The sequence below is a fragment of the Orcinus orca genome, chromosome 3 (assembly GCF_937001465.1).
Source record: "Orcinus orca chromosome 3, mOrcOrc1.1, whole genome shotgun sequence".
NCBI classification, from domain to species: domain Eukaryota; kingdom Metazoa; phylum Chordata; class Mammalia; order Artiodactyla; family Delphinidae; genus Orcinus; species Orcinus orca.
This window is the reverse complement of record NC_064561.1, coordinates 121,324,229-121,581,370: the sequence shown is the minus strand read 5'-3', so window position 1 is coordinate 121,581,370 and position 257,142 is coordinate 121,324,229. Positions and strand designations below refer to the sequence as shown.

Sequence of the window (257,142 nt, the reverse complement as noted above, 5' to 3'; positions counted from 1 at the left end):
TTGGTAAAGCCAGAGCCTCACTTCAGGTTGAGGCATTCGTGGGAGCAGCCGTTCTTCTTTTGTTTTGATGAGTTTATAACTTCATTATACTATTATTAAAACATTAATACATATAATTCCACAACGTATATTTTATGTATTAAACTCTACTGTGGAATTAAAGAGAGATGAAATTAAGAAGCAGCAATGATTTTAACTCATTTATAAGGGATCATCTGGTGGAGAAAAGACTATGACCTTTTGTTGTTGTTCAGATGATGTCAATTTAAAATAATTTGTAGTTTTGACTTCTCAAAGGGGGAAAGTACACTTATCTCTGAGCAGGCTTCCTTTACTTAGGAAAATAATCTGCTAAATTTGGCCCTTTAGTAAGTATATGTTAAGCAAGTTCACAGGTCATTTTAACCCAGAGTTGGTCTCTACAGAGCTGGAATATTAGGTCTGGGTTGACCATTGCCCACATCTGTTTGTTTGGGAAGGTCGGAGATTCACAGGAGGGGATTGGGCAAATTTGCATGAAGGTACCCGTCTCCTTTCCCCCATTAAGAAAGTTTTTAATAATGTGTAGTAGATGTTTAATAGGTGCACATTTCACAATTTCAACGATTTTGCTCAAACTGAAGCATCGTTAAGATCAAGAGACAGAATATTACCAGCTCTCCAGAAGACTGTCTCATATTTCTTCCTTCCAGAGGGCAGAGTAGTGGCTTCAACTAGCCTAGATTACTTTGGCTTGTATTTGCACTTTATAGCGATTGAATCATACAGAATATACTCTGTTTCTGGCTTCTTTCACTCAACATTATGTTGAAGAGGTGCGTGCTGTCTATGGATTTCGCTTGTTCATTCTTTTTGCTGTATAGTATTCCACTGTGTGAATGTACCTGGATTTACTCATTTTATTACTGATATGCATTGGGGTAATTCTCAGGTTTGGGACGTTACAAATAATGCTGCTAGGAACATTATAGCAGATGTCTTTGGTGAACATATACACACATTTCTGTTGGGTACGTACCTAGGAGTGGAATTGTGAGTCATGAAGCAGGCACATGTTCAGCTTCTGCAGATATCGCCAAACAGTTTTTCAGAGTAAATGATCTAATTTTCACTCCTATTTAATTAGTTTCTTATTGCTGCTTGTAACAAATTACCACAAGCTTAGCTTAAAACAACACAAGTTTATTCTCTTACAGTTCTGGAGGTCATATCTAAACTGGGTTTTACATGACTAAAAGTGTTGACAGGGCTGAGTTCCTTCTGGAAGTTCTAAAGGATAATCCATTTCATTGCCTTTTGCAGTTTCTAGAGGCTGCCTCCATTCCTTGGCTGGTAGCCCCTTATTCCCTTCATATCTCAGGGTCTCTCTCTCTCAACTCTGCTTCTGTTGTCACATGTCTTTGTGTCTCTCTGCTGCCTTCTATCCTCTTGCTTCACTCTCATAAGGACCTTTGTGATTATACTGGGCCCACTCAGATAATCCAGAATAATCTCCTATGTCAAGATCCTTAGTTTAATCACATCTTGCAAAGTTCCTTTTGTAACATATCCATAGATTCCAGGGATTAGAATGTGAACCTCTTTGGGGAGGGCATTATTCAGCCTACTACACCTGTCATCGGGGTATTGGAACATGTTGGATGGATGGAGAGAGGCTGGACTGGGGACAAAAAGGACAATGAAGCCCTGGGATACAGTTCACCTGGAGGATTAGTGCTGTTGACTTGGGTGCTGTGACAGGGCTCATAGGCAGGAGAGGGAGGCTGATGCTGGAACATCACAATCCTGGCACCACCAACGCATCTGAGGCAAGAGGCTTTCATATAGGGAATGAGAGAGCAGGTCAGTTTGGGCCTGGGCACCTCGCTGAGTGAAACGTTAAGGAAGGCAGACTCTCCTTTGTGGGAGTTGGGAACAACGAGAAAACAATGGAGAACAGATCAGATTTTGCACTGTGGGCAAGGTCCTCTCAGTGGACAGTACCCCCAGCCCATGTCATGTCCCTATCCATCCTCCAGGCCCTGGGGACTGACCTGTTTCGGGGCTGATGGTGGAACTGTGGGGACTGACTTCCCACATAGGTGAGGTGAGGTGAGGATGAGGTGGGATGGAAGAGCCTGTTAATCTAGGCAGGCGTGCCCTGCCTGCATCGTAACTTGAATGTTGAAGGGAGATGACTTTAACGGTCAGGGCTTGAGGATGAGGACATATTGTGTCTACCTACTTCTGGTCTCATTTTAGTCCAGCAAACACACCTTGAAAGAAACAGGACAGATGTTATTATCTCTACTTTACCTATGAGACCAGCAGGGCTCCAAGAGGCCATCTGATTTACTCGAGGAGCCTCAGGAATGGAACCAAGAACAGAATGAGACTTGCAGCTCTTCCTGTTGTCCTTGGCGCTGCTCCACTCCCTACTGTGTGAGATTCACTGAGACGCAAGGTGACGGGAGCTGAGAGGCAGGACTGACCCAAGGTGTGCAAACCCAATTAAACACATCCTACTTTGTGGGTGATAAAGTGGGATGATCTGGAATATGAAACATGCTGTCCTCATGGTTTTATACCATTAACAATATGTTTTGGTGGGATTTTAGGAACAAGTAAAAGTTGATGCATGTGTTTGATAAGCATCTTGATCTGAAATCCCTCCATCTACTTTCTGCCTTCCAGAAATAAGTTGAACACTTTGGTTTACTGATGGAACCCCTCCAGCTCTCTTAAAAATTGTGGTTATACTAGAATTCATTTACTATCTATTTAATTCTGATCTCAAGACAGAGAGGAGGGGCTTCCCTGGTGGCACAGTGGTTAAGAATCCACCTGCCAATGCAGGGGACACGGGTTCGAGCCCTGGTCCAAGAGGATCCCACATACCACGGAGCAACGAAGCCCGTGCAACACAACTAATGAGCCTGTGCTCTAGAGCCCACGAGCCACAACTACTGAAGCCCACGCACCGCAACAAAGAGCAGCCCCGGCTCACCGCAACTAAAGAAAGCCCGTGCGCAGCAATGAAGACCCAACACGGCCAAACATAAATAAATGAATAAATAAATAAATTTATTTAAGAAAATACTTTAACTTGTCTAGGTAGCATCAGGGGAGGCTTCTCAAATGAGGTAACATTTCCAGTGAGACCTGAAGGACAAGTAGGTATATCAGTGAAGAGTAGAGGGGCTTTTACATGGAGAGAAACAAACTTCTCATCTATTTAAGCCATTGTCATTGGAGGATCTCTGTTACATTCATCCATATCTATTTCATGATGAATAAATTTTTTGTACCAGAACAAATGGTGGACCAGTGCAGGGAGGCACTTTGTGTGCCAGGATAAAGGACTCTGGGTTGCTAGCTGCTTCTCTTTAGGGAGGTTTTCTTTGGTTGTCCCCTGAATATCTTAAAAACATAACAAAAACCAAAGGCCTCTTACACACTGGTACCCCTGCAGTTCCTCAGACAAGTTCTCTGAGCTTACTGCATATTCTGGAAGACTGTCTCAGTCCTTAAGCTTGTTGACAAAACTGTCTTCTATTACATTGGCCTTGGGAGGGGTCCCACTTAACGGCAGCAATCCGGTGGGAACCTTCCTGCCTTCTGTTCTCAGGGTGGAAGAACTTTTTCTTAGGCTTAGAGGATTTGTTCTAGAAAGAGGCTGAGAAACTTAGCTCTAGTGTCTCTTCTGACATCTGTCACCTAAACTCCAGATACCTCAGAAATCCCAACTGATCTATAAAACCAGGACAGTGCAACGACGTAAGGAAACTAACATCAGCTCTGTGAAGAACTTTAGACCAGAACGAAATACCAAATAGTATTATTTTTACTTTAAAACTCAGTGACAACCTGTGTTCAGAAGGAAGATGTGTTTTTTCTTCCGATGATTCATTATTCATTCCAAATACTCATTTTGTCATGCAGATGACATGACATCTAAATATGAAAAGCCAGTTCAATAAAGTAGTCAGCATACTGATGAATATGTTTTCATTTACTGGACCAACTACTGATTCATGTAAATCAATGAAGAGATGAAGTAATGCTGGAATAATTGATCCGATGTAAACCTCTCGATAACATGATTAACCTCTTAGATCCGCCTTCAAGATGTGTTAAGTTTATAATCATAAGTGAGAAAACTATGTGTCATTTTGCATCGTCCAGCATCCAAACACCTTTTCTATTTTGGCAAATCCAAGATGAGTGGAGGCCAGGATCTGACTTCCCACTCTGGAACATGGACCCGAGCAGATAATTCCCCTTTGGACTCCTTAGACCTGTGTGTGGACATTTGAGCAAGGTTCAGCCAATCAGAGGCTCTTTCCTGAGACTGAGTCTTCAGGGAGTGATAACAAGGCTAGAGACAGCTAGAGGTCACTCAGAGTGGCTGGATGGACTTGAGACTTCAGTGGATGGTGACAAGCGTCCAGGGCAGAGATGCCGGGGCCAGAACCCTACACTTACGGAACCTCTGGTGGAATCTTGACTGTGCCATACACCCCTGAGCTGCTGTTTCCAGGGCTGATTCTCCAGTCTTCATGAAATTCTTTGAAATATCAGGTATCTTTCAAATAAATTTCTTTTCTGTATAAGTTAGCCTGTGTTGGTTTTATTATTTGGAGAAACACTGGCTGATATACACTCTATGTGAGAGTAAGATACAGGGTATTATTCTGTACCTGGTCCAATTCTAGATCAGGAAGAATTCATTTTAAAAACTACAGTTACTTTTAGGGTCCAACTGACAGGAAAGCATGTATTTTACAAAATATGTTGCATTCTAATGTTTGTTCAGTGCATTTAATTGCTACTCACCCTTTTAACAGACAAACGACTAATCAGGGACAGGCCACAGTCTCCAAGAGCCTGACAGAAAGGCAGTGGTATTTTAGAATTCAAAAGGATCTTTGAAACTCTCATCCAAACCGCTCATTTTGCAAATAAGAAAACTGAGATTCAGGCTGGCTAGATGATTTACCCAAATTGTATAGCCACTCCGTGAAAGAGCAGGGGTTATAATCAGATACCACTCCTGGAGGAAAGATGGGGCGGGTGGGGAAGGGAGAGGCAAAGAAAGGTATCCAGTTTGCAGAACTGAGATCTAAAAGTGTGTGTTTGGTTACGAGGCCAGGGAAGTCACAGAATCAGGTCACAAGGTCAGGGAATTGCCAAAGAGAAAAGTTGAGTAGGTGTTCAGTTGCTGCTGGAATGCAGGGTTGGCTAAAACAGGGTAGGCTCAGAGCCAGGGTAATACCTGAATTTTTCCTCTTGTCCCAAACATGTGTGGACAAGGAGCCTAAGTATTTAAACACTTTTTTTCAACCCTGTGGGAACTTGTCAGCTTTCTAAAACTCTCATGAATCCAGCTGCACTTCTGGAACTTTGGTCCCTTCTTTTGGTCATGATGTTGAAATGCCTAGTAGAATTTCACTGCAATTGGACTTGTCACCAGTCGGTGACACTATCTGGCCATTAGGGAGAATTATTCCTTCAGTTTGAGGTATTTGCCTTACATGTTGGGCAGATACTAGTTATATGCTCCCCCCGCCAAAAAGAAAAAAAAAAAAAGAAATAATAGATCACTTCAAAGGACAGAATTTGTCTCATTCAGGCTTGAAAATTGGTAATTAAAATAAAACTGCTTTCTCAGGCATTACTACCATGCAATTTTTTTGTGTGTGCTTCACAAATATAATTTTTTATTTGCTATGTGGAATAAAGACAAGGGAAGGGAGACACAAAAGGTAGACACACCAGTTAAGAGGATATAGTATTACAAGGGTACAAAATAATAGGAAACGGCAATTACAGAGGTAATTAGGAGAGAAAGCCAGTTCAGGAAATTGTATTTCTTTCTAACTGATAGACTTCCAAGAATTGTTTTTTGTTTTTCTTTTAACACCTTTGTTGGAGTATAATTGCTTTACAATGGTGTGTTAGTTTCTGCTGTATAACAAAGTGAATCAGCTATATGTATACATATATCCCCATATCTCCTCCCTCTTGCGCCTCCCTCCCACCCTCCCTATCCCACTCCTCTAGGTGGTCACAAAGCACCGAGATGATCTCCCTGTGCTATGCGGCTGCTTCCCACTAGCTATCTATTTTACATTTGGTAGTGTATATATGTCAGTGCTACACTCTCACTTCGTCCCAGCTTAAGCTTACCCCCTCCATGTTTTCAATTCCATTCTCTACGTCTGCATATTTATTCCTGTCCTGTCCCTAGGTTCATCAGAACCTTTTTTTTTCCCTCAGATTTCATATATATGTGTTAGCATACGGTATTTGTTTTTCTCTTTCTGATTTACCTCACTCTGTATGACAGACTCTAGGTCCATCCACCTCACTACAAATAGTTCAATTTCGTTTCTTTTTAAGGCTAATATTCCACTGTATATATGTGCCACATCTTCTTTATCCATTCATCTGTCGATGGACACTTAGGTTGCTTCCGTGTCCTGGCTATTGTAAATAGTGCTGCAGTGAACATTGTGGTACATGTCTCTTTTTTGAATTATGGTTTTCTCAGGGTATATGCCCAGCAGTGACATTGCTGGGTCATATGGTAGTTCTATTTTTAGATTTTTAAGAAACCTCTGTACAGTTCTCCACAGTGGCTGTATCAATTTACATTCCCACCAACAGTGCAAGAGGGTGCCCTTTTCTCCACACCCTCTCCAGCATTTATTGTTTGTAGATTTTTTTTTTTTTTTTTTTGCGGTTCGCGGGCCTCTCACTGCTGTGGCCTCTCCCGTTGCGGAGCACAGGCTCCGGACGCACAGGCTCAGCGGCCATGGCTCACGGGCCTATCTGCTCCGCGTCATGTGGGATCGTCCCGGACCGGGACACGAACCCGCGTCCCCTGCATCAGCAGGAGGACTGTCAACCACTGTGCCACCAGGGAAGCCCTGTTTGTAGATTTTTTAATGATGGCCATTCTGACTGGTGTGAGGTGATACCTCACTGTAGTTTTGATTTGCATTTCTCTAATGATTAGTGATGTTGAGCATCCTTTCATGTGTTTGTTGGCAATCTGTATATCTTCTTTGGAGAAATGTCTATTTAGGTCTTCTGCCCATTTTTGGATTGGGTTGTTTGTGTTTTTGATATTGAGCTGCATAGGCTGCTTGTATATTTTGGAGATTAATCCTTTTTCAGTTGCTTCGTTTGCAAATATTTTCTCTGATTCTGAGAGTTGTCTTTTCGTTTTGTTTATGGTTTCCTTTGCTGTGCAAAAGATTTTAAGTTTCATTACATACCGTTTGTTTATTTTTGGTTTTATTTCCATTTCTCTAGGAGGTGGGTCAAAAAGGATCTTGCTGTGATTTAAGTTATAGAGTGTTCTGCCTATGTTTTCCTCTAAGAGTTTTATAGTATCTGGCCTTACATTTAGGTCTTTAATCCATTTTGAGTTTATTTTTGTGTATGGTGTTAGGGAGTGTTCTAATTTCATTCTTTTACATGTCGCTGTCCAGTTTTCCCAGCACCAATTATTGAAGAGGCTGTATTTTCTCCATTGTATATTCTTGCCTCCTTTATCAAAGATAAGGTGACCATATGTGCGTGGGTTTATCTCTGGGCTTACTATCCTGTTCCATTGATCTATATTTCTGTTATTGAGCCAGTACCATACTGTCTTGATTACTGTAGCTTTGTAGTATAGTCTGAAGTCAAGGAGCCTGATTCCTCCAGTTCCATTTTTCTTTCTCAAGATTGCTTTGGCTATTCGGGTCTTTTGTGTTTCCATACAAATTTTAAAAAGAAATTTTCTAGTTCTGTGAAAAATGCCGTTGGTAGTTTGATAGGGATTGCACTGAATCTGTAGATTGCTTTGGGTAGTATAGACATTTTCACAATGTTGATTCTTCCAGTTCAAGAACATGGTATATCTCTCCATCTGTTTGTATAGTCTTTAATTTCTTTCATCAGTGTCTTATAGTTTTTTCTGATACAGGTCATTTGTCTCCTTAGGTGGGTTTATTCCTAGGTATTTTATTCTTTTTGTTGCATGGTAAATGGGAGTGTTTCCTTAATTTCGCTTTCAGATTTTATGTCGTTAGTGTATAGGAATGCAAGAGATTTCTGTGCATTAATTTTGTATCCTGCTACTTTACCAAATTCATTGATTAGCTCTAGTAGTTTCTGGTAGCATCTTTAGGATTCTCTATGTATAGTGTCATGTCATCTGCAAACAGTGACAGTTTTACTTCTTCTTTTCTGATTTGGATTCCTTTTATTTCTTTTTTTCTCTGATTGCTGTGGCTAAAAATTCCAAACTATGTTGAATAATAGTGGTGAGAGTGGGCAGCCTTGTCTTGTTCCTGATCTTTGAGGAAATGGTTTCAGTTTTTCACCATTGAGAATGATGTTGGCTGTGGGTTTGCCATATATAGCCTTTGTTATGTTGAGGTAGACTCCCTCTATGCCTAATTTCTGGAGAGTTTTTATCAAAAATGGTTGTTGAATTTTGTCCAAAGTTTTTCTACATCTATTGAGATCATCATATGGTTTTTATCCTTCAATTTGTTAATATTGTTTATCACATTGATTGATTTGTGTATATTGAAGAATCCTTGCATTGCTGGGATAAACCCCACTTGATCAGGGTGTATAATCCTTTTAATGTGCTATTGGATTCTGTTTGCAAGTATTTTGTTGAGGATTTTTGCATCTATGTTTATCAGTGGTACTGGCCTGTAGTTTTCTTTTTTTGTGACATCTTTGTCTGGTTTTGGTATCAGAGTGATGGTGGCCTCATAGAAAGAGTTTGGGAGTGTTCCTCCCTCTGCTATATTTTGGAAGAGTTTGAGAAGGATAGGTGTTAGCACTCCTCTAAATTTTTGATAGAATTCACCTGTGAAGCCGTCTGGTCCTGGGCTTTTGTCTGTTGGAAGATTTTTAATCACAGTTTCAATTTCAGTGCTTACGATTGGTCTGTTTATACTTTCTATTTCTTTCTGGTTCAGTCTCAGAAGTTTATGCTTTTCTAAGAATTTCTCCATTTCTTCCCGGTTGTCCATTTTATTGGCATATTGTTGCTTCTAGTAATCTCTCATGATCCTTTGTATTTCTGCAGTGTCAGTTGTTACTTCTCCTTTTTCATTTCTAATTCTGTTGATTTGAGCCTTCCTCCTTTTTTTCTTGATGAGTCTGGCTAATGGTTTATCAATTTTGTTTATCTTCTCAAAGATCTATCTTTTAGTTTTATTGATCTTTGCTATTGTTTCCTTCATTTCTTTTTCATTTATTTCTGATCTGACCTTTATGATTTTTCTCCTTCTGCTAACTTTGGGGTTGTTTTTGTTCTTCTTTATCTAATTGCTTTAGGGGTAAGGTTAGGTTTTTTATTTGAGATTTTTCTTGTTTCTTGAGATGGGATTGTATTGCTATAAACTTTCCTCTTAGGGTTGCTTTTCCTGCATCCCATAAGTTTTGGGTTGTCGTGTTTTGATTGTCATTTGTTTCTTGGTATTTTTTGATTTCCTCTTTGATTTCTTCAGTGATCTCTTGGTTATTTATTAGCATATCATTTAGCCTCCATATGTTTGTATTTTTTACAGATTTTTTTCCTGTAATTGATATCTAGTCTCATAGTGTTGTGGTCAGAAAAAATACTTGATATGATTTCAATTTTCTTAAATTTACCAAGGCTTGACTTGTGACCCAAGATATGATCTATCCTGGAGAATGTTCCATGAGCACTTGGAAAGAAAGTGTATTCTGTTGTTTTTGGATGAAATGTCCTATAAATACCAATTAAGTCCATCTTGTTTAATGTGTCATTTAAAGCTTGTGTTTCCTTATTTATTTTCATTTTGAATGATCTGACCATTGGTGAAAGTAGGGTGTTAAAGTCCCCTACTATGATTGTGTTACTGTTAATTTCCCCTTTTACGGCTGTTAGCATTTGCCTTAGGTATTGAGGTGTTCCTATGTTGGGTGCATAAATATTTACAATTGTTTTATCTTTTTCTTGGATTGATCCGTTGATCATTATGTAGTGTCCTTCTTTGTCTCTTGTAATATTCTTTATTTTAAAGTCTATTTTGTCTGATATGAGAATTGCTACTCCAGCTTTTTTTTGACTGTCATTTGGATGAAATATCTTTTTCCATCCCCTCACTTTCAGTCTGTTTGTGTCCCTATGTCTGAAGTGGGTCTCTTGTAGACAGCATATGTATGGGTCTTGTTTTTGTATCCGTTCAGCCAGTCTATGTCTTTTGGTTGGAGCTTTTAATCCATTTACATGTAAGGTATATATTGATATGTATGTTCCTATTACTATTTTCTTAATTGTTTTGGGTTTCTTATTGTAGGTCTTTTCCTTCTCTTGTGTTTCCTGCCTAGAGAAGTTCTTTTAGCATTTGTTGTAAATCTGGCTTGGTGGTGCTGAATTCTCTTAACTTTTGCTTGTTTGTAAAGGTTTTAATTTTTCTGTCAAATCTGAATGAGATCCTTGCTGGGTAGAGTAATCTTGGTTGTAGGTTTTCCTTTTCATCACTTTAAATATGTCCTGCCACTCCCTTCTGGTTTGCAGTTTCTGCTGAAAGATCAGCTGTTAACCTTATGGGGATTCCCTTGTATGTTATTTGTTGCTTTTCTCTTGCTGCTTTTAATATTCTTTCTTTGTATTTAATTTTTGATAGTTTGATTAATATGTGACTTGGTGTGTTTCTCCTTGAATTTATCCTGTATGGGACTCTCTGTGCTTCCTGGACTTGATTGACTATTTCTTTCCCATGTTAGAGAAGTTTTCGACTATAATCTCTTCAAATATTTTCTCAGTCCCTTTCTTTTTCTCTTCTTCTTCTGGGGCCCCTATAATTTGAATGTAGGTATGTTTAATGTTGTCCCAGAGGTCTCTGAGACTGTCCTCATTTCTTTTCATTTTTTTTCTTTATTCTGCTCTGCAGTAGTTATTTCCACTGTTTTATCTTCCAGGTCACTTATCCGTTCTGCTGCCTCAGTTATTCTGCTATTGATTCCTTCTAGAGAATTTTTAATTTCATTTATTGTGTTGTTCATCATTGTTTTTTTGCTCTTTAGTTCTTGTAGGTCCTTGTTAAACGTTTCTTGTATTTTTTCCATTCTATTTCCAAGATTTTGGTTCATCTTTACTATCATTACTCTGAATTCTTTTTCAGGTAGACTGCCTATTTCCTCTTCATTTGTTTGGTCTGGTGGGTTTTTACCTTGCTCCTTCATCTGCTGTGTGTTTCCTTGTCTTCTCATTTTGTTTAACTTACTGTGTTTGGGGTGTCCTTTTCCCAGGCTGCAGGTTCATAGTTCCCGTTGTTTTTGGTGTCTGCTCTCAGTAGGTGTGGTTGGTTCAGTGGGTTGTGTAGGTTTCCTGGTGGAGGGGACTGGTGCCTGTGTTCTGGTGGGTGGGGCTGGATTTTCTCTTTCTGGTGGGCAAGTCTGCGTCCAGTGGTGTGTTTTGGGGTGTCTGTGAACCTACTATGATTTCAGGGAGCCTCTCTGCTAGTGGGTGGGGTTGTGTTCCTATCTTGCTAGGTGATTGGCGTGAGGCATCCAGCATTGGAGTTTGCTCATCGTTGCATGGAGCTGGGTCTTAGCATTGAGACGGAGATCTCTGAGAAAGCTTTCGCTGATTGATATTACGTGGGGCCCGGAGGTCTCTGGTTGTCCAACGTCCTGAACTCGGCTCTCCCACCTCAGAGGCTCAGGCCTGACACCAGGCCAGAGCACCAAGACCCTTTCAGCCACACGGCAGGTAGGAGACAGCTAAATATGCAAGTATCTCAATGGCTTCTTAAGTGATGGGGAAGATGTGATGCATGAAGGAATCCAACTCAAGTCTCACAGCTTAGTTCTGTGATCTTGGACCAGGTAGTTAACTTCTGTGTGCCTCAGATTTCCTTTCGTGCAGCACCTCCTTGCCCCAAAGGCCCAGTCAGGTGCGAGGGAAGGGCTGTCACTCACAGGCTGTGCAGGGAGGAAGCCGGGAGGCTGGCGCAGGACCAAACTCTAGCATGCTTTAACGTTACGTTATTGACAGATGGGATGTGTCGAAATCACTGATGTGCTTCAGGATAGCTCATCTCTTCTGCATGCTCTTGCCATTTAGAGTTTCTTTTTGTTTATCATTTGGTTTATGCCCATATAGACCTTCTTACTATTTTTTAAAGTTACATTGCTGGATGAGCAAACGATCTGCAGTGGGGAAAAAAAACCTCTTTCCAAACCAAGCTGGTGACTATGTAGGGGATGGTGGTATCCTAGTACAGAGAAGACTAGAGAATCCTGGCAAAACTAGGACAAACTTTAGTGGGGAAACTGCAGCAATATGTTACTCCAGGAGAAAGCAGTGTTCAAAGAAGAACCATTCCTGCTGACGTTTTACCTCCTACTTAACAAATATGTAGAAGGAAGAAAGAAAACTAAGAAATGATCACCTGATTAAGATACAATATTTAAAAATATTTTTTAACTTTGAAAATATTTGGTGAGTGTTTTTACATCGCAGTGTGATGAAAATAGCGGTTATATTCTGTATTCAAGTAATGTTTAGGTGATAATAATCATTGAGGAATATGATACTTCGATAGTTCATGGATTTAAGTCAAGGATGTGCTATTTCTTAATCAATGGGGAGTTTAATAACTAGAATATTAAGAATTAATGTTGCTTTCAGTTTTGTTTCTAATTCAAGGAAATCGTTTTGAGCATGAAATGTTAAAATGGATTATGAGGCCTTCGTACTAATGTAATATAGTCCATGTCTCTAAGTTCTGTGGAAAAATACACAGAACTTGTCAATGCTTCTTGGAAAAGAAAACCAACTTTTCTGTGATTTTCAGGTGGCTGAATTTTAAGTGTTCCTTGATCCCAGTTAAAACTGATTATGCTTAGGTTTAATATTGATTATGCTTAGGTAAGAGAGTTCACCCAGGATATTCTCTGCAGACAGTTTTCAGGATCTTATGCAAGGTAAGGCAATGACTGAATTGTAGTTTGAAAAGAACAGGAAGATATTTCCAACATACTAATTGGTTCTGTTTTACCGTCATGAGCAGCATTCAGTAAAGAGTTAGTTAATGAGTATGGATGGAGTCACCATCGCCACCGGTCAAGTCATTTCTTGGAAATGGACCAGACACATTCCTTCCTCTGGTCCTTTGCTTGCTCATTTTGTCCTTTCTGCCCCCTCTTTTCCTCTCTACTTTTCTAACTCTTACATCTCTTTGGAAACCTAGCTCACCTCCTCCATGGAGCCTTGGCCAGCCATCCCAACCACCGTGGTGCATCCCTTTTTAGAATTCCTATGATACTTACATGGTAACAGTCATTTGGTCTTTAGTTTGTATGTAGATTATTCTTTATGTACCTTACCTTCTTAGCAAAATTCTAAGCTCTTTAAGTTCCAGAGTCATATCTTAGATCTCTGAATCACTGCTGGTGCCACCTCAGTACAGGCAATGAGCCCTGGATGACTGATCAACAACTCCATTCAGCATCATGGTTCATTTTAAACTCTGCAGAGAGAAGAAACCAGCATGCAGGGAAGAGAGCTGCCTTCAAATTTCCAAATCCAGACTCAGCCTAAAAGTCATGTTGGAATTCCTGAGATATCCCCCACATAATAACTACCCCCTTAGCTTAAGCTAATATGAGAATGTTTCTGCTATTTGCTTCAAAGACACATGGAACTGACAAAATTAAATTAGGTCCTGGAATGTAACTGTAAAAAGCAATGTACAACTTCTCAGATAATCTTTTTTTTTAATATAAATTTATTTATTTATTTTTGGCTGTGTTTGGTCTTCGTTGCTGTGCACGGGCTTTCTCTAGTTGCATCAAGTGGGGGCTGCTCTTCCTTCCAGTGCGCGGGCTTCTCACTGCGGTGGCTTCTCTTGCTGCGGAGCATGGGCTCTAGGCCCACGGGCTTCAGTAGTTGTGGCTCACGGGCTCTAGATCATGGGTTCTAGAACGCAGGCTCAGTAGTTGTGGTGCACGGGCTTAGTTGCTCTGCGGTATGTGGGATCTTCCCAGACCAGGGCTCGAACATGTGTCCCCTGCATTGGCAGGCGGATTCTTAACCACTTCGCCAACAGGGAAGCCCCTCAGATATCTTTGACAATATCACTGTTTGGAGCAGGAAGCTTTGGGGGGTCCTGGAATAGATTAAATGACTTGGAAAGCTTTTACTGAGAGTCTTTTGAGTGTGGGGCAAGATTTTAGGTATGAGTATAGCAGATGCTTTTGGTGCCCCATGTCACATCCCGTTGGATCACCTCTAATTTCAGCCAGGTCTCCATTACCTAATAGTGACCTTAAGAATGTGCCCTTTAAATACTTTCTGTCCTTTCTTGCTTTATTCTCTCACTTCTTCTTCCTAGGATCGCATTCCACCTGTTTCCAGACCTTGTCGAGGGGGAACTTGAACTAAGACAAATAAATATATAGGATATGATATTTGCCCATAGACATCTTATAAGTTTAGATGGAGTATTTGGACACACATTGTTGGAAACAGTAAAATGAAAATAAAAGGTAGACTTCAATTCAATGACACACAAGTAGTACAGGGTCTAGTCCTTTATAGTTGATATAGATTTTATTAAATTTTAGTAGTAATTCTTACAGCTCTGATAACTCTAACCAGGAAGATTTGGTTCTTCCAGAACTATTATTTCTTTTGATATTTTATTAATCTCATATATCACTGAAGCACTCTGTTCTTAGCAAAGTATGAAGAGGTGGGATTGGGTACATTTTGTACTGTATCCTTAGTGATCTGTAATTATATCCTGCCATTCAAATGCTATTCTATTCAACTTTACAGAGCTTAAACATCCCTTAACATTTTGCTTTTCCTAATACTAAATGGAACACTTAGGTCTTCATAAAATTATCTTGGAACATGTCATGGGAGTAATCAAAATGAATTGAAGTTATTATTTTGTACTTGGGATCAATTGTTTTAAAGGAAAAAGAAAAGGAATTTAATTTTTTGTTGCTGAACCAATATAACAATATTAAGAACAATTTGATGAATAAAAACATCATCGATAGAGAAAACATACTAAACTTGTTATTTTAATTTTATAGATTTTTGTGATATGATGATGGCCATGATACGGATATATCTTTTACACAATTGTAGCATTCATAAAATTTTGTATTCAGTCCTTTATCGAGAGAATTTTGGAGCATTAAGAAGTCATCTTGAGAGATCTGCTAGTCACATGTAGTTTCCTGGGATTATATACAGTCAGCAGTCCTTCATCATCAAGGCTATTTTCCTGATAACCTTTCTTGAATCACCTCATCTGTTTTATAGTCTCGTTTAGATCAGGGAATCTTGGTTTTCATATTTATGAAAGAGGTCACTATAGAATGCCTCAAAATAGCAAGCTTTCAAAATGTTTAAATTTTTTTTTACCTTTGTTGAAGAGAAATACATATTACGAAAGCAGGACATTGTTTGGATTTGCATTTCAGAGTCTGGGCAAGACCCTTCTTTACTGCTACACTTTGATTTTTACTTTCTTCCAAATCCTATGATGTTAACATCATCAGAGACAATGATGTGCCTTACTGTGGGTCTTTAAAATTCATTTTTGCTGTGCTTTCAGTGGTAGGATTTTTACTTTCTTCCAAATCCTTTGATGATAACTTATCATCAGAGACGATGATGTGCCTTACTGTGGGTCTTTAAATTTTATTTTTGCTGTGCTTTCAGTGGTAGGACCTTTTACCATGAACACTCCCATCCTTCGATTCTAGGAATTTTTTTTCATTATTTCTTTGATAATTTATTTGTTTCCTCTTCTCTGTTCTATTTGTCTGGGTCTCCTATTTTTAACATGTTAATATTGGATTAATCATATATATAATTTCTCTCCTATTATTCATCCCTTTGTCTTTTTCTACTTTTGCTAGGATTTATTCATATTTATCTTTCAACTTCATAAGTGATTGTTTTCATTACTAATGTCATATTTTAAATTTTTATTAGTTTTCTTTTTGTTTTTTTGTTTTTTTTTTCTTTTCTGCTGTACGCGGGCCTCTCACTGTTGTGGCCTCTCCCAGGCTACGGACGCGCAGGCTCAGCAGCCATGGCTCACAGGCCCAGCCACTCCGCTGCATGTGGGATCTTCCCGGACTGGGGCACGAACCCGTATCCCCTGCATCGGCAGGCGGACTCTCAACCACTGCGCCACCAGGGAAGCCCTATTAGTTTGTTTTTAACAACTGAGGTTTACTGAAAATATCAAACGAAAGTACTTCATACACAGTTGTCAGCAGAACCCAAGCAGCTCAGCAGTATAATAAAAGGTGGTTTATCCAGAAGTCTGTTGAAGGGGGCTGCTGCTAAGGATGCTTGAGCATAGCCATAGTACATTTGTGTTGTGTGTGTGTGTGTGTGTGTGTGTGTGTGAACTATCATCATATCTTTTAATTTCCAAGAACTCTTTTTTGGCATCTGAATATTCTTGTTCTATAGCATCATCCTCTTGTTTCACAGATATATTATCTTATTTAATCTCTAAGCCTATTAATAAGATCATTTTGAAATTTTCTTCTCTTCTTTTTGTTATTTCCAAGTTCATATTTTCCACATTACATTGTCACAATTTTGAATCTAATGGGAGAGAGTCTTCAAAAATGTAAGGAATATTCCCAGAGTTTAATCTCGTTACCTCTGATTGGCTCAAGTCGGGTTATTTGCTTATTCTTGAACCAGTCACTGTGTAGGGCAATCACAGTTTTCCACTTGATTGGGAGTGGATCGATGTTCTTTTCTAGAGCTAGACAGAGAGTTGGCTCTATCAGAACTGAGAGTAAGATAGAAGCGGGCCTTCAAAGAAAACTAGGGGGCTGTCACTAGGAAAAGAACAAAGGGATATTGGATGGTCACAAATATAGCAAATATGCTTAACACAGCACCTGGTACAGGGGTTTCCTCTGTAACAGCCTGGCCTAGAGCTCAAAAGTTAGTGTCAGGGGCTTCCCTGGTGGTGCAGTGATTGAGAATCTGCCTGCCAACACAGTGGGCATGGGATCGAGCCCTGGTCTGGGAGGATCCCACATTCCGCAGAGCGGCTGGGCCCGTGTGCCATGACTACTGGGCCTGTGCTCTGGAGCCCGGGAGCCACTACTGCTGAGCCTGCGTGTCACAACTGCTGAGGCCCACATGCCTGGAGCCCGTGCTCCGCAGCAGGAGAGGCCACCGCAGTGAGAAGACTGTGCACCGCAACGAAGAGTAGCCCCCGCTCATTGCAACTACAGAAAGCCCCCATGCTGCAACGAAGACCCAATGCAGCCAAAAATAAATAAATAAAATAAAGTTATTAAAAAAAAAAAAAAGCTAGTGTCAGAATTCCTGCAGTGACCAGCTACTCACAATTTCAAGGCAACCCAGTCTATTCCCAGATAATATTGCTTTTTTAAGAACTGAGGTATAGTTGATATACAATATTATATAGGTTTCAGGTGTACCACATAGTAATTCACAATTTTTAAAGGTTATATTCCATTTATAGTTATTATAAAATATTGGCTATATTCCCTGTGTTGTACACTATATCCTTGTAGCTTATTCATTTTATACATAGTTGTTAGTACCTCTTTATCCCCTACCCCTATCTTGCCCCTCGCCCCTCCCCCCTCCCTACTGGTAACCACTAGTTTGTTCTCTATATCTGTGAGTCTGTTTCTTTTTTGTTATATTCACTGGTTTGTTTTATTTTTTAGATTCCACATACAAGTGACATCGTACAATAATTGTCTTTCTCTGTCTGACTTTTTTCACTTGGCATAATACCCTCCCAAGTCCATTCATGTTGTTAAAAATGGCAAAAATTCATTCTTCTTTATGGCTGAATAGTATTCCATTGTGTGTGTGTGTGTGTGTGTGTGTGTGTGTGTGTGTTTATCTCCATTCCTTAGTTTGCTTAGATGGACACTTAGGTTGCTTCCATATATTGACAATTGTGAATAATGCTGCTATGAACATTGGGGTGTATGTATCTTTTTGAATTAGTGTTTTCATTTTCTTTGAATATATGCCCAGGAGTGGAATTGCTGGGTCGTATGGTAGTTCTATTTTTAGTTTTTTGAGAAACCTCCGTACTGTTTTCCACAGTGACTGCACCAATTTATATCCCTACCAACAATGTATGAGGGTTCCCTTTTCTCCACATACTTGCTAACATTTGTTATTTCTGTTCTTTTTCATGATAGCCATTCTGACAGGTGAGAGGTGATATCTCATTGTGGTTTTAATTTTCATTTCTCTAATAATTAATGATGTTGAGCATCTTTTCATGTGCCTGTTGGCCATCTGTATGTCTTTTTTGGAAAAATGTCTATTCAGGTCTTCTGCTCATTTTTTAATCAGGTTGTTTGTTTTTTTGATATTGAGTTGTATGAGCTGTTTATATATTTTGGAGAGTAACCCCTTATTGATCACATCATTTGCAAATATTCTCTCCCACTTATAGGTTGTTTTTTCATTTTGTTGATGGTTTCTTTTGCTGTGCAAAAGCTTTTAAGTTTAATTAGGTGCCATTTGTTTATTTTTGCTTTTATTTCCTTTGCTTTAGGAGACAGATCCAAAAAAAAATTATTGCTATGGTTTATGTCAAAGAATGTTCCACAGATACACTGCTTTTTAAGAAAGTCTTATATTGCACCAAAATATAGCTTCCTTTAGCTGTCATCTGTGACTCTAGCTCTGCCCTTTGGTGTACCCTTGAATTATGTGAAGGCAGCTCTTGGGTTCCAGGTCTTCCTTTTCGGAACCAACATCACCTGTTGCTATAGAAATTCCTAATCTGACAGCATTTTGAATCCTTTCTCCATCTTAGACCCTTTCTTTCTTCCTCTAGGTTTGTGCATTTTGGTATAGCATGAGTGGCCTAGATTATGAGTATCCACCATTTAGTACAGTTGATTCATATTAGTTTCTGCATGTAATCTAAGAATATGTAAAGAGTTTACATATATGGTGCTTCTATTATAATAATTCCTAAACCTTTGTTGCATAAAAGAAACTTAAAAATCCTGATACCAGACCAACATTGGACTTTCTGGGATGGGGGATGGAAATTCTTGCACCAGTGTTTTGGTTTTTTTTTTAATAATAATTTCCAGTTCTCTGCTGAGATTTTCTATCTATCTATCTATCTATCATCTACTTGTTTTGGCTGTGCTGGGTCTTAGTTGTGGCATAAGGGATCTTTGTTGCGGTGTGCAGACTTCTTAGTTGTGGCATGAGGACTCATGTTGGGGCATGCATATGGGATCTAGTTCCCCAACCAGGGATCGAACCCAGGCCTCCTGCATTGGGAGCACGGAGTGTTAGCCACTGGACCACCAGGGAAGGCCCATAGCACCAGTGTTTTGTTAAGATCCCCAGGTGATTCTAATGTGTAGCCCAAGCCGGAAACTGCTTTACTATGTGACGGACCTCCTTAAAAATATGCTCTCAATGGTTAGAGGTTTCTTTAAGGTGTGCTTTTAAGAAAATGAATTTGAGGCATATCTCCATTGTTTGCCTTCATCTAACCTTGATCACTTTCTGTGAAGGATTATTCATCAAGTCACATCAGAGGAAGCAACCTGGGGCAAAGCAGTGATTTGGCCATATGTAATTATTGAGGTTTCTGGGAAAATTGTTTATATTAATCCTAGGTAAAACCATAATTTTTATGTAATTTTCTCAGTTTGGTTGATAACTCCTAGAGAACACTGCCTGAGTTTATTTAACTGACCTCATGCAGCATCAAAAGTAGCATTATGTTCTGGTGGGAACTTAAGAAGAGCTTTTGAAATTATTTTCAACCAAAAAAATGTAGCCTTGTCTTTTATGAGTGTGAATTAGAGGCCATCTGTGAAGCTGCTGAGTTTTACAGAAAAGCCTTCAGTTAGACTGACATTTATCTTGTAATGTGGCAGTAGAAAAAAATTCTGAAACATTTGCAGAACAAAGGCTAAGGCCAAACTTTCTCAGTATAATGTTTATAGAGGATAAATCTCCACAAAAAAGGGTAGATTTATTATTTATGTTTAACTACAGTGGCTATTGTGTGTTTAAAAATCTCATATTATGTGGAATCTAAAATATGACACAAATGAACTTATCTACAAAATACAAACAGACTCACAGACATAGAGAACAGACTTGTGGCTGCTAAGCGGGGTAGGGTGGTAGAAGGATGGATTGGGAGTTTGGGATTAGCAGATACAAGCTATATGGAATGGATAAACAACAAGGTCCTATTGTATATCACAGGGAACTATACTCAATATCCTGTGATAAACCATAATGTAAAAGAATATGAAAAAGAATGTATATATATGTATAACTGAATCATTTTGCTGCACAGTAGAAATTAACACAATATTGTAAATCAACTATACTTCAATAAAATAAATTTTAAAAAAATATCATATTAAATAAAGTAGATTCACTGAGAAAAAAAGGAAAGGAGAGAGGTTGAGAATAAGAGGGAAAAAAAGGTAATGTCGCAGTTCAAAGACAGTCAGGCAGAAAGAATTCTCTTACTTGGGGAAAGGTCAGCTTTTCTGTTCTATTCAGGCCTTCAGCTGATTGGATGAGGCCCACCCACATTAGGGAGAACAGTCTGCTTTACTAGGTATACCTATTTAAATGTTAATCTCACCCAAAAACGCCCTCACAGAAATATCCAGAATAAAGTATGACCAAATATCTGGGGACCCTATGGCCCAGTTAAGTTGACATAATTAACCATCACACCTGTGTTAGTTTTCTATTACTACACAAAAATATCATCACAAATTTAACACCTTAAAACAACACATATCTGTTATCTCACAGTTTTTGTGATTCAGGATCTTAGCATGGCTTAGCTGGGTCCTGTTCTTAGCATCACTCAAGGCTGCACAAGGTGGTGACCAGGGCCGTGGTCTCATCTGAGGCTCAACTGGGGAAGGATCTGCTTCTAAGCTCACTCAGGTTGTTGGCAGAATTCAGTTCTTTGAGGAGTTCAGTTTCTTTCTGGCTGTCAGCTGGAAGGCATCTTCAGATCCTAGAGGCTACCACAGTTCCTTGCCATGTGGGGCTCCCAACATGGCCAATTGCTTCCTCAAAGCTAGCAAGGGAGAGAGAGACTCCACTAAGACAGAAACTGGAGTCTTATGTAACTTAATCACATAATCATGTACACATAAATATGTGCACCCTACATCTTTACCATATTTTATTGTCTACAAGCAAGTCACAGGTCCTGCTCACAGTCAAGGACAAGGCATCACAAAAGAGCATAAATTCCAGGAGGTGGGGATCATGGGAGCCACTCCAACTGTGCACCACAATTCTCTATTTAGATTCAAGAATTGTTAACATTTTGCCACATCTGCTTTCTCCCTGTCTCTCTCTCTATACATATATACATACAAACACATACACATGCATACATTTTTGTTGAACTGTTTAAAAGTACTTGTCATGATTAACATTACTCTCTAAATAAACATTTATCTCCTCAGAGTAGTACATTTTTACATAACTACAACACTATTATCAAGCTGTTTTCAAAAAATTAACAATAATTTCATTTAATCATTTAATATTCAGATCACGTTCAGATTTGCCAATTGTAAAACAGGTCTTTTGTAAATATTTTAAAACCAAGATTCAATACGTTTTCATGCATTACATTTGGTTATGTCATTTTAGTCTCTGTTAGTCTAGCTCAGTTATGCCACTAAATTAAAAATTTTTTGAATTATACTGTACATATAGAAAAGTACAAAAATCATTGGAAGTTGTAGCCTGCATTATAAGCTAGAAAAATAAATAAATAGGTGTAAAGTTTGGAAAGGAAGAAAGAAAACTATCTTTACTTACAGATGATATGAATATATACAAAGAAAATCCCAAATAATCTATAAACTATTAGAATAAAGAAATTCATCAAGGTCTCTTGATATAAAGTCATTATTCAAAAATAATTTCTAGGGACCTTCCTGGTGGTGCAGTGGCTAAGAATCCGCCTGCCAATGCAGGGGACACAGGTTTGATCCCTGGTCCAGGAAGATCCCACATGCTGCGGAGCAACTAAGCTGGTGCACCACAACTACTGAGCCTGCGCTCTAGAGCCCACGAGCCACAACTACTGAGCCCGAGCACCTAGAGCCCATGCTCCTTAACAAGAGAAGCCACTGCAGTGAGAAGCCTGTGCATTGCAATGAAGAATAGCCCTTGCTCACCACAACTAGAGAAAGCCCACGTGCACAATGAAGACCCAATGCAGCCAAAAATAAATAAATAAAATAAATTTATATTAAAAAATCATTTCTATATACTAGCAACAAAAAATGAAAATGAATGTAAAAAATTTAATTATAACACAATCAAAAAACACCAAATTCCCATAAGCAAACCTAACAAAAGATGTAAAAGACCTCTCCTCTACACTAAGAAGTATAAAATGTTGATGAGAGAATTAAAGACCTAAATAAATGGAAGATGTTAAATCTACATAGTTAATCTTTAGATTCATAATAATTCCAATTAAAGTGGAAATTGACAAGGTGATTCTAAAATTTATGTGATACTGCAAAGCACCTAGAATAGTCAAGGTAATTTGAATAAGAAACAAATTTGGAGGATGTGTACTATAAGATTTCAAGACTTTCATTAAAGGAAGAATAATCAAGATAGTATGATATTAGCTTAAGGAAAGACAAATAGATCAATGGCATAAAACAGGGAGTCCAGAAATGTATGCAAACACATATTGTCCCTTGATATATGATAAAAGCACTACTGCAGTCATGTGGGGGAAAGTATTACCTTTTTAATAGATGGCCTTGGAGCAATGGGGTATTTATATAGAAAATAAAATAAAATTGACCCCTACCTCACACGACGTACAAAAAGTAATTTAAGGTGGATCATAGACCGAGATGTGTCAAGTGAAACAATAAAGTTTCTAAAAGAAAACAAAGAAAAAAGTCTTTCTGTCCTTAGGAAGATAAATATATCTAAAATAGTAAACAAAAGCATTAACCTTAAAAGAAAAAGAAAACCTGATAAATTGGACCTCATTAAAATAAAGACTGTTCATCAGAAGACACAATAAAGAAAGCAAAAAGAAAGCCACAGCTGAGAAGACAGCTTCAGTGCTTGTATTTGACAACTTTCTGAGTTTCAGAATATACAGAACAAGTACAAATAACCAAACAAAACAAAACCCAAGCTTTAGAAAAATGGACAAAAGCATTAACAAGTACCTTACAAAAAAGATATCCAAGTGACTAATAAACATATGTAAAGGTGTTAGACATCATTAGTCATAAGAGAAATGCAAATTAAAACCACAGTGAGATACGATTATCCACTCATCAAAATAGCTAAAATTAAAAAGATGACAAATCCAAGAGTTGAAGAGGTTATGGAAATATTAGAATATCTCAAATATGTCATATATTGCAGGTAAGAGTAAGGCTGGTACAGCTACTTCTGAAATTGTTTGGTAGTATCTACTAAAGCTAAACATAGGTCCACTCGATGACTCGGCAAGTCCACTCTTAGATTTATAACCAAAGAGAAATGAGTGCCTGTGTTCACCAAAGATATGTACAGGAATTATTCATAATTCAACACTAGAAACAACTCAAATATCCACCAACAGGAGAATCAAGAAACATAATGTGCTATATTCAGACAATGGACTATTATACAACTTAAAAAGAACTATTGACACATGCAGCAGTCAGGATGAACTTCACAGGTGTTATGCTGAGCAAAAATAGATCAGACACAGAAGTCGGATGAAGTTCAGCACATGAAAAACTAATCCAATATGATAGGAGTCAGAATAGTGTGTGTGTGTGTGTGTGTGTGTGATTTTTAGATGGGAAATGGGCATCACGGAACTTTCTAGGGTGTTGAAAATGTTCTATATCTTGATGTGGGTGGTGGTTACAAGTTGCATATAATTGTAAAAAATCCATCTAACAGTATGTATTAAGATTATTACTTTATGCCCTTCACCGTATGTGTGCACCACAATTTTTTAAAAAAAGTTTTAAAAGAAAGAAAAATACACAGAAGTTTATGACTGAATTTTCACAAACTGAACAGCCCTGATCTCTTCCCATCACTATCCCCCTCAGTGTAACCAGGATCCTGACTTAAAACACGATAGATTAGTTTTGCCTGTTTATGAACTTTATGTAAACTGAACTGTAGCGTAATGATTCTTCTGTTTGTTTCTTTTACTCATCATTATATTTGTGAAATTTATCTATTCTCTTGTGTGCAGTTGAAGTTCATTCATTCTTGCTGTATAGCATTACAATATAGGATTGTACCAAAATTTATCCATGCCACTGTTGATGGGTATTTGGGTCATTTCTAGTTTACGGCATTGACATTTTTCAGAGTCCAATCTAGTTTTCTTAAAAAATATTCAACACTCTGGTTTTATGATGGTGCGATTTGACTTGTTCCTTTATCCTCTGCATTCTAATAAATTAGAATTTGGGTCTGGAGGCTTGATTCAATTCAGATTAAGTTTTTTGGTGAAAGACTACATATGTAGTGCTGTGTACTTGACTCTGCCAAGTTTCCCTCCATGGGAGTTGTACCAGAGTATGCTGTCAAGTTTTTCAGTTTTATGGTGCAATTTTAATTGGCATTTTTCTTATTTTTGGTGATGTGAGCAGCTTTTCACATACGTAAGGTCCATTTGTTTCTTTTCTGTGACCTTTCTGTTCTTATCTTTTGCCATTTTGCTATCAGCCCTTTGCTCCTTTTCTTCTTTATTCTTCAGTACTTTTAATATATTATGGAGACTGAAACTTTTTTTAAAAAGGTACGTGATTGCCCAAAGCTCAATCAATCCATGTGTTTTCTTTTAGTATTCTCTATGATTTATTCTGGGTTTATTAAAGGAGAAATGATGACTTTCCCTGCATCCTTTTCTACTCAAAAACTGGAATATATGAGATGTCTACTTTCATCCCCAACTATACATGACCTTGACAGATGCTGCATACACTACTGCAAATAAAGGCTGGATTGTTCTTTATATATCTATGACCCCTTGTCAGCTCCATGTCACATTGCTGCCTGTTCTGGAGCCCACATGGCATAAGCATGTGCTCTCTCTTCTCAGAGAGGCTTGCTCCATCTCTCCATATTCACAGGGATTTAAGCTCTGCATATGAACTATCTTCAGTTACACATATGACTTCCTTTCCTTCACTTACCCTGCGAGCTGGGCCCCCCTCCTGACTCCTTCCTCCTTGCCACCTGCTCTTCAGGACCAGCCCCCTCACCTCTGTTCTGAAGCCCTCAGGGCCGTCCTCCCTCTCCATCACTTCCCTCTCTCACTTTTGTCTACTTTCATTCTCGGCTTCACTGACATCTTTCCTTTCAGCTAATCTATAAATACATGTTCCCCCCACCCCCATCTTAAATCCTTCCCTAGAACATGTTTGCCAGGACAGTCTCTTGTGTTCACAATGGGGATAGCCAAGTATATTACTAGGCAGAACACTAGGAGTTCTGGACTGGGCTAGAGACTCAGGGAGCATAAGAAAAACAGCACATTACTGAGCCTTTCAGAGAACATCTACCCCGAATGCTACGTAAACACACACACACACACACACACACACACACACACACACACACACACACACACACGGCCTAAACTTTGAAACTACAGCTTATCCGTATGTTGGTCCAGATCAAATTCTTAGTTAAGGCAAACACCTCTAATCTTTGTCAGAGAATAATGATTTGTTCTGTCTCTGTCCAGAGCATACTCCTGAGTGGCAGGATGGGAGTGAGCAGCTAGTCTTAGGGACGGTGGGGTTTTCTTCCAATTAATGAGTCTCCCTCACTCCTGCAGACAGGTGTCTGCCCAAGGTCCCTACCATGGACTGTCCCTCTCACACTCTACCTTCTCTGGACCCATCGTCTCAGATGCTTTCACATTTTGATGTCTCCACATCTAGACCTCCATCGCAGCCTCCTATGATGAGCAACAGGCTGGCACATCCAGCTGCAAAGCCCCTCAACATCTCTTCATGTTCCAGAGGCACCTAAAACTCCATCTGTCCCAATGGAGGTAGCGTCTCCCTGCTTGCTTCCTTTCTGAACTCCTTCTCTGGAGCTCAGCACTCCTCTCCTCCCTAGACCCTCAAGCTAGAACCCTGGGAGTCATCTTCTCATCCCTTCTCTTCCCTACTTTCAAAACGATCACCATGTTCTGCAAATTCAACCTTCTAAAACTCTGGAGATGCTTACGTCCTCTCCTACCCACTCTTCCCTCATCAGATCAGGCCCTCGTTGTCTTTCCTTGAGACTACTGTCTCTGTGTCTTTACCACATCTCTGCCTCTGTTCTTGCCCCTCTCCAGTCTGGTCTTGCTCTGTCCCCCAGCTTGCTCATTGTAAAAAGTAAAGCTGAAATGACTCCGATTAATGACCGAGATTGATCCACTAATCTAAATTCTTTCATGACTCCCCGAAGGGCATGGGATAAAACTCAAACAACTTAGCAAGGCATCCAAAATTCTACATGATTATCTTGCCTTTGCTACTCTTCTGGCTTCATGTTGGGCCATATTTCTTAAATTTCAGGTTCCGGCAATCCTAGAGTGTTTCTGTTTTTGGAACTCCCCATAATCTCTACAACCACTGTGCTTTGCATGTTATTTTCTTTGCTTGGAATGTCCATAGTCCTTCCTCACCCTACCCCCCTCCACTGCTTGAACATCTGACAAATGTCTCCTCGTCCTTTATATCTCAGCTCAGGTGTCACCTTCTCTGAGAAGCCTCCTCTGACTTACTCAGCCAAGCTGAGGCTCCTTTTTCCCTACCTCATCTGCTACCTGCTAACTTGTGCTTCGGCACCATCACTGTTTTCTTGCATGTTTGTTTCTCACATAGACTGTGAGTTCCTTGAGATCAGAAACCATGTCTTATTTATCTTTGGATCCCTAGTGCTGCTATGACTTACAGTACATGCTTATGAAAAAGACTGAAGAAAGGCATCTTAACACTAAGTCTGCAGTGGGGCTGTAGGTGGGACGGTTGGGGCTGCTTTCACAGATACGATCTTGTTTGATCCTGGATAGTCAACTCCATGAGGGCAGATATACATCAGTTTTATTCGCTCTTGTAACCCCATTGCTAAGCACAATGCCTGGAAAGCACTCAATCAAAGTGCTTCATATAGAAGCTCAGTAAATGCTTTTTTTTTTCTTTTAATTTTATTGAAGTATAGTTGATTTACAATTTTGTGTTAATTTCTTCTGTACAGCAAAGTGATTCAGTTATACATATATGCAAATATATGTAAATATATATATTCTTTTTCATATTCCTTTCCATTATGATTTGTCACAGGATATATTTTTTAAAATATTTATTTATTTATTTGGCTGTGCCGGGTCTTAGTTGCGGCACACAGAATCTTTGTCGTGGCATTCAGGATCTTTAGTTGCAGCATGTGGGATCTTTAGTTGTAGCATGCGAACTCTTAGTTGTGACATGTGGGATCTAGTTCCCCCACTAGGGATTGAACCCGGGCCCCCTGCATTGGGAGCATGGAGTTTTAGCCAATGGACCACCAGGGAAGTTCCTGTCACAGGATATTGAATATAGTTCCCTGTGCTATACAGTAGGACCTTGTTGTTTATCCATCCTATATATGATAGTGTGCCTCTGCTAATCCCAAACTCCCATTCCTTCCCTCCCCTACCTCACCTCCCCCTTGGCAACCACAAGTCTGTTTGCTATATCTGTGAGTCTGTTTTTGTTTCATAGATATGTTGATTTGTATTGTATTTTAGATTCCACATATAAATGATATATGTTATTTGTCTTCCTCTTTCTGACTTACTTTGCTTAGCATGGTAATCTCTAGGTCCATCTCTAGGCCCATGGTCCATCCATGTAGCTGCAAATGGCATTATTTCATTCTTTTTTATGGCTGAGTAATATTCCACTGTAATATGTACACCACATCTTCTTTATCCATTCATCTGTCTATGGACATTTAGGTATTTTCCATGTCTTGGCTATAAATAGTGCTGTTATGAACATATGGGTGCATGTATCTTTTCTAATTATAGTTTTGTCTGGATATATGCTCAAGAGTGGGATTGCTGGATCATATGGCAACTATATTTTTAGCTTTTTGAGGAACCTCCCTACTGTTTTCCATGATGGCTGCACCAATCTACATTCCCACCGACAGTGTAGGAGGGTTCTGCACATCCTTTCCAGCATTTATTATTTGTAGACTTTTTAAAAAAAATTAATTAATTAATTTATTTTTGGCTGCATTGGGTCTTTGTTGCTGCACGCGGGCTTTCTCTAGTTGCCATGAGCGAGGGCTGCTCTTCGTTGCGGTGCGCTGGCTTCTCATTGCAGTGACTTCTCTTGTTGCGGAGCACAGGCTCTAGGTGCGCAGGCTCAATAGTTGTGGTGCACGGGCTTAGTTGCTTCACGGCATGTGGGATCCTCCCGGACCGGGGACCGAACCTGTGTTCCCTGCATTGGCAGGTGGACTCTTAACCACCGTGCCACCAGGGAAGCCCTGTAGACTTCTTAATGATGGCCATTCTGACTGGTGTGAGGTGGTACCTCATTGTAGTTTTGTTTTGCATTCATACATGATTTTGAATGCACGAGTGATAACTCTGTTGGCTGCGCAGGTGCTAACATCCTAATACAGTTGAGGAACGGTGGTCTGGGAGAGGTTAAATAACCTGCTTAAGTGTGTTGGACAAGCCAAGCCTCAGAATGCCTGGCCCGCCACATCTCTTTAGAGAAGGAAGGAAGTGGGCTGCTCAAGGCAGCCGATTGACCAGGGGAGGGCCCTTGTCCCAAAGCGGCCAATCCTTACTGGGCTATTGTGAGGCCTGACTTTAAAAGCTGGAATAATCATATTATTGCTTGGGAATTTGAATTAAGAAATGTGGAAATTGAGGAGTTAGTTAGTAGTGGGATCCCAAAACAAGCCTTTGGGGATGGTAGGCTGGAGTTACAAGGGGCACACAGAGGAAATCAGACAGCAGGAAAGAAACCACAACTGACAACCAGCACAGCTCCATCCCCCCACCCCCTTCCCTACCCTGCTTCTGCTTGCAGATGGCCTTCACCTTCCTGTTGTAGTTTCTTAGGACAGGGCCGAAAGGAAGCTCATCACACGAGATGAATTGTGCCGAAGCACAGCAATAGAGGGCTGCCACTCGCTCAGGCAAAACAGCGCCGTCTGTCTTGCTGTGGTAACTTTTATTAAAGCATTATCTAGGTTTACACTTTAAGACTTGTTTTCTTAACATTTCAGAAGTGCCAAAGCAGCAACCTATTTTTTTTTTTTTTTTTTTTTTTGCGTTATGCGGGCCTCTCACTGTTGTGGCCTCTCCCGCTGCGGAGCACAGGCTCCGGACGCGCAGGCTCAGCGGCCATGGCTCACGGGCCCAGCCGCTCCGCAGCATGTGGGATCTTCCCGTACCGGGGCACGAACCCGTGTCCCCTGCATCGGCAGGCGGACTCTCAACCACTGCGCCACCAGGGAAGCCCAGCAACCTATGTTTTTATTAGTTATACAAGCAATAATTGGCTTTCGTGAGCACCTGCCGTGCTTCGTCCTTGAGCGCAAGAACAGCACAAAGTTCCCACCATTATTTTGATTATACTGAAGTAGCACAAGGACATTTCCTTGCGTTCCCACCACTCTGATTATACTGAGGACATCTCATGGATCAGTGCCCAAAGCACTCAATGCTTCTTTTGCAGGCCCCCGGTTTGCCAGGGGGGCGCTCGAAGCATTCAGAACTGTTCACAACTCTGGCTTATTCGCATGCCCCCGGTTTGTCCGGGGAGCGGGGGGTGCTCAAAGCAATCAGGACTGTTTGCAGTTCTGGCTTATTCGCCAGCCCCCAGTTTGCTGGGGGGGCGGGGGGTGGCTCATGGGTCACGTCTCCTTTCCATGTCCTCAGTTATCCCACTACACTTTCCCATGTCAATTTGTGTGTATCTTTACAGTCAGTACCCTGTCCCACCCAATCACATGAGGTGATTCCAGTGAGGATCTGTTCCTTGTAACTAAGGTTTTTAATGAACATTCCAGATTGAAACCCAGGCCTTCTTTCCCTGAGTCCAGTGCTCTTTTCACAATTTCAGGGCTAGGGATGTTGCCTTTGTGCAGATTTTAGCAGAGGGCCATGCAAAAATGGTGCATATTAAATGTATTTAATGAAAATGAAAAGAGCTGTAACTGAGTATGAATGGGAGGAAACAGCCCGTGAGGAGCACCAAATCCCCTCTCAATTTAAGTTAGACCAGTAGGACTTCCCTGGTGGCGCAATGGTTAAGAATCCGCCTGCCAATGCAGGAGACACAGGTTCAAGCCCTGGTCCGGGAAGATCCCACGTGCAGCAGAGTAACTAAGCCCATGTGCCACAACCGTTGAGCCTGTGCTCTAGAGCCTGCGAGCCACAACTAGTGAGACCGTGTGCCACAACTACTGAAGGCCACGTGCCTAGAGCCCATGCCCTGCAACAAGAGAAGCCACCGCAGTGAGAAGCCCATGCACCGCAACGAAGAGTAGCCCCACTCACCACAACTAGAGAAAGCCCGGGCGCAGCAACAAACCCCAACGCAGCCAAAAAAAAAAAAAAAAAATATATATATATATATATATATATATATATAAGGTAGACCAGTAGGAGGGTCCCAAGAAACCAGAAACAGGCCTTTAACGGAGTGCTTATTTGTACAATGCATCCATCTTCTCTGCTCTCTTTGGACCTAAATCCCTGGGTTTCCGGCTGCCCCCTCCCACCACTTCCACCTGCTACCCGGCTTGCCAGGCAGGCCGGTAGGAGAGGTTAATAGGTGGCCACCAGGGCACGTGGGCTTCTGCCCTTGAAGTCCCAAGGCTGCAGAGTGCAAAGAAATACCAAGATTATGGTTTCTATCCACGTGTGGCCTTTTGACACACAAGCTAATGAATATATTCCAGGTATAGATCGTTCTCTCCGATGAGCTATTTCTGCAGGTCTCCAACGAGACAATTACTGGTTCCACTTAACAGAGTGACTCAAGGATGGATCTGACAGCTGGCTCGTATTGAAGCCTGGTTGTTTTCCTGCCCTCTTCCCCGGCTTTAGAATTTGTGTTGAAAGGTTACAGTACAAAACGCTGAAGCACCCCCACGCACCTGCCTATGGGGGAGCAGGCTCCACGGCTCCTGGCGGGCGCTCAGTGCCACTTTTCAAGGGCTGAATGGGCAGGTTCACGACTCTGGGCAGTGACAACACAGGCCCAGAGGGGTTTGCTCACCCCTGCGTTTCTCTGAAAAGATGCCTCTACTTGACGATTACCTACCTGGGGATCATCTTTTGAAACCGACTGAAGAGAGCTTATTTCATAATCAACATTTCCCAGAAATCACTCACAAGCCACAGGCTATGAAAAGAAACAGATTTTGACAAACTTCATTCAATGTACATTATTGTCAAAAGTTCACAGAGCTGAAGGCCAGCCCTTTGAATGTTTTCAGATTTGATTTTCCAAAGGAATGTTTTTTGAAGCTACAGATACTTGGAGGCGCTGATAAAAAGCAAGAGTGAGGTGTTGTGTTGGAGCTGGATTTTCAGGGGCAAGGGGAGACAATCTGAAAAGTTCAAGTTCACTTTTTATTTTTAATCTAAGCTTGAAGCATCACTGAACTATGGAGGAGGTGACAATTAAGACTCAATCATAAATCAAAACCCTCCAATCTGGTTGACATTCCATTTAGACCGAACTACAAACTCTTTAAGAAAAATCATCCTGATAGACCAAGAAGTGTGACATTAGTGCTTAAGAGACTGTTGCCTTTATTTCAAAAAGCTTCCTGAAGTGAAAAGGAAGTAACTGCAAGGAGGCATATGGCACAATCACATTTTTGATTACTTTGATGGTAAGTTTTCTGGGTTAACTTGGCCAGGCTGTAGTACTTGGTAAGTTAATCAAACATGAATCTAGGTATTGCCATAAAGGTGTTTTGTAGATATAGTTAACACCCACAATCAGTAGACCTTAAGTAACGGAGATGACCGTTAACAACATGGGTGGGCCGGATCTAATCAGTCAGAGGCTTTAGAGCAAAAGCAGGTTTTTTTGTTTTTTTTTTCTGCCCTGATAATATTTTAAAATTGAAACATAGTTGATTTACAATGTTTTTTCAGGTGTAAAGCAAAATGATTCAGATATATACATATTCTTTTTCAGATTCTTTTCCATCTTGGTTATTACAAGCTATTGAATACAGTTCCCTGTGCTGCACAGTAGGTCCTTGATCTATTTTATATACAGTAGTGTGTCTGTTAATCCCAAACTCCTAATTTATCCCCCCCAGTCCTTTCCCCTTTGGTAACAATAAGTTTGTTTTCTATGTCTGTGAGTCTGTTTCTGTTATGTAAATAAGTTCATTTGTATCATTTTTTTAAGATTCCACATATAAGTGATATATGATATTTGTCTTTCTCTGCCTGACTTACTTCACTTAATGTGATAATCTCTAGGTCCATCCATGTTGATGCAAATGGAATTATTTCATTCCTTTTTTTTTTTTTGCTTTTTTGTTTCTTTAATTTAATTTAATTTTTATTTTCTTTTTACTTTTGGCTATGTTGGGTCTTCATTGCTGCACGCGGGCTTTCTCTAGTTGCGGTGAGTGGGGGCTGCTCTTTGTTGCAGTACGCAGGCTTCTCATTGCAGTGGCTTCTCTTGTTGCAGAGCATGGGCTCTAGGCACACAGTCTTCAGTAGTTGTGGCACGTGGGCTTCAGTAGTTGTGGCTCGCGGGCTCTAGAGCGCAGACTCAGTAGTTGTGGCACATGGGCTTAATTGCTCCACGGCATGTGGGATATTCCTGGACCAGGGATCGCACCCGTGTACCCTGCATTGGCAGGCAGATTCTTATCCAGTGTGCCACCAGGGAAGCTCATTTCATTCTTTTTTATGGCTGAGTAATATTGCATTGTATATATGTACCACATCTTCTTTATCCATTTATCTGTTGATGGACACTTAGGTTGCTTCGATGTCTTGGCTATATGTAAATAGTGTTGCTATGAACATTGGGGTGCATGTATTTTTTGAATTACAGTTTTCATCAAAAGCAGGGTTTTTTGAGAAGAAATTTTGTCTCAAGATTGCAACGTCAACTCCTGGCTGGATTTCCAGCCTGCTGGCCTGCTCTGCAGACTTCAGGCTTGTCAGTGCTCACAATTACATGAGTCAATTACTTAAAATAAATTTCTCTCTCTCTCTCTCTCTCTCTCTCTATATATATATATATATATACTTTTCTATATATATATATACTTTTCTATATATATATATACTTTTCCATATATATATATATATATATATACATGAATTGACATATATATTTCACATTCTATGGAAAACTCAGACCAATTCAATCACATTTGTGTACCTGAGTAATAGCTGGAGTTTTTAAGATGGAAATTCAGAACCATTCAATCTGGATGAACTTTCTTCTCGCCCCTCTGAGTTTGTACTAAATGAATTGATAACATTCTTAATTTCAATTCAGATGCTACAAAGTCCTATCTGAGGGAAGTGAGAAAGATGTTTGGATGTCAGGCTGCCTGGAGATACACACAAGAGAACTCTAGGGAGTGAGAGGACCAGCAGGGAGCATTCACTGAATGAGACCCACAGAGTTCAGACCCGATTTCCACTCACAACCTGAAATCTTACTCCTTCCAGGAGTAAGTTTTGAGGACAGAATGTGGAGAAGTCTGTGCTACTAATGGCCTGTTGGGGAAGGACAGGCTTCCTAGTCTAGAGGGAAGAGCCAAACAAGAATATATTCCACAACAGAAGAACACTTTTTACCAAATATAATGACACAGGCAATGAGAATATAGGTAATATGGAACTAAATTACAAGCCCAATCTGTAATGTTAAAAAAAGGCTCTAAATGACAAAGTTATTTCCATGTGCAAAGACTGGTATTACTCTTTCCATTCTTTACAAGAGAGATCTAGTCTCTGCCTATGAATGAGTCACTTTCCTAAAATATGGAGTTCTTTCCTAAGAAGACCTGAACTCTGCTTATATTTCTCACAACCATTAAAGAACAATTAGCATTAACTCCTTCTAGCCTAATATTTTCAAAAACCTCAAGGACCCTTACTAGAAGCAAGAGGCATTTCCATACTATTCACCCAAATCTCTTAACCCCAGAACAAAGATGCAAAAATAGAAAAATGGAGAAGCAGAGGTCAAGTTATAATCCTGGTATCTTTCTCTTTTCCTTTCTACCTAGCTGTTCACCAAATGTTTCCTTTATCATCTGCTCCACAGCTAGACTACAGCCTCCCTGCAGTTGGGTGTGGTTATATGACAAAGTTTTGGTCAGTGGAATGTGAGGGAAAGTCCTGTGTGCCACTTTGCAGCCTGCTCTCCCCGTCAGACCTCCCACATGTGACCCTCCATGCTCTTTCCTTTTTGGCAACAATCTTGGAAATCCCTAGTTGAAGATAGAAGCCACAGGATGGAATGACCCTTGATCGCTGAATCACCACCTGGAGAGCTGCCTGCTGATCAGAAACACCTGTGTTGGACTTCATCTGAGCAAGAAATAAACTTCCATTGTGTTAAAGCACTGTGATTAGGGGTTTATCTGATAAGGCAGTGAATTCTTAATCAACACAGTGAGTGAAGAGCATTGCTGTCACCTTTAATGTACTTCAGGGAAAGCCCACAAGTTTATTTTAATCTATTGATTGGGAATGTCATTTATAGCAATGTGGCTGATATAATGAAATGCCAAATCAGCCCCAAATGCGGATGCTACATAGAATTTATTTAAATGAGATTGAATATATGATAAGTGAGATTGAATATATGATACAAATTAAATATGACTCTTCAATTCTAGATTGCAATTCCCTCCACCCTCCAAGCGCTGTGCTGGTGTGTTAAGCCTTCATGGCCTGGAAATTTTTTATCAGCTGTGGAGAGTGGAGGCACTGGTAACCAGCGAGGAAAGTAGATGCAAGGTGGCTAGGGGCTGGGGGCAGCCAATTCTTTCCTCTCTAGGTGTTTTGCCTTCCTAGGTTTTCACAGACAGCCACCAGACACACAGTGAATAAGAGAGAAATTAGCATGGTTTTCTCTACTCTGTTCTTACAGAATAAAACCAACTAAAGAACACTTCATTAAAAGAGCTGTGTGTTGATTGTCTTGTTGTTGTTGCTATTATTATTATTATTATTGCAAATAACTCATTTGTAAATTGATTGTTTAAAACTTGAAGGCCATTTCCCTAAAGAATCAATGTTATATAGGCTATGAGGTTTCAAAGATGATATACAAAATTTTATTTAACCCATTTTGTTATCTATCTATCTAAGTGTTGGGAAAGGCAGTCTCATATGTGCCTTTCAACCCAAACTGCTGTAAGGCACATATTTTGACCCCTGCTTAGGCATATAAATATGGGCCTTGGGCCTAGAACACTTCCTTACCAAGAGATAAAGAGCCACACAGCCTGTGCTGGGTTTACCACCTTCCCTATCTCAGGCTCAATGTGGGCTCCTTTGTTCCGAATAGGTATCTGCATCAATGACCTCAGGCACACTCCCGGCATTCAGTATTTCAGACTCCACGGAGTAGAGGTCGGGGTCCTTCTAGGACAGCACAAGAGGGGTGCCAGTAGGCCATTTGCCCTGCATTGGCTGCCAGGAGGACCTGCTTGCCATGGGGAACCATGTACACTATTGAAGCTACTTTTGCTCTCTTTCTTCTCTATGTGAGTAAAGTGTTGTTCCATCCAGTGCTTGACTGTATTGTGTTTTCCTTGGCAACTCCGATACTTAAGATGCTGTGGGCAGAAGCGTTTGGAGTTCTATTCCTGGTGGCTGGCATTGTGATGATCTGTGCTATCCTCCATGCAGTTGAATTCCTCCCCAGGCATGGTCCTCCCCAGTGTATAGTCCTCCCCAGTGCATGGCATTCTGTTCATCCATCTGTCTATCGATTGATCGATCAGTCAATCAACCAATATTTTTGAGATGTCAAAAACCAATATTTTCGAGATGTCAAAAACCAATATTTTTGACATCTTGAGGGCAGACAGAGGTGAATAAGATGTAGTTTCTGTCTTGAAACAGCTGTCAGGCAGAGTTGATGTAGCAAAAACACTGTTAATTGTAGTCTCATATCCATCTTCCTGTCTTAATTGACAAGAGACCTCTGATTTTGTTGGGGTGGGGGGCAATATACCAGCCCCAGGTGATAGATCAAGATTAGTTTTAAACCAGCGATCCTAAATTCTGATGTGCGTGAATTAGAATTAGGCTCTAGTGCTAGGAGGATTTGGGACAAGTTTTGTTTTCCTGATGAAAGCAATGTGCCTGACATTGCTCCCTTTCTCTCTTCCTGCTGTGACCATGGACTTTGTTTCTGAAGCAGTATAAGCCATTCTGCAACCTTGAGCAAGAAACCAAATTGTTCTGAGTCAGCAAATCCCAATTTGTTTAAGCCACTACCAGTTGGGTTTTCTGGTACTTGCAGCTGAAAACATTCCTAGTTGATGAAGGAGAGATGAGAATAACATATAGCTGTGAGGCAAACCGCATTTAAGGGCTGTAACAGACAGGTAGTGCTGGGTGATTCAGAGAATGGTGAGATGGAAAGCTTCATGAAAGAGGTAACATTTTGGATTTGGGCAGGGCTCTGAGGATCAGGTATGGCTTAGACTGGAGGATGCGGGGAGGGAGGAATTATAGGCAGAGAGAACTGTGCAGGAAGGACATGTGTGTGGCAAAGCTTGGGTCTGTTTGGGGATTTGTGAGGAGCTGAGTGTGGCTTGTGTATAACATGTGGGGAGTGGAAATGGTAGATAAGTTTGGAGAGGTTGATCAATGCCTTCTGCAGAGGACCCTAAAGGCCAAGGTGGTATTTGTTCTTAGCTGGCTGAGCTTTAACGAGGTGAGACAGCAACATAATCAGAGGTGCAGTTCAGAAAGCTGGTCTTGGTGGCCATGTTTATGAGAGAATGTTGGGGAAGGAGAGCAGATATGGAAAAACCACCAATTTAGGTTCCTCCAACTGTCTAAGTAAGAGAAAATAAAGACCTGAATTAGATATGGTTTTGAAAAAGAACAGATTGAGAGGCACAGTGAAGGTGGAGTAGGCACTTGGCACTTGGTGGAGGCAGGGCCTATAACACCTACCTTCCTTGGTAAGGCCTTGTCCCGGCTTCTGGAATCTGGTTTATGGTCAGGCCATTTGAGATGGTTGTTCTCTTGCTCTCTGTATATCCCCTGCTCAACCACTCCCCGCTTCACTCACATGACTATCCAGTCTTCTTAATTATAGGGCTTGATTAGTAACTGGGTAACTGATGAGGCCACCTGACATCAATGCCCCTATAAGTGGTAGCCTCCTTCTCCCTGGAGTACTGAAAGACTGCTGCCAGGTCCTGCCTGCCCTCTGCTGCACAGGGTGGGATGTCACTGTAGGACTTTGCTTCAGATATGTAAGATCCTCCTATCCAATAAACTGGTGATGTCTCTGTCTCTTTCTTCAGTCTTGAGGCTGGGTAACTACAAGGCTTGTGGGCCTGCAGGGTGCAGCCCAACATCTGGAGATGAGGTTTCTTCATGGCTTTCCCTCTGCCTGGAGCATACCTCTGCCTTCTGCCTGTCACTCATCACCTCTCTAGACCTTTCAATACCAGGCTCAAATCCCACCTTAAAAGAGCCCTCATGGGGACTTCCCTGGTGGCGCAGTGGTTAAGAATACACCCGCCAATGCAGGAGACACGCGTTTGATCCCTGGGCCAGGAAGATCCCACATGCCGTGGAGCAACTAAGCCCGTGCGCCACAATTACTGAGCCTGCATTCTAGAGCCCGTGTGCCACAACTACTGAAGCCTGCCCACCTAGAGCCTGTGCTCCACAACAAGAGAAGCCACCACAATGAGAAGCCCATGCACTGCAATGAAGAGCAACCCCGCCCGCCACGACTAGAGAAAGCCCGCACACAGCAACGAAGACCCAACACAGCACCCCCACCAAAAAAAGCCCTCATGTCCATCAACAGGAGAATGAACAGACTGTGGTACAGCCATACAATGGAAGGTGTTCAGTAATGAAAAGGAACAAACCAGTGATACATGCAACAACGTGGGTGAATCTCAAATAAATTTTGCTGAGTGAAATAAGCCAGACCAAAAGAGTACATACTGTGAAGTTCAGGAACAGGAAGAACTAATCTATGAGAAAAAAAGCTCAGAATAGTGGTTGCCTCTGGGGGATGGGGATTGACTAGGAAGGGACATGAGGGAATTTTCTGGGGTGATGGACAGAGGTTTGTGTCACAGTCATATGCTTTTGTTAAAACTTGTAGAATGCTCCACTTAAGATCTGCATTTTGCTATGTAAATTTTGCCAAAATAGAGTAACAAATATTGAAATATAGTTAATGATATACAAGCTGAAGAATCTATGAATGAAGCATACTGATACCTACAATTTACTTTTGAGATGCATCAAAATATAAGATGTATAGATGGATGTTTGGCAAAAAATGTGATAAAGCAGAGACAGCAAAGTGTTAACAATGATACAATCCAGGTGATGGGTAAATTCTCTCAACTTTTCTGTGTGCTTGAAAGAGTTCATAATAAAATAAAATGCTGTTGGTGGGGGTGGGAAATGCCAGGTTTAAGTTATGCTAATTCACCTCTCAGAGAGTACTGGCAGTGCAAAACCAATCTGTGGGCAAGCTTTGGCCTTTTGAAGGGGGCTGTGACCAGAGGCTGAAAAAGGGGCAGTCTCATTCAGGGTCCCTTTCCCAAATGATTCTGGCTGGTAGATGGAGTAGAAAATCTTTGTTCTCTCCAGTTTTTCCTGAGTCCAGTATCACCATGTCTCCTTGCAGATTAACCCTCTATTCCTTCAAGTGTTTGTCTTCTGTGTGTCCTAGGGCCCTGGGGCAAGGAGGTAGAGGACACCTAAAATTTGTCTTCCGATAAACACATTTCACATTTATTTACTTTTACTATTGACTGCAGAGTTATTTGAAATAGCACACAACAACGTGATTTGCTCTTTTTTTCGTCCCAAGGATAAAGAGGTTTAACAGAAATGTCAATGTACAGCAGCACCCCCTTATCCAAGGTTTCTTTCTGCAGTTTTAGTTACCCAAGGTCAACCACAGTCCAAAATATTAAATGGAAAATTCCAGAAATAATTAGTTTTAAACCTCACACCGTTCCGAGTAGTGTGATGAACTCTCACACGGTGGCGCACTTTGTCCCTCCCAGGACATGAATCATTCCTTTGTCCTGCCTGTTAGGACTTAGTAGCCAATTCATTTATCAGATCAACTGTTCAGGTGTGCATCACCCCTGATTATTTGGCTGAGTATAGATTTATCAGTTGAAAATAACTTCTCTCAATTTTGAAGGCATGGTTCTATTATTTGTTTTTTTTTTTATTCCCTCTCTCCTTCCTTCCTTCCTTAAAGGTATCTCAAATTCAGTGGGTCCAAAGCCAAAATCAAACTCCAGAAAATCCCGTTACCTCCAACTTTTAAAAAAAATTTAATTTTACTTATTTTTGGCTGCATTGGGTCTTTGTTGCCGTGTGCCGGCTTTCTCTAGTTGTGACGAGCAGAGGATACTCTTTGTTGCAGTGCACGGGCTTCTCATTGTGGTGGCTTCTCTTGTGGCAGAGCACGGGCTCTAGGCGCATGGGCTTCAGTAGTTGCAAGACGCGTGTTCAGTAGTTGTCGCATATGGACCCTAGAGTGCATGGGCTTCAGTAGTTGCTGTGCATGGGCTCAGTAGTTGCTGTGCATGGGCTCAGTAGTTGTGGCACGCAGGATCTAGGGTGCAGGCTCAGTAGTTGTGGCATATGGGCTTAGTTGCTCCATAGCATGTGGGATCTTCCTGGACCAGGGATCGAACCCATGTCCCTTGCATTGGCAGGTGGATTCTTAACTACTGTGTCACCAGGGAAGTCCCTACTTCCAACTTTTTTTTTTTTTTTTTTTTTTTTTGCGGTACGCGGGCCTATGGCTCACGGGCCTAGCTGCTCTGCGGCATGTGGGATCTTCCTGGACCGGGGCACGAACCCGTATCCCCTGTATCGGCAGGCGGACTCTCAACCACTGCGCCACCAGGGAAGCCCCCTACTTCCAACTTTTAAATCTATCCTAAATCAAATATTTTTACTATGCCTAATCCTCTAGTCTGAATTACCATCATTCCCCTCCTGAACTTCTAATTGATTTTCCTAATTCTGTATATTTTTAAATTGTAAAATATTTCAAACAAACTATGTGTGGCTTTATACTTTTTACTATATTAAAAAGTATGAAAATCTTACATACACAATCATAAATATACGGAATTGCTTTAAGTGTTTAGCATTCGCTGTTCCTATGCATGCCAGCAGCCTCTTATTGCAAATACCTGGGACTCTAGCAGCTGGAGTGTGTTCAATACACAGGTCAGGAAGCTGACAAACCTGGGAGCAGCCCCAAATCAACGAGTTCGGGATAAATACTCCGGATTTCCTCCCCTCCATTTCCCAGATATCTCAGCACTATTGAGTTTGTTACCCAATGGGAATCTGCTCACTGACCTTGAACTGGCCTTCTTACCTTCCCGGTTTTACTTTTCCACATACCAATTGGTGCTTTCTGGTATATATCAAATAAACTGCTTCATTCAAATTCTAGTCTCAGGATCTGCTCTGGGGGAAACCCAATATAAGACAGTAACATACTCATTTTGTCACTGGACTTGCAGGTTGTTTTGTTTTTCACTGTTACAAACAAGGCCGCAACATTTTTCTACAAACTTCTCAAGATTCATGTAGGAGGTTATCTCTTGGTATTGAGTGGAACTGCTGGGTCAAAGGGTATGTGCATCTTCATCCTTAATAAATATTGCCAACATTTTAACAGTCTGACAATGTTAAGTATTGGAGAGAATGCCACATCTGATGTGTATGGATGGTACCTTGCTGTAGTTTCATTTATTTTTTAAAAATTTATTTATTTTTGTTTTTGGCTGCACTGGGTCTTCGTTGCTGCACGCGGGCTTTCTCTAGTTGTGGCGAGCGGGAGCTACTCTTTGTTGCGGTGCATGGGCTTCTCATTGTGGTAGCTTCTTGTTGCGGAGCACGGGTTCTAGGCATGCAGGCTTCAGTAGTTGTGGCACGTGGGCTCAGTAATTGTGGCTCGTGGGCTCTAGAGCACAGGCTCATTAGTTGTGGTGCACAGGCTTAGCTGCTCCGAAGCATGTGGGATCTTCCTGGACCAGGGCTTGAACCCATGTCCCCTGCATTGGCAAGCAGATTTTTTTTTTTCTGCAGTACGTGGGCCTCTCACTGTTGTGGCCTCTCCCGTTGCGGAGCACAGGCTCCGGATGCGCAGGCTCAGCGGCCGTGGCTCATGGGCCTAGCCGCTCCACGTCATGTGGGATCTTCCCGGACCGGGGCACAAACCCGTGTCCCCTGCATCGGCAGGCAGACTCTCAACCACTGCGCCACCAGGGGAGCCCCAAGCAGATTCTTAACCACTGCGCCACCAGAGGAGCCCTTGCTGTAGTTTTAATTTGCATTTCCCCAATTACTAGTGGGAAGGTACAACTTTTTATATATTTTTGGCCCCTTGAGTTTCCTCTTCTCTAAATGGCTTGTTTCTTTTTCTTAGCAGTATCTGATATCTATAAATTCTGGATACTAATAGTTTTCTGGTTATGTTCCTTGCAGAGAGCACCACTGTCTTCTTGTGGTTGTAAGTCTTAGTCAGTATTGATTCCTATTCTTCTGTGTGATCTGTTTTTTTCCCTCTATGGAAGATTTTCAGACATTTCTTTTTATTCCTGATGTTCTGTAACCTAATTTTACTGCTAAGAGTAAAGGGCTCAATTTATCATTTTAAGTAGTTTTTCATGAAAATAAGTACATAATGCTACAAAAAATCTAATCACAACAGACATACCTAACGCAGAAAATAATACTCCCAACTTTGATACTGTCAACAGTTTGCAGCACGCTTTTTCCCACACATGAACACTATTAAACGTTTTGAGTATTATACACAATTTGCTTCTTTTATTTAGCAATTTTTGGCATTTTCCTGTCAGTACTTCATTCTTTTTAACTGCTGCAGATGTTACATTTTATAGACATATTGGTTAGTTATTTCTTATTAATCAACATTTGGGCTGTTTCTAAGTTTGAAAAAAAAGTTGCAACAAATACTCTTGGGTCCATATCTTTGTTCAGGATTAATTTCTAGAAGTGGAAGTTCTGGGTCCAAACCCAGAATATTTTGAATTTTAATTGATATTGCTAACTTACACTCTAAAAAGGTTGTACCAATTTATAAGGCAGAAAATGCTATTTTTTTTGGATACTTAATCTAAATCTTTGCTAATGTGATGGGTAAAACATGTTTTAATTTTCATTTTTTAATTCTGTGAAGTTTAGTTTCTAACTTACTAATTTTGGTTTCTAGCAATATTCATTCTCAATTTATTACCTCTTTGAATTTTTAATTTTAGATATTATGTTTGATATTAGATTCTTTTTTGTAAAGAGCAGCCAATTCTTGTTCTATCATTGTAACATCCCATGCAATCTCACTGAAGATCAGGAACAAAGTTTTTTAAGGTCTCAAACCTTCTCCTTTAACCACTGAAAAGGTAGTCTCGTACCTGCCTCTTTACTGTCCCTGTGGAATATCCTGGATTTTTCAACTTATTGACTCCTAGTCTAAGTGAAGGGAATGTTTTTCAGAAGTGCGATATAAAGTAATTCACAGTCCCTCTTTTGATCTAATTGAAATAACTGAATGCTAGCTCTTCTCTTTATAATCCATTTCTGACCTTTGGACCCATCTGCCTAGCTCCTAGCGCTATATATAGGCTCTGGTTTCAGCTCATGCTACCAGGGCACTCTCCTACTTTGGGCTGTCTTGGTAGATATTCTACCCTAGGCAAGTGCTGGTCACCTATTCTTTACTCTTGATGGGCATTCAGGAAGTTACAGCAAGAAATGTTTCACAGATGGTATCTGATACAGTCTAGTTAAGATTAATGGGGAATAAAAGTACTTTGCTTAGAAATAATTATCCATAGATCTAAAGTCAACAAAAGTCTCTACAACAAAAAATACATAATTTTGCTGGGGGAGGAGGAGGCTTGAAATAGATCAGAAAACACTTTTACATTAATTGTTCTTTTCATATACTTCAAATTTGTACTTAATGCCTTTCTCCTCCTGGACATCAGAAGGAACACCTGGATATCTGTAAAAGAAAAAGATGTATAATTAAATATTATGCAAATACACTACACATGCAAATAGTAAGAAAAATTTCAAACTACAGAAAGTTAGAAAATAAAAAGTATAAGTCTTCCTTTCCTTCTAACTCCTAGTTTTTCTCCCCCAAACTAACCACTGTTAGCAGTTTCTCTTTTATGTTCCCACTCTTGTCACCCAGCTAATATGAAATTTCTTAAGAACTTTTTGCAAGTCTTACATTTGGTATCAAATCTCTTGTGTGAGCAAAGAAAAAATAAAACACAACCTTTAGCTGTTAGAGTGGAACTGAAGTTGTGTGTGGTGCATGGGGATTCTTTTTTTTTTTTTTTTTTGCTGTACGCGGGCCTCTCACTGTTGTGGCCTCTCCCGTTGCGGAGCACAGGCTCAGCGGCCATGGCCACGGGCCCAGCCGCTCTGCGGCATGTGGGATCTTCCCAGACTGGGGCACGAACCCATGTCCCCTGCATCGGCAGGCGGACTCTCAACCACTGCGCCACCAGGGAAGCCCGGGGATTCTTGATTTGTTTAATCAGTGGACACCACACTGCTCTAATTCCCCACTGTGTGGCTTATTTCATATCCTTTACTAGAATCACTGTTTATCTGATCTTTTCTACTCCTAACACTCACTTAGGTGTGTGTTTCCTTCAGCTTCTAAGTCAAAACCCAGGCCCTCCTTTGGGTATATACTTAGAAGTGGGATTGCTGGATCACATGGTAGTTCTATTGTTAGTATTTTGAGGAAATATCATACTATTTTTCATAGTGGCTGCATCATTTTACATTCCTACAAACAATGTACAAGAGTGCCAATTTCTCCACATCCTCGCCAACACTTATCTTTTGTAGTGATATTTGCACTTCCATGTTTACTGCAGTGTTATCCACAATAGCCAAGATATGGAAACTACAGTGACAGATGAATATATAAAGAAAATATGTATACGTACAATGGAATATTATTCAGCCTTCAAAAAACAAGGCAGTCCTGCCATATGCAGCAACATGGATGAACTTGGAGGACATTATGCTAAGTGGAAAAAGTCAGTCACAGAAGGACAAATACTGCATGATTCTACTTATATGAGAAATCTACAATGGTCAAATTCATAGAAACAGAGAGTAGAAGGGTAGTTCACAGGGGTTGAGGGAAGGAGGAAACAGGGAGTAGCTGTTCAAAGGGTATATAAAGTTTCAGCAAGATGAGCAAGTTCTGGAGATCTTCTGTGTAACGCTGGCCCTACAGTTTAAAATAGTGTATTGTACACTTAAGCATTTGTTGAGAGTAGATCTCATGCTGTGTTCTTATGACAACAAAAAAATTATTTTTCACTGAACACCACTGCCCCCCCCCACCAACAAAAAAACCCCCAAACCCGGGTCTTCCACTGAAGGCTGTTCTGACCACTCTTGCCCACAACCCTAATCTTGGTGCACTTCTGTAGGCTTGGGCTGGCTGTATCCACTGTGCTGGAGGTGAGGGGTCAGGAAGACTTGCTTTAGTCAGGCTTGTGTTTGAACCTGGTTCTGCTGTGTGACACTTAGCTATCAATAAAAAGTCTTCATCCTTATAGAGAATTTAGCACTGTGCCTGATATATTAAGTGCTCTACAAATGTTACCCATTAATGATATTAGTTTGTTTTGTCCCCCTAACTATTTTCTAACCTCATCGTAGGCAGAGATAACATAGAAAACAAATTTAAGTCTCTTATGATACCCAACAGAATGCTGAGTAATAATAGGAATTAACCTTTTGTTGACCAATTAGAGATTATGCCATTTTGAAAAAATATATAATTAGAAACATGAAATAACAATAGCATAATAATATGTAAGAAAAAAAAGGAGGATATATTTCAGAGGAAGAAGGTATGTTTGTATTTACTAAGCTGTTTCTGTTCTACTGTTTTAGTAGCAACATAGTTTTTTCTTTGTTTAAAGAAATGATTTTACTAGGCCAACTTTAAACCACAATTTTACTTTCTTAGATGAGTCACCAAAAGCAACATTTACATTTGTGTGTGTGTGTAAAATTCTCAAGAGTATCAAGATTGTCAGCTAACAAGATAAAAGCAAAGTATCAAATCAAAGCTATTTCTAAAACCATGAATAATAATGATTTAGAAATAACTATGCTATGGGCTAGATATGGTCACTAGTCATGGTAATAATGTTTATTTTCTCTGTGAAACGAAAATTGAATTCTGCTTAAGATTAATTTTACTTTCCACAATATTCACATATTCAGTCTGTTTTAATAATGATAACTACCTCATAATCATAATTCCAAACTTTTCTGAAGAACAAACTGTCTAAGAGCAACCTTTGAACTCCAAGTTTAAGTCTAACAGGATTTGGAAATACCACCTATTTATTATGAACCACCCAGATAGATGGTCTTTTCTAGAATCTTCAAGCATTAAAGAAGCAAATGAATACAAATAATCATAAGATCTGAACTGACAAAGGAGCATGAGAATAATGCAGAGATGATTTGATGGAACGTCTAAAATAGAGGTAAACAGAGTTCCTGGAACAGGTATCTATAAGAACCAAATCATAACTAAAAATGATGACTCTATAGGAAGCACAGGCTCAGGAGGAGAGGGATCCACAAATAATATGGACAAATATGCCAGGATCCTGTTGGACAGTCAAGAAATAATGGGAACAGAAGAGGAAACGTCAACCCGTCTAAATCCTACTTCAAGTGTCTACTGGTGAGGGGCATCTGTCCCAGCTCTGGAGCCAATTACTGCCTCAAAGGCCTCTTCTGGTCTTTAATCCTATTTGACTACATGGTCACATGAAAGGTTGTTAACTAGAAGGAGAAGTCTGTTTGGGGCTCATTAAGTGGGAAAACTGCTGCTATAAAATATTTTGCTCTGATGGTTTGGTTGGATCCTGGTGTGAAATAGTCTGAGACAGAAAGACTTCTTCCAGGCAAGATGAATAAGGGCAGATTAATGGACAGGCTGGCATGGTGCTGTCAAAAAAAATGATTGCATTGACAATGACCCACTGGGAAAAAAAGGGAGACACAAAGTAAAACCATCTTACTTCATTAATATTCTGCTTTTAGACTTCTACCACTTGTGGCTTCATCTACATTTTAATTTATTCTCTTCTTGCTTCACAGTAGTCCTCTTTCATTTTTATTTCATTATACTGGTGCTTTTATTACCAGGAAGTTTGGTGTTAATAAAAGATACTGTGTTTGAACTGAAACCTATGTAACCACAAGAGGCCTAGGATAGGGATAATGGAAGACTAAACAAAGTGGGTAAAGAATGAAGGGGAGTAAAGAATGATCAGAACTCATTTCTGGACAGTAGGGAGCAATTCTAAGTTGCCCAATGTAGAGAGATTTGGAAAGAAAGCTCCAGAATTGAGCAGTGTTACAGATGTCCAGGGACAAAGCATATTCTCTTTGCTTCAGAGGTTTCCTTTTTCTCTATTTCATGAAAGATTTACACTACTTCATAGCTCCCTTATCCCTTAGGGGATTCCCTCCATCCCACGTTAAAGAGGCTGTTACTACGTTGCTACAGGCTTGAAAGTACAGATGACTATGACGTGCTGCAGTGGAAGAAAGGACTTTCTGTTTTCTTCCATAGCCTTGTTTAGAATGTCCATTTTGGAGCAATTTCTTTGAATTTTGGCTTTGGATAGCAATTTCCTATCTCAGTCTATTCACCATTAAAAATTTCTCAGACATTTAAAGAAGAATTAATACCAGTCCTTCACAAACTCTTCTAAAATGTAGAAGAGGAGAGAACACTTCCCAACTCATTCTGTGAGGCTAGCACTATCCTGATAGCAAAACTAGATGAAGACGTTACCAAAAAAAACCTACGGACCAATATACCAATATCCTTATGAATATAAATGTAAAAATCCCCAACAAAATATTAGCAAATGGAATTCAGCAACATATAAAAAGGATTATACATTACTACCAAGTAGGATTTATCTCAAAAATGCCAGATGGGTTTAACAGAAAAATCAACTGATGTAATATACCTTATTGATAGCATATTAAGTATTAATTATATATTTTGTCTTATTAATGACAAAAACCACATGATTATCTCAAGAGACTCAAAAAAAAAAGTATTTGACAAAACTCAATACTCCTTCATGATAAAAACACTCAATGAATTAGAAATAGAAGAGATCTTCCTCAGTGTGATAAAAGGCATGTATGAAAGACCCACAGCTAACATCGTATTTAATGGATGCTTTCTCTCTAAGATCAGGAACAAGACAAGGATGCCTGCTCTTGCCATTTCTATTGAACATCATACTGGAGGTTCTAGCCAGGACATTTAGGCAAGAAAAAGAAATAAACAACATCCAGATTAGAAAGGAAGAAGTAAAACTATCTCTATTTGCAAATGATATATTAGGTATCTAGAAAATCTGAAGGAATCCATTTACAATCAGAATAAATGAGTTCAGTGAGGTTACAGGATACAAGCTCCATAAACAAAAATCAATTGTATTTCTATATATTAGCAATGAACAATCTGAAAATAAAATTAAGAAACACTTTGATTTACAATAGTATCAAAAAGAACAAAATATTTAAGAATAAATTTAACAATGAAGTGCAAGGTTTGTACACTGAAAGCTACAAAACATTGCTGAAAGAAATTAAGGAAGATCTCAATAAGTTGAAAAGACATCAAATGTTCATGATTTGGCAGTTAATACTGATGCGATGGCAATACTCTCCAAAGTAATTTACAGATACAGGGCAATCTATCAAAATCCTAGCTTGCTTTTTGGCAGAAATTGACAAGCTGATCATAAAATTCATGTGGAAATGCAAGGAACATAGAGTAGTCAAAACAACAAAGAACAACAAAGTTGGAAGACTAGTACTTCCTGATCGCAAAAGTTATTACACGGCTGCGGTAATCAAGACAGTGTGGTTCTGGCATAAAGATACACATGTAGATCAGTGGAATAGAACCGAGTGTCCAGAAATAAACCCTCACATTTATGGTCAACAGATTTTCCACAGAGGTGCTAAGACAATTCAGTCGGGGAAAAGAACAGTCTTTTCAACAAATAGTGCTAGGACAACTAGTGTGCTGCTTTCCAAAGAATGAACTTGGACCTCTTCCTTATAGCATATATAAATTAAATCAAACAGATCATAGACTTAAGAGTTAAAACTATAAAACTCTTAGAAGAAAACACAGGAAAAAAATCTCTGTGAGCTTGGATTAGGTAATGGTTTCTTAGGTATGAAACCAAAAGGAAAATCGACAAAAGAAAAAAATAGAAAAATTGGACTACATAAAAATTAAAAACCTTTGTGCTGTAAATGATTAGGAAAAGTGAAAGTCAATCAGGAAAGTGAAAAGACAACTCAGATAATAGGAGAAAATATTTTCAACTCATATATCTGATAAAGGACTTGTACCAGAATATTCAAAGAACCCTTAAAACTCAGTAATAGGAAGATAAATAACCAAATTTTAAAAATGGGCAAAGGATGTGAATTGGTATTTTTCCAAAGAAGATACAGTATATAAATCTCAAATAAGCACCTGAAAAGATGTTCAACATCATTAGTCATTAGGGAAATGCAAATCAAAACCACATGAGATACCACCTCATCCCTACTAGGATAGCTATAACCAAAAAGGCAGACAATAACAAGTGTTGACAAGGACATAGAGAAACTGGAACCTTCATATGTTGCTGGTGGGACTGTAAAATGGCACAGTCATGTTATCAAAAGTTCAGCAGTTCCTCAAAATGTTAAACTATATGACCCAGTGATTCTTCTCCCAGATTATACCCAAGAGGAATGAAAATATAAATCCCTACAAAAACTTGTACATGAATGTTCAAAACAGCATTACAGTAACCAAAAAGTGGAAATAAATCAAATGTCTACTAATTGGTGAATGGATATATATAATGTAGTAAATCTATACAATGGAATTCTTTTTGGCATGAAGTACTGATACATATTACAACATGGATGACCTTGAAAACAGTATGCTAAGTGAAAGAAGCCAATTCCATGAAAGAAGCCAATTCCAAGAAGGACTTCATATTATATGATTCTGTTAACATGAAATATCCAGAATAGGCATATCTATAGAGATAGAAAATAGATTTAGTGGTTCCTAGAGCCAGCAGGGGAAGGGAATGGAGAGCGACTGCTAATGTGTACAGCGGTTCTTTTTGGATGGTGAAAATGTTCTGAACCTAAGATTGTGGTGATGGCTGCACAACTCTGAATTTACTAAAACCATTGAATTATATACTTCGAATGGGTGAATGTTGAGATGTGTGAATCATTTCTCAGGAGATGTTAATATTTTCTTTTCTAAGAGTCAAAGAGCCAGAATTGTACTTGTTTTAAGTTATTAAGGATCTTGAAGGGTCATAGCTTTGGAAAGAGGTCTAATCGAGAGTGACAGGGTTTACAAAGGTATTTAATATGAAGCTGATTCACACAGTAATCTATTCTTTTTGTTAGTAGCAAAAAGAAAGGAAAGAAATGAGGGATAGCAGAGATCAATATCCACATAATGTGAGAATCAGCCATCTAAGCGGTACAAGAGAAAATAAGGTGGGACAAAGAAACACAGCTGATTTAAAAAAATATATATATATGAAATCAATGTGATTTTTCTAAGTAGTCACCTTTGGAGACTATAAGCAAAAGCCTGTACTTTAGCTGTTTAGAAACTTTTTAGAGTTCTTAGAATTTCCAGTTTTCCTTAGACCTAGTTAAGAGCCCAAGAAAATCAGTCACCAACTTCATTTGATTTGAGACCATTACCTATATTACTCTGTAAAGTAATATACTTTATTCTAAAGCTTGGCCATCCATTTATTCAGACTTGGCTCTGAATGCTGCTTTTAGGAGGTATTTCCAAAATCAAACTTGCACTCAAAGAATGACTGTTTTCAACTGAGTGTTTGAAAGAATGTGTTAAGAGCTAGTCTAAAATTGTTGATATAATTAATCTTCTACTCTGCATAGCCAACAGCTGAAAAGCGCTTTTAAACTAAAATGTTTTCAAAAGTAGACAGTTTCAAGCTAAAATCAAAGTAAACTACAGAGTAAATCAAGTGTAACATCTTCTTCCACCTCCACCACTAAGTTAGTTCCTTCATCTTTCACCTGAACTACTGTAACTGGTCTCCCTGCTTCACTCTTGCCCCCTCCAGCCCATTGCCCATAAACAGAAGAGTATCACTCTCTATTCAGAACCCTCTAAACCTGCCCTGGGTCTGATCCCTCTTGGTCTCCCCCTCGCTCACAATGCCCACCACGGCTTTCAGGTTCAGGGAACACGCCAGGCTTCTTTCTGCCCTCAGTTCTCTGCGCTAGCTACTTCTGGTTTCTGGAATGCTCTCCTCAGCCCTTTGTGTGGCTGGTTTCTTGCCATTTAGATCTGGTGTAGACATCACTCTTCAGAGAGGACTTCTCAGACTACACAATATCTACCACATCACAGTATTTCAATTTACCACACAGCGACTCTTTGGATGTTTATCTATTATTTGCCACCCTCCTCCTCTACTATAAATGATGTAATCTCCTGGAGAATAGTGACATCATCTGTCTTGGTAAACACTGTATCCCCAATGCCTAAGACAAAGTCTGATGCTAAATAAGCACTGATCTTACAGAATGAACTAAAGCCTATTCTCTAGATTTCAGTGAAGTCATTAAAACCTGAACATTCCCAAGTCTTCAACATTAAAACATATCCAAAAATTCCTATAGTTTTTGTCTATAAAACACATTGCTACTTCGAATTCAATCTGAAGAGACATTCTCTTTTCTATAATTCTTAAGCAGGAAAGCCAAAGGTGCTTCAGACCAATGAATAACATTTTACTTACTCTGGGATAAGTTTATATTTTTCCAAATCGATTTCTGGAAAAAATGTGTCACTTTCAAATTCCTGCATGATCCTTGTCACAAATAGTCTAAGATGGCCTGGCTTGTCCATGGCTTCCTTTGAAATAAAACAAAAGGCATCAATTTCCTTATTTATCTGTGTCAAAAATTATAGAAACTCTAATATTTTTGCTTTAATTACATACTGAAGTTTGTACTAGATATCAGAGACATGCTACATATCTTGTTACCTCCAAAGCATGCTATTTAATTATCCTATTCTTTAGTTTGGGACCCTGCAAAGTATGACTTAGTTGGGAATGGCCCTAATCATTTATCAATAATTACAAGGGTGAGTTCAAACATACTCTGGGCTCTAGTTTGCTTACATGAACTCTTTTTTTCATTTTAAGCATTCAATTTTGTCTTTTATCTTTGGTTGTTGTTTAAGAATTAAAACCCCCAAATTATCTAGTTACCCTCCACAGAAAAAATTTACATATGTATATATGGATAGGATAGTAATTTCATGAGACCTTGACTAATGAAAATCCCAAGGGCATGCTTAGTACATATACATAAAATTTAATGCCTCAGTTTCTCAGCAGATAGTTACAATGCTAGTAGGTAATTTATTCTGTCTCTTGTTGCTAATGACTGCATTTGGCATTATATTGTTAATGACTTTTCTATTACTGCCTATAGTACTATTGATAGTTTATACAGAAAAAAACTGCCCTGGAACAAATATCTTAAAATTCGAATACAAAGTCAGGAGTCCCAACTGCAACTCTAAGAAAGCAATAACTCTTGATTTTGAAATAGCTTTTGAAACAAAACAAAAACACATATACATATAAATTCAACTGTGTGTAATCCTTAAAATTCCATACAAAGGGCATAGAACAAATTTTGCTTTTTATTTTCAATCCTATGGCTTACATTAAATCATTTATTCTCTTGCCCCGATCAAATCAGTATTCTACCAATTCTTACTGTACCAAAAATTAGAAAAATTGAAGGGACTAATCACAGCAGCATTTGAAGATCTGTATCAAAGTTAATGATATATGGCCCAACTTTTCTTTTTCTTTTTTTAACATCTTTATAGGAGTATAATTGCATTACAATGCTGTGTTAGTTTCTGCTGTATAACAAAGTGAATCAGCTATACATATACATATACCCCCATATCTCCTCCCTCTTGCATCTTCCTCTCACCCTCCCTATCCCACTGCTCTAGGTGGACACAAAGCACCCAGCTGATCTCCATGTGCTATGTGGCTGCTTCCCACTAGCTATCTATTTTACATTTGGTAGTGTATATATGTCCATACCACTCTCTCACTTCGTCCCAGCTTACCCTTCCCCCTCCCCGTGTCCTCAAGTCCATTCTTTACATCTGCGTCTTTATTCCTGTCCTGCTCCATGGTTCTTAAGAACCGTTTTTTGTTTTTTAGATTCCATATATATGTGTTAGCATATGTATTTCCTTATTTATTTTCATTTTGGATGATCTGTCCATTGGTGAAAGTGGGGTGTTAAAGTCCCCTACTGTTACTGTATTGTGTTGATTTCCCCTTTTATGCCTGTTAGCATTTGCCTTATGTATTGAGGTGTTCCTATGTTGGGTGCATAAATATTTATAATTGTTATAACTTCTTCATTGATTGATCCCTTGATCATTATGTAGTGTCCTTGTCTCTTTAATAGTCTTTATTTTAAAGTCTATTTTATCTGATATAAGAATTGCTACTCCAGCTTTCTTTTGATTTCCATTTGCATGGAATATCTTTTTCCATCCCCTCGCTATCATTCTCTATGTGTCCCTAGGTCTGAAGTGGGTCTCTTGTAGACAGCATATATACAGGTCTTGTTTTTGTTTCTATTCAGCCAGTCTGTCTTTTGGTTGGAGCATTTAATCCATTTACATTTAAGGTAGTTGTTGATATGTATATTCCTATTACCATTTACTTAACTGTTTCGGGTTTGTTTTCGTAGGTCTTTTCCTTCTCTCGTGTTTCCTGCCTAGAGAAGTTCCTTTAGCATTTGTTGTAAAGCTGGTTTGGTGGTGCTGAATTCTCTTAACTTTTGCTTGTCTGTAAAGGTTTTAATTTCTCCATTGAATCTGAATGAGATCGTTGCTGGGTAGAGTAATCTTGGTTGTAGGTTTTTCCCTTTCATCACTTTAAATATGTCCTGCCACTCCCTTCTGGCTTGCAGTTTCTGCTGAAAGATCAGCTGTTAACCTTATGGGGATTCCCTTGTATGTTATTTGTTGCTTTTCCCTTGCTGCTTTTAATATTTTTTCTTTGTATTTAATTTTTTTTTTTTTTTTTTTGCTGTACGTGGGCCTCTCACTGTTGTGGCCTCTCCTGTTGCGGAGCACAGGCTCCAGATGCACAGGCTCAGCAGCCATGGCTCACGGGTCCAGCCACTCCGTGGCATGTTGGATCTTCCCGGACCGGGTCACGAACCCGTGTGCCCTGCATCGGCAGGCGGACTCTTAACCACTGCGCCACCAGGGAAGCCCTTTGTATTTAATTTTTGATAGTTTGATTAATGTGTCTTGGCGTGTTTCTCCTTGGATTTATCCTGTATGGGACTCTCTGCACTTCCTGGACTTGATTGACTATTTCCTTTCCCATGTTAGGGAAGTTTTCAGCTATAATCTCTTCAGATATTTTCTCAGACGCTTTCTTTTTCTCTTCTTCTTCTGGGACCCCTATAATTTGAATGTTGGTGCATTTAATGTTGTCCCAGAGGTCTGTGAGACTGTCAGTTCTTTTCATTCTTTTTTCTTTATTCTGCTCTGCAGTAGTTATTTCCACTATTTTATCTTCCAGGTCACTCATCTGTTCTTCTGCCTCAGTTATTCTGCTATTGATTCCTTCTAGAGAATTTTAAATTTCAATTATTGTGTTGTTCATCATTATTTGTTTGCTCTTTAATTCTTCTAGGTCCTTGTTAAATGTTTCTTGTATTTTTTCCATTCTATTTCCAAGATTTTGGATCATCTTTACTGTCATTACTCTGAATTCTTTTTCAGGTAGACTACCTATTTCGTCTTCATTTGTTTGGTCTGGTGGGTTTTAACCTTGCTCCTTCATCTGCTGTGTGTTTCTCTGTCTTCTCATTTTGCTTAACTTACTGTGTTTGCGGTCTCCTTTTCGCAGGCTGCAGGCTTATAGTTCCCATTGTTTTTGGTGTCTGCCCCCAGTGGGTAAGGCTGGTTCAGTGGGTTGTGGAGGCTTCCTGGTGGATGGGACTGGTGCCTGTGTTCTGGTGGATGAGGCTGGATCTTGTCTTTCTAGTGGGCACGACCACGTCCAGCGGTGTGTTTTGCTGTGTCTGTGACCTTATTATGATTTTAGGCAGCCTCTCTGCTAATGGGTGGTGTCGTGTTCCTGTCTTGCTAGTTGTTTGGCATAGGGTGTCCTGCACTGTAGCCTGTTGGTTGTTGAGTTGAGCTGAGTCTTAGTGTTGAGGTGGAGACCTCTGGGAGAGCTATCGCCATTTGATATTACATGGGGCCGGGAGGTCTCTGGTAGACCAATGTCAATCTCGGCTCTCCCACCTCAGAGGCTCTGGCCTGACTCCCGGCCGGAGCACCAAGACCCTGTCAGCCACACGGCTACTAGTGTTGGAATGCTCCTGCAGAGGCAGGGGGCAGCTGGGGCTCACTGCGGGGACAAGGACACTGGCAGCAGAAGTTCTGGGAAGTACTCCTTGGTGTGAGCCCTCCAAGAGTCCACCATTAGGCCCACCAAAGGGCCTGTAGGCTCCATTGCTGGTTTGCCTCAGGCCAAATAATCCTGGCCCACCTTTTCTGTACAGGGTCAGATGGTAAACATTTTAGGCTTTGTGGGCCATATGGTTTCTTACCTTTGTAGGCAAAAGCAGCCATAAACAACACTAAACCAATGGGCATGGTTGTGTTCCATTGAAACCTTATTTACAAAAACAGGCTGGTAGTCCCGAATGTTCTGTAAGTCAATGTGGTGTGAGGCGGATAATGCAAAAACCTACAGATTCTACTTCTTTATTATTTATATAAGTACAGATATATCAAATTATATAAATGTATTTAAGTACTTATATCGTTTAAAGAATACATTTTCAAGTGACTATGGTATTGAATGATTCAAGATGTGATCGGCACTCAGCAAAATAAACAACTTATTTTCTTAGAAATTCATTCTTGGCTGAAAAGATCAAAGGAAAACGTCCATTTTCCCCCTATTACAAATGGAGAACGTTAAAGATTGTAGAAACAGGAACCCAAGAAACAGAGTTTTTATAATGCCACCTAGGATCCTGGTATACTTCTTTCTAAAATAATTTCAGTGTTCATATATTACAACAAGCCACAAAGGGTAGGGGCTGATTTTTCCTCTCCATAAATGTAATCTTTCCTCAGTGTTATAAAAGAGTTATAAAATTCTATTTATTATCCTCAAAAATTTTTAAAGCTGGAAGTCATCTGGTATCAAGTAAAAGGAACATTTTCTATTTAACACAGTGTCTTCCCTTATGATACGAAATCATGTAACACTTTCCCCCTACCCTCACTTTATATGAAAATTGTTGAGGGAAAGTCTTGTGCTTTGAACAAGTTCACATACATCTAGTCAGTGTATCTCAACGGAGCCTTTCCTCAGTAAGGGACATAATATTTATCCTTGAGGAAAAGATGATAGCTTAGTGTATTTAGGCACATCCAGGGAGGAGAAGACAATGCAGTGCAAGTACAATTCTCAGGAAGGATTTAGAATGTTTTTAAAATTGGAAACATCAACTATTTTGAATTGAAAATAGACTGGTACAGACCTAAAAACTTACTTTAAAATTTTCATTTAGTTTGTATGATAGTATCAAAAAATGAATAGTGCAAATTGGCAATATGTCTAACTTCCAGGAGAAATAACGTGCTTCCTTTGCTCATGGCTTAATCTTTTAAAGTTGAGATGGCAGGGAAGCTGAAAGAAAGAGGGTAGACTATTTCCTTATAGTCACAGATAACGTTACTTACCTTATAAACAGAACTGCCTCCCACTATCCAGACCATATCCACTGTATTTGTTAATTCTGGTTGCTCAATAAGTTTTAAGGCACCATCCAGACTTTTGGCAAGAAAATGAGCTCCCTGTGGAGGTTCCCTGAGATTACAAGAAAGAATTACACATAATTTCTATAAACCCCATTCATACTAGTCAAATAATCTGACTAGGAGGCAGTAATTATAAAATTAAAATCATCATAAATATGAAACCTTTCAATAAAAAGCATTTAACATCAGTATGGCCCATGGCCAATAATGCAACCCACATTTGTGTATGTATGGTCTACAATGAATCAAAAACAGAACCACTTGTGATACTGCATGATATTTGTGGTGGAAAAAAAATCACAACAGTAGTTGTTTCCGGAGGGATGGGGTAAAGATTCACTGGGAAGGGGCTTGAGGCAGCTTTCTGGGAGTGACAGTAATGTCCTATATCTTTGATATAGGGTTACATAGGTGCATATATTTGTTAAAATATAGCAAATGTACATGTAAGACTTGTACATTTCATTGTACATAATATTTATTTCAAAAGAAAAAACAGTAAAGTAATATTAAACTCTAGTTAATGAGATATATAATGAATTATTTAGGGGAAAATATACTAATGTCTGCAGTTTACTTGGAAAAGCATAAAAATAACAAGACTGATGGATGGTTGGATGGATGATAAAACAAGCATAGTATAAAATAATCTATGTGGTAGAATCTATGTTGTGGGTATACAGGTGTTTACTATAAAATTCTTTCTATAGGCTTGACAGTCTTCATGATAAAATGCTGGAAAAAGAGTGATATGTTTGAGTGACTATAGTTTGGAATGATATTCAAACTGTTAATATGTGGTTACCTTTGGGGTGTGGGGAAAGGATTCTCATGTTTCAAACAATATAGAAATAAATGAATTATCAAAAAATGAGCATGTTATTACTTTTGTAATTAAAAATCCCAAAGGGGAAAAGTCAATTAATTTATTGTTTATATTGACTAGCTCAGTCTCTCCCAACCTCCAAAAATGTTATTTTGGTGAGAGTTTGCAATTCCCTTTATAAATGAAGAAACATGCAGAATTGGCTTTCAGAGTAATTAGACACAACAGAAATTACAATTCAATGTCAAGTTCTTAGACTGATGCTTTTAAAAAATAATGTAATTGCCTTTGAACTAGTAGTTCTAACAATGATTAACTAAGAGCTAATGGGGACTATTCATTCTCTTTGCTGCCTCCTTTCTCACCTTCTTGATATCTATTTGACTTACTTTGCTCTTTGTCATCTCTCAAGGAGTTAAGATAGCACAAAGAATGTATTTTGATTCAAAGCTGGAAGAAGACATGGAGACTAGGGTGAAGCTAAAGGAGCCAAGGGATCCCCAAAGGTATCAGGGCAGTTGCAGTGACTAGGATGGACCAGGCCATTCGAGGGGAGAACTGAATTTAGAAGAAACAGATTTGGAGTTGGGGGGAGAAGACAGTCTAGTTAATAAACCAAGTTTACAATGACTTTGAAAGAGTCAAGATGGTTTTAGTAACTGAGGATGTTTAAATCAGGACTGCTGACAGGAGTTAAGGTAGGATGTAAATCGGTGATTTAGGAACTGACATACAAGGAAAACCGGAAGAGGTATTCTAGAAGTAGGTGGATTACGGCAAAATGATTTAGAAGGTGGTATATGTGGTTGGTGTGGACTTCAAAGAAAGGGGACAATCTTTTTGTGCAGACTGTGGAACAATGGCTTGAGAATGATTCAAGGGATTAAGGTAAAGACTACTTCTTTGCCCTTTTGCAGTGAGTCTAAAAAGGAAAACAAAGAACAGATTAAGGATTTGTTTCAGATTTTAGATATAACAAAGACATGGAGGAAATGCTTCAGCACAGTATTGCTACTTAGTGGTATAGAAATGTTTCACAAGAAACACTTGACCCTAGATGGGCAGAAAATTAGCAAAAATTTGAGCCAATGGTTCATCAGCCTCTTCACAGCACAAATCCTAGAAACTAACACAATAAATACCATATGGCAAGCACTCAATATTGTTACTTATTTCATTGCTAAATTTTCTTTCTATAATTATCTCAATCTGATCCAGATTGGATTCCCTCACAAAGGACAGTTGGTATGTGGTAGCACACACACTCTACATCAAGAAGTGTGTGGCCATGCTTGATATTTTGCTTGTTACCCAGAATCTTGAATTCCCTGAGGGTTGGCATGAAGATTAAAAGAGATAATGCACATAGCAGGCACTCCAGTGATACTTCCATCCCTTTCCTTAAAAGCCCTATTCAAGGGAGGCTGCTTTCTACCTGATGGATAGCTGTATTACAAAGAAAATATCTAACATTTATTGAGTGCCTACTTGCTCTGACAAGTAGTAGGGTCAGGCAGTGCTTTATACTCATCATACCATTTAATGTTGCCAGCAATGTAGGTACTATTATCCCTTTTTACAGATGAGGATGTTGAGGTTGAGGGATTAGGTTGCCAATAGTCACACAGCTAGGAAATGGTGGACCTAGGATTTGAGTTCCAGCAGCCTGACCTTGGGGCCTGAGGGGCACTTCTTATTCAGACAATAGGCTTTCAACTGGTGGTCATGGGCTACAAAGGTGTTAGATTCTGGTTCCCTCAGGCCTCAGATGGTGTGGCCTAGTTTAGGCAGAGCCCTCAGACCAGTGTTTTCCCGCCTTGAGCTGCCTCATTTGATTACTCTGGGGTATTATACAAACATTATCCTTTCCATTGTGCCTGATGAAAGAGGATGGCGGATAGAATTCTGCCCCAATTTCCCTGAGGACTGTTGGGAAAACAGTTAAAAAGAAAAACCCTAGGCTAGAATCACATCTTAACCAGAATTCAGAAGTATGTTCACTTTAAGACCTTTAATACTCAGTCTTTAAAAATGTGATTTCTAACTATTAAAAATTGATTCAAATATGCTTCATCCTCATAATTGAATACTATGCGGCCACTAAAAATATTTATAGAAATTAATCTTTTAATATATTGAGTGGGGAAAAGGCAGGTTACAAAGTGTTGTTATGTGGGATGATTCTATTTTTATAAACTGACTACAGACCATTTATTCCATGAAAATTCTGGAACCCCTACTTTGCTAGGAGATATGCCAGGTGCTTGAAATAGAGATTAAAAAAAAAAAGCACTTCCTGTACCAAAAAGATTGTGATGGCAGGCAAAGAAATAGCTCAGCAGTGCCCATAAAAGTGAAAAGGACATGCACTGGGGATGTATGGAGGATGCTAGAGGGGCACAGAGGTTGTGCATCATCTGGCTGGGGTGACAGGAAGAATTCTCTTTGGAGTCTGATCCCTTAGCTGAGTCTTGAAGGAGGTAAAAGCATGAGCAAAACACAGAAGTGACAGGCCACTATAAATATTATTGAGGCTTACATTAAGGTTATTTAACACAAGAAAGCTCCAGGAAAACTGAGAGAAGAAAAGTAATCTGTGGTGAGGTTTAAAATACTAAAGGGCAGTATAATAGAGCAAGGTCCTGGGGACAGAAACAAAATGGAGTCTAGAATAAAACAGTGGAGGCGGGGGAAGGAATTGATTTTAAAAGCAGGGGATTTTTCTGTCTCAAGATTGAGGGAAGGAAGAACAAAGTGATACGTTAAGGTGAAAATAAGATCATGAGCCTGTCCATTGTGATCTCATTAATATTAATATTTTCAATAAGCTACAAAATTATGTAATTTTGGTAAAATAGCAAGGACTGGGGGAGTAGGACCTGATATCTGTAGGGTACCTTCTGTGTGCCAGAAATTTAACATATAAAATATTAATTAACCCTCAAAATCACCCTAAGAAGTTGTCATTAATCCCATTCAGTAGATAAGAAAGTTGAGGTTCAGCAAGGCTCAAGGTTAATAGGTGCCAGAACAGGTATTAGAAGCCAGGTTGCTAAGTCTTTGCTACACCAAGTATGTGAGTGGTGGGGAGAGAACTGAAGCTTTATGAAGAGAAGAAAGTTTTAATCACTGTGGAGAATATGATAGCACGACCATAAAAAATTATTCTGCCATGAAATGTTAGACAACTTCATGGACTGAAGACAGTTTACAACATCTTATATCATGCAGGCAATTTTGGATTTTCTAAAGATGCTGCCAAAGCTGCAGCATTGCAGTAAAACTTCTTTATTTGATTTTTGGTTCCAAAGACTTTAAAGCTTATTCATGTTGTAGCATATATCAGTACTTCATTCCTTTTATTGTGGAATAATATTGCATTGCATGGATATAGCACATTTTGTTTATCCATTTATCAGCTGATGGACATTTGGGATGTTTCCACTTTTTGGCTACTATGAATGATGCTGCTATGAACATTTGTGTACAAGTTTTTATGTAATCATGTTTTCATTTCTCTTGGTTATATACCAAAGAGTGGAATTGCTGGGTCATATGATGATTCTATGTTTAACATTTTGAGAAGATGCCTGTTTTCCAAATGTGGCTGCCACATAAAGCCACAACTTGATTGTCTAGAAAGCTTTAGAAAGGCATTTTTCCTATACCTTATTAAGGGAACAGTTATGCAAAATGACTAGTATCTGGCAGCAAATTTTTGGATTACTTTGAGGATTCAGTTTCTTTTTACATTGTGGGGTGGTGGTGAAAAATTGAATATCTCTAAAAGCTTGCATGAGCAAGAGATTTACATGTATATATCTCCCCCCTTTTATTTAGGACCTAGCAGTGCCTGGCACATAGCAGGTGCTCAGGATATGTGTGGAACTGACCAGCAAGTAGGGAAGCAGAAGGAAGGACAAAAAATAACTCTAATTTTTTTCTCTAACTGGTATCCCTATTTCCTTGGTGTGCTTGGTGATAAAGATTTTAAATTTTCTCTCTGCCTTAAAAAAAAAGTGAAATGCACCAACAAATGTTACATATAAATACATAAGAAACAACTGAATCCAATTACATACACCATAGGGGGGTCATAAAGAAGAAATAAGACTCATCATTTGAGGAGATATGCTGGCCCAACTGAACATCTACCCCACTGAGATTTCTTTATGTTTGTTTTAGCTCAAGCTGGCCATAAATAAACTTGAGTAGTATTCAAGAATATGTTATTAAAGAGTCTCTGGGAATGGCAATACGGTCCGTGAATTTGGATTCTATGAAGTAAAGATATAATCAGAATATCCTAGCAACCAGGGGAAAGAGAACAGCATGAAGATCGGGGCAGATGGCAAGATGCACATCAACATATTCCCCATCAGCCAAAGGCAATCAGTGAAATATTCTGGTATACTTTCTTCCAGGTTTTTAACCTATACCATTCTAGGAGGGATTTAGGAGAAAATCTATATAAGCCTGAGTCCCCTTAGGCTACAGCTGTGTAGTGTTTTTCCTTCCGTGGTTGGATAGCCTTCAGGTGTTCACTTGCCTAGGCTATAGTACTGTTATTTAGACACTAATCTAGGTGTTGCTGTGAAGGTATTTTGCAGATGTGATTAAAGTTGATAATTAAATGACTTTTATCTGGGTGGACCTAATTCAAGGGGTTGAAAGGCTTCCTTGAAGAAGAAATTTCACCAGCGGGCAGCAGCTTCAGCCCCTTCTGCAGAGTTCCTCCCTGCCCTTCCTGATGGCCTGCCCTACAGATATCTGGACTTGCCTACCCAGCCCCACAACTGTGGAATTCCTTGCAATAAAATTCTTTTATCTATCTATCTATCTATCTTCTACTGGTTCTGCTGCTCTGGGTGAACCCTAATAATACACATGGGAAAGGAATACTATGACCACCGTTATTAAGCAAGCAGTGCCCCAGGATGCTGCATTTTTTGTGTGATTATATTATTAGTTTAAGAGAGAATAATTACCATGCCAGTCCTAAACCTTCCCTTATGGTATAATTCAGGTTCCCCTCTCCCCCCCCACAGTAAACTCCTGCAAAACCCCTTGGGGTTCCAGAAGTTATTTTAGTGGGCTGGGAGCAATGTAAAAAATAACAAAAAGAAACAAAATAGCAATCAGTTTGCACTACATGTAGAGTAAATGCCATGGAAGCCTTGGTGAAGGTAGAAGCACTGGAGTTGACTTGATGAAGAGTCTTAATGCTTTTACCTAAACTGCTTCCCCCTCCTCACCCTGCCAAGTCCCCAGGGCATTTCCAGGCATCCAGAACTCTGTTACCTAATGTTAAATTGGTAAACAGGAAAATTCCTCCCCCAGGCCAACTAGAGACACTCCCTAGAATTCCTAGGAAATGCTTCCATTTCAAAACTTTGAAAATTTTAAACTTCAGATGCTGGGTAAAGAACAAAAGCACAAAATATTATTTGGCTGTTGTGGTAAACTAGAAATAACAGGGCACAAGACTAGGACCCGTTTTTAGCCCAGTCCTAAAATTTACATCTTATTGCATTTAGGGCTAGGTACAGAGAGGGGATAACCACTTAAGTTTGGCAAGTTCCATAATATATGTATTTTGATTTTACATGAAACTAGAAAAGTTTATTAAATTACATTATATAACTGATATTTAAGTCTACCGAATAATGGTTCAAGGAAACGTGCAAATCTATTATTACCATAGTTAGATTTAATGTAATTTGTCAAGGTGATGAAATCAGTCACTTGAGTAACAGAATAAGTTACTGTCATATGGCATAAATAACTGCTTATTTTCTGTAATCACCTTTATGATATTAAGTAGCTTCATCCATAGTTACATTCAAACTATTTTATTTTGTCCTATACTGACCTCTACCATAAGAAACGGAACATGATTTTCTTGTGGTGAATTTATGGTACGGTACTTACTTGAGTTCTCTACTGAGAACTATATTAATTCTGTCCTTTAATGGTCGATTCTTCTCTGGAATGGAGAACCAGGTTTTCCTACCCATAATCACCAAATTCTGTTTACCTGTAAAATCACACGCAAAAGATAAATATATTTTGGGAGTATACATATATATTTTTATATATTCATACATATATGCATAGATATGATTGTCATAGGGACACCTAGTGGATCTGCTTTAAAAAATTAAAATTTAAAACAGCTTTATCAAAATTTACCATTTGTCATCCATTATCTAAGTCTAGTAACTGTTATTTCCTTTGGCTTTAGCCAACTTATAACCAATATATAGCTTTCATCAACTGTAGTCACGTATATTATAGTAGTTAAGAGCAAAGATTCTGGGTTGAAGTGCTCAAATTGAATGTATTCTGTCATCTACTAGGCGAGTCATGTTTATCTCCTGTGTCTTATTTTCCTTATCTATAAAACGGAGATAATGGTAGTTCCTACTTGTAGAGTTGTTGTGGCGATTGAAGACTTACAATACTCAGCATCTAATATGTAATGTAATAACTGATATAACAGTATTATTCATATTTGCATACTTTATACATCTAAATTAGTCATTTTTTTAAAGACAGCTGCTTAATATTCCATGCAATTAGCTTAAAACATTATCAGTTGTGCCTCTGTGTATCTAGTTCAAGTATAACACTTCTATAAAAACTATACACATGTAAAGCTTCCATTTTTGTTTAATTACTTAGGAGAAAAAAACCCTTGGGAGTCAGGTATCTGGATCAAAGGAACATACTCATTTCTATGATTCTTGATATGTTCTGATAGACTATCAAAAGGAGTGCATGTATGTTTTCTTTTTTTAATGTAGTTTTGTTTTACTACTTTTTTAAAAAATTTATTTATTTATTTTTGGCTGCGTTGGGTATTCGTTGCTGTGCGTGGGCTTTCTCTAGTCGCGGTGAGTGGGGGCTACTCTTTGTTGCAGTGCACAGGCTTCTCATTGCGGTGGCTTCTCTTGTTGTGGAGCACGGGCTCCAGGCGCATGGGCTTCAGTAGTTGTGGCTTGCGGGACTCAGTAGTTGTGCTTCGCAGGCTCTACAGTGCAGGCTCAGTAGTTGTGGCGCATGAGCTTAGTTGCTCCGTGGCATGTGGGATCTTCCCGGACCAGGGATCGAACCCGTGTCCCCTGCATTGGCAGGCGGATTCTTAACCACTGTGCCACCAGGGAAGTCCCTGTATCTGTTTTCTTAAAGAATCATCGTTAGTTTGATTTTATTTAAACAAAAACACTAAATTTACAAACTGCAAGTTGTAAGACTAAGCATTTTTCAGGTTTTGCTTCACTACTCTTACCAAATATTACCTCCAAATGTTGGAAAAAAATTTTTTCGTCCAAGAACAAACAAAAAACCCCCTGTAATTCAGAGCACCCTTATACAATATGCACTATGTTTTCAAAGACAGAGTTTTACGTGTTCAATAAGGAGATATCAACTATTAAAGATAATGGAGCTAATAGGTGAGGAATTCTGATGAGGAATATGGCACAGACCTGACCTAACAACTGAGGTAGAGATGATGAGTGAAGGACATAGGGAGGCGTTTAAAAAAAAAAAAAAGCCAAGACATCCTTGGTACCCTTTCATTCATTTATCCAAGTAATACTACATTTACTGAAAACCAGCAAACAGGTCAGGCATGGGATGCTCTTCCTATTAGCAGGCCATACTTAGGATTCTTGAGAGTGGTTCATGTCAATTTTTTAGCTTCAAGCTTTTGCCATCATGTCTCCAACTAGTGACTCAAGGGCCAAATTGAAGTACCTTTTATCTGTCCTGTTATAGTTATGCTGCATCTGCTCCTTTCTGATTTACTGTTTCCCTGTTTACTCTGCTATTCCTCCTCTAATGAATAAACACACATGTCTCTTAGGTTTTTTCTCCCTCATGCCCACATTCTTATCCTTGGTTATCCTCTTCTCTCCAGTGGCTCAATTCATCTAGTTCCCCGTGCCTGAAATTGTCCCGGATATACTACAAGCACTTTAAAATCATCATCATTACAGCTGCACACTATTCCCCACTCCTTTATTTTCCATGTCACCCAGACTCTCAAACTGAAAATCTGAGAGTTCATCTTTGATGCCTTCCTGCATCACCTTTAACTTTCTAATCTCCAAATTGAGTATCTTGTAACCGCTTTTTGGACTTTTGTCCTCTCCATTGCCATTCAGGCACTATCATCTCTTCCAGCAGCTATTTCAAAGGCCTGTTCTGGTTTCCTTTGCCAGCGCTAACCTCCACAGAAGCCTCTACCTAGCTTCCAATTTTGACCAATACCTGAGTTGTACGCACGCTCACATAAAATTTCAAAGAAATTAAAAAAAAAAATGTTTAATCAATCTTGGGAACTGCATCCTCATTTATGTTAGGACAAAAGGTCCCAGACTAACATGAAAGACTTTTAATTTAAGTAAAATTTGCACTGGTAAGCTTCCTTAGGCAAGACCCTTCGCAAATCTGAATCACTTAAAAATCCCACATTACCTTCTACTGAAGAGGTTGTAGTCATTCTTTGGAAATACCTGTATTCATTCCTACAAGTTAGAGAAACACATGGAGTTACTCAGAATGGGATCCCGTGGGCTTCAGCTCTAACGCACCCGACAAACGGTGCGCTGGGGGGACCTCCAGGACTGGGACTTTGCTCTGGGGTAGGATGCGGGGGGAAAAGGCCTAGCGGGGCAGCTGGAGCGGGACGGAAATCAGTAACTAGCCGCCAGGCTCCTGACGCGGAAGGAAGTCTAAGCCTACCTCCCGCCAACTCAGGTCACGAGTCCGACCCCTTCTTTTCGCAGCGTCGACCCGGCCCGGCCCAGGTGCCCCGATTAAGCTCCGATCCAACACAATCGACCCACCTCCGGCCCAGCAGGTACCTGAGCGGGGGCCAGGGCAGATCCCCGTTCTTGCCGATGCCCATGTTCTGGGACACAGCGACAATGCAGTTTAGCGGACGAACCATGATAGCAGCAGAAAACACTTCCAAGCTAGCACGTCACACTGACCACGGGGATTACCCGCCAGCTTGGCGCGAAATTTTGGCCACCCCGCCCCCTCAGTCCTATTTGTGCAGGCGAGACCCCGCCCTCGTCCCGCCCCCCGCCCCGGCGCACTGCAGGGTTGCGACGTGCTCGCGCCCGCAGACGCCCTGGGAACGGCGGCCGCGGGCTCGCGCTCCCAGCTCGACCTGCTGCCGGGCTGTGGCTGCGTGCTCCGCGATGTCGCGCCGGAAGCCGGTCTCTGGTGGCGCCGCTCCCGCCGGCCCAGGCCCTGCAAGGCAGGCGGTTTTGAGCAGATTCTTCCAGTCTACGGGAAGCCTGAAATCCACCTCCTCCGCAACGGGTACAGCCGAGAAGGCGGATCCTGACTCTGACTCCGCAGCGCCCCTAGCGGCCACTCTCCCGCCTCAGTTGCCGCCACACGTGGTGGGTTCGGTCCAGGGCGGGGCGGGGCCATCGGTGAGTGGGCGCGACCATACGGCCGGGGGCGGTGCTTGTGGGTGGAGCTGGACGAGGCGGGGACTGTGCGCGAGAATATGCGAGATGGCTGGGCCAGGCGGGAAAGGGGCGGGGCTCAAGAAGGAGAAAGAGGGAAGAGGCAGGGCAGCATCCGTCCTAGGTGCAGTTCAGACATTTTAGGGTAATATTACACTTGGGGTAATAGATTTGAGGCTAAGGTCACACCGGCTCTTAATGGCAGACCTTAGCTCATTCTGATGCGGTTAGAGTCAAAGGATACATATTTTAATCTCCATCCTCTCCCCTCCCCCCCGTTTTTTTTTCTGGATTGAGGGTTGAAGAGGAGCATTATTATTTGTATGTGTTTGGTTAGCTGACTAGACGAAAACTGCCGTTAAATCTCTAGTTTTTAAGGCTGCAACAGCCTTGCTTAGTATTTCAAGCGTTTACGGGTCAAAGTCATGTGCAACGTTCCCTGGTGACTGTACCCCTTGTAGTTCAGGTTATAAAGTCTGATACACAATTTGGGTGGATAAAGTTTCTTAAGATGATACAGATGTGATGGCTAGTTGTTGTATGCTTCCTGTTGCTTCAAAATCTTGTTCCCTTCATTTATGTTTCTTCCATAGATGATTGTTCCTCTCCTGTCTTTGTTTTTTGACCATAGCCTATATTTTCATGAATTCACCAAGATTTTATTTTATGCCTACCATTTAGAGGTTATTTGGTGAAGGACTTAAGTTTTTGACAGGTTTTCTGCCAGCATATAGTCCATAATCTTGTGGCATTTTCAGTGGTGAACATAAATCAAGTTTGAATGTGAAACAGTTAAATGACAATTAACATTTCAAAAATGATACTGTTTTAAATTATCTGTCTAAATTCAACTTTTCTAAATATTAGGTTTTTTTCTTAAAGGTATTCTATTTAACATAGGTAAGTAGGGTGATTCATAATCTGAGATAGGGGAAGACTGATCGAGTGAAGAAAAGTAGCAGCCTTGGTTCTAATTCTAGGAGGGCTTGAGGTGCTGAGGCTCATGACTTGCCAGTCTCCACCTTGTCTTTGAAGATGGTAAAACAGTTCACCCATAACTCTAAACAGATGATTCTATGAAGGGTGGATGGCAAGAACCTTGCTGTCATTCAGAAGTAAGGTTTAAATTATTTTGCATACATCAAGTTTTGAGATTAGAGATAATATCATTTTCTAACATAGGTTGCAGAAATCGATAGGAGTAAGAAGAGACCACTGGAGAGTGATGGGCCTGTTAAAAAGAAAGCAAAGAAAGTCCAAGAAAAGGAAGAAGGAAGTGATTCAGTAATGTCTGGGAACGCTGGTGAGTTCTGGGGCAATTTTTCTTCATTCTTACAAGTAATGACTCTGATATTCTCACATTCTCCTGAGGGCAGAGGAGACTGTTGGAGTATTGGGCCATTTTTTCCTTTGTGGAGAAAGGTCTCCATTGTGCTTGAGTAGACTAGCCCCTTCATAAGGGGTGGTGTGGGTAAGAGGTTGGGGAAGTGGAGGTAAGAGATGGAGTTCTGCAATTTGGCTGTAGTTCTCCCAATTTTCTCTCTTATTCCCTCTAGCAAATTTTTGTCTTGATTATAAAAGTAAAACGTTCTTGTTATAAAAATTTCAAACAATACAGAAATGTAGAAGGTGGACAGTAAAAGACCACATAATCTCTCCCTTTCAGTAAGGGCTACTGCTAATTTTTGGGGGTGCTGTACATTCTTCCAGGTTTTTCTGTTTATACACATCTATATGTACTCAAATAGACCCCAAAATAAGTTAACTAATAATAATATTTTATAAATTATATTATACTATATATACTAATTTGCAACTGTTTTTTTCCACTTAGCAGAACATTTTGAACAATTTTCAATGTCAGGACATGTAGATCTACCCTGTCCTTTTTAATCATGGAGCTGCTTTTTCTGTATGCTAAAGGGTTTTGGGTAAAACCACTATTCCTGAGCTGTTGGACTTCTAGGGGAGGTATTGGATACACATGGTTGAGCAGATTTTTCTCTAGTTTTTGGCCTCAGACAATTTGTGATAGGGGAGGACAGAAAATGCTTCTTTCTTCATTATCCCCAGGAATTTAGGTAAAGAAAACGAGACAAAACCAAAAAAAAAAAAAAAAAGTTTCTATTTAGTGGATCAAGAGGTAAAGTTTGGATTTAGGGTTAACATGAAAGCCTTAGTATGAAATAACTATAGAAATGGAGACGTATGGTTAAAGAGAAGGATAAATCTGATGATACCCTTTTTCTCCTCCTACCTGAAGGGGCCATGACGAGAGGCATGACTTGACAGAATTTGCATTTTCCAGGGTTGTCTACCTTTCTTTGCTTCATTACTCTACATAGATCTGATCTATTCAGTTTTTCAGTAAATTCTTCAAGCTGTTAATGAACCCTCTGTTTGCCTGCCATTGTTGTACAGGTTTTTGTAGTTCTTTTATTCTTCCAAACAACCCTTGCTGTCCTCCAGTGATAGGTGAGGTTGAGGGTTACCACACTTAAGTAACTTTTCCAGGCACCCAGGGGAGCTGAGGTGGAAAAGGGGCAACAGACTTGGAATGTTTTGAAATAAGACCTTTGCTACTTGGTAAAAATCACACTCAGGAAGAAGAAAGAGCTTTCCCCAGTCAAACGCTGGGTGATTGCTCCACTTCGGGGTTTTTTTTTTTAAATGACAGATTATTAAGATATAATCACATGTTATACAATTCACCCATTTACCATGTACAATTCAATGACTTTCAGTATATTCACAGAATTGTGCAGCCCTCATTAAGTCAATTTTAGAGCATTTTCATCACCCTCAAAGGAAACTCAGTACCCAATAGCAGTCACTTCCCATTTTCCCCAAGCAGCGCCCCCCTCACCGACCTAAGCAACCACGAATGTGTTTTCTGTCTATAGATTTGTCTATTCTGAACATGTCATATAAATAGAATCATACAGTATGTGGCCTTTTTGTCTGGTTTCTTTCACTTAGCCTAATGTTTCCAAGGTTCATCCATGTTGTACCATGTATCAGTACCTCCTTCCTTTCAAAAGTTGTTTTGATTTGATTTCTTTTTATTGTGGTAAAGTACACGGAACATAAAATTTTCATCTTAACCATTTTTAAGTGTACAGTTCAATTAAGTGCATTCATAATTTTGTACAACCATTACCTCCATCCATCTCTAGAATTCTTTTTGTCTTGCAGAATTGAAACTATAGCCATTAAATAATAGCTCCACATTCCCTCCTCCCCCAGTCCCTGGCCATCAACATTCTACTTTCCATGATTTTGAGTACTCTAAATTACATCATTCCTTTTTATTGTTGAATAATATGCCATTATATGGATCCACTTCAGTTCTTAATTCTTCAATTTATAAGCTCATTTTTATACCTAGGATCCACAGGGGAAGGAAGCTTTTATACTCACAAGGAAACTTGATACATTTGAAAAGTGATTTAAATATGTGTTTTAAAAACAAATTGAATAATAATAAAAAGGTAAAACATACATTTGAAAAGAAATTCAAATATATATCTCTAAAAGAAGAGAAGTCACAGGAAACTAGGTAAAGTATATATTAGAAAAGTCCTATATTTAAGAAGAAAGGGGGTCATAGTATTCCTTCAAAGGTTCTTAACCTTTAACATTTGTGACATCAAGGTGTTTTTGGTGTTTTTTAATTATGGTGTTGATTTCCCTAATATGTCTTTTTTCCTCTGGCTGCCTTTACGATTTTGTATTTATCACTGGTTTGCCCACATTTGATTTTTTTTTTTAACATCTTTATTGGGGTATAATTGCTTTACAATGGTGTGTTAGTTTCTGCTTTATAACAAAGTGAATCAGTTATACATACACATATGTTCCCATATCTCTTCCCTCCTGCATCTTCCTCCCTCCCACCCTCCCAATCCCACCCCTCCAGGCAGTCACAAAGCACCGAGCTGATATCCCTGTGCTATGCAGCTGCTTCCCACTAGCTATCTACCTTACATTTGGTAGTGTTTATATGTCCATGCCTCTCTCTCGCTTTGTCACAGCTCACCCTTCCCCCTCCCCATATCCTCAAGTCCGTTCTCCAGTAGGTTTGTGTCTTTATTCCTGTCTTACCCCTAGGTTCTTCATGATATTTCTTTTTTCTTAAATTCCATATATATGTGTTAGCATATGGTATTTGTCTTTCTCTTTCTGACTTACTTCACTCTGTATGACAGACTCTAGGTCTATCCACCTCATTACAAATAGCTCAATTTCGTTTCTTTTTATGGCTGAGTAATATTCCATTGTATATATGTGCCACATCTTCTTTATCCATTCATCCGATGATGGGCACTTAGGTTGTTTCCATCTCCGGGCTATTGTAAATAGAGCTGAAATGAACATTTTGGTACATGACTCTTTTTGAATTATGGTTTTCTCAGGGTATATGCCCAGTAGTGGGATTGCTGGGTCGTATGGTAGTTCTATTTGTAGTTTTTTAAGGAACCTCCATCCTGTTCTCCATAGTGGCTGTACCAATTCACATTCCCACCAGCAGTGCAGGAGTGTTCCCTTTTCTCCACACCCTCTCCAGCATTTATTGTTTCTAGATTTTCTGACTGGTGTGAGATGATATCTCATTGTAGTTTTGATTTGCATTTCCCTAATGATTAATGATGTTGAGCATTCTTTCATGTGTTTGTTGGCAATCTGTATATCTTCTTTGGAGAAATGTCTAGGTCTTCTGCCCATTTTTGGATTGGGTTGTTTGTTTTTTTGTTATTGAGCTGCATGAGCCGCTTGTAAATTTTGGAAATTAATCCTTTGTCAGTTGCTTCATTTGCAAATATTTCTCCCATTCTGAGGGTTGTCTTTTGGTCTTGTTTATGGTTTCCTTTGCTGTGCAAAAGCTTTGAAGTTTCATTAGGTTCCATTTGCCACATTTGATTTTGATGAGCCTTAGTCTAGTATTTAAAAAAATTCTTATTTCTTCATTAATCTTTATCCTGTTTGGAGTTCATTTAAAGCTTCTTGGGTTCCATCAGTTTATAGTTTTCATCAAATTTGGAAGAATTTTTTGGCCACTTTTTTCTCAAAATTTTTTTCTGTCTCTTCCCTTTCTCTTCTTCTGAGAGTTTATTAATAGGGATGCTAGATTACTTAACATTATCCCTCAAATAAGGAAGCTCTTTTCATTTATTTTCCAGTATTATTTCCCCTTCTGCTTCATTTTGGATTGATTCTCCTGCTGCATTTTCAAGTTCAGTGATATTTTTTTCCAGTAGTATCTAATATGATATAAATTTAATTCAGTGAAATGTTCAGTTCAGATATTGTATATTTCATCTCTAGAAGTTCTGTATTGTTCTTTTTAAAAAATATCCCATTTTTCTATGTGAATTGTATTTCAGTAAAGCTGTTACCAAACAAAAACCTTCCATTCTGCTCCTCTTTATTTTTTCCTTTTCATTCTTGATTATATGGAACATGTTTATAATATGTGTTTTCATGTCCTTATATGCTAATTCTGTCATCTCTATCATTTCTGGTTTGGTACACCTTGACTGATTTTTCTACTTTTTGCATGTTTAGTATTAATTATTTGGATTGTGTTTTGTATTTTTGTTTTTGAAATTTATTTATTTTTGGCTGCGTTGGGTCTTCATTGCTGCGTGCGGGCTTTATCTAGTTGCAGTGCGCGGGGGCTACTCTTCCTTGCTGTGTGTGTGCTTCTCATTGCAGTGGCTTCTCTTGTTGCAAAGCACGGGCTCTGGGCATGTGGGCTTCAGTAGTTGTGGTGTGTGGGCTCAGTAGTTGTGACTCACGGGCTCTAGAACGCAGGCTCAGTAGTTGTGGTGCACGGGCTTTGTTGCTTCACAGCATGTGGGATCTTCCTGGACCAGGGATGGAACCCCTGTGCCCTGCATCGGCAGGTGGACTCCCAACCACTGCGCCACCAGGGAAGTCCTGATAATAAGTATTTTGAACTTTGTGTTGTTGTGTGCTGGGATTTGTGTTTCTTTAAAGAATGTTGAATTTTGTTCTGGCAAGTAGTTAAATTCCTTGTGGATCAGTTTGATCTTTTTAGGGATTGTTTTTAAGCTTTGGAAGAGAAGGTCTAGAGTAGCCCCGTTCTTAAGCCTTGACTTTTCTAGAGTTGGGAAAGGATGGATAGTTGCAATAGCACACCATTATATAGTATTTACACCATACAGAGACAATACATGTTAATAATCTTTAGATTATAGACAATAGTAAAATGTAATAAAAGTTTTAGGAAGCAATGAGGCCTGAGTATTTATTACCTTTGTTTTTTGTTTTTTTTAAGTAGATAATTGGGGTAGGGTTTTTTATTAATTAATTGTTATTATTATTTATTTTTGCTGTGTTGGGTCTTCGTTTCTGTGCGAGGGCTTTCTCTAGTTGTGGTGAACGGGGGCCACTCTTCATCGCGGTGCGCGGGCCTCTCACTATCGCGGCCTCTCTTGTTGCGGAGCACAGGCTCCAGACGCGCAGGCTTAGTAGTTGTGGCTCACGGGCCTAGCTGCTCCGCAGCAGCATGTGGGATCCTCCCAGACCAGGGCTCGATCCTCCCAGACCAGGGCTTGAACCAGTGTCCCCAGCATTAGCAAGCAGATTCTCAACCACTGCACCACCAGGGAAGTCCTCTGTTACCTTTGTTTTTAATGTAATTCATTTAATTGTAAGTTTATATACTGTAACCTAATAGCCGTGTTTTACAACTGGCTCACAAAGTTCTTGAAGATTTCACTTACCAGTATGAGCTGGCTCCGTTGTCTCTCTGTGTGGGCTAATTTTAGCTTCCTCATAGCAGTGGTGGCTGGTTTCCAAGAATGAGTACCGTGAGAGAGAGCCAGACGGAAGCTGTATTGTCTTTCACAGTCTAGCTTTGGAAGTTATATAGTGTCACTTCTGCCATACTCTGTTGGTTGAATTAGTTACAAAGGCCTGTGTGGGTTCAAGGGGAAGGAACATGGATTCTACCTTTCAGTGCAGGAGTGTCAGCATCACATAGGAAAAACATATGGGATGGAATATATATATGTCTGGCTACGTTTGGTAAATAAAATCTCCCCAGATTCAGACTTGACTTTTTGTTATTATTTTAATTACAGATAAACAGTGTAGAACTCTGTCTCAAATGCATTTTGATAAATACAAATATCCATTATCTTAATACTATATAAATGTGGACTTTCCAAAATCAATTAAAGATATTATAAAATATAGCCAGAGTATATAAAAATAAGATACAATTTTTTAAAAAGACCCGGGAAATGTATCAGATATTATACCTTTAAACCATATGCAGGAAGTTCAAATTGAAATCTGACTTAAATTCATTTTTTCCAGTTTACCCTAGACCATTTTATAAAAGACATCGATTAATATTTATAATTATTACACACAGCAATTAATATCCTAACATAAAGCTACTTAGTTATTTAAAATATTTTTTTAATTGAAGTATAGTTGATTTACAATGTTGTGTTAGATTCCGGTGTACAGCAAAGTGATTCAGTCAGACATATATTTTTTTTTTTTTTCGGATTTTTTTCCCTTATAGGTTATTACAAAATATTGAGTATAGTTCCCTTGCTATACAGTAGGTCCTCATTGTTTACCTGTTTTATATATAGTAGTTTGTATCTGCTAATCCCAAACTCCTAATTTATCCACACCGTGCCCCACCCCCACCCCCAGGCTTTCCCCTTTGGTAACCAGAAGTTTGTTTTCTAACTCTGTGAGTCTGTTTCTGTTTTTGTAAATAAGTTCATTTGTATCACATTTTAGATTCCACATATAAGTGATATCATATGATAAAAGATTGTGTCTGACTTACTTCACTTAGCATGCTAATCTCTAGGTCCATCCATGTTGCTGCTAATGGCATTCTTTTTTTTTTTTTATGGCTGATATAAAGCTACTTAGTTTTAGTGAAAAAACCAAAACTTTTCATGGAGTCAGATATGCCATTCCCCAAATTCCCATTTTTGCGTTCTGTAATGACTGCCCATTATACAGGGTAAAAAATTTTATCCAGCAAACTTTCCATTTTCATTTTATGCTCTTAAAAAAAGAATCGCCTTTTGACGTTTAAAACAACATGCCCCAATTTGGAATGAATATTTAAAAACAAGGGCACTAAGATTAAAAAATAAGTCTTTTAAAAGAAGAAGTTCTGCCCTTCACCTGGGTTTCTGTTGTTAGACAAGATTTGAAACTGCCTCTTAAATCTATTTATTTTTCTTTTTAAGACTCTCCTCCTTGACTTGTGTCTTATTTTTATCTGCCTAAGCTTAAATATCTTCTTTTGAGCTTAAACCCTCAAAAACATTGGGTGTAATTTATCTTCCCAAACAGAGAATTCTTGAGACCCTGAGATCTATGAACATGGATTTGTTGATGTTTTTAATTCAGTATAGATGTTTAACACATGTAGAGAATCATAAGCTTGATAAATTTCACAAACTGAAGTCACCTATATAACCATCACTTAGATCAAGAAACTATATTACTAGGACCCCCGGAAACCTCTCCGTGCTCCCTCCCACTGGCAACCCCTTCCCCCCACCAAGGATAACCACTATCCTGACTTCAGTATAGATTGGTTTTGCCTGAACATTGTGTTTAATTTAACTGATTTAAAATATGTTTGTAATATTCCAGAGGTTTTTCTTTTTTTCCTTTTTTTTAAGATGAATTATTTTATCTGGAAAACAGATTCTTATACAGATTTTAAAAAATCTGTTTACAGTGGCACATATTTATATTTCAGCATCTACTCTGCTTCCTTCTAGATTAAAATTCTTTATTTAAAATATGATAATTCTTCTACCTCCTTGATCCTTCATAACCTAGGCCTAGAGGAGGAAGCCTGAGTAGAGAAAGTAACTATTATGTATTTACATTTTATGGTACACAAAAAATTAAAGCTCAAACAGTGAAGGTGTTAATTCAGTGAAAGATTTTTACTGAGAAGATTTTGGCCTATTTAACATGTTGGGACAGCAACCGATGGCCTTATTTCTAGGGTATATCCTCTTAAGGGCTCAGAGACTTTAGTGATAATGCTGGCAAGTCTTAATCTCATATTGTGGCAATTTGATAGTTCATTTCATGGCATCTTCAGAAAAGGAAATAGTGTAAGTGAGGTTTTAAGTATAGGAGCAGAATATGGAGGTTGTTAAGGTTTATTGGGGTACTGTTAAACTAAAACAGGAGAACAGCCAATTATTTTACCAGCAAAATGGATTTATCTGGGAGCAGGTAAGAACTGCAATTTAGGACATGCAACTATGGCAAACCACATGCAAGTTCAGCAAGGCAAAGGAGAGGAAACTCTTTTATAGAGGAGAAGAGGAATTTGGGAGGGTCATTGGAGGAAACTGGGAGTTCAAAGTATAGTGGCTTTTCTTTGGCTGAGTTGTGACAGTCTCTCATTGGTTGTACTGTTGCCAGGCAAGGAGAAAAATCTTCCTCCTGCTGGTGGTAGTAAGCTAGTGTCACTTCTATAGGAGATGCAAGGTAAATCTCTTCCTGTTGGGATCTGTATTGATGCTGGGTAGTATGTCCAGGAGAGCTCTCCCTGCTGGCCTCCCAACTCCATTTTAGGAGGTTTCCCTTTTAATTTTCATAGTACTCAGTTTTCCATGAGCCAGGTTTTGCACAGTAGTTACAGTCTTCCTCAAGGCCTAATTGAGGGACTGGTGCCTATATCTGTGTCCCTTCTCAGACATGAGGGTTTCGTAGCTCTTGGGGGCTTTGCACTTGAGAAGCCTTCCAATTTAGTTTTTTTCATTGAGGGCCTTATGAAGTGTTAGAATCTCTCTTAGGTATCTGTGAGGAAGGCAATGAAAGATTTTGGTTTTCCTGTGTAAGCTTCATTCTTCCCACAGATAACATGTTCATATTTCCCCCTGGTTTTCTTTTAGATGGCTCAAGATTTGATGGTCCTAGGAGCATTAAGAAAAAATTGTAATTTTGGGTAATTGCTTGTGTACCAGTTCTTTCTCTTATTTTAGAGTTCAGGAATCATAATGGCTTGATATAAATGAACAAGTGTGGGACACCTTTCCTAACTCTTGAGCTGTGGTGCACTCGTAGAAAGTCATTGTAGCCTAAGGATGAAAGATGGCTACACAGAAAAAGGAGAGAAAAAACTTTAAGAGATGTGGAAGGGTAGCAGAGAGGTTGTACAGAAGCATGGGCTCAATCCAGGATCTTTCTGAACCGACAAAAACCTTTCTGTATTGAGCATAACTCAAGGATGGAGCTTCAAGGTGGAATCTTCCTTGGCAGTGGTGAGAGTAGGGTAGGGTAGAGAAGGATGGTAAGGAGGAGGGCAAGAAACTGAGCCATCAAGGGCTCTTACCACATGCACGCTAAGTCCTTGCTGCACATCCAGCTGAGCAAACCCTGAAGTTTGTGGAAATAAGGCCTAGACATGGAATTTTTTGAAATATGAACTTTACTGTTTACTTAAAAAAATAAATAATGGGAAGAAAACAGCAGAGCGTTCACTAGCTAGAAGAGTCCCTGGCTACTTCACCTTAGTTTTTAACACTTCAGTTTTAGATATTCTTTTTTCACATGAGTGCAATTCTAAGACTTATACCCCACTCCCATCCCGGGAAAGTTTTTTTGAATCGATAGGGGGAAGTCCTTATATAATATAAAAACTTACACTATATGTTTGAAGAATGATTCAAGTATACATCCTGAAAAGGGGAGAATAACAGTAAATAAGATGAATATATACATTTGAAAAGAGATTTCAAATATACATTTTTCTAGCTATAAGGTTAACAGGAGACAGGATAAAGTATAGATCTAAAAAGAGGTTTGAATATTAATATGAAAATATTTAAACTTTTAGAAATGAACAAAACCCAACTCTTGCCCTCAGAGTGTTTTTGCTTTAATGGGAAAGTAAGAGATAATAAATGCAGTCCCAGTTTCTTTATATTAAATAATAATTACCTAATAGTATTGCTCTAAAGGGTGAAAAGATGTATTCTGACATATAGTAGATACCCAGTACATGATAGTTTCCCTTATTTTATGGGTTGCTTGCTTATTAATAACTGCTAATTGGCAGAGTGTGATAAGTGCTGTCGAGAGATGCGATCTTGTTATAGGAACATAGAGAAAGAAAAGATGACTTTAAACTGGGAGAATTAGCAGAATTTCATGAAAAAGTAGTTTTGAGATGGGTCTGGACGAAGTGAGTACAATTTGCCATGTGGAAATTGGGGTCAAGGGCATTCTGGGGAGAAAGAATAGCATGAGCAAAGCTGTGGAGGCAGGAAGGCACATGTCCTGGGGGTGGTTTCCTTGGTGAATTCCTGGTGTCAGTATCTTTAGGTCTTTCCCATGGAGCTGGTCAGTTTCCCCAGTCCAGAGTCTTGTGAGCTCCTGCCTGGAGAGAGAACTCTGGCTGCCTGTGTTCTGAGAGCTGGTGAGAAGAGGCTGGTTTCTCCACATACAGTAAGCCTGTATTCACATCATTCTTATGGCTCAGGCACAGTACTGTGTCTCACCTGTGCCTGTGTTGCCTTTTCCAGAGGAATCTCCAGTCTTCTTCTGAGGTAGAAGGAAGACAGTTACCCTTGAGTTTGGAGTGGGGTAGGGGTCTAGGGATTAAATTGTTTTGAACCAGTTCTGTTTATTTTAGAACCTCCCTTTTTTCCATTTCCAGAGCTACTGGTGCCCTGATTCTTGAGCCATTTAATAAGCATTTTGTGTTCTAAGTAGGATTGGTTCCTGGTTTTATATATTACTGATTTAGCATTTAGCTTTCAGGTATGCTAAATTGGTTATTGCTTATCCATTTATCCTTCTAGCTTCAGATATTTTGTTTGCAGTTGTCACCTCTTCTTTTCTGTCTGCCCTGTTGTAGTTTTTTTTTTTTTTGAATCCTTTTCCCCCTTTTATTTTTTATTTATTTATTTATTTATTTATTGGTACGCGGGCCTCACTGTTGTGGCCTCTCCCGTTGCGGAGCACAGGCTCCGGACGCGCAGGCTCAGCGGCCATGGCTCACAGGCCCAGCTGCTCCGCGGCATGTGGGATCTTCCCGGACCGGGGCACAAACCTGTGTACACCCTGCATCAGCAGGCGGACTCTCAACCACTGCGCCACCGGGGAAGCCCGTGTTGTAGTTTTTAATGGGGTTTCAGGACCAAGTGAAATTAGATCTATGTTTCAATATGCCATCTTCACCCTGAACCCGAGGTTTCTTTATTTCCTTATCACATTATAGTTAGATTCATTGCTTTAGTGAGAAGCTCCCTCTTTAAAAATCCTATGCTAATTATGAATTGACATAATGAGATAAAATACTATTGTTATATTTTCTTCTGACTTGCTAAGAGCCAAAGAAACATCTGAGGACCAGGATCGTTTTAAAGTCTCTGGAAAAATTGAAAGAATTCTGCTGCGATTCTGCCCTTCCTCAAAATAGAGTCCAGACAGAGTCTCTTCAGAAGAGATTTGCAGTTCTGCCAAAATGTACTGATTTTGATGATATCGATCTTCTACGTGCAAAGAATGCAGTTTCTTCTGAAGATTCCAAATCTCAAACTAGTCAAAAGGTATGTAACTCTTATATAGATGAATATCCAGTTACTTAGAACTGTAGGTTCTCACGTGCCATTAGGTTTGTGGGTTCACTCAGGGCACTGGTTCCCAAACTTGGCTGATCATCCAAATGAGCTGAGGGAGCTTTTGCTTTTTAGTTTTTAAATTCCTGGAGATTGTGATTTACTATGTATTAAGGCAGGATGAATTAGTTTTAGTAAAACAACAGAAAACCAAGAAAACCTCCCAGCAGATTCTGATATACAGCCTGGATTAGGAGCCCCTGACTTGGGGGGATTCTTTATTAATAATTAATACAAGCACAGTTTCTTATAGTCCTCCTTATAGTTTCCATGATTAGTCTGGAAAATCACAGTGAATAATTTGTAGAGATGTTTTGAGGTTTTTAGTTGAAAGCTTGGCTGATATAATAAATTCAGAGTTTAACCAAACGTATATGGCTTCCTTACTTCTTCCACTGTTCGGTGATTATTAGTATTTTTCACCCTTGCAAAATCAGGGAATTTAACTCTTGATCCATCATTGAAATCTATTATAAATCAGAATTAGTGGTTCTCAGCCCAGCTTTAAATTAGAATCACCTTACTGTCATAATTTTGTATGGTGACAGTTAGTTACTGGACTTATGATCACTTCATAATGTATTTGACTATCAGATCACTATGTTGTACACCTGAAACTAACGTAATATTGTATGTCAACTATACGTCAATAAAATAAAATACCGATAGTAAGAACGCTTCTTCAGAATCATGTTTAGTTAGTTTTCATGAAAAACTGGGCATGGATATCGTTTAAAAGCTCTCATTTTAATGTGTAGCCATGATCGAAAACCATGGAGTTAGAGAACTAGTTCTTTACTTTTTTTTATGAGTCATTTAAATCTAATGAAAACTATGGATTCGTTACTCAGAAAAATACTCAGACCAACACAATTTTGTATCTAATTTTCAGAAGTTCACACTCCTTCCCACAAAGTCCAGATTCATGAACTCCTCCTTCAGCCAGGCCGTAAGATCCATTGACTTATTTTACATCATCAGAAAAAAAGTTGCTTTGTTTTCATTTTTAATCTTTTTTTAGTACTTAGAAGCAGTTCACCTGAGTGTAGTGGTCATAAAGTATAGAGGTCAAAAAGTTTGTCTGTGTATGTTCACTTTATTAATTGGAGAATTTATCCTAGGGTCTCATGAGATTTACTGTTGGTTTATACATAAAATGACCAACTTGGCATTTCTGATTCACAGCACATTAGAAGTAACCAGTTAGAAGGGACACCGAGAAATAGGTCCTGAAAGTCCCATTTTATTATTCTCATCATCCTCAATTGTCAAGACAAAGTTAAATTGAGTTCAGAATGCTGTCTCTGGGAATATGAAAAAGAGTATATCTGAGAAATATTTTCACCCAAATGGTGGGGAAAAAAAGTTGCTTAATACTCAAGTATTCAGATTGACTTGTTTATTCGTATCCCGTATGCTTAAAACTATTTGCTGGATTCCTACTTTCATTCCCTATATGAATAAGGTATAAAGTAAGAACTTTCTTTTTGCAGGAAATATTTTTTTTTAAGTATTCATTAAGTTTTGCAATATGTGGTTTTCTTGAATTTTAGATAACAGTCATGGAAACGAAGTAGAAAATCCATCATAATTAAAAGCAAATGCATTCTCCAACCTGGTATATTGACCCACTTTTCTCCTGCCATACCTGTCCATACCTTACCAGATCTCATTGCTGATCTTTGGAGGTTTGCTTGGCTTCGCTATTCAGATAAACTGTGTCTCTACCTGCTATTCCAGCTAAGCTGAATTTTTTAAACCTTTAGCAACTGCAACTGTAAAGAACGTGTTTCTGGGCTTTCCTTGGACTGCGGTCCCCTCCCTGGGCCATATAAGACATTTCTCTTTCTCTCTTCTCTGCCTCTGCTGGTCACTAGTCTTTTAGGCCATATTTTTAATCTCAGGGGTAGCTGGTAAGTTTTTAGATGTTGGCAGTGACCCAGTGACAGTTAATTAGAAGCTGGATTTATCCTTTTGACAAAAATAATCAATAGTCAATCTAAGAAAGAAGTGAAAAATTTTATTTGAGCCAACCTGAGGATTATAACCCAGGAGGTAGTCTCTCAGAGAGCTCTGAGAACTGTTCCAAAGAAGTAAAGGGCGGGGAGGCCAGCATATGTGTGATTTTGGTAAAGTGGGTATGTGCACTCAAGCACACATCTCGGTAGAAGGTTGCTGCTAGTCACAAGGAACAGACATCTTAGTTAATGATTTTAGTGCTTTTCTAAGTATGGGATGATGCAAGAATCCAGGTTTATAAAAAAATTTCTCCTGAAAATATCTAACTATCTGAGGGCAAGTTTCACAAAGAGCCTCATCCTGATCTTCCTGAATTCCTTTCAGGGTGTAATATAGGTCAGCAACCACAGTAGCTAATGACTTCATTCTTGTAGAATTGGTTGATGGGCAAACAGTCTTTATTTTATAATCGGTTCCCTTTCGGTCTTAATTTCAACCAAGGTTTGGGAGGCATTTTGTGATCAATTTGTCCTATGGCGCTAGGAATACTCATTCTCAGGTCAGGCAAGGATTTTTTTGATAGGCCACTCACTGTGCTGTTCCTGGACTAGGCCCTGTTAACAGTAGCCGAGAGCCTCTGAACCACCTGTCTTATAGTCTGTTACGGTCTAGAAAACGATTCTCTCTTGTTGCTTCTTCCCATATCTAGAGTTACACTATTAAAATCACTGATCATATAGGACTGTATATTTTGTCAATTGTTTTAAGTCGCCTAATCATTATTAATTTTATTGGAGGCTCAGTCATACATTTGGTAACGCAAGAAACAATTATATTATAAAATAGGCAGAATACAAGTAATATAGCTAGTAACATTAATAAGGTCATAAGTAAGTATTTAAGCTAAGAAGACTTCCATTAGGTGCCCAGTGTCTCCCCAGGTCGTCTGACTGGTATGTTATGCACCAATGGCTATCTTTAAGGGAAATGGTATGTTGGCATTGTATATAAAGTTCCCCATAGATGTCTGTGTGTACGAGGCGAGTGGGTGGGTCATCGTGACCCCTTAAAGGATTGAGAAAGAAATGTTAGCTTCCAAGGAGTTATAAGGCTGGCACCAGAAGGAGGAAAATTGATCTTAATGGTTGAGCAGGTATTTCTGCTAAACCTAAGCATAAGGCAGATAGATGCACAATGCACACTGAAGGGGAGGGAGGGGGCCAAAATGGGGAGAGAAAAATTTTATGTTTAGATTTTTCTTGCCTTTTCTTAAAATATGAATTTTTATGTCATCAATTGTACAGATTTGTTTCATTTGACCTTAATAAGTCTCAGAAGCAAGGAATTCGCTCTAAGCTGTGAACTGGATTTAATTATGGTTTTCATATAGACAGGTGGATATCAGGAATACTAATGTTGAAAATGTAACCTTGTGCTTTATGCTTTCCAAAAGCTGTTTCTCATCTCTCTTTACCGAACAAATTGTGATTCTTTCTTGGAATAAAGATTATGGAATATACTATCTTTTAGACTGTACTTGGAAATTTAAACGTTGAGTGCAGCTTTAGCTGCTGGCATGCTTGTTGAGAGTGGTTTTGCCTTACCGCTGAGGGAGACAGATCGATGCCTGATGACTTTTTGTGCCTTATATATCTGGGAATAAAGAAAAGAAAATGGTTAATTATAATTGGTTTAATGAAATCCAATTTAAAGAGAAGTATAGAAAGCTTTTTTAGTTTAGGCTTTCAAAATTTGCTCAAATAATTATACAGTAGTTTAGTTTGGCTCACTTTTTTAAGTCATTTACTTTGAAAAAATTCCAAACCTGCAAGAAAATATGCCTAATAAATGATATACTCTTGTAAACTTTTCACTTGGATTCACCAATTATTAGCTCTGTGCCAAATTTACGTTCTGGAACTATTATTACAGTTAATACTTTTTAAACTATAAAACTCTTTCGGTTGCCAGGACAAGACATTCAGTCATTGTGGATCATCACATAGCAGTTGTGAAAACTTACAGAAGACTTCTGATTCTAAACCATCTAACAAACGGACCAAAAGCATCTACACCCCCTTAGAATTACAATACATAGAAATGAAGCAGCAGCAGAAAGATGCAATTTTGTGTGTGGAATGTGGATATAAGTATAGATTCTTTGGGGAAGATGCAGAGGTAAGTTGTTTTCTCAGACACTGTTTCCTGTTTTTTTGTCCAGCCTTAAATATTTTCCAGTGTTTTTATTTCATTTTCTGACCTCATGGAGAAGCTAATGTGATCAATTACCTTCAAAAATACTTTCATTTAAAGTAAAAACTAAAAATAGACACAAGCAGACTTGGTGGATGCTAGATTTGTGGGGAAGGAAGTGAGGGGTCCCTATTGGAATGTTCGTGCTTATTCTCCATGGTGCTGGCCCAGTACCTTTCATCCATCGAAAGTCAATTGTGAATGAACCATAATCATGTGAGTATTCCTAATGAAGACTCAAGCAAGAAAAAGAAAATTGAGATGTACAGATATTCCTCTTTTTACCCTTAACTTATGAATTTTCATAGCCAGGAACATAGTTAAATCTCAGTGGAAGAGCACATTAACTCTGCCAGCCACCAACAAGTGTGTGAAGTCTTATAGGTCTCCGTATATCAGCTGTCTTGCTATCTTAGTCTAAGTTGGGTTTGTATTTAATTTGGGGTGTTTGATATAGGCCTAAGTTAAGAAGGTTAAAAGTAAATTTGAGCATTTAGGGGCAAGCTTAGGCTTGGAATTGCTGGTGGTGCTGTTGAAGTCACGAATGATTGTGATGATCCCTTAGTTTTAGGCCTGGTTGGATAGTACATCTTCAGAGAGTGATGAGGTGGCTCGTCTGCCACCTCATGAATGGGGAGTGGAGACCTGGCCAACTTTTGTTCTTCTAGTGTCCTAAGTCCTGTGGCAGGAAAGTGGTGTTCTCTAGTTCAGATGGCATGATGCACTCTTCTGTGTCATGAAATTAGACTTTGAAACAGCATCCGCGTGTTTCCTAAGGACAGGAACCACGTGGTTGGCCTCTTATAGATGAAGGGGTGAAAGGAAGTGCTGTTGTCTGCCCTTCTCTCTAGGTTGAGTGCTAAATTCAGCCTTGACCACAGTAAAGACTGATGTCTTCTTGCCCTGCAGTGATGAACTAATACAGTTGAGAGACGGGTGCTATAGGGGAGTGAGAGTGGAGGAATGACTCCAATTCCGTGGCCCCAGTGGGCAATATCTAAGCCCTGGGACTTTGTAGAAAAAACGTATGGAATCAGGTGGTGCTGCCCGATTCTGCATTCCTATCATTCATGCATCATTAAGTAGCTAACCAGATCAGGGGGTTCTTTTCTCACTTCCTCAAAGATGCCCTCTGTCCAAGGAGGTTCATCATGTATGTATACTCCTTGGTATCTCCTAATTTTCAGTTATTTGCATGTGCTAAGTAGCAAATTCTTATTCTACTTCAGTCTCACGGTCTCTGTGTTGTGCAGGGAAAGCTCGGCACTTTTAAGGTTTTGATAGATCTAAGCACATAAAAGAAAACCTGTCATATTTTTCTGAGTTGTTTATAAATGTAGATGTTGGCTTTGAGGTTAGGCCATGGACACTGTTAAAAAAAAGATAAAACCATAGGCTTGTACACAGTGAATGTCTATTAAACTTTTTATTGACATACCGCACAGAGAAGTGCACAAATCCTAAATGTATACCTTGATGGATTTTTAACAAAGTGAAAAAACACTGCACAGGGAATCTAGAAGTAGAAATTTATTGATATTTTCTTCTTAAATTTTTTTAGATTGCAGCCCGGGAGCTCAATATCTATTGCCATTTAGATCACAACTTTATGACAGCAAGCATACCTACTCACCGGCTGTTTGTTCACGTACGCCGCCTTGTGGCCAAGGGATATAAGGTCAGCTTTGGCTTCAACTTGTGGGAAAAGGGGATTAGAGTCTCTTCCAGAGAGGGAAATGTTTTCTAAGATGGTAGGCTATAACTGGTTTTGGAATTTGATATTTTGGAGAAGTTAAAATTTGTCATAATTATTGGCAGTATAGCTCCATGAGTTTTTAACATACTAGATATTTAGGGTAAAAAGTTTTTTCAACTCTGTGATGGAGTGTTTCATAGTGATTTATCCACACTTGCAAGGTCCTTGTGGTACTTATTACTTAAGCCCTACCTCTGGACATTGTGGACTAATTTGTTTATTTTAAATGTTTCAGAATTAACCTTTCAAAGTCTAGAATTAATGTTTTGTTAACAGATTTTCCATCGTATTTGATATGCAGTATTTCTTACTTTTGTTGAAGGTGGGAGTTGTGAAACAAACTGAAACAGCTGCGTTAAAAGCCATTGGGGACAACAAAAGTTCACTCTTTTCCCGGAAATTGACTGCTCTTTATACAAAATCTACACTTATTGGAGAAGATATCCTTTTCAAATAGGAATTGTTTTTCTTAAATGTTACAAGGACTTTGTTTTAAATAGCATTTTTTAAAACTGTTCTTTGATTGGGTACCTTTTTGATGAGATGAGGCAGTATGGTTACCTTGACCTGTGATTCGTAAGGTACTGAAGAGAGAAGAGTTGATATTGGCTGGAAAGAAGCATTTTTCAAATGCCATAGTAAAAGGAGAGTTCATTGTATTTTAAGAGCAAGAAAAAAGAGAGCCTGATAAAAGATGATAGCAAGTTAGCAACTGATGTGAAATTGCATCTTTCCTAGGCCTTTGTGGGCAGTGGTTAGGTGCTTAGGGCTTACAAGCTCTTGTAGATCTTCCTAAGATGAGACCTAAAAAATAGCTTATTTACTTCAAAATGTGAAAAGAAAACTACCAAGTTAACACACAGTTAACTGCTTATAAAACATAATAGTAGGTCATCTTCATTAATTGTTAGCATCATAAGAATTTTATTACTTTTCAAAATGGATTGTAAGCTTTCTCACTTGCAAGAACCCTCAGTATATATAATGATTGCCCCCCAGTTTATAGTCATTGATAAATTCAATGAGTTACTCGAAGCAAAATGATTTTAACAGCAAAGTCATAAAATTCTATCAATTATTTAAAAACCAAATAATTATATATCAAATATGATAAGGAAGCATTTTGTTTACTGTGGAATGGGGTCAGGTCTCTCAGAATAAAAGAATGTAGGGATAAGGTCTTAAATGATACTCTGTGAAGGTATTGCTGTTATGGTTTATTACAGATGTGCTTATTTAGACGCCTGCTTAGCTTCTACCCAAATTCTGAAGGCTGTTTTATTCCATTAATACCATGAATATGGAACGGCTATCACTCAGAGTGGACCCCACACCATTAATAGCTCTTTGTTGTTTTAAGCTGATCAGGCTGTAAGAACTTCGCAATTTTATTGTTTCTTTTGCCTGAACTTGAGTCTCTTTTTCAAAGCCTGCTTCTAAAACAGCACCCCTCCGTGCTTCTCTTTTGCTGCTGCTGTAGCTCTTATCTGCTGATGCCCAAAGTGGATGTTCCCAGACTGACTTTGTCCAAAATCAGCTTTCATCCCTGAGAATTTATGTAATGGACTTACTGCACACACACACACACACACACACGCACACGCACACACACACACGTATGTATGTTTCTGTTTTCTTTTTTGGTTTTCTTTTTTCATATCTTTTAAAAATTCTCTTGCTATGTCTGAGAGCTGTTAGGTACTTTAACGGAGGAAAGTAATTTACGCTATTTTAGTGTATCCATGCTTTGACTTGTGGAATTAAACATCATGAGATTCTTAAGGAGTCAAGGCTCAGCATTATCCAAGTAAAGCAGAGGGTTAAACATTGGTGCTTCCACAGGATCTGAGGAATATCACAGGCCCTTTGGAAGTGAGAGGATAATAGTTGTCTGTTCTCATGAGTCTTATATCTTAGGGAAGATAAGTCGTGTAACTATGATCAGAATAAATCAGAAGAGTAAATGCTGTATGGAAGAGTTTTGCATAAAGCAAAAATGCCCAGGAAAATGAACCATTATTTTAAGGGAGAAAAGCTAATGGGAATGTAGCATTTGTTTTTCTTTAATGATTATTACATGTAAATCCTTTAGTCAAGCTGGATGATGCTGTTAATGTCGATGAGATAATGACTGATACTTCTACCAGCTATCTTCTGTGTATCTGTGAAAATAAGGAAAATGTTAAAGACAAAAAAAAGGGGAACGTTTTCATTGGACTTGTGGTAAGTACTTTGTAGGTGAAGAATGAATGATAGGGACTTCCCTGGTGGCGCAGTGGTTAAGAATCCGCCTGCCAGTGCAGGGGACACAGGTTCAAGCCCTGATCCGCAAAGATCCCGCATGCTGCGGAGCATCTAAGCCCATGAGCCACAACTGTTGAGCCTGCGCTCTAGAGCCCATGAACCACAACTATTGAGCCTGTGCACCTAGAGCCTGTGCTCTGCAACAAGAGAAGCCACGGCAATGGAAGGCCTGTGCACCACAACGAAGAGTAGCCCCCGCTCGCCACCACTAGAGAAAGCCTGCACACAGCAACGAAGATCCAACACAGCCAAAAATAAATAAATAAAATTTAAAAAAAAGAACAAATGATAGATGTTCAAGGAATCTTTAAATATGAGTAATCATGTATGGTTTATAATGAGGCTATCTGATGGGTTGTGTCCTCAAGTAATTATACTAGAAAAATATTTTCCTCCCAATTTTATATGTTAAATTACTAGTTATAATTTTCTCAGGTGGCTACTTGGCACTCTGTGCTATGGAGAGATCCAGATAGTTTCTGTCCATGGGCTCTAGCAGTTTAGGGTTGAAGATAGACCCAGTGACAGGCATGCATGTGGACAGTGTACAGATAGCAGAATAAAAGTCAACACATGCATGGATAACAAAGGGTTTTACAAATTTCCTCTAGGGATTTGAAGTTAAACACAAATGATTATGGGATTGTCATATCTAGTTTAGAGGAAAGTTTGAGAGTTAAAGGGAAATGATAGCTGGCTAGTACAAAACTCTTTAATAAGGATTAGGAATATTTATAACCAGTCTTCCAGGTAAGTATAATTTGTGAATCATAGTTTTATTGATCTTGCCTTCTGGCAATTTGTGAGCAGATTTGCCCATTTATAGACTTACTTGGACTCTGCTTAAAATCTTAGGTTTAAGGGCCCTTTGGAACTATTAGACTCCCTTGTTCTGTTAAGCACAAGTAGGATCCTTTGCCTAATAATAACTCATTCTCTTTGTTTTTTACAAACTTCTGCAACCAGCTACAATATCAACAAAAATTCTTACAACCCAAATGTCTCCAAAGTACCTTTTAATACCTCATTCTGACTGCATAACTTTGTGCTAACTTGACATTTGCTTAATCAGTAAGCCTTTCTCTCCGGACTTTGCATTACTGTTGGATGGCTCTAAATGATTTTTTTACCCTTGAGAAGCACTTTTTATGTAGCTGCAGGCAATTGAACCTACCTACAAATAGTAAGGTTACTTGCTTTTAAGCTTTATCAGATGTAATGTGCTATTTTATATTTACCTGGAACTCAATCTAAGGAGCAGAGCTGATAGTATACAACTCCTACTTTGTGCGGTTAGAAATATGCTCTGGCCTACTGCCAAAGTTAACCGTAGTGTATGAACTGGCATGCAAAAAAAAAACAACAAAGAAATGATAGTTTGCATCTCAGGCATTTTCTTGGGACCCATTCTTTACCTCACCAACCACTTTTGGGCTGATGACATCCAGCGGTCTGGTCCAGGCTGCACCTCTCTTGTGAGCTCCAGCCTCTTGCTTCCAGCTCTTCATTGGACAAGGCACTCAAATTCAGTGTGGCTGAAACGGATCTCATCTTCCTTTACCCTGTTCTTGCTGGGTTTTTCCCTGTTGTGGTGAGTGTCACATGTTCCCCAGTCACTACCTAGGAGTCATCCTTTGGATACTGGTAGTTAGTCTGAAATCAAAGGCTTTTGTGTTGTAGTGCCACTGCCATCAGGCCCGCTACCATCAGGCTGGGCAATGCACAGCTTTATACAGACTGACTATGGGTTTATCAATGTTACATATCACACAGAGTAGTACATGTTGCAGGTTTTATGACATAGACCATTTCTCTGATTTAAAAAAGCAGAGGGGAATTTATCTGGCTGATAAATTTATTACTTGAACTTCTGTTAATAGCTTTTGTAAAAATTTGGTTGTAGATTGGGAGATAAACTTATATGTGTATGCTAATGTACTTACAGTCAAGCTATCTGGCCACTAGAGAAGGCCTCTGGACTAGAATTAAGGAACTTCCTTGAGCCAAAAATGAGTGATTTTTTAAAAAGTTATAAAATAATCGAGGAAAAAATGCATAAAACAGAAATTTACAGTGTAATATTGAGACAACCACCCAGGTTAGGAAATACAGCACTGCTCACAGAAGGGCCCCTTCCCTCTGGAGGTAACCATAATCCAGACTTTAAGGTAATAATTCCCTTGCTTTTAGATACAGTTTTACGTCCTTAAAAAGTATATAAATGTAAATATATTGTATGTATCCTTTTGGGTCTTGCTTCTTTGTTTCCCATTTTGTACATGGGATTTATCAGATATTACATGTGTTACCTTAGTAGTTTTTTTGTTGTCATTGCTACATTTTATTTCATTTTACAGTTTTTTTATTCTTGTGGATTCTTTCCAGTTTTTGCTTGTACAAAGGATACACTGTCAACCTTTTTGCACATGCCTTATACATGTGCCTGAGTTTCTCAAGAGTATATAGGTAGGGGAGGAATTGCTGAGTTATAGGATGTGGATGTTTTCAGCTTTCTTAGAAAATGCCAGGCAGTTTTCTGGAGAGGCTGTGTCAGTTGACTTTCCACCAGCCATCTATGAGTGTAGGGACTGGTTGTTTTTCCTCCTGTTAGCTCATGCAGTCTGTTACTGGCCCCATGCCTTTCGTAATTGTCAGTAGTGAGTAAGAGTGTGGCTTGTGGAGTCAAGACTATGTGAATCTTGCCTCCACCACTTTATTGCCCCTCGACCTTCAGTAAATTACTTAATCTTTTTCTTCTCTTCCAAACTATGATCTTTTCCAGGTTATCTTGGCTATTATTGGCTTGGGGTGATGGAGATGGCTTTTACTTATCATAGTTGTTTCCCTGGATAGACTGTGTACATAGTGTTTATCAGAGTTTGTTATATTTGATTTTTTTTGCAAAAATTATACTTTTTTTTCCTTCAATGTTTTTATTGGAGTATAATTGCTCTACATTGGTGCGTTAGCTTCTGCTGTATAACAAAGTGAATCAGCCATATGTATACATATATCCCCATATCCCCTCCCTTTTGCGTCTCCCTCCCACCCTCCCTATCCCACCCCTCTAGGTGGTTACAAAGCACCGAGCTGATCTCCCTGTGCTATGTGGCTGCTTCCCACTAGCTATCTGTTTTACATTTGGTAGTGTATATATGTCAATGCCACTCTCTCACCTTGTCCCAGCCCACCCCTCCCTCTCCCCATGTCCTCAAGTACACTCTCCATGCCTACGTCGTTATTCCAGTCCTGCCCTTGGATTCTTCAGAATCTTTTTTTTTTTTGGATTCCATATATATGTGTTAGCATACAGTGTTTATTTTTCTTTTTCTGACTTAGTTTACTCTGTATGACAGACTCTAGGTCCATCCATCTCACTACAAATAACTCAATTTCGTTTCTTTTTATGACTGAGTAATATTCCATTGTAAATATGTGCCACATCTTCTTTATCCATTCATCTATTGATGGACACTTAGGTTGCTTCCATGTCCTGGCTATTGTAAATAGTGCTGCAATGAACATTGTGGTACATGACTTTTTGAATTATGGTTTTCTCAGGGTATATGCCCAGTAGTGGTATTGCTGGGTCATATGGTAGTTCTATTTTTAGCTTTTTAAGGAACCTCCATACTGTTCTCCATAGTGGCTGTATCAATTTACATTCCCACCAACAGTGCAAGAGGGTTCCCTTTTCTCCACACCCTCTCCAGCATTTATTGTTTGTAGACTTTCTGATGATGGCCCTTCTGACCAGTGTGAGGTGATACCTCATTGTAGTTTTGATTTGCATTTCTCTAATGTTTAATGATGTTGAGCATCCTTTCATGTGTATGTTGGCAATCTGTATATCTTTGGAGAAATGTCTATTTAGGTCTTCTGCCCATTTTTGGATTGGGTTGTTTGTTTTTCTGTTATTAAGCTGCATGAGCTGCTTATAAATTTTGGAGATTAATCCTTTGTCAGTTGCTTCATTTGCAAATATTTTCTCCCATTCTGAGGGTTGTCTTTTGGTCTTCTTTATGGTTTCCTTTGCTGCGCAAAAGCTTTTAAGTTTCATTAGGTCCCATTTGTTTACTTTTGTTTTTATTTCCATTTCTCTAGGAGGTGGGTCAAAAAGGACCTTGCTGTGATTTATGTCATAGAGTGTTCTGCCTATGTTTTCCTCTAAGAGTTTGATAGTTTCTGGCCTTACATTTAGGTCTTTAATCCATTTTGAGCTTATTTTTGTGTATGGTGTTAGGGAGTGTTCTAATTTCATTCTTTACAGGTAGCTGTCCAGTTTTCCCAGCACCACTTATTGAAAAGGCTGTCTTTTCTCCATCGTATATTCTTGCCTGCTTTATCAAAAATAAGGTGACCGTATGTGTGTGGGTTTATCTTTGGGCTTTCTATCTTGTTCCATTGATCTATATTTCTGTTTTTATGCCAGTACCATACTGTCTTGATTACTGTAGCTTTGTAGTATAGTCTGAGGTCAAGGAGCCCGATTTCTCCATCTCCATTTTTCTTACTCAAGATTGCTTTGGCTATTTGGGGTCAATTTTGTTCTGGTTCTGTGAAAAATGCCATTGATAGTTTGATAGGGACTGCACTAAATCTATACATTGCTTTGGGTAGTATAGTCATTTTCACAATGTTGATTCTTCCAATCCAAGAGTAAATCTCCATCTGTTTGTATCATCTTTAATTTCTTTCATCAGTGTCGTATAGTTTTCTGCATACAGGTTTTTTGTCTCCTTAGATAGGTTTATTCCTAGGTATTTTATTTTTTTGTTGTTGCAATGGTAAATGGGAGTCTTTCCTTAATTTCTCTTTCAGATTTGTCATCATTAGTGTATAAGAATGCAAGAGATTTCTGTGCATTATTTTGTATCCTGCTACTTTGCCAGATTAATTGATTAGCTCTAGTAGTTTTCTGGTAGCATCTTTGGGATTCTCTATGTATAGTATCATGTCATCTGAAAACAGTGACAGTTTTACTTCTTTTCCAATTGGATTCCTTTTTTTGGTTTTCGTCTCTGATTGCTGTGGCTAAAACTTCCAAAACTGTGTTGAATAATAGTGGTGAGAGTGGGCAAGCTTGTCTTGTTCCTGATCTTAGAGGAAATGGTTTCAGTTTTTCACCATTGAGAACAAGGTTGGCTGTGGGTTTGTCATATACGGCCTTTATTATGTTGGGGTAAGTTCCCTCTATGCCTACTTTCTGGAGGTTTTTTATCATAAGTGGGTGTTGAATTTTGTCAAAAGCTTTTTCTGAGTCTGTTGAGATGATCATATGGTTTTTCTCCTTCAGTATGATAATATGTATGGTTTATCACATTGATTGATTTGTGTATATTGAAGAATCCTTGTATTCCTGGGATAAACTCCACTTGATCAGGGTGTATGATCCTTTTAATGTGCTGTTGGATTCTGTTTGCTAGTATTTTGTTGAGGATTTTTGCATCTATCTTTGTCAGTGATAGATGGCCTGTAGTTTTCTTTCTTTGTGACATCTTTGTCTGGCTTTGGTATCAAGGTGATGGTGGCCTCGTAGAATGAGTTTGGGAGTGTTCCTCCCTCTGCTTTATCTTGGAAGAGTTTCAGAATGATAGGTGTTAACTCTTCTCTAAATGTTTGCTAGAATTCGCCTGTGAAGCCATCTGGTCCTGGGCTTTTGTTTGTTGGAAGATTTTTAATCACAGTTTCCAATTTCAGTGCTTGTGATTGGTCTGTTTATATTTTCTATTTTTTCCTGGTTCAGTATCAGAAGGTTGTTTTTTTCTAAGAATTTGTCCATTTCTTCCAGGTTGGCCATTTTATTGGCATAGAGTTGCTTGTAGTAATCTCTCATGATCCTTTGTATTTCTGCAGTGTCAGTTGTTACTTCTTTTTCATTTCTAATTCTGTTGATTTGAGTCTTCTCCCTTTTTTTCTTGATGAGTCTGGCTAATGGTTTATCAATTTTGTTTATCTTCTCAAAGAACCAGCTTTTAGTTTTATTGATCTTTGCTATTGTTTCCTTCATTTCTTTTTCATTTATTTCTGATCTGATCTTTATGATTTCTCTCCTTCTGCTAACCGTGGCTTTTTTTTTTTTTTTTAACATCTTTATTGGAGTATACTTGCTTTACAATGGTATGTTAGTTTCAGCTTCACAACAAAATGAATCAGTTATATATATATACATATATTCCCATATCTCTTCCCGCTTGCGTCTCCCTCCCTCCCGCCCTCCCTATCCCACCCCTCCAGGCAGTCACAAAGCACCGAGCTGATCTCCCTGTGCTATGCGGCTGCTTCCCACTAGCTATCTACCTTACGTTTGGTAGTGTATATATGTCCATGCCTCTTTATCGCTTTGTCACCGTTTACCCTTCCCCCTCCCCATAGTCTCAAGTCCATTCTCTAGTAAGTCTGTGTCTTTATTCCTGTTTCACCCCTAGGTTTTTCATGACTTTTTTTTTTTTTTTAAATTCCATATATATGTGTTAGCATACGGTATTTGTCTCTCTCTTTCTGACTTACTTCACTCTGTATGACAGACTCTAGGTCTATCCACCTCATTACAAATAGCTCAATTTCGTCTCTTTTTATGGCTGAGTAATATTCCATTGTATATATGTGCCACATCTTCTTTATCCATTCATCTGATGATGGACACTTAGGTTGTTTCCATCTCTGGGCTATTGTAAATAGAGCTGCAATGAACATTTTGGTACATGACTCTTTTTGAATTATGGTTTTCTCAGGGTATATGCCCAGTAGTGGGATTGCTGGGTCGTATGGTAGTTCTATTTGTAGCTTTTTAAGGAACCTCCATACTGTTCTCCACAGTGGCTGTATCAATTTACATTCCCACCAACAGTGCAAGAGGGTTCCCTTTTCTCCACACCCTCTCCAGCATTTATTGTTTCTAGATTTTTTTGATGATGGCCATTCTGACTGGTGTGAGATGATATCTCATTGTAGTTTTGATTTGCATTTCTCTAATGATTAGTGATGTTGAGCATTCTTTCATGTGTTTGTTGGCACTCTGTATATCTTCTTTGGAGAAATGTCTATTTAGGTCTTCTGCCCATTTTTGGATTGGGTTGTTTGTTTTTCTGTTATTAAGCTGCATGAGCTGCTTATAAATTTTGGAGATTAATCCTTTGTCAGTTGCTTCATTTGCAAATATTTTCTCCCATTCTGAGGGTTGTCTTTTGGTCTTCTTTATGGTTTCCTTTGCTGCGCAAAAGCTTTTAAGTTTCATTAGGTCCCATTTGTTTACTTTTGTTTTTATTTCCATTTCTCTAGGAGGTGGGTCAAAAAGGACCTTGCTGTGATTTATGTCATAGAGTGTTCTGCCTATGTTTTCCTCTAAGAGTTTGATAGTTTCTGGCCTTACATTTAGGTCTTTAATCCATTTTGAGCTTATTTTTGTGTATGGTGTTAGGGAGTGTTCTAATTTCATTCTTTACAGGTAGCTGTCCAGTTTTCCCAGCACCACTTATTGAAAAGGCTGTCTTTTCTCCATCGTATATTCTTGCCTGCTTTATCAAAAATAAGGTGACCGTATGTGTGTGGGTTTATCTTTGGGCTTTCTATCTTGTTCCATTGATCTATATTTCTGTTTTTATGCCAGTACCATACTGTCTTGATTACTGTAGCTTTGTAGTATAGTCTGAGGTCAAGGAGCCCGATTTCTCCATCTCCATTTTTTTTACTCAAGATTGCTTTGGCTATTTGGGGTCATTTTTGTTCTGGTTCTGTGAAAAATGCCATTGATAGTTTGATAGGGACTGCACTAAATCTATACATTGCTTTGGGTAGTATAGTCATTTTCACAATGTTGATTCTTCCAATCCAAGAGTAAATCTCCATCTGTTTGTATCATCTTTAATTTCTTTCATCAGTGTCGTATAGTTTTCTGCATACAGGTTTTTTGTCTCCTTAGATAGGTTTATTCCTAGGTATTTTATTTTTTTGTTGTTGCAATGGTAAATGGGAGTCTTTCCTTAATTTCTCTTTCAGATTTGTCATCATTAGTGTATAAGAATGCAAGAGATTTCTGTGCATTATTTTGTATCCTGCTACTTTACCAGATTAATTGATTAGCTCTAGTAGTTTTCTGGTAGCATCTTTGGGATTCTCTATGTATAGTATCATGTCATCTGAAAACAGTGACAGTTTTACTTCTTTTCCAATTGGATTCCTTTTTTTGGTTTTCGTCTCTGATTGCTGTGGCTAAAACTTCCAAAACTGTGTTGAATAATAGTGGTGAGAGTGGGCAAGCTTGTCTTGTTCCTGATCTTAGAGGAAATGGTTTCAGTTTTTCACCATTGAGAACAAGGTTGGCTGTGGGTTTGTCATATACGGCCTTTATTATGTTGGGGTAAGTTCCCTCTATGCCTACTTTCTGGAGGTTTTTTATCATAAGTGGGTGTTGAATTTTGTCAAAAGCTTTTTCTGAGTCTGTTGAGATGATCATATGGTTTTTCTCCTTCAGTATGATAATATGGTTTATCACATTGATTGATTTGTGTATATTGAAGAATCCTTGTATTCCTGGGATAAACTCCACTTGATCAGGGTGTATGATCCTTTTAATGTGCTGTTGGATTCTGTTTGCTAGTATTTTGTTGAGGATTTTTGCATCTATCTTTGTCAGTGATAGATGGCCTGTAGTTTTCTTTCTTTGTGACATCTTTGTCTGGCTTTGGTATCAAGGTGATGGTGGCCTCGTAGAATGAGTTTGGGAGTGTTCCTCCCTCTGCTTTATCTTGGAAGAGTTTCAGAATGATAGGTGTTAACTCTTCTCTAAATGTTTGCTAGAATTCGCCTGTGAAGCCATCTGGTCCTGGGCTTTTGTTTGTTGGAAGATTTTTAATCACAGTTTCCAATTTCAGTGCTTGTGATTGGTCTGTTTATATTTTCTATTTTTTCCTGGTTCAGTATCAGAAGGTTGTTTTTTTCTAAGAATTTGTCCATTTCTTCCAGGTTGGCCATTTTATTGGCATAGAGTTGCTTGTAGTAATCTCTCATGATCCTTTGTATTTCTGCAGTGTCAGTTGTTACTTCTTTTTCATTTCTAATTCTGTTGATTTGAGTCTTCTCCCTTTTTTTCTTGATGAGTCTGGCTAATGGTTTATCAATTTTGTTTATCTTCTCAAAGAACCAGCTTTTAGTTTTATTGATCTTTGCTATTGTTTCCTTCATTTCTTTTTCATTTATTTCTGATCTGATCTTTATGATTTCTCTCCTTCTGCTAACCGTGGCGTTTTCTTTGTTCTTCTTTCTCTAATTACTTTAGGTGTAAAGTTAGGTTGTTTATTCGAGATGTTTCTTATTTCTTGAGGTAGGATTGTATTGCTGTAAACTTCCCTCTTAGAACTGCTTTTGCTGCATCCCATAGCTTTTGGGTTGTCATGTTTTCATTGTCATTTGTTTCTAGGTATTTTTTGATTTCCTCTTTGATTTCTTGAGTGATCTCTTGGTTATTTAGTACTGTATTGTTTAGCCTCCATGTGTTTGTATTTTTTACAGTCTTTTGCCTGTAATTGATATCTAGTTTTATAGCATTGTGTTTGGAAAAGATAATTGATACAATTTCAATTTTCTTAAATTTATCAAGGCTTGATTTGTGACCCAAGGTATGATCTATCGTGGAGAATGTTCTATGAGCACTTGAGAATAAAGTGTATTCTGTTGTTTTTGGATGGAATGTGCTATAAATATCATTTAAATCCATCTTGTTTAATGTGTCATTTAAAGCTTGTGTTTCCTTATTTATTTTCATTTTGGATGATCTGTCCATTGGTGAAAGTGGGGTGTTAAAGTCCTGTACTATGATTGTGTTACTGTTGATTTCCCCTTTTATGACTGTTAGCATATACAGCACCTTATATATTGAGGTGCTCCTATGTTGGGTGCATAAATATTTACAATTGTTATATCTTCTTGGATTGATCCCTTGATCATTATGTAGTGTCCTTCTTTGTCTCTTGTAATAGTATTTATTTTTATTTATTTATTTATTCATTTATTATTTTTGGCTGTGTTGGGTCTTCGTTTCTGTGCAAGGCCTTTCTCTAGTTGCGGCAAGCGGGGGGCCACTCTTCATCGTGGTGTGTGGGCCTCTCACTGTTGCGGCCTCTCTTGTTGCGGAGCACAAGCTCCAGATGCGCAGGCTCAGTAGTTGTGGCTCACGGGCCTAGTTGCTCCGCGGCATGTGGGATCTTCCCAGACCACAGCTCAAACCCATGTCCCCTGCATTGGCAGGCAGATTCTCAACCACTGCGCCACCAGGGAAACCCAGTAGTCTTTATTTTAAAGTCTATTATGTCTGATATGAGAATTGCTACTCCAGCTTTTTTTTGATTTCCATTTGCATGGAATATCTTTTTCCATCCCCTCACTTTCAGTCTGTATATGTCCCTAGGTCTGAAGTGGGTCTCTTGAAGATAGCATATGTACAGGTCTTGTTTTTTTATCCATTCAGCCAGTCTGTGTATTTTGGTTGGAGCATTTAGTCCATTTACATTGAAGGTAATTATTGATATGTATGTTCCTATTACCATTTTCTTAATTGTTTTGGGTTTGTTATTGTAGGTCTTTTCCTTCTCTTGTGTTTCCTGCCTAGAGAAGTTCCTTTAGCATTTGTTGTAAAGCGGATTTGGTAGTGCTGAATTCTCTTAGCTTTTGCTTGTCTGTAAAGGCTTTAATTTCTCTGTTGAACCTGAATGAGATCCCTGCTGGGTAGAGTAATCTTTTTCCTTTTCATCAGTTTAAATATGTCCTGCCAGTCCCTTCTGGCTTGCAGAGTTTCTGATGAAAGATCAACTGTTAACCTAATGGGGATTCCCTTGTATGTTATTTGTTGCTTTTCCCTTGCTGCTTTTAATATTTTTTCTTTGTATTTAATTTTTGATAGTTTGATTAATATGTGTCTTGGAGTGTTTCTCTTTGGATTTCTCCTGTATGGGACTCTCTGCGCTTCCTGGGCTTTATTGACTATTTCCTTTCCCATATTAAGGAAATTTTCAACTATAATCTCTTCAAATATTTTCTTAGTCCCTTTCTTTTTCTCTTCTTCTTGTGGGACCCCTATAATTCAAATTATGGTGCGTTTAATGTTGTCCCAGAGGTCTCTGAGACTGTCCTCAGTTCTTTTCATTCTTTTTTGTTCATTCTGCTCTGCAGTAGTTATTTCCACTATTTTGTCTTCCAGGTCACTTATCTGTTCTTCTTCCTGAGTTATTCTGCTATTGATTCCTTCTAGAGAATTTTAAATTTCATTTTTTGTGGTGTTCATCATTGTTTGTTTGCTCTTTAGTTCTTCTAGGTCCTTGTTAAATGTTTCTTGTGTTTTCCTCATTCCTCATTCCTGATCCATTTCCAAGAGTTTGGATTATCTTTTCTATCATTACTCTGAATTCTTTTTCAGGTAGACTCTGTATTTCCTCTTCATTTTTTTTGCTCTGGTGGGTTTTTACCTTGCTCCTTCACCTGCTGTGTATTTCTCTGTCTTCTCCTTTTGTTTAACTTACTTGTTTGGGGTGTCCTTTTCCTAGTCTGCAGGTTCGTAGTTCCTGTTGTTTTTGGTGTCTGCCCCCATTGGGTAAGTTTGGTTGAGTGGGTTGTGTAGGCTTCCTGGTGGAGGGTACTGGTGCCTGTGTTCTGGTGGGCAGGACCACATCTGGTGGTGTGTTTTGGGGTGTCTGTGAACTTAGTATGAGTTTAGGCAGCCTCTCTGCTAATGGGTGGGGTCGTGTTTCTGTCTTGCTAGTTGTTTGGCATGGGGTGCCCAGCATTGGAGCTTGCTGGTCGTTGAGTGGAGCTGGGTCTTAGCGTTGAGATGGAGATCTGTGGGAGAGCTCTCACAGATTGATTTATATGGTGCTGGGAGGTCTCTGGTGGACCAATGTCCTGAATTCGGCTCTCCCACGTCAGAGGCTCAGGCCTGACAGCCTGCTGGAGCACCCTGACCTATCAGCCACACGGCTGGAGAAGATGAGCTGTGAGTTGGGTGTCAGCCACTGCCCTGTTGTTGTTCTGTCTCAGCTGTCTCCAAAGGTCACCCAGATACATTGGGTTATTCCACCATTCCTCAGAACTTGCATATGCCAGTGTGGGATTTGTAGATGTCTTCCTGTTACTCTTCATTGAAATACCTTGCATTGGTAGTGAGAGATATGCTAATAGTGTTAGTTCTCTTCAGTTCAGAGACTGGGACAGTCTGAGCCTTCATGTGGCCAAGTCAGGAGCAGCTGGCCAGCGGTCCCAAAGTGATAACATGTCAGATTCCAAGAAGGCTTTTGCAACTAGAAAAAGCCCGCGTGCTGCAATGGAGACCCAATGCAGCCAAAAAAAATCTTTTTAACTAAAAAAACCAAAAGAATGTGACTCCAATAAAGAAATTAACATGCCAGAAAGAAAAGCTGTGTAGTGGATGCTGTGGTGAGCCACCCAGACCTCGCCTTCAGGACAGACATTCCCATCCCCCCTATATTTTTTATTTATTAATTTTATATATTGAAATAGTACCTTACTCCTACTGTGGTGGCCATGTTTCTAGAAACATATCACTTCTTACTCTCAGTATTGGCAGCCACTATTTGTACAGTACTTTATAGCTTAGAAGGTGTTCATTTATTTTCTGATTTGACCCTTACAATAACTCTGTGAGGGAAGTAGGCTGGTTTATCCCCAGTTACAGAGGATGACCCTGAGGCCCAGGAGAATTTAATGACTTGTCACAGTCACTCAGTCCGGTGTGTTAGATCCAGGACTTAGTTGGACTCAGGGTGTCTCTCTAAAATCCCATCTAGCATAGTTTAGATTGGTGAGTCTGACTTCTTATTTAAGAGTCTTGGAAAGCAGACAGGTTTTCAAACATTTTAGAAATGCAAGTACATACTTGTGAGTGTCGTCTTTACTATTTCCACGTTTATTAATGCTGTGTCATAGTTACAATGGGGAAAATATATATATTTTCTGTGCCATTATATTTTTGTTTTTAGGGGGTGCAGCCCACCACAGGTGAGGTTGTGTTCGACAGTTTCCAGGACTCTGCTTCCCGTTCAGAGCTAGAAACTCGGATATTATGCCTGCAGCCAGTGGAGCTTCTGCTTCCATCAGACTTGTCAGAGCAAACAGAGATGCTCATCCACAGGACCACAGCTGTGAGGTGAGTTGGCACATTGCTAGAAAGTCATGTTGATTCTGAAACTTAGATCTGATTCCCAAACTGATAATAAAGTTGTTAAAAATGATTTTTCTTTATAAAAATATTTCATCAGTAGTAGTGGAAATTCCGAAAAAGAAAACCAAAATGACCCTTAATGTCACCTTAATGAAGGCTTTTAGAAGTTGCTCTTTTTAAAGGGGGTTATGATATTTAATGAAATTATTTGAAATTAAAGGGTTTATGATATTATTAAATGATATTATTTGGTAATTAATCTTCAGTTTCTGCAGGTAATCATTTCTTAGAAAGTTTATATAATTTTGGAAATGCCTTATTTGTGCTGCAAGTTTCAATTTGTGGCTGAGTCCACTAGTTAAATTTACTAGATCTCTGGTCACTCCTCTTATTTATGAGGCGTGTGCTAGGCACGATGGCGTATGGAGGGAGAAGATGTGCTTGTGATATGTGTCTGGCAGAGTTTATAATCCAGCGGGAGAAGCAGATGTGTAGAGACCTAACTGGATTCCCAAAACATGATGTATTGCATGACAGACATGAAGGTGCCTAGGTGAGAAGATTCTGTACTGTTACCCAAGGAGTTTAGTGGGAGAAGAGACTGAAAAGGTGGGCTGGGGCCCGGGTGAAGAGGACTTTATATATTGAGGAATTTGGACTTTAGACCAGGCCGGAGAGCCCACGAAGATTTATATTTAATAGGTTGACAAATCAGTTGGAAAATCAAATTAATTGATTCAGTGAAGTTCTGTATGTTTCTTTGTTCTTCGAGTTAAATGTTCCTTTTTCATCTGACTTGAAATTCTTTCAAAGTAGCTTTCAAAATATGTTTTTCTGATTGTAACCCTAATCCATATTCATTTAGGAAAAGTTGAGAGTTAAAAAAAACCCCATAAAAATAACAAGCTATAACTCAGAGATAACTACTGTTAAACATCTTGGTGTATTATTTCTGGGTATAATCATTTTTTGTTTATAAACTTTGATTCATGTTACAAAATCAGTTTTGTATTCTGTTTTTTTTTAAATTCCCCATGTATTTTTTTACTTTATTATGGAAAATTTCAAACGTATATGAAATTATACTGAATAGTTTAGTGAACCCCATGAATCCATCAACCAGCTTCAGTATTTCTCAACCAGCCAATCTCATTTCATCTATAACTCTACGCTCTCCATCCCTGGATTATTTATCTGAAGCAAATTCTAGAGAACATCATTGCATCTGCCAATATTTCAGTCAGTATTTATGAAGACAAGATGACTACATAACATTCAGTCATATAAGTGGATCATACAGTAATTTATCTATTCCCCTTTTGTTAGATTGTTTTCATTTTTTTCAGTATTACAAATATTGCTATGATGAATATCCATGCATAGAAATATTTGTGTGCATTTCTGATTATTTCCTTAAGCTAAATTCCTGAAAGTGGAATTAATTGGTTAGAGAGTATAAACATTTAGGAAACTCTTGATTGCTTGCTAGAGTTGGTAATATTAATTTATACTTCTACCACTGTAGTATAGGTAGGTTGTTTGAGCCCTTGCTAGTATGGGAAGTGATCACTGAAATAATTTCTGCCAATTGGATAGACGAAAAATTCTGCATGAATTCCCCTTATTTTGTTCTTAATCCTTTTCTGACAGTGTTCAAACTTGGATAATTAAAAGTCAGACAAGTAGACTTGATAAGGGATGCTGCCTTTGGAGGGCTAAAAAAGTTAATAAAATCTCTAAAGATTTTAAAGATAGTCTTCTAAAACTATATTTCCCATATTTTATATCTTTGATTTTGTTAATTTTCCTTCATACCTGAGTGTATATTTGATTAAATTAGATGTAATTGAGATTAAAATTGATCAGTTGAATCAACACTCTCATTTTTCTGATTTCCACTTATTTTTTAGCTTTCATTTATTTATTTTCATAATTTATGATTTATTTTTAGTAGAATACTATGATTCAAACCAGTACTACTGAACAACAGCTAGAAATGAAGACCACATTAAGATTTTGAAACAGCACATCATTTAGAAATCTTTCACACAAGATATAATGCTCAACAGACAAATGTATAAATTAATGTAGACAACTGGAAATTCTTCAGTTGGCATAGATTATCCCATTTTGGTGACAAACACTTTTTTAACTAGACAAAATATTTGAGACTATATTATCATATCTCATACCATGATTATTATTCATTCTCAGAAAATTGGATATATTCAATTCTAGCTACAGTATAATCACAGCATTTTAACTAGAAAGTCTTCTTTTTTTTTAACATCTTTATTGGAGTATAATTGCTTTACATTGTTGTGTTAGTTTCTGTTGTATAACAAAGTGAATCAGCTATATATATATACATAGATCCCCATATCTCCTCCCTCTTGCGTCTCCCTCCCACCCTCCCTATCCCACCCCTCTAGATGGTCACAAAGCACTTATTTTTATAAAAAAATAAAGGCAAAATTCAATAAAACATTCCACAAAGACATTGCCAAAATGGAATTTTTTGGCTGGCAAGCCTGGGGATGTTCCTAAATGTTTACTCATCAAATGAGATTCAAAAGCCATTTGGCATACCAAAGATAGTTTGGGTGTCATATGTGGGTTTTACCAAATTTGATGACTGCCTTTGTCTTGTTTTATTTTGTACTTTTCTGGTTAGCATTGGGAGTATGTAATTTTTTCTGTGTGTACTAACCACATGTAATTTTTTATTTTATTCACATAATGGACTAAACACTCAACAGTTAATCCACATTTCTGTGTAGTCTAAAGCTGATCCATATCTAGGTGTAGAATGGAGCAGTAGAGATTCAAAAGTCAAACGGTCAAGCAGTGTGGCTCTTGTGACATAGGGTTTGGGTTCGAAAATTGGCTTTCCTCATAGCGACTTTGGTTGAATTACTCAATTGTGTTGTCCTTCAGTTTCCTTTTCTGTAAAATAGAGAAAGTAAGAGTGTTTACCTCATAGGATTGCTGTGAGGATTAAATAAGTTAAAATAAAGGCAAAGTGCTTGAAACAGCACCCAGCATAAAAAGCTCTTCTGTAGATGGAAGCTGTTCTTTCTGTTATTCCCATCAGCCAATATCTCTCTGAATACTGCCTCTCCTCTCTGCTCCACTAGACCTCCTACTAGAAGTATGTTGGATCTTCATATTCTACTCTCTGTGCATGGCCCTTTACGGTGTCATCTCCCATCCACAGCTATGATTTTCATATGGTTTTTGGCCCTTGGGGATTTCCTTTTTTTTCTTTGAATCTCTTGAAAAAACATTTTTGATTATATATTAATTCACTATTTCTCTGTATTTTTAGTGTACTGCCTGGACCAATTAAGCCTCCATACTTAATGGTAGCATTCCATTATTTTTATGCTTAGAAATATCTCTCCTTATTCTGAAAGCACTTACACAATTACTTATATTTTATTTTAGTCGATTTATCATTTAAAAAAAATTTTTACATTCAACTTCTAATTCACTTTTATTTTGCTTTACTGTGTGAAGTGTGGTCCTACCTTAATTTCTCCCTAAATGCTAGTGGGTCCACTTTAACATCCATAAAATTTAGCTTTTATTAACCTGAGATACAGTTCCTAGCCTTGTGTAAAAAAAAAAAAAAAGAAAAAGTTAGCAACGGGGATCGGGAATGCTTTTTTTTTTTTTTTTTTTTGCGGTATGCGGGCCTCTCACTGTTGTGGCCTCTCCCGTTGCGGAGCACAGGCTCCGGATGCGCACTCTCCGCGGCCATGGCTCACGGGTCCAGCCGCTCCGCGGCATGTGGGATCTTCCCAGACTGAGGCACGAACCCGTGTTCCCTGCATCGGCAGGCGGACTCTCAACCACTGCGCCACCAGGGAAGCCCGGGAATGCTTTTAATTAGGGTATGAAGAACAGAGCTTGCCAAAACTCTGTTCCATATTTACTACCAGTAAATAACATAGCATTGAATTTTCAAGGAGAAAAGTTTGTTTTGTGTTTCTGGTGGTATCTTCTTCTTTGTTTTAAATAGTGATGGGTAGGTTCTTGAGTCTCAGATTTAGAATTCCTTTGTTTTTTCTTACACTATAAACCTGAAGTTAAAACCATCCGTTTTTGTCACTTAGTGGTTGATATTTTATTAATACTGAAGACATAATAAAGCTTTGTGAGAAAAGGCAGAATGTTTTGGAATTACAGAATATCCATTTTAAGTACGTATTAGGTTTTTTGTTTTGTTTTGTATTTTTTAACTTTGACCACAAGAGGTCTCCAAAGCATTTCATATACCATGGATAACAATTGAAAGACTACGAAAAGCTTTACTTTTATTTGTCTAGATACAGAATTAATTTGTATTGTATGATAATTTAGAGTAAATAACTATTAGTCAAAGATAGTACTAAGCTAAAGTTATTCTTTCTCAATAATGATAAACTATCAATTTTTCTTCAGTGCATTATCTTTTATAGATAATTTATGTAAAATTTTATAGATCATTTATGTAAAGTGTGTTTATAGATTTCAGTTTGGTTCTTAGAAAATTAGTCTTACTATATTAATTGTTATCTTTTCCATTTGTTGTAAGAATGTATACATTCTTACATTCTCTATAGAGAGAAACAAAGGGAAAGTAATGATTTTAAGCACTGTATTAACTGCAGGTAAGATCACTTTAGCTTAGAGATGTTATATGTTTATAAAACTGGTCAAGGGCTTCCCTGGTGGCGCAGTGGTTGAGAGTCCGCCTGCCGGTGCAGGGGACACGGGTTCGTGCCCCGGTCCGGGAAGATCCCACGTGCCGTGGAGTGGCTATGCCCGTGAGCCATGGCCGCTGCCTGTGCTCCGCAACGGGAGAGGCCACAACAGTGAGAGGCCGGCGTACCACAGAAAAAAAAAAGAAAAAAAACTGGTCAAGAGGAAAGGTATAGAAAACAATTAACAAATATTAATTAATATTTACTAGTTCTCAAAGAAACTGATTTTTGAGGCAAGTCAGATGAACAGAGCAGATGATGGTCAACTTTGAGTACAGAGAGGGAGAGCTTTCTGGGCCCTGACATAACCAAGGAAGGCCTGTTGGAGGAGGTTGGCTGGCATAGGGGCATTTGCAGGACAGGGGGCTTTGAATTGGTAGTGGGGAGGGAGGACAGTATGTTGTGTGTGTGGAAACGACATGAACTCTGGGGCCCACAGGCTGGAAATAGTAGAGGAAGTGTGAAAACAGTGGGGAGACTTTTCTGTTTGGAGGAGAACTTTCGTGTTGAGAGTTGGGGGAAGAGAGAGTCAAGGACCTTAAAATCCAGCCAAGGGGTGTGGACTCCTAATGGAAGGCAGTTGGGTCTCTGGGCAAAGAATGGCATGATAAAAGAGAAGAGGCCTAGTGTGAGTGTTGAGATAAAAGAAATAAATAAACAGTTCCCATAAAAGAAAAAAGTGTACAGAGAAAAGGATAAGATCAAAGAATTTGGAGAATGTCAGTAGTTGGGAGTCGGAGGAAGAAGGATAGAAAGAAACATAAAGGGAGGAGATAAAGAGCCAGGTAGAGAACCAGGACAAGGTAGGGATATGTAGTTGTAGTCCATCTGTTGCAAATGATATGGTCAGTGGTGTGTATGAATTTTTTACAATATTAACTCTTAAAATTTTCTGAAGCTGCATGACATTTAGAAAATTATACTTGGCTAAAAACTAACAGTGACCAGTTGATACCATTTATCCATCTGGTGAGAAAGGATGTCTAGGTTCCCCCCTTGGCCTTTGCTAGCATGGGTGGAGTTGGACCACATTTTTTTACTGTGGTGTTTGGCTGGAGTAGAGTGGTTATTGTCTAAGAGTTTTCTGTCTTGCTTGGCTGCACCTTTCCTGGGTGTTTGGGGAGAGCAGGATTGTTGGACCTTTTTTGCCTGCTCCTGTTGGCCTTTCCCGATTGTCAGCTTCTTCACCTCCAAGGCTGGGATGTATGTGGCAAAAGTAAACTCAGGGGACTCACCTCTAGGTCTCGAGTTCCCTGCTGGTCTGCTTTCTGTCTGCCTTTCAGAGTGTCTTCTGTTTGTTTTATGTATAATGTCCAGGGAATTGTACTCAGCAAGAGAAAGAGGGAAAAGTGTGTTTACTCTTCTTTCCCAGAGCAGAAGTGCTTCTAATCAAGATCTTATTTTAGAGATTGTTCTGAGTATGAATGAACTTTGCTTCCTTGATATTACTTTAATTTAATTAAAATAAAATTTAAAAAGCACTTGGATTATGTTGATAATCCAATGTGCAAATCTTTACTGTAGTTTTGTACGTGGGGTGAGTCTGACTCAGGGAAAAAGAAAACTCCGTTTTCAAATTTTTTATAATTTAAAACAGTTTAAAATTTGTTTTGGTATCACCTAAAGTTTAAGCATGTTAGAATATTTTTAAAAGCACAACCAATGGGGAAAGTCCTTCTTCCGTTCTTTGGTGAATTAACAATCTGAGCAGACAAAAAATAACCGTAGTGAAGTTTTACCAGTCCTCCATCAGAGTGCTGTCACGAGGATTAAGTCATATTAGCTTTTTATAAAGTTTCTCCTTTATTGCTTATTACCAAAAAAAAAAATAAGTATGTAAGTTAAAATTCGAAAAGAATTGAAGGAAACTCAAAACCAGGTGAATTCAGAGAGCCTGGAGAAGGGCATAAATCAGGTGTAGAGTCTTAGGTCAAAAGAGGAGTGGCCCTGGAACAGGGAAGGTTGGGAGTCGGTGACTCTGAGCACTGGCCACCACTGGTGGAGCCGAGTCACACTTGGTTTACTTACTTGATAGAATTCCAAGCAGTTCACAAATAAATATTTTTTACTTTCATAGTTAAATATTTATTTAAGGTATATTAAAAATGTATAATTAGTGAATCAAACCTGTGATTTCATAAATTTTTATGGCATAGGAAGATTCTTAAGTTGGTATTTGTGTTGGAAAAACAGTGGGTTGGTTTACCAAAAACTACTGAGTTGTAGTAGTGATGTACTTGCAGATGTGGGAACATTCTTGAAGGTGGAGGGGGAATGCCTGAGGTAGGGGGAACATGCTGGAGCACACTTTAGGGGCAGCATATGTCATGTTTATCTGCTTCTTGTCATTTAAGTTCTGTATGAGTGTTAGAGCTAAATCCAGTATAAATGGGACCATTGCTTGAATGAAAAAAATCCAAACCAGAGTTTAAGAGAAATACAGGTGATGTATTTGAGGTCCAGAAAGGGCATTTAAGCTCCTTGGAGTTGGGCTCATCTCCATTTTTTATAGTAGTTGACCTTTCTAATTGAGGTATTTTATTACACTTTCAAGTTTATTTTATTAATTTAGATAGCTGGCAGTAAATTCTGATTGATTATTCTTTTCTTATCCCTAAGAAATATTTGTATTGATAGATGTTTGCAGTGGATTCTCACCTTTTGATCCATCCTCTGATTTGCACGTTATTATTCATCCATCCATCCATCCATCCATTCATTCATTCTTAAAAATATTCATTGTGTGCCAAGCTTATTACTAGATGGTGAAGATACAAAAATGAGTAAGGTCGCTACCTTCCAGATTCTTACAGTCTACAGGGCTGGTAGTCGTGGAAACGAACAGTTATAACAAAAGTGCCAAATGTTATGGTCTTATAGAGTCACTGGTAGCACAAGAACACGAAGCTTTGTCTATGCAGTTAAGCGAGGCTTCCCAGAAGAGTATGCCAGAGTTGAGACTCGAGAATGACAGCCAGGCTGATGGGGGTTTGAGAGAGCGTGGCTTTCTCAGGGAAAAGAAACTAGTTTGGTTGGCTGCCCTGCCAGGGTGAGTGTAGCAGCCTAAGGCAGGACAGATGTGGGGTTTGGAGAGAAAGATTGTATAAAGTGGAACTGAAAGAGAATCAAGGTTGGAACAGTGGAGAGAGAGCAATATTAAGGAGGGGTTGGATTAAGAGTCTCCTCAGAAAAAGGCAAAGACGGGATGGCTCGTGGCAGAAACTGTGTCATAGTAATCTTTTGTGTCCCCAGGACCTATTATAGTAGCTTGCATATAGTAGGTACTTAATAAATGCTTGATGAGTGAATGACTAAACAAGTAACTTTTGGAATAAGGAGAATAATGAATATTTCCTGTTTGTTTTTCTTAGGAAAAATGAATTGGATTTTATAAACGTGAAGGGATTGTTGTAGTAGCTGGAAATTCGTACAGGATATATGATGGTAAATGTGTATTTAAATGGTATGAGGATAGCCAACTCATTTTGGGAAGACCATATTAATTTCCTATCAGGCGGATTCTTAACCACTGTGCCATCAGGGAAGCCCTTAATGGGTAGCACTTTTAACTCATATATATGAAAATCCAGATTTTAAAACACAATAAATTAATAGATATTCTACAAGAGTGTTTGCTGTATGGTTTATCTAAATAGTGAGCGTCTTTGTGCATTTTCATTGAGTGTAAATCCTCAGGAATATCTCTATTTTAAAAGAATAATGGGGTGTACATGTTATAGGTTTATTGATAGTAGTCGAATAGGAAAAGACAGAATTTGAGGAGTCTGGAGGAATGATTACTACAGAGAACTCCCAAGGTGGGGCCAGTCTACTTGAACAGAAAAGTTGGGAAGCAATTGTGTGAGATGTGCAGAATTGTTCTACTACTTTTACTTGATTTTTGTAAATCACCTGTTTATTTGGGCTTGGAGATTTAATTTCATAAAGTCTCCTAATTAACAAAAACATTTTATTCTGAAGTTACATGATCACCAAGGTAATTAGTGGCAAAGCCCACTAGATCTCCAGTCCTATTTGATGTTGATAAGTCCACCTCCTGCCATCATTAAGATATAACCTAATAGCAATATGAAGTACAAAAATCTCCATAATTGAACTCTTTAAAAAGGTAGCCATCTATCCTTAGGATCTCTTCAATTATTTTTCTTCCCTCTCCCTCTTCATAGTTCAAAGATTCATTTCACGTTCTTCCCTTCTAACAAAGCTTCCTTTCATTGTCTACCTTAAACCAAAACCTTGGTTCAAAGCGCACCCCGCCTCCTCCCCACCAGGCTTGCTTATGTCGGAGCCTTTGTGGTCGCAGACTTATCCATTAGTCTTTTCAATGACTCCTTCCTGTCAAACCATTCTGCTGAAAGGAGATTTCTTACTAATTTCCATTATTTTTGTTGATTACTCTGAAATTATTCCCTTATCTCTTATTTTCAGGCCAGGAAGTTCTTCTCCCTCCCATCCTCTTTTTGTGAATTCTTTTTAACCACTAACCCAAGTCTTCATCCCTAGAGCAATAAAAGTCTGTGAAGTCCTGGCTTGCCTTTTCCCTCAACCATTTTTCTTCTCTACCTCCCTTTCCCTCTTCCCTTCCTTACCCCTCCTCCCTTCACCTTTTTAAAGAAAATACCTGTCTAGTATTTGATTCAGTATATAATTTGATTTAATATACATAATGCTGAGGTTGATGGCGTTTCTCCAGGCTTGCTTGGGAGCCCCTTCACACAACAGCAGCTCAGAAAACTCTGACAAGTTCTTAGGACTCTTTCCCTCAGCACCATCATGAGCTCTTTCTGTTACTTTGTACCTTCAGCTCTGATCCATTGGCCATGCTGAGCTGGGCTCTCCATCTCAAGGGAGTGGACATGGGCCCTGAACACACTGTACTAGATTGTGTACTAAATTGCCCCCAGCCCTAACAGGAAGGCTGGTGGAGAACAGAATTCATGATGAGTGGATCTCTGTGTCTTCCCTGATGGCCATGTTGGACCATGACCACACCACAGGGTTAGTCTTTACCTGGTGGGGCCATTGAGATCAGGAGCGTGCTGAGTATCACATGACATCTTTAAGATGGTTTGTGTCCAGCCAGGGAGGCCTGCACCTGACCCACCCATCAAGGCAGTGCTTTTTGAGCTGTGGTCACAAATCATTAGCGGACTATGAAGACAATCTTATGGGTTGCAATTACCACTTAAAAAAAAGAAATACAATAGTGTGGAGTCAAAGATAGATGGGTGCGTTGTATGTAATAAGCTAAGTATTGTTGTATGAAACTTTGTTTTGACATTTGCTATACATCCTCATCATGATTTAACCCAAGAAAAAGTTGCTTCAAAGACTGATTGACTTCTGGTCATTCCTGTTAACAACAAATCAGGTAAGGTATACAAAACACATTAGCTAAATACTGTTTCCCTTTCCATTCAGCTTCATAAACAGTTATTGTACAGTTACCCTGGATCTTCTTGAGATTAGAAGATCCATGACCTTTGCACATTAAAGGCTACCAGTCTACTTGGAAAGCCAGCACCTATACAAATCGCTGCAGTACAAAGTAGATTATGTAGTGTGTGTGATAGGAAAGCAAACTAAATACTGAGAGAGTACATGAGAGGGAGAGGATAATTCTGTGTAGAGCAACACTGCTCAGTAGAAATGTAATGTGAATCACATATGTAATTTAAAATTTTTGGTAGCCACATTAAAAAGTAAAAAGAAACAGGTGCAATTAATCTTAATAATATACTTTAATTCAGTATACCCAAAATATCATTTCAACATATAACTGTTACATCCCTTTTTATATATTAAATCTTTACATTCCTTTTTACAAAGTTTTCGAAATCCAATGTGTATTTTACACTTACAGCACGCTTCAATTCCAACCAGCCCTATTTCAAGTGCTCAGTAGCTCCGTGTGATTAGTAGCTGCTGTATTAGACAAATGCAGTTTTATGCAATGTAGGGAAGCATCATGCAAGAGAAGTCCTAGAAGGATAGGCAACACTTAACTAGACAGGTGTTGGGAAAATACATTGCACAACGAGAGAAAGGTTTAAACACAGATGAAATAAGAGTTTGTAGTGACTTCCCTGGGGGCTCAGTGGTTAAGAATCCGCCTGCCAATGCAGGGGACACGGGTTCGAAGATCTGGGAAGATCCCACATGCCGCGGGTCAACTAAGCCCGTGCACCACAACGACTGAGCCTGCTCTCTAGAGCCCGCGAGCCACAACTACTGAGCCCGTGTGCTGCAACTACTGAAGTCCACACACTCTAGGGCCTGTGTGCCGCAACAAGAGAAGCCACTGCAATGAGAAGCCCATGCACTGCAACGAAGAGTAGCCCCCGCTTGCTGCAACTAGAGGAAGCCCACATGCAGCAACGAAGACCCAGTGCAGCCAAAAAAAAAGAAATTCTAAAGAGTTTGTAAAAAATAGTGAAGCTCTTACTATATACCAGGTATATTCCATGATGATTACTCATATTAACTCAGGTAATCTTCACAACAAATCTTTGAGGTGATTACTATTATTATATAGTAATTACTATATAATTTATAAATTATAAATTTTTTATAGTGAGGAATCAGGCACAGGTGGTCTAGTAGCATGTATGCATATATGCATGTATCTGTCTTTCTGTCTCCAAAGATTACCTTGTCCCAAACCCAGGACCTGTGAATATATGAGGTTAAATGACAGAGGGGAATTAATGGAGCTACTCAGCTGATTTTAAGGTAGGGAGAGTACCCTGGATTATCCAGGTGGGCTCAATAATCACAAGTCCTTTAAATGTGGAAGGCGGGGGGGGCGGGCAGAAGAGTCAGAGTGATGTGCTGTGAGTGTGTGACCCACCCATTTTGGCTCAGAAGATGGAGGAAGAGGCTACAAGCCAAGAAACGTAGCCTACCTCTAGAAACTGGAAAGGGCAAGGAACCAGATTCTCTTCCAGAGCCTTCAGAAAGGGAACACAGCCCTGTCAATACCCTGATTTCAGCCCAGTGAGACCAGTGTTAGAATTCTGACCTACAGAACTGTGAGATAATAAATGTGTGTTGTTCCAATAAGCCACTAAGTGACAGGTGTTTAATACTGTTGAGATATAATTTTTGCAAGTAAGAATGTAAAAACTAGTTTGCTTCTGACTAAAATATTGGGAGTTTGGAAGTATTTGATAAAGTGGTTACTGCCCTTTTTAAGCAATTCCTGGTTGCCAAGCCAGGCAGTCATTTAGGTATCGGTAAGGATACTTTACAGTCTTTATGTAACTTTTAACTCTCAACCCCCGGATATCACAGAGTTTACTTGTGGGTGATTAAATTGAGCAAGACAAGAGATTGCCCACCCATGGAGAATAAAATCCTATTTCTTCTCCCTTCTGGAGAACAGTGGGAACAGCCTGGCCTGTAGGTTGATTGTCATATTCTACCTCCTTCCCACCTACTTACTGCTACAGAGAGACACAGAACTTAGCCTCTCAACACATTCTGTCATTTTTCTGCAGAAGAAAGGGCTTCCTTAGGTTAGTTCCAAGGCCCTGTGAGCATAAAAGTATTTGCCTGTAAAAGGAGAGAAGCCTCTCTCTCCCTCCTTGTTTGCCTGTTTCCTTTCACTTTATCTTTCCCTCTGTACTGACAATGCAAAGATGTTACTTAAAGGGTATGTGTTTTATTCAGTTTTGCCATTACCCTGTATACTAAAATACTACCTTTGTCAAAATGCTGATGTTTTACAGTGCTCTGCAAATACATAGATAAAAAGCATTCTCTTTTTTTTTTTTTAAAGAACAATTCCAGAGTTAAATACTGGCTGAATATTGGAAACAATAGTGGAATTCATTCGTCCCCCCCCCCCCACCCCGGGGCCTCGGTGATGTGAAGTGTTTATAGGTGTCTTTCCTCTAACCTCAGAAGTGGAAAACTTAGGCTTTTCGTGTGTGGTGCTGTCTTTGCCCCAGGAGCTTAGTGAGTGCAGCCCCATCTTCCAGAATTCTCTTTGTGGCTTAGGGAATGTGTATGATTTTCCTGCATTCCTTGTCGGAGGCTCTAGGCCACGCTAATTGCTCCTGAATGATGACAGTTGCCTGCTAAGCAATCCTTGTGTCTAAATCGTATTTTCACATATAAATAAAGAGGTGGTGATTTTGTTTTACAGATAGATTTTCACTTCCAGACTTTTCTATTTGATTGGACGTCTTTAAACAACAAGTTATGCAAGAAGGTTAAATTGATTGATTTTACAAGAGTTTGAGTTGAAAACCCATTGCTTAAGTAAGGTAGCACGAAGCCAGGAAGATGGCGCACTTTCTCCTGTCTAGTCCCTTGTCCCTTTCTCTGGGCTCTTGTTGCACTAGACTAATTGCTGTGTTCTAAACATGTCATGTACAATGAGAGATGACACAGGACAGTGGTCTGAGCACAGAGTCTGGGGCCAGACAACCTGTGTTTGAATCCTAGCTTCCTTGGTTTTTTGTTTTTGTTTTCGTTTTTTAGCTGTGGATCTTATTAACCTCTCTGTGGCTCTGTTTTCTTATGCAAAACCAGGTATATAATAATGGAACTTTTTCACAGAGTAGTAGTGGGGATTAAGATAGTTAATACATATAATGGGTTTAAAACAGTGCATAGAACATAGTAAGTGCTCAGTAGATATTAGCTCTTTTTTTCATTCTTCACTTGTTATTTTGCCATTCTTAAGCTATTCTTATGTGGTGTGGTGTGTTTTCTCCTCATCTGTCTTCTAAAATAGTCTGTATTTTAACAGTCTTATTGCTTTTATGAAGCTGTCCTGCAATTTTCAGTTGGGATTCTAGCCTTGGCTGTACATTGAAATCACCTGTGTATTAAATACTGATGCCTGCGTTTTTGCTCTGTGCTGGATTTCGCTTGTAGTGGCTTGTGAGAATGGATGGTTATATTTCCATGGAATTTTCTTTCAGGTAAGCTTTGGTAGCTTAAAATCAGCCATGGTGAGAATATTTACACTCTTGAAATTGGCAGATACTACCACAGGCATTCTTTTCAATCTACTTGGTATTTTAGTGATTTGTTTATAAGCACCTCTAAATAGATACTGAGCCCTTTAGTAGGGTTGTGTTAGTTTGCTAGGACTGATGTAACAAAGTACCACAGACTGGGTGGCTTAAAACACAGAAATTTATTGTTTTACACTTCTGGAGGCTAGAAATCCAAAATCAAGGTTCCAGCAGGGTTGGTTCCTTCTCAGGGCTGTGAGGGAAGGCTCTCCCAGGCCTCTCTCCTGGCTCATAGATGGCCATCTTCTTCCTATGTTTCTTTATGTGGTCTTCGTTTTGGGTGTGTGTCTGTGTCCAGATTTCCCCTTTTCTTAGGGACACCAGTCATATTGAACTAAAGCCCACCCTAATGACCTCACTTCAACTTGATGACCTCCGTAAGCACTCTGTCTTCAAAAAAGGTCACATTCTGAGGTACTGGAGGTTAGGAGTTCCACATAGGGATTTTAGGAGGACATAATTCAGCCCATAACACACACACAGCAAGGAACTCCTTTTTTCCATGTATTCCTGTAGTGAAGATTTGTTGAATTGAAAAGGAAACATCAGTTAGTTATTCATGTACTATGAATTCCAGATCGTCAACTTGATTATTTTTTTTGAAGCAGCTGTTTCTTGGGATAATATCAGAGTTCGTTATTTGTAGAGAAAAATATCGGTTTAGGAAGATTGGTTATTTTAAGTTGTCTGAGGCAGGCTCGAGCTTGTTAATGAACTCAAAGGCATATGATCCGAGTGAAATGGTCTTGATTTTGTGTCTGTCACTGAGAGAATGCTTTTAATCATGCATGAAAAAAATGTTTGAGATGAATTTCCACTAAGCTGAGAATGTTTTAATGCTGATCATTCTCTTCAGGATTATATAAGACTCTCAGAAAAGTAGGATTTCTTTTGCTTTTTCTCGAGGGCATATAATGTCAGGTAAAGATTTTGTGATTTTTGTGATTAACAAAAATATCTTTGAACCACAGGAAACGTAAATTATTTTGTAAAAATTTGCTTCGTGTTAGGATGATTGTGTGTATGTGAAATAGTGGATGACATTTAGACTATGATCATCTCAAAGCATATAAATATGGAATGTACTTTTTGAAGTTAAATGTTTTTCTTCAAAATGAGATACTTCTCTGCATCATTGCTTTTTGCTGAATAACTACTTGAATTAGAATCTTATTCCAAAAATGTATTTGAAATACACACTGGCACAGGAATTGGTTGGTCTAAATGTTCAGATTTTTTTAGTTATCCATTTTATACGCATCAGTGTACACATGTCAATCCCAATCTCCCAATTAATCACACCACCACCACCACCCTGCCGCTTTCCCCACTTGGTGTCCATACGTTTGTTCTCTACATCTGTGTCTCAATTTCTGCCCTGCAAACCGGTTCATCTGTACCAAAATGTTCAGATTTTTTAATAGAAAATTTTCAGCTATAAATTATATATGGCAAATATATAAAGCTTTAATTTTTTATTTTTTTGGAATAAAGCTTTAATTTTTAATCAACCTTAAGTATAATTTACATGCAATGCAATTTACACATTATAAGTATATGAGTCAAATCAATTTTGATAAATATATGCATCAATATAACCACCACTCCAATTAAGATATAGAACATTTCCATCTTCCCGGAAAGTTCCCTGTGCCTCTTTGCAGTCATTTTTCTCCCCATGTCCACCTCCTACGCCAAACAAATACTGATCAGAGTCGACTGTTACAGAATTTCACATAGATGGAATCATTACAGTATGTACTCTTTCATGTCCAGCCCCTTTCAGCATAATGCCCGTGAAATTCACCCATGCTTTGAGTGTATCGGTAGTTTGTTCCTTTTTATTGTTCAGTAGAATTGCTACAAACTTGTTTATCCATTCACTTGCTGAACATTTGAGTTTTTGGTGCTGTGACTGATTGAACGTGTCAAAAGTGGTTTGCGAAGTTTCGTGCTGGTGATTTCTCGCTGGCTGATGCTCCACCATTGGGTAGACCAGTTGAAGTTGATAGCGATCAAATTGAGACATTAATTGAGAACAGTCAATGTTATACCACACAGCAGATAGCTGACATAATCAAAATATCCAAATCAAGCATTGAAAATCATGTGCACCAGCTTGATTATGTTAATAGCTTTGATGTTTGGATTCCACATAAGTTAAGCGAAAAAAACGTTCTTGACCGTATTTCTACATGCAGTTCTCCACTTAAATGTAACGAAAACGTTCTGTTTTTAAAACAAATTGTGATGGGCAATGAAAAGTGGATACTGTACAATAATGTGGAAGAATGGAAGAGATTGTGGGGCAAGCGAAATGAACCACCAACAACCACACCAAAGGCTGGTCTTCATCCAAAGAAGGTGATGTATTTTGTATATCGTGGGATTGGAAGGGAGTCCTCTATTATGAGCTTCTTCCGGAAAACCAAACTATTAATTCCAACAAGTACTGCTCCCAATTAGACCAACTGAAAGCAGCACTCTATGAAAAGTGTCCAGAATTAGTCAACAGAAAACACGTCATCTTCCATCAGGATAATGCAAGACCACATGTTTCTTTGATGACCAGGCAAAAACTGTTACATATTGGCTGGAGAGTTCTGATTCATCCACCTTATTCACCAGACATTGCACCTTCAGATTTCCATTTATTTCTGTCTTTACAAAATTCTCTTAGTGGAAAAAAATTTTAATTCCCTGGAAGACTATAAAAGGCACCCGGAATAGTTCTTTGCTCAAAAAGATAAAAAGTTTTGGGAAGATGGAATTATGAAGTTGCCTGAAAAACGGCAGAAGTTAGTGGAACAAAACGGTGAATACGTTGTGCAATAAAGTTCTTGGTGAAAATGAAAAATGTCTTTTATTTTTACTTAAGAACTGAAGGAACTTTTTGGCCAACCCATAGATTCTTTTCCCATATGGGTCATTACAGAGTATTGAGTAGTATTCCCTGTGCTATACAGTAGGTCCTTATTAGTTATCTATTTTATATATAGTAGTGTGTACATGTCTAGGTAATTGGTTTTAGAGTTTAGTAACTTTTGTTAATTTTTCTAAAGGTAAACTTTAAAATTAACCTGTATCTTTTGTTTTGTCATCTTTGAAGACCACTATTTAAGTGACCTTTGAGTGACCGCTATTTAAGTGACCTTTTAAATGACCTTTGAGTGACTTATTTGAGTCACTCAAAGGTCAGAAGTAGGTGAGGTGCTGTTTTGGGGAGGGGTAGTGGTTTCTGAAATCCCACATTAGCTTTTCCTCATCTTCATCCTGTGCTCCCCTGGAGTGAAAAAGGTACCATTAGAGACATCTTGGTAGCTACTGAGAATATTTTTCGTTGCTGATGTGTTCTTTCCTTTGTGCCTGTCCTGCCCAATTTCATCTATTCTAAAGCGCTCTCCCTTTTTTCCCTTTTCCTTTGAGCACATGACTATTCCTATCTTTCATTCTTAAGTAGCAATAATAATGTTAATAATAACAGCAATAACTAACACTATGTATTAGACACTATTCTAGGGGCTTTATAATATTTATTGACTGACTTAATCTTCACAAACCCACTGTGAGGGAGCTACTATTCTTTTAATACAGATTTCCAGGAAACTGAGGCAGAGAGCTGGTAAGTCTGGGGTTATCCAACTACTAAGTGGCAGAACTGGGATTTGATCCAGACTTCCTGGCTCTGAAGCATAGGCTCTGAACCACTCCATTATATGGCTTCTCAGTAAAAACACACAAAGAAGCAACCATTCCCTTCTTTCACCTCTGCTTCTGGACTTCAAAATAAGTAATGTTTTATAGCACAGTTGACATTATTTTGGTTAATATTCCATGAAACTTTCATTCCTTTATAATGCATATTACAGTTTGTATTTCTATCTCTGGCAGTAAAGTTCCTGACAAAAAGCATGTGTGCTTCAAACAAAGTAGCTTTATTTCTGAAGGTATTACTTTACAAACTGCAGTCCCACATGTCCAGTAGAAAGCACAGGCTCTCCTAGCATGTGGTTATTCTTCTGGGAAAACGTCTTAGAGGAGGTGAGTCTTGGCTGGCTTGTTAAATAAGTAAGAATATGTGCACAGGGCTGGGGGTATGGTATGTGGAGATGGGTGGCAAAAAGACCCAGGATTGGGATGGACTGAAAGATAAGAAAGGATGGAGGTTTTAAAATATTGTTCCAAGGGAGTTCATCCTTAGAGAAGATTTCCAGGGTCAGGGAAGAAGAGCTGGGAGGTTATGACTGTGTGCAGAAATGATGCCTTCTCTAGGCCCTTGGGCTTTCTGCCTCCATTCCCTCCCCCTTCCTTTTTCTCTTCCCCCTGGTTCCCCAAAGTTTGAGCACTCTAATCCTCTTAGTTTTCCTGACCTCATTGCAGATAGAAGTACTTCCCTGTCAGGTTAGCAATTTCCAGACAGATGAGCAATTTTTTTTTTTTCCTTAAAGTAACAACTACTATAAAAGAAAAAGTAAAATCAAAAGCTAGAGAAAAGTTTAGAAAGACATGAGTTTACCTAGTGTAGACTTCTTACCTTAAGATAAGGTAAGATAAGATAAGACCTCCTGTCTTAGTCTTTTGAACAGCAGGCACAGCTGCCATTCGTGCAGGCCTTGGTTACTTCCTGGGCCTTAGGCCTCCTCTGTCTGAGGCCCCATGGAGTTTGCATAGTGAGTGAGGAGATTCTCAGTTCTTCTTCTGGCTCCCCAACAGGCCTGTCCTCTGGGGCTAGGTCCTAGTGTTTCCTTACTTCGGGTCTTTCTAACCCTGTGGGGGCTTGCCCTAAATCTGCTTTTAATTTCTACCCCCGGTGGTAACTTGTCTAAGGTCCCTTTATCTCTGCTTGGTGGGAAAGTGTGCAGTGGTAGCCGGGGGCTTCCTGGTCTCTACAGTCTCTGACTTGTACTCTGTCTCCCTCTTGGTTTGGTCGGAAGCAGGCTCACCAGCTGAAATCAAACTGGGTCTTTCTCACCTCAGTTCACTATTGCCCATCTGGCCGACAGTAGAGGTTGTCATCTTTCTAAGATGCTGCCTGTGTGATTGTGTCCAGTTCCTTCTCTGGACAGCAAAGACTCCTCTTTTGCTTTTTGAAAACTGTATACTTTATAGTGAGTTCTTACTGAATTTTTAAAAGTTAAAAATGAACATATTGGCTCATGTAAGTGAAAAGCTTGAAAGTAGGCTGGAATTGGGCATGGCTGGATTTAGGGGCTCTTCTCCTTTGTCTCTCCCTCTGGCGTTTGCCCTCTTGCGTTCCACAAGGTAGCAGGAAGGTTGCAGCCATTCCGGTTTCCTGGACTCCTTAGCCTCCCAGGTTTAAGTCCAGGGAAGTGGACAAACATCTCCTGGGAGCTCTTGTGTAAATCCTGTAATCCACTCTTTCCTTTTTCTTTCTCTCTTCCTTTTTTCTTTTTTAATTCCTAAGAAATCTGTGCCTATACCAAGTTCATAGGCGTATTCCTCCATATTTTTCTAGAAGCTTTATAGTTTTAGCTTTTTATTTATTTATTTATTTATTTATTTATTTATGGCTGTGTTGGGTCTTCGTTTCTGTGCAAGGGCTTTTCTCTAGTTGCAGCAAGTGGGGGCCACTCTTCATCGCGGTTGCACGGGCCTCTCACTATCGCAGCCTCTCTTCTTGCGGAGCACAGGCTCCAGACGCATAGGCTCAGTAGTTGTGGCTCATGGGCCTAATTGCTCTGCGGCATGTGGGATCCTCCCAGACCAGAGCTCGAACCCGTGTCCCCTGCATTGGCAGGCAGACTCTCAACCACTGCGCCACCAGGGAAGCCCTCTTTCTCTCTTCTAAAGAAACAACTTTATTTTTTGAATAAGTAGTATATTCTAATGGTTCAAAAATCTAAAACTCTTGTAAGGATATGGGATGAAAAGCTTTTCTTCCATCTTGGCCTTTTTATCATTAAGTACCTCTCTTTGTCTTGTTATAATGCTTTTCGTCCTGAATTTTATCTTGCCTGATAAGAAAATCTTGTCCCATGCTTTCTTTTTATTTGCACTAGCCTAATATATTCATCTGGGCAATTTTTTTCCAGCCAACCTTTTCTTTCTAACCTTTCAGAATTACTTTAAGTTTTGCTCCTATTGGTAGTGTAGAAAGTTTTTCTTCTTCTTTTTAAAATAAATTTATTTATCTATCTATCTATCTATTTATTTATTTATGGCTGCTTTGGGTGTTCATTGCTGTGCGGGCTTTCTCTAGTTGCAAGAATGAGAGGCTACTCTTTTTTTTTTTAAGGTGTAAATCATATAATCAATCTCCCAAATTAAATGTTAGCAAACAGAATCCATCAGTATACTAAAAAGGATAAATACAAGATAGCGTGATGCCTTAGCTGAAGAATATAAAAACAGTTCAACATAAAGAAATCTAATAATATAACCCATCACATTAGTAAGGTAAAGGAGAAAAATGTATGATCATCTAGACAGATGTGAAAAGTATTTTGATAAAATTCAACATCCAGCATTCATCCATTATTAATTACAAGACAACACCAAAAATGACAGCAATGCTTCAGGAAACTTCTATACTGTGTAAGATTATACAACTGCAACAATAGCAAGCACTAATAATAGACCCAGAAAAGTCAGAAGAATAACAAGAATAGTTACTATGACCACTAGTATTCAGGATTAGGGGCTACTCTTCATTGTGGTGCACAGGCTTCTCATTGTGGTGGCTTCTCTTGTTGCGGAGCATGGGCTCTGGGTGTGCGGGCTTCAGTAGTTGTGGCTCATGGGCTCCAGAGTGCAGGTTCAGTATTTGTGGTGCACAGGCTTAGTTGCTCCGTGATACGTGGGATCTTCCCGGACCAGGGCTTGATCCTGTGTCCCCTGCATTGGCAGGCAGATTCTTAACCACGGTGCCACCAGGGAAGTCCCAGGTTTTCTTCTTTTGTAATCCAATCCAAGGTTAATTTTCTTTAAATAAGTGAGTTTAGCCCATTTACATTTGTCATTATGGTAGATATATTTGATATTAGTTTGTCCATATTCAGTTTTCTATTTTTATATCTTAAAGAATCTTCCACTATATGATCTGTTTTCTTTGCTGTTCTTCTGGGGTTATTCTGATATTTTCATTCTAGTGGTTGTCTTTATAATTTGACATAATGCCCTCAGTCTTCTAAGAAAGTGATGGTTCCCTATTGTAAGAAGTAATAAATTAATGAATTTCATCCTAATTCTGATATAGAGGCATTGTAACTATGTTACATAGTCTGTTTTAGTCAATCTCAATCTCTATTGCATTCTGTCCTCAGAGGAAAGAATTAATCACTCAGTAAGCTTGGAATCAATCCGTATTATTATTATCAATAAGGACACTGTCAGAAGAGGCCTTGGGTTTTCCTAGAGTAGATTGTCAGCCTTTAGCAAGGCTCTTTTTATCTATAAAAGTTATAGTTTCAAAAGCCAGCATAGATCATAAATTGGTAAGTTGACATTTGGTCACAATTAAACATTATCAAAATCTTTGTAGGTAGTTTGCTACTCAGCACCAGAGAATCACCAATTTTATGTCCAAGTTGACATTACTGGGTCTAAAGTTCCCCCCTTTTTTAGTGTAGGTTCCACACTTGTTGAGAGTTTTATTGCCACTTAATTTTTCGAAAACAATATATTTGGCAACACAGAGGCATGTAACATATGAAAAGGATTTTTTTAAATTAGAAATCTTGGGACTTCCCTGGTGGTCCAGTGCTAAAGAATCCACCTTACAATGCAGGGGACATGGGTTCGATCCCTGGTCAGGGAACTAAGATCCCACTCGCTGCAGGGCAACTAAGCCCGAGTGCTGCAACTACTGAGCTTGTGTGCCTCAACTAGAGAGCCCGCGCGCCACAAACTACAGAGGACACGTGCTCTGGAGCCTGCGCGCCACAACTAGAGAAGAGAAAACCTGCTGCCACAGCTAGAGAGAAGCCCTCACGCTGCAACGAAAGATCCCACATGCCTCAACGAAGGTCCCACGTGCCGCAACTAAGACCCAATGCTGCCAAAAATAAATAAATAAAAAATAAATCTTCAAAAAATAAAATAAAATTAGAAATCTTAAAACAGTCCAGCTTTGCATACCCCGTGTAGTGACTGAGACTCACATGCTGACATTAGTCCTCCCATCCAGTGCAGAAGGGCAGTTGCCACCCCAGGCCCACGGAGGAGGAGCATAGCCTCTGTTCAGTGTCTTTTCTGTTTAGAAGGCTTCAGCCTCTGGTCACAAAGAGCCTCTGTAGAGGGTGGGAAGGTGTTTTTTTAATAATTTTTTAACTCCTAGGTCAATTAGGGGACCATCGTTGACTTAATTTTTTGGTGAAAAGATATTTACTGCTCACCTCTAATAGAGCAGCTAAAAACATAGACTGTCTTTGGAGAAGATTTATATTTCCACTTTGTACTCTAGTCCTACAATGGCTGCCAGTATTTTTCGTGTAGATGAGTGTTTTCAGTCTGCAGTTTGCCTGCGAGTCACCCCGAAAACCCTGTTGAAATGAAAATACCCCCTCTCCTCCAGCTTCTTGCTGAATTCAGATGGAACACATTTGGGGTGTGGCATCTGTGCTTTTAATGTGTGTTGCAGGTGATTCTGATGCAGGTATTTCACAGGCTACAGTTTGAGGAAACCAAGATTGACAGTTCTCTGTTGAATATAGAAATTTTACTAAAATCTAGTTTGACAAAATTCTGGTTGGATATTACTCTCTATGTATACAGTGTTTCAAGTAGACTTTTGTTTCAAAGATACAGTGATTTGATTTTATCATAAAGAAATCTAGGGAAACAGATAAGAGATTTCACATATAACTCCAATCAGTTTGTGGAAAAAAATGTTTGCATAAGGATATTTTATATACAGATTGCAGAATGTTGAATTTAACACTCTTGTAATGCTTCCATGAAAGCCTCAAGGGTAACTGACGAGTCCATTTTTATCAAAATTAATGTGTTTCTAAATTCTCATCTGCTTCTCAAACAAAATATTAGAACAGTAATTGAGTTACCAGCTGCCTCGTGTGTTCACTCTAGGGACTTGTACAAAAGCATTGTGGAACTCACCTAAGGTCATTCATTGCTTTTTGAGTTACTAAATAGCTTTGCAGTAGGCTTCTAAAAATCCAGGTATTAAGGGTGTCTACAGGAAGATAAAAATTGATAAGAGATTTGCAATAGTTAGTCTGATACTCTCTCCATTGGATTAAGGTGGAAAAATCCTCTTCAGCACTACAGATGGGAGAAAATCCTCCCTCTTAGATTTCTTCCTGAAGCAGCTTATGCCTGTCATAGTCTTGCAGTAGAACAGAAAAAGCCTTTGGAGCTAGGTATGCTATCACAGATTTTCTGGGGGAAAAGAAAAACACTAAGAAATCAAATTTATAACTTTATTTAAGCAATGCAGAACATCAGGACAAGTATAATATATTCCAGGAATGCAAAGATCATTCAGCATCAGAAAATATGAATAATATCTTACCAGATTAAGTGAGAGGAAACAATATGATTATTTTAATACCTATAGAAAGAACATTAGCTAAGATTCAGTAATCCTTTATGACTAATTTTTCTTTATGTTTGCAAAAACTGGGAAACTTACCAAATCTCGGGCTAATAAGTCATTTATTCCAAAACCCATTAGTAAAAATCATATTTAAGAGTCAAAACTTTGGAAGCATTCCCATTAGTATCACTAAGAAAACAAAGGATGGCTGTTAGCCTTACCTTTGTTCAACGCAGCCCTGAAGGTCTTAGCCAGTTGTGTACTGAAACAGGAAAAAGAAATGAAAAATAGAAATTTTCTTCTTGAAGATGATATTAATTCATGCATAGACAATACAGGAAAAAAGTGTTTAGCATTGTTGCTACATATAAAAATTTAGATCCGTGTACACCAGTGATAAGCTTTTAGTTAATGTAATAGAAGAAAAGATTCCCTTCACAGTAGTATTAATCTATAATATATCTAAGAGTGAGCACAACCAAAGATATATATAACATGGAGAAAATTACAGAACATTATTGTGAGATATAAAAGACATGAATAAATAGAGACATTATGCCATCTTTAACAATAGGATATCTTGATTTGTTAAGATATCATTTCTCTCTAAATTAATTCATTGCAAATCCAGTCAAAAGCCCAATAAGGTTTTTGTGAAACTTGACAAAATGAATCTAAAATTTCTAAAAAAATTCAAAAGCCCAAGAATAGCCAAGACAATCTTGAAAAGCAAGGTAGGGGCCTTGCCACAGATATTGATACCAAGCCATGGAAATTACAATACTGTGGTCCTGATACAGAGATAGACAAAAAGATCAGTGGAATAGGATAGAAGCCAGAAACAGGGTCACACATATGTAGAAATGTGGAGGCAGCAGTCTAAATTAGTAGGAAAAGATGAAATGTTTTATAATGGTGCTTTATCCTTAATTGAGAATCATATGGAAAATAAAAGTGTATTTCTACCTTCACACCATCCCCCAAAATAAATTCAGGTGAATTAAATTTGAAAAGCAAATCTTAAAAATTTACTCAAAAATAAGAAATAATTGAAAATTTAAAAACAGATACAAAGAAACGAAATTGAGCTATTTGTAGTGAGGTGGATGGACCTAGACACTGTCATACAGAGTGAAGTAAGTCAGAAAGAGAAAAACAAATACCGTATGCTAACACATATATATGGAATCTAAAAAAAAATAAAGGTTCTGAAGAACCTATGGGCAGGACAGGAATAAAGACGCAAACGTAGAGAATGGACTTGAGGACATGGTGAGGGGGAAGGGTTAGCTGGGACGAAGTGAGAGAGTGGCATTGACATACATACACTACGAAATGTAAAATAGATAGCTAGTGGGAAGCAGCCGCATAGCACAGGGAGATCAGCTTGGTGCTTTGTGACCACCTAGAGGGGTGGGATAGGGAAGGGTGGGAGGGAGATGCAAGAGGGAAGGGATATGGGGATATATGTATACATATAGCTGATTCACTTTGTTATATAGCAGACACTAACACACTGTTGTAAAGCAATTATACTCCAATAAAGATATTAAAAAAAAATGTCCATCTTCATGTATAAATCTTAGAAATATAATTCTGAGTGCAAAAGCAAGTTGTAGAAGGATAGGTGTAATAGAGTACTGCCTATATGAAATTTAAAACATGAAATGGTACAGTGTATTGTGTAAAGATGCTAAAATATATTGTAAAGTATAAAAACATACATGGTGCTAATATACACCAAATTGAAGGTAGTGTTTACTTCTGAAGATGGTAGATGAATATGACTGAAGAGGGACGTGTGCAAGATACACCTGTATCTATAATTTTTTTTTAGATAAAAATATTCTAAAGCAACATGTGGCAAAATGTTAACATCAAGTGAATGTCCAATAGTAAAGAAATGGTGGAATAAATTATGGCTTTTACATACTATCAAATATTTTTCAGACATTAAAAAGAGTGAGTTGTAGCTAGGTCACTTTATATGGAGGGATTTCCAAGAGTTATTATTTAGTGAAGAAAAGAAGATGCAGGGAAGTTTGTATAAAGTCATCCCCATTTTATAAAACAATGCATGTATGAGTAGGTGTATATGACATACGTATGACCATATGAACATGAAAAAGATGAGGAAGGGTTCCTCCTAGGCTGTTAATGGGTTGGGAGTGAGGTGATTAGGAAAGGAGAGGAGGGGAGGGGAATGGGGAGTCAAGCAAACTAGAAAATGGAAGACAATGCACTACTAGCATGGATGATGATTTGATGATTTTGTTTATGTACTTACGTGATCATTTATGTATATACACACACACACATATGCATATTTTTTAAAAGTGTAGAACCACTTATAGAAACAGTGAGAGTTGACTTAAGGGGAATTTACTATATTTGACTGGAGGCTGTGGTAGAAGAAATGGACTTATTAGCATAGTGCCAACCAAAGATGCCACTTCAAAGAAATTAATGATGTATTCTGTTTCTAGTGGATTTAAACAATTGATGCAATTAAATTGATGCTTTTCCATTTTTCTCCCTTTTGTGTTTATTAAAGTAACTGACCTTAATTTTAATGAGTTCTTAATAACAATATATATAAAATACAGTGTGCTAGGTGATATAAAATACTAGTAGTAAAAGTAATAATATTTTATGAAATGCAGCCTTTTGACCGGGAAACCTTAGCTCTTTGTCTCTTTTTTTTCAACTTGGGAGAGAATAAGGAATGAGTCTTATTTATTTTGGTCAGGTCAAGGCCTAAATACAGATAGTGCAAGATTATGGATAATTAATTTTTTAATTTTGCATTTTTTTCTTTCAGCATGCGGGATGACAGAATTCGAGTAGAAAGGATGGATAACATGTATTTTGAATACAGCCACGCTTTCCAAGAGGTTACAGAATTTTATGCAAAAGACATAGTTGACGGTAAAGGTAGATATTTTATGCATGTTAGCCATGTGTCCTCAAATTTAACTGAGTTGAGATTTGGATAAAGGTGCAAGTTTGACTAAAACTCTAATGGAAACTAGATAGTTATTGATTAATAACTGGAAGTAGAGGGAAGAGTTCACTGTTATTGCACTCATCAGAAGCACAACTGCAGCTGCTTCTTTGTAATTATGCCCATTTAGTAACCTGATGTTTTTGGCATATTCATTGGAGTGTAACAAGTTAGTTACAGAAGAACCTTCCTTTTTGCTTCCTTTAAAAGATAGTCCATGATTTTCCTGCAATTTTATAAAATGTAAATCTCCTAATGAGGGCTAGCATTTCCAGAAATTGATGGCCAGAATTAAAATACCAGAACATTAGTGACAGGGTCTTAATATGTTGGATTACCATTGTTTGTCTAATTCACATTTTCTCAGCCAAGTATCTGTTTGATTTGGTCTGTACCCCTCATTCCTGCCAGTCCAGCTTATGCTAAGATCCAATTTTATCCCCTGTCACAAGCTGCAGAGCTTTCACTGTTAGACCAGCCTCCCCCAGCTCCCTCTTAGGCATCAATGTCTTGTTGGCATTTCTTTCCCCATTCCTTTTAATCTCATGGTGTCTTGGCCAAATTGAATCAGGCGTCTGAGAGTGTAACCCACTTATAATGGCAGTCCGAGATATCACCAAGGGATCATCATCTTATGTTCAACTAAAGACAAGACTAAGTCAGGAAACTATCATAAGCCACTCTTGGCATCAGATTCACTTAGAAGGATATAGGACAGAAAATCCAGTTTGCCGACAGGACGCTGTTCCTCTTAGTGGGAGGAGTCCTCAGCAGTCTGCAGCAGTCCACAGAGTCATTGGGCGCTTAAAATCCCCTCCCACCTCTAGTGACTGCTCAGTTGCAAAGAAAGCAGACTTTCATCAGGGGGATGCAGGATCTGCCCTGGCTTAGAAGCCCCATGACCTATAGGAAACCTTATCTCTTGCTGGAATTTCTCCAAAGGACATGCCAAGTTTAAAGAGTCAGTGTACTCAAGGAAGGCCAAAATTCTGGAGTCAGGTATTTATAATTTCCCCTAGTTCAGATGCTGCAGTTTACTGATTTCAGGTCATTTTTACCATATGCAATGCTACCTCATAACACAATGGCACTTCATCTTTGTCAGGTTTCCTGGGGAACAGAGCTAGACAGTTAAAAGGTGAAATTCTCAGTTGAAGGGAAGAGTTTTGTTAACTCATCATTTACACCTTGGTTTTATAAAAAGCTATAGTTGAAAGTAATATATTTTATATTGCAGATTTGTAGAGGATATCTTGTTATTTTTTCTAAAGGTTATAAATACCTACTGCAAAAAAAGTTAAAACATAGTTGTGTGTAAGGAAAAAAGTACAAGTCCTTCCCCTCAAATCCTTAAGAATTTTTTGATGTACAGATCTACACATAAACATACATATTTCTATGTATTTGTTTAATATAACTTGTATTTATTCTTTCAACTAATTTTTATTGAATGCCTATTTGAGGTATTTTACGTACTGTAAGGAATTAAACAGACAAAAATTCCTGCCCTTCTGGAGTTTACAGTCTAACAGGGGGAGGTGTACAATAAAATAGTGTTTAAAGGTGATGAGTACTATACAGAAAGGCAGGGAAGAGGTGAATTTTTAAGTAGAGCGGTGAGGGAAGGCCACACTGAGAATGTGGCAGTTGAACAAAGATTTGAACGAAGATTAAAGGAGTTAAGGGGGAAAACCACATGGACGTGTGAAGGAACAGTTTCAGGCAGAGACAACAGTAAGTACAACATATCTTAAGTGCTTGGTGTGTTTAAAGAACATCAAGGAGTCTGGGTGCTGGGACAGAGTAACTAAGAATATTAGGAGGTGTGCTCAGAGATGAAAGGAGATGGAAGGCAGGTTGTGTAGGGACTTGTAGACCCTTTACGAACTTGTGCTGCTTCTCTCAGTGAGTTGGGAAATGTTGGAGGATTTGTAAGCACAGTAATCCAGTTATGTGACACACATTTTAAAAAGGATTCCTTTGGCTACTCTGTTAAGAATACCCTATAGGGCACAGGGATAGAGGTGGAAGACCAGATGGAAAGCTAATGGGAAAGTCATTCCCATTAGTAGGTGCATAATAATCTGGATGTACTGAAATTTATTTAAGTAATACCTTATTGATGTTCAATTAGGTTGTGTCTAATTTTTTAAGAGGGAAGAGATATGGGGATATATGTATATGTATAGCTGATTGACTTTGTTATAAAGCAGAAGCTACTAGAAGAGATTTTTCAACTCACTTTCTGGTATACACATCTTTAACAAGCATTTTGGAGTATTTCTGGGTCAAAGGGGATGAGCATTTTACACTTTGAAAATAGTTGCTCTGTTGCTCTCCAAAAAAGGGTCATCCACCGTCAGAAAATGCCCTTCGTACCCTAAGTATTTGTAAACTTCTGTATTTTTCCAAAGGGTAATTTTAGGAGATAACGGTCTAAATTATTATTTCAAAAATCATAAACTAAATTTTATTTAACTTAATGTTTGTTTTTAATAAGGAATAATAACTTTAATGAAGGTGTATATTCTGTTTTTTTAGGTTCTCAAAGTTTTTCTGGCATCATTAACTTGGAAAAGCCTGTGATTTGCTCTTTGGCTGCCATAATAAGATATCTGAAAGAATTTAACTTGGAAAAGGTGCTTTCCAAACCCAAGTAAGTGATTTCTCAAAAATAAAAAAAGGGTGGTGGTATATTAAAAAACATTTCTTAAATTGAATTTGGTAAGTACTGTTGAATTGAATTTTGTTAAGTACTAGGAAAGAAGTTTACCTGCTCTGGATAGAATATTCTGGGGCAAGAATGAGCTGTGTGGTATTGTTGCTGAAGAATATTAAAAATATTAATTGACATAAATTAAAAGAAAGCTTAAGAATTCTGTCAATTTGTATTCATGATAGGTATTGAATGTATTATAGCGTTGACCACAACACCATAATATAAAACTGTGCTTTATACTAATGCACAGTTAATTGAGAAGTAGTATTAAGAAGTGGTATTGAAAAGCATTCATAAAACTTCATCACCTTTCTTATTCTTGGTTTCAATTCTTATTTCACAGACCATAAAGCTGAAGATAAAGAGGACAGCTACTAACATAGACAGCTTTTTTTAAAATTTTTTTAACTTTTTTTACTTTTGGCTGCACTGGGTATTTGTTGCTGCACTCGGGCTTTCTCTAGTTGTGGCGAGCGGGGGCTACTCTTCGTTGCAGTGCGCGGGCTTGTTGCGGAGCACGGACTCTAGGCGCACAGGCTTCAGTGGTTGTGGCGCATGGGCTCAGTAGTTGTGGCTCGCGAGCTGTAGAGTGCAGGCTCAGTAGTTGTGGCGCACGGGCTTAGTAGCTCCGCGGCATGTGGGATTTCCCGGACCAGGGCTCGAACCCGTGTACCCTGCATTGGCAGGCGGATTCTTAACCACTACGCCACCAGGGAAGCCCCTTACAGACAGCTTTTTAAAAGAGTGATTAACTTTGTAGAGTTGAGAGATTTAAAAGCTGGCAATTGACATTCTAGGAAAATGCTAGTTTAAAAGCTAGTGGAATAAAAAAAGGGTAGCAGAATAATTTTCTTGCCTTTCCATATTCTACCTTCACTAGCCCCTTACCTTTGGCTCTGTGAAGAATTACCCTATATCATATAGATCCTGGATAAGTAAGCTACTTCCTCTTCTGCAGAGGTGGGGTGGACAGATAGGAGCTATCTCAGTAAAATGTCATTTAGTACCAAGATTGGGAAATCCTTGTCTATGTCTATTTTAATCCCACCCTGAAAGCAATACACTTCCAAGACTTCTACCCAATGCCCTAAGTATTTTGAGGTATTTCTACTCTCTTTAGTCGGAGAGCAAACTATTCTAAGCCCTATGTGAACCCTTGTTCGTCCTACTGTTTCTTGTGGTTCTTTCCCTGATCTCATGTGAGGTCCTCCGCATATTTAAGGATCAGTGCTTGGCCAAAGACTTTGATGGGACCCTTCTGCATCTCTCTGTATGCAGCTCTGTCGTCTCTGACATTCTCTCTCACAACTTCTACTTTCCTTGGTCTGTCCAAAGAGTTAGTCATAGTGTTTACCTCTTTTGTTTTTCTTCTCTCAGGGATCACAGTTCTATGCTGCCTGATGTCCAACTGCCCGAAAACAGTTTTAAATGTCTATATATATGTATATATATATACACACACACACACATATATAGTGTGTGTATGTATACATATATTTGTATAATTTTCTAGTTGTGGTTAAAGGACAGTACTCATGCGTTTAATCTTTTACGAATGAAAGCAGAAGTGAGGTGCCAGGATTGAACACCATAAAAAAACAACAGAAGAGGGAGATGTGTAAAGTAACATCAGCTATCCTAAAAAATGTCTGTGTTCTGAAACTTCTGGAAAATTAATTTTCACTTAAAAATTAGCAATGGGAAAAGAACCAAATTGGAATCCCATATAAAATTATAATAAAAAAGAACAAGGAGCAGGATAATGTCCTTACAGAAAGTGAACACATGCCAGAAAGACATGCCCACAAATTATTATTGTTGTCTGAAATATTAATGAAGTATTTTCCCATGTTACTTGGAAGATTTCTGTGGAAGTTCACACAGGATGAATGCTAGCCAGGCATTGTTTATAAGGTTTATTTCAAAGCACATAAAATTTGGTTTTTTCCAAAAGGATAAATAATTTAGAATTGCTTGATCAGTGATCATATACTATCGAATTCCTAAGGATGCTGGCAGATATAACCCTGACTTCAAAAGTATATATATAATTCCTAACTATAACCTACTACTTCAAAATGAGCTAAAAGGAAATGATGCTAAATGTGAAAGGACAAATGAGAATAGATGAGAAATAGGAAAGATTTGAAATGAGGTGATACGATTTGAGAATGAACTATATATTAAAGAAAAAGATCAATTTAGGAATAAAGAGTAAACTAGAAGGAATACAAAAGTAAATAAATACAACAGAGATACTTTTAAGAGAAACAGAATTTGAAAAGAGAGATGCAAGAAAAGATTAACATGGCAAACCTGATGAGACAGCTATCCTTAGGAAACCCTACATGCAAGCTTGACCCTTGACCAGCATCTGAGACCTTGCCTTTGGGGAGGGTTTCCAGCATTCTCTGGTAAGAATGGCTCATTGTGCCTAAACGGTTTCTGCAGACAGTATGGTTTATGCTGAACACCTACTTGTTTTCTGGGAGCTGGAATTTTGGTACACGGTGGGGAAGAGGTGCCTATGTGAATGCAGCCCCCAGTGAAAACCCTGGGTGCTGAGTCTCCAGTGAGCTTCTCTGGTGGATATTTCACACATGTTGCCACAACTCACTGCTGGGGAAATTAAGTACATCTTGTGTGACTTTACCAGGAGAGGACTCTTGGAAGCTTGCCCTTGGTTTCCTCTGGACTTTGCCTTATGTACCTTTTCCCTTTTCTGATTTTGCTTTGTATCCTTTCACAGTAATAAATCATAGCTGTGAGTATGACTGTATGCTGAGTCCTATGTAATCTCCTAGTGAATCGTTGGGGATCTGTTATACACCCTTCTTCTTATTTTCTTCTTTCATATGCATACTGGCAGCATTTAGGAATGCAAAGATATTTGTTTTAATTGCAAATAAATTAGAAGTGAATCTACAATAAAACTGAATTTTTGTCGTATGATACAATTTATAATTCATAAATTAACCATCAAAAGGTTAGACAAATGGTGAATGTATGAACTCTGAAAACTACATAGAGAACTATTCTCCACTATAAATTTCATATGTAATGTGGTAGGGTGTCTTTTTTTTCTTTTTGGTCTGTTTTCATTTTCAAATAATATTAATAGTATTTAAATAGAATCTTTGTAAGGGGTTGATCTTTCACATAAGGTCTACACCTTTGCTGCCTTTGTCTAAATCAGAAAGATTGGTTATTATTTTTTGTTTTTTTTTTTAAGTAGTATAGGAATGATGTAGAATCTTAAATTTCTTTGGCAATTTTCAACAAGAACATTTTTCTCCCATTATAAAACTTGAGGGGATAAAAAGCATCCTTTGTATTATTGTTGTCTGAAATATTAATGAAGTATTTTCCCATGTTACTTGGAAGATTTCTGTGGAAGTTCACACAGGATGAATGCTAGCCAGGCATTGTTTATAAGGTTTATTTCAAAGCACATAAAATTTGGTTTTTTCCAACAGGATAAATAATTTAGAATTGCTTGATCAGTGATCATATACTGTCGAATTCCTAAGGATGCTGGCAGATATAACCCTGACTTCAAAAGTATATATATAATTCCTAATGGAAATAGACACTGACAGAAGGAAATTTCTTTTGTATTTGTAAGGAAGAGTCAGAACTCCAGAGTACATTATCATCCAAACATATGGGAAACCTGAAGCATAGTTAGTTCTTACAGTTGCTTGGTAATTATCATTCCATAGGAATCAGTCTAACTTAATATTGCCCAGTGGTTGATCTCTTTTATTAAGATCAGTGCAGATGTCAGTGCTGCTGAATTGTGGGTTCTTGATGCCAACTAAGCATCCTTCGAGAGTCTGTCTTATTAAGGTACTCAAGTGTTCATTAATCACCCCTAGGGTGTAGGTTAAACCTGTCAAGAACAGGGGAAGTAAATGACTTTTCTTTAAACACATAGGAACTGGTTAGATAGCAACTCAGAGTGCAGGCTAGCAATACTTCCAACTTGTATCTTTGACCATGAAGGTGTGTGAACATCTGTCAGCTGTACAGCAAATCACTGCCTAATTGTTTCTTCCTGAAAATAATGTTTTACATTTTATTACTGTCTCTGGGTGTTTCACATACATTTCTGGGCTTTATGACTCAAAGGAAACCAAACAAACCCAAGCTGGCCTCCCCACAGAAAGATGGCAGACCTTTGCTGAGCATATACTTTCTGCTAGGCTCTGCAGGTGCTGCAAAATGTATAAGACACAAAGAACTCATGCCTCCAAGGAGCTTAGATCTATTAATGAGGATAGCAGAAGAAGATAAATTACTGTAATGCAAGGCAAATCAAGTTAACAGTTATAAGAAGGAGAGAATGGCCTACACACACCTACTATCAGTGTTGGAGTTGCTTCCCTCTAAAAATCATTAACAAGTCATCCTTTGGAAGCTAGGTCAAACCTGTTGCAGGTAAATTACACTGCCAGGGGACAGTGTTCAGTTACTAGGCAACATTCCTAATATGCAGTAAGTTATTTCTTTTTCAGGGCTCTGGAACCTTAGTTGTGGGAGTCATATAGAAGTGGAGGCATCTCTCGATGAGCACTGGCTCCTTGGGCTCTGATTTTAGGCTCTAGATTCCTGAATGAAAGCTTGCTTCCATAACTGGCTTAAGAAACTGGATTTTATTTACATCTTATTATGGCCATGATGAGTGGGGTTAGTTTTATGATGCAAACACTCATGCTTTCCTTCCAAATAGTTTAGTGACTTGCCATTATTTTTCTTGCTTTGAAAAATGAGCCATCAAATCTGTAAGTGCTGTGGACAGAAATGTCAAAGGACTGGCTTATAAAGGAAATTGATTACTGGGTTAGTAAGGCATTGATTAATATACTTTTTAACATGACAGGCTAATAAGGACAAAATTTGAATTGTGCATACATTTATTAATCACATTGAACTCAATAGTCAAGTTTATTTGAAATTTATTGAATTTTTAATCTAGTTTGGGATAGTTACAGGGACATATGGAGAATGTGAATTCTTTGAACTTAAGGAAGTAATTTCTACTTTTTCAGTTTTATACTCTACTAAAACATTAGCCACATTAATTTGTGGTCTTAATTATAGAGTAAATAACATTTGCACATACCAGAATGTTGATTAAAAGCTTTTAAAGTGTTTATCAGGATGATCTCATGCTAAAGAATAAGGAGGACGTTTTTAAGTATACTGACATATTTTTCTAGCAAATTGCATACCTTTTCCTGAAGAGACCACCACTTGCTCTGCCAATGATAAAAGACTATGTTTGGTTCTATTACTGGAAATATAAAAAAATTTAAAAATTGTTGGTACCATTACTTCCGTTCCTTGTTCTTGGTTTTGGTGTGACAACAGCTGTCCTTTCACATCAGTTTACCTAACAGCGCCCAGTGTCGATAGAAGATACTCTCATAATAATGAATATTCTTTTTGGCTTTTTTGGGTTCGATTTCGTATCGCAGGAAATCATGTTACTTGAGTATTTCTAATGCCTAAATTAGTTTTTCTCTTTCTTTATGCACTTGCATCATGGCTCATATTTCATTCTTTTACAGGAATTTTAAACAGTTGTCAGGTGAAATGGAATTTATGACAATTAATGGAACAACATTAAAGAACCTGGAAATCCTTCAGAATCAGGTCAGGTAAACATAAGGCCTATTAGATTCAAAATGGTTTTGAAAAAAAATGTGGGATAAGGTAGCAGTCTGTTCTTAGGTATGCAGGTGAAAACAGTGTTGTCTTCAGCTGGCAGCTCTGCCTGACATCTACTGGTAACTGCAGTGCTCACTTTTTCTGAGGACCAAATACATGAAATACTTACTTGGGGGTTACGTTGGGAGCTATAGAGCTGTGCTTTTTAATGATTGAAGCAACACGTCCATCCTGATAATTTCTTTATCAAATATTTCTTTGGAAAGGCATCATCTTTGGAAATTAACGTAAAGTGGATTTTTTTGGTCTGCTTGGTTATGTTTTTTCTACATACTTTTAACTGATTGTTGAAATGTCTGCAGTCTTACTTCATTATCCGGCATATAAAGCAAGTTTCTCTGATACTCAGTTTGACTGTAAGATGCATAATATTTCACTTCGCAAACTTCCATCATTGTTTACTTGCCCTTTATTGGTGAATGAGAAGGGTAATGAAGACATTAAAATTATTGCTTTCATGTATTAAACTATCACTTGGAAATGTGAGATATTATATTGTAAAACTAATGTTATTATAACATAAAGTCACAGAAAGAACAAGCAGTTCCAAGTCATTTGAGTAAGTAGTGGAAAAGCTGAACCATCTGCTGTGAATCACTAGAACTGCTGTGAATTAAAGTAAATGCTGAATTTATTCTCCTGACTCCTGGATTTGTATATTGCTGTCTAGTTTCTCTCACTTGGTTTCTCCCTCTGCCAGGCTGTCCTTGTATACTGGAGTCAGCCTTCCTTTTATGCAATAACATTTTTTTTTTTTTTTTTGCAATAACATTTTTATCATGTCATTCTGTCATCCGGAAGTTGAGTATATTTCCCGCAAGTCTTTCTCATCAACTCTGTAAACATCCCCGAGGTAGCAGACAAAAGGGCGTTTCTGGGGTGAAGAAGAGCCCACAGTCAAAGCCTGCAGACACAGCCCTGGTATTCCAAGATTTCTTTACTTCTGCCACATCCTCCCTGTTCACATCCTTTACAGTGGAGTCAGTTCTGAAATCAAATTCCTAAGGCAAAAATCATCCGTCATCAGAATACCCTCTAAAATCCCTTTCTTTATCAGGACTTGGGCCCTTGTAGAAATAGAAGCTGAGAATTAGCATCTTCTGCTTGTCTTTGTGCTTCGGCTTTGTCCTCCTTTACCATAGAGCCATGGAAAGGGGTCATGAGGAGGGAGCTGGTTGCCAGGGAGAGCAGAGGTGTAACAGGACTCAGGTCTCCCCCAGCTCTCCCTCTCTTGTCTGAGCCTGCTTCTCCAATGATGCCAGGTAATTAGAGAATGATTCCCCTCCACCATACTCTTCCGGGCACCCTTTACTGTGGTCCAGGCAGTCGGGCTCTCGTCTCAGGAAGGGATGGTGCAGTCACTGATGTGGGTTCTCCTCATAGGTCTGCTCTGCCTGCCCAGCTCCTCAGGGAGCCTTCCATGACCACTGTAGTTTCTGTGTGTGCTCTGCTTTAAACTCCTAAGGCCTGGAGAGGTTATAGCACACTTTTTATAGTTGATTTCTGCCAGGTGGCATTGTGTCCTCATTAGGAGCCTTTTCTCCCACACTTGGATGTAAGTGCCCTGAGGGAGGGACCATGTCTTAATATACCTTTGCCAGTTATTCTGTTGAGCACACAGGAGGTATTCTGTAAGTACCTGCTCGTTGATTTGAAGGAAAAGGAAAGAGTTAAAAAACAAAAAAAAACAAAAAAAAACCAAAATCAGGTGAAAACAACTTTATGTTCCAAATAGAACTTAAACCTATTATTAGACATTTTGTACTACAGTGAAACCTTGGTAAAATTTAATACCATCTCTAGTTAATTGTAAAATTTTTTTAATGGCTTAACTTTAAAGTGGCAAAGCATAGATAAATTTTTGCTAAGGATTTAATAAAACAGAATAAAATCAAACCCTTCAGGGGTACAGTCCTAGAGTGCAGTACAGGTTCACTTCTCTCCTTAAACTTGTTCAGTGTTGTCATGAGAGTATCTGTCTTTAGAATGGCAACCCTTAGGTAGTGGGAGATACTGAACTGCCGGAGGAAAATGAAATTATCTTCACTGTGCTTTCCAAGGCAGGAAAGGATGCAGTTATATTTTTGAGATGTTTAGGACAAACATTTCAAAAGAGACTTCTCAATAATTTATTGTTAGTTAACTAAAAACTATACATAGACTATATCTTTCTTGTGTAAAATATAAGTACTTTGTGTGTGTATATAAGGATGTGTATATGCATACATTCATTCATCTGACATTAAATGAACACCTGTTTTGAGCTCTGTTTTATGCTAGGGCGTATCATTTAAAATTGGGGTCTATGGAATAATGAGGATGCATGAACAACTAGCAGTTTTGGTACAAATACAATCATCTAGTTAATAAACCTTGTTTTCTGGTCTTTTTTAGACTGATATGAAAACCAAAGGAAGTTTATTTTGGGTTTTAGACCATACTAAAACTTCATTTGGGAGACGGAAGTTAAAGAAGTGGGTGACCCAGCCACTCCTTAAACTAAGGTAAAAGGAATTGTCTTTTGTGTGTTTAATCTGAACACTGTTTTCAGTTGGGGAAGATTTTATTTTGTATCTGGCAATAGAGTATTATCGGGAAGATTTTTTTCCTGGTCCCTAACAACGAGCCTGCTTTCAGTTGGAAGACATGGGGTCTGCCTGGAGAAAGTGAGTTAACCAGTTAGTTTGGGTCATCAGTAGCATAAGGGTGTAGGGAGAGAGAGGCTGGGGCGATGGGGCACTGCCTTTTGTTGAGGGCTTTGAAGGCTGGGCTGAGGAGCTGGTAGCCAGAGGAGGTTAATCCACTGATTCTGCACATGGGAGTGATAGGATCAGAGCTGGCTTGTGTGTGGGAGCAGACAAAGTGGTCATGGGTGGGGAACAAGTTAGCAAGTTCACAGAGAGGTTCTGAGGACCTGAGCTAAAGAAGTAACAGTAGGAATCTGAAAGAGGGCTTAGATGTGAGATGTTTAAGAAGGTAGGATGAGTAAACTAGGTGTGCTTTCAGGGAAGGTAGGTGAGTCTGGTGCCTAAAACACAGTGGTTTCCAAGCTTGTCTGCACGTTGGAATCACCTGGGTAGCTTTGAAATACTTAACGCCTGTATCCAGCCCCCAGATATTGTGATTTCAGTGGCCTCCAGTGTGGCCTGGGAGTTGGAATTTTTAAAAACTCCCAGATGATTCTGACATGCAGATAGATTTGGGAGCTGTGACCTATGCCTGTCACATAGTAGGAGTCCAAATAATGTTGACTGACGGACTGAATGAATGAATGCTATTATTTATTGTGCTTTTACTATGTACCAGTATTTAATATTCAGAATCATCCTCTGAGGGTGGGTCCTTGAGATGAGTAAACAGATTCAGAGAGCTTCAGTAACTTGCTTGATGTTTCACAGCTGGTAGAGCCTAGATTTAAAATCAGCATTGAATCCATCTTGAACAGCTTCCCATATGGACGGACCAGAGAGAGTGTAGTGCTGGTGCTGTTAGTGGGCTCTGTCAACTGAGTCAGTCCCACTAAGGCTGCAGCTCACCACCCCCTAGCCAGCCCACCGTGTTCTCACCTTTGCAGTGGTACCGTACCTCCTCACAGGGCTGTGGTAAGGAATAGAATGAGGCAGTAATCTTCACTGCCAGTTTTGAGCTCTTTATCATATAGCAAGCACTATGCTAGGGGCTTTACGTGCATCGTCTCTTAAACTGCACAGCAGCCTCACTAATGGCTGCATCTTATGCTGTGCTTAGTAAATAGCCATCTTTGGCAAAGGATAGCAGATGCTGTTACTGTTAGTCCTAAGCTTTAAGATACTGTTCTGATGATGATTGGTTACTAAATCACTTCAGCTTTTAGTGGGTCATTACGGTTTCTTTTCTTGACCATAAAGACCTTCGGACAGGGGTAACTGACTAGGTAAAGAAGGAATTCTGAAAATGGAAGTATCTACTTTGGTTCAGTATTCAAACAAGATAAAGATACCTCATGGAGCAAAAGCAGACAAGATGGCTTTCTGTAGATAGTGTGCGGACAGCAATATAAGGGGTGTTGCCTTCTGGCTGATAGAAAGGCATCTAAAGCATCCACATTATTATTTTTATTTTATTTGGTTGGTTGAAATATTCAACAGAAACAGACTTGCTAGCAGACTTTTACATGCAAATTAAATTTTTTATTTCTGTTGTTAAATTTGTTTTGTATAAACAGGATTAATTTGAGATAAATTCAGTAGATCATGTTGTATGCTCTTTGGGGGTTGATCATGTACTCTTTGGGACCCTCCTTTCCCAAAAAGGCTGAGAGAAGGTACTCCATGCATTGAACTCCAGTGCTTTCAAGTATGAACTTTAGACCAGCCTAAAACATATATAGCTGAAAACAGGCACACAAAACTTCTTCCTTTGCCATTTTTATTTTAAGTCATAGTTTAAAAACTTTAAGCTTCCTAATCCATTAAAATTGAATTCAGGGACTTCCCTGGTGGTCCATTGGTTAAGAATCTGCCTGCCAGTGCAGGGGATGAGGGTTCGATCCCTGGTCAGGGAACTGAGATCCCACATGCCATGGGGCTGAACTCGTGTGCCATAATTAGAGAGCCTGCATGCCACAACTACAAAGCCCATGCCCCACAACTAGAGAGAAGCCTGTGCACCACACTAAGACCCGACACAGCCAAAAATAAATAAATAAATATTAATAAATAAAAATGTGCTTATAAAAAAATTGACTTCAAAAGAATTCCAGTTATATCTTAATTGCACTTGCCATGTCTTCCAAACAAATACCTAGAGAAAATCTTCAGCTGATTAGTCAGTAGTTCACCTATATATTTATTGTTGTTGTTGTTTTAGTACTAACATTAGGTGCCATGCATCCAGGCTAATATTCTGTCTCTGACATAGGCAGCCAAAGGTTAGTTTAGAGCCTAGTTTTCGTCTATAGTGAGATCATACAGCAAATAATTGGTGACAAGGGAACTTAGCAAGATAAAAGGTGGATCTCCCAAAGTTCTTCAAGAGCCATTATTTGTCAGTCATCCATGAATTCTCTTAAATCCTTTAGGATCTTTTTAACATTTTTAACCTATTTTAGCTTCCAGGGCAATCACACAGTTCATAAATTCAGGACCAAGTGTTTCAAGTTTCAGAGGATTTTCCACTCCCACTACTTTTTATTCTATAAAATGGCCTCTTTGGTGCAAATTTTTCTAGTGACTTTCTAGAAAGTACAAATGGCTTTTACCCTATACTTACTGATTCAAAGAATTCACTTGGGTTATTGAGGTCAGATGTTACTCTACTGAAACCACATTGGCTTTTATAAATAGGTTATGCTTTCTTATGTGTTGTGCCCCATACATTTTATCAGTTCTGTAATTTTAGGCAAGAAGATTCTTCAGTGTAGGTCTCTGGCTTCTTATAACCGAATGCCATGTTGGCAAGCCATTAGTCCTAAGACCTTTTAAAATTAAATTATATTGAATTCATTTTTTTTGAGATTCCATCTTTGAATTTCTTCTGCTTCTTTTAGTTGATACGGTCTTGTCAATCTTTTATACATATACCATAGGTACTTTATTGGTTTTCTCCACAAGCGCCAAAATGCAAATTCTGCTTGTAAATAGTGACTGGTTGGGAGGGGGGAGGGGCAGAAAACTTTGAAAAATGTGGGATGAGTATCTAAAATGGTATTTTAGGCAAAATATTAATTTCCAAGGCAGATTTGGTCATCTCAGAAGAGTATTCAAGATTCAGTAACTTACCCTATGTTTTGAAATATTAAGCAAAGGTAAGTTCTGAGTTTTCTCCGTGAGTACCTCTTCTTCCACCTGCACCTTAAGTGTTGATGTTACCCGTGGTTCTTTCCTGGGGCATCTTCTTACTTTCAGCACTACTTAGGATCTTATCTGTGGCCATGGCTTCTCCTGTAACTCATGTGCAGATGACTCTGTCTCCATTATCTCCCGCAGCTCCAGACCCACACATCCACTAGCATGTCTCTGCCTCAGGAAATGTTCAACATGAGTATGCAGAACAAATTGGAAATAAGACATTTCCTTCAGTGAGACAGTGATTTCTTGGAAATGCAGCTCTGTGTGTGTGTGTGTGTGTGTGTGTGTGTGTGTGTGTGTGTGTGTGTGTGTGTGTGTGTGTGTGTGTGTGTGTGCAGGTGTGCATACACACTTATAGAACAGCAGATTATTAACCACAAAGGGAACCTAAGAAATCAGTTCCTCCCCTTCTAGTGGATGAACTATTTTGATCAATGATGAAAACATTGTCTCTCTGCAAGAAGTAGTAGTATATCATCTTGCCTTTTTGTAAAATCACTTTTTATGAAAGGCACTCGATGAAAGCCCTTTCATGAAAGACTTTTTATATTGGAAACTAAGCATCTCCTTGCCTCTGGTGTTGCCCTTCTCTGTTTCTATCTGCATTACCCAAAGATGATTTTTTTAAAAAATGTATATCTGATTATGTTTTGCTCCCTACTTACAGTTCTCACAGCACACTAAGGTGTGATATATTTCTGGACCTTTGTACAGTCTGTTCCCTTTTTCTAAAGTGGAAACTACTCATTTTTGTCTCCCTTACTTGCTGGCTGCTTCTTCAGAGTTTCCTTTGCTCACTGTTCATCTTCTCTGTATCTTTTAAATGTTGGAGTTCCTGAGGCCTGAACCTTCGGAGCTCAGCTTTCTTCCTTCCCTTATCCTTCCCTCCCCTTCTCTTCTCTCCAATGAACTTACCTATGCCCATGACCATAAATATCAAAATGTCAGTGATTCTCAAATTTGTATCTTTGGTCCTTACTCTCCTCTATTCTCCAGGCTTATATATTCAACTCAGGCTCCTAAACACATAGGTGTATCACAGGCATCTCAAACTTAACGTATTCAACCCTATTCCTCCTCCTGGTTCCCTGTCCCCTCCACCTAATGCGTTGCTTGGGCCAGAAACCTGGGAGTTACTCTGGACATTTCCTTTTGACAACCACATCCAATCTAATACTAAGTCCTATGCTTTTACCTCTAAAATATATCCAGAGACTGTGCATGTCTTGCCATCTTGACTGCAGTCAGTCCCACGTGGACCGCTGCAGTATCCTCCTAACTGATCTCTTTTTTGAAAATAAAAGCTGAATCATGTTACTCCTCTGCCTTAAACTCTTCATTGGCTTTCCATTGTGCTTCAAATAAAATTAAAATTCTTAAGCATGGCTGTTCTGTCCGACTCTCCTCTGCATTCATGCATTCATTGTCGTCTGTTCACTCTGGCCCTCCTTTAGTTCCTGAGCATCCCAGAGCTTTTTCTCTTCTCATGGTCTCTGCATTTACTCGTCTCTCTACCTAGAATATTCTTTTCTTTCTCTTCAGTTTTTACACAGCTAACTGCTTTATTCTTTAGGTTTTACCTTAAAGTGTTAGTTCTTCAGAGAGCTTTTCTCTGACCTCCTGATCTAAATTATGTTCTTCGTATTATTCTTGGATAGTGTATAGGACTTACTATGATTGGTATTTGTTTATCAGTGTTTGTTTAATATCTGCCCGTCTCACTCAACTGTGTGTTTCATTTATAACAAGCAATTGATAAGTATTTTTCCCCTGTGCTCATTTTTCTACATTTGCACTTTTTAAACAAAATATGTATTATTAGTGTCATATACACATAATGTAAAATTTATCTTAATCATTTTTATGTGTACATGTCATTAAGTACAGTACATTCATTAAGTACATTTCAAGTGTATTAAATCCATTAGTATTGTGCAACCATCACCACAGTCCATCTTCAGAGCTCTTTTCATCTTGCAAAACTGAAACTCAGTACACGTTCATGAATAACTTCTCATTACTCATTTTTCCTAAACTCTGGCAAACACCATATTACTTTCTGTCTCTGTGAAGTTGACTATTATAGGTAAGTGGAATAACACAAGGTTTGTATTTTTGTGACTATCTTACCACTTAGCATAATATCTTCAAGGTTCATTCATGTTGTAACATATATCAGTATTCCTTTTTTTAAGTTGAGGTATAGTTGTATAGTAGATTCACAACATTATCACTGTGTTGTATACCTGAAACATATAATATTGTAAAACATAGTGATTGAATATTTTTATAGATTATATTCAATTTAAAGTTATTACAAAATAATGGCTATAATTCCGTTAGTACAATATATCCTTGTTTATTCTATACATAATAGTTTGTATCTCTTAATCTCATACCCCTATCTTGCCCCTCCACCTTTCCCTCTCCCCCTTGGTAACCACTAGTTTGTTCTCAATGTCTGTGGAGTCTATTTCTGTTTTGTTATATAAATTTGCTTGTTTTATTTTTTAAATTTCACATATAAGTTATAGAGTAGAATATTTGTCTTTCTCTTTCTGACTTATTTCACAAACATAATACTCTCTAGGTCCATCCACATTCTTGCAAATGGCAGAATTTTATTCTTTTTTATGGCTGAAGAATATTCCGTTGTATAATTATACTAGATCTTCTTTATCGATTCATCTATTGATGGACATTTAGGTTGCTTCCATTTCTTGGCTGTTGTAAATAATTCTGCAATGAACATTGGGGTGTATGTATCTTTGTGAATTAGTGTTTTTGTTTTCTTTAGATATATACCCAGCAGGAGAATCGCTGGATGATATGGTAGTTCTATTTTTAGTTTTTTGAGAAACCTCCATGCTCTTTTCCATAGTGGCTGCACCAATTTACAGTCTCGCCAACAGTGTATTAGGGTTCCCTTTTTCCATATCCTCTCCAGCATTTGTTATTTGTAGACCTTTTGATGATAACGATTTTGACAGGTGTGAGGTGATATCCCCTTGTACTTTTGATTTGCGTTTCTCTGGTGATGAGTGACGTTGTTCATCTTTTCATGTGTCTGTTGGCCATCTATATCTTCTTTGGAAAAATGTCTGTTCAGGTCTTCTGCCCACTTTGGAATCCGGTTGTTTTTATTTTATTTTTTTTGATATTGAGCTGTATGAGCTGTTTTTATATTTTGGATATTAGCTCCTTATTGGTCATATCATTTGCAAATATTTTCTCCCGTTCAGTAGGTTGTCTTCTAATTTTGTTGATGGTTTCCTTTGCTGTGCGAAAGCTTTTAGGTTTAATTAGGCACCATTTGTTTATTTTTGCTTTTATTTCTTTTGCCTTAGGAGACAGATCCAAAACAATATTGCTACAATTTATGTCAAAGAGTGTTCTGCCTATGTCCTCTTTTAGGAGTTTTACGGTTTCAGGCCTTTCATTTAAGTCTTTAATCCATTTTGAGTTTATTTTTGCTTATGGTGTGAGGAATGCTGTCATTTCATTGATTTACATATAACTGTTCAGTTTTCCCAGTACCACTTACTGAAGAAGCTGTCTTTTGTCCACTGTACATTCTTGCCTTCTTTGTCATAGATTAATTGACCATACGTACATTAATTGACCATGGGCTCTCTATTCTGTTCCATGGATCTATGTGTCTGCTTTCTGTGCCAATATCATACTGTTTTGATTACTGTGGCTTTGTAGTATAGTCTGGTAAGTATTTATTGAACGGATAATGAAAAGAAAGTCCTTAAAGTCCTTAAAGTCCTAACTCAGACTCCTCCTTTGAGAAGTCCTCCTTATTCTCCTTCCTCCCGCTATAGAAAGTTATCTCCTCTCAATTATGTCCTGTTTCTTACTACTCCACCCCAAACACACACATAGAATACACTGGCAGCTCATAGTACTTTGAATATAACAGATGATTAAGAAATTATGAACAAATGAATCCATTTGAAAATCTTAGGGTTTTCAGTAGGCTTTGAAAATAAAGACAAACCTATGTAAGGGAAGTTTAATTTTCTGAGAAAAACTTCTTGATTGTAAAAGAAGCAGTTTTCTTTCATGTGATTCCTTGTTTTAGTGCCACAGACTTGGTTCTGAGAAATCATTTCTTCTCTTTTAGTGGAATAATTGCTTGTTCAGGTGTGAAAACATTGTACTTAACAGTGGAAGAAATGGTGTGGCGACATCTTGCATTCTTGCCAAACCCCTAGTGGAATTAAAATAGATAGAAGTTGATCAGAGAAAGTCATGTGACTTAGTAAGGAAGCCAGGCTGGGTGACAGGAAGGGGCTATCATCCACCTCAGGCATAGCTAGTTTTAAGTATCATGTAAAAAGGTCTAGCTCATAACTCTAAACCCATCTGAATCAGAATTTATTTGCTTAGAAATATTTGGGGTCAACGTGATTTTCATATGGCTCTTAAAGACCATACCTGTAGAATCTGAATTACATAATTGGTGATTTAGACAGTGTATTAGTTTACTATGGCTGCTGAAACAAAAGTACCACAAACTGGGTGGCTTAAATGGCATAAATTCGTCTCAGAGTTCTGGAGGCTAGAAGTCCAAGATCAAAATGTCAGTGGGCCTGTGAGGGAGAATCTATTCAGTGTCTCTCTCTTAGCTTCTGGTGGTTTGCTGGCAATCTTGGGTGTTACTTGGCTTGGAGATGTGTTGTCTTTTATCTCTGCCTTTATGTTCACATAGTATTCTCCCTGTGTGCATTTCTCTTCATGTGGCATTCTTTTAATAGAAATATAGTCAAATTGGATTAGGGGCCTACCCTATTCTAGTATGACCTCATCTTAACTAATTACATCTACAATAACCCTATTTTCAAGTAAGGTCACATTCTGAGGTACGGAGGTCTTCAACATATATTTTTGGGGGGGACACAGTTCAATCCATAACAGATAGGCTCAATTATTTCATATCTTTCCTCCTCTTGGCATGGGCAGATCAAATGTACACATCTCTGGAATGGAAACAAGTGTTTTGATGATTATTTAAATGTATCACACATTTATTCAATATCTGTAGTGAGGTTGTAAAGAACACTGAATTTTGTAATTTGCAAACATTATGCAATTTTGCTCCTATAGTACAGTATTCTGAAAAATCTTTAATCTCCCTTACCTTTGAAAAACATTCTGGATTGTATCTGTCCAGGTGAAGGTATTTATGCAAAATGTTAGATTGATTTTAGGGATGAAAAGGAGACATATTTTTTTAAAAAAAGAAAGGGAAATGTTTTGGTAGAAAGGAGCAGACGTCCAAATCTAAGAGTTGAGGAAAGAAGAGTAGCCAAGGTGGGAAGAGGAAAGTGCTGAGGCTTGAGAGGTGAGGTCTGTTCCTCTGTAAACTAGTCTCTATGTGGGGGGAAGCAGAAGATGGAAACTCAAGAGGATCATATGAGTGGAAAGAAAATGGCAGAAAGGGAAACCAGTGTCTAACTGGTGTTTCATCTGGTTTTTCAGCTGCATTTTTCATCTGTGTTATCTCTGTTCTTTCAACTATCCTCAGGGATGGTTACTGCTTCTATTTTATAGATGAGAAAAACTGACACTCAGGTTCATTAACCGAGATCATCCAGCAAAGCACATAGGGCCATGTCTGAAAGCACAGTTTTGGAGTTAATGAGACACTTGCGCTTGTTCTGATTCCCTCATTCAGTTGTGTCACTTGGGTCAAGTTATGAACTTTTGTACACCTCAGTTTCTTTACCTGTAAAATGGGAATTGCATTACCTACCCCATAGTGGTGTTGTGAGGACCAAATAAGATGGTACATATAAAGGATTACTGTGGTTCCTGACATCAGTTGTGCAGTCAAGAAGATAGCTGTGAGCTTTGTGATACCAAAAAATTGTAAGCAACCTAGCTATTAGTAGGGGAATGGAAAAATAGTTATCTGGTCATACATTAGAATATCATATGGCAGTTAAAATGAATGACTCAAGTCTACATGTTTCAATGTGGATAAATCTCATAAAAACAATGTTATAAAAGAATACATAGAGCACAATAACCATTTATCTGAACTTTGTAACACATTTGTGTTGTTTAGGGGTTCAGACATAAGTGGTAGAAATATAAAAATAGGAAGTAGAAAGGATATTTACTAACATCAGGAAAATGGTCACTTCTGGGAAGGGAGGAAAGGGAAAGAAATACAGCTGGGGTAGTGTTTTATGTGTGTTTGCAATGTTTTATTCTTAAAAAGTAAATAATATAGAGAATATAATACATACATACACACACACACACACACACACACACACATGAATTTTTTAAATGGTACTGCTACCACCCCTTCACCCCCATTCTAATCAGGTGAAAGTGAGATTCAAACCCAAGCCCATCTCCCATGTTATACTTGAGAGCATCTGTTTTCCACCACATCTTGTTTTAGAAAGATGGGAAGACAGTCATAAGATGACCTGGCTGGGGGGCTTCCAGTCGTGACAGGAAGGAGGCTGTGTGCCCATGATGTCAGTTGTCCAGTATCTGTCCTGGTCAGTTCTCCTGAATCTGGTACTTCCCTGTATTTTATCTTTTGCCTGTAGCTATAGTCAGAATCATGAGGAGAATTTTCAAGGACCACTGGTAAAGAGGTAGAGCCTTTGTGTGAGTCCCTTCTCAAATGACGCAACCATTAGCACTTGAGGACTGTCATTGTATGTGGTTGGGCTTGGATCACAGCCTTTCTCTTTTATTTAATACTTTAACTTGTCTGAGTCCTGGGAATTTAGGAAGCTCAACTTTCTGTTCTGATTGACCAAGTGCACATTAACACTTAGTAGTATAAGGTAGTTATTTTAAACTTATTTATTTATTTTTGGCTGTGTTGGGTCTTCGTTGCTGCTTGCGGACTTTCTCTAGTTGCGGTGAGCGGGGGCTACTCTTTGTTGTGGTGCATGAGCTTCTCACTGCATTGGCTTCTTTTGCTGCAGAGCATGGACTCTGGGTGCACGGGCTTCAGTAGTTGTGGCACGCAGGCTCAGTAGTTGTGGCTCGCAGGCTCTAGAGCACAGGCTCAGTAGTTGTGGCGCATGGGCTTAGTTGCTCCGTGGCATGTGGGATCTTCCTGGACCAGGGATCAAACCCATGTCCCTTGCATTGGCAGGCAGATTCTTAGCCACTGTGCCACCAGGGAAGTCCCAGATAGTTATTATTAATTTTGTATTATTTAGTGTCAATGACAGTGTTCCTACTCTCAAGGAGTTTCTATTCTAATTTGGTCAAGGTGTAATCTAATGAGGAGAAGGAGATACAAGTGATGGAAACTTTTATACCTAAAATAAAATGCTGCGACTCACTGTATAGCTCAGTAACATAATTAGAACAAATGAAGAATACTTTTATAATTCAAATTAGATTTTTATAAAACTGCTTAAGAGAATTAAGCATGCTAAGTTTATTCTTGGCATTTAAATCACACCAATATTTAAGAAAATTGAAAATTGTTGGTTTTAGGAAATAGGTCCTTGACTAGATTTTTGTGTAATTTTCTAAAGTACATTTTAGTGATAGTTAATCTTCTTGAATAATTAAATGACTTTTATTTTGGTAAACCCATATGTTTAGAGTATTAATATTTGTATGTCTAATTTATAGCCCTGGCCTAAATGACAAAGTAATAGAATATTATATATTTGCTCCACTTAACATTTAGTTTATATTAGCAAAACTAAATGCCATTTTAACTCTGGAACTTCCTGAAATTAATTACACGAGGAGGCTCTATTTATTCTTTGTGGTTTCCCATGTTCCATGAGCCTGCCAACAAATGTTCACCTGTGGTGACTCTGCTCTTACTCAGCCCAGTGAGACACACTACTTCTCATAAATGGGAAGGAAGAGTGGTGGGTGAAGCGTAACTGGGAGCTGTGACTGCTTGGTGTTGACCCCATGCCTCTTTTCCTTTGCTGTGTGGATGCGAGTGAGAGCAGAGAAGGGGACTGCTGCCACCAAGAAAAGAGTGACCCTAAATGCCTCTTACCCAAACATCTGCCCTGTTATTGCATATGGATTAACCAGCATCTTTTGGGATGCAGTCTATTCAGGAACATTTAGCTGGTCTCTGCTTTGTACTATAGTTGCCAAGTTTCCAAGAATTCTTAACCACAGGCCCACCTTCACTCAGGTTTGTTATTTTAATTTGTTTTATCTCTGTGGTCTGGCAATTTTTAAGTTATGAAATTTATTTAAAATCGTCCCATTGTGCATTATGGTTCCTAGCGAAAGCAAATACGGGTCCTCCCTGAAGGGATACACTCTCATCTAGGCCTCCTAGGAATTTCAAAGAGCAAGTTCTGCTGTAAGCTCATAAACCGTAATTACAAAAGATCTGGAGAAACAAGTAATCATGAGTTGAGTCAGCAGAAATTATAAACAGTAGACTTAGAATCCCAAGACCTTCAGATAAGGGGATTATAAAGATAAATATTGAACCACCAAGTTAAAAAAAACACAAAAGAGAATAAAAACATGAGCACAGAACAAAAATACCATCAAAAGAGATCAGGTTGATTTTTTAAGAAGAACTACATACAACTTTTAGAAATGGTGGGTGGGTTAGACCAGAATAGATGCAATATCTGAATTCCAAGATGATATCTGAAGAAATTACCTAGAGTGTAGCACAGAAAGTGTGATCAGAGATAGAAGAGATTGAAAGACAAATCAGGTCTAACATAATCGTCATCAGATTTCCAGTAGAAGAAAATGAGAATAGGAAAAGAGAGACAATATTCAAAGAGATAGAAGATGAGAGTTTCTCATATTTCATGAAAGATGTGACTCCTTAGGTTTAGAAAACACAATTGAATCAAAGTGCAATTGAAAACAAACAAGAATTCCACATTTTGCTAAATCATGATGAAACTACACATAACACTGAATCAGAGATAAAAATCCTATAGAGAGCAAGAGAGCAAAGAAAGATCACCTGTAAAGTAATGGAAATTATATAACTGATTTGATTTCTAATTTCTACCTGTTCTGTAATTCATCTGCTTTCTTTTGACAATGTCTTTTGAATTTATTATTTTTTATCATTCAGCCCCACACCCCACAAAGCTTGGTAGTTTTTATGTCTCTTCCTGTTGTCTGTTGTTTCTATTGCTTCTTACTCATCTCATTTCTTTTTATGCTTGAATGCTGGTTATATTATTTAGAAATTTTATTTTTAAGAATAAAGTGAGAGAGCAGCACTATTTACAATAGACAAGACATGGAAACAACCCAAGTGCCCATCATCAGACAATTGGCTTAAGAAGATGTGGTATATATATATGCAATGGAATATTACTCAGCCGTTAAAAATGAGTGAAATAATGCCATTTGCAGCAATATGATTGGACCTAGAGAATATTATACTTAGTGAAAGTCAGAGAAAGACAAATACTATATGGTATCACTTATATGTGGAATCTAAAGGTAATACAAATAAATCTATATATAAAACAGAAACAGACTCACAGACACAGAAAACAAACTTATGGTTAACAAAGGGGAAGGGGAGGGAGGGAGGGAGGGACAAATTAGGAGTATGAGATTATCAGATACAGACTACTATACATAAAAATAGATAAACTGTACAGCAAAGGGAATTATATTCAGTATCTTATAATAACTTATAATGGAATATAATCTGAAAAAAATGAAACACTTTGCTCTACATCTGAAACTAACACAATATGGTAAATCAACTATACTCCAATAAAAATAAATAAATAACATGAGAGCTAAGATGAAGGTGTCTTTTCCCAAAGAATATTTTCATGTGCTCCTGCCAGATTCTCAGTGATACTTCCAGTCTGGGACATCTTAATCCACGTTCAATGTTTGACATGTTTCAGTTCATCCAAATGATGCTCACCTACTCTACAAGTCTACCCTTACTATGAGGCCAGCTTATTTTTACAGCAGATCCTTCTGGCATATCTTTTTAGTGCAAAAGTGGTTTTGACTGCTGGATTATTTCTTTGGGTTCTTGCTTTCTTTTAGATTTTAGTATAGTTTTTCCTTACCATTTCTTTAGTCCTTTGATGCGTTCATGAACGTGTTTTATGTTTTGTTTGGCTTTTTGAATTGTCCGCAGTGGGAGGGATGGTCTGAAAATACCCATTCCCATTATCATCAAAAACACAAATCATATTCATGCTCTTTTCAAAGACTAAGATTTGTGGCCTGAACCAATAATGGAAGGTAGCTGTCAGAAAATTGTTCTGTTTAATATTCTGAAAAGGGTGAATTGTCTCTTGGTAAAATGATGCCTCATTTGAACATGAGTAATAAAAATCCTTAAAAACTTGGGTGATTTACAATTTGCAACAAAGTAAATATTGAGAATAGCTCTTTAGAATGTAATTTCATAAATAAAATAAACTCTTTCATGATCTATAAGATTTTGAGCGTGATATTTGCACTCTCCATCTTCTATTTTTGCAATTGGTGCTTTATAAACACTCAGTAATTGTTCATTGAATGAATGAGTGAATAGTGTATGTGAAAGGCAAAGCTAGGTGGATTCAAATAATGATGGTTAGGCCCTAGGAGAAGGCCTGTGATTCATGTTTCTACCAGAAAGTTGTTTAGGTAGTTGGTTTAGCCATATCGCATGAGTAATGTGTTAATGTCTGAATTTAATTTACTCCTTTTATATCATCTGTCTTTAGAGCTAACCTTTCAGTAAAAAATCAGAACAAACAGCAACAACGAAAAACCTCTCCCCAGTAGTTTACTTCTTTCCTCCCCAAATAACCTGATGTTAGAATTATAGAGGCATCTCCACAAATAGCAACCAGCAGGTACAGACTGATCACATGTCCTTACTATGGCAGTAGCTATAGGTGATACACTGTGTTTCTGAGTGACAGTCACATACAACAGATATTAACGTCATCACTCAGTTCATCTTCAAATGTGAAGGACTCCAGCGACACCCACATTTACTCGTTGGATCTTTGGTGGTAAAGAAGAATATTTGTCATCCCCAGGACCTCAGATTCATTGTTTTTTTGTCATATGGAATGAAATGAATGACTCAGGTGTCCTCTTTTCATTTGTTTAGAATGTATCATGTGATAAGATCAGTTGTAGAATACCATAGGGCATCTTGGAATAATATCTTTATCCTCGTTTAATTGACAGTGCTATTTCCTGTTTTGTTGATCTCTCTCATTGCACCAAAATAATTGTTTTCTGTTCTGGTGGTCTGACCTATTGTTTTATTACGGTTATTTAGAAAGTCTTATACCTGCTAATTAAAGAACAGTTCTAAGATATGCCATTTTATTTAAAAAACTTGATTAGAAGTCATTTTTTATTGATTTGCATTCTGCTTATAGGAGATAAAAGTGGAAGTATAGCTGCCCCAGTGATGAGAAATTCGTGGTGGTAAACAGTGCCTCACACCCTCTCCCCGTCGCCCCCTCTCCCTGCCCGTGTTAGACATCTGTAGTTGGTTATGGCATTCTTTCTCAATGTACCTACTAACCAATCTTAGTACAGTACTTCAGGTCACTACTACCAGTCAGATGTAGCACTTGAGATGCCAGAACTAGCTTTCCTTGTGTAATCCTTTCCTGTTCGCTTTGCACAAAACACCTTTTTGCATATCTATGCCTAAAGGCTTGTCTACACATAGTTATTTCCAAGCTTATGTTTTGGGTGCTGTTTCTCCGTCCCCTGAGCTGTTCTCTGCGATGCCTACCAAACAAATTTCATAACCAAATAAAGATCTCTGTAATAATAATGGTGGTAACAGCTAACATGTATTGAGTAGTTACTATGTACCAGGCACTGTGCTAAGTGCTTAATGTGTATTATTTCATTGAATTCTTGTAACAACTCTATGAGTTAGGGCCCATTATTATTTCCATTTTTTTTTTTTTTTTTTTTTTTTTTTTTGCGGTATGCGGGCCTCTCACTGCTGTGGCCTCTCCCGTTGCGGAGCACAGGCTCCGGACGCGGAGGCTCAGCGGCCATGGCTCACGGGACCAGCCGCTCCGCGGCATGTGGGATCCTCCCGGACCAGGGCACGAACCTGTGTCCCCTGCATCGGCAGGCGGACTCTCAACCACTGCACCACCAGGGAAGCCCTATTATTTCCATTTTATAGATGGAGAAAATAGGGCAAGTCTAAATTACTGGTAAATGGAAGAGCCTGGATTTGAACTGAGGTCATTTACGTTTTCAGCCCAAATTCTTAACCTCTGAGCTGTTATCTCCCTAACAAGTAAAGGCTGGGTTAATGTGAAAGTGATTCATAGTGAACAGGCTTTTGTCTGGGCTGTCACAAGGCTAAAAAAGGCTACTACCTTTCTATTTTCCAAGAAAGTATTTTTTTAAAAGTCTTTTGGAAGACTTCATAAATGTGATTTAGGTTTTTATTAACCTCTTTTGCTTTTATCTTTCCATATTTCAGACAACCTTTATAATTTTTGAGGGAGTAGCTATCTGGCTGTCTTTTATACATTCACAGATGGCATTATTTTATCTGTCCTCATACCATCTGCAGCATCAACTTAATCTATTTCAATTGGTGTCATCTTTCATTTGTGCAGGAGTGAGTTATTAAAATAAAACTTTATATTTGTATAGCATTTGGGGTAAACGTTGTGATAAAATAAATCAATGTTTTACCCTAACAATCTTATGCAAAGGAAATTTAATTTTTTATTTTTTCACCTCATCTAGATTTATTTTATATGTAGTCTTCGAAATTCAATTGAATCAAATTCAACAGCTACTTATTGAGCACGTATCATGATCTCAGAACTATGGGACTGAAGAAATGATCCCCATTCTCACCAAGCTTACTGTCTAGCAGTAAAGATAGTAGAGAAGTAAATACAGTTGTAAGTTCCACTATGGAAAGAAAACAGAGGGTTGTATGGAAAAGGATGGCAAAGGATGAAATATAGTCTAGTGAGTCTAGAAAGCCCTTTCAGAGGAAGGGTGAGAAGGAGTTTGCCAAAGTGGAAGCTGGTAGGCAGTAGGAAAGGGGAAAGGAGTCTTCAAGGCAGAGTGAGGAGCAGATGATAAAGCCCTGATGTCAGAGAACTTGGAGTGACCGTGATGTTGGGAGAAGTTCAGTCCAGCTGGAACTTAGAGTGAAAGGAAGAGAGTGACAGGTGATCTGAGACGAGACTTGTGAGGTAAGCAGGGATCAGTTGTCTTAAAGGTCAGTTAAGGATTCTGGATTTGAATCTAAGATTAATGGCAGGTCATTGATGAGCTTAAGGCAGAGGTATGGCATGAACAAGTTTGGGTTCTAGGAAGACCACTCAGGCTACAGTGTAGAGAATGGATTGGAAAAAGGGACAAAAGTGCGCATGGGGTGGAAAGTTAGGAGGCTGATTTGGTAGAACTTTTCTCTTTGTGAGAAATGAGTTTTACTTAGACTAGGGTAGTGGCAATAGACATGGAAAGAACTGAATAGATTTAAGAGGTCATCCCATTGAGAATGGAAGAATCAGCCTGTGTGTCTACAAAGCTCTGGCTTGTTCTACTTTGTCATGCTAAACCAAATGCCTGTTCTACATAGCAGAGGATGAGCCAGAGAAAAAATGGAACAAAAGTGAGACCTGGGGACTTCCCTGGTGGTCCAGTAGTTAAGACTCTGGGCACCCAATGCAGTGGGCCTGGGTTTGATCCCTAGTCAGGGAACTAAAGATCCCGCATGCCGCAACTAAGACCCGGTGCAGCCAAATAAATAAATATATTTAAAAAAAATGAGACCTGAAGTTAGTATCTGTTTTGTGAATTCACAGGATAGTTATAAGGATAACAAAGATGAAAGCACTTAATTAATTGTGATATACTCAATTTAATTGTTATCTAGGCAGGATTCTGATATAGGTTTGCCCTTCACATCAGTGTATATGATATCAACAGAACTTTGATAGATGTGTATTCAACAGCTGATGGCCCCATTTCCCCCCAAATGTCAGTTCATTCTTTCATTTGCTTGCTTGTTTGTTCATTCATTCATCCAAAAAGCATTTACTAAAGACCCGTCTTCTACTAGATATGTTTACTTATTTCAGTCTTTTCACATATGGCCATCATACCCAGTGTAGGCCTTTGATGTGTATAGTTGCTGGATGGGCCTTATCTCATTTAGGACACATTTAGTCAGGTTTCCATGTTGAGTTGACAGAGTCTCACCATTTCTCCCCAAGCGGCCCATCACTTTGGGTGTAGCCGTTCATAAAATCCTGCAGCCCTGGCCTCCCACGTCTCCTGATGTTTTTCCTCTGCACTTTCCTTTTTGTATTTTTGACTGTGCTGTACGACATGCGGGATGTTAGTTCCCTGACCAGGGATCGAAACCCGTGCCCCCTGCAGTGGAAGCGTGGAGTCTTAACCACTGGACCGCCAGGGAAGTCCCATCCTCTGCACTTTCTATTGCTGCTCCCAGTCTTTGCCCAGGCTCAGTGTGCCTAGTCCCATTTCAGTCAAACACTTGATCAATTCAACCACCACCACCAAGTATTCTCTCAAAAAAGTTGGTTAGCTGAAAGAATTGCTTTTTGATTGAGATGGTCCGTCCTTTCAGTCAGAGTAAAAAATTCATTTGCCCACTGTAGACCCATTTTATTAGCCAGATAATACAAGCAGTGGTAGCAAGTAAATTTTCAATCTCAGTGGTTTAAATACAATACAAGTTTATTTTTTGCTAATGAAACGTTCATTTGGTAGCAGATGTGGGAGTGGAGGGTTTTCTGCTCTACTCACACACCCATGCTGATGGAGTCAGCAGGTGAGGGGCTCACAGAATTGTCCTGGACTCAACATCCAGTTGGCAAAGGGGGAAAGAGTGAATGTGGAAGATCACAGGAGGTTTTATGGGCCAGGGCTAAAAGTGGTGTAATCATTCCTACCCACATTTCACTGGCTAGAACTTGGGTACACGGCCATACCTCACTGCAGGGGAGGCTGGGAAGTGTAGTCTGTGTGTTTGCTCTGGAGGAAGGAAAACTTAAGGAGCCAGTCTCTGCTGGCTAGTTAATGACTAGCCATCTAGTTAATGACTTTCCTTGTGTGGTACCTGCTCTTCGATGTCGATGATAAGGGGCAGAGAAGGGCCAGAGGTGTGGAGGAAGAGTCTCCTTTGTTCTTTTCTAAGTGGCTGCTCTCACAGTGCTGGGCATCAGAGTGGGAAATGTCTGCAGTCTGAGTTCCTAACATATCTGATAATTGCCATTACTCTGTTCTCACAGGGAGATAAATGCTCGACTTGATGCTGTATCTGAAGTTCTCCATTCAGAATCCAGTGTGTTTGGCCAGATAGAAAATCATCTACGTAAATTGCCTGACATCGAAAGAGGACTCTGTAGCATTTATCACAAAAAAGTAAGTGTGATAGAAATCGAATCTTTTAAAACTGATAATGTTCTTCAGCTTGAGGACACCAGGTGCTAATGGGAAACATCTCAGAGCTTTATTTTTATTTTATTTTGTAAAATCTTGCAGCTAACATGAGAGAATCCTTAGAGATTTTAATTGCACAAACTGAGATTATTCCAATTTTTGCATTGTAAATAGTAAAGTTTGCCCACTTTTGTTAACTATAGCAATACATAGAGGCCCTTCTGTTATAATACAGGATGTTCTCCTGTTTCAACCTCAAAGTATGGACCATCATCAAAATAGGAAATTTACTTAGACCATCTACTTTTAGAAAGAGATGCCTTATTTCTTTTGACCTCAGAACAACTTCTTATTTGACTTAACTGAAGGAGAAATCTGCTAGTAAAATATTTGTGGTGGTATTAATATGCAGACAAGTTTGGATATTGAGTGTAAGTAAAAAGCATTCCTTTGATTTTCATCACTTAAGCTTTACAGTTTAAGTCATAACAGTAACAAGTGAGGTTTGTTAGAGAAATAATTTGCTTTATCTTCAAAATGTGCCTAAAATTTTTAAAAATTATCAATTAGTTATATTTATCGTTGTTAATAAACTTTTTATAGTGTCTTACCTACTGCAGAAGTCACTCACATACATTAGACCCTTTGTTCCTTGTAAAAAAAAACTTCATGAGGTTGAGAAGGTTTAGCACCTTCTTACTGGTGGGAAATTATGTATATTGCTGTCTTTATATAATGCTACAACAGCTTGCATTACCTTGACTAAATGATGATGCTAAGAAGAGGGTTAGTAAGTTATTACTAAGTGACAGAATTCATATTTAAATGAGGGTCCTTGATGGGGTTTTAGTGGCTTACATTTTTGGACATTACCATTTTTGATGTAGTAGCAGTTTTGAATACCACTGCATTTTTTTCCCTGGTTGTCCCTACATAAGCAAATTTTATTTTTTGCCCAAATGTAAACCCTTGCCAATTTAATAATTTTATTGTAGAACTTTTTTTATGTGCCCAAACTTTAGTTGTGACCAATTTTTCATGAGTCTTTACTTTTTTTAGGCCTTTTCCCCCACAAAGTTTTACTAGAATAATAACTACTGCTTCCAAGAATACTTGCAGCGCCCAAGAGGACTTACGTAACTGTTCCATATGCTTCGGCTACATTTGAAAAGAAAGAACAAGTTGAAATTGGGAAATACTAACCCCTAGGGAAAAAATGTGTGCATTGGTTAAGGGGTTTGCGGCATCTGTTGTACCATCGCTTGGTGCACTGTGTTGTTGTTTTGCTGCCAATACTAGAGGCTGCCCTGGTAGTTGAAAGTCTTATGGTTGACTCTTTTGAGGTTACAGAATGGATGTCAAACCATTTGTTATTTTGTTTTCGACCTTAACCCAGTGGCTGACAATCAGGGCTTATAACCGTTCATCAAGCAACAGATCTCCAAACACATTGCCTTCACTACTTGAAAGGTTTCACTGACAGATGTTAGAGGTTTTTGTTTTTCTCAAAAGAAAATAGGAGCAAAGCTGAAAAAATTATCAATTGCTAATCAGAAGAGCTGAATCAAACTATCCATGGCATCAAAATGGATGCAGTGATTTCTATTATGCCTTCCTGCCTCTCTTTAAACTGTACTTTAATATTTGCATTTCATGAAGTTTGTGTACTTATAAAAGTTTAAAACTCTGGTAAATGTCAGAATCTAGTTCTTTTTTAAATTGAGGTATAATTGATAAACAACATTATTTTAGTTTCAGGTATCAATATATAACATAAGGATTCAATGTGTGTGTGTGTGTGTGTATGTGTGTGTGTATATATATATATATATATATATATATATATATATATATGTTGCAGAATGATCACAACAGTAAGTCTGGTTAACATCCTTTACCATTGCATACTTACAAAGTTTTTTTTGTTTTCTCTTGATGAGAACTTTTAAGGTCTACTCTTTTAGCAACTTACAAATACTTTTCGACCATCTTCACTCATTTTGCCCACACAACCACCCCCTGCAACCACTAACGTGTGCTCTGTATCTATGAATTTGGGTTTTCTGTTTTTGTTTTTAGATTCCACGTATGATGGAATATGATCCTTTTAAAGGTAACCAACAGGCAGAGTAGGAATGACTTTTTAGAGTTTCAGACTATACTAAAGGGACTTGTGACTCACTCAGAAGCTGTTCCTTGTTGCTGTTTCAGTGTTTACACAAGAATGTGCCTAAAGATTGATTTGAAAAGCGAAGATTAGAAATGATTTGGTAACAGACCAACTTTAGGAAGTCTGAATGCTTTAAAGCAAATTTTTATAGATTAGTTAGTTGGCTTTTGGAACATACCATCAAACACATGTCTGTTCTTTATCATTAGATTACTCTAAATAAGCTTCTGCTGTATGCACCAAATGGTGAGTGATATCCTGGGTACAGATTGTGCCAATTATGTGAAATTCAGAAAATGGTAAGGAACACGGTTTGGATGTTGTGGAAGTGGTAGGCCTAGGCCATCTGGCTGTGTGGAAAGTGTCGTGGAATAGGCACAAATAGGTATTTTTATGTTGATAATAATAGAGGATACCAAGTGGGCCGACTCTTAAATAAAATAAGCATTTCTTTTGATAGTAAGACTTCAAATTTAAATCTTAGAAAATAGTGGTAGTCATAGGAATTCATATTAACTGCTCAATAACTATTTTGTAAGAAAATGATACATAAGTGCTAAGGATGGTGAATACATTTAAAGGATTATAGCACTTAGTAAATGTTGAAAGGAGAGTGTTTCCAGAATTTTGTAGGCGAGAATAGTTTCATAGCTAGACTGGTAGAAGCCCAAAGCCATGTGTTCAGTATGGAGCTTAGGCTGGGGTTCTTCCAGTCCTGTGATGACCTGCCTCTGCACTTGGGCATGTGTTCTCAAGCTCTTCCACAGAGAAGGTTGCTGCCAGAAATGGGGTTGAACATGAGCGACTCCAGGAGCAACAGTTTTACCCTTATCCTCAGCTTTCTTGCAGCTCCATTGAGTCATTTTGCTTAAGAAGTTTGGGAGCAACCTGCCATGGGCACTTAGGACTTGATTGCAAGCACTTCTGGTTTTCACCTTGCTTCTGTTGCTGACTTAAACTTTATATCATACCTGAACATGAACCATCAATCCCCTTTTTTGCTTATCAAATTACAATAATTACAAGACATTATTATTCAGAAATTCTATTGAAAATGTTAATTTTTGCTCTTTTATTAGAATGTACTATTAAATGACTCTAGGTCAATTCTAGGCTGTAAATTAATTCTAGGCTGCACATTTATACAAACAGTGCAGCTTCCTGTATGTATCTTTCCCAGCAAGCCATGGCCTTTCTGGACAAAAGGTGCTTTATGATACATTTTGAACTCAGCTTTTGTTCAGGTGGACCTAACTTCCTTTTTTTTCTTTTTGTGTAATTTACTTCATTCCTTGTAGTTAATTATTATCTTTCTAAATATGTTCTTAGCATTCATCCATTTATACATATATGTGTATATATATGTGTGTGTGTATATATATATATATATATACTATTTATGTTGTGTACTTATCATTAACTCAAACTTACATTGTCCTCTCATCTCCAGATATTTATTTTCATCAAATATTCTGTTAATTTCATTTTCTTGAGCCTTCCTACCTGATCCAACCTGGACTGGTTGCCCTGCTATACCTGTTGAATAGCTGTCTTCTTAGATTCCCTTTATTTCCCTTGAACTGAATCTTCTGTTTTCTGTATTCCATAACTTCCTCTTGGTTTATTCCATCATTTTGGTAGAGTACGTTCTCTAGAAGCATCCTGAGAAAGGGCACTGGAAGTAAGTTTTGAAACATAGATGTCTGGAAATGTCTTTTTTCTTTTACTCTCACATTTGATTGGTAGTTTGGTTGGGTATAAAAATTCTAAACTATAAATTATTTTCCTTCAGAATTTTGTGTTACTTCATTGTCTTCTTCAATAGCTTCTACTATTGTTGTTAAACAGTCTGAAGTCATACTGGTTCCTGATTCTTTGTGTGACTTTTTGTTGTTGTTGTTCTTTTTTTCTCTCCTTCTGGAAACGGAAAATTCTCTCTGTCTCCAGTGTTTTAAAATTTCATGGTGATTTGCCATGATTTGGTTCTGTTTTAATTCATTGTATTGGGCCCTTTCAAGCTGGCAACCAAGTTCTGGGAAATTTTTCTGAATTATTATTATTATTATTATTTAAAGTTTGGAAGTACAATTATAAATTCAAAATTATTTTTTTTATTGAAGTATAGTTGATTTACAATGTGTTAATTTCTGCTGTACAACAAGGTGATTCAGATGTGTGTGTGTATGTATATATATACATATACACACATTCTTTTTTTAATGTATTCTTTTCCATTATGGTTTATCACAGGATATTGAATATAGTTCTCTGTGCTATACAGTAGGACCTTGTTGTTTATCTGTTCCATATATAATAGCTTACATGTGTTAACCCCAACCTCCCACTCCACCCCTCCCCCAACCCCCTCCCTCTTGGCAACCACAAGTCTATTCTCTATGTCCATGAGTCTGTTTCTGTTTCATAGATAGGTTCATTTGTGTCATATTTTAGATTCCACATATAAGTGATAATCATATGGTATTTGTCTTTCTCTTTCTGACTTCCTTCACTTAGTATGATAATCTCTAAGTCCGTCCATGTTGCTGCAAATGGCATTATTTCATTCTTTTTTTATGGCTGAGTAGTAGTCCACTGTATATATGTAACACATCTCTGAATTATTTTTTGATGATTTCTTTCTTTCTGCAGCTCTATTATTTGAGTTGATTGAATCTTCTGGACTGATTATCGAACTTTCTTCTGTATTTCCATCTCTTTACACTTTTGCTTTACCTTCTTGGAAATTTTATCACGTTGATCTTCTGCCTCTTTTGTTGCATTTTTCATTTCTACTCTGATAGTTCAAGTTCTAAAAATTTTTGGTTGTTTTCTTATTCTCTGAATGTTTCTTTTTAAAAAAAAATAACATGCCATTCTTACTTCATGATTCTCTGTTTATTTCAGTACTCTTATTTCAATATTCTCTGTTTAACTGAGGATATTGTTAACATTTTTTTTTAGAAGATTTCTTCTACCTGTATAGGCTCTATTTCTTCTAGTATTTGTTGGTCCATTAATTGATTGTTTTAATTTTTGCATTTCATGTTAGAATTTTTAATCTGTCTGATCATTTTTAAAGAGTGGGGAACTAAAATGCCGATAGCAAGGTCTGTGTAGTTGAATGTGGCTTGCAAATTATGAGGTGAACTGTAGTGTGAACTCAATGGTCCACTTATTGGGGGAACTCCTGGTATATGGTATCTTTAGAATTTTCCTCTTGGGCTTGTGAGATTCCCCAGGGACTCTTTCAGTTTTCTGACTGCTAATGTTCTGGGAGCTCAATGGGGACAGCTGGGAATCTCAGCATTCGGTTTGTACTCATTCCTTTAATCCCTTGCTTTTGGTGGTACTCTCATCCTTCACTGTGCCTGAAGCTGGTACACACACCCTATGTTTTACCTTCTCCAGAGAAGAAAACTACAGTTGACCCTTGAACAGCGTGGGTTTGAACTGTGCGTGTCCTCTTATAGCAGATTTGTTTCAGTAAATATGTGCTACAGTACTACATGATCCATGGTTGGTTGAATCCATGGATGTAGAAACACAAATATGCAGGGCTGACTGTAAAGTTATATTCAGATTTTTGACTGTGTGAAGGGTTGGCACCCCTAACCTCCACATTGTTCAAGGGTCAACTGTAGTCTTCTGTAGGGTAGGAAGATGGTGGTAGTTTAGTAGCATATAGAGGAATAGGGGATTGAGGAATTTAATTGCTGCTTAATTCACTTTCAACCAGTTGTTTTCTCCCCTCCCAACTCCCCTACTCCCAGCTTCCACTTCCACTTTGTGCCACCAGTTCCTGAGTCTTAGGATTCTGGGTATAACTCAAGTGGGGTCCTACTTTTCCTCATAGCTGCTTAAGATTCAAATACCTTGAGGCTTCTAAGTCAATTACTGTTAGTCCATTTTCTTTGTAGCTTCTAAGGGATTGTTGCTGTTGTTTTTTCTCCTAATCTTGAGGTTTCATGACTTTTAAAACAATCTTGGTCTGTAGCTTCAAGACAGAGTGAAATTAGATGCACATGTTTAGCACATACTCTTTATCCCAAGCTCCAAAAGTAAAACTTATTCACGTTCGAAGATGGAGTAGAAGGATGTGTGCTCACTCCCTCTTGTGAGAGCACCAGAATTACAACTAACTGCTGAACAGTCATCGACAGAAAGGCACTGGAACTCACCAAAAAAGATACCCCACGTTCCAAAGACAAAGGAGAAACTGCAGTGAGACGGTAGAAGGGGTGCAATCACAGTAAAATCAAATCCCATTACTGCTGGGTGGACGATTCACAAACTGGAGAATGATTATACCACAGAAGTCCACCCACTGCAGTGAAGGTTCTGAGCCCCATGTCAGGCTTCCCAACCTGGGGTCTGGCAATGGGAGGAGGAATCCCCAGAGAATTGGACTTTGAAAGCCAGTGGGATTTGATTGCAGGACTTCAACAGGACTGGGGGGAAACAGAGACTCCATTCTTGGAGGGCACACACAAAGTAGTGTGTGCACCAGGACCCAGGGGGAAGGAGCAGTGACCCCATAGGAGACTGAACCAGACCTACCTGCTAGTGTTGGAGGGTCTCCTGCAGAGGCGGGGGGTGGCTCACTGCCGGGAAAGGACACTGGTAGCAGAAGTTCTGGGAAGTACTCATTGGTGTGAGCCCTCCTGGAGTCTGCTATTAGCCCCACCAAAGAGCCTGTAGCCTCCAGTGCTGGGTCACCTCAGGCCAAACAATCAACAGGGAGGGAACACAGGCCCACCCATCAGCAGGCAGGTGGATTAAAGTTTTACTGAGCTCTGCACACCAGAGCAACACTTAGCTCTACCCACTAGTCGCTCCCATCAGGAAGCTTGCACAGGCCTCTTAGATAGCCTCATGCACCAGAAGGAAGACAGCAGAAGCAAAAAGAGCTACAGTCCTGCAGCCCGCAGAACAAAAACTACAATCACAGAAAGACAGACAAAATGAAAAGGCAGAGGACTGTGTACCAGATGAAAGAACAAGATAAAACCCCAGAAAAACAACTAAATGCAGTGGAGATAGGCAACTTTCCTGAAAAAGAATTCAGAATAATGATAGTGAAGATGATCCAGGACCTCGGAAAAAGAATGGAGGCAAAGATCGAGAAGATGCAAGAAATGTTTAACAAAGACCTAGAAGAATTAAAGAACAAACAAACAGAGATGAACAATACAATAACTGAAATGAAAAATACACTAGAAGGAATCAGTAGCAGAATAACTGAGGCAGCAGAACGGGTAAGTGACCTGGAAGACAGAATGGTGGAATTCACTGCTGCAGAACAGAATAAAGAAAAAAGAAAGAAAAGAAATGAAGACAGCCTAAGAGACCTCTGGGACAACATTAAATGCACCAACATTCGCATCATAGGGGTCCCAGAAGGAGAAGAGAGAGAGAAAGGACCCGAGAAAATGTTTGAAGAGATTATAGTCGAAAACTTCCCTAACGTGGGAAAGGAAATAGCCACCCAAGTCCAGAAAGCACAGAGAGTCCCGGGTAGGATAAAACCAAGGAGAAACACACCGAGACACACAGTTATCAAATTGACAAAAATTAAAGAAAAAGAGAAATTATTAAAAGCAACAAAGGAAAAATAACACACAAGGGAACTCCCATAAGGTTAACAGCTGATTTCTCAGCAGAAACTCTGCAAGCCAGAAGGGAGTGGTACGATATATTTAAAATGATGAAAGTGAAGAACCTACAACCAAGATTATTGTACCCAGCAAGGAGCTCATTCAGATTTGATGGAGAAATCAAAAGCTTTACAGACAAGCAAAAGCTAAGAGAATTCAGCACCAACCACCAAACCAGCTCTACAACAAATGCTAAAGGAACGTCTCTAAGCAGGAAACACAAGAGAAGAAAAGGACCTAAAAAACAAACCCAAAATAATTAAGAAAATGATAATAGGAACATACATGTCAATAATTACCTTAAATGTGAATGGATTAAATGCCCCAACCAAAAGACACAGATGGGCTAAATGGATACAAAAACAAGACCCATATATATGCTGTCTACAAGAGACCCACTTCAGACCTAGGGACACATACAGACTGAAAGTGAGGGGATGGAAAAAGATATTCCATGCAAATGACAATCAAAGGAAACCTGAAGTAGCAGTACTCAGATAAAATAGACTTTAAAATCAACAGTATTACAAGACAAGGAAGGACACTACATAATGATCAAGGGATCAATCTAAGAAGACATAACAATTGTAAATATATATGCACCCAACAAAGGAGCACCTCAATACATAAGGCAAATGCTAACAGCTACAAAAGAGGAAATTGACAGTAACACAGTAATAGTGGGGGAATTTAACACCTCACTTACACCAATGGACAGATCATCCAGGCAGAAAATTAATAAGGAAATATAAGCTTTAAATGACACAATAGAACAAATAGATTTAATTGATATTTATAGGACGTTCCATCCGAAAGCAGCAGATTACACTTTCTTCTCAAGTGCACACAGAACATTCTCCAGGATAGATCACATCATGGGTCACAAATCAAGCCTCAGTGAATTTAAGAAAATTGAAATCATATCAAGCATCTTTTCTGACCACAATACAATGAGATTACAGGTAAAAAACCGTGCAAAATGCAAACACATGGAGGCTAAACAATATGCTACTAAATAACCAAGGTATCACTGAAGAAATCTAAGAGGAAATCAAAAAATACCTAGAGGCAAATGACAATGGAAACACGACGATCCAAAACCTATGGGATGCAGCAAAAGCAGTTCTAATGGGGAAGTTTATAGCAATACAATCCTCTCTCAAGAAACAAGAAAAATTTCAAATAAAAGATCTAGGGCTTCCCTGGTGGCGCAGTGGTGGAAAGTCCGCCTGCCAAGGCAGGGGACGCGTGTTCGTGCCCCAGTCCGGGAGATTCCCACGTGCCGCGGGGCGGCTGGGCCCGTGAGCCATGGGGGCTGGGCCTGCGCATCTGGAGCCTGTGCTCCGCGACAGAAGAGGCCACAGCGGTGAGAGGGCCACATACCACCAAAAAAAAAAAAAATCTAACTTTACACCTAAAGGAACTGGAGAAAGAAGAACAAAAACACCTCAAGTTAGTAGAAGGAAAGAAATCACAAAGATCAGAGCAGGAATAAATGAAATAGAGACAAAGAAAACAATAGCAAAGATCAATAAAACGAAAAGTTGGTTCTTTGAGAAGATAAACAAAATTGATAAACCATTAGCCATACTCATCAAGAAAAAGAGGGAGAAGACTAAATCAGTAAAATTAGAAATGAAAAAGAAGTCAAAACAGACACCGCAGAAATACAAAGCATCCTAAGAGACTACTGCAAGAAGCTCTATGCCAATAAAATGGACAACCTGGAAGAAATGGACAAATTCTTAGAAAAGTATAATCTTCCAAGAGTGAACCAGGAAGAAATAGAAAATATAAACAGACCAATCACAAGTAATGAAATTGAAATTGTGATTAAAAATCTGCCAGCAAACAAAAGTCCAGGACCAGATGGCTTCACAGGTGAATTCTATCAAACATTTAGAGAAGAGCTAACACCCATCCTTCTCAAACTCTTGCAAAAAATTGCAGAGGAAGGAACACTCCCAAACTCTTTCTATGAGGCCACCATCATCCTGATACCAAAATCAGACAAAGGTACGACCAAAAAAAGAAAATTACACACCAATATCATTGATGAATATAGATGCAAAAATCCTCAATAAAATACTAGCAGACAGAATCCAACAACACTTTAAAAGGATCTACACCATGATCAAGTGGGATTTATCCCAAGAATGCAAGGCTTCTTCAATATGTTCAAATTAATCAATGTGATACACCATATTAACAAATTGAAGAATAAAAAACATATGATCATCTCACTAGATGCAGAAAAAGCTTTTGACAAAATTCAACACCCATTTACGATAAAAACTCTCCAGAAAGTGGGCATAGAGGGAGCCTACCTCAACATAATAAAGGTCATATATGACAAACCCACAGCAAACATCATTCTCAATGGTGAAAAACTGAAAGCATTTCCTCTAGGATCAGGAACAATACAAGGATGTCCACTCTTGCCACTATTACTCAACATAGTTTTGGAGGTCCTACCCATGGCAATCAGAGAAGAAAAAGAAATAAAAGGACTACAAATTAGAAAAGAGGAAGTAAAACTGTCACTGTTTGCAGATGACATGATACTATACATAGAAAATCCTGAAGATGCCACCAGAAAACTACTAGAGCTAATCAATGAATTTGGTAAAGTTGCAGGATATAAAATTAATGCACAGAAATCTCTTGCATTCCTATATATTAACAATGAAAAATTTAAGAAAGAAAATTTAAGAAAACAATCCTATTCACCATTACAACAAAAAGAATAAAATACCTAGGAATAAACCTATCTAAGGAGGTAAAAGGCCTGTATTCAGAAAACTGTAACACTGATGAAAGAAATCAAAGATGACACAAACAGATGGAGAGATATAGCATGTTCTTGGATTGGAAGAATCAATATTGTGAAAATTTGACTGTACTACTAAAAGCAATCCACAGATTCAGTGCAATCCCTATCAAAATACCAATGGTATTTTTCACAGAAGTAGAACAAAAAATCTTACAATTTGTATGGAAACAAAAGACCCCGAATAGCCAAAGTGATCTTGAGAAAAAAACCGGAGCTGGAGGAATCAAACTCCCTGACTTCAGACTATACTACAAAGCTACAGTAATCAAGACAATATGGTACTGGCACAAAAACAGAAATATAGATCAATGGAACTGCATAGAAATCCCAGAGATAAACCCACGCACCTATGGTCAACTTATCTCTGACAAAGGAGGCAAGGATATACAATGGAGAAAAAGACAGTCTCTTCAATAAGTGACACTGGGAAAGCTGGACAGCTACATGTAAAACAATGAAATTAGAACACTCCACTAACACCATACACAAAAATAAACTCAAAATGGATTAAAACTTAAATGTAAGACCAGGCACTATAAAACTCTTAGAGGAAAACGTGGGAAGAACACTCTGACATAAATCACAGCAAGATCTTTTTTGACCCACCTCCCAGAGTAATGGAAATAAAAACAAAAATAAACAAATGGGATATAATGAAACTTAAATTTTTTGCACTGCAAATGAAACTATAAACAAGATAAAAAGACAGCGCTCAGAATGGGAGAAAATATTTGCAAACAAATCGACGGACAAAGGATTAATCTCCAAAATATATAAAGAGTTCATGCAGCTCAACATGAAAAAAATAAACAACCGAATCCAAAAATGGGTGGAAGACCTAAATAGACATTTCTCCAAATAAGACATACAGATGGCCAAGAGGCAATAAAAAGCTGCTCACCATCACTCATTATTAGAGAAATGCAAATCAAAGCTACAATGAGGTAACGCCTCACACTAGTTAGAATCGACATCATCACAAAATCTACAAACAGTAAATGCTGGAGAGGGTGTGGAGAAAAGGGAACCCTCTTGCACTGTTGGTGGGAATGTAAATTGATACAGCCACTATGGAGAACAGTGTGGAGGTTCCTTAAAAAACTAAAAATAGAATTACTATATTACCCAGCAATCCTACTACTAGGCATATACCCAGAGAAAACTGTAATTCAAAAAGACACATGCACCCAAGTGTTCATTGCAGCACTATTTATAATGGCCAGGTCATGGACGCACCTAAATGCCCATCGATAGACAAATGGATAAAGAAGATATGGTACGTATATACAATGAAATATTACTCAGCCATAAAAAGAATGAAATTGGGTAATTTGTAGAGACGTGGATGGACCTGCACACTGTCATACAGAGTGAAGTAAGTCAGAAAGAGAAAAACAAATATTGTATATTAACGAATATTTGTGGAATCTAGAAAAATGATACAGATAAAGAGTTTGCAATGCAGAAATAGAGACACAGATACAGAGAACAAATGTATGGACACCAAGGGGGGAAAGTGGGGGGGGCGGTGGTGGGGTGAATTGGAAGATTGTGTTTGACATACATACACTAATATGTATAAAATAGATAACTGTATAAAATAAATGTATAAAATAGATAATAAGAGCATGATATATAGCACAGGGAACTCCACTTCACTGTACAGTAGAAAGTAACACAACATTGTAAAACAACTATACGCCCCTGAAAAAATTATTCACGTTCATGTTACAAAATTACAACAGTATACAGGAGTGTAAAATAAAGAGTAAAAAGTCTCCCTTTACCACCCTCCTACATATCCACTACCCAGAGGTAACTAGAGAAAGTTACATGTGTACTTTCCAGAAATTTTCAATTTATACTTTTATTTCTGTAGAATAATATATATAGTTCAAAGAATCACAAATGGTATTTTACTGTGTAAATACATATATGGTATATAGTGTAAACATATACTATGTATATTTAATATATGTTGAAACTACAGAGTTCCATATCAACCTGCACATCAGTATTTACAGATGTCTAAGTTTTTTAACTGTTTTATAGTATCACATTGAATGAGTTTTTCCTAATATCTCAATTGCTGGATACTTGTTTCTTATTCATCTTTTTAATATTATTACCAACAGTGCTACTGTAAAGATTTTCACTACTTGTGAAAAATAATTTTAGTTAAATCCTTTAAAGTGGAATTGTTAGTCAAAGGGTATATACACTTTTTATTATAAATATATGCCAAATTGCTCTTCAAGAAAGTTGCGCCTCTACTAGTAGTATATAAAAGTGTCATTTTTCACACTCTATGTGACTTAGCTATTATCATACTTTAAAATCTTTGACATTCTGATGAGTGAAAAATGCTATCTTGTCATTTTAATTTACTTATCCTAATTATATGACATTAATCATGTGCTTATTGGACATTTTTTTCTTATATGAGCTTCATAGTCAGTTCGTTTTTCTATGAGCTTCATAGTCAGTTCGTTTAGCCACTATTCTTTGGATTATTCATCTTTTCCATGTCAATTTGTAAAACCTCATTATACTTGAGAGAATTTTGACCTTTATCTCTTAAATGTTTTGCAGATATTTTCTCAGAATTATTCTTTTTATTTGCGACATTGTTTACTGTATTTTTGTTATATGGTCAACATATTTTAAAATGAAAAAATACTGAACAAGTATTGGCTTTCCTATCCTTGACTCAAATTATTTTCTTTATAGCTTGAAAATATTATCTTATAAAGTGCTTAAACTATTAACATTTAAGACATATCAACAAAAACTTTATTTCAATTAACTAATTTATATGGTAAATTAAAATTTTCTTTTATTCTGATTCTACCTTTAAAACGACCACTAACTATATTTCATTTTCACATACGTTATGCTATTTAGGAAAAATATTTCTATTTTCAGTGTTCTACGCAAGAGTTCTTCCTGATTGTCAAAACCCTGTATCACCTGAAGTCAGAATTTCAAGCACTAATACCTGCTGTTAATTCCCATGTTCAGTCAGAGTTGCTCCAGACATTTATTTCAGAAATTCCTGAACTCCTCAGTCCAGTGGAGCATTACTTAAAGATTCTCAATGAACAAGCTGCCAAGTAAGTAGCAGACCCTTAGTTCTTCCTTTCTAGCAGTGAAAGTAATGTATTTGCCATTTGATGTGTGGATACTTAAGCTTCTATAGAAGTAATGATAGAAGTTGCATGTAAAACTAGAAATGTGATCGGATACTAAAGGCTCTATATTACAGCTGGAAATAACACTTAGTGTTTAGGCAGTTCCGTCATACAGAACAAATGTGGTACTTCTCCAGGTATCAGGTGATGAAAAGGTAAAGTCCAGGCCGAGCAAGTACTAGCAGTTTATTAATCCAAAAATAGATGGCAGATGGCATCTTGTGCTTATTTGCTAGATATCCAGAGATCCTCTGCTTTATATTCAGAAACTGTGGAAGGAAAGTTATCCTCTAAGGAGTAGTCGTTTTACAATTTATCCCACAAAGAACTCTATGTATAAGAAAAAAGATTTGGCAATATTTACATTAGTGTTTATTTTCTGAATATACAACATGAAATGTTGAATTTCATGTCTTGGTTTCACCATGGCAATCATGAACTTGCAAAATGAAAATAATGTTAGGGTAATTTTGTCTGTCTTCAAAGAAATTAAGAAACTCACCCATAAGTATTTAGTGGAAGAGCTGGAATTAAAATCTTGTTCTCCCGACTTCCTACCCTTTAGTCTTTCATTATGTTTTGAAAAATAATTGTTAATTGGTATAAGTAATATGCTTTAATATATGTATTTGCATTTTCTCATTTTTTTAGGATTGGGGATAAAACCGAATTATTCAAAGACCTTTCTCACTTCCCTTTAATAAAAAAGAGGAAGGACGAAATTCAGGAAGTTACTGACAAGATCCAAACACATTTGCAAGAAATACGAAAAATACTAAAAAATCCTTCTGCACAATATGTGACAGTATCAGGACAGGAGGTAGTATCAAACATACTTTTCTTTACATTAGTTTTTCTCAATTGGAAAGGATATTTTAAAATGTAAATAAAAATCTGAGGATAGATGAAAGTATTATTGTTTTCTTTTTTTTCAGATTTTCTGTTTTGTTTCTTGGAAATATATTGTAATAGCTTGTTTTGATAAGAATTTTCTTTTAATAACAGTATTTGGTTTGCTTATTTACTTTAGTCTCGGTAAAACCATGGAACTTAATGTTACATGTGTTTTAATATTATCTATTGAAATTGTAGAGAACCTTGACTATTGTAAATAATAACTTTTAAGACTTCATTTGCCCTAAATCCGGGAGAGAGAAGTTAGTCTTTTTCTCCCGGCCTGCAGATGATGAAATGATACAAACCACCTAATGTAGTGAATAACCTACACTAATTGGATCACAAAGTGATTAAATGGCAGGGGTTCCTTTTGAAGCAGTATAGCTGCTAAAAGAACTGAAAAAAAAAACTATAGCAAAAACCTACATTTAGTGGATCTTCCATAAGATTATGGTGCTGTCTAGAATGTGTTTTTTGGTATGTGTATTTCTGTTTAAAGTTTGATATTAGTATCTGAAAGAGAACCAGGGATAAGTACGCTTTTTAAAGTGTACTTATATCTGTCGGTCCTATTCTGAGTCTTGACGTGTTGCTACTTCTACATCTTATGTTTAATAAAATATAAAGATTCCAACTGAGGGAACCTGAAAAATTCTACTTTGTTAAAATAGCAAATTAGGGAATTTGTGAATAATTTCTATAGGATGAACATTTTATTCAGAATTTTTAAAAATAGATATTTTTCTAGTGGGGAAAAGTGTAATTTCAAATGTTTTTAAAATATTTGCACTGCTTTATCTATTTAGCCAAGTGTTGATTTGTTTGATTACTTGAAATAAGAAATTCTACAGTAAATTATAATCTTTATTAAAATGTTTATTAATGTAACAGACCAGTGATTAAGTCAGCCTGTCTTCTAGACAAAATTAAGATATTATACGAAGGCAGACATTTCATAATGCATTTCACATAGAGCTCTATATAACAGAAAAATGACTTCACCCTACATATACTTACTTCTTATTCTTCCCCTGAACAGGCAAATACCAAATACTTAATTGTATCTCTTGGTTTCACTATATAATTATGACCTTGCAAACTGACAAGTGATCTCAGTGCCACTGTTCTGTTCTATTTGTTGAAAATGAGATGATCAAACTTGCTTGATAAATTAATAAAAGATATTTAGTAGAAAAGTGGTTACCTGGTATTACAGTGGGGAAAGATGCCATTTCTACCACTTACATGCTACATGACCATGGAAGAGTCACCTCTGTAGTGAGACTACTGTGAAGACCAATTGAGTTAAAATACATGAAAGTATTTTCTAATTGGAAAGCACTATGCACATATTATTCATATAATACTAATAATAGCAATATAGTTACCATTTGTCAAGCACTTGTTAATGTTCAGAATGGTGCTAAGTGCTTTGCATATATTATTAATCCTTGTAACAACACAAAAAGGGATTATTCCAGTTTTGCAGGAAAGAAAACTGAGACTTGGCATAGTATAGTGAGATAAGTTACCCAAGTTAGAAGCTCATTTCCAGCCCAGGTCTGCCTCCAATCTTTATACCATGTTGTTATTTCACTCAACTCACAAATATTAATACAAGGGATTATCAACATCATAGATTTTATTTGATAAAATCCAGACATTTTAGAGCTCATACTATTCAGACTTAAATAAAGCTCAAGGCTTTGGAAGACAGCCATGGATTCATTTGGCAGTTTTAAAGTAAAAATGGGGAAAACTGATTAGGAATTCATAAGGGATAGTAGATTAGTTATTTTGTATCAGTATAGCATTGACATTTAAGAAAAAGCGCAGAGTGGAGATTAAGTAATTGGATTACAAAGGATTAACAAGGAAGGTAAATTATCTTATTATTTTTAACCTTTACTAAGTTAAGGTGATAAGTTTGAGGCAAGAAATTTCTTAGTTTTTAACAATAGGATGGATTCTTGTTGGGTTTTTTTTTTAATCTGTAGAATCTTAATAGTACATCAATACAGAATCACTTTTATAACATTTTTTGGGAATTAGTGATTCTGTTCATTCGAACACCAAATGATAGTCAGCATTGTTATAATCAAATTCTGTTTAAATATTTGTACTGAAGTTATAAGCAAATTTAGAGATACTCAAAGGAATAAGAACAGACTCCATCAAATATGATTACCTCTGAGAAGTGAAGGAGGAAAGAAGGAAAACCTTTGTTTTATATATATGTGCTTCTTATTTTATACCCTTCGGTTCTGTCTGAAATTTTATTTCCATACATATAACTTTGTAATATATTTTTAAAAACCTGTTATAGCAGCCCTATGTGGTACATGGATCTTGTTAATATTAGTAAAAATCGACTGTCAAGTCAGTGTTACTTTTGGCACCATTCATTTTTTTCACCTTTGTTCCCAGTTTTTACACGTTAGAATACTAAGCCTTATTGACTATGGTGAATTATTGTGTCTGACTCTGAGAGTATTGGCTTAGAAAATAGTGAAAGAAAGAAAATCCTGGAAAGAAAATAATGAAAGCAGAAATTTACATAGCTTTACATAGTTAGTTCATTGCTTCTGTGGCAGTCTCTTTGATGTTTTATGTGTGGAGAGAATTGTTTCTTAACCTTGAATCAGATATGGAATAGGCATGGGATGATATTTAGACTTGAGGCAGTATTGATTAGTAGTTTTCTTAAGGAAAAGGAAAGAAATATTAGTGGAAAATCTGTAGAAACAATTTTATTAATTTGCAGCATATCCAAATATCTGCTTAGCAGGTTTAAGACGTGGAAAGCAATCTCTGTTATATTTTACATCTAAATAAAAAATATTTGCAAATTCCTAAGACATAGTGGGAAAGAAAGTGGGGAGAATAGGAATGGGTGAAGTGTGGCCTTGGAGAAAACGGAGAGCAGTTTCTGGAGTGTGATAAGAATTTCAGCAAACTTAACAATGATGTCAGTCCAGTGATTCCACGGGCTGTAGATTGAGTAACAATATCTGACATTTAACCAGGACAGAACTGGATCCCAGCAGAAGAATATGAGGGTTTGTTACAATGAATCTGGACAGACTTCTAGCATCCGCACCTGAGAAACACAGTCACGAACTATAGAGTGAGGGAAGTTGCTATGAGAACTCTCTAAGATTTCTGAAATATATGTTAATTTCCAATTTTTGTTAGTTTCCTTTTCTTTAGTAATAAAGTCTCTAAACAAAAGGCCTATCTTCTCATTCTTAGAATGTTCATGAAATAGAAAATTTCCTATTCCATAACTAGTGTAGAACAGAAAAAAATTTGCTAGTTGAAGACAATTCTGAGGAGAAACACAGGCTGAAAAGATGACACACAGGACCAGCACCTGAGGAAGTGACCCCAGGGGTTTAACGAGCAGGAGGTCCACGTAGCTTTCCTGATTCTCACTCTGTTTTCCATCCTATATTGGCTCTATAAATGGCTTGCTTGAGGAGCTGTGGTCCTTAGAATGGACCCTGGATACTTACAGATTGAACAGTTATGGTCCAAACTATTCCCAAGGTGCTCCAAAGGGCTGTGACCAGTGGCAGTTGGTAATGAGTATAAGGCATGGATCTGAATCCAGAGCTGCCATGCTGCAGAGTTATGGTGAATAACTGAAGTACACTATCCTAGCTGGCTGCCCAGAGACCTCACTGAGGCAGTTGTAGCTTCTTTTCAAAATTTCCACCATCCTTAGGCAGTAATTCCTGTGGAGCTCTGTGTTACACATGTCCTTCCCAAATATTAGTGATCTAACGTGGTCCTCAATTTTGCTGTTTGCCTTTGACATAGCTCCTCCCACAATTAATTTTTAAAAAGACCAATATGTTTTCTCATAGAACATTTCAAAATAATATTTAAGCAGAATTTTTTAGCCTACTCTTAAAGTGATTTCTCATCAGTGATATTTATTTTGTGAATTTTTTTCCTTAGTTACTTTTTTTTTTTAGCCAAGGGGACTTTTAAAGACTCTTCACTCTTTAACTGGATATATCAGATTTGAAATTGTATTAATTCCCTCTATAAAAGAGGACATCATTAGTTATAAAATCTTTGCTAAGGATGAAAATTCTTAAAATTAACCATTAATTCCTATTATAATTAATGTAAAAACTACAATGTTTCTATTAATAGAAAAGTAAACTCAAAAGCCAGGATGATACTTTTTTTTTTTTTTGGCTGTGTTGGGTCTTAGTTGCAGTTGCAGCATGCGGGCTCTTTGTTGTGGTGTGTGGGTTTCTCTCTAGTTTTGGAGCGTGGGTTTTCTCTCTCTAGTTGTGGCATGTGGGCTCCAGAGTGCATGAGCTCTGTAGTTTGCAGTGTGCGGGCTCTAGTTGAAGCACATGAGCTCAGTAGTTGTCGCGCACAGGCTTAGTTGCCCCGCGGCATGTGGGATCTTAGTTCCCTGACCAGGGATCGAACCTGCATCCCCTGCATTAGAAGGCAAACTCTCCACCACTGGACCACCAGGGAAGTCCCAGGCTGATACTATTAATAATATGCCTATTATAAATACCTAAAATGTTGTAAAACGTGACAAAATTCCTGTAGCCATCTCAAAATTAGTGGCCGCCACAGAGCTTCTGGGTCCCATCCCATACAAAATAAGTGTATTTTTTATTTGTTTATTTATTTAAATAAAACATTAAGTTTCATTGCAATAATACAGGAAAGTGAACAGGAAGAAGAGATGATATATAACTAGTACTAAAAATGGAAGGTGTGATTGAAGTAGTGATTTCATTTACTTCCTGGATGATTTCAGAAAAGCTTGTAGAGTACAGTTGGATCTATAAAGATATGGTTCATATAAATGAAAACTTAAAGAAGACACTCGTGAAGAAATCTATTCCTCCCTTAATTGCTGAGGATGTTAAGTGCTTTGTCTGAGTATACTTTTAGAGGACTTAGGTTTCTTGGATAAAAACTATTATGATGAATCCTCTTCTGTTCAGAATTAGGGACTGACCATATCTCAAACTGATATAACATCTAATAATCAAATATTTTAAAATTTTATACACTTAGAAATTCAGTCTTATTACTGAGTAATAGAATTCTTAAGATAAGTGGGTAGTAATAAATGAAAAAGGTCATTAAAGAAAATCACCATTCGTAATATGAACATAACAGTGTTACAAACATTAAAGTGCCAAGTTATATCCTTTATCACAAACTTTTTGCTGAATACAAATTGTACTTTATCCCAAGTATTGAAACCCTAATTAATAATATTTGGTTGTACAGACACATATGAACTCTCCCAATAACAATACTGGATTTATTTTGAATGTTTAGATTAATATTTGCTAGACTATTATAGCACAGTTTTTTTTTTTGAATTACAATCACTACATTTATTTTCAGCTATTATAGAACAATTTTGAGGCAGATTTAAAAGATTTAAAAATATAATGGTTAATCATTTAAATATCTAACCTTTATTTGTATTTATTTTAGTTTATGATTGAGGTAAAGAATTCTGCTGTATCTTGTATACCAACTGATTGGGTTAAGGTTGGAAGGTAAGTTTAAAAATACATGTTTTTTCTTATTAACGTGAATTATGACATGTGTTTACCTGCATGCTTCTGGTATGTTAATAACCACATCCTTGACATTAAAAGCAATTTTGGCCCTTCAGTTTCTTTATGGAACTTTAACTAGATAAATAATTATCTTAAACTCTTTTTATCCTGGATTTTAAAACATTTTTTCCAAAGGGTATCTTATTTGTGTACACTTCTCTTGTTTTGTGAACTACTGTTTTATTCTTATACCTCAGAGAACACTTTAAACACATGGAAAAAGAAAGTTGCAGAACCTTCACTTATAAGATTAATTTGGTTGCTTGAACTTCTTGATGAATGCTATACCTGACATTTCTTTTAAGAAGCTGACATTTCATTTTGTGCCTCACTGAGCTTGCTTTCCATGGCACATAGTTATAATAGTTCTTTACATGTTCTTTTTCTTTTAAGTTATATCATGAATTGATGAAAATAATCAGAAACAAAATTAGAGAACCACGTTGAGACCCTGCCTTTTCTCCTTGGTTAGGCATTAATCCCCAAGAGGGGACTCTTTTAAAGAAGTGGTTTTATCGAAGTGTATTTCCTCTTGTGAGTAGCATCGTTTGTGAAATATTTATTACTACTGTTAATATGTTTGCATGAACTTGAGATGAAAATACTACATTTGCCTAAGATAGTAGAAGAGGGACTAGTAGCTGGTGATGGTATGAAGGAACCCTATGTTAAGAATGGAAGGAAATTTTAACATTATTTTGACATGATGTGTGAATGATTATGAATTTTAATTATTATTTTAATTAAAAAAGAAAACTATTTATTATCCATGGCCACTATCAAAGGATCCTGAAGGCACAGTCATGGGTTTCTTTACCCCTGATACCATCCTTTTTTTTTCCTATGTTACCAGAAGCTATAATTGAATTTTGGGTATTATTGATTTTAGGGAATGTTTCCTCATTTTGCAGGCATTCTTTATCTGTTTTTGTCCTGTGCTACAGCTAATGAATGGTAATATGCTTTGTGAAGAGAAATTACTAGAAATCATGTTAGTGTATCTAGAACAATCACTAAAATGTCTCACTAAATGAGTTTTGTCAGAAGAGAACTATGATAAATATGTTTACATAGAAATCTAGATGACATACTTTAAAAGCAATAAGCAAGGCATAAATCAGTGCCAGCGTCTTTTGAACATTTCAATGATGTAAATTGAATGAATAAATAAGACGGTATGGGGGAAGTTTCACTGTTATTTTTTATCTGTTGTTTAGCTATCAGAACCTTGACAGGAATAGGTTAGAATATCAAGTCAGATTTCCAATGTGAAAGGCTCACTTATAATCCAGTAACTTGCCAAATTAAAGGTAATTGTGACAGCATGTTACAGGAGTGAGGGTGCAAACAAAGATCAGGATACACTCTGTCATCACCTGCCTATCACTCAATCTTGACCTTTTCTTCTTAAAGTTCCCATCATAGTAATAGCATCAATAGCAGTAATCCCCACCACCATGGGACAGCTCCTAACGTTGAGTACTAATGACATAGGTACTCTGCTAAGCACTGTCTGATCCTCTCAGCTGTACCTATAAGGTAGATATTATTATTATCCCTATTTGATAGATGAGGAAGGTCTTTAGTTTAGAGAAAGCCAGTTTTATTGGCCCAAAGTCACATAGCTAGCAAGTAAGTGGCAGAGTTGAAGCCTTGGTCTGGATTCTCTGACTGGGGACCCATAGCATCCCCCATTGTGTTCTGCAGCTTCTTGAGGAAGAAGCAGAGATGATATGCAAGCCCAGAAGAGGAGTACATGATATTTCTTCCCATCCAGGGTCACTGTGAATCTATAGTTAGATCATGAAGAACTCTTCTTTGACTGCTTCCTGAATTAATACATTGCTATTCTCTGTAATGCTTTTTTTTTCACTGAAATACTTTAATCATACAAAAAAGTATAAAATATAAAAAATAATACCACCCTCACCAATATGTCCAACTCCCCGCTTTGTTAGGACTTCCTTTGTTATATTTGCGTCTGATCTTTTTTTAAAAAAGCAAGCGTTTTCATTTAGTATAATTTAAAGAAAAAAGCTCTTTACTTATGAAACAGAAATTCTAAACTTTGACTTTGCCATATGGATATAACTTGAAATGAATTTTAAAAGCTTCCTAAACAAAGTCCTGTGAACTTCAAGTATTTTATTTACAACAAAGATCTTTGGAGTCAGTAAAGTTCAGGATCATAATCGAAGAATGTTCTGTATTTACAGCTATTTACTTTCAACGCTCATCAGAGAATAATAACTACTTTAGTTTTCTGAAGTGATGGCATTACTGATTTCTTAGTAACCTTGATTTCCTATTTATGTTTTTTCTTCTCTTCCAGCACAAAAGCTGTGAGCCGCTTTCACTCTCCTTTTATTGTAGAAAATTACAGACATCTGAATCAGCTCCGGGAGCAGCTAGTCCTTGACTGCAGTGCTGAATGGCTTGATTTTCTAGAGTGAGTTTACAATGAAAAATATAATCTGACTTTTTGCTATGAGAAATAGACCGGAAAATCTTTCCATCAAAAAGAAAAGTAGAGATTACTGCTTGTGACCTGCCATAAAATAGTTGAGTACATGTGTTCTCTGATTTTATTTTTAATCCTTTGAAATGTAAGCTCATTTTAGTCTTTAGTAAGAAACCAAATATACTTTATTGTTACTGTACTAACATTTTGTTGCTAAGAATGTTTAATAGTGTCACTTTGAAATTCTACCTTGGACTTTGTTTACTTTTCTTATATAAAGGCTTAACATTTTCAGAGTTGGACAAGTATGGGTTAGTTATTTTGTTTTTATCATTGCCATTTAATTTTTTTTCTTATATTTTTACATCCTTTACATTTTCCCCCTAACTTTGTAATTTGAAAAATTTTACATCTGTGGGAAAATTGAAATGAAGATCTATATACCCTTCACCTAGGTTTATCAAGTGTTAACATTTTGCTACATTTGTTTTATATCTCTCTCATACACTTTTTTTCCCTGAAACGTTTTAAAGTAAGTTTTAGACAGTGTAATACTTCACACCTAAATACTTAAGCATACATCTTCTAAAAATAAGGACATTTTGCTTTGTAATCTTACATCATACCTAAGAAAAATTAATATTAATTTAAGAAATATTGAATTGCCTCAATTCCCCCTCCCCCCATATTTAATTTTTTAATTTTTTTTATTGAAGTAGAGTTGATTTACAATGCTGTGCCAATCTCTGCTTTACAGCAAAGTGACTCAGTTATACACATATAGACATTCTTTTTTCATATTCTTTTCCATTATGGTTTATCACAGGATATTGAATATAGTTCCCTGTGCTATACAGTAGAACGTTGTTGTTTATCCATGCTGTATATAATAGTTTACATCTGCTAATCCCACACTCCTAGTCCTTTCCTCCCCCACCTCCCTCCACCTTGGCAACAAGTCTGTTCTCTATGTCTGAGTCCTCCTCCCCCCATATTTAAAAAAAACTTTCACATGTTGCATTTGGTTATTATGTTTCTTTAGTGTATTTGAATCTAGAATAGGCCCCTACCTTTTTGGATTTTTATGAGATTTTTTTTTTTGAAGAATCCTGCCTTTGTCTTAAAGAATGTCTCATTCTGGATTTATTAATAGTCACGTGCTCATATTTAATTTAATTTGCTCGTGTGCTGGTAAATAGTTAACAGCCAACTCTCTGGAAGAGTAGTAGTGTGTGTTTGATTTCTGTTGTGTCACTACTCCCACCTGGACTGATTGCAATCTCCTGCTGGACTGGATTGGGAAGAGATGTGCACAGCTGAGTTTCAAGAGTCAATGGGAGCTGGCTCCAGACCACCACGCATCTAAGCACTTTATATATGTCGGCTCATTATTCCTCGCAAGAACCCTATTAGTGAAATACTATTATCATCCCCAATTTACAAATGAATAAAGTGAGATGCAGAAATGAAAAATAAGTTGCTCACGACAAGGGTAAGGATTGGAGCCCAGATGCAACCCAGGGTATCTGGTGGTAGGGTGTGTGCCCCTTAGCATCAGGCTGTAGAGCCCGCCCATGGTGAATCAATCCATGGGCATCAGTCTAAACAGAAATCTTTCTCTTTAAAAACTTGAACAGTATTCAGTGAAGTCTTCAGGGAGCTTTACTCCATTTAAATTAACCAATCTGACAAGTAGAAAAAAAGGAACCAAAAAGATAATATGTGAGTTTTTAAAAGGTAATAAATTGGTGCCATCTCTTGTTGCCCAGCAAAGTTTTGAATTATAGCATCAGAAAGAGATTTTGTTACCGACCAGGGTTTTTGGCCTCCTTAATCAATAGAAATTGATCAGAGGCCAGACAAGAAGTTCAGGCAAGACTTTACTGGGGCCCCTGCTGCAGCAGGGGGGAATGAGAACAAGCAACAGGTTCCCTTGCTCGCTCAGGGGGGCCAAGCTCGTTCCTTATACGGGGTGAGGGTAGGGGTGTGGCCAGGGGTCAGGCCGGAGGGGTGGCTTAGGTGGCTTGCCCACCCCTTAGGTGATGTTGTGAGCTGGGGGCGTGTGCAGCGCCCTGCTTTTGCTCCTGACCCCGTGCTTTTGCTTGGGGCTCTTCAAAAGTGACAGCTGGGTTTTTTGGTCTCTTTGTATCTTTTGTCCAGAATTTGCCCCAACTGGGCATGTGAGCAGTTAGTTTTGGTCCCATATAGTTCCTTTGTATTTTGTTGCTCGAGGAGAGGTTTGTCCAGGTGTATATCTTTGGAGAAGTGTGTGTGTGGGTGGGTGGGGGGCGTGTGTATCGTCTCAAATATTAAGTGATTAATTCTGGATGATGAGGTTACTGGAAGTTTAATGTACTTTGCAGATACATGATATCAAAAGTTTCTATAATATACATATATTACTTTCAAAATGAGAAAAATATGTTAAATTTTTTATCTTAAAAAAGAGTATTTGCTGAAATTTAGCTACAGCATTTGCAACTAGAGCCCCAACTTGAGAATAGCATTGATTGTTATGGCATACTGTTTACTGAGGTGCCAGATGGTGTGAATATAATGTCATTTCAGAAATGATTAACCTCATTGAACGTGACACCAGAGGATTGAATACCAGCTATACAAAGCGTTTTTGTCTCTTACTGAGATACTAACAGTTGTCCATTAGTCACATTACTTTTTATCAAAATATCGTAAGAAATCAAGGCTGTAACAAAGTCTGTGAATAGAACCCTCTCTCAAAAAACTGTCTCTTCTTTTGTGTTCTAGAAGATGGGCTGTGGATATTGAATAATCTCAACTGCAAATTCTTTAAAAATTGAATTATAATACCTCTCACACAGTCACTTGATTATTTTAGAAATTCATTTGCAAATAAAAATAAAATATCCTCCTTTTTTATTAACTTCAGATATCATTGGGCAACACTTGATAGTAAACATATGATGGTAAACTGTCATAACAGCTTTAGAACACAAGTGTCTTAATCTTCTTCCCATGGACCCAGCAATATCTTTTGACCAGAAATTAAATCACAGTGTTTAGGTGAAGTTGTTTGGTGGCCTAGTGATAAAGTTGCACGTTGTTATGACATAAACCCAGTCTATCAGATTGTTATCTGAACTGCCCATTTTTCAGCTTGTCATTTTTCTAAGTATGAATGATCTCTTTGAAATTTGGCGAAGTGTAGCAAATAGACAAAGACCGAGAAGTCAAACAAGGCTTCTTAAGAATTATGAAGTTATGATGGTGATGTTTAAGGTTTATGATAGTTTTAAATTTTTTTTCACATGCCTTATTTATACAATTGACATGAAAAAGAACATTGTCGTCCGTATCAAAATAATTACCTTCTCTGTCCTGCCTTTTTTGTTGTTAAACTGAAATGGTACTGACTGAGAGTTATGTTACTCATTTCAATCCCGGAAGTTAGAAGGTCATCAGGGACAGTTACCCTCAACCTAAGGCTGTTGGGTAGTGGCAAATTAGGGTTTTAGTAGCCTGGACAGGACTTGAGAAGAATGGAGTGAGAGTAGGAAAAAATTGGCTGCTTTTTTTTTTTTTAAGTGCCACAGGTACTTTGACACTCAGATCCAGAGAGGCAAGAGCAGAAACATCAAATGTGGCTGCTCTCTGGCAGAAGAGAGAGTGCCAGGATAGGAAGACCAGATGGGTCAGTAATTAGAATTAGGGACAGAATCAGCCACAGTCCAAGGGATAGATGAGTGGTAAGATCTAAAATTGAAGCCAGACCAGAAATGACAAGGCCTGATCACTGGGCAACCACTCAGGGGTGTTACATCTGTGCATCACGTGGCATCTTCAAAACTGAGTTTTTTTGTTTGTTTGTTTGTTTTTTTGCGGTATGCGGGCCTCTCACTGCTGTGGCCTCTCCCATTGTGGAGCAGAGGCTCCGGACGTGCAGGCTCAGCGGCCATGGCTCACGGGCCCAGCTGCTCTGCAGCATGTGGGATCTTCCTGGACCTGGGCATGAACCCATGTCCCCTGCTTCGGCAGGTGGACTCTCAACCACTGCACCACCAGGGAAGCCCAAGAGTCATTTTTAAGGTGAAAACTTGGTGCTCCTGTCTGATGGCAGGGGCCAGTCTCCTTTGTGCTTGGGATTTTGCACAGACTGCTAATACTGTTAGTGGGATTCATGTTGTTTGTTTTGATTAACTTTAATTCAGGGAGAAATTGATAAATTGTATTCATTATGCTCCATCTACTCAAAGAAGTTTAAAATATACTGTAATGTAAAGATATATTTTTCAGTTCACAAATTTTTCAATTCACAAAGTTAATGCAGAAATAAAACTGGATATTTAACGTGTTGTTTCTAGTATCTGAAAAAGTCATTTACATAGAATAGTCTAATATTAATAAAAAATCAGAAATTACAGATTCTAAAAGATCAATACAGTATTATAGTAATAACTAATCACATAGTAGCTTAATCTGGATGTCATTTTCAAGCTAGGAAGCACTCTAAAAACCTTTGGATTTAAGAAGCAAACAGACTAAATCTCTGTTTCTGAAACCCATAGTACAATACAGAAATATTTTTTAAGAGAAGCATTCAGCATAACAGTCATCACTTTTGTGGGGACCTTCTATAAAAGGGTATAAGGGACTCCTGTGACAAGAGATAATGGGATAATCTAAGCAAAAAAAAAAAAAAAACAAAGAGAAGGAAACTCCCTGGATATATTCCTATATTTTTTCTTGAATAAGTCTTTCAGTAAAGTCTTTTAAGCTTTTAGATCACCAGCTACTTAATTGGCCAAAGATTTGAGTCAATGGCAGACCTATCGAAAAACAAGTCTAAGGTTTAATTTCTATATGAATTATTAATAAGACAACTGACGGTTACTGAAAAAAAGTACCTTTCTTCTTGCTTGCCTTCAGTGAAATTTATTACAGTGTCAACTCTATGGGCTAGATGTTAAATAAGTACATCAGATGGATTTGGGCTCTACCATCGAGAAGTTTCCAGTCAATGTGAGAGAAAGATAATAAGACTGTTATTCCTAGTTTGGATGATGCTGTGAAGGAGAAGCACAAAGGAAGGCTGACCCATTTGGCTAGTTCATGACATTATTTAAGCTAAATGAAAATGATCACTACATTAGTGTTCATTAGGTCTGAGTTGAAGTGTCATGGTCAGATGAAATGTGCAATAAGGTATTAATAGTAGACATCTTTTGTATAGAAACTTTTAAATATATATATTTCTTTCCAAGTGAAAGAAAAAGAAGCCTCAATCAAGTTATTAAACAGAAAAGTAGTTCACTGTAATTTCCACCTTTCTTAGCTGCTAGGTATGCCTGGTTATTTTGTTTATGCTCATCTAAGCTAACAAAATGATTACTTATTGTGCAGCTTTTACAGGTCTAAGAAATCAGTTTGCTCACCTTGTTGTTGTTGTTTCTGTAGGAACTTCAGTGAACATTATCACTCCTTGTGTAAAGCAGTACATCACCTAGCAACTGTTGACTGCATTTTCTCCTTGGCCAAGGTCGCTAAGCAAGGAGATTACTGCAGGTAATGTGTTTTTTCATTTCTCCCCTTTTCCAGTGCTTTAGAACAGATAGAATTATTCAATTAATTTCAGTGTTTCTATTGTAAGGTATTAAAATTACTCAAATATGTTGAACTCTTGGTAAAGCTGAATGTCATACACATATAGCTTGATTTAAAATTAAGAAATTCCTTTCTTGCTGTACCATTGAGTGCAGTGAAAGCAGATATTCACTATAACTAGAGGGGAATGTTACATATTTCAATTTTTAGGTTTATGTGGGTGACATTTTCATAAAGGAGCAATCCTTTCATTTGTTAGCATTCACTGGAACACTTTATGATATGTTTAACTTTATAATTATAAAAGTCTCATTTAAATATCATCTAAATCAGATATGGGGGAGAGTTAAGGTATGATTCATTTTGAGGCAAATTGCACTCAGTTGCTCTTCCTGAAGTCCAAATCTTAAGCATCAGCTAAATCTTTGACTCAGTGCTCTATCCTCTAGGCCCACTGGGGCACAAGGGTCCTGCTTTCCTGACCCACTGGGGTGGCAGTCCTGTTCCTGTAGATTTGCTTGGCAAAGGTTGGGCCCCTAGGGCTCCAGGCCACCCAGCTGCCACAGTGGCTCTGTGCCTGGGCCCTGCCCATGAGGTAGGTCTCTTTGGTGGCCCCACTTCTGCTGGTGCTCTGTGCCTGAGCTCACTCTGGCAGCTGCCCCAGACCGGAATTTTTCACTGGTGGCTCTCTGTGACTCCTGTGGGCATTGCCCTATCGGGGGCTCTCTGGGGTCTCTTTTATAAGAATACTAGCCCATTCTTGAGGGTTCTGCCCTTATGACCTAATCATCTCTTAGGGGTATAGTTTTGAATACCAGCCTGGTTTTTGACAACTGACTTTAAACAAGTTTCGTAACCTGTCTGATCCTCAGTTTCTGCATTGACGAAATAATACCTGCCTCTTAGAAATGTTGTGCAAATTAAATGTGATAAAGACATTATGAAACTTCTAAGCAGGACCAGGTAGATGATAAACACTTAATAAACAGCAATTGTTACAGATGTTTATTCAAAAATCAGAAAGAATTAAGTATTGTAAAAGTTTTTTGTCTTTAATAAAAAATATCTGAGCCTAAGGGTTTTTAATATGTTTCATACCTATAATAATTTATTTTTTAAAAGTCATTTTTCGTTTTCTATCAATTCGCAATCTTGTCTGTCTCTTTGAACATGGTAAGCATAGTTATCTTAAAGTCTGTGTCTGATGATTCGAATATCTGTAGTCCTTGTGGGCCTGTTTCTATTGTCTGTTGTTTCTGTTCATTTTCATTCATGTATCTCCTTAAATGCCTGGTTATTTTGATTATCTTGTAGGCATTGTATTTGCAAAATCATTTTTAGAAATAATTTGATGTTATATTTCTTCTGAAAGAGTCACATCTCAATACACTAACGTCTGGCATCACTTAGTCCTTATCAGGGCTTGAGGTGATTCAGAGATTCAAAGGCTCAAATATTCAAAGGTTCAAAGATTCAGAATCTGCATTTCTCACTTCATATGCACTCTTATGCCTGATGCGCAGCCTTTGGTATCTCAATCCAGATTAAAGCTGTCCATAGTGCTCAGTGTCAGCCGTTCCCTCAGTAATTGGCAAACAGTCTCCCTGACCCTCAGTTCTACCCCAGATCCTGCCCTGGTAATTCCTTGCTGTCCTGTTAGTTGTCAGGAGCCTTCAAGTAGCTGTTTTCTGTACTTTATCCAACCTCTTACTTGTCCTCAGTACGATTGTTCCAAACCACCTCTTCTATCAGTAAGACAATTTCAGGAAATGTTGCACACTAAAATACTATTCTAATTGGATACTATATATTTTATATTAAGAAAAATCCACCTGAAAAATTTAAATGAAAAATCACACCATAACCTTTAAGTAATATACTCAGTCTCTTTTTTAGCAGCCATAAAATTGAGTGTAAATAGCCATGAAATAGGAAACGTTTATCTAAAATACCTTTTAAACTAGTACTTAAGTATCTGAAGTTTATACTTTTTTTCCTTAGATTTCCAACTTGTTTAAAGATTTCAGTGCATCTGAGTTATTGCAGTTAAAATTGATTATTTGGCTTCATAATTACAGTCTCTTCTTTCTAAATGCTATTAGGACACTTTATTCACTAGAGTCTAAATCTTTATGCAGAAGTTCTTATTCTAGGTCTTTCTATCCAATTCGTATTCTGGACATTATACTGTTTTATTAATATGGATTATGTTTTGTTTCTCTGGGGCGTTTAAAGGAGAATGATGCAATTTTAAAAATATAAAATAAGTAAATTTGTTCAAGTTCAATGTTTCATTCTTTTCAGGCAGAATCCAGATTTTCTCAGTTCTTTCTCTTCAGTGCCACAAAATGCCCTCAACATGATTTTCATATCTTTCTTGCTGTAACTGTCCTGTCCTAGTATATCATCTCAGCTCTCTGAATAATCATTTGCTTCTTACTATACCAGGAAGTGTTTTGTCATTATGTAATTTTGATAGTAACAGAATAAGTCAGTGTAGATTTTAGAGCAGAAAAAATCAAATTTTTATTCTAAAGTGAAAACCTTCCTGGGAAATCATATCAATGTCATGAATATATGTTGATTTCACTTGGCAGAGCACTTAGAATTTTATTTTAAAACTGATATCGCTTACAGTTGGTTTCATCTTTTTTCTTTTACAGTAGATTCATAACCCATTTAGGTAAAAACTGTATTTTAAAATTATACCCTAAAATTCAAAAACTGTCCTTTTCTTGTAATTTTAAATGTCCTTTTCCAAAGGATGATTTCGAATTGTTTACTCAGAAGATACTTTAGTGACTTTCTTTGAGAAATGTGAGTGTACATTCTTGGGGTTTTGTTAGCCAGATATATTTAAGAAGAATTTAAGTATTTATTTAGGAAAGTAATATTTCTTGGTGTTTTGAGTAAGTTCAGAAATGTGCTTATATGTGAAAGTTCTGAGTCTAAGCACTTGAGGAGGTCACTGATAGGATGTTAAGATGAAAAAGACCAGCAAGTGGCCAAGAAATTGATGAAAAGACGTTCAACCTTAGGAATCAGTGATTGCAAATTAAAGCAATGAGGTCACACTGTTAAAAATTAGAAAGTTTGATAATACCAACTTTAGATAAGGGTATGAAAAGTCACCTTTCATATCCTGCTGGTAGGAGGGTAAATTGATACAGGTATCTCATCTGTTAACAAATATGCATGCCCTATGATTTGGAAATTCTGCTTCAGGAATTTCCTCTGGCTTAGAGAAACACTTGGAAATATGCACATGAACACGTATATATCGGTGTTCATTGGAGCATTGTTTATAACAGTGAAAATCTAGGCAGTCTAAATGTTCAACAGTGGAGAACAGCTAACTTATTATTCAGCACCTTCCAAAGAATGCTGAAGTTCTGACAAGAAATGATCTGTAATCTTCTGTATTCCATGCCATCAGGGTTCACTGGACCTAATTTCAGCTTTGAGTTCTTTAAAGGTCTTCCAAAGAACAAAGAGACAATTTACCTTTTTTTTTTAAAGGAGAATAAAATTTATTCTGTCTTGCATTTACCAGATGGGTCCATTGGACCCTTTTATAAATCAAAGATTCATTTTGGGATCTTTAATGATTTTTATCTTGCTAATGTCTGGAATGCTTTACTATTTCATCATCCTAGGAATGATTTCATCACTGTTTATCAATTTTTCCCAGTATGCTGTAAAAGTCTAAAGTCAGAAGGAAGCTGGAGAATGATGATGCAAAATTAAGATAGAAATCACTGTCACATCATTCTTCATTTTTCTCATTGTATTTTCCGAAGAGTTACATCATCTTTCAAGAAGGTATATAAGAAGACTGGAGATGCCACTCTTGTAGTTTGCTTCTAACTTTGAGGCTACACAGTTGAGAACTCAGAATTTTTCGTTTCTCACCCATAATAGCAAAGAGAAAAAAACTGATGGGAGACATTTCATTGTTACTAGGTTATTCAAAAGATGAATGTGAAGGGAAAGATAGCAGTGCTCTAGATACTAATGATGGTGGTGAAATTTCTGGTGTAAACAAAATCTCAGATTATGAGTGTGTGGATAATAATATCCTAGGCGCACTGTCTCCAACTCAAGAATTAGTGTGTGAGTAATTTATTTGTGAGGGCAAAATGAAATGTAGTATTCTTATCCAGTTTGTTATTCCAAAGGAAACACACAGCATGCAATACTTAGTGACAAGAAACGGGACCATCCTGTTTTGCTGAAAGGACGTCTGGGAGTATTCTTTTATGATATTTGTGCGCTAAAATTTACTTGATGCTGTTTGCTGGTGGATAGGTGCTGAAGGCAGGAGATTGAAAGAAAATCGATGATATAAAATAAAAATACTCATTTGATTGATTATTCTAATTGTATTTATAAACGTAAGTGCAAAAATGTTTTGCAGTTATGAAACAAAGAAGATGGCTTGTCTTCTCTTTTACAAAATTATGAGCTTTAAAAGATTTCAAAAAAATTCTTCAAACAGTGCATTTTTTTTTCAAACAGTGCATTTTTGTTGCAAGTGGTAAAAGAATCAGAAATAATGATAAGCTAAAACCTATTAGAAATGTATTGAAATCTAGAATTAGTATTTATAAATGAATATGGTCCAGGTGCATGCATGACAGCTTATGAACAGTTATTTACATTCACAGTGTGTTGCCCATTCCAGGTATATATGCCTTCAAAACCAGGAAATAGAGAATAAAAATATGAGATTTGCTGTATTTGAATTCTTACTAAAATTTGTCATGATTTTTTTCACTATTCTTTTATTTGCATTTCTACATATTACTTGTAAAATGACTTAGAAATACTTAAAAAATAAATGAAAGATTCCATTGGACCCATATGGTAAATGGTGAAATCTGCCTTTTATATGTATTGAGGAATATTAAGGGAGAAAAAAAGTAGTTGTGGAATGATATCTTACAGTATGATTTTTTTTTTTTAAGAAGAAATCACAAAGCAATACAATCAGTGTATATAAACTTAAATGCAGAGAAGAAGGTTGGAAAGAGTAGACTCCAAACTGCTCTCAGTGGTAACCTCTGGGGAGGAGACTGAGAGAAGGACAGTGCTCACAAGAGCTTGGATAGATAAAGCTATAGATAAAAACAGAAAGATAAAACCTTAAAAAACAAAACCAGCAAAACAAACAAACATTTTTTATATCAAAAAAAGTGAAAGATACTAAAGACCATATAAAGATGTTTTAATTAAACAGAATATGAAACTTTTAGGTCCTTCTGTCCCCAAGTCCAACACACAATTTTTATTAATGTAATAATTAAATCTAGAAATAATTTTGCCTGATTTTCTTTATTTTGCTTATTACTAAAAATGATTTAAGTAGCAATAATCTGAACTGTAGTTTCTATTAATGAAAATATTTTAGAGAATAGTAGAAAAATAAAAAGGATCTCATAAAGGTAGTTACGGAGCCATCGTAAGACTCTGCTAAAGTTTGTGCTTCGGAGCACTATAATTATAATTGTCTTTCCAATTCTGATTCTGCAGTTGAAATTTAACTTTTATACTCAAAGACTTATTCTGAACATATGTTCTTAAAGTCCATGTTTAAGGTTTTGTTGTGTGTCTGACAGACTGGCCACAAAAATTTTCATGCTCTTAGAGATTTTTTTAAAGGCTGTTTCCTTGCCTTGTAAATTGAAACATGCTTCTTTTCGCAGACCAACTCTACAAGAAGAAAGGAAAATCATAATAAAAAATGGCCGGCACCCTGTGATTGACGTGCTGCTGGGAGAACAGGGCCAGTATGTTCCCAATAGTACAAATTTGTTGGTAAGTACCACATCATGGCCAAAAATAAGTGAAAGATGATAACACTAATCTCAAACTTTTAAATACCAAATAATGTTTTAAAAATTTACACAAGTTTTACCTTAGGCTTTAAATCAACTAATCCTTGGCTGTAGTTTTATATTCACCACCAAATATGGAATCAGTGCTATTTCCAATGAAAGACTATCTATAGAGGGAACAATTTAGCAACTAAAGGATTAGCCTTAATTAGTTATCCTTGGTAATCCAGGGAAAATATTTTATATTTATAAATGCTCGCAGATGCTAATGGGGTAGAATCATACCATGGTTTTGCAGATTCCTGTTGGTGTATAGTATAGGCTTTGTCTTGTGCTCTACTGTTTTCAAACATTCTGTTAAAGAATCACAGATGCTTCAGCTGATTTCAGTGATAAGAATTTTTGTTATATGGGCTAGAGTTCTCTTATACTACATTAATGATTTAAAATACTTATTCATTTAACACATACTTACTGAGTTCCTATTTAGCCCCAGGTAGTGAAGCAGAGTATTAGGACAGAGAGTGGGAAGGAAGACAGAAATATCCCTGCCCTTAGAGAGCTGGTGGTCTAGCAGAGAAGATAGTTTATTACAATACAGCTGGGTCAGGCTAGGGTACAGGAGACCAGGTGTCATGGAGCACGTAGCAGGTTGACCTAACCCAATGTAGGGGGAGCATTTGCGAAGTTTCCCAGGGATGAAATATTGACTGAAGAGAGTGAGTCACTGCAGGCCAGGGAAATGGAGAGGAGTATTCCAGGTCGGAAACCAGCATGGTAGAGTCTGGGAGTGAGACAGGGTGGGTTCAGGGAACTGAAAGATGTTGAGGAAGGTTGGGACATAGAGTGTAAAGAAAAAAGTGTCAGAAATAAGGAAGAGGCCAATCTGTTTAAAGCCATGTTAAGGAATTTAGATTTTTTTTTCCCCTAAAGGATTGAGAATACTAGCAAGAGAATGATTAAAGCTGGGGAAAAAAGTGAACTCTGTGTGTATGTGTGTGTGTGTGTGTGTTACATAGAATTACATTGTCAAAGATAAACAGAGCTGTATACTACCACACACTAATTAAAGTGGCAAGGGTGGTTTTATTCAGTAATATTATTGCATAGGGAAAAGAGTCCAGCTTGAACTGAATTCAACTTCAGTTTGTACAGAGGTGACTGGGTGTCTTAAAGGGAGAATGAGGGAGTAGGGAGGAGTGGTGGGTGTGGGCAGGTTCAAGGAAGTGGGAACAGAAAAATTGAGAAAGGGGTTTGGTTAGTGTGAGACCCTTCTGGGTTTATTAACTGGCAACTGTTGCTAATACCCTCCCACAGGGACTGAGAAGGACAGTGAGAGTTATCTGCATGAATGTTTGCATTTCAATGAATGTTTGCATTTCACGCAGCTCTAGGTGGTGGAAGATTTACCTCTTAGAGGGGCAGAGAAAGGATTTATAATTGCAAGCTTTCTGAAGTAACTGCTCTAAGAGAAGGTTCGGGGTCTATCTGCCTATCACCACGTTTTGGCTGGAACAAGTATAAATTCTCTCTTGGCAGTGTTGTGCTTTTGTAGGCAGGCACTTTAAGGGGGACTGGGGTCATCCCACGAATGCAGCCTTGAGCAGTTAGAAGCTCTGCTGGCTTTTGTTCTGGTCTCTTAGTGGGGAGGGTAAGTGAAGTCATTTGTGCTGAGAGGGTTGCAGTTGTTATAGGCCAAGGTTGGGGCCTAGTCAAGAAGAGGGCTCAGAGGAGCCTGACTAGAATTTAGTCAAGGAGGGAGTCTTTGTCAACACAGAGGAAAATTATCTGGTGATGAGATGAAAGAATTAATATGTAGGGAATAGTTAAGTGAGAGAGATTGTATCAGAGAATGAGATGCCTGACTTCAAGATTTCAGAGGTAGTGTTCTGGGTGAGGGCAAGATCCTAGGTATGGCCATGGAAGGTAAGTAGTGGAAGTGGAGAAGGTCTTCGGGGATGAGGAGATCAGGGAACAGCATTTGAGAAAAAGGCAACCATATGCACATTGAAATCATCTAAAACAACAGGATTTGTAGTGGAAAGTGAAGGTGGTCCAGGTGTCAGAGATTGCGAGGGATGGAGACTGGTGACCTGGAGGTAGATGTAGATGCCTGTGGTGAAGACAAGCAGAGATGGTAAAGCCCTGAGGAAGCAGATATGGGAGAACGTTTGAACCCTGAGATACATGTGACAGGATGTGGCAAAAAGCTCATCCTTGAAATGAGAGGACTGCAGGGGAATAACAGCCAGCTTTCAGTCTAAGTCAGCGTATGAAGGAAATGTTAAGCAAGGAAGTTAGAAACATAGAACTATTGGGGAATTTTTCAGAGGATAGTGAGAAAATTGAAATGTAGGGGAGCAGTTGGAAATTAGGTCAGAGAAAGGAAGCCCAGGAGAGCACGGGAGTTGGGAATATCACAGAGTATTCCATCTTGGGCTGTGAGCAAGGGTGACAGAGATGTGAGCCTGGTGAATTTGGTTGACCACAAGGGTGGTGAGTGAAAGGAAATGCTTTGAATTACATCAAGTTTAACGATACATTCTGATATTGCCAACTAAAAAAATGCATGCACAGTGTGAGAGTTGTGAGTTGAGTTTTATGTGGGACAAAGTGAGGGCTATAGCCTGGGAGACAGCATTTCAGATAGCTCTGAGAAACTGCTCCAAAGAGGTGGGGGGGAAGGTCAGTGTTACATATGACTTTAGTGAAGGGGGTGCATGCGGTCAAGTACACGTTTTCGCGGAGGCTCGCTGCTAGTCACGAGGAGCAGATGTCACTGTTAATGATTTTAGTGCTTTTCTAGATATGAGGAGATGCAAGAATGGGGCTCAAAATGTCCTCCTGAAAACATCTAACTATCTGAAGTCCTGTTCTGCCAGTTTTTCCCAGAGCACAGAGTGCCTTATTCCTGATCTCCACCCTGAAATCCTTCCAGGGTGTGTTGAAGGTCAGCGGTTACAGTGGTTTGTGACTTAGTCCTTGTAGAGGCAGATGGCAAGTGGCAATTTTTCGTTGGCAATATCATCCAAAGACTTGTAGGAGTACATAACCAGATCCCCAGTGTCTGTAAACATGTTTATTCTCATTAGGGAATTTGTAAGTTACTTAATTTATCAAACCAAGTTAATAAGTACTTGGAAGTACTTATTACAGGAAGTCTCTGTGAACATAAGAATTTCTTTTTCAGTTTCCATAATACCAGTAGGGTGTTACTTTTCTTGAGAAAGTAATAGAGTTGTACCATATAGTACCTTGGTTTACTTATAAATCACTTGAAACATCATTTCCTGTTGTTATTCTCATCCTCCAAAACACCAATCACGTATGTTATTCTTGACATTGAATTTGTTTTTTCCTTTTTTTATTCTTTTTTTCCCCCTCTTTTAAGTAACGTATTACACTATTTAAAAAAGCAAGATTTGAGAAACTAAATTAGCCGAATTACAGGAATGTTTCAAAGAAACATTGAACTCTTACTTTTAAATTTTTACAAAATAAGTGTAGTGATTTATTCCAGCAAGCACCTCAGAATATTCCAGAATATTCATTTCTTTTACATATGCTTTTTCTAACTTGAGTAGGAGTTGATATAGAACTGTTGCTATGGTGAAGTGCATTCTTTTTTGCAGGGTATAAATTTCTATATAGGGATACTGTTGAAAAAGAACTTACTATGTAAAACTCAATTTTAAATATTTTATAGGTGTTAATTATAAAATACACTCTGAAAATAATTTCCTGAAAGTCAGGTGGCATCGTTGCTTTTGATAGTCATGTAATTTTAAGAAATGGTCTTTTGCACATGTAATTATACTTTTCTGGATTCTGTATTATATGAACTCATTGTAATGCTTCTAAACAAGCCAACTTACTGCCTGCTTTTCCTCAACCGGTTTTAAGAATACTCATTTTTTTTCACATTTCACAATCTTGCATTGATTTATGAATTTTTTACTAGCATTGTTTTATGAATATTTTATTCTTACAGATTTTGACACAGTTACTTTGTGTCAATATTGTGCTTGATTTCAGGCTTACAAAGAAGAGACACAATACCGCTCTAATTTGGTGGGAGATAGATCCAATTAAATTAACACTGATGGAGTACTTATAAAGGCTATGAGGGAACTAACGGATTATCCAGTACAAAAATTGGCAACAGACTTCAACAGGCATTTCAAAGTATAGGATATCCGAATGGTCAATAAACAAACTAACTTTTTTTTTTAACCTGCTACATTGGATTTTCTGGCAGGAATATAACAAAGAATCAAATAGAAAGGAACTGTGACTTTGAGGTGCTTGTGGGACATTTGGTGGAGATCCCAAGGTGAAGGTGGATATAAAAGCCAGGAGAGAGGGCTGAGCTGGAGTTAGGGATTTAAGAATCATCACAATGCATGTACAGGGAGTTTAGATTCTGGGTCTGTCACTCAGGGAGATTGTATAAAAATGTAAAGAAGGCTGAAGAAAAAGCCCTCTCAGGCATGACATAGAAGAGTCATTTCACTGAAAGTGGGTTTAGCTGAAGAGAATTTTTCAAGTATCTTTTAAATATATCCCTACCTAATTTTTAGCATTCAGTTATTGTTTCATCTGAACATCAAAAAAAATAGAAATACAAAAAATTTTAAAAAACAAGGTGTATATTCCTTTTTATCCTTTAAGACCTGGCTCTGCCTCCTCTTCTAGGAAACCTTGTTTGACTTCTGCAAGCATAATTGAAAGGAGTACGCTTTTAAACCCTCCCTTTTTGGTTCCCTTCCCTGACTCATTACATAATCTGAGTATTTGTAGACTTAGCAGCCACTGAATCTGCCCACCTCCAGTTTATTCTCCACTCTGCAGCCACAGGGCTTTTCCTAACCTGTCATATCACTCCCTTATTTGAATTAATGCTTAAAATTCCAGTCGTATAGTTCCCAACGTACTGCGCCACTAAGGGACTTGGCAGATGGTCTTCCCTCTGCCTAGAATGTCATCTTCCCCCACACCGTCCGCACCCACCTCCCACACACCCACCTCCCACCCCACATGCCCTCCAGCTCCTGCTTTTCTTTAAGTCTGGTCCTGGTGTCACATCCCGCACTAAAGCTTCCCTACCAAAGCTGGGATGGGTACCCCTGTCACATACCCACAACACTCTGTATTTCTCCCCAGTTTAGTCTTTATGCCACTAAATTGTAATTGCCTTTTTTTGGTTTGTGGTTCCCAGTGGATTATAAGCTTGAAGAGAACAGGGACTTTGCTTCTCTGCTTTAGTTATAATCCTACTGTCAATCACGGCTCTCTGGCACGTAGCAGGCATCTAATCAGATTTGTTAAATAAGGATTAACTTGAAGTCTTGAGCAGTCTCCAAGTCTTACTCCAAATCTGTGCTTTTTTCTTCTTCACAAAATGTTATTTTTCAGGATGTTATATGGGAAGTTCACAACTTACACAGTAATTATACTGTAGAACTAGAAAGGGACATTAGGGATCATTTAGTGTAACCACCTCTTCATACTTGTGAGTAAACCAAGGCCCAGAAAGGGGAGTTGACTGCCAGGGGTTAAGCTGAATAGTCTTGAACTATTTCCCAAAACATGAAAGTATGCTAAGGCAAGCCAGTGCTTTCCAACCTTTTTCACTTCGCAGCACACCAATAAAATGATGCTAGTGCTGGTACACTGGCATAAAAGGAGAAGGAAAAGGTTGCTCAGAGCAAAAGGAGGTTGTCCTGGGAGCTCTGACTGCCCCAGCTCCACCTGCCACTTTGAGGGTCAGCATCTTGGAACACCTGTAACCTGTGAAGCAGACCAAGACAGTTTGCCAAGACATACTGTTACCAACCAGGGTTCTTAGCCTCCTTAATCAATAGAAATTGATAAGAGGCCAAACAAGAAATTTAGGCAAGGCTTTATTGGGGCCCCTGCCTCAGCAAGGAGGAGCGAGAACAAGCAACAGGTTCTCTGGCTCACTCAGGGAGGCCAAGCTGGTTCCTTATATGAGGTGAGGGTAGGGGTGTGTCCAAGGGATGGGCTGGAGAGTGGCTTAGGGGGTTCGCCCACCCCTTTGGTGGTGCTGTATGCAGGGGGCATGCTCAGTACCCTGCTTTTGCTCCCGGCTCTTCAGAAGTGGCAGTTCGGTTTTTGGTCTCTTTGTATGTTGTTATCCAAAATTTACCCCAACTGCACATTCATGCAGTTGTTTTTAGTCTCATATAGTTTCTTTGTATTTTGTTTCTCGAGGAGACGTTTGTCCAGGTGCAAGCACTGCAGCAAAGGGTCCCAGGTCCCAGCCTGTCTCAGTACTGCTTGGGAAACGCCACCATAGCCCACAGCAGTCTCAGGATTGTTTACTTTTTAAACCAAATGACTTCGTAATGGATGGATTTTTTTATAGCAGTCCAAGGTGGAGTTTTTAGTTCGTGGTTTTTTTTTTTTTTTTTTTAATATAAATAATATAAATTTACCTTTTGGGAGGCAGAAAGGGAAAAGTGTGGTTGGTGGCTTCTAAATTTGTAAGAGGGAGGAAAATGAGTCAAATACGCACAGCAGGAAGATTCCCAGGAAGTGCTCGAATCCTGTGGATCTCTGTCACCCAAGGGAAATCCACAGCCCAAGTATTCTAGAGTGGGGCAGGATGGACACTAGAGTCCTGGTCACAGTTTCTTACCCTGAGATCAAGAAGGTGCCTTAGAACCTACTACCATGTGGGCACATAGTAGGAGCTCACATATTTGTTACAAGAATGATACTTGAAACTAGTCAAGTTGAGGTAGTGTGGGAGGAGAGCAAAGACCACAAACTTTCCATTTCCTCTCTTCTCCCAGAACAGATACTCCCAGAAATGCTTGTTTTGTCTATATAAATGTTAAAAGTAAGAGTGATTACAATAATGTGCATACCCTGTTGACTTTGTACCTAATGACAAAGCAGAGCAACAATAATGCATACCATAAAATATGTTTGAGTTGTAAGCTTAATTTAGTTCTATGGGCAGATTATTCTCATGATTCTGCTATAAATGTGTTTTCTTTTTAATTGAAGTTTAGTTGACTTACAGTATTATATTAATTTCAGGTGTACAATATATTGATTCAGTATTTTTATAGATTATTCTCCATTTAAAGTTGTTACAAAATAATAGCTATATTTCCCTGTGCTATACAATATAGCCTTGTAGCTTATTTATTTTACACATAGTAATTTGTATCTCTTAATTCCCTACACCTATCTTGCCATTCCCCTGTTCCCTCTCCCCACTGGTAACCACTAGTTTGTTCTCTATATCTGTGAGTCAATTTCTATTCTATTATATTCCTTCGTTTGCTTTACTTTTTAGATTCCACGTGTAAGTGGTAACATAAAATATTTGTCTTTCTCTGTCTGACTTATTTTTCTAAGTGTAATACTCTCTAGGTCCATCCACATTGTTATGAATGGCAGAATTTCATTCTTTTTTACGGCTTAGTGTTATTCCATTTTATATATATGTACCACATCTTCTTTATCCATTCATCTGTTGATGGACACTTAGGTCTCTTCCATATCTGGGCTATTGTAAATAATGCTGCTGTGAACATTGTGGTGCAGGAATCTTTTCAAATTAGTGTTTTTTTGTTTTCTTCAGATGCATACCCAGCAGTGGAATTGCTGGATCATATGGTAGTTTTATTTTTAGTTTTTTGAGGAACCTCCATACTATTTTCCATAGTGACTACACCAATTTACACTCCCACCAACAGTGTAAATGGGTTGCCTTTTTCAGCATCCTCACCAATATTTTTTATTTGTAGACTTTTTGATGATAGCCATTCTGACAGCTGTGAGGTGATATCTCATTGTGGTTTTGATTTGCATTTCTCTAATGATTAGTGATGTTGAGCATCTTTTCATGTGCCTGTTGGCCATCTGTATATCTTCTTTGGAAAACTGTCTATTCAGGTCTTCTGCCCAATTTTTAATGCGGTTGTTTGTGTTTTTGATGCTGAGTTGTTTATATATTTTGTATATTAATTCCTTGTTGGTCATATCATTTGTAAATATTTTCTCCCATTCAGTAGGTTGTCTTTTTGTTTTGTTGATGGCTTTCTGTGCTGTGCAAAAGCTTTTAGGTTTAATTAGGTCCCATTTGTTTCTTTTGGCTTCTGTTTCTTTTGCCTTAGGAAACTGATCCCCAAAAATACTGCTATGATTTATGGAGTTTTATGGTTTCAGATCTTTAATCCATTTTGAGTTTATTTTTATATATGTTGTCATAAAGTGTTACAATTTCATTCTTTTAAATGTAGTTGTTCAGTTTTCCCGGCACCACCTATTGAAGAGATTGTCTTTTCTCCATTGTATATTCTTGTCTCCTTTGTTGTAAATTAATTGATCATTAGTGTGTGGGTTTATTTCAGTGCTCTCCACTCTGTTCCATTGATCTTTGTGTCTGTTTTTGTGCCAGTACCATGCTGTGTTGATTAGTGTAGCTTTGTAGTATTGTCTGAAGTCTGGGAGGGTGATACCTCCAGCTTTGTTCTCTTTTGTCAAGATTGCTTTGGCAACTAGGGGTCTTTTATGGTTCCATATAAATTTTAACGTTATTTGTTCTAGTTCTGTGAAAAATGTCATGGGTATTTTGATAGGAATTGCATTAAATCTGCAGATTGCTTTGGGTATTATGGACATTTTAACAATATTTTTTCCAGTCCATGAACACGGGATATCTTTCCATTTCTTTGTATCACCTTCATTTTCCTTCATTAATGTTTTATAGATTTCAGAGTATAGGTCTTTCACTTCCTTGGTTAGGTTTATTCCTAGGTATTTTTTTCTTTTTGATGCGATGTTAAATGGATTGTTTTCTTGCTTTTCTCTTTCTGATAGTTCACTATTGGTGTATAGAAAAGCAACTGATTTTTTTATATTAGTCCTGTATCTTGCAACTTTACTGAATTCATTTATTAGTTTTAATAGTTTTTTGGTGGAGACTTTAGGGTTTTCTATATATAGTATTATGTCATCTGCAAATAGTGACAGTTTTACTTATTTTCTTCCAATTTGGATGCCTTCTATTTGTTTTTCTTGTGTGATTGCTGTGGCTTGGTCTTCCAATATTATGTTAAATAGAAGTGGTGAGAGTTGGCATCCTTGTCTTGTTCCTGATTTTAGAGGGTAAGCTTTTAGCTTTTCACTGTTGAGTATAATGTTAGCTGTGGGTTTATCATATATGGCCTTTATTATGTTGAGATATGTTCCCTATATACCTACTTAGAGAGTTTTTATCATGAATGGATTTTGTCAAATGCTTTTTCTGTGTCTGTTGAGATGATCATGTGATTTTTATCCTTCCTTTTGTTAATGTGGTATATCACATTGATTTTGTGAATATTGAGTCATCCTTAAGCCCCTGAAATAAATCCAACTTGATCATGGTATATGACCCTTTTTATATATTGTTGGATTTGGTTTGCTAATATTTTGAGGATTTTTGCATCTATATTCATCTTAGATATTGGCCTATAATTTTCTTTTCTTTTTTTGTAGTGTCTTTGATTTTGGTATCAGGGTAATGGTGGCCTCATAGAATGAATTTGGGAGTGTTCTGTCATCTTCAGTTTTTTTTGGAATAGTTTGAGAAAGATAGGTATTTGCTCTTCTGTGTATGTTTGGTAGAATTCCCCTTTGAAGCCATCTGGTCTGGACTTTTGTTCACTGAGAGGTTTTTTAAATTACAAATTCAATTTCACTACCAGTAATTATATGTTCAATTTCACTCCTAGTGATCATTTGTTCAGATTTCTTCTTGATTCAGTTTGGAAGGTTGTCTCTTTCCAGAAATTTGTCCGTTTCTTCTAGGTTGTCCATTTTGTTGGCATATAACTCTTCATAGTATTCTCCTATGATTTTTTGTATCTCTGTGATATCAATTATTATTTCTCTTCTTATTTATTTGGGCCTTCTCTCTTTTTTTTCCTTAATGAGGTTTATCAATTTTGTTTATCTTTTCAAAAAATCAGCTCTTGGTTTCATTGTTCTTTTCTATTTTGGGGAGGGTGGTTGTCTCTATTTTATTCATTTCCTCTCTGATCTGTATTATTTCCTTCCTTCTTCTGACTTTGACCTTTGCTCTTCTTTTTCTAATTCCTTTAGATGGTAGGTTAGCTTGTTTCTGTAACATTTTTCTTGTTTCTTGAGGTAGGTGTGTATTGCCATAAACATACCTCTTGTAGCTGCTCTTGCTACATCCTATAGATTTTGGAGTGTTGCATTTCCATTTTCATTTGTCTCAAGGTATTTTCTGATTACCTCTCTGATTCCTTCATTGATCCATTGGTGTCTTAGTAGCATGTTGTTTAGTCTCTGTGTGTTTGTGTTTCTCCCATTTTTCTTCCTATAATTGATTTTTAGTTTCATATGGTTGTCATTGAGAAATGCTTGATATAATTTCTACCCTCTTAAGTTTGTTGAGGCTTATTTTATGGCCTAGCATGAGAACATTCCATGTGCAGTTGAAAAGAATGTGTATTCTACTGTTTTTGCATAGAATGTCCTGTAGACAGCTGGTCTAATGTGTCATTGGAGACCACTGTTTCCTAATTGATTTTCTGTCTGAATGATCTGTGCATCCATGTAAGTGGGTGTTAAAGTTCCCTACTATTATTATATTATTGTCAATTTCTCCTTTTATGTCTGTTAGTATTTGCTTTATATACTTAGGTGCTCCTCCATTAGGTTCATATATGTTAGTGAGTATTATAGCCTCTTCTTGTATTGATTCCTTTATCACTATATATTGCCCTTTTTTTGTGTGTTTTGTTATAGACATTGTTTTAGAATCTATTTCGTCTGATATAAATATTGCTACCTCCACTTTCTTGTTGTTCTATTAGCATGAAATACCTTCTTCCCAACCTGACTTTCAGTCTGTGTGTTTCTTTAGCTCTGAAGTAAGTCTCCTGTAGGCAGCATATAGATGGGTCCTTTTTAAAAAAATCTCAGTAGCCACACTATGTCTTTTGACTGGAGCATTTAGCTCATTGACATTTAAATTCATTATTGATAGGTATGTACTTATTGGCATTGCCATTTTGTTACTTGTTTTCTGGTTGTTTTTGTAGTTCTTCTCTGTTCTTTTATTATTATTTTAGTTGCTTCCCTTTTGGCTTGATGATTTTTCTTTTGTGGTGTGCTTGTGTTCTTTTCTCTCTAGTTTTTGTTTACTTATTGTAGGTTTTTGATTTGTGGTTACCTTGGGATTTATTTACGTTGACCTATAACTGTCTCTACTTGTTTTAATTGGTAGTCATTTAAGTTCAAACACATTCTAAAAGATGTGTTTGAACAATTTTTTACTCCCCTGTTAGAGGACAGTGGGAATGAAAAGTCCCACCCAGGGCTTCCCTGGTGGCGCAGTGGTTGAGAGTCCGCCTGCCGATGCAGGGGACACGGGTTCGTGCCCCGGTCCGGGAAGATCCCACATGCTGCAGAGCGGCTGGGCCCGTGAGCCATGGCCGCTGAGCCTGTGCGTCCAGAGCCTGTGCTCCGCAACGGGAGAGGCCACAACAGTGAGAGGCCCGCATACCGCAAAAAAAAAAAAAAAAAGTCCCACCCAACTGAGAAGGCATCCTGAGACCAAACGATGAGGCAGGCAGCCCCATATAATCAATGCGTCAGTTTATTATAGGGTAACTTACTCACAGGGTGCAATTGGGATTGAGGAGACAGTGATACGGAGGCATTCGTAGGTGCAGTCTGCACTGCCGAGGGACCATTGAGACAATTTTATAATTGACCTAGGGTGTGGGGGATAGGTGCTTGGAAACAGAATGTGCATTCCTAAATTAAATTTATGAATGGGTAACTAGTCTTGTGGGCACTAGGAATACATCAGTGAAGGTTTTCATCATTGTTTGGGGACTAACACAGCATAGAGGCCACCTGATCCTAATTATTATTAAACAATATCTGTTAACTCAAAGCCCTTAACGACAGAGAAGTGATTTACTGCATAGTACAGTCCTGGGTAGTGTCAGTGGAAGGACAGGAGAGACTCTAAGGGCCCAAGATGGCATCAGTTAACCTAACAGCTATATATCCCCTCTCCCACATTTTGTGTTTTTGATGTCATATTTTACATTTTCATGTTTATCCCTTTACGGTTGTTCATTGTAGTTACAGTTCCTTCTACAATTTTTTGTCTTTTAATCTCATACTAACTTATTTAAGTGGTTGATCCTCAGCTTTTACCATATATTTGCCTTTACTACTGGGATTTTCCTTCTCTATAGATACTTACTTTATGTTATAGTCTCTTCCACTTAGAGAAGACCTTTGAACAGTTCTTTTAGGGTAGCTTTAGTATTGATAAACTCTTAGTTTTTGCTTGTCTGAGAAGTTCTTTATCTCTCCTTCAGTTCTAAATGATAATCTTGCTAGGTAGGTTATCCTAGTTTGCAGGTTTTTCTTTTTCAGCACTTTAAAAATATCATACCACTCCCTTCTGGCCTGCAAACTTTCTGCGGAAAAATCAGCTGATAACGTTATGAGGGTTCCCTTATATATGACTGTTTTTCTCTTGATGACTTTAGAATTCTCTCTTTAACTTTTGCCATTTTAATTATGGTATATCTTAGTGTGGGTCTATTTGGGTTCATCTTGTTTGGGAGTCTCTGTGCTTCCTATACCTGATTATCTGTTTCATTCTTCAGGTTCAGGAAGTTTTCAGCCATAATTTGATCAAATATATTTTTGACCCCTTTTTCTCTCTCTTCTCCTTCTGGGACCCCTATAATGCAAATGTTGGTTCGCTTGATGTTGTCTTAGAAGTCCCTTAAACAGTTCTCAGTTTTTAAATTTGTTTTTCTTTTTGTTCTTCTGATTGGGTGATTTCCATTATTCTATCTTCCAAATCAGTTGTGCATTCTTCTGTATCACCTAGTCTGCTATTAATTCCTTCTAGTATGTTTTTCATTTCAGTTATTCTTAAGTTCTGACTGGTTCTTTTTTATACTTTCTTGGTCCTTGTTACAATTCACACTGTGTTCCTCTATTCTTTTCCCTAATTCAGTTAGCATGCTTATTACTAATGCTTTAAATTCTTTATCTGGCAAATTACTTATTTCTGTTTCCTTAGTTGTTTTTTCAGAGGTTTTCTCTTGTTCTTTTGATTGAAACAAATTCCTTTGTCTTATTATTTTACTTAACTTTCTCTGTCTGTGTGAAATTAGGTGAAACAGTTACCTGTTGTGGTCTTGAAGGGGTATCCTTGTGTGGGAGTGACCTTATATAATCTGAATGTGCCCAGTGCCTTTGGTGGGAGAGCTAGATCTCACATGAGCATGAGTCACATCTTTCCCCAGGGTGTGCTAGAAGCCATCACCTTGGTAGGCAATGGGATTGGAGGTGGAAGGCCCAGGGCCAGAGCCAAGTGAGAGCTGGAGCTTCTCCTCTGCTCTGTGGCCAACACCACCCTACTGGGGGCAGGGGCAGGTCCCAGGGTGCAGGAGCAGAAGCCCTGAGAGTTGGGTCCAAGCTGGCTCCATTCCCTCAAAGTGTGTGCTCTTGCTCTCCCCACTCCCGGCACCAGTACCCTCGCCCCAGAAGGGAGCAGTGCTGGAGCAAGAGAGTCTGGGTGCGGGCTGTTGGCCTCAGCCACTGTCAGATCCTGAGACTGCTTCTGGTGTGCTGCCTCTGTAAGTGCCAGTAATGGCTGCCCCTGCCCTGTTCAGATGCTGTTCCCAGTCTGAGCCGCCTTTTTGCTTTACAACTGAGCACTCCCCTCGGCTGCTGCAGCTCTCACCCTAGTGTGGAACTGCGCCGTAGAGCAGGCGGGGCCGTTGTGGGCACTTGGCCTAGATCTGGGCACGGGCTGTGGTGGTCCTGGCCACAGTCAAAGCCCAGGACCACTTCTGATGTTCTGTTTCTATCAGCACCAGTAACGGCTGCTCTTACCCCATTCAGATGCCATTCCGGGTCTGGGCTGGCAGTCCCTTGCAAGTGAACATTCTCCTCAGCTGCAGCAGCACTCACCCTAGCATGGAGCTGTGTCACAAAGCAGGTGGGGCCTGAGCGGGTGCTTGGTTCAGACTAGGGCATGTGCTGGAGTGGTGGCAGGAAACCTTCCAGAGTCCAGTGTAGTTTCAATTTGCTTTCTGCACCTTGTTTCAAGAGTAAGGAAGTTTGTGTGCACTCTTCGGGAACGTTGTCTAGGTTTCTTTCAGCCTTCCTGTTAGTCCCACTGGCTTTCTAACCAGCTAAGGGGACTCTTCTTCCCTGTGTTGGACCCCAGGGCTGGGGCGCCCAATATGTGGCCTGAACCGCTCACTCCCCAGGAGGGATCCCCCTTCTCTTCTATGTCCTTTCCCAGGGGCATAGGTCCTGACCTGATCGCTTCGCTTCCCTTCCTGCCTGATTCTTTGTGGATCTTTCTTTTTGTTTATTTATTTTTGTTTAAAACAATATTTTTTATTGAAATGTAGTTGATTTACAGTGTTTCAGGTATACAGCAAAGTGATTCAGTTATATATATATATACGTATATGTATATATATTCTTTTTTGGATTAGTTTTTGTAAAAGGTTATTAGAAGATACTGAAAATAGTTCCCTGTGCTATACAGTAGGTCCTTGTTTTTTATGTATTTTATATATAGTAATGTGTATTTGTTAATCCCAAATTCCCAATTTATCCCCACCACCCCTTCCCCTTTGGAACTATAAGTTTGTTTTCTGCATCTATGAGTCTATTTCTGTTTTGTAAATAAGGTCATTTGTATCCTTGTTTTTGTCTCTCTGTGGATCTTTCTTACAGTTTTGGTTGTACAAGAGTCTTTCAGCCAGTCTCCAGTTTATCCTCAGTGAGAATCACTATAAATGTGTTTTTCATATAGCATTATCATCATATATTGTTAATGATTGGAGGAAATATTAATGGCATTTGAATGTTATTTTCTATCATTTCTGTCTTCTCGTGCTCCTTTCTTCCTGGATAAACTGCTTTTTTTTTTTCTAAACAGTTTTTTTAAAACTCTTTTTTTAATTAATTTTTTTTATTGGTGTATAGTGGATTAACTAATGTTGTGTTAGTTTCTGCTGTACAGCAAAGTGAGTCAGTTATACATACACATATATCCACTCTTCTAGATTCTATTTCCATACAGTCCTTTCAGAGAATTGAATAGAGTTCCCTTGCTAGGTTCTTCTTCTTATTATTATTATGTATCTATTCTATATATAGTAGTGTGTATATGTAGGTTCTTTTTTTTTTAACATCTTTATTGGAGTATAATTGCTTTACAATGGTGTGTTCGTTTCTGCTTTATAACAAAGTGAATCAGTTATACATATACATATGTTCCCATATCTCTTCCCTCTTGCATGTAGGTTCTTATTATTTATCTATTCTATATATAGTAGTGTGTATATGTCAATCCCAGTCTCCCAATTTATTGCCCCCCTTCCCCCACTGGGAACCACAAGTTTATTTTCTACATCTGTGACTCAACTTCTGTTTTGAAAATAGGTTCATTTGTACCATTTCTTTAGATTCCACATATAAGTGATATCATATGATATTTGTTTTTCTCTTTCTGACTTACTTCACTCTGACAGTCTCTAGGTCCATCCACATCTCTACAAATGACCCAATTTCTTTCCTTTTTATGGCTGAGTAATATTCCATTGTATATATGTACCACATCTTCTTTATCCATTCCTCCGTTGATGGACATTTAGGTTGCTTCCATGTCCTGGCTATTGTAAATGGTGCTGCAATGAACATTGGGGTGCATGCATCCTTTTCAATTATGGTTTCCTCTGGATATATGCCCAGGATTGGGATTGCTGGATCATATGGTAGCTCTAATTTTAGTTTTTTAAGGAACCTCCATACTGTTCTCCATAGTGGCTGTATCAATTTACATTCCCACCAACAGTGCAAGAGGGTTCCCTTTTCTCCACACCCTCTCCATTGTTTGTAGATTTTTTGATGATGGTCATTCTGAACAGTGTGAAGTCATACCTCATTGTAGTTTTGATTTACATTTCTCTAATGATTAGTGATGTTGAGCATCTTTTCATGTGCCTCTTGGCCATCTGTATGTCTTCTTTGGAGAAATGTCTGTTTAGATCTTCCACCCACTTTTTGATTGGGTTGGTTTTTTTTTGATATTGAGCTGCATGAGCTCTTTGTATATTTTGGAGATAAATCCCTTGTCAGTTGCTTCGTTTGCAAATATTTTCTCCCATTCTCTGCGTTTTCTTTTTGTTTTGTTGATGATTTCCTTTGCTGTGCAAAAGCTTTTATTAGGTCCCATTCATTTATTTTTGTTTTTAATTTCGTTCACTCAGAGGTGGATCACAAAAGATCTTTCGGGCTTCCCTGGTGGCGCAGTGGTTGAGAGTCCGCCTGCCGATGCAGGGGACGCGGGTTCGTGCCCCGGTCCAGGAAGATCCCACATGCCGCGGAGCAGCTAGGCCCGTGAGCCATGGCCGCTGAGCCTGCGCGTCCGGAGCCTGTGCTCCGCAACGGGAGAGGCCACAACAGTGAGAGGCCCACGTACCGCAAAAAAAAAAAAAAAGATCTTTCTTCAATTTATGTCAGAGAGTGTTCTGCCTATGTTTTCCTCTAAGAGTTTTATAGTATCTGGTCTTACATTTAGGTCTTTAATCCATTTTGAGTTTATTTTGTGTATGGTGTTAGAGAATGTTCTAATTTCATTTTTTTTTACACGTAGCTGTTCAGTTTTCTCAGCACCATTTATTGAAGAGACTTTTCTCCATTGTATATTCTTGCTTCCTTCACCATAGATTAAAAATATGGAACACTTCATGAATTTTCTTGTCAAGGATAACTGCTTTTTAAAGTGTTCTGACCTGTGCAGAATGTTCCTCTTCTCTTTTCCTATCTCTTACTCATCTCCAGTGATTGAACTACTCAGCCTTCAAGACCCAAAATATGCTACTGCCTCCTTAGAGCCTTCCCCATCACTGTGGCCAGAAATAATTTCTTTCTATTCTAGCACTTTCTCTATTCCTTTTTTAAAAAATTCTTATCGTGTACTACTTTTTGGTACATGAGTGTAGTGGGAAAGTGCCTGACTGTGATGGGAGATGTAATTTCAAATCCTGCTCTGCTGTTAGTTTACTGTCATCTCAGATAGGCCACCATACTCGCTGGGTCTTGATTTCTTCATCTATAAAATGAAAGGGTTGGGCAGAGTAACAACTAGCTCTCAGTGGAACGTAAATTGGGAAGCATGTAGATGTTGGAAGGATTTGGACTTTTATCTTGGTATCTCACCATACAGCCTGTACTCCTCTCCAGCCTCATTCTCCCCCTTTCTGTTTGGAGTTTGCCTTGGGTTAAAAGTGCAGGGATTTGGCTGAGAGCTTGTCTGGACGAAGCTTTCACTGAGGAGTGTCTTACTGTAACGTGCCACTGATTGACGTTTTCAGGGAATAAAGCACTTTGATACCGTTGAACTTTTTCAGCAGTCTGCAGCTATTATAAAAGTAGTTCTACCATGATTCCTTTTTTTTTTTTTTCTCGGTACGCGGGCCTCTCACTGCCGCGGCCTCTCCCACTGCGGAGCACAGGCTCCGGACGCGCAGGCCCAGCGGCCATGGCTCACGGGCCCAGCCGCTCCGCGGCATGCGGGATCCTCCCGGACCGGGGCACGAACCCGTGTCCCCTGCATCGGCAGGCGGACTCTCAATCACTGCGCCACCAGGGAAGCCCTACCATGATTCTTTTTAAAGGATAGATGTCAACATCTGTACTTGTCAAGGAAGAAAGCAGTTTTTGCAGAAAATTAGGTGATACTCAAGTCTTGGAAATTAACATTGAACAATTTTATCTTTTTTTTTTTTTTTCTGCTATGCATCTCCTGACTTCAGGGATATTCTGACTGATCATCGCTGTAGTTTACCCAGTGAGAAATCCAAGGATGCTGGCTCTGAGCTAGAGCAGCACTCTCATTTAGTGGTGACTGTGATTTCTTGTCATTGAGTAGGGATTCCCTTTGAGACATCTGTCAGGGTGGTCTTCACTTAGCATCCCAGTTCTACTACTTAGTAGTTCTGCATTACTGGGCAAGGTAATAGTTAGCTTCCCCAAGCCTTTCTTTCCTCACCTGTAACATGAAAATACAGTGATACTAGTATTACCCCATGAGACTGTTATGAGAACTGGATGAGATGACGAATATAAAATCTTGAGCACAGTGCCTGGCACTTGTTGTCTATGATTTTCTTATGATACCTTGAAGTTTACCTTTTTTTTTTTATCTTTACCTCTTTTTTCTCCCAAAGAACATGGCATTAAATGTGGAACTTGATTAGCTATCTTAAAACTTACTGATTTAAATTCAGTGTTTTGACTCTTAGTACACAATACTAAGATCTTATGACATGCTATCCAGACATTGCGAATACTAAGGTAAAAACTTTAAAGAATGAAATTCTAGCCTCTCCAAAGGTTCATCAGAGTAATAGATGCTATCCAGAAACAGTCCCCTTGGTGCAATACTTCACCTTTTGTTCCCTGTCATTCATCCATCCATCCACCCATCCATGTGTGGTTTCTTGAGAACTTGCTCTGTGCATGGCATCTTGCTTGATGCTATCACAGGTTTGGGCACTGTCTAGGCCAGTCCTGTTGGGTGCATTACTAGTAACTTTAGTAGGCTCCAGAGTGGGTAGTGGTTTTTTGCCAACTTTTGGCTTCTGGCTATTCTGTTAGAATGCTTACTCATCCAAACTGGTCTTCCAGATAGATTTAATGTATCTTTCATATCTGACACCCTTTGATATGTGGTACCTCAAATACATATGATCCTCACTAAAAGATAGATAAACACATTAAATAGGTGAAATTCCTTGATCATGTATGTACTTGCTATGTCATCTTGGGAACTAGAGAGGAAAGGCAGTCACATATCCCTGACTAGTTTTACAGAGAGTACAAATGACTTTTTGAAATGTGAGTTCTGTATACTTTATAAACTTGGGTTATATATTAATCTTTTTGACCAATCTTTATAAAGTATTCACCTATAATTTCTTTTTTTTTTTTTTTGCGGTACGCGGGCCTCTCACTGCTGTGGCCTCTCCCATTGCGGAGCAACAGGCTCCGGACGCGCAGGCTTAGCGGCCATGGCTCACAGGCCCAGCCGCTCCACGGCATGTGGGATCTTCCCGGACCGGGGCACAAACCCGTGTCCCCTGCATCGGCAGGCGGACTCTCAACCACTGCGCCACCAGGGAAGCCCTAGATGTATCTTAATACTATATAAATATTTTCGTATATACTTAAAATTTACATAAATATGTGCCACTGAACCTATCTTATTGTATTCTACCTTGTAAATAATTGTTTTAATAATTGTACAAAGTAGATCTTTTCATTTTCCTAGTGACAATTTCTATTTTTTGTCTATTACGAATACAAACAGTTATTAGAGTGAACAGCTTTATAAATGTCTTTTTGAGCGCTTGTGCATTTTCCTAGATTTCTAAAAGAGGAATTGCTGTGTCATATGTACCAGTATATGGACTCTTTAACATCAGTTAAAGCGTAAATATTTCCAAAATTCCTGTCCACATTCTTGCCAACATGCTATGTAAACAGACTTTTAAACTTTTTGATGGTATGATGAAAGTAAAAAGTTATTTCTTAAAATTATTCCTTCAAAAGTTTTCACTATGGATATTTCTTTATTTTTTCATATGAATGTAAGGAATAGGTCCCTTGAAAAATACTGCTGATTTCATTTTCCTTTCCCTGATTAACATGTTTTTGGCCTTTCATGTTTCTTTTTTTTTATAAATATCATATTCATGTCCTTTGCCCATTTTTCCATTGTTTTGGTATTATTAATAAGTAGGAGTACTACTTCTTTGTTATATGCCTTTTCATTTTGTGTTTGATGACTGCTTTTAACAGCGGTTTTAAAAATTTAATCAAATGTATTAGTCTTTTCCTGTATGATTTATATTTTTGTGTTGCTTTTCCTGTCTTGTTCAGTAAATCATTCTCTACCTTCATGTCATTAAGTCGTTCTCCCATGTTTTCTTCTAAAAATTTAAGATTTGCTTTTCACATTTCTTTGTTTCATCCATCTAGATTCGATTTAGGGACTCTGTGAGATTCAAGCCTAACTCAGTTATCATATGGATACCCAATTGTCCCACCATTGTTTATTGAACCATGGTATCTTTTTTGCTTATTTATAAAATAAGCAAAATACCAAGTGCCATGTATACGTTTGTGTCCGGGCTTTCTGTTACTGCTATGTTTACCTGTGTCTAAAGCAATATTGCACTTTTAATTACTATAGCTTTATTACAAAGTCTCCTCTCACAATTGTGGTTCTTCAAAATTGTATTGACTTTCCTTTGTTTTTTGTTTGTTTGTTTGTTTTTAATCTATCAAAGAAATTTCAAAATTAACTTCTGGAATTGTATTGCTTGGTAGATTAATTTGTGAGAATATATTCATTTCCTTTTTAAAATAACCTTTATTGAAATATACAGAATTATGCACAAATCATAAGTGTACAGCTTAGTGAATTTTCACAAAGTGTACCCATTTAAGTATCCCAAAACCAGGTTGAGAAGTAGAACAATAGAATGGAAATGAACACATTCTAAAAGCTCCACTTGTAGAGTATGAGAGGGCCTCCCAGCAGCTACTTCCCCCCTGAAAGTTAATCACTGTCCTAATATCTTTTACCAAAGAATAATAATTTTGGTTATTTTTGCTTGTTTTTGAGCCTTATATCAATAGAGACATACAATATATACTCTTTGTGTCTGGCTTCTTTGATTCAACATTGGTTTTATACAGTTCATCCATATTTTTTGCGTATTATTTATTTCCATTTTCATAGAGAATTTCATTGTATAAATACATGATAACTTTTCTGTTCTATTGATAAACATTTGAGTTACTTCCAATTTAGTACTATTATGAAAAGTATTACTGTGAACATTCTTTTACATTTTTTTTAATATACATCGTATACATTTCTGTTAGACATGTACCTAAGAGCAGAATTGTTCAGATATGTTTACTTTCAGCTTTAATAGATTCTGCCAAACAGTTTTCCAAACTAGTGTTCAATTTACTTCCCCAGTAGCAGTATATAAAAATTCTAGTTGTTTTACATCTTTGCCAAAGCTTAATACTGGCAGTTTTTGGTTTTAACTTTAGCCATTTAGTGAAATGATGTGGTCTCTCTGATTTGGTTTACATTTTCTTAATGATTTGAAGTAGAATGTCATCTTACTGGCCATTTGTGTTTTTTCTCTTGTCATTCATTAATTCATTACTTCATTCATTCATTCATTCATTCATTTAGGCTGCATTGGGTCTTTAGTTGTGGCACTGCGAGGTCTTTGTTGTGGTCTGTGGGATCTTGCACTGCAGCACATGGGCTTCTGTCTAGTTGTGGCTTGCAGGTTTTCTCTCTGTAGTTGTGGCACATGGGCTCCAGAGCACGTGGGCTCTGTAGTTTGCGGCATGCAGGGCTCTCTGGTTGAGGCGCTCAACGAGCTCAGCAGTTGTGGCGCATGAGCTTAGTTGCCCCATGGCATGTGGGACCTTAGTTCTCCAACCAGGGATCGAACCCGCATCCCCTGCATTGCAGGATGGATTCTTTACCACTGGACCGCCAGGGAAATCCCTCTCTTGTCATTTAAAAAAATTTTTTTCAGCCATATTTCTTGAGGTTGTCTTTCTTTTGATTTGTGGGAGTTCATTATGTATACTGTATTCAGGTCTTTGGGAAATAGTACATATATCTTTTATTCCATAATTTTTCATTCTCTTAATTACATCTTTTAATGAATAAAAGTTCTTAATTTTAATGTACTCTAATTTTCAGCGTTTTTCTTTACAGTTAATTGTGATTCATGATCAGCTTATGAAATCTTCGTCTACCCCCAAGGTCATATGTTATTGTCTAATAACCTTATAGTTTTTCCCTGTCTTTCAAATCTATAATCCACCTGGAATTGATTTTTATGATGTAACTTAAGAAATCAAGATTTAAAATTTTTCTATATGGATATCTTTTTGACTCAGCACTAGTTATTAAAAGGAACATCCTTTGTCCACTGTGCTACAGTGTCACTTTTGTTGTAAGTCAGGAAACTGTATACATGTCAGTCTGTTCTGGACTGTATTCTGTTCCACTGGTCTATTTGTGTCTGTGCCGGAATCACACCAGTTTAATTATTGTAGCATTACAATATTGAGCCTTCTAGTCTATGAACGTGGCGCTTTCTTTAATTTACTTAGGCCTTCTTTAATTTCTTTCAATAATGTTTTATAGTTTTCTCTTTAGAAGTCTTGGTCATTTTGTTAGGTTTATTCCTAGGTATTTGATTTCTTTTGATACTATGGTAAATTATATCATTAAATTTTTAAAATTTGTAATTACTTGTTGCTAAAATGTAGAAATAAAGTTGGCATTTGAATACTGAACTTATGCCCAGAGCTCTTGCTCAATTCATTTGTCAATTCTAATAATTTTCATAGATTACTTTAGATTTTTCTGGAAACACAGTTTTTCCTGTATGTCATTATTCCTTTATGTAGGAATAATGACAGTTTCATAATTTCATCATTTTCTTTCCAATTCTTATACCTTTTATTTCCTTTTCCTGCAATTTTTTAAATGAATGGATATTGAATTTTATCAGATGCTTTCTGTGTATCATTGGAGAGCATCATGATTTCTGTATTCTGTTAATGTGGTGAATTACATTGATTGGCTTTTGAATATTAAACCAACCTTACATTCCTCAAAAATTCTAAATGGTTTGTATATCCTTGGATTGTCTTATTAATATTTTATTAAGGAGTCTTGCATATATTATATATTTATGGATGAAACTGACCTGTATTTTTTTTTTCTTGTAATGCTCTTGTCAGGTTTTGATGTCAAGATTATGTTGGCTTTCTGAAATGATTTGGGAAGAGTTCCCTCTTGTTCTCTTCTCTAGAAGAGTTTTTGTAAGATTGGTGCTATTTCTTTCTTATATGTTTACAAGAATTCAGTGGGGAAGTTATCTGGGTTTGGGATTTTTCTTTTGGAAGGGCTTTTAATTACAGATTTAATTCTTCAATAGGTATAGGATTATTCAGATTTTCTATTTCTTGTGTAATTTCTGTCAATTTTAAAAAAGAAATCTGTTCATTTAATTTGAATTTTCAAAACATTTCATATGCCAAATGTTCATTTGTTTATAATAGGCTTATTATTTTTTAACATCTGTAGGAGAATTTTAAAAATTTTAATCATAAGTTTTATCATTCGACTTGTACCAAGTTTGTTTCCTTTGCTCTTACTGTGCTAGGCTCTTTCTGTTCCAAGAAACACAGATTCACTCAAGTTCCTTCAAGTAATGGAGATTCATGAGGCTCATTATAAAGCCATATGTAATCCTAAGAGAAAGGAATCACACAGGAAGAGCAAGATCTCTAGTATACCTTGGCTTTAGGGAGACTGGAAATGTATGGTTAATAAGGATATGGGATATCTTTAGAGATGGGAACAGGTTTACTTTTTAATACCTTTAATAGTAAGACTTTCTAATGCTTTACTCTAATGCCCCCATTATTTGCATGAAGTTTCTTATTTCCTCTTGGCTCTTCTGTATTTTTTCTTTCCCTGCCCTACCTTTTGGTTACTCATAACTTCTTACTCATGGTCCCCAGTGCCTTGTAGCCTCATTTTGTGTTTCTTTTCAACCTCTTCTCCAGTTTGACTGAACCTCTCCTTGGTTCTCGATTTCACCTCCCAAGAGATTAGTTGATTAGTTTCAGAAGACCGGTATGTGAAGCCACCTCTTAGGCTGTTGGTCAGTTACCGATTGGTTACTCTTGACCAGGCAGGTATTGCCAAGAGTGGTGGGTCCACATAGCATAGCACATGGATGCCTTAGGCTAACTCCTCTGTAGAGGGCTGCAGCTGGACAGTTTCTCTTAGGATGAGTCTATACATGGCAAGTGCTAGAATTAGTTAATACAGGTAAGTTCTAGAAATTAAATCATTGCAAGTGTTGCAGCTTTTCTCCCGTTTTCACTTATTCTGGTGAAATACCAGTGAGTAATTAAATCCTGATAAAACCAATATCTAGAATTTGGTATTATCCATCCCTTTAGCAGTTATCCCTCTTTAACTGAAAATATTCATGTGCTACCAACCCAGATTAGGGCTTTCTGCAATTAGATGTGTAATACCTATAATTTTAGTATGGACAAATGGAAATTGATAGATTTTAAATGTAAGTAATATAAAAAACAGACATAGGCAGATTAATGATTATTTAAAGAGAAAGCCATAGTATTTATCTCGTTTAGGTTGCTTCTTGTTATTTCCTTTTTTAAGTCCAGAAACAACCATGTGTGCTGCTAAGACTTCACTGTTCTGTAATAGCACAGGTCAAGTTGAAGACAAAGAGGTCCTCTTTCCTTTTGTGATACTTAATGGGTGACATATTTAAACACCACACCTTAATCTTTTGCCTAATGCATTCTCATTTATGGAATAAATTGTAGCTATTACATAGAAGCCCCTCTAGTACAATAAGTGAAATTGCTTTTTAATTTTCTAGGGGGACTCAGAGAGAGTAATGATAATTACTGGACCAAACATGGGTGGAAAGAGCTCCTACATAAAGCAAGTTGCATTGATTACTATCATGGCTCAGATTGGCTCCTATGTTCCGGCAGAGGAAGCAACAGTTGGAATTGTGGATGGCATTTTCACAAGGTAAAAACATTAGTTCTATTTGAATATATTTCTGACAATAAATCAAGCCCACATCGTCACATGAATTTTCTTCTTACGTACATAGTTAGGTGAACAGATTTGCTATATAGGATTTTGCTATTTAGAATTTCGGAACTTAAAGAAATCATTTCATCATGAAATTAATATCAGAAGAGACCTAGGAGATCATTTTGTCTGGTCATTTTAAACTTGTTGTTAGTTACCGAGTTCTTTCTTAAAGGAAATTATTTGTAGAAGTTGAAAATTAAACAGATAAAAGCAGATCTGCTCTGCCTTAATCAGAGGTAGAAGGCTTGAACCTAAATGTCCATCGACAGATGAATGGATAAAGAAGGTGTGGTACATATATACAATGGAATATTACTCAACCGTAAAACAGAATGAAGTAATGCCATTTGCAGCAACATGTATGGACCTAGAAATTATCATATTAGATGAAGTAAGTCAGACAAAGACAAATATCATATATCACTTATATGTGGAATCTAAACAGTGATACAAATGAACTTATTTACAAAACAGAAACAGACTCACAGACTTAGAAAACAAACTTATGGTTACCAAAGGGGAAAGGTGGAGGGAGGGATAAATTAGGAGGTTAGGATTAACATATACACATTACTATATATAAAATAGATAAACAACAAGGACCTACTGGACAGCACAGGGAACTCTATTCAATACTCTGTAATAACCTATATGGGAAAAGAATCTGAAAAAGAATAGATATATGTATATGTATAACTAAATCACTTTGCTATACACCTAAAACTAACACAACATTGTAAATCAACTATACTGCAATATAAAATAAAATTTTTCTTAATTTCAAAAAAAAAGAGGTAGAAGGCTTGGAGACTTGGCTTCTAGGCTCTATAAAGCAGTCTGCAACCTAGTCTACCCTCCTTATTTTTATAGGTCGGGAACTGACAACAGACTGGAAAAGGCACTGGCCCAAGATAATTTAATTCATATTCTTTTTTGCTCTAAGGACATAACATGCAACTGGCTAAGATTTACCCTCAACCTTTAAACCTAAATTGCATGCCATATTAGGAATATAGGTGAAATATCGTGGTCTCACCAATTAGGATTCATAGTTTAATCTATTTACTCAGATTTATCAGTTCTTAAAATATTATTTATACTTCTTATACTTACATTTTTAGAAAAAGGTAAATATAGTCTATAGTGTATAGTCAAAGTATATGTGTAGAGTGTCTGATTTATTTTCCTGCTTATTTAATATTTGACCCTTGAACACATCAGAATATATCACATGCTAAGGTTCATGCAGTTGAGTAGACATTAAAACACTTTAAGGCTTGGGTTTTAATCAGAGAATGAACAAAGCAAAGCAACCTAAATTCTGTTGGGTTGGCTAAAAGGTTTGTTCCTTTTTTACCGTAAGATGGCTCTAGTAGTTCTTAGCTGTCTTTAACTTCATTTGAAACAATTTTGTTAGATTTTATTGTGACAGCTGTCACATCAGCATGCATTTAAAAAAAAACATCAAAATTGGTGAATTTTTGTGTAGCCATTTTAATATTGAAGATGGAAGAAGAAAGCAACATTTTCAGTGTATTATGCTTTATTATTTCAAGGAAGGTAAAAAGGCAACTGAAACGCAAAAAAAGATTTTGCATGTATGGAGAGGGTGCTGTGACTGATCAAATGTGTCAAAAGTGGGTTGTGAAGTTTTGTTGTGGAGATTTCTTGCTGGACAATGCTCCACGGTCAGGTAGACCAGTAGAAGTTGATAGCGATCAAATCGAGACATTCAATGAGAACAATCAACATTATACCACGTTGAGATACCCGGGAGATACCAGGAGATACCGACATACTCAAAATATACAAATCAAGCATTGAAAATCATGTGCACCAGCTTGGTTATGTTAATCGCTTTGATGTTTGGGTTCCACATAAGTTAAGTGAAAAAAACCTTCTTGACTGTATTTCCACGTCCAGTTCTCTACTGAAACGTAATGAAAATGTTGTGTTTTTAAAACAAGTTGTGACGGGCAATGAAAAGTGGATATTGTACAATCATGTGGAATGCAAGAGATCGTGGGGCAAGTGAAATGAACCACTACCAACCACACCAAAGGCTGGTCTTCATCCAAAGAAGGTGATATATTGTGTGCATCGTGGGATTGGAAGGGAGTCCTCTATTATGAGCTCCTTCTGGAAAACCAAACGATTAATTCCAACAAGTACTGTTCCCATTTAGACCAACTGAAAGCAGCACTTTATGAAAAGTGTCCATAATTAGTCAACAGAAAATGCATTGTCTTCCATCAGGATAACGCAAGATCACATGTTTCTTTGATGACCAGGCAAAAACTATTACAGCTTGGCTGGGAAGTTCTAATTCATCCACCGTATTCATGAGACACTGCACCTTCAGATTTACATTTATTTCGGTCTTTACAAAATTCTCTTAAAGGAAAAAATTTCAATTCCCTGGAAGACTGTAAACAATTCTTTGCTCAAAAAGATAAAAATTTTTGGAAAGATGGAATTATGAAGTTGCCTGAAAAATGGCAGAAGGTAGTGGAACAAAACAGTAAATATGTTGTTCAATAAAGTTCTTGGTGAGGGCTTCCCAGGTGGCGCAGTGGTTGGGAGTCCACCTGCCAGTGCAGGGGACACGGGTTCAGGCCCTGGTCCAGGAGGATCCCACATGCTGCAGAGCGGCTGGGCCCGTGCGCCACAGCTGCTGGGCCTGCACTCTAGAGCCCGTGCTCCACAACAAAAGAAGCCACCGCAGTGAGAGACCCGCGCACTGCAATGAAGAGTAGCTTGCACCCGCGTACAGCAACGGAGACCTAATGCAGCCAAAAATAAGTAAATAAACTTTAAAAAAAAAAAGTTCTTGGTGAAAATGAAAAATGTGTCTTTTCTTTTGACTTAAAAACCAAAGACGCTTTTTGGACAACCCAATATTTGATGCCATATCACCAAACAGATGTTATTTTGATCTCCATATATTTGTAAATGAACTCAATATAATAAATTTTAAAAATATTTCTTTAGTTTTTAACATTGTAATTAATTTTCTATTTCCTAAGAAAAAATACTAGGTATTTTATTTTGGTTACATTATTAGGAGGAGTGACAAGAGAAATTTCATCAATAGAAAAAAGATAAAAGGAAGAGAAAAATAAAAAGAAAGAGAAAAAATATCTTGGGCAATGTAAGGTAATTTGTCTGGAAGAGAATCTTGTTAGCAGAGTATCAGGAATGTTTTTAGATACAAGTAATAGAAAAGAAAATAAGGGTTTACTTTTCTCATTTAACAAGGAAGCTTGAAGTAGGTGACCACTTCTGATGTTTCAGTGGCTCTGCAGTTTTGTTGTCTTCTCCTCATAGTTGCAATATAGTTGCTGTGACTCCAGACATCACATTGATATTCATATGAGGAAAAAGGGAAAAGGAATGCAAAAGCTTCTCCTTTTTTTCAGGAAATCAGTACGTTTTCAGAAGCCTCCCAGAAAACTTTCACTTACATTTCGCTAACCAGCGCTGTGTCTCATGGCCATAATTACAAGCGAAACAAAGTATGAATTTGATTTTATCCAGCTTTTATAATGGAGCTAGGCAAGGGACAGGTGTTCAGGAATGGATTTATTGGTAACCAGAAAATAGTTTCTGCCACAAGGAATGAATTCAATGATAATAACAATAACTAACCTTTGTGATGATAACATATTTATAATATTAGTATAATAAAATTTTTACCAATGTATAGAACCTGTTCTATGTATATAAAATATTTATATAAAGTATATTCGGTGAGAGCAAATATAAGCCTTCTGGAAAAGGACAAAGTGCATTAATTCAGCAAATTTGGATCTTTATCCATTCATTTTCATTTGTTCATTCATCCAACATATACTAACTTGGCATCTAACATATGACAAGCACTCAGAATACAAAGCAATCATAGTTTCTGTTCCCATGAAGTTTACCTGATGGAGAAGATCAGCATAAACCAAAAAACTGTATAAAGAAATGTAAAGTTGCAGCTGTGACAAGTCTACAAAGGCTAGGTATATGAGGCTGTGGCAGCCTGTGGTGCTGGGACCTGATCTGCTCAGGAACGTCAGGAGAAGGCTTCCTTTAGCAAGTGATGTGTAATCTGAAGGAGGCGTTAACTAATCAAAGGAAAGAAGAGCATTTCAGACCAAGAAAGCAGCATGTGCAAATGTTCTTTCACATTAAAAAAACCATAGTGAGACAACAGCTGAAGGGTGGCCCTCTAGGGGAGCAAGATTCTCCATGAAGCTGAAGACAATAGGTAAGGGCAAGTTATACAAAGTGTAGGCCGTGTTAGGAGTTTGTGTAAAAGCCATGGGAAACCATTGAAGGGTTTTAAGCAGGGCTTGGTATGATCACATCTACATTGGCTGAAATGCAGAGAATGTTTGGAGGAAGGACACAGTTGATCAGTGCAGTCTTATCAGTAGGCCCTTGCGGTGGCCTTGGTGAGAGGTATCAGTAGTTTGGACTGGGTTGTAGTGTTAGTTTAAATGGAAAGGAGTTGTATTTGAAAGGTAATAAATAACAGGAAATAAATCAACAGGATTTGGTGATAGATGGGATATGAGGCTGAGATAAATGGAGTTTTCAGCGATGACAGTGCTTTGTGCATCTGGGTGGAGAATGCCGGCATTTACTGGAAGAGAGTGATTTTTTTTTCCTTGGATCCTGACTTTATTTTTGGTTTTTTGATTTACAATGTTGTGTTAGTTTCAGGCGTACAGCAAAGTGATTCAGTTATATATAGATTCATTCTTTTTCAGATTCTTTACCCATGTAGGTTATTACAGAATATTCAATAGGACCTATACAGTAGGTCCTTGTTGGTTATCTATTTTATATATAGTAGTGTGTATATGTTAATCACAAGCTCCTAATTTATCCCTCCCCCACTCATTTCCCCTTTGGTAACCATAAATTTGTTTTTGAAATCTGTGAGTGTTTCTGTTTTGTAAATAAGTTATTTGTATCATTTTTAAAAATTAGATTCCACATATGAGTGATATCATATACTTGTCTTTGACTTATTTCACTTAGTATGCTAATCTCTAGGTCCATCTATGTTGCTGCAAATGGCATTATTTGGTTCTTTTTTATGGCTGAGTATTGACTTGGTTTTTGTATGTAGTAGGTAGCAATACTCTGAGACCATAGGGAAGCTGTCATGTAGTCAGTTGGATATAAAGTTTGAGTTCACAGGGAGAGATGAAAGGTAACAATATAGATTTGTTGTGAGACATCTTTGTATAAGTGGGAAGTGAGATCCTGGGTGTGGATGAGATCATGTTGGCAGAGAGTAAATATAGTGAAGAAGATAATGTTCCAAGGCTGATGAGCCTTAGAACTGCCAACATGTCATGGCTGAGTAAGAAGATAAGCTTGAAAAACCAACAGAGAAGGAGTACCCAGAGAGGCAGGGGAAAACCAGGACAGCCCAGTGTCATGGGGGCACGGGGAAAAGTGCTTCAAGGAGGAAGGAAGTGGTCCACAGCGCTGAAAGACTGAATGAGATGAAGCCTGAAAAGTCCACCTTGGTTTTAGCAAAATGGATATGACTAGTGACCTTTGCAAGAGCTGTTATGGTGGAGTGGTGGGGCCTCACTCCAGTTAAAGAGGGTTAGAGAGTAAGTGAGAGGTTAGGATATAGAGTTTGTAGGTGACCCTGGAGCAGATTGGCTGGGAAGACAGGGTTAGAGATCCAATAAGGGACTTGTTTTATTTTTGAGTGGTAGACTTGAACATGTTTAAGAGGGGTATCCAGTGGAATATGTTATGTCCATGAGTTTATGATTCTAAAATAATGCATCAGTCACCTTAGAGGATATTAGAATGAATTCATGATACTTAAAACAAAAAATCACTAGTCACTTTGGAGAATAAAAATTGAAAAATAAAGGGGAAGAATCATGCAGCTACCATGCCTTTCCAAAAATATTATGAGAAGAATTTTCTCTTTATGGAAGTGTTCCAGCTAACAGAGAAGGAATAGTAGTATTAGAATATCACCCCTCTCTTTTTTTGCAATCCCTAATGTAGTTATAGATCTAGGCAATAATTAGAAATGGCTGCTCACGTCATGAAAAGAGAGACGACCAGACATTTGGCCAAAGTTTGTAACACAAGCTATGAAGTCTGTGCAAACAAATCAAACCTTAATCTATTTGAATATCTAGCTCTATCTGAAACACAGAGAGATATTGATCTTTTATACTTCAGGATTTTTTTGTGGGGGAAGGGCTGCACTGGGTCTTAGCTGCGGCACACGGGATCTTTGTTGCGGCGCGCAGGATCTTTTTAGTTGCGGCATGCAGGATCTTTTTAGTTGCGGCATGCAGACTTCTTAGTTGCGGCATGCATGCGGGATCTAGTTCCCTGACCAGGGATCGAACGTGGGCCCCCTGCATTGGGAGCGCAGTCTTACCCACTGGACCACCAGGGAAGTCCCTATACTGCAAGATTGGTCACAACCTTAAAACATTAATTAGCAAAGAATCATTTCAGTCAGTTAAAGGATATAAAGATATAAACACTGAAATCTGGGACACTCTCTTATGCTTTACCATTTAAGTAGCTGTTGTTTCATGGACCTTAAGGTCATGTTTATAAAAGCAGTCTGCCATGGGCCCTGAGTGTCCCTGCATGTCCCTACTTAGTACACCAAGAAAGCCCCTGATTGCTCCCTACCTGGGCATTTGTCAGGGTTGGGCTTGCAGCAAGCAGTCTCGAGGGAAGAGGTAATAACATCTCCCCACAAAGAGGAAGCGTGCTTCTTTTTGTTGTACACGTAGTGAATCCTCAAGTTCAGTTTTCTGCCTTGTAATACAACCCACTGCATGCACAGCATCCGTGGTGAGCCCTTTGCCTTGCCCTTACGGGACTTGACAGCTGATGCAAACCAATATGGGTAAAAGTCCTTTGTTTCTGATTCAGGGTTTTCATGTCTTTTGCTAGCATCTGTGAAACCATATTGGCTTAACTTGATATAAATAGGGTAAAATCCCAGACTTTGCCCAGTTCTGCATGGGTCAGTAGGATTCTCTTATCTCTTGCTAATAATAAGTGCTACTAAAATGTGAGTAGATAGGTTATATGTGGGAAAGGATGGAAGCTTTAGAGCCAGAAAGGTCAGGTCTCAATACAAGTTCACCAATTTCCTGACTGTGTGCTAGTTACTTCATTCATCTAGAGCCTTGAAAGAAGTATGGTGTCATGGAATTTAAAAAAAAAAAAAAAAAGTATTATAGGTGGGTACAAATCCCACTTTTTCTACTTAACTATCTGACCTTTGGCGAATTACTTGACTTCTCAATGTCTCAGTTTTTTCATCTATAAAATGGAGATAATACTGCTTAATCACAGATTATTGTGGGAATTAAGTACATGAAGTGCCTGGTATGTAATAGGTACTCAATAAATTTGAGTTTTGTTCCTTCTTCTAGAGTCTGTGTCATTAGTATTTTGGATTTAAAAGTCTGTCTTCATATATATGTTAGTATAGTACTCCTTTTCTAAACTTAGCCTCAGGTCTCACATCTATAAAACAAAAAGTTTGATAATACCAGGTTTTGAGAATAATTTTTGAAGGGTGTGAAATCACTACGAATTGCTGGTCTTAGCTGTCATCCTTGAAAGAAGTTAACCAAATATTCCGCACTCTAAACCTTGCCAACACCAAATTCATTGTTTCAGTATAGTAGCATTCATTCTGAGTTAACTCCTGCAAACACATTAGTTTATTCATCTACTTGGGGATACATTTTATAGTTACCTGGTCCTGATGGGCCAATCCAGAAGTAGTATCACATGAAAGAATATTCTTATTACAACACATGAAAAAGAGCTGGTTATGAAACTTGGCATTCAGTGTGATTCCACTTTTGTATGACAAATTGTATATGTAAATATATGCAGAGAAAACCATCTATATAGAAGGCTGCATTCCAAAATATTGTAAAAGATATAGGATTATGGTGACTTTTCTTTAGTTTGGCTTATGAACATTTTCAAAATTCTGAAATAAACAGGTAACAAAAGTACTCCCCTGCCCAAAAAATGTTAAGGGTTATATCAGTCAAAATGAGATGTTTCATAGGCGTCTAATGAAATGCATATATGGTCATTGTCTGGGAATACTTTTTTCCTGGACAGACTTCTCTTCCCTACTCAGTAGCATGGAATTTGGGGTTCTAAGCTTTAAACCTTCCCAAGAGCATATCAGACTTTATTTTTCCGAAGTTGTAACCCAGCCTGTAAGTAGCCCTAGTTCTTCCTCCTTTAGGAATTGATGGCTTTCTGTCAGATCAGTATGCAAGACTGGTGTTTTTAATTTTCATAACAGAAACATTGCCCTTTGCACATTTAACATCTTTGATTTTTTTAACCCTTAATGTACATTGGATTTTTTTTTAATGGAGCTTTTAAAGTATATTGAAACCTGGACCCTGCCCTCAGAGGTTCTAAGTTGGCCTGGGGCAGGGTTTGGGAATTTGAATTTTATATGTGTCCAGGTGGTTTTGAAATGTGGGCAAGGCTGAGAAGCATTTCCCTAAGCCCTTGCTGGAGAGCTCAGTTATTTAATTCTAAAAGTAAGAGAAGCTTATTATGAAAACTGTTTACGGTGTAGTAGGGTATTAAGTGAGATGTTTCCTTCTCTACAGGTCAGCATCTATTTATGGTTTTTCATTTAACTTTCCACAAGGTTAGAGGTGTACATAAGTCTTCTCTCTTAAGTGGTCTTATACTAAGCATTATTATCATGTAGCTTGCTTTTATTTCCTAACCTGGGGGAAACTGAATTCCCCTGTCAGTTCTTACAGATTAGTCTCACACTTTTATTGGCTGTGGTGTGTCTGCTATGCAGAGGTTCCCTGAACTCTTTAACCTCTGAGACCTCCATCTGGGATGCACTGCTCTAGTAGAAGAACCCTGTTCCTTGTCCATTCCCCCTGTCCTCGCCTTCTCTTCCTATTACCATTGGAAAGGAGTCTATGTGGACCACATTCAGTTATATCCCTAGGATTTTAAATTTTTACTAGGATATGGTTTAATATTATAACCTCATATTTTTCATTTATTATGAAATTATTCAGACATATTACAGTCCCCTTGTAGCTTCCAACCTACTAAAGAAATAAAGCATTGCAAATCCAACTGAACCCATAACCCTCCCTGGTCCTGTTCCCCTCCACCCCATCCAGAGTAACCCTTTTTGACTCTGGTTTTTATCTCATGAGTTTCTCTATATTTTTACTACATAGGTATGTTTTGAAATAATATATGGAATTATTTGGTATGCTTTTAAACTTTATGTTTGGTATGCTTTTAAGCGTCATTCTTCTGCAAGTGGCTTTTTCCCCCTCAATGTTATATTTATGAACTTCATCCATATGGATGCATATAATTCTAGTTCACTCATTTTTCTCTAATTATGATAGTCCATTGTATGCATGTACCATAGTTTATCCATTTTTCTTGATTAATATCTAATATGATTCAAATTTGTTGCAAATATCAACAGTGCTGATACCTGTCTTACACACATCTAGTACACGTGTGAGTTTTCTGATTCTGGGCTTTACCTAGGAGTGGGACTGTAGAGTGTAAGGAATGTGCATCTTTCTTGTTCTTCAAGGAACATGGACCAGTTTAGAATCCCACCAGCAGTGTGTAAAAGTTTGTCCCTATGATTTAAATTAATTAGAACAAGAAATACCCATTTGATATGTTTCTATATAGTCTCAAAAATTGGTCATAAGGGCATTTTCATTTCTATTAATATGTTTTACATGAAGTACCATCTGATAAATGACATTTTATTAATGCTAAGGAATTTTTTTCTCTCCATGTGCGTGCTGTGCCTGTTTATAAAGAGATTTGAAGCACTTTATTGGCCTTCCCTGACAAACTGCCAGGCCTCATGTTTTCAGCCAATGGCTGCTCCCCCTTTAATTCCTTTTTGTCTTGACTGCCAAGAGGTTAAGAGCTAAATTTAAGGCGCAAGTGTAGAAACAAATTTGGTTTAGTTTTCCCCATCTCTTCTTATATGGGAGTATTTCTCCATGAGTATTTCTCTAGCATGATTCTTAGAACAGCTGCATCAGAATCAGAGATGCTTGTTAAAAATGCTGCTTTCTAAGGCCTGTCACAGACCTATTATATTGGAATCTTCAGCGTGAGACCCTAAAATTAGCATTTTAAAAGCTCATGCTAAACTTGCTGTCTCAAATTTGAGCATCTACTATATGGCTTGTAATCTTACTTTCATATTCATTGTAACTCTTCTGTTATAAATATTTTGTTATTCTAAATCACTTCAGATCCTTTTTTGCGCTCAATGGAAAAAATATTAAAATCTAGCAGATGTGTGCATAAAATTTGGCTCCAAACTTGGTCTTTTTTTTTTTTGTTCATGCCGCGTGGCATGCGGGATCTTAGTTCCCCAGCCAGGGATCGAATTCGTGCCCCGTGCAGTGGAAGCATGGAGTCCTAACCACTGGACTGCCAGGGAATTCCCAAACTTTATCTTTAAATTGGTTATTTTTGCATTATTAATTGGACATTTACAACACTAGGTTTAAATTCATGTTTTCCATAAATATTCATTGAGTGCCTACTATGTGGTGTGTGCTGTGCCGTAAGAAGAATAAATAAATGCATGAAAAGCTATAAACAGGAGGCTTTGGGAGTCTTTTCCTGGATGTTGTAACCTCATGAACCTTTCTCTGAATAAGAAGGATTTTTTAAAAGTAGAATTTTGGCAAACATATACATTTGGCCCTAATTGGTGATATATGTACTCATTGGTGAAATATTATATTTCTAGACACATATTTCCAAGGATTATTAACATCTTTGAGTGCATCACTCAATTAAGATCTGTTTCTTATTATCCTGATAAGTGCAAACTTAAACCTCATTCAACTTTTTGGACTCAGTATTTAAGTTTTAGAAAAGCGATGAATTATTAAGTCTGGTTGAAAAAAAACAACAAAACAATTGGCTTCTCTCAGCATAATTTATTTCTATTTATGTCAATTAAATGTTGGTAGAAAGGGGTATTTACATTAAGTGGCCTCTGGTTAATAATTTTCATGCCACCCTCCCCACGTAAACTCTTTCTTATGGTCCCCAGCTTCAGGAATGCTTTGTACTCAGAATCGCACCATTGTGTTTACTTTGAGAGAGAATTGGAAGGTAATAGGTCTTCAAATGCTTAAATTAAATTATCTTAAATGTTTGCTTTTGGCTGTGTGGATGATAACTGGTTTGTTTGCTGAATTTAGTTTAATTCAGCACATATTGATTGAGTACCTACTGTGGAGTATTTTTACTCTGTTAAAATATATGTATACTTCTTGGACAGAAGGAAAATATCTTGACTGAGTACATGTCTTCTAGTTGGTAGTAAATACCAGCACTAAAAACCACATTATATTTTACGAAATGAGTGGGCTGTTGAGAATTTTATTGGCAACAGAAATGTTGCCTTGTGAGTGCCTCTCTGGTTTATTTAGCTCCTGTAGCTGTGTCTGCCAAACAGGAGATATCTCACTTCATCTTTTTGATGGGAAGTGGTCGTATGAATTTAATGCTTCAAAGTCACCTGAGGGTTTGGTTTCGTTTAGTTTTAAGTGCAGATTCCAGGCATGTCCCTGGAATGTAGATTCCCTGGAGATACAGTTGTTATCGGTATGATGAAGGAGACTCCTGGACCTCGTAATTAAGAACTCATGCTTAGGTCTTCCCATTTTTGATTGGGCTGTTTGCTGTTTTTATATTTTGGAAATTAATCCCTTGTCAGTTGCATCATTTGCAAATATTTTCTCCCATTCTGTAGGTTGTCTTTTCATTTTGTTTACAGTTTCCTTTGGTGTGCAAAATCTTTTAAGTTTAATTAGGTCTCATTTGTTTATTTTTGTTTTTATTACTCTAGGAGACAGATACAAAAAAATTACTCTAGGAGACAGATACAAAAAAATATTGCTATAATATACATCAAAGAGCTTTTTGCCTATATTTTCCTCTAGGAGTTTTATAGTATCTGGTCCTACATTTAGGTCTTTAATCCATTTTGAGTTTGTTTTTGTGTATGGTGTTAGAGAATGGACAGTTAGTTTTTGGAGCACCACTTATTGAAGAGACTGTCTTTTCTCCATTGTATATTCTTACCTCCTTTGTTGTAGATTAATTGACCATAGGTACATGGGTTTACTTCTGGGCTTTCTATCCTGTTCCACTGATTTGTATGTCTGTTTTTGTGCCAGTACCATACTGTTTTGATTACTATAGCTTTGCAGTATAGTCTGAGGTCAGGGAGCCTGATTCTTTCAGCTGCATTTTTCTTTCTCAAGATTGTTTTGGCTATTCAGGGTCTTTTGTGTTTCCATACAAATTTTTAAATTTTTGTTCTAGTTTTGTGGAAAATGCCCTTGGTAATTTGATAGGGATTGCATTGAATCTGTAGACATTTCTCCAAGGAAGACATCCAGATGGCCAACAGGCACATGGAAAAATGCTCAACATCGCTAATTATTAGAGAAATGGATATCAAAACTACAGTGAGGTATCATCTCACTCCAGTCAGAAGGGCCATCATCAAAAAGTCTATAAATAATAAATGCTAGAAAGGGTGTGGAGAAAAAGAAAGCCTCCTACACTGTTGGTGGGAATGTAAATTGGTACAGCTACTATGGAGAACAGTTTGGATGTCCTTTAAAAAACTAAAAATAGGGTTGCCATATCATCCAGCAGTCCCACTCCTGGGCATATATCTGGAGAAAACTATAATTCAAAAAGATACATGCACCCCAGTGTTCATTGCAGCACTGTTTACAGTATCCAAGACATGGAAGCAACCTAAATGTCCTTTGACAGATGACTGAATAAAGAGGATGTGGTGTGTGTGTGTGTGTGTGTGTGTGTATGTGTATACATACACAATGGAATATTACTCAGCCATAGAAAAGAATGATATAATGCCATTTGCAGCAACATGGATGGACCTAGAGATTATCATGCTAAGTGAAGTAAGTCAGACAGAGAAAGAAAAATATCATATGATATCCTTTATATGTGGAATCTTAAAAAAAAAAAAAAGGTTCAATTGAACTTACTTACAAAGCAGAAATAGCCCCACAGACATAGAAAGCAAACTTATGGCTATCAAAGGGGAAAGGGGGGGTGATAAATTAGGAGGTTGGGATTAATATATACACACTACTGTTTATAAAATAGATAACCAACAGGTACCTACCGTATAGTACAGGGAATTGTATGCAATATTTTGTAATAACCTATAAGTGAAAAGAATCTGAAAAAGAATATATACACACACACACATATATTTACATATATATAACTGAATCACTGTGCTGTACACCTGAAACTAATATGACATTGTAAATCAACTATACTTCAACTGAAAAAAATATTTTTAAAAAAAGAACCTCTGCAAGTGACTCAGAAACATATCCAGGTTTAGGAGCTATTACTTAGTTTCAACACTTGACATTTTACAGAAGGAAAAGCAGAAAGAGAGATTGTGATTTGCTCAAGCTCATAGTGTGAGTTCAGTTATAAGAATGCCTCCTCTGGTTGTGTAGCGTTTCCCTGTACTGAACTTATTAATTAATCTGGTTAGTCTTTTCCCTCATGACTGATTTATCCTTGCTTTGATGGCCTTAATTATTGTGTTGTTTCACAGAAAATAGTTAAGAAATAGTTAACTATTTTCCTTTGACTTTCTTGGGACTATCCCACTGAATAGACAAGTAGATGTGTTGGGGAATGATTTGCCCAGTCAGCACACTGTGGGTTTCCTTTGATAGGAAAACACCTGTGTCCTTATGTGGCCTGCATGTGCTTTGTAGGTGGTTCTAGTGAACATGGTTTCATGTGAGCCAATACAAGTTTGGCATTTTCCTGGATTGCTGCCTTGATTTTCAGCTATGTTTCCATTGACACTGAAAGATTGTTGTAGTGTTTTTTTGCTTGGTTATATTTGCAGTTCACTGTAATAGCTGTTATAAATTGACTTTAAATACCATAGTGTGATCTGATTGCAGCTGTTAGTAGAAACAACTACCCTAGATAAAGAAATCTTTTTCATTATCTATTATAATAATTTCATTGCTGCTAATGAGGTGTTTTTGATATTGGTAGAAGAAAGCTGGTTATTTATCTTGCTAATTGCAGTCATTTTGCCTTGTCTTAACACAATGGTACAGTAGAGTATAAAGTGTTTTAAATGTATCAATAGAGTATAAAGTGTTTTAAATGTACTGTGATTTTTAAAATAACATTTGTTTTTCTAATGATACTGTAAAGCTTATTCATTGTGCAAAATTTAAAACTATAGAAAAGCTCAAAAAGGAAAAAAATTTAAATCACCTGTAATTCCACTACCTGGAAATCGTCCTTTAGGTGTATGGCCTTCCAGGCTTTTAAAAAATGCACATGTGTAGTGATAAATTATTTGTGACTTCATTCCATTGCTGGGTTAATGTTTATGTGTAAATGTGATACAGATCTACTACTTCACATTTTTTTATACCTTTTAAATACCATGCTGTATCTACACATCTTTCAATATTTGGTATTCTTTTGAAGCCTTTTTTCTCTTCTTAGACTTTAACTTTTTTATTCTTCCTTACACCATCCTTCTTAAGTTAGAGTACTTTGCTATTCAGGAGATTATTTCCTTCTATAAAAATTATATAATATGCAAAAAAAACCCAAGCTAAAACACCCATACTGTACAGAATTCTGCAAAGTTTTTAGCGAAATGAAGTGAGTAGAACATCTTCAATTCCAAAAAGAAGGCAAAATTAGCTAATATAAAAGCCCTCCTATACAAAACACTTAGAGGACAAATAGAGTATGATTTCACTTATCTGAGGAACTAGAAGAGGCAGATTCGTAGAGGCAGAGGCTGAGGGGAGAGAAGAACAGGGAGTTATTTTTTGATGGGTTATTTTGAGATGATGAAAAAGTTCTGCTAATGGATAGTAGTGATGACTGCACAACATTGTGAATGTGCTTAATACCACTGAATTATACACCTGAAAAGTGTTAAAATGGTAAATTTTACGTGTGCCACAACTACTGAGCCTGCGTGCCATAACTACTGAAGCCCGCGTGCCTCGAGCCCGTGCTCCACAACAAGAGAAGAAGCCCGCGCACCGCAACGAAGAGTAGCCCCAGCTCGCCACAACTAGAGAAAGCACAGCAGCGAAGACCCAACACAGCCAAAAATAAATAAATAAATAATTTTTAAAAATGGTAAATTTTAGTTATATATATGTAAAATATATGTACTTATATATTATTTTAAAAGCACTTAAAGTATGTCCAAAAAAATCCTGATGCAGTACAATAATCATTTCCTCTAGTTAACAGTTTTCATATTTAAGCTCCAATTACTTATCATTCGATATAAAGAATCCTTTTTTCCACCTGTTAATTTCAGAATTTCTCCCTCATGCTAGCATTTTCCTTTCATAAGGCCCAAAGATTGTGGTTTGAAGGGACAGAGCCCCACCCTATTTGCTATAATTTAGAAACATCTAGAATGTTATCTCAAAATATCAAGACCTCATATAAACAAACCCTTGTTCAAATTTTCATGAAAGTGTTCTTGATTTTAGAAACTGATTCAAAAAAGTAGTAATTTCTTTTCTCCATTAATGCTTTATTAAGCTTTGTTGACCTATATAAGGGTTAGACGAGGAGGGAGTAGGGGATTAGAAAGATTAGTCAGCCGCCACTCCTAAAAATATCAGAGTGATTTTTTTTTTCTTAATCACGTATCTGTAACCTGTCAGAGCAAACTTACTCTGAGATGAAACCTAAAGAATGCATTTTCCATTTTTCCCTGCATTTGAATACAAATACAGGCAGAATGATAATAATGACATATGTTCTGAATTCCTTAAATCTCTAACATATTTTAACATTTGAAAAATTTCAGAATTATTGTCCAGTAGGATGTGTTGTAAATGCTTGTTGGATTAGTAGAAAATTACAGACCTTTTGTTAATGGTGTTATACCCTGCCTTATTTCCAAAACTTATTTTAGACAGTTTACTGGGATATATACAATAGAGCAGGACAACAAGAAAGTAAAATGGTATTCAAAGATCAAGGACAAGTAAAGATAGAAACCTAAGATAAAGTCAGTGTTGCTATTTGTCATTATAAGGTGCTATCCAGTTGTTTCCTAGTAACCAAGACCAAAAGGAAAATGGATTTATTGATAAAATTCTGTGTCCATCAGAATCATATAAAATCTTTATATTGCTGAAATTTATTGGAAAAATAAATTTAAGAAGAGGAATTCCTTAAAGGAAATTTCTTAAGAGAAGTTAACAGAAAAAAAAAAATATATATATATATATATATATATATATATATATTTTTTTTTTTTTTTTGCAGTATGCGGGCCTCTCACTGCTGTGGCCTCTCCCGTTGCGGAGCACAGGCTCCGGACACGCAGGCTCAGCGGCCATGGCTCACGGGCCCAGCCGCTCCGCGGCACGTGGGATCCTCCCGGACCGGGGCACGAACCCTTGTCCCCTGCATCGGCAGGTGGACTCTCAACCACTGCGCCACCAGGGAAGCCCCAGAAAATATTTTTATCAATAAACAGTTCCCACAGTTACAAACACATACTTCCCCAGTGGCCTCAGTGACTGGTTAAGGCGCCACCATTTCTTTAGTGTCTGCTGGGCAGCATTGCTACTTTATCATCAGGTGCTATGGAAAAATAGAATTGTGAAAAAATGTTTTGGCTCCTATAATGGAGTGGCTTTCAAACTGTTCTACAGGGTGTTAGGAATCCCACAGCGGCCCCTCTAGAAGGGAAGCGAGGCCTCAGTGCTGGGTTCTTGACCAAATCAGTGTTCCTTTGATCTCATTGGCAGAGTGAGTTTCTTTGTAAAATTTCATGTGAACAAAGGATTTAACAGGTAAAAGGTATTTGAAAACTACTGGTCTAATAGTAGAGTTGGGACCATTGTTTAATAAAAATACACCCAAGATCCTCTGAAATCTGGCCTGACCTCCTTAAGGACAGAAACCCTGTAATACCGTAAGACACATTGGTACCATGGCGTTTTGCTACACACATGTTTTGATGCCATGTATATAAAGCCATCCACCCACCTGTCTAGAGATTAAATTTCATCTAGACTGCTTGGTATGTGTATAGTTTCTATTTTTACATTCAACTTTTAAATTCATATACATTGATTTTGGAATATGGTGTAAGTAGGGACACATCTTTGTTTGTTGTCGTTTTTTTTTTTTTTCCTGAAAGAACCAATTAGCTACCATCTTTTTTTATTGATTGATCATTCAGCCTTCCCTCCTGTTTTGAAATCTCACCTTACAATGTCTTTCCCCAAAGCATTCTACAATTCCTGCAGTTCCCAGTGAGACCACTGTTACCGTAGTATTTCTAGAAAGCACTTAAGTATACGTAAACTGTTTCATTAAAATCTTAGCCAGTGCTTGCTTGTTTTTCTAACGCTTGAATCAAAGATACCCCCCCCCCAGATATCTGCCTTATCAGAGCTATTTTATTATCAGCGAAAGATATGTTCTTTTTGTCAGTTCACAACCTGTCAGGAATAAAATCAAACATTGTTAAGTGAGAATCAAACATTATGGTTCTGAAGAATTCAGAGTGGTTGCAGAGATAGGAAAGTTTAATATTCTTGCTTTGTGGTAGGGAACATATTAGTAAAGTAAACATTGAAAATTGAGGTAAATAACAGGATTTAAACTTTGAAAAAGTAACCAGAATGCTCCTGGGTTAGCAACATTTCAGAAATTATGTTTTGTAGTTATCGATTTTAAAGGAGACGGAATCGACAGCACTATCACCTCCATCATAGATGTAGTTAATTACAGTTTCTAAATGCCACTGATTAGTGGAGCAGTTCTCCTAAGGTGCCACCAGTCTTTGGAAGTTGAGGAGGTGGGCATTATACTCCATTGCTCCTGCCCAGTACGTGGCTCCAGCCACAGGATAGTTAAGGCTCGGTTTTACCATGAGTTTTTCCAGAAATAAGAGACATATTATGCTGCTGTAGGTCACATGTGAACTGTTGTAGAAAAACTAAATTGATGAAGGTATTTTGCTGAGAAAATAGTCACCAGCGTCCACAAAGCTGGCTAGTGGGTCAGAGTCTGAATTCTAGGTTTTGCTGCAAACTACATGACCTGGAGTGCAAATACCTAATTTTTCCCCCCAGATTTTTTTTTACATTCTCCCAAATGTGTTCTGTAAACCATTATTGTCAGAAGGTGCTCCAGAAGTTTCAAGGGTCCATGGTTAAATGAGTTAGAAATGCTGTGTACTAGATCAGGTGTAAGAAATGCACAATATGTAGTAGAATATTAAAGGCTCTAAGAAGTCTTACAGGAAAGAGCCCTTACAACTTTTGAACCTGTTTCTTGACATCTCTAAGAACACTGTTCCATGAAGTCCACTTTAGGAACCTGTATTAGGTGTCTGAGGTTATTTAAACCTCCATAATTCTAGTTCTAGTAAAAAAAAAAAAGAAAAGTTTTATTTCAACATGGTACTTTAATTTGTAATATCGGTGTGGAATCTTCTTCAGGAAACACTGGAAAAAGCCTTTGATTGTACAGCATCCTAGTACTCAAGGATTTTGCACACAGTGATACAGAGAAGCATTGTTTTCCCCTGTGAGTACTAAAACCTTGATTTGAAATGATTGGTCAGAAAGAGGCTGAGTCAGAGGTTTCCCTGCTTTTCAAGAGCTCTGTCCAGTACCTCAGGTTCTACCCAGAATGTTTCTATAAGGTGCCATTTGATGTTAGACACTCTTTATATCCAACATATTTTCTTTTGTTTAATACAATTTCAGCTGTTATTGGCTCAAAGTACATAGACCCCTGTAGGGATCTTTTATAGTTATTGCTCAGAAAATAATGTCTGGCTTCCTAATAATGAAGTTCAGAGGAAAATCAGGATTTTGTCATCTTGTTTGTAGGATGGGGGCTGCAGATAACATATGTAAAGGACAGAGTACATTTATGGAAGAACTGGCTGACACAGCAGAAATAATAAGAAAAGCAACATCACAGTCTTTGGTTATCTTGGATGAATTGGGAAGAGGGACAAGCACCCATGATGGAATCGCCATTGCTTATGCTACACTTGAGCATTTTATTAGAGATGTAAGTATCTTGCATACCTTTTTGTACAGGAATGGTGCATACTATACAGATTGTTTTCCTGACCTCAGTTTCAAAATATTCAGTATTATCCTGCAGTTGATCCTGTTCCTGCAATTGATCATTCAAATGCTATATATGGAACTCAGGTAGATTGGCCCTAAGTAACGTTTGTAGTTCTTTGATGTGTCTTGCTTTCTTTTGCTGAGGCAGAATAAACCTGGTCAGTAGGAGAAAGGCCTCCTTGGCAATATTTCCACCTAGAACTGTATCTTACTCTCCTTGGCAAACTAAATCAAGAGCAGGGCCCATCACCTGCAACCCAATCCTTGAGAAAAGAACCAAATAAGAGATAGTGCCATTTTTGCCCTGTGAAATACTTTTTTCAACAATATCCTAGAAGGTCTCCTTATAAGACCTTTGATCTGATCTTTCGGTGTCTCTATCTTAGTAACACCTTCAGTGCATGTGTCTTTTTTTTTAGAGTTCATTTCTTTTTTTTTTTGGCTGCATTGGGTCTTTGTTGCTGTGCATGGGCTTTCTCTAGTTGTGGCGAGCGGGGGCTACTCTCTTGCAGTGCGTGGGCTTCTCATTGCGGTGGCTTCTCTTGTTGCGGAGCACAGGCTTTAGGTGCGCGGGCTTCAGTAGTTGTGGCTCGCGGACTCTGGAGCGCAGGCCAGTAGTTGAGGTGCACGGGCTTGGTTGCTCCACGGCACGTGGGATCTTCCCGACCAGGGATCAAACCCATGTCCCCTGCATTGGCAGGTTGATTCTTAACCACTGCGCCACCAGGGAAGTCCCAGAGTTCGTTTCTAAGCATCTGAATGTTAACTTTTGTTTATGTCAAACTTTGCACCTCCGTCATCTCCATCAAACTGTCCCCTTTATTAACTGTCTCTGGTTTTGTTCATTTTGATCTCTCCTTTTTTTCTCTCACCTTAGCACCTACCCCTGAACCTTGTCTCTTCTTTGGTTTTTCTTTTTCTATTTTGTTCTCTACTTTTTAACTTTTCTTTGTCTCTGTGTCTTCCTTCCATTTTCATTTCTTTCTTTCTTCCTTAAATAGCCAATACAAGCACATTTTTGCTCGTATTTCTTTGCAAAAATAAAATCCCCTTTTCTTTAAAGTTTTGTGGCCCTCAGTTTTTTGTTTAAACGTTTAGTTAGATTACATAGTTAATGATGACATATTTTCTGTTTTAAAATAAATACTTTTTACTTTTAAAGCAATTCTGTATTTTCAAAAAGATATAGCTCAGGAACTTTTCTTTAATCATTGTAGAAACTACAGGTTCAGTATAGTTCTATATCTGCCTCCAAAACACACTTTTTAAACATTCATTTAAGAATACTACTTATGCAAGAGGGAGGAGATATGGGAATATATGTATATGTATAGCTGATTCACTTTGTTATAAAGCAGAAACTAACACACCATTGTAAAGAAATTATACTCCAATAAAGATGTTAAAAAAAAAAAGGATACTACTCAGCTGTAAAAAAAAATGGAATTTTGCCATTTGCAGCAACATGGATGGGCATTATGCTAAGTGAAATAGGTCAGACAGAGAAAGACAAATACTGTATGATACCACTTATGTGGAATCAAAAAATACAACAAAGTAGTGAATATAACAAAAAAGAAGCAGACTCACATATACAGAGAGCAAACTAGTGGGGAGAAGGAAGCAGGGAGGGGCTTTTTAGGGGTAAGGGGAGAAAGGGTTATTATGGGGATATATGAAATCATGTGCGTGACACTTCGGAAAATTGTAAAGCACTACAGAATTTAAAGAATCTTTCATTTAATAAAAACTAGATTAATTAAGACATTCCTTTGTTTTGAGCCTTCAGGAACAAATTACGACAGAGCTGAATTTGTCAACTTCAAGTTTCCTTTAATTGTATCTACTCTATAGCAGTGTATCAGTTACTATGACTGCATAACAAAATACCCTGAAACTTGGTGGCTTAAAACAACAATAATCATTTATTGTCTCTCAGAGTATCTGGAGGTGAGAAATTTGGGAGCAGCCTGGCTGGGTGGTTTTGGCCCAGGGCCTCTTCTGAGGTTGCAGTCAAGTTATCACCCAGGGCTACAGGATCCTCTTCCAACGTGGCTCACGCACGTGGCTGGCAAGTTGGTGCTGGCGATTGGCCAGGGCCCTCAGTTTCTTTCGCTGTGGGCCTCTCCATGGGCTGCTTGAGTATCCTTACAGAGTGGCATCTGGCTTCCCCCAGAGGAGGCATTCCAAGAGGCCAAGGTAGAAGCAGCAGTGCATTTTATTTTGCCATCATGTTGTTGAGTACACAGGGCCAGCCCTGATCAGTGTGGAAGAGGCCACTCAAGAGCATGAGCATTGGGAAGCGAAGATCTCTGGGGCCATGTTGGAGGCTGGCTGCCAAAAGCAGTTTGTCGCAATTTCAAAGAGTCATTTAAGAACCTTCAGGAACAAATTAGGACAGAATTGAATTTGTCACTTATGTTTTCATTGCTTCTGTAGCAGTTTTTGGATATTTTAAATGTTGATGAAGAAAGTGTTAGTTTTAGATAAAGTTTACTTTGGAGTTAAGTCATTGAAGAGGATTCTTCAGGAACAAGAGTCCCTAACTTTTTTATGGATGAAAATCTTTATTTTTCATGATGTCTTTTGATTGCTGGGATGGGGAAGAGAGGAAAAGGAGGAGTCAGGGAGGCTACGTGTTGCTGCTGCAGGGTGAAAATGGCCTTGAGGGGGACAGTGGTGTAACCCAAACCCTTAGGTCTTCCAGCTAGAAATGCCCGTCAGCTCAGGGAAGGGACACTGGGGAGACAGCTGGTCCTAAGATATTTCAGGGCAGATTTTAAGAGCAACTTGTCAAAGAAATTCTGCCTTAATAGGTTTATTTGTAATTGTTTTTAGAGAAAAGACATATGTTCTGACTTTTAATAAGGCGAATAGCAGATGAATCAAAACTGGAGTTCTTCAATTTGATTACCCTCTGCTGCTAATGTTTAGACCAAGATTTGGTGTTAACTTCCCTTAAGATAGGGATTTCTAGAACACATATAACTGTGCTTTAAAACATTGCTAATTAAGTAATCCACAAGTCTGTATTGATACTAACAACACAAAAATAAATTTTAAAATGGTGAGGGTAGGGAGGAAGAAGGGAAAGCTCTACTTTACAAAATTCCAGCTAATAGAGAAAGCTTTGTTTTGTTTTGTTTTTTAACATCTTTATTGGGGTATAATTGCTTTACAATGGTGTGTTAGTTTCTGCTTTATAACAAAGTGAATCAGTTATACATATACATATGTTCCCATATCTCTTCCCTCTTGAGTCTCCCTCCCTGCCACCCTCCCTATCCCAACCCTCCAGGCAGTCACAAAGCACCGGGCCGATGTCCCTGTGCCATGCGGCTGCTTCCCACTAGCTATCTACCTTACGTTTGTTAGTGTGTACATGTCCATGACTCTCTCTCGCCCTGTCACAGCTCACCCTTCCCCCTCCCCATATCCTCAAGTCCGTTCTCCAGTAGGTCTGTGTCTTTATTCCTGTCTTACCCCTAGGTTCTTCATGACATTTTTTTCTCTTCTTAAATTCCATATATATGTGTTAGCATACGGTATTTGTCTTTTTCTTTCTGACTTACTTCACTCTGTATGACAGACTCTAGGTCTATCCACCTCATTACAAATAGCTCAATTTCGTTTCTTTTTATGGCTGAGTAATATTCCATTGTATATATGTGCCACATCTTCTTTATCCATTCATCCGATGATGGGCACTTAGGTTGTTTCCATCTACGGGCTATTGTAAATAGAGCTGAAATGAACATTTTGGTACATGACTCTCTTTGAATTTTGGTTTTCTCAGGGTATATGCCCAGTAATCGGCATTTATTAACTACCAGAATAATAACTGATTCAGGCAATGATGATCAACAGATAGTAAAACCTTTGGATGCAAGATTGTTGGAGAAAATGATATTCACACAGTTTCAAAGTATCACCCCCCAAGTTATTTATTAATTACAAAGGAGAGAGGTGTCAGTACAGTGAAGGAATCTTCTGGGCACACACTTAAACCAAATAATCAGCTTTAGCATTCCCAATAATAGATCAGACTGACATCATGTACCTCCTGATGTGATATGCTGAAAAGGGTATGTTACCTACCTATATATGTAATATTGCTGGTAATAAGTTCTAATTTGAATTGAATGAGGCAAATCCAAATTGAGGGAGATTATGCAAAACAGCCCTCCTGGATACTTCAAAAATTTTAAAGACATAGAAGTGAAAAAAGAGAAGTCTGGGAACTGTTCTAGATTAATGGGAACTAAAGAGGCATGACTAAGTGTACCACATGAGTCTTGATTTTTTTTTTAATATAAAGAAATTTCTGAAGAACATTATTGGGACAGTAAGGGAAATTCATGGACTATATATTAGTAAATAGTGCTATATCATTGTTAAGCTTCTTGAGTGTAATAATTTTATTCTGGTTATATAGGAGAATGTTTTTGTTCTCAGAAGATAGAATCTTAAGTATTTAGGGACCAAGTGTCATGATGTCTACAATTCTCAAATGGTTCAGGAAAAAAAGTGTGTGTGTGTGTGTGTGTGTGTGTGTGTGTGTGTGTGTGTGTGTGTGTGTGTAGAGGGGGAGGGAGGAAGAAAGGGGAAATATGGCAAAATATTAACAAATGGTTGTTTAGATAAAGAATACATGAGTGTTCATTGTACTTGTCTTGAAGCTTTTATGAAGGTTTGAAATTTTTCAAAATAAAGTTGGAGAAAAGTTTAAATTAAAATTTAAAAATAAAATAACTTTCAATGTGTCTCACTGCTTTAGGTGAAATCCTTAACCCTCTTTGTTACCCATTATCCACCAGTCTGTGAATTAGAAAAAAGTTACTCACAACAGGTGGGGAATTATCACATGGGATTCTTGGTCAACGAGGATGAAAGCAAACAGGACCCAGGTATGAATTGTTCTTGCAGTAAGTACAACTAGAATTCTGTTGGTTTTCATAATTTATAACTTGAAGTTCATAGGAGCATGAACTTATTGCTTATTAATCATGAAAGCTGTGAATGTTGATTGTAATTGACATTTGTCCAAATTCATTTTCTCTAAGCTTAGGGTCAGATAGAATTTGCATTTATCCTCACCATGTCTGAATCCTTCTCTGGCCCTCCTTATCTCATTTTTCTACAAGAAGAAAGTGGGGTGAGGGGGTCATTTAGGTTTTATTCTTAGATCCATCTCAGAAAAGATGCCCTAACAGTCAAGTGTATTAGTTATCTTTAAAAATACTCAGTACATTTCCCCAAATATCATTTAGCATTAATAACTTACTAAGAGCAATACTCTATACTGGCCATACATGTTATCTTAATTTGACAAGGAAAGTGAATCTCAGGTAAAGTGGGTTCCCCATGTCAGCCACCTGGGTGGGGGCTGAACTGAGCCTAGAATCCATGTCCTCTGCCTGCAGGTTCTCTTCTGCTCTGCTAGAAATGGTATATGGGAGCTACAGTATTTTTCCTAGCCTTCTGCTTACTACTCATGTCACAGAAATGAAACATTTCGTGAAAAAGTACATCATTAGCCAATAGAAAAAATTCAAGTGCTGTAAGTAATATAGTAGATTTTAGCTTTTTTTTTTCCCCCTGTTCAATAATAATTTTTTTTTTTTTTTTGCGGTACACGGGCCTCTCACTGTTGTGGCCTCTCCCGTTGCGGAGCACAGGCTCCGGACGCGCAGGCTCAGCGGCCATGGCTCACAGGCCCAGCTGCTCTGCGGCATGTGGGATCTTCCTGGACCGGGGCACGAACCTGTGTCCCCTGCATCGGCAGGCGGACTCTCAACCACTGTGCCACCAGGGAAGCCCAATAATAATATTTTTAAGCTGTGGGCCAGTGATGGCTTATGCAGTTGGTGTGCTACAATGGAAAATCCATTATCAAAGATACTCCAGAGTCCAAATTTTATTTTGGAAAAGTAATAAGTAAGGATGGACCTGAAAAAGATATCAGGCAACTGGCCCAAATAAAACAAAGCACTGGACCTAAGATAAATGTAATGTTAGGCAGTCCTGGCCTTTCACCACCATGCGGTCTTGAAAAACACATCATAAATTCTCTCATGGAAGCAGTTTTGTATCTATTCATCTGCATCCAAAGTGACAGGAGGAGCTTATAAGCTAAAATCCAATGGGATAAACAAAACAGAGTTCACTAGCAGGGAAGGGTCAGTGGTAAGTGTTTGATGTGAACTGACTACTAACCCAGACCCTTACATCTTAAGTGTTTTGGCATTTTATTTTATTGATTTAGATTTTTATTCATGAACATAATTTTTAAAAACTAAATAAAGCTAAAGACTCATGCTAACAGGCAGTGGTCCCCTGCTTCCATCCTTTTATTACTCCACGGCCCCTCCCCATCCCAGTCCCAAGGCAACTGCTTTTGACTCTTTCATCCATTTCTTCCATAGTTCTAAATACTGTGCTTATTTTCCTATCTCTTGGTTCATCAACCTGACACAATATTTACTGACTTCTGTTAAATGAGGGTCTTCCGCCCTCCCTTCCCCTTCCTCCTGGTATAATAGTTTCACATTTTTTCCGTTTCATTCACATTCATTGTTTTCACTATTACTGCCAGTAGGTATTGCTTACTCATGAGCCAAGTATGTTTTCTTTCTTGTACAACATTTTTCTTGAAGGTAATAATTGTTTTCATTCTTTCATTGTTTTATTTGAGTCTATTGTTGAAAATTCCTGCATCCTCCAATAGCTTTGCAAAACACCTCTCTAGACAGTTTTCCACATGACTGAACCTGTTGGTTCCAGTTTTCCCCACTGGTGTCATTCTTCCTGGAGCCCTTTGTCCTCCTGCTCATCTGAACTGGTTGTTTCCTAGGCCATCTGCCCAGATGTTGCTGTCATCCTAGGAAGTCTCTTAACCTCTCCTCTGTGCATTGGATTGCACGTAACAGAACACTTGGGCTCACACCAGCTCAGACGATGAGGATACATATAATCTCGTATTACAGGAACCTCAGGAAGGGTGGGCTTCAGCTCGTCTTCTATGCAGTTCTCCAGGCTTTGTCTTCCTGCCCTTCTGGTTTCATCATCAGACTAGCAGCAAGATGGCTGCAGCTCTTTTGGGCATCGCATCCAGAATTGACGATGTCGGAAGGAAGAAGAGGGACCAGCTTTTCCTGTGACTCTTTCTTAGGAGCAAGGGAACTTTTCTTAGATACCCACTAGCTTCTCCTCAGTGTCCTATCTTATTTTCAGGATTGAATCACATGATCATTCTTAAACCAATTCCTAGAAGTAAGAATGGAAGGGATAACTTTGATCAGCCTAGACTAATTGGGGTCAACATTAGGAGCTGGATATGAGGACACTGCTCCCTGAGATAAATGGTCAGGGAGTTAATTCCTTTATAAATTAGGGTTTTCTTAGAGGTGGAATAGATTTTGGATAGGCTACTAATAATATCAACTAAAGAAGGTAAAGTTTTTAAGATTTTGCATGAATGAAAATGTCTCCATACCTTCACACTTGATTTATAATTTAGCTAGGGCTAGAATTTTAGGTTGAAAATAATTTTCACTCAGAAACTTGAAGCATTCCTCCATTGCCTGCTTACTTCCAATATTATCCCTGACTGTATCTGTGCTTCATCCTTTACCTCTGACCTAATTCCTCTTCTGTCTAGATTAGAGGCCATTGGTCATCAGTAAAATGCCCCAGTGACCTTCTGGGTGACTTCCAAGATACTATGCTTATCTATTTCCTTTGGTGTGGTAGGTAAAGCAATGGACCAGCAGTAAGAAACCTGCGTTTTAGTCTCTTCCAGTCCATAAGATGTTGGAAAAGTCTCCTAACCTCATCCATCTCTAAATTTTTATGAATCTATCCTAAAAGTGACTTCAGAAACTGTTTGATCAGCACACATCTCTTTAATTACCTGTCTAGAGGAGTTTTGCTTTAAAACAGTTTTGCTAAGTTTCCCTGTAACAAACAGAAACTTGAATGATTACTTTCACTGACTCTAAGCAGTGTCAGATAAGCTTTTCAGTAATACCTGTTTAAGAAATTGGTCATAGCTTACAAGTAGGGTCCTCACTAAGAACTTTTATTTGAAGCTGTAAAGAAATGAGTCATTTTACCATCTGCTCTGCGACCTGGCTCTCTCCACCTCCATGTTTCCTTTGTACACGCACACACGCCTCCCTCTCTCTTTCTCTCTCTCTTCTCCCTCTTCTTCCCTCTCTCTCCCATGGAAGAGTGGTGAAAGATAGTCTTGAAGTAGAACGTAACTATAAAAATAGCTCCTTCAGGTGATTATGGAAGAGTGGTTACATTATTTACCTTGATGCTGTAAGAACTACCATAATTAGTACTAAAGTAGAGACCAGCATATGATGACAAATTCAGCAGTTGTTTGTACTGAGTTATGTTAATGAGTTTTTTGGGAGGAATATCATATTTTATATAATTTAACTATATTTAAGAAACATTTCTTAGCCAGCTATATTATATATACTACATCTTATATGTATATAAAGCAAAAAAAAAGGAAAAAGCCGTCAGCAAAGCAGTGTTTAAATGAGGGGGTTTTGTGGCATTTAGTAGGCTTTCAGAAAAGGATGGATGGATGGATGGATGGATGGATGGATGGATGGATGGGTGGATGGATGGATGGATGGGTGGATGGATGGATGGATGGGTGGATGGATGGGTAGATGGATAGGTGGATAATGAATGGATAGATGGACTGACAGATGAATTAATCTCTTTTTTAGAAAGGTCAGTGTGGAGGCTAGATTATAGAGGAGAGGCTGGAGGTGGAGAAATCAGTTAGGACTAACCCAGTTGAAGTGATAAAGGCAATACTTGTCTTTGAGATGAAAAGAATTGGCTTTTTTGATACCCCACTGCTGTTCACTTCAGTTTGGGTCTTGTGAGCATTGAAAGGTAACAAAAAACTATCCAGGTTAGCAGGTACTGGTTTCTACCTGCTTCTTTCCTAGTCTTTTCCCACCCACTTTGTCACCTGTTCTTTGTGTTCCTTAAGTTTTATTTGGAGGCAAAAGGTATTCTTAGTGCTTTGTAATGTGAGTTTTAGTCTACGTATTTCTGAGAGTGTCAGCCTTCTTTTCACCTCCCACCTCTAGCACCCACCCTTAGAAAGGTATTATTTGTCTGTTGCTGAATTCTTAGAGGAGATTAAAGAAAATTCCATTATCCTTTTTCTCCGTTGTGTTCAGTCTTTTGGCTTTTTAGCTTTTAGCTGGATAAAAGAATAAAGCATACACATTTATCCAATGAAATAATATATGAGAAAAGCTCCTGATAAACTTATAATAAGTATACTAGGGTCTCAGAAGTCATTGTGAATCTGGTTCATCTTGGACATTTTTGCAATACCGTGCAATTATATTGAATTTTGTAATACAAGCTGCATAATCCCGAGCTGCTTTAGGTTTATCAAAGATTAAACTGTATGCAGCTGTTGGGGAAGAATTTGTTCTCTACCCTTCTTGGTTCTTTGGCTGGTCTAATAATCAAATTAACATAAGACAGATTAACAGGAGAAAACCAAATTTAATTATGTGTCTACGGGGGCCTCATAAGAATATGAGGGCAAGTCAGGCAGTTGAGGCTTCTGTGCCATCCTGAGCTAAGGAATGGGATAGGAGACTGGGCATCAAAGGGGAGGACGGTAATTCACAGGGAAATAAGAAAAACAGATATTTGGTAATTAGATGTTTGTCTTGCCCTATACATAGGTCATTCAGATAAACGTTATCTGTGGTAACAGTCTGTCTCTGAGCCAGGGCCCCCCCTACCTCCATCTAAATTCTTTCAGGCCGTTGAAGGGGGAGCTAAAAAGCCTTTCCTGAGCCTGTGGGGCCTCCTCTGTCTTCAGCCCCAGACACTCTGCACGCCAGAGTGGCACATCTTGGGAAGGCTTGTTCTGAATCCCTTCACAGTCTTGTCTTTGTCTTATTGTACTTCATCATATCCCAATTCTTTAGAAGTTTTAACTTCATGTATATGTACTGTGTGGTAGACTGTTCCCCAGGAAGCAGATTCTGAGGTTTACATGCCGGAGTTTATTGGGGAGTGCTCTCACGATCAACGCTGGGTTACAGTTATAAGGCTTCAGCCCACGCTGCAGAGAGCTCTGACGAGGGTTGGTCCTTCAGAGTTACCTCAACTTCGGGTGAGAGAGCCAGGCCTTATACCTTTTATTAGTTATCTACTGTTGCGTAATAAATTACCCCCCAAAACATAGCAGCTTAGCACAGCAAATATTTATTATCTCATAATTTCTGTGGAGCAGGAATCCAGGGGCAGCTCAGCTGAACACCTCTGCCTCACAGTCTCTCACAGGCTACATCATGGTATCGGCCAGGGCAGCAGTCGCTTCAGGGTTTGACTGGGGCAATCCACTTCCCAGCCCACTCACATGCTGTTGGCAGACCTCAGAATAGCCACTTCCAAGTTCACTCACGTGGCTGTTGGTAGGCTTCCAGGCCCTCACTGACTTGTTGGCCAGAGACATCAGTTTCTTTCCATGGGACCTCCATAGGGCAGCCCACAATATGACCACTGGCTTCCCTCAGAGCAGACAAGCCAGAAAGAAAGTGAGAGTGCCCAAGACAGGCCACAGTCTTTCATGATGTAATCTCAAAAGTGACATGCCATAATTTTTGTCATATTCTATTCATTAGAAGCAAGTCCTTTGAACCAGCACACACTCAAGGAGAGGGAGTGACACAAGGGCTTGAACACTAGGAGGCAGGGAACTTTGGTGGCCATCTTAGAGGCTGCCTGCAAACCCCCATAGCAACCAGTCACTGGACGCAGGTTTCCCAAGATGGGACGCGACCTTGGGTGAAGCAGTTCTCTTCAGCTGAGGACGTTCCCAAAGAGAGCACACCGCTGAGCGTTGCAGGCTTAACAGCCTTCCTGACAGTTGGGGCAGTAAACCCTTCAGTCCTGAGTGGGATTTGGGTGGTACCAGACAGCATCCACTTCAATATGTATAGCTCTTAGTTAACTAGGATGTTTAATAAGCCAGAATTTCTCGGTCTTGTTATTTAAACTGTGCAACATGTAATATTTCCTTATCTGTTTTTGTGGTTTTGTTTCTAGCACTCTTAGAAACATCTTTTATATATGTTAATTTACAGAGTGTATTACAAGACTGGTGCATATATTCTTCCACTGGAAAACACTTTTTTTTTTTAAATCTATTTTTAAAGGAGAAATTGTATTGTACCATGTATGAGAATCACTCTTTTTTTGATATAGAAGGTCAGTGGAAATTTTTCAGCAAACAGCATAAAAGTAAATACTTCTTAGCTTACAATGAGTAATTGTTAGAAACCATTTTAACTGAGCTAAAAGATAGATTCTAAATGCAAAAGCATTTTCAAAGCAGTATTTACCCTTTTCTAGATATGTAGTATTGATAAAAGGAGCTAACAAGGGATTAGGAACAATGGATTTCTTTTTCAGATTATAAATTTTAATTGAATAAAGTTATAAGAATTGTATGTTGTCTTTAATCCTCTAATTTCTTTCAACTTTCAAGCATGATTTTCTTTCTCTCTCTCTCTCTCTCTCTTTTAACTCTATTTTTTAGGTGAAGAAGACCAGGTTCCTGATTTTGTCACCTTTCTTTATCAAATAACCAGAGGAGTTGCAGCAAGGAGTTATGGACTCAATGTGGCTAAACTAGCAGATGTTCCTGGAGAAATTTTAAAGAAAGCAGCTAGCAAATCAAAAGAGCTGGAAGGATTAGTAAATATGAAAAGGTCAGAATGATTGTGCTGCATTTTTTGATTTATAATGAAATCTTCCAGGAAGATTTCTGTCCCAGGAAGAGGATTGTCCTGTAAATGAACATCAGAACTTCCTTCAAGTGTCTCTTCAAGTATTGTGAAACATTTAATTACAATAAAATGAAAACAGCTCTTACCAAAGCTCACGTGAATTCACTCATGCCTCTCTAGTCAGGTCTTTATTAAGTTGATAAATTGGTCCTTTTAATCATTTTTCTAAAGAATTAACTCCTTAATATGTACCAACACATTCGTTGCCTAAAATATTCGTTTATGCAAAAAATTACTAATGGAAACCTCAATATATAAAATGTTTAGAGTACTTCTTTTATTCATATATTGCATTCAGATATGCAGTAGTTGCATTCAGAAATGAAGAATTCTGTCAGGACAGGAATGAAAATAATAATATCACATAACTAGGTGATTAGAGTCAGTATCCACACGTCACTTACTTTGTGGATTTGTTTGTGACAAGTTTTCATTCTAACCGACTTCTCCATCATCTAGGAACGCTTTTGTGAATGCACTCACTTTTTACCCTGGATAGCCAGCAAGTATATAGTCAGTATATATACTAATCTTCATATAAACTTGAGACATACTTTGGAAGGAAGATATTCCTAGGAAAATACCATACTAATAAATAATAAATTATAGCCTTTTTTCCCCAAATATAAGATTATATTATAAAACAACATAAGCTCCTCACCTACCTCCTACCCCACTCCTTCTCTGCTTGGAGAGTCTGATCGGCCTGGGGCAGGACATGATTGCCCTGGTCCATAACCATATGACCAGGAGTGAACAGGCTGTTAGTCCAATAGAACATCTTGGCTGACCACTATACTGTAAGAATATGTTTTAGTTCTGGAAATCATCCCCTATTTAAATATTGAGATCTTAACACCTAATATTAGTTAAGCACTTGCCAACTTGTATACTGACGTACAGTTGTGCAACCAACTTCTCTTTCTCCTCTTCCTGCCTCTGTGGTTCTGCCTTGCACTCCACACTTTGCAGTGGTAAATGGTGGTGAACCAGGTCCAAAGTGCTGGAATACTATAAAAGACATGTCGTTTCCTCTGTTGACTTTCTCTTCTGGATCCTTTCCTCAATGCCAAGTTAGAAACAAATGTTATAATCAGTGACCGCTTGTTTCTAGTTATTTGTAACATAATAGATTAACATAAAATTTTTCTAGAGAGAAAAGTCATCATCTGTGAGAGTTTAAAAATAAGCTTAGCCCGTAGTTCTTTGGGCTGATTTAAATCCTCTCTTGTTGTCTTCTTATTTTTCTTTTTCCCTAAAGAAACTAGAATAAAACTTTACTACAAAAGATACATAAGCACGATGGTGATAAAATATGAGAGTTTATACATGTTGCTGCTATATAGCCTATAAAGCAAGAGCAGTGAAATTCACAGGTTATTTATAAATATTTTAACTCTTCCGACTAATATATGACATTTTGAAATCTAGAAAGTTATCTTAAAAAGACAGAATTATAGAAAGAGGCTGCATTGGGATGGAATCTGATGATTTATCAGGATACACTGCATTTATTGTTTTTCCTTTTCACTAAAAGTGCCTGTCACATCGATTCCATTGGCGAGATCAAAGAAAGCAAACTGAATCCAGTGCATTCATGTGGGTTTGGTAATAGCTAATATTTATTGAATGCTTGCTGTGTGCACCAGCAAGTCTGGGCAGTCAGTCCTTTGCAGCAGCCTAGACACTGTGCCAGTTACTGTTCTTATTGCTTTACATACATTAACTCATTCCTTACGACAGCCTTGTGAGATAGGTACTGCTGTCATCCCCATGTTATAGTTGGGGAAAATGAGGCCAGGTGGGGGTAGGAAGCTGACCAGGAAACCAGGGTCACGCAGCTAGTTGGTGCTGGAGCAGTGATTGGAACTCATATACTCCCTCTTCAGACCCTAAGTAGGTCTCTGTTATGTTGGCATTTTACTCTTTCCATAACCTGCATTATATTATTAAATCAATTTTACTTTTCATCCTGTGAGCACACATAGCCTCTGGCTGAGTTAGAAGAGGGAGGAAGCTGGGCTTTCCCCTCCCCGGAGTCAGAGAGCTGATCCACAGCTTTGGTCTCTTGATTATAATAGCAGCACTGAAAAACTTGTTTCTCAGGAAGGCTGATGCTTCCTGACATAGCTTCCCAACCACAGCTTCCCAATCACCTTGCCTGTGAGTCTAATGTTGCAGACTTTTCATAGCTTTCCATGAAATGTACTGGCCTCTAACAATTTCATTTATAAAAGAAATAGTATTTTATTTTCTCTCCAGGAAAAGGCTAAAGTGTTTTGCGAAGTTATGGACGATAAATGATGCAAATGATTTGCAAAAGTGGATGGATGAGTTCAAACTGGAAGAAATTACAGACTTCTCTTCCTGATGAAAATGAAGACTACGTTTTGGAACCAAAAAATAAAGAATTAAAAATACCAACTGTATAAAACAACTCTCTAGTAACAACCCATCTTTGTGTGACCTGAGCATAAAACCTGACCGTGGTATATTCCTTTTAGAAACAGGGAGGCCTTTTGTGTAGAAAGTCTGTTTCAGGTTCCTGCCATCCTTTTAAAAGTATAAACACTTTTGAATATTAAGATTTCTATCATGTCATTAGAAAATCTCATGGACGGTAAGATTCAAATAAAATCAGAAACTTCTAAGTAAAACCTGGAGTGGTAGAATATATAGTTCATGAACTTTTAGAGTGATATAAAAATTTAATGCATAATTTTATTTGTTTCAGTTCAGATAATTTGCAGCTGGTTGAAATGTCTTGCAGGAATATACATTTTCATTCGAACTAAAATAATTTTATAATGCCGCCAGTTTATTCACTGTAAGCATAAGAATTTTTGAAGAGAAATAGAAGGTATTATCAGGCTTTTAGAAACTAGAGCACAGAAAGAGTAAGGTCATATGAAATTTGAAAAGCTAAATATTGTCATAGTTTTAAGCAATTTGAAGGTTGTTGGATTAAATTATTTGTCATTCATTCAAGTAATAAACATGTGATGAATACTTGATATAATATATGATTTTTTTTCATGTTGAATTTGGGGGTTCTCAACTATTTGGGACATTTGTTACTTTTTAGGTTTAATTGTGGAACCAAGGTTGCTGCTTCTCCCAAGTACACAGAACTGAGCTTTCCCATTTTGGACCTTTCTGCTAATTGATGTAGCAAATGTATGGTCTTCCCGGTATTGAACCTTATAGCCATGTTGATTCATAACAATGCTACCTCCCTGCATGTTTAGGGTGACAGTGCTCAGCTTTGTCCCTGAGCTTTTTATAGCACTTACAACCTGGCTTCTCATATCTATTCTTTTTGTTTCTAAATATATGATCTTGCACAAAGGCTTTCCATCCTGTTTCCCACTCGGTTTTCATTCCTACTCAGTGAAATGCCTTCACTTGATGGCCACATTTCTAATTTCTTCTTTAGATTCTTTCTTTCTTTTTTTTTTTTTTTTTTAGCTGCACTGCGCAGCTTGCGGGATCTTAGTTCCCCGACCAGGGATGGAACCTGCGCCCCTTGCAGTGGAAGTGTGGAGTCTTAACCACTGGACCGCCAGGGAAGGTCCCTTTAGATCATTTCTTACAATGGCCCTAACAGTGAGCCCTGGACACAGTCAATTAAGTCTCCCCAAGTTGATGACGAGCGGTTGGTTGCTATACTTTTGGGTCACTCACGCTTTAGCCCTGTGATTCCCCACCTTTATGGAGTTAGAATATGATGTAGTCTGATTCCTCCATCCTTCCAGAAATATTAACATACAGTGAAATTCTCAAACATATCTCCAAATAGAATTAGTTGGGATTTACTCTTTAAATTTTAAAAATAACACTTTTTAAGCAATGTTTCAATACTCCATAAGACCATAAATGTTTTATATTAACAGAGGTAGTGCTGTAACCTTACTGGCAGGCCAGCAGAAAACGGAGATGAATCCAGGAATGTCACGCTCATGCCTGAGGGAGCTGCAGGGACCAGCAATCACAGGTCATATCCAAGTGGATAGTTGGGGCTATCTCTGGCTTGCCCAGGCCAGTGTCAACATTCAAGCAGGTAAGAGTTTCAGGAGCAGTGTGTCCAGGGAGTGACGGTCCACAGTGTCTGGCAAGTGACAATGTGGAATATTACAAGGTAGATTCTCTAACATAAAGCAGGATATCAGCCAGCCAGCCAATTTGCAGGAGGTCAGGCCTGCTCCAAGTTTGGAAGAAGATCAGCATTGCCAAACTGCAATTCTAAGTGAGGCTCCTTCCCAGCCAGGGTGCTGAGGTGTTGAAGGGAAAGTTGTGTCAGAGTCCTAGACATGAAGATTGCACACATGCCATGGAGATTGGCAGGAAAGATGCCATTGATTGGGTATGTACTCCAGGTATCACACTTAAGGAGTGCTGCAATTCTAATATTAGATATAATGTCTTTGAGATCCTGATTTGATTTCCTTTAGTTATATACCTGGAAGTGGGATTGCTGGATGATATGGTAGTTCTATTTTTTATTTCTTGAGCAACCTCCATACTGTTTTCCATAATGGCTGTACCAATTTACAGTCTCACCAACAGGGTACAAGGGTTCCCTTTTCTCCACACATTCACCAACACTTGTTACTGCTTGTCTTTTTGATAATAGCCATCCAAAGGGGTGTGAGCTGATATCTCGTTGTGGTTTTATTTGCATTTCTCTGATGATTGTAGTCAGTTTTATAACGTTTTTATCACCCTAAAATCTGTTCTCATTAGCAGTTAATCTCCATTCCTCCCCCAAATCCCCAGTCCTAGACAGTCACTAACCTGCTTTCTGTCTCTATAGATTTGCTATTTTGGACATTTCATATGAATGGAATTATACAATATGTGGTCTTTGGTGTCTGGCTTCTTTCATTTAGCTTACTGTTTTCAAGGTTCATCCATGTTGTAGCAGGTAGCAGTACTTCATTCTTTTTCATTACTGAAAACTATTCCATTATATGTGTATACCACATTTTGTTGATCCGTTCATCAGCTGATACACATTTGGTCTCTCCATTTTTTGGCTATTATGAATAGTTCTACTGTGAACATTTATGTACAGATTTTTATGTGGCAAGCCACAAGATTTTTTTTTTTAATTTTATTTATTTATTTATGGCTGTGTTGGGTCTTCATTTCTGTGCGAGGGCTTTCTCTAGTTGCGGCAAGTGGGGGCCACTCTTCAACGCGGTGCACGGGGCCTCTCACTATCGCGGCCTCTCTTGTTGCGGAGGAGCACAGGCTCCAGACGCGCAGGATCAGTAATTGTGGCTCACGGGCCGAGTTGCTCAGCGGCATGTGGGATCTTCCCAGACCAAGGCTCGAACCAGTGTCCCCTGCATTGGCAGGCAGATTCTCAACCACTGCGCCACCAGGGAAGCCCCCACAAGATTTTTTTTTAGAGCTCCCCCCGATAATTCTAAAGTGCAGTCTGGTTTGTGAACCACTAGTCTCATAGATTACAAGTGACTAAACAATACTTTTCATTGGATTGACAGTCATTTGGTTTGTCTCCTCTGCTTAATCTATCATTTAGACAAAGCATGGCATACTGTAGAACCCCAATAAATATTTGTTGAAATAGAAAAGAAAAACCAAACCCTTTCATATTAGAAATCCAACGAAATGACTCTTCGTTTCATAATCAAGATACTATTTCACTAGGGATTCAAGATCCATGTAGAAGTATACTATATCTTAAAACAAAAAAATTAAAATTTCTTCTGCCAATTTGTCCAAGTTAGAGCCTGTTGTCTTGGTGGTAGTGGTAAGGTAGCTGGTGAAATAGTGCTCACTGCATGAATTCCAGAGTAAAGACTAGATTGAATCCAATGTGGTCTACAAATTATTGTAGAGCTTTACTAAGTTCCAAGATCAGTATTAATTACTGCTGTGCCAAGTAATTATAAAAGTGTCATTTGATGTTTCACACTAAGAACATGGGTGGAGAGCAAAAAGAAATTGGATTAATACCATCTGCGGTTTTTAACTTTGTAATTACCATCAGTTCCTCTTTGGAACATTGTGGTTAGTATAGATTATTATCGTTAGGTTTATTAATGTTCAAAGAGGTACTACCATTAGCGAGATATCCATTCTGGTTTGCCTGGGATGAATCTGGGACATTCTGGTCTACACCTGTTTTCCTGGTGTACTTGTTAAGAGCCTCTTTCCCTCAAAAGTGTCCTGTTCTGAATAATAAATTACGTGGTTACCCTAGTTTTAGGTGCTAATTCATGGACACACTTACCGACTTGACGGATTTTTAATGTCGTCTTTAAAAATTGATTTTTTTAACCCACTGTATGAACTGCTTTTTATCTGAACGATCTGCCAGTTGTTTTTTGCTTGTTTATAATAAATGCTTTACATTGTGGCATTAAGAAACTACCACTCTGGTAATTGGCATGTTAGGGCTTTACTACCTAATCTGTTTTTGAGACTAAATCCCCAGAGATAACTTTGTCATCGGCCTCGTCTCCATGAAGATGGTGAAGAGTGTGCACCTATATGATCATGAGACACATAGCAGGGCTGTCGTCTGGCAGAAATAATTATTGATCTCAGGACGAAGAACCCTTTTCTCTAGTTGTTTTATCCTTTGCTCAAATCATCTTTTCATTGCCTTTGACTGTATCCTTTTTCTTTTTAACATTCAGAACAGTCGTTTTATTTTCTACATCAGAAATATTATGTGCCATTTTAACCTCCTTTTCAGCCTCATGCTCCTTTTTTTTAAAACCTTACTTCCATGAAGTAAGGATGTAGGGATGTCCCGCCCTCTATCAGAATCACCTAAGGAGGTTTTATTCTATTTTATTTTTTAAAATTTTATTGAAGTATAGTTGATTTACAATGTTATGTTAATTTCTGCTGTACAGCAAAACGATTCAGTTATACATATTTATATTCTTTTTCATATTCTTTTCCATTATGGTTTATCACAGGATATTGAATATAGTTCCCTGTGCTACACAGTAGGACCTTGTTGTTTTTCCATCCTATATATAATAGTTTGCATCTGCTAATCCCAAACTCCCATCCTTCCCTCCCCTATCCCTCCCTCCCCCTTGGCAACCTCAAGTCTGTTCTCTTTATCTGTGAGTCTATTTCTGTTTCATAGATATGTTCATTTGTGTTGTATTTTAGATTCCACATATAAGTGATATCATATGGTATCTGTCTGTCTCTTTCTGACTTAACTTCGCTTGGTATGATAATCTCTAGGTCCATCCATGTTGCTGCAAATGACATTGTTTCATTCTTTTTTAAGGCTGAGTAATATTCCGTTGTGTATATATACATATATATATATACAGACAGACACATATATATATACATAATTACACACACACACACACACACACACACACACATACACACATACACATACACACCACATCTTCTTTGTCCATTCGTCGATGGACATTCAGGTTGTTTCCATGTCTTGGCTATTTTAAATAGTACTGTTGTGAACATAGGGGTGTATGTATCTTTTTAAATTATAGTTTTGTCTGGATATATGCCCAGGAGTGGGATTGCTGGATCATATGGTAACTCTATTTTTAGTTTTCTGAGGAACTTCGATACTATTTTCCAATAGTGCCTGTACCAGTTTACACTCCCACCAACAGTGTAGGAGGGTTCCCATTTCTCCACACTTCCTCCAGCATTTATTATTTGTAGACATTTTGATGATGGCCATTCTGACTGGTGTGAGGTGGTACCTCATTGTAGTTTCAGAATCACCTAAGGAGGTTTTAAGTACAGATTTCTAGGCCTCACTTTAGCTCTGCTGAATCTGAATCTTTGAGGTTGGTACACAAGAATATCAGTCAATGTTACTTTTTGTCCTCATCTCTTCTTTCCCATTTTCTCTCTCCTTTCCTTTTCTCACTTCTCCCTACATGATTAGTCGTCTTATCTCCAAAGAGATTTGCTAAAACTCATATTCCTCGGATCATAACACTTCTCCAGGATTCTGTCTGGTTCAGTAACTCTGGTATGGAACCCAGGGAACTTTTTTTTTTTTGGATAGACTTTATTTTTTAGAGCAGTTTTAGGTTCACAGCAGAATTGAGGAGAAACTACAGAGACTTCCCGTGTACCCTCTGCCCACACAAGCACAGCCTCCACCACTGTCAGCATCCCCCACTAGAGCAGTACATTTGTCACAATCGATGACCCTTCATTGTCACATCATTATCACTCAAAGCCCGTGGTATATATACTAGGGTTCATTCTTGGCATTGTACATTATATGGATTTGGACAAGTGTTTAGTGGCATGTAGCCACCATTATAGTATCATATAAAATAGTTTCACTGCCCTAAAAATCCTCTAACTGCTTATTCATCCCTTTTTCTTCTCTAACCCCTGGTAACCACTGCTCTTTTTACCACCTTTGTTTTACAGTTTTGTCTTTTCCATTGCCTCTGTCATTTAGTTGGGATCATGCAGTATGTAGCCTTTTCAGATTGGCTCCTTTCACCTAGTAATATGTGCTTGTTTCCTCCATGTCTTTTCATGGCTTGATAGCTCATATTTTTAGCACTGAATAATATTTCATTGTCTGTTTTTATTACAGTTTATCCATTCAACTTACAAAGGACCTTGTAATTGCTTCCAAGTTTTGGTAATTACGAATAAAGCTGCTATAAATATCTGTGTGCAAGTTTTTGTGCGGACACAGTTTTGGGTAAATACCAAGGAGTGTGATTGCTGGGTTGTATGGTAAGAGTAAGTTTAGTTTTGTAAAAAGTTGCCAAACTCTCTTCCGAAATGACTGTGCCGTTTTGCATTCCCACCAGCAATGAAGGAGAGTTCCTGGTGTTCCACATCCTCACCAGCATTTGGTGTTCTCAGTATTTTGGACTTAGGCCATTCTAATAGGTGTGTAGGTTTATTGTGATTTTAATTTGCAATTCCCTAGTGACATACGATGCTAAGCATCTTTTCATATGCTTATTTGCCATATGTATCAATATATCTTTGGTAAGCTGTCTGTATAGGCCTTCTGCCTGTTTTTTTAATTGCAAGGTTCATTTTCTTATTGTTGCATTTTAAGAATTCTTTGTATTTTTTAAATAACAGTCCTTTATCAGATGTGTCTTTTGCGGGTATTTTCTCCCAGTCTATGGCTTGTTTTCTCATTCTCTTGACAGTGTCTTTTGCAGAGAGAAGTTTTTTTAATTTTGATGAAATCCAGCTTATCAACTATTTCTTTCATGGATCGTGCCTTTGGTGTTATACCTAAACAGTCATTGCCATACCCAAGGTCATCTAGATCTTCTCTGTTATCCTTTAAGAGATTTATAGTTTTGCATTTTACATGTAGGTCTGTGATCCATTCTGAGTTAATTTTTGTGACAAGTGTAAGGTCTGTATCCAGATTCATTTTTTAAAATAGACTTTATTTTTAGAGGAGTTTTTGGTTCACAGCAAAATTGAGTGGAAAGTACCAAGAGGAAAGTTTATTTTTGAAATGAGTCTCATAAGTGATCTTGATGCAGATAGTTAAAGAATTGAGTTATGAGAAGCATGGTCATAATGCCTTCAAATTCTTATTCATAAGAAGTCAGTTCTGCAAATAACGGTGGGCCTTTAATTTCTCCAAACTCCTTGCATTTCTTTGTAACAGAATATTAGGCAAAAGAAACACATAAAGTTGCATTTTTGTGTTATGAAACTTAAAGGAGTGTCCATAAAGAGCATGCATGATGCCTCAAACTGTTCGTAAGCTCTCTGATATAATGGTACTTTATATTCTAAGTAACATTCCAGCCAATGTAGAGCATAATCAGGAAAGGAGATAATGAAAATCTTTCCAAGCATCAGCTCTGCTTCATGACCTTGAGCACTATAATTTTCTAGTGAACAGTAGCTTTGATATTATTAGTACACAAGCTAAGTTCTAAAATATTCTTTCACTGTATGCACAAAAACAAGATGACCTTAGAAAAGAGTTGTTGATGGAACCAAAAATAAACTCTCACTTTGTAAGCAACAGGCTTACAGGTCCCTGTGTAAATTAATGCTGGTCAGCAGTGGTTTAACAAACCTTCAGTATTAGAAGCTCCAGAACAATCACTCCTATGTCAGATAGAAACCTTGAGTGAGGTTTGAATAAAAAAGTTATTGAGTTAGTGTTCTCTTGCAGTGAGAAAATGCAATTCCTTATTTATAG

At 38.0% G+C, this 257,142-nt stretch overlaps 2 protein-coding genes across 6 annotated transcripts; one reads left to right on the top strand and one right to left on the bottom strand.

The window, feature by feature from the left end:
• Positions 1 to 43,043: 43,043 nt before the first annotated feature.
• On the bottom strand, positions 43,044 to 66,507 carry DHFR (dihydrofolate reductase). 5 transcript variants are annotated; one of them, XM_033409068.2, is made up of 6 exons: positions 66,369 to 66,507; positions 65,669 to 65,718; positions 63,116 to 63,221; positions 56,281 to 56,407; positions 51,251 to 51,366; positions 43,044 to 43,347 (listed from the first exon to the last, which is right to left on the bottom strand). In XM_033409068.2, exons 2-6 carry the CDS (start codon positions 65,691 to 65,693, stop codon positions 43,269 to 43,271), a joined length of 453 nt encoding a protein of 150 aa, XP_033264959.2. In that variant the 5' UTR covers positions 65,694 to 65,718; positions 66,369 to 66,507; the 3' UTR covers positions 43,044 to 43,268. The 5 variants fall into 5 exon arrangements, with proteins under 5 accessions (XP_033264959.2, XP_033264957.2, XP_004281702.2 ...); XM_033409066.2 differs by lacking the exon at positions 66,369 to 66,507 and adding an exon at positions 66,040 to 66,244; XM_004281654.3 differs by lacking the exon at positions 66,369 to 66,507 and adding an exon at positions 66,058 to 66,244.
• On the top strand, positions 66,400 to 249,963 carry MSH3 (mutS homolog 3). The gene is made up of 24 exons (XM_049707736.1): positions 66,400 to 66,639; positions 67,858 to 67,978; positions 79,045 to 79,265; positions 83,265 to 83,471; positions 85,108 to 85,224; positions 85,625 to 85,744; positions 87,382 to 87,525; positions 100,593 to 100,759; positions 126,908 to 127,014; positions 129,632 to 129,746; positions 135,383 to 135,467; positions 137,937 to 138,046; positions 156,613 to 156,745; positions 170,346 to 170,533; positions 171,263 to 171,431; positions 176,999 to 177,063; positions 179,459 to 179,575; positions 185,021 to 185,128; positions 190,873 to 190,984; positions 215,601 to 215,758; positions 234,844 to 235,030; positions 239,870 to 239,999; positions 246,695 to 246,866; positions 249,207 to 249,963. Exons 1-24 carry the CDS (start codon positions 66,400 to 66,402, stop codon positions 249,313 to 249,315), a joined length of 3,402 nt encoding a protein of 1,133 aa, XP_049563693.1. The 3' UTR covers positions 249,316 to 249,963.
• The last annotated feature ends 7,179 nt before the right edge of the window (positions 249,964 to 257,142 follow it).

Coding starts and splice junctions, on each gene's coding strand:
- DHFR (XM_033409066.2), bottom strand. CDS start 66,143: ATGGTTCGTCCGCTAAACTGCATTGTCGCTGTGTCCCAGAACATGGGC. Junction 65,719..66,039: donor AGGTACCTGCTGGGCCGGAG/GTGGGTCGATTG, acceptor TCTAACTTGTAG/GAATGAATACAGGTATTTCC. Junction 43,348..51,250: donor AAATATAAACTTATCCCAGA/GTAAGTAAAATG, acceptor TTTCTTTTACAG/ATATCCAGGTGTTCCTTCTG.
- MSH3 (XM_049707736.1), top strand. CDS start 66,400: ATGTCGCGCCGGAAGCCGGTCTCTGGTGGCGCCGCTCCCGCCGGCCCA. Junction 129,747..135,382: donor AAGGTGCTTTCCAAACCCAA/GTAAGTGATTTC, acceptor ATTCTTTTACAG/GAATTTTAAACAGTTGTCAG. Junction 156,746..170,345: donor GTAGCATTTATCACAAAAAA/GTAAGTGTGATA, acceptor TTCTATTTTCAG/TGTTCTACGCAAGAGTTCTT.